Source organism: Epargyreus clarus, unplaced genomic scaffold, assembly GCF_041222505.1.
Source record: "Epargyreus clarus isolate Ecla_fem2 unplaced genomic scaffold, WU_Ecla_fem_2.2 ptg000031l, whole genome shotgun sequence".
Lineage (NCBI taxonomy): Eukaryota > Metazoa > Arthropoda > Insecta > Lepidoptera > Hesperiidae > Epargyreus > Epargyreus clarus.
The window spans coordinates 10,611,220-10,899,577 of record NW_027332236.1 but is presented as its reverse complement, the minus strand read 5'-3'; the positions used below and the strand labels follow the sequence as shown (position 1 = coordinate 10,899,577).

Genomic DNA, 288,358 nt, shown 5'->3' with positions numbered 1-288,358 from the left:
CATGGTCCCCCCCTCACTCTGCTGGAAGCTGTGGTGTAAGATGGATGTGCGTGCGGGCACTGCTGAGTGAGCCGATACTTTAACATAAGGTGAAACACAAACAGTACAATAACGATTAGCGAAAAATGCTGAAAGGAGTTACGAGGCCGATTTTAATAAAAACTGAAACTGCATCATTCGTTTTTTTTAATATTTTTTTCCGTAGCCGGGGATCGAACGAGTTAATTTTGAAAAAAAATACGCCCCTCTATATTATTCCACTATCTCATAGTGTTGCTTATAAGGATCAAATTCTGGAAAGTATTGATAAATGACAAAGTAAAGGAAAAGCCTCATTTTTAAGAAAATTCAATTTTTTTCATAATATTTTGGCAGTAAAGTTTCCGCCATTCATTAATTTAAACATTTCGCATATTAACAATTGTTTGGCCTTATGTTTTAAATCATTCGAAAGCCCACAAAATAAAAGCTAACAGAAGTCAATCTTCATACAAAGTGGGCTCGAGCAACGCACACATAGACCTCGCTTACCGACTCGTTATCTCGAGGGGACTCGGGCGCATACGTGTGCGACTGTCAGTCCGCTTCTAACACGCTTTTGTAACTGATGTAAAAGCAATGGAGCAAAAGAAAGTTACCCTAATTGTGTAATGGACGGTTGTTTAAATTCAACATTAAACTGTGGATTTTCGTTTTTTTTATAGCTATCAATTATCAAGCCACTAGGAGCTGATATTTTTGGTGATCATGGCAAGAACATGTCATCTAGTGGCTATCTAAGCTCGATTTATATAACAGTTTCCTATTTCGAATCATTTGAAACGAACTTAACTATTTTTTTGTAATATTGCGTTGTAATATTACGTACCTAATATTACGTAAGTTGAAAACATGATTTTTTGTTTGTGTAGATATTGGTTTGCCTTTAATGCCATTTGGTAGGTTTAGGTCTAAAACGGATAGGGCAAAAGGAATTGTGTAATTAGGGTAATCCGTTTACAAGTTATTAGGGATTTTCCATTGTGAACATTGTAAATTTTTATATGTAAGCTTATTTTCGTACAGACATTTATTTAAGCACAATAAGGCCGAAATTTGCCTAAACACTTGTTTCCTTGGAAACAAACTTATTATTATTTTATAATACGGCGACAGTTGCTTTACCTCACGACAGTTATTGTATTTTGTGTATGTTACCGTTAGATTGTAGAATACGTTAGCATACACATTAACTAGGCAGTCTTAAGATTAGCTAGAAAATATGCAGATTAACGGTCTTATTCATAAAAAATGCTTATTGAAGGTTTTAAGCACTCATTAGTTAAAGTGTTCAATAAGCTTATAAAACGTTCTATAAAATTGCTTATTCATAAACGTTCCATAAACCTTCTATAACTAATGTGTCGCTAAAGTCAACTACAAATGAAAATGTTGCCATTATAGTGAAGTTCGGCGAACAAATTGATGAATATCCATAGATAAACATCATTAAATGACATTATTTCGTACTAAAAAATATTCTGTCTTGACATTCTTGTCAGTGGGTTGTCGATAAAACCAAGTAACATGTCAGTGTCATTGTATTTGTAAATACCGCGAATTTAAAAATATTTTATTTGTTAAAATGGGATGTGACGCAAAAGTTGTTAAAAGATAAAGGAGTGAAAATTGGTTGAATATTAATGTTTTATGTAATATTGATATAATTATATAAAGTTAAATTCAATTAAGTTTCGTTTTGTAAACATTCGCAATATCTTATGGCAGTAAACCATGTATTTCAGAAGGTGTACCAGGACCTCTGCGATCTAATTTACGATCATTACGTACGAGATCAATTATAAAATTTACTGTCGATTTATTAAAGTGATAACGCTTCCTTTAGTCTAATGAAAACGGATCACTCTTTGGTGCAATGTTCTTCGAAGTGGACGGTTTTCTAGATTATTAATATAAGCCGTCCGTATATTTACTTTTCCGAGGCGTTCCAGCTTAGTCCTCAGGGGTAGCGGCGCATCTGTGGCCGACCTCAGGTAGGAATATCTAATCCTATCTGGGTTCATTACAGATGTCCATGGGCGGCAGTAGCCACTTACCATCAGGTGGACTGCATGCTCGTCTGCTACTCTTATATTATAAAAAAAAAAAAAAAAAAAAAAAAATAAGCTTTGTAAATTTTGCATTGTAATTTAAAATAGTGATATAATAATGTTATTTATCGGATATTAAAATAAATTATTTCAAGTTTGTATACAAAATGGACATTGACATAATTTATTAAAAACGTATTGTCAAATTAGGTTAGTAATCACGAATCAGCTGTTGAGAGTCGGCCATCTTTGCCTTATAGCACTGTTATAGTAGGGTTCTGGCCTCTATAAGTTATAGAAGGTTTATAGAACGGTTTAGTGCCTAAAATGCGTTTATGAATAACACTTTTTGACAATCGTACTATAGCAACGTTATAAGTGTGCTATAACTTTTTATGAATAAGACCGTAACTATATAGTTAAAATTCGAAACATCTTTTCAGACTTGTTCTTAGGGCTAAAACACACGCCTTTTTACGACACGACGACGTATCGTGACACATAGCGACATCGTGCCGCAAAGCGATATTGTTTCGTGAAAATATACAATGTTTGTCGTAAATTCATGACACGACGACGCATCATGGCATGCACGGGTCGACGTCAAGGGGTGAAAATTGATACAATCTCGTTTTGTACTTTAGGTAATGGACAAGCTAATCTGCGTTTTAACTGATTTAGGCACATTAGCCGTAACATCTAGTTTTTTTCTCATGACATTTGTCAGAAATTCGGAATGTTTTTGATATTATATAACTTTTTAGGGTTCCATACCCAAAGGGTAAAAACGGAACCCTATTTCTAAGCTGTTCGTTTGTCTGTCTGACATAGAGCTCTATTTCTGGAACCTTAATAGATAGAAATTTAAATTTTTACGGAATATGTATAATGGTGGCCGCTTTAACAATAAGTACTAAAAGTAAAAAGAAAAACTTTCAAATAAAGGAGAGTTGCCATACAAGGACCTTCTTTTTCTTTATGAGGAGGAAATCTTCAAAAGGTAGGTACTCGACGACGTGGGAGTGACGCCGGGTTATGTGGGACTTTAGCCGCACTAAAATCCTCCGGTGGCCGTCCTCAACGTTTGTTGGAGAACTCCGGGATCTCCGACTGAACGTAACAGAAGTCCTTTAAGCGCGATGCCCCGATCGAGCTCTGCCCTGGGAGAACAGTTTTCGCTCCTCCTAAACTATCCGGTGTTCACGACGGTATGCGACTACACATACCGCCGTCCTTCCCGGGGACACTTATTGGACGGTTCGAGCTCCCTCTTGCCACTCCCAACTCTTACGACAGGCACGGGATATCGTAACCCTTTTTTAGTCCAGGAACTACAGAGACAAACATATAAGGACCTGCTATTTTTTAGCGTTTTTCATTTGAAATGTTCACAATGTATTATATGGCTGCTATAACATCAATTAGTAAAAATAAAAATAAAATAAACAAATATTTTTGTGGTACGGAACCCTCAGTGTACGAGTTCGATTCGCGCTTCACCCATTATTTGAATTGAATTTAAATTGAAGTTGGAATTGAAAACGTCTTTTGTCTCGAGAATAAAAACAATTGACGTCGCCTATAATAGTAGGGGAGCCCAAGACGGGATTTCGAGAGTGACTCGAACGCGGCAGATTAAGATATGGGAGATACCTTACATCCTATAGAGTATCTTAAACTATCTATTTGGGGGGTTCAACCAGGGAAGTCCATCAGACTATTAATAAAAAATCGTATTATCTATAGTAGCTTAATTACATGCTGAAAACAATAAATTTATAATCTGATGGTTTGAGGGCGGCGTTAGGGAGTAATAAGGTTGCAAAAAATCTATACCTGGACATACTCGAGTGCGGTAATTTTTTTAATACAAAGGAAATAATGCTAGAAAATATGCACTATCTGATAGCGCCATTTATTAGCATGGATCCCTGGAAAGTAATGGTGTACAACAAACTAAAGGAAAAGGCAAATTTTATGGAAAATACATTATTCTTTATATATTCTCATTCTATTTTTTTTTTTCAAATCGTCAGTATAAAAAATCCCTCCACTAAATCGTCAGATGAAGGGTTATGATAAGTAAAACATCAGCTGGAATTTCCTGTATAATAATCTTACGCCCTCGAGTGTGTCAAGATAACGTTTTTTTTGCATTTTCGAAGAGTCACTGACAGTCTTTCGAATCGAATCGTCAGTCTTTCGAATGGGGGACTCATCTGGGGTAACTTCATATCCCCTTTGAAAATCTAATGTGCTGGTTACTTTTTTTCCATTTTTACCTCTCGTATGGCTGTCCCCCTATGCAAACCAGCAGATAAACATATTTCCGGCATCAGAGATATATACTATATCACTAACCTGCCGCGCCTTGAGTATGTCTGACTCTGCTTTTTACATATTTCGAATCATCTAGAAACTATTCCCACGGTGAATCGAAAAATATCACACAACCTTTTCTTCACTCTAACGTGTAATCTACACAATCGTATACGTCCTATTGACGCTCGAGTTTCTACCCATTTAACATCATGGGCTCCCCTACTACTCGTACATTTCGCGGACAGAAACACAGATTCATTAACTGCAAATGTAACTTTGTAATCCTATATAACTTATATAGGATACAAAGTTATTTAATGTAGTTGGTGTATCTAGATAACTGGACAGAAATTGCAAAATATTTTAGTTTTTCCATGAGTTATATACTAAACACTAATTGTATTCTCAATTTCAACCTTCTATGTCTGCTGGAAGTGCCTTAAACTTTTGATGATCGGTCAGTCAGTGAGTGAGTGAGTGACAAAATTACGAACTTTAACTACTTGTAATTCTTAAACTACTGGTTCAAATTGAATGAAATTTGAAATGTACCGTGTCGATACAATGCTTGCTTGGCTCCTGAAAATTCAGGCTTCTAGCTTCATATGGAACGAAGTTACAGGGGGTCAAAAACGGGCCGAATTGCTTCGGGAAAAGTATGGTACGGCCGTGCCGCTTCTTTTGGCTCGACTTGGCGGAGGCACTGCCGTGCCTCCAGATGATAAAATTATACTTCTATGGCTTCATTCCATTTCAAGGCAGTGAAATATCTTTCTATTTCACTTATCAAAGCTCGACATAAATAAGTTTTTGTGGAAATATAAAATACAGATCATAATATTTTATAAGAACTGATAATGGAAAAGGGAGATTATATGGAATGCCTATTTTTATTAAAATATGGATTTATGAATATAAATATTTTATTTTCAGTAACTTCTCTGTAGGAAATACTTCATACTTTTTCTAAGAATGAAAAAGCAAAGGAGTTGCTAAGCCACTGCGGCTCAAGGAAATCTGTAACCCACCTCCATATAGAACCTAAAGCCGGTCACTGATGTGTTGCCACTCTTGCGGCCTAACATGGTCGTCTCTTATGTAAGTTAGTAAATGGAATTAAGTTGCATAATTTAAAATATACGGTATGTCACTAATATAACTATGTATAATTGTAATTATCTTCTATTTCGTAATTTAACATGTTTCGCTAAAATACGGCGAAATGTCATGAAAAGGCGATGGCGTGTGAATCTACGATATGCCCTTTAGGCTTGTGATAAAAGTTAATATACATTATTTTCAAAATCCAGCGTGAGCGGCCAAAACATATCACAGTTATCACTGCTCATCTCTAAACAAATTTCCACAATTATTCAAATTAGTTGGCAATTGAAATGGATATAAGCACGCAAATTGAACGCGATCCGGGATCCGCGGCTCTGCGGCACATTAATAATGAAATTATTTCTTCAAACGCGAGATGTTATGAGATTACACGCGCTTTAGCGCTGCCTGTAAGTAAACATCTGTAGAACGATTTGAGAAGAAATTGTGGTTCAAATCCAACGGACAAATAACATTTTTCACTGGCAATCTGCGAAGATTTCGACCAAAGCTATTTGTAAGTAGCTTTCTCACCGTGGTTCTATTAATTTAGGCTGGTATAGTCCGCATAAAACTGCTTGTCCGCTCTGAATATAGAAATGACTTGCGTCGCCATAGCAAATTGCATGACTACATAAGCTCGCAACAACTTCAGAGCGGACTAGGAGCGGACGCGGACTTTACATTAAACTAAATGTAAATTGCTCTTTGTACTACAAATTTAGTGTACTACAATTTACTGAGCGGGTAAGATCGATCGAGTAATCTGGAGTCTAGTCTAGGCTAATTAAAATTTCCTTTATGTATACTGCATAAAACAGCATGAGCAACAGCATAAAAACAGCATAAAACAGATATATAAGTATTATTGGTAGATATTGTGAAGTAACATTGATATTGTGTTTAAAATTCGATACTAGATTGCATTTTACAACAAACCATTTCAATATTTTTATATTTAAACGATATAAGCAACACGTCTATAAATGTAGGGTAGACACGAGGACTTTAATAAATTTAAGTACACAAATAATGTTTGAGTTGTCTTTAATAAATGTTTTATTGCTTGTGCAAAGTGAGAAAATCATAAATTTTGAGGAACATAATTATCACACTTGGCGAAAATCGATACGAACAAGATGTTTGGCTAATTACGTAAGTATGGACGAAGTTACAAATGTACAGTCCGCCAACTCATGAATAATCCGCGTAATTCGTTCACGGCACTATAACCTTTTTGATATTGTAATAGGAGTTAGAATGGTATGTGGGATAGCCCAAAATGCATACAAGGTGTGACCCATTGTACGGTCCCAAGCAAATATTAGCGTTCAGCCACAATTCGAATTCATAATTCATCGCCAATGTATAGTTCGCGGGCAGGTGGGTGCTGTGTTGAATTATGCCTAACTTGAATATAATAAGGTATTTATTACTGGTACGTGGTAGGCGGATTTATTTTATGTATTGAATTGCCACCATTTAAAAAAAGGTTCCCTTGAATTTTTTTGTAGACTCCATGTGGCATGCGCTTTGGTATTGCCCCAGAATATATACCTAGCTAGTTAATACAAAGCTTTAACTTATTTTAAGCCACGAAATATGCAGAAAAAATAGGAGATTTAGGAAATAAATCCTCACTTGAACACGTCGTTCCCATTACTTAGTTCATCTTAAGTAGCTCTTTCTTTCATCTACATCTCGCTATAATTATAATTGTGTTGCAAGGTAAGTTTACAACTAGTTAATCCAAGCAAACACTGTCAGAACAACATTCGGCAGACGTGCCGAGAGACGAACATAATCGCTGTCTCGGAGTCCGGCGGAGGATTTGCTGAGACGGCGGACCGTGCGCGGATTACCAACTAAGTCTCAACTATAATAACTACTCTAACTAATCTATCATGGTTATTAGTATAATATCTACGTAACGATACAGTTAAGTCGAAGTGTCTTATTGTCATAATTTTATTTTTAGAGAAAATTACATAGCATTTATAGAGATTGAGTTTGATTTGATTTTTGATTACAGCAATTGAGTTGCAACGGGCAATATGACTCATAAATACAAAATTAGTATTTTAATAGAAGAAGAAGAAGATGAAATAACTTTATTACGTAATGCATTGTACACACACATGACAACGAAAAATTATGTTAATTAATTATAAAATTGTGGGATATAGGTAAATCGAAAACTTAAGATACATAATATAGCCACACAAACGAATAAATTGAAAAAACAAAAAAAATAGCATATTGTGTTTTATATCACGTTTTATTTAATTAATGCTATTATTATTTCTAACAAGTTATGCTAAAATTACAGAACGGAGTTGGTTAGGTTTACGTCTAGTTAATCCAGCGACAGTGTCATCGCAGCATGGGGCGGACGTGCTGAGAGACGACATAATCGCTGTCCCGGAGACCGGCGGCGGATTTGCGGAGACGACGGACCGAGCGCGGATTACCCGAATAAGACCCAACTATAATACTCCAACTACACTAGTCCGGCTATTAATATAATGGTTAAGCAAGCTTTATTTTTTAAGTAGCGTAAATTTATTTAACTGTAGCAATAAACGGTGAATAACTTTTACGGTATCAGTGATGAATGTACGCTCACAATAAGAAAAGCGTAGGCTAAAAAGTTTGGCAAATGGGTAGATTTTACATACTTTTGAGAATTTAATGGAATTAGGTGGTATATGTGTGCAGGTTTTCTGACGCTTTCTTCATTAAAGAAAGCTTCGTCATATAACAATAAGTTAATGTAATGTAATTAATAATACCTGCATTTTACTGTGACAAACAGACGAAACATTTCTTAACCTTTTAGAACAGAAGCCTAAACATAAGCCGATACACATCACGACCATGTTCTATACAAACCTATATAAATGAACTACGTAATTAAAATCTGTACCCTTTTATCAAAAATCTTTTATTTGTATCGAGCGCTGTCAACGTGATTGAAGCTGCGATTAATCTCGGTTTCAATTGATTTTCAAATTCGATAGAATATGGAAAAGTTGTTCATCATACCGCACGTATGTGACTGACATCTAAATCAAATCCAACTTCTATTTATATTGTTCAATATAGATCTTTTTCATCTATCACAAGTAGATAATACATATTGTATATAGATACATGAAATTAAGACATTTTATTCAAAGTAGATACAAAACCTTCACAAAGTAATTCTTATCTGTGCTTCTTTCTGATAGTCATAAATCCTTAAAGGTCTTTTTATTGGGAGACACTTTACTGGGAGACAGTACTGCCAAACCTATTCGCCTTGTAACCTAAGTTATGAGAACTTTATTTTACTGACCAAACGGTGTGGTCTGAAGTAGTTCCAGCACATTTCCCACATGTACCATTAGGTTAAGTTTAACATTGTAAAAAACATTTTTTTAAAAGATGTGTGTTATGGAGTTTCTTTCGTCGTTTCTTCTCCATAACGAAACACCTTGTGATGTGGTGGTAGTTGTATTGACATTCAAAAAGTGCTTTGTAAAGAACCTATTTTGAATTTAAAAAAATGATTTGTTTTGATTTATTGTGTTTTGTTTTCAAGGGTATCTCAAAAAATGTGCATAAAAGTCTACAAAATTAAGGTCTACCACCTTTATGGTTCGACTCTGGCGTTACCACCGCCACCCATACTTTTACCCACTAACAGCAGCGTTAAGCACTGCTGTGAATACACTGGCACTTACCATCATTTTATGTTATCCTTACTAATATTATAAATCCGAAAGTAACTCTGTCTGTCTGTCTGGTAGTCTTTTCTTCACGCCTAAACCACTGAACCGATTTTAATGAAATTTTGTACAAAGATAGTCTGAGACCCGAGAACGGACATAGAATAGTTTTTATCCCGGAAATCCCAAGGGAACTAGGGATGGCGACCTAAGATCGATTAATCGGAGAATCGATCTTTTGGATCAAAAAGTCGATTATTTTAATCGATATCCTTACTAATATTATAAATGCGAAATTAACTCTGTCTGTCTGTATGTCTCTTCTTCACGCCTAAACCACTGAATCGATTTTAATGAAATTTTGTACAAAGATAGTCTGAGACCCTAGAATGGACATAGGATAGTTTTTATCCCAGATAGCGATCTTAGATCTATTAATCAGAGAATCGATCTTTTTGACGAAAAAAGGTCGATTTTTTTAATCAGTCTCCAGTAATGGATCCTACCTACGTTTGTGGGTCTTTTGGCATACTTCAAATAACCATGAGTTTAAAAATATCAATTCTTGCAATCGGAGACGGTTGCAACATTATATTTGGTTATACAGATTTATTGGGACTATATTAGGGGTGGCGATTCTATCTGAAAAAGATCGATTTTTGAATCGATTCACAAAAAAATCGAGGCCCTAAGAATCGATTCTATCTTCGATCTTTTTTCGAGGATAGCGAAAAAAAAAGGTTATCAGGATCACACAAATTATGTATCCGTCAGCAAATCCTTACTTCCTTACTAATCCTTACTAATATTATAAATGTGGAAGTAACTCTGTCTGAATCGTCGTCGTGTCTGAATCGAAAATCGGAAACTATGCATTTGATCAAGTGATGATCTTATGCAAAGTTGTTGTCCAAGAGCCCACGAAGGTTTGGGAGTTGGTAAGACCGACAGATGGCACCACTGTCATTCCAATGAAGGTACGAATTTTCTATTTTATGTATGTCATATTATATCTTTAAAATGCGGGCGAAGCCGCGGGCACCACTAGTAAAGAATATTACAAGAGGAAATTCCTCAGAGTTTAATACTTCTGTCACCGATTTCAGATACAACTATAAACCTATTTAAAGTTACTTACAGTACCATTGGCCCATACAATTTCCAAGTTCTGACAGAACCCGCTAGGGGCGCTGATTGGAAATTATATGGGCAAATACGTAAACAAATACCAAAACAGTCATATTTGTCAAAACGTAAAAACTCATGGTAAGGGTACAGTTCATATTTAGTATTTACCACCGTGGTCATTTACAACCATGGCTCGTAACTTCGTTCATTCAGTTTAATTAAAACATAATCTTACTAAAGGATTATATTGTAGGAAGCATTATGATTTCCTAAAATGAGACAGAACCCGGAAGACTAAAGCTTTATGGTGCAAAATATACGTTACATGTAAGAAATTTAATGTTCTTGACGTCCCGGCGGGTTAATCTCTCGACGTGTCGAGATAATGCGCTCATTTGTCGCCGTGAAAAAACTACTGTCATAAAGTCGCACAGATGTTTTTTGGTAAGTTGTAGGGATGGCCATTCTTTCCGAAAAAAATCGATTCAAATTGAAGTGTAATAAATCGATTCACAAAAAAATCGGGGCAGAAAAAATATTTTCTCCAAAAATCGATCTTCGATCTTTTCAGCTGAAAATGGGCGAAGATTGCGAAAAAATGTCATCAGGACCAAACAAGCACTGAAATACTCGTACGTATTCCTCAGTAAAAATTTCGAAAAGATCGACTTTCGAATTTCTAGAGTGAAAGATCGACTGAAGCGATCCATTACTGGAGATCGATTAAAATAATCGATTTATGGGCTCAAAAGATCGATTCTTCGATTAACCGATCTCAGATCGCCATCCCTGGTAAGATGGTTATCGCGACCCTCTACCTGCCATAGGGACGCCAAAAGATGGGGTATGATAAAAAAATATTTTCACCAACGTTAGAATTGTTACAGCTTTTTCTAGATTTCTCAGTAGCTACAGATATCTAAGCCTACGATACTAACTTTGGTTCGGACTTTTTGAGGCGAATAAAATTTTTATATCTAGTTCTGCTACGGAACACAAATAACTAGATTTTTTTGTAAGTAGTGTTTATTATCTATCTTAAATATATATCTTAACTCAAAGGTGACTGACTGACATAGTGATCTCTCAACGCACAGCCCAAACCACTGGACGGATCGGGCTGAAATTTGGCATGCAGGTAGATGTTATGACGTAGGCATCCGCTAAGATAGAATTTTGATCAATTATACCTCCAAGGGGATAAAATAGGGGATGAAATTATTACTTCGTAACGCGAGTGAAGCCGCGGGCAAAAGCTCGTAAGGATATAAATATGGAAAGAAAATTAGTAATAATAAAGTGCGATTGATCCATGCCCAATAGTGGACATAAAGATGTATACAAATAAAAGTATTTAATTATTAATGTTAACGTAGATTTTTTGGAGTATCTTTGTATTTATCATAGCACACAAAACACACACATTCACAAATATGTATGTTTGCAAATAATAAAAAGCCTCATTTATTTAAGAAAAAATGAAACATGATATGAGCTTAATATCGAAAGAAATATAATTAGCAAGAATTAAATTCGATTACAGTTAGGGTTGTCACCCTTACTTTTTATATAACAAAATACACGAAAATACTTACTCATTCTCTCTCTCTCATTTTTAAAGAGCATCTCTGAGTTTAATAAAAAAAAATAATTACTTATATATAGCAATGCTGACATGCATTGTAGGTAAACTCGGGGTAGCGGTCGGCAACCTGTTAAATTATAAATTATTATATTATTGATAAACATTTTTCTTCAATTTCCAATTTACTAAAGTAAAAATAAATCATAGTTAATTACATACAATGACTTTGTTTTTCATAGACGATTGTATGTCGCGGGGCGCTGTGTGTTCGGCGGTGTGGTGGTATGCCACGCCGCCACCTAACCTGCGACCGTATAGGGGTGCGGGCGTGATGTTGTACGGACGGCCTTCTTCCGTCCGGCGCCGGAAGCCCGCTCGTGGTGATAGTCGTCGCGTCGGGGAGTTGCGCCTGTCCCGTGCCGTAGAGAGGTAGGTGCGGGGAAGGGGTGACGTGCAATAGAAACAATAATTGACGTGCAATAGAAACAAGAGTGTAGGCCAGCCAAAGCCTCTTCCCTATCCCGACCTAACCCCTACTTCCTCTTCTTGCGCAGGAACGCTTCCGTCTTCAGATTTTCCTTCTTCTTCTCCAGGACTTCCAGGAGTCTTCTTCTTCTTCAGGAGTCTTCTTCTTCTTCAGGAGTCTTCATCGTATTCTTCTCTGCTGAGACCATGCTAAGCAAAGCAAAGTGGGCGTCCTACTCTGTGGCCTGAGGGGGGCCTCCAGGAGTGGGGTATACGGGTCTCGAGGTCTCCCTCTTTACCCGGGCAATTCTCAAGGGGTCGACTGCCCCCGGTGCTATGTTCCGCCGTTAGGCGAACTTACGGAAATAATTGTGGGGGGGGGGGGTGGAGTGTCTTCGCGCTGCCCCGAGTGAGGGTTGACGGACTCCCCTGGATGGTCTGGGGATCCTAGCCCATGAGCTCCCTAGGGAGTGGGCGCCCGTCAGGAGGACGAGCGTGAAGCGGCGCGATGCCCCTCAGGTGGGAGTGTGGGCCGTTGTCGGCTTTCGCGAACATTCGCACCGACATCGTCCTCACGAACTCCTCTATGGTCGGAACCCTGAGGTCACGCGCCACCACATCGTTCCGCACGTAGCGACCGGCGCCCACGATAGCACGTAGGGCCTGGTTCTGCTGCGCTTGGATGCGTTTGCGGTTCGACTTGGCCACCAACGCGTACCATGCAGGCGCCGCGTAGGTTAACCGGGATCGGATGTACGTCTTGTACACCCTTAGTTTGGTGGATGTCGGCAGCTGAGATGACAACACCGGTCGGAGCATCGCCCGTGCAGCACGGGCCTGGTGAATGACGTGATTCACCTGAGGCACCATGTGCAGCGAGCGATCGATGTGACATCCCAGGTACCTAACCGTGGGCTGCCAAGCTACTTCCCGATCACGGAAACGTAGCGGCGACGGCATAGCACGGTGTCGGCTGAACAGTGTTGCGACCGTCTTACCGACGTTGACGGTCAGCTTCCACTTGTCCAGCCACTCGGGTAGCAAGTCGAGCAGCCGCTGCATCCTCGCGACCGCCAACTCGGGACTGCGCGAAGTGGTAAAGTAGGCGCTGTCGTCCGCAAACAGCGCAAGAACGGCATCGTGCTCCCACTCTTTGAGGTGACCCTCTAGAGTGGGGATGTCGTTGGTATAGAGGGAGTAGAGGAGCGGCGAGAGGCAGCTGCCCTGCGGGACTCCTGCACGAATGGGGCGGGGGTCGGAATCGTAGCCCTCTACCGACACGAAGAACTGCCGCCCATCAAGAAACGACGCTACTAGCCTACACAATAGCGCCGACACCGGCGACTCCAACAATTTGAAGACGAGGCCAGCATGCCATACACGGTCAAAGGCCTTCTCGATATCGAGAAAGACCCCAACAGTGCATCGCCCGCGATTGGTCTCGTCTGCCAAGTGGTGGAGTACCCGTGTCAGTTGCAGCGTAGTCGAGTGGCCCGCACGGAAACCGAACTGTTCGTCCCTTACAGCAAGTGACCGCGACAGTCGCTTCAATGCGAGCCTCTCGAAGAGCTTTGCTATGGTAGGTAGTAGCGTGATGGGTCGGTAGCTTTCCGGGAGACGTCTGTCTTTCCCCGGCTTCGGGAGGACTATGACCTTCCCCAACTTCCAGATGGTAGGGAAGTGGCCCGTGCGGAGGACACCGTTAAAGAGCCTGGTCATAGCGACCAAGGCTCCCCTGGGCAGCATCCTCAGCGCTAAGTTGGGGATCCCGTCGGGGCCTGGCGCCTTGCGCTTATGTAAGCGCGCGGCGACCTTCCGCGTCTCCGAGGGCGAGATGAACTCCAATCCCTGGGGTGGCGGTGTCGGGCGTCCGACGAAGTCCTCAACCCACGCCTCCACTACCTCGTGGTGTTCTTCGACAGCGCCTACGGGGTTTGAGAATTGCTCGAACAAGTGCCCCGCAAGTATCTCCGCCCGTTCTCTAGGCGCGAAGCGTCGCCTGCCCTCTCCGTCTAGGAGCGGGCAGACGGCCGCCCTAGTGCGAGTGAGCTGTCTGTTGAGGTGGTGCAGAGACCTCTCGTGTTCGCCCGCCTGGTCCACATACGCGTCCCAGGCGGCGCCACGGTAGGCACTCATCTCGCCAGACAGCTCCTCCGCCAGTGCGTTGAGCTCACGCTTGATCCGGGGACAGCGGGTGCGGGCCCAAAGCTTACGCAGCAAACGCTTTTTGTATAGCTTGGCCTTGAGACGAACTGGGAGGTCGGTTTTGTGGCTCTCCACCGGTTTGTGGTCGGTGGACGCCGCCAAAGCATCCTTAAGGGTGTTTGTTAACAGATGGGCGGCGGCTTCCACCCCTTCCGGGGTGGAAAGCGAGCCACTGAACTTAAGATTTTCCACACTGGACTGGTACTTCTCCCAGTTCGTCACGCGGCGGAACCGGGGGGGCGCTACGCATTCCGCCCCTAGACCAAGCGTGATTAGAATGGGGAGGTGCTGCCCGTCCAAGTCGTACAGCACCTCCACACTCACCGGGCATTGGAGATTCCTGTGGAGCACTATGTCCAGGACATCGGGACGATGGGACTCGGCCGAGGGGATGTGCGTGGGTGCCTCTGGCCCAAGCACCTCATAGCCCATCGCCTCGGAGTCATGGTGCAGTTTGCGTCCCGCTGGGTTGACCGTGCGCGAGCCCCAAGCCGGATGCTTGGCGTTAAGGTCGCCGGCCACCAGGGTCGCAATACCATCGTCCAAGATGTTAGCGATGTCCCGCGGGTCAAAGAGGGGACCAGGTGGGCGGTAGGCCGCAAACAACCGCAGGTCCCGACCCGCCATGCACACAGATACCCCTATGGAGCGAGTCTGGGTGAATGACGGGAGCGGTAACTCATCGTGTACCACGTCGCGGCGGACCGCAACCGCCGTGCCCCTAAAGGCATGACCGGACGGTGCGATCTCGTCGCGGCGGTACACGAAGTAGTTCGGCAGTCGGTAGCTCTGAGCGGGGCGGAGTTTGGTTTCGCCCAGGAGCACGACGTGAACGCCCTGCTCCTGGACGAGGTGTCTCAACCCCTGCTTGCTGGCGGGAGAAAGCCCTCCCGGGTTCCAATATAGTAGCTTAAGATGTACTACCATATTGGAACCCGAAAGTTTCGGCCAAAGTTCTTTTGATCGCCCCCACGAGGTCCGGGTACCGGGCGATGGCCTCGCTTATGGTGGCTATTGCCGCCACAAGGTCATCGGCCGACGTCTGTATACCCAGGGCCTGTAGGGGACGAGGTGCAGGGGTTGGAGTACGTGTCGTCCTGGGGCGCGGCACAGGGCGAGTGGGTTCCTCGCTCAGTGCTACCGTCTGCCTCCGCGGCGGCTTACTCCTACCATGCTGTTGGTCGCCCACCTCCGCGCCAGCCGAGGCTGGGAGGGCGGGCTGCGATGGAGGTTGAGGGGGAGCGGCGGGGGCCGCGGGCTCAGGTTGGGTGCGTGGCGTCTTCTTCTTCCTGCTCCTGCTTGGCCGGTGTTCTGGCGCCGCAACACTTGGTGCGGCAGGGGCAGGGGCAGGGGCGGCAGATGTTGTCGCCGCTGGTAGCGCTTTGCGCTCCCGGGCCCTTTTCTTCCTGTCGCGGCGCGCCTTACTGACGCACACGCGACCGGAGGGAGGGTTCGCCGGCGCCATGAGAGATGCACCCTCTGTTCCCGCGTACTCCTCCACTACCCTTCTGGGCGCGGGTCCCCTAGTGGCGGACGGCGCGCGAGGCCGGACAGCGGGTGCTGCACCGGAGGTGGTAGGTGGTGCTGTGGGTCTAGGCGGTGGGTACTGCATCCCCCTGACCCGGGCCATTTTCCTCAGGTACGAACAACGTCTGTCGTTCGCAGCGTGGGACCCGGAGCAGTTGGCGCAGACCGGCACCGCGTCCTTCGGTTTTGGACAATCCCGGACCAGATGATATCCCGCGCAGCGGATGCACCTGGCCGGCCGGTGACAGTGCACCGAGGAATGGCCTACCGCTTGGCAACGGTGGCACTGCGGGGGGCCGTAACGACCCCGCCATCCCTCGATGACTATCCCCGGCATGTTGAGCAGCTCGGTTACCCTATACAGGCGCGCGAGCTGCTCTTCGCCCATGCGATCCAGCTGCACGTAATATATACAGCCCGGTTTGTCCCGCCTTGGTGTTATGGGCCGCGTGAATCGCGCCGGGAAGTCCAGGCCGGTTAAGGCTTCTGTGACTCTCTCTGGGTCTGTTCCTCCCGGTAGGCCGCGGATCGCCACCTTGGTGGGACGCTCGTCCGTTTGGGAGTAACAGTACCAGGAGAGTCCCGGTTCCGTTTCCGACAAGTCGGTTAGGTACCTCTGGACGACCCGGTACTCTTCAGGCGTTTTTGGAAGGAATCGCACCCCCTGCCCTAGCGGCCTCGCGCTTGGAGCATGGCCGAGAATTGCCCTGAGGTTCGCAAAATGCTCCACCCAGTTAGGGAACCGTTCCGCCACTAGCGGAGGGTATGCCTTGACGGCTGGCGCAGTTGGACCCTTTGTGGGCTTGCCTTGCGGCGGTGGTGGGGACTTGGGTTTTGGTGAGGCCGGGGCCCTCAGAGCCGCAGCGTAGGACGTGCTGGGTTGGGGCGCAACGACGGCGCCGAGCCGGTCCCAATGAGACCATGCTAAGCCGGAAAACTGGTTTTCTGAGCTACCCCAGAGCAATACCGTAAAGAGAGCCGCGCTTTTTTAGGCCCATTTTCGTGTTATTTTCACTTTGGCTGACCTAGTTTTCACCCTTTCTTTATTAATATCCCAAAATTTACATACATGTATCATACATCGTTGGAATCCTCATAATTAGCCCTATCTAGCCACATAGGTTACATTATCATACCTAAATTAGTTACAAAGTTATTCGTGAAAATATTCCAAAAATGTACATCTTACGTCATTTTACATGTCAATATTCCTAATTATCTCGAAATTATCACAATTGATTCCTATTATTCTTACATCAATATGAAACTAGAAACATATTCTAGGAGATAACATAAACTTTAAAAACATAAAACATGTATAAATCTCAAAAACTTAACCTTAAATACCATTTTCATAAAAATACCTAAAAACTCTAATAAAATACAACGAATGCGACCGATAGCGCCATCTACCGTGTCTTATCCCTAAACTTAAAACTTACGTAATGTATAAACATATTTAGTCAGACATAAAAAACAAGCTTAATTACATATCTTAATTAAATAACATAGGCAGTCGCCGACATCCTCCCCCTCGTGCGTAGCACCAACTCCTGGCCCGGCGACTCCATGCTCGTGGCTCGACGTGACGACTGCCTCCCCGCAGTCTGGCTCGCTGGTCTATGCTCCACCGCCTGTGTCGTCGACCGCTTGCTCTTCATCACGTCGCGCTGGTACCAGCAGCACCAACTTGGAGCTGGGACGTTTCAACACGCCCCCCGTAGTGCGCACCTCCTGTACCCTGGTGCGACCGTCGGGCCCAGGGAAGGTTCGGACCACCTCACCCCTCGGCCAGGCTCCTCGTGGCAGCGTGGAGTCCACTATTAGGACCGTGTCTCCACACTGCAAGTCCCTTTTGGCAGCTCTCGCGTCGACTCTTCTCGGGATCAGAGTTGGAAGATACTCTTTCACCCATCTGCTCCAGAAGTGGTCGGCTAGTCGCTGCGCCGTCCTCCATGTGCGCCGGCCGGTGAGGTCTTCGTCGGTGAATGTTCCCAATCTTGTGCCGCAGGATCTCCCAATTAAGAAGTGATTGGGAGTGAGGGCACCTTCTTCGTTGTCTTCGTCGGCTTCGATAAGAGGTCTTGAGTTCACCAGGTGCTCCGCCTCCAGTAGCAGAGTGTGCAGGACTTCTTCCTTGGGATGCCTTTCCTTGAGGGTAACCGCCAAGGCCGTTTTGATGGAACGGACCAGGCGCTCCCATGCCCCGCCCATGTTCGGAGCCCCAGGTGGTATGAATTTCCACCTGATGCTCATCCGCTCGGCTGTGGTGATGAGGTCTTCTTTGTTGAGGCTGGCGAGGGCTTCTTGAAGTTCCTTGTTGGCCCCCACGAAGTTAGTGCCGTTGTCCACAAGTCCACGGCGGTGCATGTGAACGGCGGTTCCCCATGCCGTAACCGTTCCAGCGGGAGATTCCCCATCGGCTGGAGTCGTGGCGTGCCGCGGTACACCTTGCACCACTGACACCGATGAGCCGTCGCTCTCACCGCAGACCGTAGTCCCAGGATCCAATAGCGCTGCCTCAACTCGTTGATCACCGTCGCGTGGTTACCATGGTTGAATTCTACATGGTAGTACGCGATGAGCAGCCTGGTGATGTGATGCTTGCTGTCTAACACCACAGGTTTCTTATCTTGCCGAGTGTGTCTTGCCGCGTCGATTCTTCCTCGGAGTCGTAGTAGTCCATCTTCCATGACGACATCCAATTTCTTAAGCCTGCTATTCTTCTCGAATGGCTTCATCTTCTTGACGCAGCGTACTTCATCTTGGAAGCTCTCTTCTTGGCTTCTTCGTAATAGGATCTTTTCGGCTTCTCTTATTTGGCCGGGTTCGAGGGGAATGAATCTTCTTTCTTGGGTGTTCTTGTTCACGGGCTTCAGTGCTTCCTTGGCTTTCTTCTTATTTTTTTTCCAGGTAGGGTCTTGACGCTCAGACTTGCGGGACACGTTCACTGCGTGTTTCTTCTTCCGGCACAGGTCGACGAACTGTAGTACCCTTGCGGTCGCTCTCACTAGTTGAGTCCAACTTGAGAACTTGGCTGGGTTCGGAGTTGGATGCCGATCAACGGGCTTCGTTGCCCCCACTGTTGACCTCTCCTTCTCTTCTGCCGTGGACTCCGCCTTGAAGGTACGTGGTTTCGGCCAATCTTCCTCCTCTTGTGCCAGGAACGAAGGTCCATTGAACCATCTGTGTTTGCTCCCGAAGTACTTGGACACGTCCCTCGTTGTGTCGTTACTATCGAGATTCTTTACCCGACTTTCATACACCTGCTTCAGTGCCGGATCCCCATTCAGTTTTTTCTCGATGTTCCTTAACCGGTTTTCCGCTTGCTTGTAATTGTCCGGCTTTTTCCCTTCCTTATTTCTCCATAGCAAGCCGGTCTCGAAGCGCCCATTGTCCAATCTCTTTGTCGTTTCTTCTAAAATTGCCAGAGCCCTTTCTTCTATGTCTGTGGTCGGTCGACGTGGCTGGATCCCCAACGATTCCACGGCGAAATGTTCCTTGATGACCTTTTCTAAATCCTCTTCTTTAGAAGACACGTGCGCGCAGGTTACGAAGTTCACAGGTCTTGATGCTTCTCCATCGGACCCGTGTAGCACCCACCCTAGGTAGGTCAATGATGCTACGGGTTGACCTCTTTTCCCCTTGCGTGTGGCTCTGGACACGATGAGCTCCCAATTGTCTTGTCCGATTAACAACTTGGGTGACTCTTCTTCATAATACAATTGTTTCGACATTGACTTGAGATGAGCACATTCTTCAATCCTTCTTATTTCCAACCTCTGAGGCGTCAGGTTGATGTCATCTATCGTACGGGCCCCAGAGATGGTTCTCTTCTTGGTCTGGTGCATTCCTTTCAATCTGACGTTGACCTTCATTGAGTCTTCCTTGGAGATGGTCTTCCCACCTACGGTCTCCAAGGTGAGTGCTTCCACGGGTCCATTGAGGCCGATTTGTCTCGCAACCGCAGAGTCGAGAAGCGTGACAGTTGACCCCTCATCCAGTAACGCCAAGATCCGGGCAGCTCCCTTCGGTCCATATAGCTCAACAGGAACCATCTTCAAATATGCCTTCGCTGTCCTTGCAGTGTTCACCGGGAGCATGACGTTGTTCGCAATTTCTTTCTTCTCTTCGGGCTTCGGCTTATCCCAACGTTCTTCATGAAGCACGAAGTGATGCCACCGCTTACATGTCTTGCACGGTGGACGCCGACATGTTTCCTTCCGATGTCGTCCTTGGAGACACTTGAAACACATCTTCGACTTGGTAGCGACGTCCCACCGTTCCTTCATTGGCATCTGTAGAAATTTGCGACATTCGAAGAGGTGATGCTCGTACTGGCAATGTGGACAGGTCTTCTTTTCTTCTATTTGTTCGGACGTGGTGTTCGTGAATTGACGTCTGGGAGGCTGGCGCGGCTGCTGCGTAGTCTCCTGCGTCGCGTATGGTCCACACCGGTCCGCTTCCCTGTTGAGAAACTTCATTAAATGCACCAGGTCTGGATCTTGATCTTCTGCGTCGGCGGCGAAGTCGTACCACCGATACTGCAATACCGCCGGCATCTTGCTCACGATAATCCTTACCATTTCCGGTGAGTGTAGATACTGCGGTCTTCTTAGCCCCCGTATTGTTGCGACGGTGTTGTTCACTCGACTGGCGAACACGCAGATGTCGCGCGCATTTTCGTTGATCCTAGGAAGATTCTTTACCTTTTTCAGTTCCATCAGGATCAGGGCTTCGGGTCTTCCGAACCTTCGACGAAGAGCTTCTATTACTTCTTCAGGAGGGCACTCTGAATATAATAGGCTCTTGATAGCCTCCCTTGCCGTGCCCTTAATTGACCGCCGCAGCCGCGCCATATTCTGTGCATCCGTAAACAGCGGTGCGGTGTCCTCATATACCGTCCTGAAGGCGATCCATTCTTCGCTTCTCCCATCGAAGTCAGGTAATTCATGTACGTAGTTAGGTTGCGATGTATTCCTCGGCGCAACACTAATGGCCTTCATGATGGCCTCAGCCAATTCCTTGGTCCCGTTGCTTGAAGGTTCCGCTTGGTCTTCACGCTTGACGATAGTGACTGGAGGTTGACTGGCTCGCCCCTCCTCGGACGCCCCCAGTCGGTGCCCCTCCCCGGACACCTCCCCCTGATGCCCCTCCCCGGACATCCTCTCCACCGTCGACTGCACCCATGTGTGGATGTTCGCGTTATGCGACCAGTCTTCATCCTCGACCTCGGACTCTTCATTCTCCACCTGGACCAGCTCCCACTGCGCCTTGGCGAGTTCTGCAGCTGCCTTCGCTTCTTCCAGCTGTCGGCGCGCCAATTCCAGCTTGGCTTCCATCTCCCGACGTTTCGTCGACTTCACCGACCGCGTTTTCCGGGTTCCAGCTGTTGCAGCAGTTGGAGCAGCTGGAACACCTGGAGCAGCTGGAACAGTCGCCAAGGTGCCTGAAGTGACTCTAGACTCATATGTTGTAAGCGTACCCTCAGTTGCGGTGCCCGATGTCCCCGAAGAGTCAGTTGTCCCCTGCGCGCTGTCCGTGGCGCGGGGCGCAGTCGACTGGTTCGGCGGCGAGGTTCTCCTCTGGCTCCGTGTGACTGGCATGGCGGCGTCAGTAACCCGACGATGTGACGACTAGCACGATGATGATCCGGCTCGAAGGACCAGCTGTATGTCGCGGGGCGCTGTGTGTTCGGCGGTGTGGTGGTATGCCACGCCGCCACCTAACCTGCGACCGTATAGGGGTGCGGGCGTGATGTTGTACGGACGGCCTTCTTCCGTCCGGCGCCGGAAGCCCGCTCGTGGTGATAGTCGTCGCGTCGGGGAGTTGCGCTTGTCCCGTGCCGTAGAGAGGTAGGTGCGGGGAAGGGGTGACGTGCAATAGAAACAATAATTGACGTGCAATAGAAACAAGAGTGTAGGCCAGCCAAAGCCTCTTCCCTATCCCGACCTAACCCCTACTTCCTCTTCTTGCGCAGGAACGCTTCCGTCTTCAGATTTTCCTTCTTCTTCTCCAGGACTTCCAGGAGTCTTCTTCTTCTTCAGGAGTCTTCTTCTTCTTCAGGAGTCTTCTTCGTATTCTTCTCTGCTGAGACCATGCTAAGCAATGTGGACGTCCTACTCTGTGGCCTGAGGAGGGCCTCCAGGAGTGGGGTGTACGGGTCTCGAGGTCTCCCTCTTTACCCGGGCAATTCTCAAGGGGTCGACTGCCCCCGGTGCTATGTTCCGCCGTTAGGCGAACTTTCAGAAATAATTGATTGGGGGGGGGGGGGGGGGGGTGGAGTGTCTTCGCGCTGCCCCGAGTGGGGTTGACGGACTCCCCTAGGTGGTCTGGGGATCCTAGCCCGTGAGCTCCCTAGGGAGCGGGCGCCCGTCGGGAGGACGAGCGTGAAGCGGCGCGATGCCCCTCAGGTGGGAGTGTGGGCCGTTGTCGGCTTTCGCGAACATTCGCACCGACATCGTCCTCACGAACTCCTCGATGGTCGGAACCCTGAGGTCTCGCGCCACCACATCGTTCCGCACGTAGCGACCGGCTCCCACGATAGCACGTAGGGCCTGGTTTTGCTGCGCTTGGATGCGTTTGCGGTTCGACTTTGCCACCAACGCGTACCATGCAGGCGCCGCGTAGGTTAACCGGGATCGGATGTACGTCTTGTACACCCTTAGTTTGGTGGATGTCGGCAGCTGAGATGACAACACCGGTCGGAGCATCGCCCGTGCAGCACGGGCCTGGTGAATGACGTGGTTCACCTGAGGCACCATGTGCAACGAGCGATCGATGTGACATCCCAGGTACCTAACCGTGGGCTGCCAAGCTACTTCCCGATCACGGAAACGTAGCGGCGACGGCATAGCACGGTGTCGGCTGAACAGTGTCGCGACCGTCTTACCGACGTTGACGGTCAGCTTCCACTTGTCCAGCCACTCTGGTAGCAAGTCGAGCAGCCGCTGCATCCTCGCGACCGCCAACTCGGGACTGCGCGAAGTGGTGAAGTAGGCGCTGTCGTCCGCAAACAGCGCTAGAACGGCATCATGCTCCCACTCTTTGAGGTGACCCTCTAGAGTGGGGATGTCGTTGGTATAGAGGGAGTAGAGGAGCGGCGAGAGGCAGCTGCCCTGCGGGACTCCTGCACGAATGGGGCGGGGGTCGGAATCATGGCCCTCTACCGACACGAAGAACTGCCGCCCATCAAGAAACGACGCTACTAGCCTACACAATAGCGCCGACACCGGCGACTCCAACAATTTGAAGACGAGACCAGCATGCCATACACGGTCGAAGGCCTTCTCGATATCGAGGAAGACCCCGACAGTGCATCGCCCGCGATTGGTCTCGCCTGCCAAGTGGTGGAGTACCCGTGTCAGTTGCAGCGTAGTCGAGTGGCCCGCACGGAAACCGAACTGTTCGTCCCTTACAGCAAGTGACCGCGACAGTCGTTTCAATGCGAGCCTCTCGAAGAGCTTTGCTATGGTAGGTAGTAGCGTGATGGGTCGGTAGCTTTCCGGGAGACGTCTGTCTTTCCCCGGCTTCGGGAGGACTATGACCTTCCCCAACTTCCAGATGGTCGGGAAGTAGCCCGTGCGGAGGACACCGTTAAAGAGCCTGGTCATGGCGACCAAGGCTCCCCTGGGCAGCATTCTCAACGCTAAGTTGGGGATCCCGTCGGGGCCTGGCGCCTTGCGCTTATGTAAGCGCGCAGCGACCTTCCGCGTCTCCGAGGGCGAGATGAACTCCAATCCCTGGGGTGGCGGTGTCGGGCGTCCGACGAAGTCCTCAACCCACGCCTCCACTACCTCATGGTGTTCTTCGACAGCGCCTACGGGGTTTGAGAATTGCTCGAACAAGTGCTCCGCAAGTATCTCCGCCCGTTCTCTCGGCGCAAAGCGTCGCCTGCCCTCTCCGTCCAGAAGCGGGCAGACGGCCGCCCTAGTGCGAGTGAGCTGTCTGTTGAGGTGGTGCAGAGACCTCTCGTGTTCGCCCGCCTGGTCCACATAAGCGTCCCAGGCGGTGCCACGGTAGGCACTCATCTCGCCAGACAGCTCCTCCGACAGTGCGTTGAGCTCACGCTTGATCCGGGGACAGCGGGTGTGCGCCCAAAGCTTTCGCAGCAAACGCTTTTTGTAAAGTTTGGCCTTTAGACGAGCTGGGAGGTCGGGTTTGTGGCTCTCCACCGGTTTGTGATCGGTGGACGCCGCCAAAGCATCTTTAAGGGTGTTTGTTAACAGGTGGGCGGCGGCTTCCACCCCTTCCGGGGTGGAGAGCGAGCCACTGAACTTTAGGTTTGCCAATTCGGCCTGGTACTTCTCCCAGTTCGTCACGCGGCGGAACCGGGGCGGTGCTACACACTCCGCCCCCAGACGAAGCGTGATTAGAATGGGGAGGTGCTGTCCGTCCAAGTCGTACAGCACCTCCACACTCACCGGGCATTGGAGATTCCTGTGGAGCACTATGTCCAGGACATCGGGACGATGGGACTCGGCCGAGGGGATGTGCGTGGGTGCCTCTGGCCCAAGCACCTCATAGCCCATCGCCTCGGAGTCATGGTGCAGTTTGCGTCCCGCTGGGTTGACCGTGCGCGAGCCCCAAGCCGGATGCTTGGCGTTAAGGTCGCCGGCCACCAGGGTCGCAATACCATCGTCCAAGATGTTAGCGATGTCCCGCGGGTCAAAGAGGGGACCAGGTGGGCGGTAGGCCGCAAACAGCCGCAGGTCCCGGCCCGCCATGCACACAGATACCCCTATGGAGCGAGTCTGGGTGAATGACGGGAGCGGTAACTCGTCGTGTACCACGTCGCGTCGGACCGCAACCGCCGTGCCCCTAAAGGGATGACCGGACGGCGCGATCTCGTCACGGCGGTACACGAAGTAGTTCGGCAGTCGGTAGCTCTGAGCGGGGCGGAGTTTGGTTTCGCCCAGGAGCACGACGTGGACGCCCTGCTCCTGGACGAGGTGTCTCAACCCCTGCTTACTGGCGGGAGAAAGCCCTCCCGGGTTCCAATATAGTAGCTTAAGTTGTACTACCATATTGGAACCCGAAAGTTTCGGCCAATGTTCTTTTAATCGCCCCCACGAGGTCCGGGTACCGGGCGATGGCCTCGCTTATGGTGGCTATTGCCGCCACAAGGTCATCGGCCGACGTCTGTATACCCAGAGCCTGTAGGGGACGAGGTGCAGGGGTTGGAGTACGTGTCGTCCTGGGGCGCGGCACAGGGCGAGTGGGTTCCTCGCTCAGTGCTACCGCTTGCCTCCGCGGCGGCTTACTCCTACCATGCTGTTGGTCGCCCACCTCCGCGCCAGCCGAGGCTGGGAGGGCGGGCTGCGATGGAGGTTGAGGGGGAGCGGCGGGGGCCGCGGGCTCAGGTTGGGTGCGTGGCGTCTTCTTCTTCCTGCTCCTGCTTGGCCGGTGTTCTGGCGCCGCAACACTTGGTGCGGCAGGGGCAGGGGCGGCAGATGTTGTCGCCGCTGGTAGCGCTTTGCGCTCCCGGGCCCTTTTCTTCCTGTCGCGGCGCGCCTTACTGACGCACACGCGACCGGAGGGAGGGTTCGCCGGCGCCATGAGAGATGCACCCTCTGTTCCCGCGTAGTGGAGGAGCCACTACCCTTCTGGGCGCGGGTCCCCTAGTGGCGGACGGCGCGCGAGGCCGGACAGCGGGTGCTGCACCGGAGGTGGTAGGTGGTGCTGTGGGTCTAGGCGGTGGGTACTGCATCCCCCTGACCCGGGCCATTTTCCTCAGGTACGAACAACGTCTGTCGTTCGCAGCGTGGGACCCGGAGCAGTTGGCGCAGACCGGCACCGCGTCCTTCGGTTTTGGACAATCCCGGACCAGATGATATCCCGCGCAGCGGATGCACCTGGCCGGCCGGTGACAGTGCACCGAGGAATGGCCTACCGCTTGGCAACGGTGGCACTGCGGGGGGCCGTAACGACCCCGCCATCCCTCGATGACTATCCCCGGCATGTTGAGCAGCTCGGTTACCCTATACAGGCGCGCGAGCTGCTCTTCGCCCATGCGATCCAGCTGCACGTAATATATACAGCCCGGTTTGTCCCGCCTTGGTGTTATGGGCCGCGTGAATCGCGCCGGGAAGTCCAGGCCGGTTAAGGCTTCTGTGACTCTCTCTGGGTCTGTTCCTCCCGGTAGGCCGCGGATCGCCACCTTGGTGGGACGCTCGTCCGTTTGGGAGTAACAGTACCAGGAGAGTCCCGGTTCCGTTTCCGACAAGTCGGTTAGGTACCTCTGGACGACCCGGTACTCTTCAGGCGTTTTTGGAAGGAATCGCACCCCCTGCCCTAGCGGCTTCGCGCTTGGAGCATGGCCGAGAATTGCCCTGAGGTTCGCAAAATGCTCCACCCAGTTAGGGAACCGCTCCGCCACTAGCGGAGGGTATGCCTTGACGGCTGGCGCAGTTGGACCCTTTGTGGGCTTGCCTTGCGGCGGTGGTGGGGACTTGGGTTTTGGTGAGGCCGGGGCCCTCAGAGCCGCAGCGTAGGACGTGCTGGGTTGGGGCGCAACGACGGCGCCGAGCCGGTCCCAATGTCTCACTCTCGTTGGAGGCCATGGAAATGGCCGAAACGGATGGGGGCCGAGTGTGGATGTCGGCCGCGGGCGGGCCCACTGGCGAAGAAGCCGATGCCAGTGCGGCATATGATGTTGAGTCCAGCGTGTCCGCCGGACCGCCCGCTTCGGTTGGAGATGGTCGCGCCGGTATCGGCGAAGGCGCCGGAGTCGGCGAAGGTGACGAAGACAACGAATGTGCCTTAATCGGCGAAGGTGGAGAGGGGGACCGCGGGGGACTAGTGTGGGTGATGTGCCCTACCGGTGTTGGTGTTGGTGTGTGCGGTCTTACCCTGTCAGACACAGCAGCAGACACAGCAGCAGCAACAGCAGCGCCAACTTCCGCTTCCGCTTCCGCTTCGCTCTCTCTGGAGTCCTCATAGGCCTCGTCCCCGGATGTGCTGGGAGAGGCTGGCATCCTTGGAGGCTGGTGGACATCCTTGGTTATCACCACCCTGGCAGTCTTAGCTGCCGGGGGTGGGGATGAGGATTCCCTCCTGGTGGTCTTGAGGGGCCGCCGGGGGCCAAGCTCAGCCGCATCCGATGACGATGTTTGATCCGGTTGGTTTGGGGGGGGCACCGGCTGTTTGTGTCCTTTTCCGGGGAGCTCTAGCTGTTTGGCCAGTGGTCCCTGGACCGGTCGGTACTCCTGAGTGAAGATGTTCCGGAGTACCACCGTCCTGGCCGGTGCCGGGTTTCTTTTCGATCTTCCGCGGCGGTCTCTCTCAGCCGGTGCCTCTCGCTCTGCCCCCAATGTGGAGCTGGGCGCGGGTACCTGCGAAAAAGTGCCGCCGTCTCCTTCTGGCAGGCCCTCTCGCTCGCTCGCGGTTCTGCCGCGAGATGAGGGTAGTTTGAGATTTTGGAAATTTTCCTCCGATTTTGAGTACTCGCCGCCGTCCCTTTCTTCGCGGGCTTCCTCTTCTGCCGTGGGCTTCCTGGCGGTGCCCGACGGCGGTGGTTTCGGCTTGGAAGAGCGCATCCTTATTAGTCGCGTCCGTCCTCGACGCGGGGCCTTGCTTCCACTCGATAGCCGCAACACCGGGGCCCTTTGCTCAAAGGGGTGGTGTTGCGGCGGGGGTCCTCCTCCTCGGATTCCTCCCGGCTACGGTTCCGGTACACCCAAGTCGTCGCCGACGTATGGTTACACTGACTCATAGATGCCCAGAGACTTACAGGAGTCGGTGCCGAACGCATAGCAGTGCCGACCATGCTAACAAACAAACAAAGTGGGCGTCCTACTCTGTGGCCTGAGGGGGGCCTCCAGGAGTGGGGTATACGGGTCTCGAGGTCTCCCTCTTTACCCGGGCAATTCTCAAGGGGTCGACTGCCCCCGGTGCTATGTTTCGCCGTTAGGCGAACTATCGGAAATAATTGTGTGGGGGGGGGGGTGGAGTGTCTTCGCGCTGCCCCGAGTGAGGGTTGACGGACTCCCCTGGATGGTCTGGGGATCCTAGCCCATGAGCTCCCTAGGGAGCGGGCGCCCGTCAGGAGGACGAGCGTGAAGCGGCGCGATGCCCCTCAGGTGGGAGTGTGGGCCGTTGTCGGCTTTCGCGAACATTCGCACCGACATCGTCCTCACGAACTCCTCTACGGTCGGAACCCTGAGGTCACGCGCCACCACATCGTTCCGCACGTAGCGACCGGCGCCCACGATAGCACGTAGGGCCTGGTTCTGCTGCGCTTGGATGCGTTTGCGGTTCGACTTTGCCACCAACGCGTACCATGCAGGCGCCGCGTAGGTTAACCGGGATCGGATGTACGTCTTGTACACCCTTAGTTTGGTGGATGTCGGCAGCTGAGATGACAACACCGGTCGGAGCATCGCCCGTGCAGCACGGGCCTGGTGAATGACGTGGTTCACCTGAGGCACCATGTGCAGCGAGCGATCGATGTGACATCCCAGGTACCTAACCGTGGGCTGCCAAGCTACTTCCCGATCACGGAAACGTAGCGGCGACGGCATAGCACGGTGTCGGCTGAACAGTGTTGCGACCGTCTTACCGACGTTGACGGTCAGCTTCCACTTGTCCAGCCACTCGGGTAGCAAGTCGAGCAGCCGCTGCATCCTCGCGACCGCCAACTCGGGACTGCGCGAAGTGGTGAAGTAGGCGCTGTCGTCCGCAAACAGCGCAAGAACGGCATCGTGCTCCCACTCTTTGAGGTGACCCTCTAGAGTGGGGATGTCGTTGGTATAGAGGGAGTAGAGGAGCGGCGAGAGGCAGCTGCCCTGCGGGACTCCTGCACGAATGGGGCGGGGGTCAGAATCGTAGCCCTCTACCGACACGAAGAACTGCCGCCCATCAAGAAACGACGCTACTAGCCTACACAATAGCGCCGACACCGGCGACTCCAACAATTTGAAGACGAGACCATGCTAAGCCGGAAAACTGGTTTTCTGAGCTACCCCAGAGCAATACCGTAAAGAGAGCCGCGCTTTTTTTAGGCCCATTTTCGTGTTATTTTCACTTTGGCTGACCTAGTTTTCACCCTTTCTTTATTAATATCCCAAAATTTACATACATGTATCATACATCGTTGGAATCCTCATAATTAGCCCTATCTAGCCACATAGGTTACATTATCATACCTAAATTAGTTACAAAGTTATTCGTGAAAATATTCCAAAAATGTACATCTTACGTCATTTTACATGTCAATATTCCTAATTATCTCGAAATTATCACAATTGATTCCTATTATTCTTACATCAATATGAAACTAGAAACATATTCTAGGAGATAACATAAACTTTAAAAACATAAAACATGTATAAAACTCAAAAACTTAACCTTAAATACCATTTTCATAAAAATACCTAAAAACTCTAATAAAATACAACGAATGCGACCGATAGCGCCATCTACCGTGTCTTATCCCTAAACTTAAAACTTACGTAATGTATAAACATATTTAGTCAGACATAAAAAACAAGCTTAATTACATATCTTAATTAAATAACATTAGTCAGTCGCCGACAACGATAATACTTTTTTTTTTTGGTTCAGAAAAGGTGGCAACCTTACTGTAGTGCGAATGAGTGTTCGAGATTCGCAATTAATCACAAATACGCTAGGATTAACGTTAATACGGGCGGTATGGCGCATCCAAATGAAGAGTAGTTTATTTTGTATCAGAAATTGAATCGTATTCTGTACTGCGCCACTCATCATGTCGTAATCCCGGAAGGCTGCCTAAACACGGAAGGTTGGCGCGGATAATATTACTACTTAATATTTTAAAATCAGATAAAAATTAGGTTAAATTAAAATTATTTTGTTTAGAAATAACGAAATAATGTACTTCATTAAGCACACATTACGAGACGGTTAAATTAGTACATAATTATTTAGGTTTACAAAAATATAAATTACTCTTTCACAATATAAGAAGCAGAGTCAGCCTTTACAGGAACACCACAACTTGATTCGAGAACAAGAAAATCCCAATGATTTGCTACTTATCCAGTTCTATCGAGATGATGATGACACCAACGTGTCTAATTTTAAATTTTGAAACGATTCCCTCACTGAACAAAACAAAAGTCAAAGCAACGAAAGGTTACAATTTACTGAGTAATAAGTAAAAAGAAAAATAGAAAATTACCCTTGTAAAAGTATTACAGCAGCATTAAATAATACCAAGCGTTATTCCCGCTCCGTGAGCAACCAGCCTACTGCGGACGTGAGGGGCCGATCGCAGCGTTAAATCACTCGTTCGATAATTGACGAATTTGTCGCTGCGAACATGATCGATGCCCGCCGCTTTATATCGCGCGGTGACGGCACATCCGTCAGCCGCGACACGTCGCCTCAATACGTTTTTCTACACATTAACCACATATAGAATTGGATTCTTGACAAATCGACAAATATTATATTTTAATATGAGACTATTGACTTTAGGTAATTGAAGCTGCTTTCCGGCAGTACCTTATCTTTGTTTAATGGCTTATGTCTGTCTTTCTTTGCATACTTTGTACCGAATTTATTTTATGTTAATTGATTTCATGTATGGGGTAGAAGTCGCTATACTAGTCTGACACACGTAAAGTTATAACATTATCCATCAACTATTCATTTCGGAATTATTCACGGATTTGCATTTCTGTTCGGGATTTCAGTATGCGTGTATTCATCTGTATAGGTGAGTTTATGGCACTCAAGACACGGCGAATCTAAGTGTGGACTAAAAAAAACATCTTTTATTATTTTGGGCATTATTTTAACTTTAAGAGTACACATTAACCCTTTCACACGCCTTTTCAACCCCATAAGGTAAAATTCTTTACACTACATAATTGTATTTATATTTATCTTCAAAACATTCAAGATATGGGACGAACAACGTCAATGTGTCGGAACATAAGCTGTTAACAGATTAAAGTGACATTAATACAAGGTGCAGCTTTCGAAAATGAAAATCCAACCGGTGTCGGGAGCCATTTCCGACATTTATTGCGATTCCTCTCTGAAGGCTGATAACTGAATGGGAATGATACGAGTAAAAAGCAAGTGAAAAAAATAAAAATTCACGGAACTCTTATTGCTTTATCAATTAACCTTATTGACAAAACGATGGTAGCTATTTAATAGGTTGCTATTAAAATCGCTCAAATGCGTGTCGATTTACGCTATGGAGTTCCGTAGGCGGGCAGGACATTCATTGATGACAAAAATATTTTGTATTTCACAAATTGTAAATAATGGTATGTTTATGCTCGCTATATCGCGCATCTCAAAGCATCGTGAAACTGAAACTGTTCATACATATTTCCAAAACCATCAAACATAATATTGTTAAAATCAAATTGTTTCTTATCCTTCCAAATGTATACATTCAATTAAACTTGTCTTCCACATGCACACCTACAAAGTGCACATTATCTCCGAACAAATGTATAGGGACAGGCGGACCAAAGGACTACATGTTTAGACATTTTGCTACAAAACGCTACAACGAATGACCTACTATTTGTATCCCATATTGCTGGGCATGGTCACTTCCCATGCGATTAACAAGGGAGAAGAATTAAACTCTTCTGAGATCTGTAGTGTATTAGCATGCATTTTTATAGGTATTTTGGTACAAAAAAATCATAAGTAACCCAGTTTCAATCTATAATTCAAAAACAATATTTTCGTATCGTTACCGCAAAATGTACAAAGATAACAATCGTAAAGTGTGATCGTAAGCCGTTGAAAAATTAAAGTGATCCGGACATAAATGCAAATGGGGCAGGTTTCCGACGAAAATTAAAATCCATCCGATATTCGGAACGATTTTCGACATATTGCGATACGAGCCTGAAAGCTGATAGCTGAGTGGGAACGGTTAAAAGCAAATGGTGTTTGAAAAAATATGTTAAATTCGAAATTCGATTTTTGTATCGCATCACCAACAAAGTTTTGCTGGAGCCGCTCAAATTATAAATGCAAAGGCAATTTTTAAAACACCTCGAGTTTGAACTTTATTACCTGCTATAAAATGCAGTGTTTGCAATAAAAATGTTTCTTAATAAATAAACACCAAAAATATACCTTCTTCAGAATCAGAGTCTTAAACGATAACAAGCTAACAAGTAAGTATTGGTGTCATCAATGGAAGATATCAGAATTGCTTAAGAGCTAAATTAAATAGACACCTAAAACTATGATGCTGCTAAATTGAGAAGAAAATAAAAAAAAAGTTATCTGCAGTTTTTACAAAAATTGTGATTGCAAACATCGATTCAATATACCTCAAAACCTTTTCACTTTACCGAGGGAAATAAGCTACTTGCTTATTCACAAACACAATAACCATAATGACAATCGAAGGTACAAAAAATACGAAAAATCCGACGGTACAAAGCAATTTTGTTAAAAATCTGGCTTGCAACATCGCTGAAGGCAATTTTGCTAAAATCGGGCTTATGATTCTTTGACGCTGATATTGCATGTTTGTCTAGCTCGATGGAACGGCGTGAAATCGCCTTTATACGAAATAATTTATTTTTTCAGACACACCTAACGCCTGCATTTTGTCACGATTTAATTAGAGTGTTTGAACAGTCGAGCTATTTGAAGTGATGGCTCGATTCTCATTAAACGAAGTGGAATAATTTACTGAACTGTGGAGGGTAAAGTTTTATCGAGCGGAAGTACGATATGTACGAATGATTCCTTGGCACGCTGACGGTATATAGCCCAAATAGTTTGATGGATTTAAATATAGTATGAGCTGGTGGCATCCATGGGTTTTCTCTCAGAGAAGGGTAAGGGTAAGGAAAGTCGTAGTCCACTTCGTACACCTTTGAAAGCTTTTTTTATTATATAGAAGTAGCAGACGAACATGCAGTCCACCTGATGGTAAGTAGCTACAGTCGCCCATGGACATCTGTAATCCACCCCAGATAGGATTACATATTCCTACCTGAGGTCGGCCACAGATGCGCTGCTACCCCTGAGGACTAAGCTGGAACCCCTCGGAAAAATCTGTCTCCTTTACTACACCCTTCAAACCGGAACACAGCTGCGCCTAACACTGCTGTTATTAGGTAGAAATGGGTGTGGCGGTGGTGCCGCCGGAGTCGAACCGCAAAGGGTGTGTAGGTTTCCTCATGATATTTTTCTTCAATGTAAATAAATAATAATTGAAATTGAAATCTGAGATACATGCCTAAGGTTTGAACTCCACTTGAATGTTATCAGTGTTCGTTGTGTAAAATCGGCCTTGCTTACTGCTTTAATTATATACGTCATTGTAACCTTGTCTCTCAATAAAATCAGATGGATTGTTAAGCGGAGCTGCGGGGAAAAAGAATTGCACGTATATATTAATACCTAAATGGATTTACGTCCACAAATCTGGCTTATCTCCGCAAAGACAAGGTCTATGGCTCATTTCCATCCACAAGTCGGCTTTGTTTCATACCCATGGCTGGCAGGCCGCCAGAAAAACTGTGCAAACTGCTGTTCATTATATCACGTTACAGCGAAACTCCTGCTAAATAATCATATCCATAGTTTTCTCCTTTGTCCTGTTCTTATGGGGAGTTTCTTATGTAACTTAACGATTCAGAGGTTAGGTTAGTATTACTCTGTCCCTGTAGTTCCGGGACTAGAATAGGGCTACGGTATCCCCTGCCTGTCGTAAGAGGCGACTAAAAGGGGGCTTCCGGGGTTGCGGGCGGCAAGAGTGGGAGTTCGAACCGTCCAGTATGCTACCCCGGGAAGGACGGCGGTATGTGTGGTCGCATACCGTCGTAATCACCAGATGTTGCGGGAGGAGCGAACGCTCCCCTAGGGCAGAGCCCGATTCGGGCATCGCGCTTGGAGGACTCCGGTTGTGTTCCGTTGGAGATCCCGGAGATCTCCAACAAGCGCCGAGGACGGCCACCGGGGGGGTTTTAGTGCGGTAAAAATCCCACATAACCCGACGTCGCTCCCACGTCGTCGGGTACCTTTTGAAGGTTTCCCCCTCGAAAAGAAAAAAAAAAAGGTTAGTATTACTCGAATGCTTCTTGTGACCCGGCACTGAGCGTCCAGAGGATCGTTGCGGAGTTTTCGTCACTACGAGTCTGACATACTCCCTTCTGCTCCCCGGGTGGATGCTTAGCGCTGTCTCTACGTTAAAAAGTTAAGTTATAGTTAAGTTATAGTGATTGTGGAGCAGAAATTGTATACACAATTTCATTGATTTGACTTGCGTATGCAAGAAAAATATAAATCATCGTCGACCATAGGGACATATGGACATGACCTCGTAGACAGCTAAACTATTTTGGATATGCATGTATGGAATATATTGTGGGATATCAGCCTCGACTAGTACGACATAACCTCCTTTCTAGAAGCAGCAGTAAATAATTTTCAAGAGTTGATTTTTATGTTAATTTTAATTTAATGTTACTTGTATCAATTCCTCCTTTATTCGACATAAAAATCTAACAATTGGTTCGGTTAACCTTTGATCAGGTACTGGATTATGAAATAGGTGGTGTATTTGTGTTCCTTTGTTGGAGATCATTGTAGTGTCGTTGTCAAACAGCTCATCTATCTCACTTTGTCGCACTTCCGACGACAAATGACACCGAGCGAAGAGTCAGCCATCTTACATTATTGACTGACTGATATCATTCGTAAATATAAGGGATATACAATAGTATTTTCTTGAAACTCATTTTCTTATTATTTCTTACACTTAACCTTTAAGTTTACGGAGGGACATAGGTTCCCTCTGCGTATTCTACCGGCTTTATAATGGTGAGTGTTCCGAGGATGAAGTTCCATCCACACCAACTGGACTCGTGGCGGTCCTCCACGGTTCGGTTTGCACGGATGTTCTTGCCACGGACGTGCAAGATGTGGAATGAGCTTCCTCCCGAGGTATTCCCGGAGCGCTATGACATGGGGCTCTTCAAAAAAGATGCAAAAAGAGCTCTCCTTCAAAGCCGGCGATGTATTGGCGACTCCTCTGGTGTTGCAAATGTCCATAGGCGACGTTAACTACTTTCCATCAGGTGGCACGTCTGCTTTATCGTCAGGTTCAAATATAAAAAAAAATCCTTATAAGCGAAATTTTTCGATGGGTTCATAACGTATTTAAAATACATACCTAAATCTTTTCACTTATATAACATTATAAAGGTACAATATAATAATAAAGCCTTTTGTGATAAAAAAATTAAAAGTTATAAAATTAAAATGCTGACTTCAGGCTAGAAATCCCACTTGAGAAAATACTTGAAATTGTTTGTCAAAACGTTTGTATTTAAATTTACCTTAATTATTTTAATATGCGCTGTTAAGTTGACTAATTAAATAAATTATACATACTCGTATATAATATACGTGTTTAAGTGAACTTAGGTTGGCATTTCTTTTTGCTTATAAAAGGCAACCCTCAGAGAGTTCAGTGAAAATAATCCTAAAAGCAACTTTCATATACCTAAATGAAACCTATTTTCCAGCGGATGGCAACCATAATGACGTCCCCTATTCCCTTAAGTTAACATCGGGATGATATTAAAAATTGTCCAAGACAAACACAATTTAAGAGTGCAAACATCTTGGAATATCCTAAAATATAGCGGCTCGGCTTTTTGTCCGGAGCTAATTACTGGTGTTGCGTCCATAAGGCGCTTGGCAGATCACGAGCGGATGTAGAATTAATACTATTATTATTATACAAAAGAATTAAATGTCAACTGTGAGTACTGTGACTGAAGGAAGCTCATAAATAAGGAAGTTATGAAAATATGCATGCATATCACTTGATAATACGTGTCCATGGATTGCTATCATCAACTCTAAATAAATTGGGTTTCTAGCTGAGATTGATCACAGTTTCATTTTTTCCCTTGTGGAGTAAGTTGAAGCATCCCGTGTGATTGTCTCTTCCTAAGTTATCACACGGGTAGACGGATTACAAAGTAAAGATAACAATTACAGCAATAATAGTGAATGCCACGTTTGGTTAGTGTTATAGATTTTATCCTTTCTGCGTAAATACATTAAAAATCGCTTATTATGATGCTCGTTGGGCAAGGGGAGATCTCCCACCGAGCTAAGCGATCTCATTTCGGAGCTTGTATAAATACAAGATGTTGAGAAAACTTCGACAGCATGATTCATAATACTCTTGGCACCATCTCTTGACGAGTAGCGGCAAGTCGCCACACACTTAATAATATAATTTAAATGTATTTATTAATAATATTTAAGATAAAACATAGCACGTAATTACTCACTGGTAGTGAAACAAGAGCTCCTGGTTCAGTAAACACTTTGTTGTGTAAAAGCTGTAAACTGTGTCAATTTCGCGTCAGAAAATAAATGATTACCTGAGGACTTTTTCTCGTGTTCTTCTGTAAGGCGAAATGCTCAGTTATTTTATTTATAAAAGGCTAGTATATTGTAGTTCTTTGTCCCTGTAGTTCCGGGACTAAAATAGGGCTACGGTATCCGCTGCCTGTCGTAAGAGGCGATTAAAGGGGGCTACCCGGAGAAGGACGGCGGTATGTGTGGTCGCATCCGTCGTGAACACCAGATCTTGTGGCAGGAGCGAACGCTCCCCCAGGTCAGAGCCCGATCCTAGCATCGCGTTTGGAGGACTCCGGTTGTGTTCGGTCGGATATCCGGGAGTTACAAGCGCTGAGGACGGCCATCGGGGATGGGGGTTATGTGGATTTTAGTGCCGTAAAAATTCCACATAACCCGGCGTCGCTCCCACGTTGTCGGGTAGCTTGTGAAGGTTTCCCCTTCGAAAAAAAAAGTTCTTACAAAACTATGTGGACAGGAACGTTTTGCAATAATAAGCAAATAGATCTTTTTCACCAAATGCGCATTGGTAGATCTCTCATTCTTTTGAATTTTTTTTAAAGAAAACTTAGGTTTCTTGTAGCTACTACTGTCGATGTCTACTTTTACTTTTAAAATAAATGCTAATTATTTTAAATACGTAGTTATCTCCAAAAAGTCATAAGTCTGGGATTTGAAACTTGGACCTCGAGATTGAGAGGTCAAATTTCGAATCATTAGGAATTCACGTTACATTCTGCTCTTTGAAACGTTAGGGAGTTTACATACCAGCGACAGTAACAACGCGGTCTGTCATTCATGTATCAGCTTAATGTCGCTCGTATGTTATTCTCCTTAATTGGTCCTAATTTGTCGACGTCACATATACGATAAGTGCAGATTACAGATAGCAATAAAATCAGATTATGGTCTCAACAAATCCCACAATCCACGTACTTCATAATATACATTAAAGCCACATTCAACAATCCAAACGTTAAAGCAGCAATGCGAAATAACAAACAAAAATAAAATATTTACACAGATACTATGAAAAGCTTTATGCCGTATCCATATTCAATTCAGTTGTACAAACAGACGCACAAATGATCCCATATGCACAATACCGTCGGATAATAGATTTGAATTTATTCGATAAACAAAGAAACACTCAATTTTTTATCTGTTTGCGTTCGTATCGGGCTTTCAGCTCAACAGAGTTTTTTACATCGGAAACGTGTTCGTACATAACTAAGTTTCATTCCAAGATCTCTACCCTTTTACGAATTATTGTACAATATTTTCACATATCATTACATACATTACGATTTCCACCCTACAAGTCCATTGACTCCTGTAATAAAACCCAGCAATGTACAGCGGCCTTAGCGAAGTAATCAAAACGGGTGTCGCGTTGAGGTCGTCCATATAAACAGCTCATTACGCTCTGTTCCGACAATCAGACGAGCAAACATTCGCAGTGCGTGTTCAGGCGAGCCGGAGTAAGCCAATTATGTCAGCTTATGATGTAAGTACATTACACTGACAAGAGGGTTAATGTAATTCACGTGATTAATATTATTGGGCTACTGTGACCGGTACTGATCTTTTGTTAACGTACGCAGTAGTTACATCTGATTTACTAGCCTAACGGAGATGTTATGGAAATAAAGGTTTTGATCTTAATATTCCTATGGCGAAACCCTCTGAAGCTGAAAGAAATTAATATTTTCGGATTATCCGATAGATTTGAATAGTTCCACTCAAACTATTGTATATTTTAAATAACGGTTAAAATGATGAAAATATGAATATGTATTGATTTAAATTTATTTGTAACTAACTATAGAGTGCTGAGTTGGTCGGGCGAAAAATTCTTATAATGGTATTGGAACATCCAAAATTATTCCAAATATTTATATCGGATTTGATTACGCTTTCGGATATAATTTTATTTCGGACATACCTGAAGTAATATTACAGTAGTTAATTGTATCATTAGGCGTTACTTTGAGGAAATTCATGCTATTAAGTTAAGATTAAAACTATGTGATAATGCTCCGTTTTGGAGCGAAACACGTGTTGGTGGTGTGTATGGTGGTGTATATTTTTATTTTTTTGCATTTGCACGCATCCCTTGTGGGAGGGAGGATGGTATATACTGCATGGTTTAAAATATATACCATCATTTTAAACCATGTTTTTAATCTTAACTTAATAATATTACAATGCATATGTATTACATTAAATATATATTATGTAAGATGTGCGCACTAGGCAAGACGCGTTAATAACAAACTTACTTTAGCCATAAAGCATCTCCTATCATGTCGTTCATTTACTGTCACACCACCAGGCTACCGTTTAATTTGTCAGTATGTCATAAAAGTTCTGTTTTATCCTCACCGACATTGATATCGCGCTGTTGGAGTAAGTACAGATAATATCGGTGTCCGTGACGATATATACGAGTATGTATCGGTATCGGTCAATAAAAATATATCTGAAATAATTTATACAATTATTGCAAAATTCAGTGTTATAATACATGGCTCTATATTTTTGTTACAAATTTTATAAATAATTTTTTTTAAATTTATTTTCATATTAAAATCTTCGATTAAGATCCAACAAAGAGTTAATATTTTTATTTATTTAAATTGTTAAATATTTATAATTGATTATATATCCCTCATATTATTTGAATATTAGTTTTACATTTCATTTTTTACAATAAATAATTCCAGTGTATACGCAATGTTTACAATTTTAATACAAAGAAAACAAGGCCTCAAATATCTAGGAGACAAATAAATTACCACTCGTGTATCCTGTGCGACAATAGAGGGTACCACGAGGGCCCTGTTCAACGCACCCTCGAGATTACTGCCCCGAGGGAAAATGCAAATTATTAACGTTAATACACTTTGTGTTAAATTGATGACTATTTATTTATTCACTGCTGTAATAATTCGTGGTTGAAATATTTTTATGAGTAGCTAATATTTCCATAAATAAGTAAACGTGGAAGTAGCTTCTGTGGTTTGACTATGTATTTCTATGCCTAATAACAGCAGTATTAAGTGCTGCTGTGTTCTTGTTTGCAGGGTGTGGTAAGGAAAACATACTTTCCGAGGCATTCCAGCTTGTGCTAAGGACGGGTAGCGGCGCATCTGTGGCCGACATCAGGTAGGAATCTAATCTTATCTGGGGTTGATTATGGATGTCATCGGCGGCAGTAATCAATTACCATCAGGTAGACTCCAGACTCGTCTGCTACTTCTATCTTATAAAATAATAATAATCATATAACAACATCAGATTAATTTACAAAGACCCATCATCACCTTGCTACAATAGATTGTACTTTTTTTATAATATAGGAGTAGCAGGCGAGCATGCAGCCCACCTGATGGTAAGTGGCTACTGCCGGCCATGGACATATGTAATCAACCCCAGATAGGATTAGATATTCTTACCTGAGGTCGGCCACAGATGCGCCGCTACCCCCGAGGACTAAGCTGGAACGCCTCGGAAAAGCCTGTCTCCCTTACCACACCCTTCAAAACGGAACACATCAGCGGCTAACACTGCTGTTATTAGGTAGAAATAGGTGTGTCGGTGGTGCCGCCGGAGTCGAACCACAAAGGATTCTACCACCTTCAAATAGGTGTATAATACTTCAATAACAATTTATAATACTCGCATGTATTTTAATTTTACATTAGTTGATGAGAATGCTGATTTAAATAAAAATGACAAATATTCAGAAGACATATTATGATATGTACTTTGTTAGCTTATTAATATTAAAAATTCCAAAGAGAATACGAACGCTACTTGAAATATAAAATGAAACACAAAATTATTTTTTCATAAGTAGACATTATAACTGAAATGATTTCATAAAACGAGTAAATATTATAAATTACTTATTTATGTAAAAAATGTGTAATGGAAAAATATTTACATTAATGACATAAATAAGATAACAAAACAAAACAGATAGAATATGAAAACAAAATGTTTATTAATAAGCGAAAACAAGATGCTAACTTGCTTTCAATTCTAAGTTCGTTACATAAAAATAAGAAATGATTACGTTCAGTGTTGCATGCTTCAGAATGGCTTGTAAATTAATAAGGGCAGTTTCGCGGCCGCCTCACACTCATTACTTGGATGTTTATTTTTCCTTAGCGAGCAACAGGCTGCGAAAGGTTTTCTAATTTTTTATGTAATAGAAGTGATTATCTCTTGATTTAAAGATGAAGGAAAAATTATGAGGAACTCCATATATCTATCATCATCATCATCATTAACCCATTATTGTCCCACTGCTGTGGACCTCTCATATGAGAAGGCTTAGGCCATAGTCCACCGCGCTGGCCAAGTGCGTATTGGAAGACTTCACACACCTTTGAGATTTTGTTTTTTTATAGATCTCTCAGGTATGCACGTTTTCCTACACCGCTTAAGCAAGTGATAATTAATTTCTAATTTTCTAATACGCATATATCATATATCTATACCGGTCCGGAACTGGTCACCGCGTTGGACTATGGCGTATTTCTGAGAAGAGACCCGTGTCTAGAAGTGGGCCAGTAATAGGCTGATGATGTACCCTATGACGAGGAGCCCCTCTCACTCACGATATCTCGAGTACTATACATCGGAATAGGCCACAAATCCGCTTTTATGTGATCATGGGACTGGAAAAGGGTGTTTCGTGTATCTGCAATAAAGCAGCTGGGAGGATGTATCGTCTTCTCTGATCCGATGCGTTTTCTCTTTCACAACTACTTCGCAGAGGTCTCGCTCTCCGTGCCACCTCTCATTTGCAACCAATTCCCTCCCCTAAGAGCTACAGAGCTAAGCTCGCTTTGTTCCTCGATCCACATATTTTATAATATACTCGTAGCTGTAGCACACGAGCATGCAGTCACCTGATAGTAAATGGTGTCTGCCGCCCATGGACATCTGTAATCAACCCCAGATAGGACTAGATATTCTTACCTGAAGTAGGTCACAGATGCGCCACTACCCCTGAGGACTAAGCTCGAAAAAGTATGTCTCCCTTACCACACCTTTCAAACCACAACACAGCAGCGCTTAACACTGCCGTTGTTAGGCAGAAATAGGTGTGGCAGTGGTGCCGCAGGAGTCGAACCACAAAGGACTCTACCACCATCATATACTGGGCCGTCCCATCGAGGCAATCGTAATAGTGATGGCAACTGGCCGTCGGGTCCTGCCCCATCCGACATAGATATTCCCGAAACACTAAAGTTGATATAATCCACCGTATCAACTAATCACAGTGTCGCGGTCGTGGTTACTATATAAAATTAACTAATAATTTATTTAATAAGTAATTTAATATTGATGTTAAATTTGCAGTGACCACCAGTTATTAACTAATTAGCAAAGTGAATGCGCTGGTCACAACCAACATCGAATAGCTAAATGTCATGTTATTTGCAGTATAATGAGTACGGTTTGGATAACGTAAACAATTGTCGATATTCGGACGCGTTCAGAGGGTCAGGCCCTATAGGTGCATTTGAAAATTAATTAATATTATTGATTCATTTTAAGGTTCCGTGCCCAAAGGGTAAAAAGTAAAAACAGAGTGACAGTCTGTCGATATGTCATGGCTCTATCTCCTGAACCGTAATGGATAAGCATGTTTTTTTACAGAGTTCATAGAGAGTTAGAGTTTAGATAAAGTTTATAAATGGGGGTGGTCAAACAAGAAGTCACTATTGTTCAATATATTACTAATTCATGCAATTAGTTGTGGAATATATTCCATTTTTAAATTTTCATGGATGTAATTAACAAATACTAAAAATAAGAAATGAATAAAATAATGCTGGTACAGAACAATGTAATCAAGCACGAAGAAATCAAATGGAAATCTTTCGTAGGCTAAAAAATAACAGATTGATTAACAACCCGATTTAACAACCCGCGTAGCAGAGCGGTCACTATACGCGCAGAGGGTTCCGGGTTCGATCCCCGGCCAGACAGATATCTGAATGATGAATTTATATATCTGTCTCGGTGTTTGTGTGCGTCCATGGCATCCATCCACTATGCAGGGGATCCTAGTGTGGGGCTGTGAGTGTAGAAAGCGTTTTTATTTATTTAATTATAACGGGTGTAACAAAACAAAACGGACCCGCATCATCAGCGTCGCTACCATATTGATATCATAAATCCCGGCCGTCCTCCGATAGCGCCATCACGCTACTCCCAAATCCAATTACTAATCAGCTAATTTATTTGTCCACGCGATTGTCCGCTGACGCGATGATGTAGTTAGCTTTGTGCGGACATCGGGACTGTTTCTCGATTATATATTCAGTAGTTTGTACTGCTTCGTCGTGTATTGGATCTGTTTTGTGATTTTTGGTCTGGCTCTCAGTGTTTCTAGCTCTTAAGTGACCTTAATTTCTATGGTATTAGGAATGCTAGTATGAGGTTGTAAATATAGGAATTATGCTTCTCAGAATAATATGTGTGTTAATGGCAGTAATTTCCAAAACCTGTTAATGAAATACAGTAATTTATATCACAAGAACATTTTTTACAGTAATTTATATCACAAGGAAGAGAGAAAAGTTGAGACGTTTTTGCCTTTAAGGTAGTAATAACGGGTACCATATTCTTCTATTATGTTTTTGTAAGATACGGAGAGACAATAAAATAAATACTTGCATAATGAAAATGTTTTATTCATTAAAACACAATTATACGTTACTGGTATTTCCAAATGGCATAATTGTGCGCATTACAGGAATTAACTTTACAGGAAACGGGTAAAGAGAAAGAGAGAGAGAGAGATATATATATAGGAAGGAAATATTAAACTTTACAGGAGGATTTTTTAATAATACTAGGTGACCCGGCAAACGTTGTGTTGCCATATAAATAAAAAAAAATATATTAAAAGCTAGTGTTAAGGTTATGTATGTGAACAACCCTTATCACTTAGGGGTATGAAAAATAGATAGTAGCCGATTCTCAGACCAACTGAATATGCATATAAAATTTGGTGAAAATCGGAAAAGCCGTTTCGGAGGAGTACGGTAACTAACATTGTGACACGAGAATTTTATATATAAGACTATAATTATGTAGCAGTGTAACATAATATAATATTGAATAAGCAAAAATGATTGCCTGGGTACTGAACTTAGAGTGCGATGACGGAATCATACCACTAATCTATCACTGAATTTAGGTTAGTAGAAATACTATAATACATAAAAATAATAAATCAGTACGTCCGTCAGTTATATAATAAGACAAATATCTCGCCATTGACCCAATGCCCTTACATTCGGACTTGGAGAGAAATCAACTCTGAATGCGTCAGCGATAAATACTAGTTAGTGGAAATACCGTGGAGCTGCTTGCCAAATTTGACTGCTTTACTTTTGCTTTTATGATCATGCGCAAAACCGTTTTTAGGGTTTTGTACCCAAAGGGTAAATTAGGGTTCTTATTACTACACCTCTAATATTTGTATTTATATGTCTTGAAACGAAATAAATGGAGATTTGTTTTTTTACAGAATATGTATTACTTACTTACTTTAAACAATGTTCGCCATACAAAAAACCGGTATTTTTTCGGCGTTTTTCGTTGTATGTATTGTACAATTATAGGCAGATCTTTCGAATATTATTACGGATCTAACAGGTAATAAAATATTTCCTGTGGATTATTTCATGATGATTAGGAACCTTCTAGGTGTAAGTTTGAGTCACACTTTGCTAATGCGCTTAAGGACCGAGCGCATTGGGATAGATGGTGTAAGATGCTTCTTTCAATAAAGTCCATAAAAGTATATGTTTGTTACTAATATGCACTTGTTTATTATGGTCGACTTATATAAAACAAAATCTAAGCTCAGCAGTGAGATAGTAACGGATTGATTTATTAATTACTCTTATCAATATTTTACCTAATAATTTTCTAAGATACTTTAAAAGGTATAAACACAATTTCAATATTTTCATATTTTATATAGAGAATCAGTATCCGCGTGGGAGGTGGATCACTATTGCCAAACACATAGACGTAATAATCGGATAGACTCTTAACTGGATACACTACATTTTTAACCGACTTCAAAAAACGTTCTGTATTCGACCTCTATGTATTTATGTAAAATTGTATGTCCGCGATTTTCTCAGAAACTACTGATCCAATTTGGATGCTGTTTCGGTTACTATAATATTGAAGTAGGATTGTAGAACATGGAGTCCATTTGTCCAGCGTCAGATGTTTACAGATATGTATACAACTCCATATAGGACAGCGGTCCCACCTGAAGTCAATCATATATTCCCACCCCTGAGTTCTAAGGTAACCTCATATGTCCCTCATATATTCCCACATATATCCCCACCCTTCCACGGTTACAGACTTCTCACTAGAAATAGGTATTTTAAAATATTTTAGGAGTCAATTTGATTGTTTCGTTTATAAAATAACTGTCAGTGGGAATAGCGATGGGCGATTGTTCTAAAAAAAACAATCGAATAAATCGACAATCGACGGAATCAACAATCGATTGTCGATTTATTCGTAGTAACAAAAAAACAATCGAATAACAATCGACGTTCGAATAACAATCGACGTTCGAATAACAATCGACGTACGAATAACAATCGACGTACGAATAACAATCGACGTACGAATAACAATCGACGTTCGAATAAAAATCGACGTACGAATAACAATCGACGTACGAATAACAATCGACGTTCGAATAAAAATCGACCTTGAAATAACAATCGACGTACGAATAAAAATCGACCTTGGAATAACAATCGACGACCGAATAGAAATTATACCGCGCGGCCACATGCGTGTGCTCAGGACAATGTGCAGGTGCGTCGTGTTGCAAAGCTATCGTCACTTGCCACTGGTTGGAAAATGTATTGTATTACATTTTAGTCAATTGTACTATATGTTGTTGAGAAATAATTATACCATAAATCATTTTGTATCAAATACTATGGAGTATCATCGATAATCCAGATGTCGTAGTCATCCAAGTTCGTTTCATGACAACGTTTTCAAAAAGGTCATCTGAAAAATATAATATACGTCTCCATAGCGCATATTATAGAAAAAGATTATCAGAAAATATAAAATATGTCTTGTTAGCGTATATTATAGATAAAAGTTATCACAAAAAATTATGTACTCATAGTTACATTAAAATTAATCGGTTAAATACTATATCTTTGAAGAAAAATAATGTTAACAACGCGAGTAGGGTGTGAGAGTGTGTGGCCACGAGGCGCAGTGAGCAGTGCGAGAAGCAAGGTGTGGACGCACCATTAAATAACGGAATGCAACGAAGCAGCGGAAGGGTGCACGACGCACGTGCGCTTCCCCCACCAAATATATAAGACTGACTCAGATTTCTTAAACACAGAAATTAGGGGCTCCTCGCTGCTAGTAGCTTTGTGTATACTAAATAGTTGAACAACAACCAAATAGCTTCGATAGTTCCATTTTTACGTAACAATCGCGTATCGCTTGACTGCGCTGTTACTAGTTTTGCGTGTACTAAACAATCGACCAACAATCGAACAATCGACGAACAATCGAACAATCGACCAACAATCGAACTATCGAACAATCGAACAATCGACGAACAATCGAACTATCGAACAATCGACGAACAATCGAACAATCGAACAATTTCGATTGTTCGATAGTTATTCGAATACAATCGAAGAATTTCGATAGTTATTCGAATACAATCGAACACAATAACAATCGAATAATTCGATTGTTTTTAGTAACAATCGCGCATCGCTAAGTGGGAATACAAATAACGAAAGCACCTTAACAATTCACTAATGGAACTGTATTGGATTGATATCAAGATTTCATAGCTTTCATTTTTATGTTATGCCTGTAGCCAAGGGTCATGTATTTCAAGGTTTGTACATATAGAAAATTGAGTCATACGAATTGGGACGTCGTGGGTAGCAATGAATATGTTATCAACGATGTAGATTCCTATATTGGTATGACATTGAGTTGTTTTTTTTATAATATAGCAGACTACTCCTATATTATAAAAAAAGAAAAAACACAAAGGGTTTTATCATCTTCAAATTTAGTTAATTAAATTAGTTAATATCAATAAAAAAAGGATAATTTTAGTAATGTCCAATTCCCAGTTATTTTGAAATCAGCTTTCTATTATCATAAATAGTACTTAAGTGAAATATAAAATGTTTAAAAAATATGATTGTGTCGCGTAATTTTATGTAAATCGCGGATTCTTTCACTGAAGGTAGCGCATTCTTGGAACGGAGGCGCTAGATAACGAGCCTTTGACTTGCATTCTTGATTTAATGTCGTGAATAAATTTAAATGAAAGAATGTTAAATAAACCAGGATACTTATTTTTTCTTATTACAAAATTTCTGTTAAGGAACTTTCTGATATTTTTATCCAGTATAATCCTAAGACTCAGTAGTTTTATTTAACTTTACCTGATACTTTTACAATGAAGTCTGCTTCCGACGATCAACTGAATGATTAAAACATTTTCTATTCTCGTTTCTTAAGATAATATAAACATTATTGTTGGACTCATTGTAAAATTAAAGCTTTAGAGATAAATTTTTATGGGTCAAGTAGATTTTGTGTATTTCATTCACATGTACAAAATCTTCATAGTTTTACTAAATTATTCATCCACTGTCGTACAAAGTCCGTGTATAGATAAGTCGTTTAATATTAAAATGAACTTGGCGCTGCAAATTTTATCAAACAACTCGTTTAATATAATGGAAATTCAGCGGAGCGCTGAGCAGTTTCTTATATTCGAATACGGTCTTTATTGCTAAGTAGGAAGGACGACAGTGGCGTGTTATAAGTCATGTTCCGTCGAAGCAGGAAGCCTACAAAATTCCGTATGTAAACGCATCTGCATACACAAGGCTGGAACTTTATTAAACGAAATAATGTAGTGAATACGCGGACTCGTTCCGACATAATGAGCAATCTCGTAGCGCGCTACGCTGTAGCGCTACGCCGGCCGCTACGCCGGAGCGCCAGTCGCGACGGACGCCGCGCCGCGAGCGCCCGCTACGCGCAACATGTTCTTATTTCGTAGCAATTATTACAATTAAATTGAATCCGATGTTACGTGTTTCGCATTATAATTACTGCTACGAGATGCGAAATTAAATCCGTGTTGTATCTGTTCTGTGAACTCAATCAGTGAATGATTATAGTTTTCGATAGTGTTGTTCCATGTTCGTAATTTTTTAAAAGGGAAACCTTAGCATCGAGTTAATTAGAAGTGTTAAATTAAATGATCGAGATGAAAAGGATTTGCCACCTCATCTTCCGGCTGCTATTTCTCCTCGACGGTAAGTCTTTTAATTCAATCTTAAGATATAATGAGAGGAAATTTTTAATTTAAACTTTCCCGCAGTATTTTTTCAGTGTTCGCAAGATCCTGCTTATTTAATTAGAGAGTTCACCGAGAATGATGTCCCAATTAACTTCCTAAAAAGGTGTAAAGTTAGGACTAAATAATAGGGTAGAAGGCATTATGAAAGTTTTAACTGAATTATTCGTACTCCCGATTAATTTGCGAGTAACTTTGTATTACATGCGAAAGAGTGGCTTAAAATCACGTATTCCACATATTTGTGTGCGAATGTTTCATAATGATTACTTTTGGTAAATTAATTAAATTATTGCTTATTAAAATATAATATTTGTTAGTAATGGGTAGAGTTTCAGTTGAATTTAATATAGATGCTATTACTTACATATATTCTCGTAATATATCTTTGGGATATTTTATTCGAATTTTATGTTGACTTTATAAAACTAGTAAACAATTTTCTTCAATGTAGTTATGTTTCAATTATGATAATCGAATTTAGCCAACATAAAATATGTAATTGATGTGACAGATACGTTGACATTTTTATATCATTTTTAAAATACAATCGTATCTTCAGCGCTGTGTTCAATTATTTGGAATTGATATTGATATCAAGACCGAAATTGGGTATCGCGTAGCAAAACATGGGCTATTTATTTTGCTGATGGCACAAATGATCCGGGGATAATTTATTACGTTTTAATTTCCTCCCGAAGCCGCGGGCGATGCTGCGTTCCTATTTCAACGGCTCATCCACTTCCTATGTTTGACCGAGCCATAAAACAATATTAATATAAGGAAACCCTTTGTTCTAAAAAGTATGGAAAATTTTCTTTTTATACTTTTAGCTTTCTCTATTCCGAAAAGTTTCAATATCAATTTTGTTCGTCGGCTGGTGGTAAGGAAAAATAAAATTTGTTTTACATTTGATTACGTAATACTTTGTTATTAGTCAATTAGTTCACTGAAAATACTCTAAATTGGAAATCAAAAAGAAGAAGAAGAAGAATATTTTTTTTAATCTTAATATATTTTACCTTAGCCATTGCTTTTGGTTAGTACTGATTCAGTTATCTTTTATGACTAACTAAAACAGTGACATTTTTATAATAGAATTTCCATATTTTTTATGTACATAATGTATTTACAAGTCTCTACGGAATGAATACGGCTCGAAGGACCAAAATCATAGTTGAATTATTAATAAACATAAATTAAAAGTGAAAATGGTATTTCTTAACAATTAAATCAAAACTGGCTACAACTACATCCACATTAAATATATCTCTCGTTATAAATATACTGACGAGAATACCCAACCGGTCCGGGTGTAGTCCGGGCAAAAACCAATCTTCGCATTCAAGTCGCGATGTACAGAAGTTGTGTTAAAATGTTCATTTTGTTATGACAGCCCATTTATGTCAGTACAATGCGACCAGACGCGGCCGCCTGTCACCCCTTCGTGACAGCATGTTTCTGTTTCACTGCATACAGTATATACACAGTGTATGAACACGCCATAACATGTCATCACAGTACATAAACACGTCCAACCGTGTAAAAGTGATGAGCTGTGACACTTGAACTGTGATCAGTTTTCGGTGTAAATGGGTTACATTATAGGATATAAGAGTGTTATCTTATTGGATGATACAAAACAAATTAATAATAATAATAAATATATTTTTTTCGTTGCGACCGTTTTTAATATTAATTTATTCAATGATTTGCCTACGAAGAACAATTGGTGACAAAAATTGACAAAATTCGATGTTCGGTAAGCCCAAATTCCATAGATAGATTTTTAATTACGGGCTTTTTAATTAAGACTTTTGTAATCCCCTTGTCGTAGTACACGTAGCGCATACACATATTTTTGAGGGTTATCTAAACGAATCCGACAACGACATTTAGCTTGTAGCAATTTGTGTAATTGTAATTATGTTTGCGTATGGAGAACCCTCATGGCACAAACAATGTAGTATAAACTTTAAAGCCACATTTTTTAGAAATCGATACCTCAATTCGCAAATCAGCCAACTCCACTTTTTTTCAAAATGCTTTTTTTATTTATTTTGATAGTAAATGGCGTTGAACGAAATCAAGATAATTAAAAAAAACATTTTGACAAAAAGCGGAGTTGGCTGATTTGCGAATTAAGGTATCGAAATGTATAAATTTCCTACTAGAATACGAAAAGACAAGTACATAGAAGAAGATAGATAGGAGTATCCCGACTGGGAATAGAACTTGGGACTCTATAAGCCGGATCATTTCTTAACCAAGGAGCCACGAGGCTCAATAATAGCAAACTATTGTACTAAGCAAAATGCCTAAGCAATTTCTACACAAACAATACGACAATCAATCATCGTAATTACTTTAATCCAATAGGATTTAATAGTAACATGCGCTTGTAGTTGTCCAATTGTCTGCCATATTTGAGTGAAACGCTATTTCTGATTCAACAAAGGGTTGTTATTTGCGTTGAGACGACAATAGGCTCCTAAGGTACAAGTTGTAACCTCGAAGAGTTGTTGAGACCTGTTTGAGACCGGCTGAGTCTAGATGCTGGGAATCACGTCAGGGTTAGTGCTTCGGGTTGTTGTAATGTTAAAATAGTAATGTTGTATTTTATTAATAAGTATTTTTGGTTGTAACTTCGGTGTTTTGAAATGTGTTGTTTTTTAGCGTTGCTTGGTAAAAATTTTAATACTACTATAAATTCAGGGATGTACCATAGCACGTCGAGATAAGAAATACTGTATGAATTAGTTATAAATTAATTTATGATGCAAAATTGCTTCACATAGGTCACCAAAGAGAGATATAAGATAATTTTTGAACGCACAATGTGTCAAATTTGATTATTAAAAAAAAGCGATAGAGAACGTCCTGTGAAGTGAAATACATTCTTGCTATTTATATCCAACTAGCTTTTGCACGCGACTTCGCTTGCGATAAAAGGTATCCTATGTTTTTTTCTAGACCTCTGACAATATGTGTACAAAATTTCATGACATTCGGTTTGGTAGTTAAGGCGAGAAAGCGTAACAAACAAACAAATAAACTCACTTTTGCGTTTATAATATTTTTTTATAATACAGGAGTAGCAGACGAGCGGACAGTCCACCTGATGGTAAGTGGCTACTTCCACCCATGGACATCTGTAATCAACCCCAGATAGGATTAGATATACCTACCTGTGGTCGGCCACAGATGCGCCGTTACCCCTGAGGATTAAGCTGAAACGCCTCGGAAAAGTCTGTCTCCCGTACCACACCCTTCAAACCGGAACACAGCAGCGCCTAACACTGCTGTTATTAGGTATAAATAGGTGTGACGGTGATACCGCCGGAGTCGAAACACAAAGGGTTCTATCACCTTCAATTAGGATTACTGGCCCTCCTTCTATACTTACATGAGGCACAAAAACACACTAGGCCGCTCTAATGCAACGATAGAAATACATTCTCCGCTTAAACTACGTACAGACTGTGACATTGATTAATTTACATTTCTGGGATTGCATTCTTGCATTTATGCCACGTTTTAATCTCGTGTTAGCTATCAATTGTACAGAATGTGAATGCAGAATATTATTGTAGAAACTGTCCTTTTTACTTGACTGCGGTAAGTAATGTTCTTCGAGAGTTTATAATTATGTATGTTTTTTGATTTTTACTACGCCCGGAAGCACTAAGCACTTGATAGGTTTTAATATGTACTCGTACCGTCCAAACACATCTCATGGCTTCATTTAAATTGTAGGAGTGATATAGGCTTGATTTTAAGCTATTACATAGCTTTTTTCACGGGCTTTGAGCACGGCGACCAAATCAATAAATTACGTAACGAAAATAGACTTTTTCGTTTACCAGAATACATATGGCAGTAATACATATTTTTTTTTATAATGCGTGCAGAAATCTTAAAATTATGTTTACTATTTTTTTATATACTTAATCCTATTATATTATTTTCAAAAATATATTACCACCTTATATAAATAATGTTTTACCAAAATAAGCTATGTTGAAATTCTGGATTAATAAAAAAACGTAAAAGAGTGTTTGTAATTTTTATTTATACGTTCAATTACAACTGTCAGATTTTTTGTTTTTAAAATAATTTCTTAGTTTATTTCGTTCATTTATGTATCTTAAAACTAAATTGAAATTTGGAGCTGAATACAGTTCAGATTGCAGACGACGCATACACTGGGTCGGTAATGCGAGAACGAGTGTCGTGTTGGCACTGGGGGTGTTCCGTTGCCTCTCAGGGGCGCACGTGTTCCGAATATTTAGCTTAAAGCGCGAATACATGATCGAAACACGGGCTGTATGTTTAAGTTCGGATAGTTCAACGGAATTAAATTTTAATAATAGAGATTTAGGTATCGTGAGAGTTGAAACTTTCAATAGTTATTAATGTTGTTGTTGCGTTTCGGTAGAAAAGTGTGGATACTGTCTCATTGACATAATTATGAGGTGACCATCTTAGCATTCAGGAGTAGCAATGTATTGTTATGCAATGAGTTATGATTATATGTACAGACTCTGTTCTACATTATGGAGTTAATTACAGATATCCACGGGCGGTACTGACCTCTTATCATGTGTATCATTTGAACCCCTTATCTACTTCAGTTTTATAAAAAAAGAATATAGAAAAACGACTTTAATGACAAAAAAGACTTTGTTTCTAAAAAGTGTCAGCTAATCCCATCCACAAAACCTGTGAAGCTGCGGAGCAGACAACGCAACTTAATTACGCGGCAACTCCATGAAACGGACTGACGCGTCGCCTCCTTTTTTTGGAGCAAGTGCTCGGACTCGCAAAATAACAAAATGTAGGAAAGTGGGTTAAAATATTCGCACGTTCGGGGCACAGTTTATTTTGCTAAAGGTCCGGTGTACACTAACATTTTTATAATACAGAAGTAGCATGCAGTGCACCTGATAAGTGACCACTGCTTTCTATGGACATCTGGAATTAACCTAAGATAAGATTTAGAGCCCTGTCTGAGAATAGCCACAGATACCTTGCTGAAGTTTAAGCTAGAACTCTTCGGATAAGTATGTCTCCCTTACCACATTCTTCAAACTGGAACACACCCTCACGAAAATCTAAATGTTTGTAAGAATAATTTGACAGATGTGTCTGAAGTTTACCAATTCGCACTTGGCCAACGCAGTAGACTACAGTCTAAAATAACTCTTACTTTAAGAGGAGACCCGTCCTCAGCTGTGGGACAAATATGTTGACGACAAAGTAATATTTTACGAACTATTGGTTATAAATAAGCGATTACTACCAATCTTAGGCATCTGTGTTAAAATCAATATACAGTAGTTATTTAGAGATCTTAGAAGCGTTGCTATTCCTGGCGACTGAATTGGAACATCTCATGTAAATGTTATATCACACATCAAATCATATCACAGCCGTAAATAATATTGGTATTATTAAGAACATAGTCAGGTAATTATTTGAAACCCAACTTTTTATAAGCTGAGAAGCTTAACTTTCCAAAATAAATTAACAAAAACACAATTAAACGCAAATGAGCAACAAAACCGGCAGAGTAACGTTCTTTACAATAAAAATAACATAAAACAAAAGAAAAAAATAAAACATAAAACAACAACAAAAGGACAATAAAATGTATAATCAATTATTACAATAATATGTGTTGCAACGACCACTAAAAGGGACAAACTCAGCATGTGCCACGTGCAGGTAAACTGCGTCATGGCTCTGATTATCAGTTTCCCCCCTGCGTCTGGGCTGCTCGGACGGCTGATTCACACGGGGGCATGTGCCTTTTTATTTGGTAGTATTTTTTATCGTTATGATTCATAGAATTTGTGTTTATGCGAATTGACGAATACTGACAAACGCAAACAAGTTTAAGGCAAACATATACGTTACATTGATGACTCCACTAGTCACGATTGCGTTGCAAGCTCTCTACATAAATTGAAACAGTTCATGTGTTTCTGCAATCTCCGTTTTCATACTCACACTAGAAAAATCGAATATACAAGTCAGTAGATTGATTCAATTAGGTATTCTGTCTGTGGATCGAAACGCGCCACAAAACGAACTGGAATAAAACAAAAAGTAATGCGTTAAGCGTGAGTTGGGCTCGCGCGTTCAGGGTTTCGTACATCTAAAGTATTTATTTATTTGTTGAGAAATTTAAGGTCAATTTCTATCAACCAGCAATTATAGAAAAAACTCTACCAAAGCTGCGGTGCAGCAATTTATTAAACATATTTAATATTTTATTTAAATTATTGTAGTAATTATTCCCCTTTTCACGTCATTATTTTATGATGTCGGGTTTTTGTTACATTAATTTGTTTAATTATTTTCATAATTTATTACGATGATCAGAATAATAACACACATGGTCCGAACAAATTAACCTGAAAATTTACAAAAAATCGAACAAACGAACGTGTGTTTGGCGTGGACGTTTACAGAACTTGGGTTTTTACACAGAACCCTAAAAAGTCAGAATTGAAAGTACAACGTGCATGTCCGTGCGAACATGAAACAACTCACGAAAAACGAACACCGTTTTGGAAATTTGTTAATTGACAGGTAGAATTTTTATTACATTTGAAGTAGGAACGGCAACGCACTTCACCCGGTGCTGAGTGGCCACTGTAACCCTTGGACAGGTGGACAGGTGTCCTACTCAAAGTTGATACTCCCTTGAGTACTTAGTACAAGTAGTACATAGTAGTAATTTCTTAATCACAATAGTTACATATCTGTGACTCCCTGAGTACCGTACGTAAACGTAAAAAAACAGTACGTATTTCTAACCTAACCTAAACTAAGTCTAATCACTCATGCGTTTCCACTCCTGCGAACTAAGATTATCACCTCATATTCTTATGTAAGTCAGCCAACATCTTTACACTGAAACGCTAGAATTATCTCACGCTAGAAATAGAAGTGACGGTAGCAGTTCCCCAGTTAAATCTATCTACCATACTTCTACTTTACCATTCAAATCCACATTTCAGTACCTTACTTACTTACCTATTATTACCATAGATTAGTAAAGATTACTCTAGCAAGAAAATGTAACCAGTTTTGACAATTGAAATTGTCACTGCCATCTATTTTCGTGTTTGAAAAATATTTAAAAAAAAAGTAGTTTTTAGATCATTTACGAATGAAACTTAACTAACTAAGTGGCTGAAGCCCTCAAACGTTCTTGTAACTTGTTTTTAAAATCATACGCGTAACTTGAGCACACCTTCAAAGGAATGAATGTTAAGTATGTGCGACATATTTACGGCTTTGAAGGGGCGACGGCAAACAGCGTGTGGAGTTTTCAGAATCGCGTGTAAGGATTAATTAAGTTTTGCTCCAGTTTGATTTTGCGCTTTGATGCCTGCTACGTTTATTTTATTCAGTTCTCACTTTATGAATTATAAAGTTGGAATGCAAAGCTTTGAAGTTCTTCGCTGTATCGTGTTTATTAAGTAAAGTTCTTTGCATCTTCTTTGCTTCTTTTTGGTTTTAATTTTTGATGTAAAAATTAAACATCTCGATAAAGATAATTTTGAAAGTGTTAACACCTTATGTTTTCACTTCGAACTAGTTAACGAAAATGTAGTCCATCTGATAGTAAGTGACTACAGCCACCCAAGGTTATCTGTAACCAACGTGAGATAAGATTAAATTCCCAAAATACATTGCTACCTCTGAGGACTTGGAACTGAGGAGTTGGAGACATACACTTCATAGCCAAACACATCAGTCCTTAACACTGCTGTTAATAGACAGAAGTACTTGTGGCGTTGGTGCCTTCAGAGTTGAACCAACGAGGATTTTACCACCTTTAATGTATCAAAATTTATAAAAGTGGACAAACTTTAGCACAAACCTATATTAAAATCACTTCACGCCTCATTGATTGATCAAATCATTGAAATCACAATTATACGAGTACATATAGGTACATATGTAGTTATGAAAATTCATATTATATTTAAATACCACAAAAATGCAGCCCCGAAGCTTCCCTAATTTCCCAACTAAGGGAGTACGCGTCTGCTTTAATAAAACAACATTTTTGAAATAAAGTGAAAAGGGTCAGAATATTTCGACCGGGATTCTTGTTATTAGGGAAGCATTTAAAATTTTTCAACAGAAAAATTCCCAACTTTATTTTTGCGTTACAATTTTCCCGTTTGTTAATACGCTGTGTGAACTTGTAAAAATTATTTTGAGCTCAGATTTTCGACTATTTTCCAAATTTTCCGTTGTTAAGCGTGTTGGCCACTATGAAACAGATATGGCCTATTAAGACTATTTTCAGGCTGTACGAATAATACTAGACATAGATAGGTTACTTACTGACGAATATTAATAAATCCATCTATTTATTTGTACTAATCAGAGATTGAAATTTAAAAATGTTTAGTATGAATAAATTGTCAAATAACTATCTTTGGTGCAAAACATTAGATAGATTGTGTTTTAATAACGGGCGTAACACGGCCCGTGGCCAAGCGGTCGTTATAATGGTCTGACACTCAATGGATTCCGGGTTTGATCATTAGCCAGGAAGATTTTTAGTTAAAACAATTTATATAGAATATTTCACGCGTGCCTACGTAACCATCCCTCCATCTCACCACTCGCCGAAGGATGGGGTTCCTTCCACACCAACTGGACTCGCGGTGGTCCTCCACGGTTCGCACGGTGATTGCAACGAACGTGCAAGTTCCACATCTTCACATTGCACATTCGTGCAAGATGTGCATGAAATTACCACTATGAAATTCCTCCTGAGGTATTTCCGGAGCGCTATGACATGGGACCGTGACACAACGGTATGGTGACTGAATGGAATTGAGAGGGTCCCGGGTTCGATCCCCCGCCAGACAGATATCTAAATGATAAATTTGGATTTTTGTTTTTGGGTCTGGTTGTTTGTGTCGATGTCGATTGTCGATGTGTGTTTCCATGGCACCCATGACACGGAATGGTGGTGTGGGTCTTTGAGTGTAGGAAGCGACTTAAGGAAAACGATAATATAACTAAACGAGAAACTCATTTGCATTCTCATTTTATTCGCAATAAGTTGTAATAGTCTCAGTAATTTAATTACACTTGCGCTTTTGCCAACTGGAGCCTCAATAAAGAATGCTTAACACTATAACGTTCTTCTGAATTATTCATTAAATGTGATTTTTAACTTGGAAGAGTTTGCTATGTTGGTAAAATAAGACTTGATGATAATTTAGGAATTATCTATATTTGCAGACATAGAGCATGTCAGACGCGTGCCGTGGCAGACAAAAAATATTTATACAATTTGTTCTAATGTATTTTTACAAGCATGTAGTGCATCTGATGGTCGGTAAGTGGCTACTGCCGCCCATGAACACTTGTAATCAACCCCAAATAATATTAGATTCCCATTCGTAGATGCGTCGCTACTGAGGACTAAGCTGGAAAATATGTCTCTCTTATCAAGCCCTTGAAAATCGAACACAGTAACGGTTAACACTTATTATTAGGCAAACATAGATTCAGCGGTATCAACGGAGTCGAACCACAACCACTTTTAATCTTTATATCCGCGTAGTGCCTGACAAAATATTCTATTGTAAAATATGTTTCTTCCCGCTGCTGCCCATGTCTGACACGATCACTTTTCTATAGGTAGTAATGGGGCCTTAAAGATTGCTCATAAAGAGTTTTGGAACATATACTCCATGAATGTTTTAATATAAACGCAACAAACAAATTTTTCGCAATTGCACTAAACACTTTTTCAACCGTCTTTCTAAAGGAAAGAGATTATCTATGCATGCAAACTTGCTTTCAATCTTATAAACAGTGCATTATGCAATATTCATATGATATGGCCATATGTGGAGATGCACGGCTACAGTGGCGAGTGTAAGCCCATCTGACATAATATGACGTCGATCATCAATTCAGCTTATTTTAATTCTCGCTGATTGGACGGTATCCGAGGCGGGAGGCCTCGCCCATTCATACGCGGGTATTAATTTTGCGGATTGAGACTCATTACACACTCGCTTCAGATTTAACGTCGCCTTTCAAATTAAACATTGTAATTATTGTCGCGTTATGTTTATTGCATGTTAATTATAAGGTAAATGTACTGTAGAAGCATAATAAATAAAAGATTTAAGTTTCCGGGTTACACTTGGATATCATTTCTTAATCCTCTTTAAACAGGAGGAGCTGTGCTAATAATATTCTGTGTCTAACATATTTTGCTTAATTAAAATACTAATATCATTTTAATAAGAAAATCACATGATTTACGAACTATTACTAAGATTTTCCTATTTCTGCTATAAAATATTACTGCACGTTATATATTTTTTATATTAGGACTAGCAGACGAGCATGCAATCAAGCTGATGCTAAGTGGCTACTGTTGCCCATGGACATCTTTAATCAACCCCAGATAGGATTAGATATTCCTAATGAAGCCGGCCACAGATGTGCCGCTACCCCTGAGGACTAAGCTGGAACGCCTCGGAAAAGTATGTCTCCCTAACTACACCCTTCAAACCAGAATACAGCAGCGCTTAACGCTGCTGTTATGAGGCAGAAATAGGTGTGGTAGTGCCGCCGGTATCGAATCACAAAGAGTTTTTCAACCTTCACAATATATTGAGAGAAAATAATAAAGAAGGCATTTGTCTAAGTTACTTTGGCAAATTTGTTTTTTTGTCGTATCGAAGTATATTTGTACTACTTAATGCATATTAAATTACTTATCAACAATTTTTTGACTGACGTTAAACTTACATAATAAATTTCAAGTTATACATACGAGTATATTCTACTTACCTCACCTTGTACAATCAGTGCTAGTGAATGAATTTCAATCAAAGTTACTAATTTGATAGCCGAAGTTTCCCCGAGCCTGGCGTTTGAACCTGTTCCACTATCCTGCATACTACATCAGAATATGATCTACATATGTACCTAATACTCTGTGAAGTATTAAATTAGTGTGTCAGTGTAACTTTTACTTCTGTATCATTTTTATTTTTGGTTCTTCAAATGAAATCAATTCTCTTCATTTGCTTGAATATACGTTTTACATGGTTTTACAACATTTTTTTTTATCTTACTATAGGCTTGCGTTTAGGTATTAAGTGAGATGTAGCTTTGTATAAAACACGCTTGCTTGAAGTAGCCTATTCACCCTTGACTTGAACAATCCCTGGTCGAAAACAACTCAAGGAAGCAACGAAAGTGGGAATGTGTCCCATTCTTTGGCGGTTCGCAGCAAAATATAACGACCGCTATATTCCACCAAGTAAAGTATGCAAAAGTTAATAATACCAAACAAATAGTTTAAATATCTAATATTTACAGTCAAAATAAAATGAAATTTACATTATAAGTTCTTAATTACGCACTTAAAATGATGAAATAAAGTTCTACATTAATAATCCACACTAGAATTTCTTGTCTTGGGAGTCATGGTCTCAGAAAGACACACAAGAAGAACCATACAAACATTTAGACCAGAACAGACATACATACATACATGTTTGGCGGGAGATTAAATCAAAAAACCGTGGCGAACCGATATGAAAACCTTTGCACCATGAGGTCATTGACTTTTTATAATCCCATGTTTAAAATTGAAATGTTTTAAGGATCACGAAATACAATACACTTAATCTAAGCTCTCTCGTTGACTGTATTAAATACGGAAAATTAAATAATAATTGGACGTAGTTTTTACCTGTGACATAATTATGATTATAACTGCATTAATTATAATAGAATTACTTAATTTATAGGTACTTATGAAAACCCAATATACGGAGAGATTCAAAATTTAAATTAAATTCTATAATTATAACAAAAGCTGGAACGAAATAAAATGAAGTATAGTTTTTCAATTGATAAAGGCACAATAGAAGAGTCAGTCAATAGCTAAAATAGGACAAAACAAATTGAAACAAAGAGAAAATGATGCTCGATTAATTTGTCCGGTAGTTCATTAAAATGTACAGCAATTGTATTGGCTACGTTTACAGCAAAATGCAGATGTTTTTTATTCAAATTAGAAAATGTTACATCCCTTTCTGGTACGACTCCAGTAACTACACAGCCACTATTTCTAATATCAGCAATGTTAAGCGCTACTGAATTCCGTTTAAGGGTAAGAGACATATTTGTCCGAGGCGTTCCTATTTAGTCATCAAGGGTAGCAACGCATTTATGACTAACCTCAGATAGGATTCTTGGTGATGGTCCAAGGTTTAAACGAAAATAATCACAGTTGCATTGCAACATACAGTACAATTATTAGTAAAACATAATACATAGCAAGGTAATCTTAAATGAAAATTAATAAAAGAAAAAGTTATAAAAAGAAATTATCATTTTCACTTTGCAGTTAAGCTTCAAATAAAACTTAAGCTTGCACGAGGCTTAGGAACACTACACAAAATTAATAACTCTAACCAACTCATTTCTTGCAATAATAAACTTTATATAAAATGTTTTTAGATAAATTTTCTTTATTCTGTTATAAATGTAATTGAAAATAGTATTAAACATAGCTCACGAAAATTCCTTTTATGCAGCTTAACCCTAGTTCACCGAGTGTTCCACCAATAATTTTATCACAGATATTAAATTTTGCATTATTTGCGTAAGCCGGGCTTGTTAGCATTCATTACGTGTTTGTGGTATCCAGGGGTTACTACCATTTCTTAAAATATTATTTTAATCATACATGGAAATTTCGTACCACAAACTCATTAAAGTAAGATTGGTTTTATAATATTACAATGAGCAGTTTTGTATGATGTCGGTTGAAATTATTTATTATTTTTTTGCAGAAAATTTAACTTTTTAAGCTAAATATGACAATTTCAGTAGGTTTTATACCATGGATAAGCGAAAAATGAATAAGGGTTTAAGTTTGTTCAACTGAGTATGACGGAACACAATCAAGAACGGGGTACGAAAGAGATGACACTAGTTTCGATGTTTCATTTCTTCTTGGATATCTTGATTTCTTCTTGGATAAGGAATAGATAAAATATTCATTCTTTTACATCAATCGGTAGGAATAAAACAAAACTGTTTTAAGAAGGTCGTGGTACGAAAAAAAATATGTTGAAACAATATTGAAATAAAACTTTCCTGAATTATGATGGTTTTGAAAAGATGGTGGTAGGCCCCCAGGAGCCTCGCCCGCCCTCGCTCCGGGGGCTCTCTCCAACTGTATTTAGCCGAGTACTGAAAACACGATAACAGCGGGCCAATAAGTACCCTCGGATTATTACATTTTTCGGCAACGCAACCTTTTGTTTTTGTGCCGAAATATTTTTACCTCTATTATTGTTTGTCGAGCCCTTTTTGGCATCATAATTTGGATTCTAAAATAATGTACATTTTCAACATCTTTGAGAACAATAACAATTTTGTGCTAGGGTTTGGTTCGATTAATGAAGACAATTAAGAGAAAAGTGTAAAATAAATACTTTGAATACGAAATTAGTTTCGTAAAATGTATTATTAAAATTGAGTAAGTTAATTAGATGTTTTTTCGACATACAAGGAATAAAAAATATTTTTAATACCTTTATATCGAAAATAATATTGCAGTGACTTTTTCTCTGCAATATTGAGAGAACAATGTCATATTTTTGTATCAAAATAGAAAGTAGACTTGATAAAATTTTATGAACTTCTTTTTAAAATTGATTATCTATGGTCATAACTGTCGATAAATCATTAATTTTAAAAGGAAGTTTAATTAAAATCAAGAGGATTGAAAAGAAGAATACGTTTTGGGAAAAATTAAAACTACTTAGTATATTATAAAAGAACTAGGCCTAACAGTACAGACTGTCGCTTTTGTAAATTTACTCGCAGGACGTGATCTGGGTGTCACTGCTCTCCATTGGGTAATAAGAATCGTTAAATTAATGGCACTACTGATTGTACATTTTTCTTCATTACACGCCAAAAACTCGATGATATTTCTTAATCGGTAATGAGGACATTTAGTTCTGAAATAGTTTAATATATCTTTGTTAAAGGCAAATTAAGATATATATGTTAATTAAAATGCTTTATTGTTATATGCCGACTCGAGAACTAGAAATTTATTTCTGGACTAGAAAAAGGGTGAAGAAAAGTGGTAAAAACTTTCTTGATCCAACTGGGCAGTGTTAGCACTACTATGTCCGTAGCTAACTTCAGGTGGAACAACTGCTCTGTTTGGAGTATAAATGTTCATGGACAGCAGTGCAGACTAACTGCTTTTACATCTTTTTTCTCAACTTTCTTACTTAACGTTATTTGTGAAGTAAATCCTTGAAAGTTGAAATACGAGTACAGCCTTGTTCATTTCGTTGATGAAATTCCTATCTAATCCAAGATTTGAATGTACACTCAAATCACAAGTGTTTCACATGTTTTGATGTAAACCACTTTAGGGCAACCGATTCCCTTCAGAGTTGATTATTTCACCTTTAGATAATACCATTGAGTTTATTCGCTGAGCAAACGGAATAGTCGACAGGCTGTCACCGCTCGTCAAGACGTCAAGGGCTCTCGTGCAAAGAGTCCTTACCTCGAGGGCAGGCTACTGTTTGGCGAGCCCTTCAAGAATTCCTTCACCAAAACAGATTTCCACTGTTTGTATTAGACCCTTTTTATCCACGATCAGGCTAAGTGTTTGTATTTAATTATCTTGATGTATACGACGTGTTTGGATAAAGAGATTCAATACTGATGAATGTAACTGGATTGAAACGTAAACGTTGAATTTTAATGATGTGTTCCTTTGCCTCTAATCCTTTTTATGGCATACTCCTGAAGTACGGCTTTCTCCACTACTGGTAAAGGTATTGGACATATTCTAATTTTTCGTGAAAAATAAAAACAGGATGTTGTAATCAACCCATTCCGAATATTTCCAAAAGATCGTAAAGCCTAGATTGCTAAGTATTGACAATCGGTATAATAGTACAAATAGTATGCCCGCGAAATTTTTGTCACTAATGGCCACCCATCAAGGTTAGAGTACCCTTCTAAGTAAGGTTTGTTAATATAATCTTTTATGTTATAATTGATGCTATGATTAAGACCTGAAATTAATCTATAGTTAGGATTATGTTCTAGAAAGGAGATTAACAGATTAATACTCCGCCAATTAAAGTTATTTAATTTTCGATAATTACCTCTTTGGTTGTTTCAGCCAAAAGGACTAGCAAAACTAGATGTTACCCGTGAAAACGTCTCATTTATAATTTAAATCAAATGTTATAATTTAGTCCCTTGATCATATATAGATTTGGACCTACCAATAATAATATCGTGAAAAGAAGTCCAGTTGTGGTACAAATCTCAGAATGGATCTCAAACCTGAAGCGTAAATTGTGGGATCACATAAACCGAGTCACGTCCGATACGTAACTTTGCTCTGACGGTTCCAGAAAAGGGTTGCACACCGCAACATGCATTTCGAAATTGATAACTATCTTGTCAGCACGAAACGCGATTCTTAGACACGTCAAATCATGGCCTTTATCCTATTATTACATTTCTACGACGATTAGCGTGCTGCGTGCGTAACTCGCAGAGGGTTCAAGGTTCGATTCCCGACTAGGCTGATCTACATTATGAATGAAGGTTTCTGTTCTGATAAACTTAAATTCCATAACAATTTTATAACATTACGTTACGTTTGTCTCCATGACACACAATTTTATGATTATTTTCTTTTATAAGTGTACTAAATGAAACTGTAATGTTTCCCTGAAGCCATTTGCACGTAATCCATTGTTAGTGAAGTCAGTATTTTGATTCGGAGCCGCCGTCTCCCAAGTTGTGTGAGAAAACACTAGCGTCTGCGTTTGTTTGGTTTGGTACAATGGCGTGTTCATTTGAATTGGAATAAAACTAAAATGTTTGCTCTCAAGTTTGTTTCGGTAACATAATTGGTATACAATCGTTGGTGCGAAGGCTCTGAATGTGTTTTTGAATAAGGGCCAATTGAGGTCATTATTTGTCTAGATGTTGAGATGATGCTATGTAGAAGACATCCACATTCATAAGAAGATATGTGCTATAAAGGGAGCCTTTTTTACCATGCTTTAATAGCTTGGCCGGTATCTATGTATAAATATAACGGAATCTTAGAACTCGATATTTACCCACTTTGGACGGTCCGATTAATTGAAAATTTTGAACAATTATCAAGAACCGATGACAATACACAATTTTAATAAATTTATCCCATTCTCCTTATCAGGATCGTCAGGAATCAGATTAAAGATTTCCTTGTGCGATTTTAACGTGTTTTTTAGTTTTTAAACTATAATTATTTATCGTCGTGTGTTTTTACGCGGGCACGCGTATCCTATCTGTATGCTCGAACTTACATACTATTGTGTATAAATACATTATATACACACACGCAGATACATACATGCACACATACATACGTAAACGCACACGGTTTAGACTACATAGTCCAGCGACAAGAAGACTACAGCAAGTTAATTTATTTGTGCGGTAGGGACACGAGTGAGGACGTATATACCCACGACTGGAAAAGAGTAGTGTGTATTACCCTTTATGTAACTAAAATTACACACACATACACACTCAAACGCAAATAGAGTACACAAATAATACATAAAGTTCAGCTGTTAATGTCATTTATATCAAAGTAGCCTATTTGCTAAAACGTTGCTAGATTTGCTCAATTCGTGTGCCAATTGAACGACAATACACTCATGACCGGATTGACCTTGCGTGCGAATTTGTGGATCGTTACTCTAAATTATATAATGTATTAGACACTTTTATTAAATAAGTGTGTAAGTCTAAATTATTTTTCAAAATATTCCGCTTACTTTTGCGATCCTAAAACAACAACAGCTTCTTTTTAGAGTGATTTGAACAGTAACGAAAAAAGTTGTCTCTGTACCTATTTTCAGCTTGAAATAAATCTAGCATTTGGGTGGAACGGTTTGGATGCCGGCTAGCTCACATACAAGACGGTCATCGTGGTCATCTGAAGGAATGGCAACGCATCTATTGTCAACTTCAGACAGAAATCTTCTTATACACATAGTTACCACTTACTGAGGTCTGTATACCGTGGACTGTATATTCGTTTGATAATTCAATCTTTCAAAATATGACTTACGCGCATAATCACCGCATAGGTGACACTACCAAGCCTAATATCATAATATTAAATACTGCTGTATTGTGGTATAGAGGCTGTGTAAGGCGGACATACACACAAGTGTGCCTTTAAAAATCCCTAGACACTTTTCATGCGACTCAAATAATTCAAACGCTTATTCATTTACCTCCCTCAACTCTTTTAATGTATATACATATAATGAGTATATTAAATGAATATAATGTCTACTTCAAAATTCTGTAAACAACCGGTATCGAGCACAATGGGCGCCGCAGCCGGCGGATGTGTGTCGCGGAAGTGAGCTCCGGCTGTTTGTTTGCGGCGCTCGCCTCGGTGTTACATTTTAAAACGCTTTGAATCGTTAAAATAAACCAATATCAAGTTGCCCTGAGGCTGGGACCGATATGTAGGCCCGGGGCGTGCGGATGTTCTGCGGATGTGATACGGACTGTTGTCTGAGCTGTTGGACACCGGTCGCGATCCGTAGCTCCAATCCCTAACCCACTTAAGGGACGCGAGTTAGTGATTGGAGCATAAATATACATAGCTCTCAGAGTTATGTTAAGTTAAGCGAGTTAAATGTGATATTATTACTCGCTATCCTGAGCTCACTTCGAAGCTTGAGCTCGCTTCATAGTTTAATTAATCCTTTGCTCGCATGTATCTATACAAATAAGGGAGTGGTAATAGAGACATAGTTTTCTGATACGTTCCAGCTTAGTCCTCAGGTATAGCAGCGCATGTATGGTCGATCTCAGGTAGGAATCTAATCTTATCTAAGGTTAATTACAGATGTCTATGGGCGATATTAGCCATTTACCATCAAGTGGACTGCTCGACTGCTACTCCTATATTTTTAAAAAACATAGCTTAGCTAGGAGAGAACAGGAGTCTTAGCTGATATTGACAATCGTCCTGCTCCATTTCCGTTCATAACAGAAAACTATTATGGCAGTAATCTCCTAAATTGATACAAAATAAAAATAGTACTTTTTTATTCCAAAGACATGTATTCCAACTTTATATATGTAGGACGTAGGTACCTACAGCCTAGGCAGTATATAGTGCCCGAGCATTCGAGGACCCAATGTATTGTGTTTGCCCGGTTTTATACGAAGGAAATTTATTGGATTTTCAGACAAGTAGTTAAACAATGTATTTGCTAGGCTTATTTTGATAGTTTATTGAAATCTGCAACAAACGACTGACTGCTAAACCTTAATAAAATAAAAATCCTACCAGAGATCGCTGACAGATGTCGGATGACAAATTTATAATTCTTTTATATTTTTATGCTTAAACATAGCGAAAGGCAGACGGGCTGTCTAATGGGATGTCATTGTCGCCTATGGACATTTGCAATACCAGAGGACTTGCCAACGCGTCTCTGCCTTTAAAAGAGAGTTTTTTTCTGGAAGTATCCCATATTATGTCTTATGCCATATTCCCATATGTGCTAAAGGAATACCTCGAGAGAAGGTTCATTCCACATCTCTCACGTTTCCAACTATAACATACCAATGACAAATAATACCGTGCATGCTCTGTTGAAATCTATCTTGCTATTTGATATTCATCTATCTAATATATATCTGTAAATAAGTCAAATCATTATACATATATCCTCTTTACTAGATTTAAAAAAATCTCATAAAGAAAATATTCGTGTAGATTTTTTTTAATATAATTCAAATAAAATAGATGGTAAGTAGCGTATTTTTAAATATTCATTAATTTAATAGCAATTTAATTTTGCAAGTCAACAAATTAACTCACATTCAAAATCGACTCTACAGTGATACATTACCGACTTTAATATGAAGAAATAAAGTTTAAATTTGTATCAAAAACCGTAACTCATCGGAATTAGTGGAGCAATTATTTGTTAATTAATATTTCGATAAGAGCTTTTTAATTACTCGGGACTCTACGCAGTCTCCGGAGAACTCTACCGGAGTTTAATTCCCGTGAGTGGGGTGAGGAGGCTTCGCGGGTCATCTATCAGTGGGAGGGGATTATGGCGCTACATTTTTCTGCACAACGCCCCCATTTCTCATGTCCTCTTACCGCCGATCGACTTTACGATGTAGAGCGCTTTGATATCGCGTAAAAGGGGACTAATTGCTGTCGTCACGGATTGTGACGGATCTACCTTTTTGAATTTTTCGATCTGTGAAGGTGTAAAGTCACGGTGCTTATCTGAGCGAATTGATCAGCGTCAAACCATTACTGTTCCATCGCCAGTCAAATGTATTTTCTTACAATAAGAGGGGTTTTTTGCCGTAGTTAGTTATATAGTTATGCCTATGTTCTGGTCAAGTGTATATTGATAAACTTTATACATCCTTTACAACGTTTTAAAAGAAATTTCAGCCGTGTTTTCTCTTCACCTTTATGGCAAATGATAATTAAGTTCTAATATGCATATAACTGTGGAAACTATCTAGGACTCTCATCTCAGTATGGGCGATCACTGTAAATAAATAAGTTTGTTGAAGCAAGCTAGAGGATAATGTCCTCATCTGGTAATTTTTAATTATTTTTGGTACAAAAAAAACATAATAGATTTGTTTTATTTTTAAGTTTGAATTATAGAAGCTTGAAGTGATTGTGTTAGTGTTTTAATTAAAGAACGGCTATACATAGCCAGCTAGACATTACTTAAACAAATAAAATTATATTATAAAACAGAATTTACAAGTAAATTTATTTACAGAATTTTATGAACGTCAACAATCAATTCAATTTTGCAAAAATTACTCGTATAAGTGCTTTAAATATCAAAAAATCATAGAAGGGCACAAATCATGAAGATGTAATAGCAAAATCTTTCGCACATTCCGGTCCAATCTGCGAGTGGCTGTCATAACCCATCCATCACTCCGCCCCCGATTTGTTCAGATAAAGTACACTCACTCACTCAGGCCTAATTGTTACTAGTCAGCATTATAATTATTATTCCGTAATTCAGTTGTAGTGGTTCTTTATCAGGACCTAAATAGATAAAAATATGATGCATTATTTTTAAACAATTTAGATTAAGCATGACATAATATTCAGTCATATCTAATATATAAAATTCTCGTGTCACAGTTTTCGTTGCCATACTCCTCCGAAACGGCTTGACCGATTTTGATGAAATTTTTTGTGCTTATCCGGTATCTATGAGAATCGGCCAACATCTATTTTTCATCCCCCTAAGTGATAAGGGTTGTTCACCCTTAACTTTTTTTTATTTATATGGCAACACAACGTTTGCCGGGTCAGCTAGTTTAAGTATAACTTTTCAACTTACAAAATAAGAGTTAGGAAAAAACGACAGCTTTGTAAGTTATAGAACTCTTTGTAATTCCACTCCATAGGCAACACTGTCACACCTATATCTGCCGAATAACAACCGTGTTATGTGCTGGTGTATTTCGCTTTGAAGGGCAAGTAAAGGACATAATTAACCGAAGTGTTCGAGCTTAGTCCTTGAGAGTAATCTGTTGTCGACTTCAGGTAGGACTAATCTTATCTGGGGTTGATTACAGATGTCCATAGGCATCAATAACCACTTACTACCAGATGGCATTTATGCTAATTTGTTGCTTCCATTTTATAAAAAAGTGTTGTAGTGTTTTTTTATGATATAGGAGCAGCAGACGAGCATGCAGTCCACCAGATGGTAATTGGCTACTACCGCCCATGGACATCTATAATCAACTCCAGATAGGATTAGATATTCCTACCTGAGGTCGCCACACAGATGCACCGTTACCCCGGAGGACTAAGCTGGAACGCCTCGGAAAAGTATGTCTCCCTTACCACACCCTTCAAAACGGAACACAACAGCGCGTAACACTGCTGTTATTAGGCAGAAATAGGTGTGGCGGTGGTGCTGCCGGAGTCGAACCACAAAGGGTACTACCACCTTCATAGTGTAGTTGTAGTGTAGTTACAACTACTCTGTAGTGTGTACACTACAGTGTAGTGTAGTGTTGTTATTATTAATGTTTCACTTTATCGAGAATACTATAATTACTCACACGAGCGAAGCATGACGCGGAGTTGTACAACCCACTCTGTACTAATCTATCACGGCTGTCTACGCTGCCGATATATAAACGCAAGATCAACTTTATTATTATATCCCATTGATGTATAAATATCTTCCGAAATGACGCAGATTACTGGGGTGATGTAGTCCGAAGGAAAAAGAAAAATAGTAATGATTATTATGAATAATTATAGTTTAAAAACTAAAAACCACGCTAAAACCGCACAAAGAAAATCGTTAATCCTGATTCCTGACGATCCTGATGAGGAGAATGGGATAAAATTATTAAAATCATGTATTGTCATAGGTTCATGATAATTGTTCAAAATTTTAAACTAATTGGACCGTTCAAAATGGGTAAAATCGAGTCCAAGGTAAAAAAGCGTGGTAAAAATAAAGACAAACCCACTGAGTTTCTTACCGGATCTTTTCAGTTGTGGTCGTGTTTTGATCCGGTAGGAGTTTAAGAAAAAATATTGTAGCTGACAATTTGTAAGTGCCTTTGAGGCCTATATACAATAAATATATTTCATTTCATTTCCATTTCCTTATTGGAAAGTGGCCTCCACTTCCCATAGACATAGTATCAGTATCAAGCAATTCCAATTTGGATAGGAGTACAGCTAGTTATAGTCTGCAACAGGTGCGTGGCTACTCTTGACTAAAGTGGAATACCTTGTAGGCGTTTGCTTACCATACTCTTCAAACCAGAAATTAGTAGTGCTTAACACCGTTAAATGAAAACAATATAATGACACAGGTACTAATGAGTTATATCATGAATTAGTCATTTTAATTTTACAACCTTTACCAGATCTCTATACTGCATGTATTTACATTTTTGCTCAATCTATAGTAATATATACATAGTATCATTGTCTGTTGACGACTTCGATTAGTTAATCTCAATTTGCAATATAAGATCATCAAAGATTACAGATTATTGAAACAAAATGTTACAATAAAAAATATTCATATTAACATTATTTCTCTATCGACATTGTTTTATTTACTTTTACAAACAAGAAATAAGGAAATTAGAAGGTGTGGAAACTTCAAAGAAAAATAATGTAATGGGCAAAGCACGTAATTAAGTATAACTTAACCCATCAAAGCGGAACGATTCCGTAACCTCTTTATACGCGTTAGGAAATGGAAAATGTTCAACTTAAACCCATTGAGCTTCCGGTTGGCTCGACCTCAATAAGGGTCTGTACACACTGTTTTGTTCTTAACCGGTTTTAACAGTAACGATATATTATTATAGCTGCTATGTAAATAGCGGCTACTAATCCAAACAGAAACAAAATAAAACGTCAGTTGTACAACGAGTATGTAATTTGTATGTGCTACTTATATTTGTTAAAAAATATTGCCCTTGACACAAACAATATTTAAATAAAAATAAAAAAATACTCGGACTGTAATAAACATAAATGACTATTGTTTTTAATACGACGAAAATTGCATTACAGAGCTAAGAACTATCGCTGTAAAGGTTTTAAAATATAAAAATACCATTTAAGTCAATTCATCAACTTAAGTGCTATAATACAACAGGTAAATGCAGTAAACTATACAATACAGCAATAGTACTAAATAGCACATCAATAACAACTAGCATGCTATAACATGTGCAAACGCGCTATAAAAGGAATAACGCGTAATAGCGTTAATCTCCATTATTACAATCGAGCTTATCACTGTAGTGTGAGCGGACCCTCGCCCTGTCTACCCCCGTCAGTGTTATTGAAGGCTGCGTTCGGACATTGTCACACGTATGCCGCTCCAACCTTTTCAATTTTGTACCAAGTAACTAGTGGGGATTATTGGTTTATAACGTGCGAAAGTTTAGAGGGAAATTGTAGGAGGTTTTAAGGAAAAACACATTTAAAATCCTATTAGAATATTAAACGGTACCTTTTGTTAATTAGGAATGTTAATTAGTCTTCGTCTTTAACTATTATTGCTGCCCACTGCTGGGCACGGGTCATCTCTCAGACTGAAAAATATGTGGCCACAGTACACCGTGGAGAAGTGTGGATTGGTATACTTTACACAACTTTGAGACTTTTTACAAACTTAGTTTGATATTGTAAAGTTTCGATATGATTTTTTTTAATTCCGATTTAACACCCCCGTGTGTTTACAAAAGTTGTGTTTCTATGTTTACGAAACTATAGCACTTAAACCAGTGAAGCGATTTTAATGTTCTTAGTTTTAAAAAGCCTTTAATTGCCATGATTTTTACGATTCACAAAAATCTGTTCAAATAAAATCTTTTTCGTTATCATGTTTTTACCATTCTCTTACAAAAAAAGCTTGTAAAAGGCATAACCCGTTCTCAGTCAGTTCTCGAAGAACATTTACATTTAATTTAACCAACGGGGTGTGACGACGGTGGACAGCGGCTGACACGTTACAAGCAAACAACGTGACGACCTACGTGACATGTTATCAAATACTTGAAGTATTTTTTCTACGTCATTGATTAAGAGATAGACGTTGGGTTTACATTTATTTGTGTTTCTGCAACACTACAAATTATGGGTCTCAATATTGATACAATAGTTATGTTTTGCGTCGGGATGCGGCAGCCAGGATACAGAAATACCGAATTACTTATTACATATCTATTTAATTAAAACCGATTTTTTACATTTTTTAATTAAATTTAACCTAAATTATAAACTACTAACCTAAATTAATCTAAATTTTGTTTAAAGCGAATGCGTAACTATGTTCGTTAAGGCCAATATATAACACAATTATTATTGTCATTGCCTCAATAACAAACCAGAATAATATGTTACCAATCTTATTTTGAAAGAAAGAAAACATTTTTGCGTAGTAAAGTTATGCAAAAATAAACTGGAAATGGATAATCATATTGATAATATTAATTTACATAATTGTGTTTACAGCTTTAAAATGTGATTATAATAAATATACATATATCGATAAAATAGATGAAGCTAAAATTTGTAAAAAAATACAAAATTCAAACTTTGTAGGAAGGCAAAAATTGGCTGATATTGATTATTATTATTGTTAGTATCAAATAATCCGCAGTCCAATTTATTTGGGATTGATTACAATTATCAATTGGTGGTAGTGACCACTTTCCCTCAGACAACCTATGCTTCGTTTACTTTAATTTCATATTTTTACATATTTTTTTTTGTAAGTGTAAGTAACTGTAACCTATATATTTTTGTAAATTTAAATTTTTTGCGGTATTCGCTCGAAGGTCATAAGTTTCTTTTACATAAATATGTCTACATGTAAATGATCAAAAAAGGCACAGAATTGCATCGAAAACATGTTTATAGCATGTATCCTTACAAAATTAATTTTGAATTCGAATTTGAACTTAGATGTTATTAACCTAAATTCATTTTAGCAGCCAGTGAATACATTCAAATTAACAGCGGAACGTGACGACGGTAGACGGAATGACACGTGTTCAAACGACGACCGACGTGACGCGTCGTCACTTATATGTTCCAGTTCGCCGGTCTAGTTCCGAGTTTATAATCCAATTTAGGCGTTAGGTTTTTGGGATGCTGATACAAAACATATTATGAGGTTAATTAATGTGAATTTAGTACAATTTACGTCCTAAATACAAATTTTGTTTACAAACATTACAGCAGAGTATTTGATTTAATTCTACATGAACAGTCAGAATTCGAATTGTAAATTTAACACGGTATCAAAATTGACGTCCAAATTTTATTCTGATACTCGAAAATCTTTGCGGCGTGAGGCTTTTAAATTTTGTTTTATTTAACATATTTCTTTTGTAATAATTATAGTTTAAAAACTAATAACCACGCTAAAATTATTATTATCTCTCTGCTATTTTTTCATTAATCAATGTTATTAAAAATATTAACAATAATTATTTTGTGCTACAAAGACAGCCGTCCATGTTTGTCCCTTTATTTCGGTGTACCCTGAAAATCAGCGCCTTGGTTACACTGCCATGGCATAGGCTGAGGGTAGTCCGTTTTACGGTTTATTATGTCGCAGCGCGGTACCCTCCTTATTTTTTAATATTGTAAGAACTCGTTTTTTTTTATGTTTATGTTTTGTTTTGATTCTTGTTTTTTTAGTCATGTGTGTGCTGCTATGTATTCCGTGAATAAAAAATTTATTATTATTATTTATTATTATTATTAAAATCGCTAATAAAATCGTTAATCCTGATTCCTGACTATCATGAGGAGGTGAATGAGATAAAATTATTTAAATCGTGTATTGTCATCGGTTTTTGATAATTGGTCAAAATTTTAAACTAAACGGACCGTTAAAAGTGGCTTAAAATCGAGTTTAAAGATTCCGTTACATACATACAGGTCAAGCTAATAATAGCGTGGTAAAAAAGACGCTGTTAGTCTATATTCCAATATTTGGCAAGTATACATGCGATCTTCCCTACACATTTAATTTAATCATCTGAACGAGACAACGGTGAATAGAGTGACACGTGTTCTAACGCGGCCGACGTGACGTCAATTGCGTGTTCCGGTCGCCGCTACAATTTCGGAGTTTGATGAGTTTTATAATGGGGTTTTGATAGATAAGGTTTTGGGATTATGACACGGAAAGTAATACAACTTTCACATATGTGCATTTTAATTGACATTAAATTAAAGTTATGTAATTGGAAGGTCTTGGAGGCGGCTAAGTCAAAATCAAATTCAAATATTTGGTGTTTTCTCTTGCTAACTATTATTTAAATTCATATTGATAACCAAAGCACTTTCTCAGCTAAAAGATCGTAAGAAAAATTACCAGCCAGTTTTCCGTATGTTTTCACAAATACGTGTAAATTCTACTAACTTCATTTATTAAATAATGATTATTTACTAATGGACGGTGTTTAGGTTTATAAGAAAAACAATTTAACAGAAATATCAAACAATACTTATTCAGTCTAATGATGATCTCCTTTTGACGCTTTTTGTCTAAATATTCCTATTAAACATTTAGCTAAAACACGAAAGGTTTTTCCAAACAAGCAAAACCACAGTACTAAATAGCTATAAAACAGTAAAAGGTGCAATAACGAGAACTACGAAGACTTTAAAGATTTAAACAAAACAGCGAACAAAGACAACATGAATAGTCTTATTGGATTACTTGAAGCCATTAGCATTTAAGATGAGTACTTCTCAGCTTGTCTTATCTACTCGCGCGAATCTCTCAACAAATTTACAACACTAATAAGATAATTTGTGCCTCTATCTGCCTACGGACGTTTAAACCTCGCATATATTTTACTTTGCGAGTCTTTTCGAGAATTGCAAGGAACTTGATACTATCTCAGCGAAATGTTGGTTGAACCTTAGTGAGAACCCACCTAGTTTAGAAGCTTCATTCGCTTTGAAAATATGCATCCATAAGCCCCTAGTAGTCTACCTAAAGAATCCTTTTATAACATTTTTGTAGCATAGAAGTAGATAATGAAGATGCACTCAACCTGATGGAAAGTAGCTACTGCCTCTCATGGAGATCTTTAGTCAACCCTGGAAAATGTAAGGAGGATACTACGATCTGTCGGAGGATACTACGGATATGTCGATCAATTCCTCTCTATTCCTGAGAACTAAGTTTAAGCATTCCATGCCCCGGAAAATTCTCCCTTACCACACCCTTCAAACCAGTCCTGGTTTGAAGGGCTGGTTTGTATCCATAGCAGCACGTAAACTTTTGGAATCGAATCACAAAGGGTTCTTCGATCGATCGATTGATTCGATCTGGAATCGAATCACCACTTTCAAGAATTTAAAGTGGCCAACAAGTATGTAACACGTACACGTCTCATGTATGTAAATTCAGAATATAGCAAGTGTACACTGTTTTTGAAGATATAAATAGGTGTCGAATTACGAAAGGCTTAAAGGCTTACTTATAACCAATTATCTCTCAAGGGTAACTAAACATCAATGATTATGTTCTAGGATTTCTGTTCTATTTACAGATAGCTAATACCTTAATATAACTCCCCAACACACGCAAGTAAGTAAGCGTAACAAAATATTAAATTACCTTTCTAATACCGAGAATTTATCCAGGAATTATTCCAAATTTGTCCCTATAGCGATCAATTATGGCCCTTAATATTTAGGAGCAAGGTCTCCAGTCGGGTTTAGGGATGTATAAACTGTTATGTTATAACGATTATGTTATAAAGGCTATGTCGTTATCATGTTAATGGTGCCATTACAGGGGTTATAGCTATCGGGTCGGGAAGGGTTAATTCATTAAAACATTCGACTTGGAGTAATTCGGCGTTTAAGAGTTTCTTGGTCTCGGGAGATATCGAATTACCAAAACTCCTACTGTTACTGTTTTTTTCACTAGTTATGTTTTAGGCTTTGTTTGCTTGTATTGAGGAAATATACACGTGTGACTTCAAGCTTGCATGCAAGCGTGCATAACTCGCATCAATAAATATTTAAACATCAATTTACATAATTGGGCATTAAATGAGTTCAAAAACACGTGTAAGTTTTCGGATTTTGGCACTTATTCGAATCATTGTCTAGAAAGAAATTATAAATGATAGAATAAAATTTAAAAAAAATGTGTATTACTGCCATCTGTTTTCAAGTTGACGAATTAAGGTGTTAGGAATTTTCGTTACGAAATTTCTCGATTCGGTCGCCGCGCTCAAAGTCCGCGATAAAAGCTATGCGATAGCTTAAAAGAAATATATGATTGTTCTAAGATTTAGTCTGTTATATAGCTATAGTCTGGACAGCGTGGTGGATTATGCTTAAATGCTTTTGATTCTGAGATGAGTAGTGCCTACCAATGGAACGTCTGTTTGATATTGAGTAATTGGTCTAAGATCTTGACGTAAAACGACCTTCATCGAGCTGGTTAATGGATGACAACTATTTTAAGTCGAATTAAATATGTCGATAATTATATTGTGAATAGGTTGGCTAAAAAATTCAGACCAGAATATGAGTTTTCGGGATCTTCTACTAAACAACCTATTTGGATTTAAAGGTCAGCCACTTTCAGGCAATAAAACACTTTAGCTTATAATTAATTGTGTACAAAATCACGGGATTTAACGTGACTATTTTTAGGAAAAATTTTAACGGCAGCTCTTAAATTCATAGCCGGTAGCTCTATCCCATTAAGCCTCTGACGCCGTCACTGCATCTGAAGCCTTTGGTCGCCTTTTTTACATTTTTGAATTGAAGTTTGGGGCTTTCATTTTTATGTACTAAAAGTTATTGTTAATTGTAGTAAAATTAGAACTTAGATAACACTAACAATATATAGTCTCGAAGCGTGTTAAATATTGTGTGATGTGAGGGAAATGAATCTCTTATTCATTTTATTTTATTTAATTCTTAATTCATAGTAAGTTTAAATAAATTCTTATTACCATTAATAACCTATCACCATTTCTGGAAGCTTCACTAACTTAACCTTAACCTCTCAATCTGAGAGAATACCCATACCCAGCAAAAGAACAGCAATGTTTTGGTAACAAACTTAAACTTAAATATATAAAGTGATTATTCATCAAAATTTAATAATCAATTGGTCTCGTACTTCATAAATGTCAATTAATTAAAAAATCAAAAAACCCGACTGCCCTATAAAAGCTGAAGTAGAATTACCAAAAACGGTGAAATAGGCCTTTTATTATTTTTATGCAGAAAGCCAAATACAAAGTTTCATAGTAGGTATCTGCTTCAAAATCAAAAGATGTTCAAACAATATTATCCTATTTTATGTATCCTCGTAGTGCTCATTTACGATATATAAAGAACCTGTGAGTAAAATTCCAGCACACTAATGTTCAGCGGTTTCCCTTTGCGTTGATCTTTATCACAGCAACACTACTCATTTAGTCAGACAGTCATCTCGATGAGTTATATATATGTATATATTATAAAATGTATATGTAATCTGTTTTGAGTTCCTTTATTTATTTATATCCCACTCGATAGGTTTGGTTAACTTTTTTTAAAACGTGTTACTATTTCGCAAACACAATCCAACATTTACGCTCCATAAAATATATAACTTCAGTAATTCAAAGTTCCGGTCATTATTTTACCTCGTAATGGGTAGAATTTCATTATTTTTATCCAACAAGCCAAATTTAAAATTTCATAGTGTTTGCTTCAAAATTGACGATTGTTTAAGTGAACTTTTAACCCTTATTTTACCTTCTACGGGGTTAATTTTTCGGATGGGGATAAATAGGTGTGTCCTTGTTCCTATCCAGGAAGCCAAATACTAAATTTTGTAACAGTTGCTACAAAATTAAAGAATTTCAAAAAAACAGTTTTCCCCTATTTTACCCTTTTAGGGGTAGAATTTCCAAAAGGCCTTTCTTAGTACTTATTTACGCTATATAGCGAACCTTTGTGCAAAATTTCAGAACTCTAAGTTGAGTGGTTAAGGCTGTACTTTAATTTCTAAAAAATGAAAAAGTCATTTGGTTAGTCAGTCAGTCAGTCACCTTGCTGTTTTATATATATACAAATATGTTTTTATAATCTCCGTTTAATTTCCTTTCATTTGATACCCTATTCGATAGGTTCGGTTAACTTTTTTTTTTAAATGTGTTACTATTTCGCGCCAAAAATCCACCATTTTATTTATTTTTTTCTAACACCTATCTAAGGACACTCGGGTCATTGAAACGTATATAATGACACCTTAACTGTCGAAATTTATCCAGCCGTTTGTTAGATCCGATCAAATAAAGAAAGACAAACATACAAGATACGCGCGAAAAACATAACCCTTCCTTGGCAGTCGGGTAAAAAGATACCAAAATTAATTTTATATGTGACCTCAATAATGTATCTTATTAAAACCAGTTACTTTTCATGATTGGCAGTATATTAAAAAGTGGATGCAAATTGTGATATTAAAAATGATGGCTCTTTGCGCGGGATTACCGCCGCCGGAAGCAACGCCATATTAATTTCCAAATAAACTGGTAATAAGCGAAAATGTTGAATGGAATTCAATTTTGGGAAGGCTTACACCTTTTTCATTGGTTTTATTAATATAAGCTTACATTCTGTAGCTCAATAAGTAAATTTAACATGTGCTTTCGTCGTATATGTTATAAATATTTTATTTAAAATGTTCATTAAATATAGAAGTTTGAATTTTAACAAGGATTACTCCTAATCATTATTCATATTTACATAATATCATTATTACTAAGGGCAACATAATAATATAATGTTATTAGGTAGAAAGAGGTGTGGCAATGATACTTCCGGAGTCGAACACATTTAATTGTTTCGCTGATTACAGATGTTCATGCCCACTTACTACCAAGTGACATTATGACCACCACCTGAACTAATTGCTACTTTATTATAAATACTACACAGATCCGTATCCGTGACTTTTCTCGCGGTTCTTTTACATTATTAATTTTTAATTGATAAAATGAAAAGCTATACGTAGGTGACACGTTATAATTAAGAAACTATTAAATTATATTCATAGTATTATTTATTTCTTAAAATCAAATTTTTGGCACCTTTATATTGCAAGCATTTATCATTAAATAGTAGTAGTAGTAAATTACCTTGGTATGGTAGTCAGTAGTATGTAACTCAAAGATAATAACTAAATCAACTATCTTTATAAAAAGATTAATAATATAAAAAAAAGTTATACATCACTTTATAAATATGAGAAAACAAAACAGACAGACAAATAGAGAGTTTTAAGATCCCTATCCGCGGATACACATTTTAAATGATCCGACACATCACTACACAGAACACATGGCAGCTGTTGTCCTCTATAAAGACAGGCGTGTGGCAAGCGGTCATTTGTCTGCGTGTGTCGTGGGACCATCGCCTCTATTCCACTCACATTTTCTATTTCACGTCATTTTTAACCTCGACTCAGAAATAGGGCTTATGTCTTTGTGAAGTAATCTTGTTCTAAATTAATGAACGTCTAGTATGTTCCGTTTAATTAATGGAATTTTAGACTAATTGGTTAATTGTGAGGGTTTATTTGAATTAAGTCACTTCTGCATAGAAATTAATAATATTATGAGTACCTACTTATTTCTCAAAAAATTCTCCAAAGGTTTGTCATTTTCATTTTGTTTTGAAGGTAGCCTAAACCATCAGATGCACTGCATGCTCATTTACGACACTGTCATGCAAACGAAAAAAAATCTTTCATCATGTTAAAATTGTGATAATAAAAACCCCGATTTGTCGTGTACACTTTTGGACCCAAAAACAAAAACAATTAACAAATGACCACAAATGAACCGTCCTGCTAGCCGAGGAAACGTGGCGAACCTCATTTGACAAGGTATTTAAATGCCCCGAGCTGTTTGCGCATACATCTCCCGTCAACCGTAGTGTGGAGTACAGTGACCACACTTCTGTATTTTCAAGAATATTACCCAAAACAAGCAGGAGCTTGTTTCTTGGAATGAGAGTTAAGAAAACACAGTTTCGAATGTAAAACTTGTATATTAAAATGAAAAGAAAATTTTAATGTCCATTAACTTACCATGAAAATAACTTTTCAAATTCTTAGAATGACAAATATTATATTTTCAAATGACACTTATAAGTACCTAAGAAACAGGTGTCACCGGAGAAATAGTGCACATTACACCTTCCTGGTTCAGTATGAAACGATAATTTTAGATTATTTGTGTAAAATCGTTTAGGTCAATGAACATATAAATAACGTTCCGATTTGAAGGGTGTGGTAAGGGAGACAGACTTTTCCAAGGCGTTACAGCTTAGTCCTCAGGGGTAGAGGCGCATCTGTGGCCGACCTCAGGTAGGAATATCTAATCCTATTTGGGATTGATTACAGATGTCCATGGGCGGCAGTAGCCACTTACTATCAGGTGGACTGCTTGCTCGTCTGCTACTCCTATATTATAAAAAAAAATCTTTGTCATTCTAAGATTTCGTTTGATTTTAATACACTTTAACAAATTTATGTGGATTCTATTAAAACAAGTCATAAAAAATCAACGACTTGCACTCCGGAAATGCCGGTAGAAATGAAAACTTTTCAAACCTAACCTGAATAATAAAATATAATAAGTAAAAAATGAAACTGACACCCATTGATATATTTTTTTATACTGAGACCCGATAATAACTTGACTTTTGCAGTTTGCATTTCCGTCTTACGAATTTTCGATCAGGATACGTGATCCTGACGCGAGCTTAACATTTTTACCCATCACAAAAAGTGCACAACGCTGTTAAAGAAGTTTTCAATTTAAACTCAAAAATTAAAAAAGTCCTTTATATACTATTCCAAGTGTCCGTAAATGTAAAGCTGTGAGCTGGTAACCATGCTAGTGCTAGCATGGTTACCAGCTCACAGCGTTTAATTTCAGAAGATACATCGTGGAATATTTCACGGCGCGGCCCAAATCACGGGATCCATCACAAAATCCAATTCCCGCCCATCGACAGCGATGCGAGTTGCCGATATGTCGAGGTTCTAGCTGTCATCGCCCGCTCGTGTTATCGGCAACGTTTTATTGTTTCTTAATTTTGTAACCTTTTTTATTTTATATTGAATTAAAATTTCGAGTTCAAATTCAATTAAATTTGAATTAGCTTTAAATTATTTAGTCCACCTTATATAGGGGTAATGTCGCCCATGAATCCAAACAACAACCGCATGCAGGCGCGATCGCAGCATAAGATTTTGGGTTGGTCAGAGGGGAAATCTGGTTCAATCAAATCACTTATTTTTAACGCGTCTTAAATGTATTTATTGTAAAGTTCGGTATATACTTTATGCTACCCCCGCGGCATAGGGGAATTCATGCAGAGTCCCCGCAAAAAAATCCAACGAAGTACGAGTCGTACTCGACGGCTTTGGGGGGTCATGACCCCTTTCTTCGCTTAATCAACCCCAGAAGAGATTAGAGTTTTACCTGAAGTCGGCTACAGATGCGTTGCTCAGGCTTTCAGAGGTAGCATCACTTATCAACCTCAGGTAGGAATCTAAGGATTGATTACAGTTGTCAATATCCATTTACCAATAGATGTACTGCATGCTCGTTTACTACTCCAACGTTAAAAAAAATACCATAAACCAGGGGACATCTTCCAAAACACAATGTGAAATGTATTCCTATTGAAAAACGTAACCCTTTCATCATATACTAAAGCCGTGTTCACACAAACCATTCTATTTAAGATTCCCAATACATCGTTGCTTTGTGTTTCGTTATCAGGCGACGTCTTTTTGTCGTTAGCCTCATCCGGGCTTATCGGAAGCGTCCGAAAGGCTACGGAAGTGAATTCGAAAGATTTGGTTACACATACATTACCTACGTCCTCTGAACAAACTGGACAGGGTTGTCGCTGTTTATATTTATTTATTTTATTTATGCACACAATGCAATCGTCGGATTTAACAAATACCAAACTTTACAGGGCAGCCATTTCAAGTTATTCACAAACGTCATTTACCATAAGCGCATTTCAAGTCCGTCATTATACAGACTGATTAATTTGAAAATTAAATACTCGTACATAGTTTTTTTTGTAATGCAGTAATAATATTAAGACTATGTTAAGAATATGTTATCCAAATATGATAAAAAGTGAATTTCGCATTTTTGTCAAATCCCTCTTTGTTCTACGACTATGACGATATATTTTAACGTATTATTTCTTACTTATTATATTTTTTTACTACGAGTAATGTTTCTACCAGCTTTTCTTTAAAACGAGCTGTGCCAGTGGATACCACGTTGACCCCTTTTGAAAATTGAATTGAAGCTTAAATAATGAAGAAGATTCCTTGAAATTAATAAAATTGTTTTACATATATGTTAAAATCCATCGAGATGTTTGAAAAATCTCCGTTAACCTTAATTTTAAATGAAGTCATTGTTCTTGAATGTTTCATTTTAAAAGATAGCAATAAAGTATGTCTAACTTTCTAGTTCAAATATTTCAATATGAAATGCCTGCTGTAATTTGAATGACTATAACATATTTTTTGTTCGTACGTACTTATTAAATGTTTATTTACCCTCTAGGTATGAAGGGTTTTCGTTTTTATACAAATTATTTAGTGTCAACTAAGTACTACTAATATTTCTAGGTACTTTTAGTTTTGTGAGGATCCATCTGTGGTTCATCTCAAGCGGCACCATCGCCACACCTATATCTGCCTCATAGCCTCATAATATCAGTGTTTCAAATGGTGTGGTAAGGAAGTCATACTTTTCCGGAGCGATCCAGTGTAGTCCTCAGGCGTAGTGACCTGTGGCCGACCTCAGTTATCAATGTAATCATAGATAACAATAAAATCCAATTCAAATCTCATTTATTCAAAATTGATTTATACATAAAACTTTTTGAAAGTCAACAAATTACCATCACTTCGGAAGTTGTTTCGCTATGGAGAAGAAGCGGCGCAAGAAAGGCAATGATACTTAAAAGTCTTCCCACTTTCTTCTAGTGCCAACCCTGGGTGTAGTCGAAGGTTCAGCCGTTCGCTACTGATTCGGTCATCAATCTTTCGATGTACGCTCGTTATTCATCATATTTCATCACATTATTATAACGTATTTTAGGTGCTAAAGTAGCAATAATAAACCAGATATCTAGACTTCATTTGGGCAATAATTGCTTATGATGATCAATGATCGATTTGTATTCATCGTGATAATATTATAATAATTTAATTACATTAATAGTAATCCTGCAGTAGCAATAATTAAGTATAATTATTTTAAATTAAATTATGTGTAATAGGTTTGAAAATAGCTGACATAGGGTGGCTGTTAACCGGTAGATAGATTCATTCCATAATGGAGTAATCCAACAACGAAACATAAAAAAGAAAATCTCAAATTAACTCCAATCAATCTACTCAAGTACTTTGGTATAAGGTATAGGTATAAGTATAAGGTGAGACAAGGAAAAACCGTGTGAAAACTAAATTTTACACGTCGCCGGAACTGAAATTATGGGTCGTTATGCAGCACCGAAGCGGTGTGCGTACAGTAACAACCGTTACCGATACCTTACCGACATTGTTTCTTTTACAATTAGACAGCTGGTTCAAGACATCATGGAGCACCGCAACTTTATAAAGTTTACATACTTATTCGTCGTTCGTCATAATAATAAAATATAAAGGCTGTTGTTTAATCCGTTGCCAGTAAGAATACTTTTTTAAAATATTTTTTGCATTAAGTTCATATATTTCACGAGATATTCGTCTTACATGCTGCGGATGATTTTTTTCGTTTAAGTGGTTATAACAATCTGATTATTTTTTAAACTCCTTAAAATCTAGAAGTTCAGATGAGATATGAAAATTAGATTTTTGTGTGCATATAATCTAAGATACTGATTATTTCTTCCGTCTGTTTCATGATATATATCTAACTATTAAACTATAAGTCAAAGTTTAAATGAAGTTGCTTAAAAATTACATACAAGGTAGTTGACACACTGACTTACCACCTTCGGTACGTTTTCGGTAAATGAACTATCAATGCTAGTACCCTAACCTGTGTTCAGTGTTACGAGAGCTCGTTACACGACTCGAAACACTTTTTGCTGCCAGTTGCAATTGAAATTCCTAATCAAAACGTCAATAGTTTCAGTAGAACCCACCAGGCGTTAGGTGGATGAAAAATCAATAAAGTAGTAACTATTACTAACTTTTTAATGGGTTATTTTATAGCTCGTTTTTACGCGCTTTATATTAGCTTCACTTGTATGTTTGTCAGTGAGTAACTCCGTTTTTCAGTAGAAAGAGATCAACATACATCCTTATCTTACCCTGCATGTATGAAAGAATGAAACAGAATACCTTTAGTAATTAAATAAATTTAGTTAATTATTTAAAAGAATAATTTAGTCAATTTTATCATAAAAGCGTGTTTTTTAGTTTTTTGAACTATATTTATTTTTACTAAACAGAAATAGAAATAGTGATAGTAGTAGCCCTTTGAAATTTCAAACTCACTACGGGTAGGATTACAGTCCCATCTGAGGGCCTAGATGCCCATGGGTGACAGTGACCACTTACCAACAGGTAGATTGCTAGCTCATTTTCTTCTTCAATGAAATGAATTTTCTAGCACAAGTAGAATTTGCATACGGAGGGACGGACCACCAATTTTTTAAGTATTCGTTTTATAGCGGTCATTGCAACACACATTCTGTAAATGTCTTTCATTCATGCGATTCAAGAGATAGAGCCCTGTAACAATCGAACATAAAGACGGCTGAGATTTAGTAATAAGATTCCATTTTTACCTTTTGGGTACAGAACCCTAAAAATCAAACTTTTTTTAGTAGTTTTCTGACAAGATCTAGCTTAGCAACAATTGTGGTATTCGTCCCTCAACAATGAATATATCTCTTCATAAAAGTTATTACAATTCATTTCCAATAACATATCATGATTATAAAAGCGAATGGCGCAAATTAAACCAGTGATGACAAAGCTTAAAGCTTGTATTTATGGTAATCCATTCTCCATTTTCGCTTATTTTATAAATTTATTTCCGAAATAATATGGCGTTGTTTCCGTTCACATTAATCCTGAACGCTAAAGGTATCGTTATTAATACTCGAATTTATTTATTGACGTTTTTAATACACTGCCACTAATTATTACGTAAACTGATATTAAGTATTGTACGTATTCGTGGATGTTATTATCCACATTTAAAGGCCATAAACACATTATTTTATGTCCACCTGGTAAAGGGGCGACGTATTTTATTTTTTCACGTGATAGGCTCTTGGCCTAATCCTTTTCATTCTGAAACGAAACTCGAGCCCAGCAGTGGGACAGTAATGGTTGGACGACGTATTTTATTTAACTCTCGTTGTCAACCCATCGCTTTTCCACAGCTGGGCACGAGTCTCTTCACCCACTAATACACTTTTAGGTGGCATACCAACTTTGTTTTAAGGATAGTAATTCATATATTATTATGCTGAACCTTAATTCTGATTGGAATTGATCACAGATATCCACAGGTGGTAATAACTACATATTTACCATCAGATGAACTGCATGTCAATTTACGATTTCCATATAAAATAAATAAACGCTTCCTTCACTAACAGTTCCACCCTGTGTCTTGTCGTCACATTCCCTGTGTCGTGGGTGTCATGGACACACACAAAGACGAATACATAAACACCCAGACCCAGAACAGATATCTAAATTCATCATTCAGATATCTGTCTGGCCGGGGATCGAACCTGAAACCCTTTGTCCGTCGGACCGGTACGGTGACCGCTTCGCTACGCGGGTCGTCTCTATAATCAGAAATGTGAAAATATACAAGTAAACGTCGATAATCACTGCAAAAATACTCCATAGTTTTATTTCTACACATAGTATTGTGTCACAAGTAGGAATTGACATTTTGTGCTCATTCTTTTATTCATGTCCCGGGGCCGGTGCGCCAAATTGTGAAATTTCCGGTCATGAGCCCGCCCTGGATATCTGTGCAATATTTGAATTTTCGATGAAAATTCCAACGAGCCCTAACCCATATTTCAGGTTCAAAGATTGAATCAGATAGAACGTGGACTTCTGTTTGTGATTTAGGATATTTTTCCTGGTAATAGTGGTAGAAAAGGACGCCTCACACTAGGATTCTGTGTATCGTGGATGCCATGGACACATAAGAAGATTATTCAAACACCCGGAACAGATATCCAAATATATTATTCAGCTGCCAGTCTGTACCCTTACCAGGAGTTTTTACGTTTCGACAAATATGACTGTTTTGGTATTCGTTTACGTATTGGCCCATACGATTTCCTAGTTCTGACACAATCCGCTAGGGGCGCTGATTGGAATTTGTATGGGCAAATACGTAAACAAAGATTAAAACAGTCATATTTGTCGAAACGTAAAAACTCCTGTTAAGGGTACTGACCAGAGATCGAAACAGGAAACTTTTGCGCGTCAGACAGGTATGGTGACCACTCCGCCACGCGAGTCGTCAAAAGTTCTACGCGAATACCACCACCTTCATATAAAATCTGTTGTTATACGGGTACTCAACTAGAATTCGAAAATACATGCTTAACATCCTTTAAAAATATTTTGAAGACTTTTAACTTTGCCTATACTATACTATACTATACTATACTATACTATACTATACTATACTATACTATACTATACTATACTATACTATACTATACTATACTATACTATACTATATTATACTATAGTATTCTGAAGATATTTATGTAACCGTAACAAAATAAAACTAAAGCAACACATGACTTTTGGCACTTAAGCGCCGCGAAGTTCCGAAGCGACATAACAATAAGATCGAAGCGTCGCTCGTGCGAAGCAATCCAATTGAAACTCTCGATAAGCGTTTTGGATCACGTTATCGTTATGCCGGTTATGTCCATAACGGATATAATGAAAGAGAGATAAGCGTGGACTGCACAGCGGTCGAACTTTATCACGTTACATTTTAAATGTGTTTCGAATTTGTTTGTTGTTTGAAATAAATACCATAAAAGTTATTTATTTTTTTAAATGCTGTGCAACTTCTTTCGAGTGGACTCAAAATACAACGTTGTTTCTACAGCGCCATCTATCAAGCTCATGGGGCACACATACACGTTACACGATAGAAAAAATACTCTTGACTTTAAATTGAACTAACTTTTGAAAGAATAGTTAAATCTTGACTGTGGTAAAAACCTTTGTGATTCGACTCCGGCGGCATCAACTCCACACCTATTTCTGCCTCATAATAGCAGTGTTAAGCAGCGCTGCTGTATTCGGATTTGAAGGGACACATACTTTTCGAAGGCGTACCAGCTTGTCCTCAGGGGTAACGGTGTATCTGTGACAGACTTCAGGTAGGAATATTTAATCCTATCTGGGGTTGAGTGCAGATGTCTATGGGCGGCAGTAGCCACTCACCATCAGGTGGACTGTATGCTCGTCTGCTACTCCTATGTTATGTAAAAAAATAAATAAATATGAATGAAATAAAGTTGAATGAAATTGAGCCTGAATATACCGACTATGAATATATTATTAAATCTTTCAATTCAATTCAGTAGTTTTGGCGTGATTCGATTTCAAACAGACAAACTGATAGACAAAAAAAATACTAGAAATTGCTATTATTACTTCTTTTTTATTCTCCTAACTTTTTTGCAAATATATTTGATGAAGATGTGTTGTACTTGTCATGGGCTTAGCTGCATGTGCCGGCATTCATGTATACAATTAATACTCTGAAGGTTACTAAGGCACGCAATGTAATCCACCGATTCATTCACCGAGTTGAAAACGATACTATTTCTCCGAAGATAAGGGGATATAATAGTCCATATAATTATATCGATATCTGTAACAAACTCCATGTATAACAATGAGCTAAAGATGCGAGAAAATATTTGCGTATTTGTGAGTAATTGTATATGCGCGGTACTTTGTAAAACACTCCATGTACTCTAGAGAATCCCATTGTGAGTATGTGAGTACAGAAAGCGTTATTATTTTATCCAAGGCATCCTTCCAATTTCAATTTAAATAGAATTTTAGAACGTATAGAATACGTCTCATTCCACACAAGCTCCACATGAACTCAATTCTCCGTAGACCCCATCAACTTGTCAAAATGGATTTACTTATTGCGTTACTAACTAACGCTGAAGTTTGCACACTCCTAACTAAATTATTACCCAGTGGCTCCGTGTGGAATAAACCTTTGCTTTGGCCACGTACGTGTTTTGCATAAATACTTGGGGCGAGTGATTGTATGCTTGATGTTACGCAGAATTCATTACTTAATATATTAACAGATAGAGCGGTGATAGCTTTGTGTTATAAACGGCGAGTTTTCGCTGTATTCGATCAGATTTTTAGGCTAAGCTTAGATCTTGTACGATTTGTATTCACTTTGACGGTGCGGTGAACATAAATTACATAAACGTTGCTTAGATATTGTTATCCTTGTCAATTCTCCATATATTCTGAATGTTTGACATTCCGAGAAGAGATGTGTAACTCGACAAACACTACAATTTAATCACATAATGTATTTGCCTTCAAATGAAGACTGGATTTCTGTTGACGACATTTACTGATATCTAAAGTGCATCGACTTAATAAGCCGTAAAATTTTCGACAAGATTTCATTTCTATATTTTAACTAGAGCACACAAGCGCGCAAAATTATTTTTAAGCGGAGACCTTCCATCTCCAGATTCCGACTACCTTGTTTATCTTCTATCAGTTTTCTTAAAGATCGCTAGATCAGATCTACCCAAAGATCGCTAACGTGCTATCCGAGCACCTGGATGCCAAGTTCAACGATGCCTTGCACTGTGCCACCGACCGTCACAAATGGCGGGAGCTCGTACAAAAAAGACTGAGGCGGGTCATCACGATGCTCAGCTGTGAGCGAACGACCGAAGAAGGAAGAGGCCATTTTTTCAGTAAAAATATGAAAAAATATATTTTCAGTTGAGACTTCGCGGCGTCACGGGACGCAAAAATGGCTTTGCTAGCCCACGTGGTCGCTACCCACATTTTAAAGGAGAGAGATCTAAAAACATTGGTCTATATCCATTTAATTCAAGTATAATGTGCATATAGGTTGCAGCTCTTAACTCTGTAACTCGATACATAACCGAGTGGTATCCGAGTCAGCAGGAGTCCGTGCCAAGCACAGCGGGAAGCTATAACGACTCATCTCGCTCATTATACGAAGCAAATCGAGTTCTCTTCGGAATGAAGACACAATGTCGCTTCACACGACGCGTCTGGCAATGGACCAAATCCGCCCCAATGTCTTAGTGTGGTACAAGGGGCGAAAGATAGTGGGTTCTGAAAAATAAAGCAAACTTCCGTCTTTGAAAACTAACACTTCGCTCGTAAATTTTGATGAGCATAGACCTCCTGTCAATGATCATCAAAATGAAAAATTTAAAATCCATTTTGTTTAACTGTATACATCGGTAGTCGCTACAAAATTATCCTGAACATTACACTATTTTGTTAACTGTTACCATTTGAATTGTCTTGAATTTGTCGTATCTAAATGATATATGTTTGAAAATGAGCTATATTCTGATGTGAAGGGACTGATAAGATAGAAAGAAAATGAACTTTAGCCATGTAGCTTTCATATTTAAATGTAGTTGTACTATTTACTTCAAGTGTGACATGCCGTATCAAAAACGATTATTTGACCCAACTCAATAACCATCAAATGAGAAGGGACCCAGTACCAATACTTCGATTATTTTATTTAAAGTCCTTGATTTTTCACACAAGTGAAACTGGACGATTTTCAAGACACTTAAATAAAATGACAGAGAAACTTGTCACGTTGATTCTCATAACAGTAACAATAACAATAAACAAAATCAAATCGCCCCGTTTTTGGCACTTCAACCCGCTGCCGCTCCTAACTTGGGGAGTGTCATAAAAAGGGAATTTATTATTAAGTGTTGGTAGTAGCCCTCTCTTTATTTACGCCTACTGCTGGCAACACTCCTAACTGATACGGATCGACGTCTGTGTTGCCATGCCGTTAAGCTAAATGATGCCCGTCACTAGTTGCCAGCCTTCGACATATTGCTAAGACGGCGCTGTTTGGATCACTTCCATGTCGGAATGAGAATAAGCAAATTTGTTCTGAAATATTAATGTCCTTGTAGTTACGATGTATGATAAGTATTTGAATGACACACATTCATAATAGTAGTAAATTGATTGGATATATGGGGAACGGTTATCTACGATCTGTTATGAATTGGTAATACCAATAAGTTTTTCTAAAATATATGTTAAACGTTAATCGATTTTAGATGGTGTCATTGTGAAGCGGTATAAAGATTTTTTAAATCTCACTATCCTCTTAATAGTCCTATTTTTTTCATTTTTTTGATTGATTGATTTTTCTGATTTAATTCATATTTTTAGTTCATTTGTCACTTGATTGAAATAAAACAATGATGAAGAAGAAGCATTACGAGGAAATCTTTGTTAGGTTTAGGGAAATGCAAGAGATATACTCACGTTATATCTTACTTTTTTCAAAAGAAGATACCTCCTATGACAGGCCGATTTTAGACTTTTTGGCTATCTTTGCATAAGATATAACGATTTGAGATTGCACGATTCGTAACTCATCGTGCAATCTCAAATCGTTATATTTTGTACATTTCCAAACTGCGTTAAGTTAAACAGTATAAAGATATTTGAAATAGTTGAAACAGTGCAAAAGAAGGAAAATAGTACAGAAACATTAATAGAATACTTCGAGAACTCTTCAGGGCAGCAACGAGCTGCAAATGGAAAACAACAATTTGAACTCGCTGTGAAGATTCCGCCTCACTGACTTACCTCACCGCGAGCGAATACGCGAAAATATATGTAGGTTAATATTGTTAATAGTCTGTTATCATGACTTTACTAAAAGTTTCATCGTCATTATCAACCCATTACTGTCCCATTGCTGGGCACAGGTCTCCTCTCAGAATGAGAAGGATTAGGTCATAGTCCACCGCGTTGGCCAAGTGCGTATTGGTAGACTTGACATACCTTTGAGATTTTTTTTTATAAATCTCTCAGGTATGCAGGTTTCCTCACGATGATTTCCTTCATCATTTAAGCAAGTAATAATTAATTTCTAATACGCACGTATGTTTTGAAAAATCAAAGGTGTGTGCCGAACCTCGGACCTCTCGATCGAGAGGCCGAATTCTTAACCACTAGGCTATCACTAAAAGTTTGATTTAATACAATTAAAAAATAAGATGATTCAAATGACCTCTGACGTTTGTGATGCGTGTACTTATATTAATTGGCCAAGTGCGAAGTGAGTTCACACTCACACACGAAAGGTATTTCTTACGGCTCAACAGATAATTTAAATAAATATAGCTCAAAAAACTAAACAACTCGCTTTTAGTTTTTGAACTATATTTCTTTTATTAATTTTTAGTATTTGTTGTTATAGCGACCATCATTATGCATCGTCTGTAAAAAAATATACACATGGTCTATCTATTACGGTTTAAGAGATAAAGCCCTGTGACTCACGAACAGGTAGCAGAGGGTTTCGTTTTATCCTTTGAGTACGGAATCCCAAAAATCATTCTACAAGATGGCCTTATAGATATGTTTTAGTAAATTTGAGTTATAGGGAAATAACATTATTATTTTTCAAAACTAAAAATCAATCTAGTAACTTTGCCTGAACTTTCCCTAAGGCGCTTTCTCTCGCCTCGAAAATCGTTAATCCTGAGGATGTTGATAAGGACAATAATTTTGTAAATTATTAAAATCGTGTATTGTCATCGGTTTTTGATAATTTTTCAAAATATTGAATTGAACTGAACGTTCAAAGTGGATAGAAATCGGGTTCAAAGATTCCGATACTGTTATGTAGATACATGCATACATACAACCCAAGTTAATAAAAGCGTGTTAAAAACACGCCAAAAGGACCAATGTTTTGTTTGGGAACCCGTCTTTACTTTAGTCATAGTAATATACACTCTGCAAACATTTCAAGTATCTATCTATAACGGTTCAAGAGATAGAGCTCTGTGACATACATATAAAAAGACAGACGCACATACAGCGGAGCCATAGTAATAGTACCGTTTTACTTTTTGAAATGAGATTATTGAAAAGTTTAGACAATAGTGTCTACTAAACATCTCTAAAGATAAGTTATTAAAATGAATTATCTAGTCTTGATTTCAGTTGTCTCACAATGGAGGCAGTAACGTCCACAGATTTAAATGTACAGTGCCATAATAGTTTATCGTTACTCGCCGATATTGAAACAAGTTCAATTGAGGGGACGTCACAAAGCTATTGCAGTGCAGGCACAGCTGAACACTCGCATTAACTTAGGTGATATTTACTGCGCTCGAACAATAATACAAATTCACAAAATCCGCATTAGTGCTGTACTTATAAAAGATCCGCATTAGGTTCAATTCAGTTGTAGAGTATGATTTAATACATAGTTTTTGTTAATAGCATTAAATTTTATTGTGACTCGGGTATATATGAAATTTAAATAATAAATTAGTTTATTATTATGTCCACCTGATGGTAGGTGCCAACCGCCGACCATTTATTTTTGTAATTAACCTAAAAAATACCGATTTTTTACCGAACCGAACGATAAACCGTTATCATTCTCATCATTACCTGCATCATCAACCCATTACTGTCCCACTGCTGGGCACGGGTCTCCTCTCAGAATGAGAAGGATTAGGCTATACTCCACCGCGCTGGCCAAGTACGAATTGGTAGATTTCACATACCTTTGAGATTTTTTTGTTTTTATAAATCTCTCAGATGTGCAGGTTTCCTCGCGTTATTTTCTATCACCGTTTAAGCAAGTGATAATTAATTTCTAATACGCACATAACTTTGAAAAATCAGAGGTGAGTGCCTGGGATTTGAACCTCGGACCCTCGTTCGAGAGGCCGAGTTCCTTAACCATTAGGCTATCACTGCTTTATTTATCGTTCTACCTAAAGTTTTTCACAGATGCGTTGCTACTCTTGAAGACTTAGTTAGAAGGCCTTATGGTAATATCTCTCCTTTAACATACTTTAGAATAGAATATATAAGTGTTTGATCTTCCTATTATAAGGGTGAAATAAGTGTGGAGACGGCCTTTCCCGTTATACCACGGGGCATTCTACCTCACATAATTGTATTTCTTTCTGCATTTAAGTCTATTATAATAAATTTCCTGTTGTGCCAGTATTTCATCGCACAGCAAAGGCTTCAAGAGAATTCTATTTCCTTGTTTCTTCATTCCTTAGCGATCTTATTTCCTTGAAAAATTGCTTAATATTTCTACCGGGATATCTTGCATTGTATAAAGGGAAATAGTTTTGCAAAATCCTATTTTGCTCAAGGCATAGTTTTTGGGGTCTTATAGCGTCCAGGTACGGGTTAGAGGGTTGGAGTGCTACTAAAATTGTACATAAACTGTTTACGGAATCTCCTGTTCCGCAAATTTGGACCACAACAACGGAATGAATTCGCCGAGTTGGGTCACAACGGCCCATCTCGAGGATCGAATAGTTATCCCACAATTTAATACAGTCCCGGTCGTTCTGACCCCGCTCCGAATAATCAACAAACTATGCCAATTGTGACCGCGTCGCGCCTAATTGTAACCCGAAGGGGTATAACCCTGAAATTAGGATTTGTTTTGCCTTTTTGACTGCCGTTAATGTCTAAATTGTACCCATTAATTGAAAGTCTTTATCCGGGGTAAAACTTCTGACTTGCTTTGTAATTATTAAAACGGTCAAAATGGTTTTATGTTTTAACAGGTATGACAGTTCGTATTGTTCTACCGTCGCTCTATTTTGATCGTGCTTTATCGTCTGTCGCTCTACAATCCCACAGCTGCGTATGATCAAACGTGACTTGGTAGATTTTCAATCTTTTGAGAATTTTGTAAATTAATGTTTTATGAATCACACTGCTTACGATTTTTTTTCTAAAATGCATATGACATAACTAAGAAAAAACCCATAATAGATTGAAGCCAATTCCTTGCTGCAATTTATAAATAATTCGCCAAGTACGAGTCGAACTCGCACTTGGAGGCTTCTGTACCACCAAACGTTATAAACTTATTTTTATAAAATAACCGCATAAGTAAAATATTTTTTATTAATGTTATTTATATTTATTACAAAAGCAGTTATAGTAGTAAACGGAGAGTGAAAATTTCAACTGTCTCTTAATGTACGGTTTAACTGATAGATTGAAAAATGTCGAAAAATACCGGTTTGTTGTATGGAGATCCCCTTTATTGGTTCGGTACTTGGCGCGACCGGGACAGCAGGCGACCGTCAGTCGCCGTCGCGGGCTGTCATTCCCATGTAAGTTCCATAAGTGGACTACGTAATGAAACTATATAAAGTCTCATTACAACGGGTCCAGGCAAACAAAAAAACAAATTGAATATTTTCTTAAAAAGTGCAATTTCCACTTTTTGCATAACAAAAGTAAAGTGTTTGTTGCAAGCTACGTGCTTTACTTACACTTACAGATTCTTGTTCTAAAAGAATTTATCTTTTATCTCGAGAAGGCATATTGTTTTACGCTCAGTGACTTCTCAACGAATCGTGATGGAAGTAAGTGCAGTTTAACTGGAAACTGAAATATAAAACGATGCATTCCGAGGCAAGGATTCAACGGTGAACAAACGAAACGAAAATTGAATTTGTTTAACGCAAACGAAAAACGATTTTTGAACGTATTTTCACGAATAAGTAGCATTTTCTGTTCACATAACCCAAACTTAGGTTCCGTTCTGCATTAAAGCAGCATGGTGAAGTATGCTTCAGGTATTTCCTAGATGTTGAAGGTGGTAGAACCCTTTGCGGTTCGGCTCCGGCGGCACCACCGCCACATCTATTTCTGCCTAATAACAGCAGTGTTAGGCGCTGCTGTGTTCCGTTTTGAAGGGTGTGGTAAGGGAGATATGCTTTTCCGTGGCGTTCCAGCTTAGTCTTCGGGGGTAGCGGCGCACCTGTGGCCAACCTCAGGTAGGAATATCTCTATCTGGGGTTGATGACGGATGTCCATGGGCGGCAGTAGCCACTTACAATCAGGTGGACTGCATGCTCGTCCGCTCCTCCAATGTTATAACAAAAAATGTGGAGAAATAATGTGACCATCAGAAGTCCATAAATATTCAACGTGGTACTAAATTTTGAAGGTAGTAGAAACCTTTGTGATTCAACTCCGGAGGCATCGCCACCTATTTCTAATAACAGCAGCTTCACGCGTTGCTGTGGTTGACAAAGGTTGAAGGGTATGGTAATGTAGAATGCCCATACGCATGCTTAATTCTTATCCAAGGCGTTCTAATTTAGTCCTCAGAGGACCGTCCTCAGAGTCCGTGGCCGACCCCAGGTAAGATTCTGATCTTATCTGGCATTGATTACCGGTGTTTATGCGTAGTACAAACTTACCATCAGGTAAACACTATATCAAAAAAATATTTTTCATGATTTCCTTTTAAAACGGTAGTGCCTACTTCAATAATACTGTAGCCTCGATTGCATGTGTTTAGCCTTATTTATACGAAGCTTTCCATTTGATGAAGTCTCATTCGTGTGCGTAAGTAACTATTCTCACGTCACGTATTGTTCGTGAAGTTGTACAAACAGCGGGAAGTTATGCTCGAATAAACAGCTCAACCACCCGCAGCCCGCTTTGTGCAACTTAGAGGGATGGAGATACAAAAAGGATATGAGGTAGACAATAGAAAAGTTCTTTATATTGTCATTAATTTGCGAATTTAGTTGTTCATCGCAGTCCTCAGAAAGCAACGCTTTGAGCAGCTTGAAGTAGAACACCTTTGTGTTTTGGACGACCCGCGTGGCGGAGCGATCACCGTACCCGTCAGACGCGCAAAGGGTTCCGGGTTCGATCCTCGGCCATACAGATATCTGAATGATGAATTTAGATATCTGTTCTGGGTCTGGACATTTGTGTCGTCTTTGTGTGTTTCATGGCACCTACGATACAGGGAATCCTAGTGTGGGGCTGTGAGTGTAGAAAGTGTTCAAGGTTTATATGGTTATAACCTGATTGGTTACAGGTGTCCATGGATGGACACGAGGTCGACTTCACGCTCGTTTATTATTTGATTTAATCTTAAAAAATAAACAACAACAAAAGGATCAAGGGATTTTTTACTGTTACAGAAAATAATTCTTAATACTTCGAAAAACCAATTATCATGGTTTCGATACCAGATTAACTCTTCTTCAATTAAATTAATCCTTTATTTTCCTTTAGATGGGTATGGGTTGCCGTCCAGAATAAGTTTTATTTAAAAATTAGTCCAACGATTTTCTTAGAATCCATTCGAGTAACTTCACATATCTCTAAGAAATATTTATAGAACTGTCAGGCTGGCATCCTCGTGATATTTTGATATAATATTTTAAATTAGTAAAAAATTTGAACATTTAACATAAATAATTTAATTTTTATTGAAATAAAACCCATGTTTGTGTATGTATTAATGTCCTGATGTACATTACCACTTTATTTGTACAAAACATTTTGTACCCTCGTTACGAAGGTCGGTTAATCCGTTCTTCTGAAAATAATAGCAGCCAGCGTTTTGTATCGTTCAAATGTATTATATTGCATCATTAAAACTTTCGCGAGAGGATTTTGCGGCAATTATATATAATGGGGATTTCCAACGATAAAAATATCCGTTATATTTGTGCTTTGTTGTAATGGTTACAAGGAAATGAAAACAGAAGCGGAACATGTTGATTTTTTGTTTCATTCTTTGGAACCTGCAGGGTAACATTATGATTTCTATGTTTTTCATATTTTTACAGATGAATAATGTTATTTTATTTATCTAAGCATATTTATACCTGACTGGGTACAGCAATGTTTTTCTGACGTATGTATGTCTCATTTTATAGCGCACCCAAGTTCCAAAGGCTTGGATGGATTTGAAAAGATACGGTGTCGTTACATATGCCTGGTATTACCTTAAGACTAAATATAAAAGTTGACTGAACACCAATGGATTTTTGTTCAAAATGCTATTTAAAAAAAAATGCACAAAGTTAAACGTTATATTCGTTATGTACTACATTATAAGAATTTCCCTACCGTTTCCCGTTTCACTTCACTTCCCACTTTCCACTTCTTCCACACAAACTTCAACTTCTTAAAAAAAACATTTCCCAATGATTTAGAAATTAAAAAAATGCAAGTTAAGAGACATAGCAACGATTACACGAAAAGTATTATGGTATACTAAAGTAAATTAAAGTTAAGTACTGAAGTACTAAAGAAACAGATATTATGACAAAAGATATTGAAATATACGAAATTTCTATATTTTATCTTTTATCAACTTAGCACGTTATTACATAATAATACGTGTTAGATAAGGTATGACCACTTAACTAATTGAAGTACATAATCCGACCATCCATGTACATACAAGCAAAGCATACCGGAATGGAATATTAATGGCTTTTAAACGTACATTAACGTCGTGCCTGGGATTAGGGCCCACGTCTTTGTATCAAAACATATGTGTAAGTCCTTTAGTACTAGATTATGTTTGTTTGGCTGTTTATTTGATATTTAAAATAAAAGATAAACTATGTAAGTTGTAGTTTTACTCTAGTCCGTTATAAATATCTTTATATAATTCTGTATACCTCGTTTTCTATAATTTTATTTGCTTCTATTTGGCACATTGGATAGGTATGTATAAATGGTAACAAACCGTATTGTTCTTTTGTATTTAAACGGTCAACGATTGACATTTGACATTTTTCACATTGAAAATATTGCCAGATTTCTACGTTTGTAAATTTGGATTGAATAAGTACCTATTGAGTACTTATTAACAGGCGTAGACAGAATTTATATGTACATTAAAAATATTTGTTATTAGAAACGGGCTTAAGAAACCGCGAAAATATCTATTATCAGAAAACACTGCAATTCCCAAACCGGAAGCTAATACTGAGCACAACATATTGTTGTAACCGTACGAGTTATGAATATACTTGAGACTGTGTATGATACTTGATTGCTTTTGTATAAGCTTCCGCTGCTTCGCTAATGTACATTAAACTTTCTTAAAAAAGACAAACGTCGCTTTCCAAGTTTCATTATATTCAGTGGTAAGCATCGCATAATTATTACCGAATCGGTTCACCAAGTAATATTTTGAGAATAAAACGCTTTCTACACACATTCATTCACATTCCCACATTAGGACTCCCCGTGTCGTGCGTGTCATGGACACACACATTGACAAATACACAAACACCCAGACCCAGAAATAGAAATCTAAATTCATCATTTAGATATCTGGTGACCGTGAATCGAACCCGGGATCCTCTGCGCGTCAGACCGATATGGTGACCGTTCCGCCACGCGGGTCGTCTTATGAAATTATTATGAGTTTATTATGAAAGAAATTACTTTTCCGAAGCTAGACTTATTGTATCTATTATATGTATATGTATATATATTCTATCTATATATCTTATCTTTTATTTCTATGGCATTAAGAATTATAGCTTTAAGAAAAATACTGTCATACAATTGCAGGTCTTCCCACAAAATGCCTGCCATTTCACCATTCTTGTAAAGTGCATCATGGTGTAATTGATACACCTTTTAGATTTTTATGAAGCTTTTCGGCTTGAAGATTTTTTAAATAACATTTTCCTTCAGCGCAAACATGAGATAATGAATTTGTAATTTACGCAGGATTTCAGGAAATTATATTTCCTCCAAACTGTCACAACTATAATATGTGAGAAAAATAAAGTGTGAAAATAGATAAAAGGTCACCGTCGTTTGCAGTTCCATCTCACCACAAACGTCTTTCTCATCGAGTTTCGTGCGCCATCAGAATAAAACGGCGATTACAATTCTGCTGATCTTACAGTTTGGGAAGAATCCTTCAGAGGTTCAATTGTGTAACTTTCCTTCGCCCTAAGTTAGATTTTATTGTTCGTCATTTGAATCCACATTTACATGTTCGATGGGGGAGATTTGATGCTTCTGTGTTCTGGTTTGAAGGGTCTGGTACGGCAGATACACTTACTCGTACATAAGGCATTTTGATTTACTCCTCAGTGGCAGCAATGAGGGTTGTATTTTACATCTGGTAGAACGATATATATATTTGGGATTGGTTTTAAAGTCCTTGGATGGACTATAACTTTCTATTAGATGGACTTGTAGTTCAATTACTTGTTTTTTTACCTTCAAGTTTACCATTATTTTTCTTATTTGGACTAGCTATCAATATGATCTCAAATTTGCCTGAATTATGTTTTTAATTACCTACTGTTGTAGAGTCTGAAAAGTTATCTGTAAACCTGATTCTGGTATCTCTTTTTCTTTTTGGGGTATCAGGATAATCCACTTTTATAGATACTACCACTCAAGCTTAGCTTAGCTTAGCTTAGCTTAGCTTAGCTTGCGGTATAAATAGTTTCGCACCATGTGTTCAACCTTAAGAAAAGTTTTACAAAAGTAAACTTTCTCTCCATAAATAGATTTTTATTTTCGTCACTTGGACCGACCCATTTCCATGTTCCATGTGTGCCCGGAGTCGGGGAGGCGGAGCGCAACATTTGGTTCGGATTTCTTCGAAAGTGATTCGATATTTAACATCCGAGAAAATGTTCTGTACGCTGTTACTCGAACCTATCTTTTTCCTTGTAATATTCGCAGCTGCTTGAAAGTTTTGTTACAGTTTTAAGGGACTGAAACTGTGAAGGAGATACGTTCGATGTTATTTATTCAAAAATTCTATAAGCCATCTCCTCAAACATAATATGGCCAAAAGTTATATGAATTTTGCATTTCCACGTTGAAATTTGGGTTTACAATCAAATATGTAATTATCTTATCGTAATCATTTGTGTATCAAGAATTGATGAGTACCTCCTTGCTTTGATAACGACAACAAATAACAACAACGGCGAGAATTAAATATAATATTCCAGAATATAAAGTATCCTTACTCAAACTTGGTCAAAAATAACTATGATGTGAAAATCGTCTTGATTGAAAAATGATATCGGTGCTATGTAGCATAAGAATGGATTTATGATTACGATGGTTATAATAATTAAATTTTGATTGACACGACTCCACAGATATTCATTTCTTTGTGCACTGTTCCTTGTTAAGTAGGTATACTGGTATCGAGCCATACTCATTGTGGCAATACATCAAGTGAGTTGCTTGAGCAAAGTTGGATCAGGGAAATGATAATACTTCCGCAACAAGCAGAATTCATCAATGGCGTTAGTTCCAGACGAGAGGGCAGCAGCCGGCATCACGCAGTGACCTCAACCAGTCCACGATCGTAATTAATTCCTCTCGGAACAGTTTCGGACAACTTCCTTCGTTAATTCATCCGCTAATTGGTTCTGAAAAGATTTTATATTGTGCGTACTCATCGCTCTCAACTCTAAGAAAACCCTTTGTTGTTCTTATTAATTTGTTTTTGTATGTTTTACTATTTTTGAAATCCGAAATATTTCCTCAAAACATGATTGTTCTTTTATATTATTTCTTTATTGTTCTACTTTTCTAATCGTTGGTTTGTTTGTTCAATTTAATAAAATTCAACATTTAAGATATTGTTACAATTATCGACTTTAATTTCAATTAAACAGTACAAGACCTTTCTTAAAACGGATCTAAGAATAATCCTTTAGATTGTAGTCACCTATAGTCTTATATTCCAAATTAAGCACATTTGAAGTACAATTACGTAATTCCTCGAAAGCTTAGAGGATCTAATGCTCAAGCGATCACATTCAATATGAATGGAATATTAATGGCTTTCAAATGTTCATTAACGTTCTGGATTAGAGCGAATGCTTCGTGTCAGTCAAATCACTTCCATATTGGAAATTATAACAGGTTCGCTGAAATTTATAGTACTTGGGAAAGCTGGTTTTGCCAAATCATTGGTATTTGGCGGAATAATTACACTGTAAATTTGTGTAGATAAATCCGAATAGAATACCAGTAAACTAGCCAATCTGATGCATGTAATATCGATTGTGAATTTAGATTTTCGTAAATTAAATCATTTAAATCATTTCTAAGGATTTGCGCGAGGCATTTTGTTGGTTTTAATAATAATTATATGATACTAGCTGACCTGGCAAACGTTGTGTTGCCATATAAATAAAAAATGTTAAGGGTGAATAACCTTCATCACTTAGGGGTATGAAAAATATAGATAGTGGGCGATTCTCTGACCTACTGAATATGCATATAAAATTTGGTGAAAATCGGTAAAACCGTTTCGGAGGAGTACGGTAACATTGTGACACGAACATTTTATATATAAGATTAATTCTAAGTGTGAATTGAATTTTTTATTTATAATAAATGATAAGATTATGATTATAAGAACATTATTTTACACATTCAAATTATTTTGTTTTAAATCAATACGTAGGCTGCATACAAATAATGAAATTCAGTGTTGATGTGCTGAATCATATTAACATTCGAAACATTCGAGGCATGATGTGCCAAAATCCTCTGCAAACGTATTTCCATGAATTCCAAACTAATGATCAGCTTTTTAAGTTACCCAAAACCGAACTAAAATGGAGCGACTTCCCCGAAAATCCAGCAAAGACTCGTTAAATTTAATTGCTACAGAAGTCCGTTACAGAGTGTTTTAATAATGCAATAAATTCCATTTAAGCGATACAAAAGTACGTCCACCATTTCCAATTCCAAATTCCAGAATTTATATTTTTGTTGTTTGTTCCCGGTCTCCATTGAAATTTTATATTAAAAGTTTTCACTTAAACTGCACTTTTGCATTGTAATTTATTGTCTCTACGTAAAACTAATGTATTACAAAAGGTTTGACAATGTAGGAGTATTATTTTAAGATATAGGAGTAGCAGATGAGCATGCAGACCACCTGATGGTAAGTAGGTAACTATTGCTGCCCATGGATATTTGTAATCAGCCCTAGATGAGATTAGATTCCTAACTGAAGTCAGTCAGATGGGCTGCTACCGCTGAGGAATAAGTTGGAACACCTCGGAAAAGTATAATATCTCCCACATCCTTCATCCTTCAAATCAGAACACAACGGCACAGCAGGGGTGTGGCAGTGGTGTCGCCGGAGTCTTCAAAAACGCCACATGAAAAAGTGCCAATATTCTAATAACACTTATATAAAAGAGCAAAGTTTATTTCAAACTGCAAACTGCAGTTCAACTGCACTTACTGCACCTCAGTTCGAGTTAGAAAGTACAAAAACAACACGTTCATTTCGTGCACAAGTTTCCTCCAAATATTTAATTGCGCCGGAAACGTCAGCTTCGCTTGAAGTTGTAACGAAACCATTTGTCTGTGTTTCAAACTGAAGTGCTCTCCGATGATTAATATTTTGAAACTTTCCATTTGTTCACATGATTTGAAATATCAACTAACTAGTTAATATGATTGTATGTATAAATTAAAGTACTTCTCCGTGATATTTAAATAGCTGTTTTTTTGTTTTACATGTTTGAAAGTTTTTATTAAATTTTACTTCGAGTTACTTTCATGCTTATGTGTTTCGTTTGTGTATTTCTCGTCCTTTTTATGTGTGTCTCAATCTGTATAAAGGGTTAATTTTTGAGAAGACATGAAGAGCTGAAGCTTTTGTTTTTGAATTCCGGTATTTTTTTAACGGCTTCAATATAATAAACTTACAGTTTCAACAATACATATCAAGTAACAATTATAACAAATGCACTAAAATTTTCTACTAATGTTCAAACAAACAAAACAAATTATTTATGATACAGTGCATATATTATAACAATATTTTCGGTTCATTTATAGAATAAATTTTCAGAAATTATATTTCACCATTTAGGCGATATTAATTGTAAATAAACAGGATCCAATTAATAAGCCTTACCGTTTAAGCGGCCGAAAAGGCGCTTGAAAACAAATCTTAATTTGAGGGCCATCGTACCCCTCTTCGGGTTACAATTAGGCGATGCGGTCAAAATTGCCATAGTTTGTTGATTATTCGGTACGGGGTCAGAACGACCGGGACTGTATTAAATTGTGGGATAACTATTCGATCCTCGAGATGCGTGTGACCTGACTTCGCGAATTCATTCGATAATTGCGGAAATTTGTCCAACATGGTAAATACGTAATAAACAGGCCACTAACCCTTTACTGTTCCCACTGGGCATGGGTTTCTTCTAGAATTAACCCATAGGCTACGCTGGGCAAATGTAAATTCGTACACTTCACATACATATATTTGCGACTATTTACAAGCTTGAATTGAAGGTGGTAGAACCCTTTGTAGTTCGACTCCGGCGGCACCACCCCCACACATATTTCTGACTAATAACAACAGTGTTAGGCGCTGCTGTGTTTCGTTTTGAAGGGTGTGGTAAGGGAGAAATACTTTTCCGAGGCGTTCCAGCTTAGTCCTCAGGGGTAGCGGCGCATCTGTGGCCGACCTTAGGTAGGAATATCTAATCTTATCTGGGGTTGATAATAGATGTCCATGGGCGGCACTATATCATCATAATTACGAGTATATACTCGTATGACACATAACATCCCAAAACACTACACAACTTATTTAAAGACATACATACAACACTACAGAACGTACCCAAAACATACTTCCTAACTTACCCAAATAGTAATCAAGGGTATTAACAGCGGAAGTCTTCAGCGCTATGACATCAATAAAAAACTTCCCCAACAGCTCTTTAGGAGCGAAAGCTGCAAATGGAAAACAACCATTTGCTCAACTTCGCCTCGTCGGGAGCGTCGGGAGCACAGGGAATAACAGGAAGAGGATTTGCAGTTTAGTGTCATAGACATTTTAGTAATAATGCTAGTAATTATATTTCAAGTATCAATGAAAAGTGAAAATTAAAATGGTGCTTTACTCATACATAAAGTGCTAAAAGTCTTAGTGGATCGACTCTGGTGACACCACCGGCATATCATACCCTGATTTGAACGGTGTGGTGTTTATCGAATTAGTCCTCAGGGGTTGTACCGTATCTATGATCGATCTTAGATAGGAGTTAAATCCTATCGGGGTTTGCAGGAATCACTTACCATCAGTTGGACTGCATGCTTGACTGCTACCGCAATCGATTTCTCAATATTGTACACATAGTTTTTATAACAGACATTAAAATTCATAAAACATATTTACCAGACCCGGCATCGAACCCAGAACCTCTACATATCAGGCCGTTATAGTGACCCTTCCGTTACTTTAAAATTAAGTAATTAATTTAAAGTTAATTGCGAATAACAATTGAATAGTAATTAATTCTATTACGACTACGTATATTTATTTTACTCAAACTATTCGGTATCAAAAGATATTTGAATAAAATATTTTTATTTCATTACATTTATTATTTTACTATAGTTGTAGTAGAACCTTTCGTGATACGATACTACGTAGCGCTGTTTAATTGAGTTTTTACAAAATAGTTTTAATAATTATGTTCATTCTATTTCTGCTTAATGACAGCATTATTAAGCGCTGTTGTGTTCTGGTAAGATATGGGGTTTGGTATGGAAATAATGAAAGACATGCTTTTACAAGGCATTCCAGCTTTGTGCCCTACCCTTGGAAAGCGCATCTGTGGCCGACATCAAGTAGGAATCTCATCTTATCTGGGATTGATTACAGATATCCTTGAGCGGCAGTAGGCACTTGCTATCAGGTGGACTGGATGCTTATGCCTCGGACGAGTGCTATTAGCGTACCCGTGGTCCCGACAAAGGGCGTACAGAGAAACACCGTGGAGTTTCAGCCGGTAATAGTCCGTCATATCCTTTCCACTGCCCCGCAGCCGAGAGGAACCCATGTAGGTAGGTAGTAGGGAAAAAAAGGTGGACTAGATTTTATAACATAGGAGTAGCAGACAAGAATGAATTCTTGTGTCCTATAATATAGGAGTAGCAGGCAAGAATACATTCTTATATTATAAAAACGATCATACGCTTGAAAAACATCCTCCACAGTCGGTTAAAAAAACCGGTAGTAGCGACTACTACCAAGTGCTCGTTTAGTTTAATTTTATTAAAAGGATATGAATCAAGATACCTGGAAGGAGGAGTAACTGGCACAAGCGACTGGCCGGTTCCGAACCGTCTTGGTCAACAGATAAACGTAATATATGACTGCGACCAGCGGGCTGGCAGGTTATCTCCTTAGATGCCAGTTTAAAAGGAAATTGCACTAGTCCATTTTAAATTATAGCTTCACGTAAGGCAACTATATTTTTACGACGGGGTCTTTTGTTTGCAACTGTTGTTACAAAACCAATGCGGATAAGGTTAACGCGTCCAGTGTGATCTTTTCATGTATCTTTAGAACAAAAAATATGAAAGAGGGAATTCTTTAAAATCGGTAATTCATTTTCGTAGAATGCCGGGGTTATCCGCCCAGGCGGCAAGATTTTGATGGGCGGTAAAATTAGGTTTTTCGTATTATCTAATGTCAATTATAAATAGGACGTGGTTATTAATTCAATTTGTGCACATCGCGTTTTGAAACTGTTATATATAATGTCATTTTAAGATATACCAAAGATGTGCCAAATCATTGATTACCAAGTTCATGTATTTTTCAATTATTGGACAATTTTATAGTTATTTAATAATATAAATAAAGCAGGTGTATCTTACGTTATAAAATAACGCGGTCCATCACGTTACCTTATGTCACGACCTAAGATTAAACGAGCACTGATGACGGAACTTAAAAATGATGACGGAAAAAATTCGGAATCATAAAATATTTCACTGATATCATTAAGACGTTACAGATGTTTCATAGAAATTAAAACAGTAATATACGTAGGAAACATAAATACTTTTTTGAATATTTAATACCTCTGAAAGAGCTTTTTATATTTTTTGTGGAAACCATTAAAAGGCGGCGACGCGAGGCGGTAAGCTCCTGAATAATTAGCGTCATTAAATTTATGGAAATAAATTGTAATTTCTGCGAAAACGTACCTAATGTCAGATGTAAAGTGGTTCTGGTTTTGATAAACTTATTCAGAGCTGTATTTTGAGTCAATACCAGATTTCCATTTAGTTATGTTTTCTAATTTACAAAATATAAATGGAAATGATTTTTATCTTTGATGTAGCAAACAAGCTTAATGGTAATGGCACTATATATCAGTAATCTCTATATAAAATACTCTATATTATTATAAAACCGAACAGAACCTATTTGAATCCAATTCGTTACCACTCCTAAGGACTGAGATGATATTTAGATTTGCTCATACCGAAACGTAAGGAATGCTTTATGCTATAAATACGTATAGCTATAGTACCTCCCCTTTCCAACCATACTCGTAAGTACCTTGCCCTGTGTAGGATTCTTTAGTATATGACTCGATTCAATAAAGGCTTTAAACGCTTTTTCGACTCACAGCCCCATACTAGGATTCCCTGTGTCGTGGGTGCCATGGACACACACATAGACAAATACACAAACACCCAGATCCAGAAATAGAAACCTAAATTCATCCTTTAGATATCTGTCTGGCCGGGGATCGAACCCTGGACCCTTTGCGCGTCAGACCGGTATGGTGACCGCTTCACCACGCGGGTCGTCAATAAATATTGTATTCCAAAATATAGGTATGTATTAGTATTTTAATTTGTAACGGATACTCACAATAGGTGGTCTTTAATTTCTTTTTTCCGATATTTTAACCCCGTTACATGGATCGTGTTACGGTAAAACTACGGTGGCGGGGGAATTCGTTGACAAGCATTAGTGGTAGATTAATCTATCTACCCTAAGTCGACTTTCTTTATTAATCACAATGTTATGATGCAATACTGTATCTTCACGCAGTAAACTTTTCACTATTTGTGATTTACATAAACTAACAACTGGATTCCACTTTGCGCTCACTTAAAACCATCTTCTCTGTTGAAGTTCTTAGAGTCTTGAAGTTTTTTGATCTCTATCGCGTTTCTTACGAAACATGGAACGTGGATGCTTAGTGGAGATTACCTGATGTATTTGGTATTCGATCTAGAGTTTAAAACCATCCATCCATGACCTTTTTCATTTGGTCTGAAATATTGGCAAAAAAAAATTAATTTGCCTTTCGATTATTCTCTATATCGTTTGAGCGCGAAATGTATTAGTCGCCAGTTTTGAGTTGATCTTTATCGAATAAAGTTATATCTATTTCAACGTTACCAAAACATTTTCATCAATTGACAGATTTCGAAGTGAGATATAATCCGAATTGGAAGATTTAACGTTTCAGGATCAAAGATGATTACTGTTTTGTTTATGATTTTAGTTCCGTTTGGGCATATCTAGTTCTAATAAATGAATCGTTTGAAGTACTCTATTGTTTTTATTAAGATTTGAGATATAATATAGTATTTTTGATATTTTAAATTAATTAACAAATATAACTTTTTTTAACTCAATAATGTGTGAGACTACAACTATTTTCTAAATTATGCGTGAGAACCGTGTAAAAAATAATCCATTTAAATAAGTTAAATGTATTAATTATAATTTTTCATCCGTTAATCCGTTCCGTTTGAAATAAAACTTAATGGAACATGGAATCGGGATGAAATATCTCTTCACTATACGATTTAGGGATAACGTAAAGGGCGCTAGACTCGCACAATATCCATACAAAGCCTTGTCCTTAATTTACCAACAAAACATTCTTAAGCGCAAATCTCTCAATCTTTTTCCGGAAGAACGGATCCTTAGATCGAACTCGCTCAAACGAAACCTAGGCACAAAAGGTTAATACAACAAATAGGGTGTAAATACTAGAATTATCTTTGATCTCCAATAAACCTTTTGAGTGTTGGTTGTATTTGACGTGAAGAGCCATCGACTGCAGAGTACTTGTTACTGGAGCTTGAAAAGCGTTGAATATTATCTATAAAATGAGGGGAAACGCTAGTGCTTTTTAAAGCTAAGGGTAATATTATTCGAGCGTATGTATGCATGTATATTTTGTATATACGTTTCATTCTTTGGCACGCCCTGCTGCTCAAACGGCTTGACGGATTTTAACCTCACCGGGTGGATGAATTCGTTCTTGGCTATCTGTAATCAACCCCTGATAAAATTAGAGTCCTACCTGAGGTCGGCAACAGATGTGTTGGTACCTCTAATGACTAAGTTTGAGACGCGTCGGATAAGCACGTCTCTCATATCTCACCCTTCAAACCGGAACACAGCAGTGCTACACCGCTGTTATCAGGTGTAGGTACATAATAAAGAATTCACGAAATATGTTGCACTCCACTATTAAACGAAACAATTTAATTTTCAAAAGATAATATATTGCTATATATCATCATCGTCATCAATCCATTACTGTCCTACGGCACGGGTCTCTTCTCTGAATGAGAAACACTACACTGCAGTCCACCGCGCTAGCCAAGTGCATATTGATAGACTTTACATATCTTCGAAAACTTTTTTTTCATGTATGTAGGTTTCCTCACTATGTTTTCCTTCGCCGTTTAAGCAAGTGATAATTAATTTCTAATACGCACATAACTTTGAAAAATCAGAGGTGTGTGTCTGGGGTTTCATCCTCGAAGCCTTCGAATAAGAGGCCGAGATTATTAACAACTAGGCTGTCACTGATTGCTGCTTGCTATATACGATTGGCAAAATATTTGCTTACTTTATCGCAGCCATATATTTCCAGTTTCGATCCATAGCTCAAGCGCCATGTATCAGCGGAGACAAAGGTAAGGCTGATTGATTTACTGCGACTTCCCGGCGATTGTCGCAGGCGGGAATGTCGCTACTTAGTCGGATAAGCATTGTTTCAAACAATGGTCATAGGTGCATGAATTGTTGATTTTCGTGATTTATTGCAATGTTACGTTGATAGTGATGATGTAACACTTGAAGGTGGTCTAAAGGAAGATTGGTTGAAGGTTAACTGGATTTTGGCATTTGTAGTTTGACGCTAGACGCACTACCAACACAGTCAAATCTACTTTTACCTATCTATTTTAATATGTTTTAACCGACGTGTTAAGCCCTCTTTAGTTCTGGTTTGAAAGCATGCAGCAAGCATTGGCGTGGCTTATAAAACATTTTAACTTAGCCGTCAGGGATAGCAATACATCTGTGGTCGACCACAGGGAGGACTTCAATTCTATTTGTGGTTGAGTATTGAAGGAAAATTATATTCATTATTGCTGGCGATGATGATAAAGTTCCTCATAACATCAATATTAAGCGCATTTGTCTTCTAGTGTAAGGTAGCGTTCGCATTTAGTTCTCTGTAACGTATTGGTAACCGACTTCAGGTAGGACTCTAATCCCCTTTAAGTTTAATTATAAAAATCCACGGGCGGCAGCCATTAAATACCATCAGGTTGACTGCATGAGTTTTTTTTATATTATAGGAGTAGCAGACGAGCATGCATACCACCTGATGGTAAGTAGCTATTGCCGCCCATAGACCTCTGTAATCAACTCCAGATAGGATTACCTGAGGTCAACCACAGATGCGCCGCTACCTCTGAGGACTAAGCTGGAACGCCTTGGAAAAGTTGTACCAAGTTGTATTTGTGAAACATTGTACATACATATCATACATTATATTAGATTGACTGCATGACTAATAAACACATCGATTTTTTACAAAAATAAAATATTAAAAAAGAATATGAATATAAAATTCATTGCAAATTATATTACGAATGACACTAAAATAATAATTAAACTTACGCTACGATACGCGTTAAGTTTTATAATTCAATAAATTGTATTGCTTAAAGTTAATTGAATAAGTGGCGCAAATAGCGTTGTTCAAAAATTCACAGCTCAGCGATTTATCCAATTAATTGAACACCGATTATAGTCAGCAAATACGCCACAAAACTGAATCAGAGGTTTTATTTATATTGACAATTATTATAAGTACTGTCTGTCTGTATTATTTTGTAATTTTAACTTGCTTCGTAAATATAGAAATAGTAGATTAAAAACCCTCCGTTGTTCGTCTATGGAGGCATCACCTTCATTCTTATTTCTGCTGAAACAGCAGTGCTAATCGCTGCTGTGTTCGGAGTGGTAAGACATATCGAGACATACTTATCCGAGGTATAGTCCGGGTAAAACTGCTAGTCCGCTCTGAATATAGAAATGAATCGCGTCGCCATAGCAAATAGTTTGACTACACCTGCTCGCAACAACTTCAGAGCGGACTAGCAGTATGGCGCGGACTATACTCCACCTTAGTCAGGGCATCTGTTGCCAATCTCAGGTAGGAATATAATCTTATCTGTGGTTAATTACAGAAATCCTTAGACGGCAGTATCCACTTACCATCAGGTAGACCGCATGCTCGTTTGCAACTTCAATATTATAAAAAGTGGTCACCCATTCAGCTGCCAGCCGTGCTCAACGTAACTTAACTTTGTACTTTGCAGATTAGTTAGGATTTACAGAAGCCGCGGAACGCTGTGCGCTTCAAATAGTTCTCCCGTCTTCAAAACATTCTTACATGAAGCTTTCTAAAGTAACCTTAATTGTTTTCAGGTAGGAATTTCAACACTATGTGGACTGCTCATTTGCTACTTCTATGATGAAAAATATGAACATTGGCGACTTAACTATGATTTGTTGTATAATATATGTAGCAGACGAGCATGAAGTCCACCTGATGGTAAGTGACCAGTGCTAACCATGAACATCCGTAATCAACCCCAGATAGGATTAGATATTCCTACCTCAGGTCGGTTACAAATGCGCTACCCCTGAGGACTTAGCTGGAACGCCTCGGAAAAGTATTCCTCTCTTACCACACCCTTCAAACCAGAACACAGCAGCGCTTTACCCTGCTGTTATGAGGCAGAAATAGGTGGTGTCGCCGGAGTCGAACCACAAATGGTTCTACCACCTCCAATTACCGTTTTATTTCTTATCCGTCTGTGATTTTCGGGCGTATACCTATATGTCTAATTTTTTAGCATTTACTGTAGCCCGAATGGCTTGACCGACTTTTAAAGCTTTTGTTAAGCTGAGTCCTTAATGGAATGTTTCGGAAAAGTATGTCTGTACTCTGTATGTATCAATTTGAATATATGAGGATATTGAAGTCGTCTAAATTGGGGAAGTTATATTTCTTAGGATTACGATTATAAATCATTTATATACATACTTTACTTTTCTAGAAAATTGCCCACTTTTTATTATATTTTATATTAAATTAAATAAATTTATTTACAATTTAAAGTTTTTTGAGTTTATCCATATAGGTTTGGATTCATTGTTATTATTTAATCCAAAGTAGATAGTATAATTTCATCAGAATATTAAGTGTTTAGTATTGGATAATGGTTAGCCAGAAATTCACAATTGAGTAAATATTGTTCAGTTCTGATTATCGCCAATAAGCCACGATATCTGTGGTTATATTTATTCGAATTGTTTTATATTTGGTTATTTATCTTTTAATACTTTTAATTAAACATTAAAATATTGCGCTCCATTTAAATCTATATATAACCAATATGTTTACTATAATAAACGCTTTCTACGCTCACAGCCTCACACTAGGATTCCCTGTGTCGTAGGTGCCATGGACACACACATAGAATACACAAACACCCAGACCCAGAAACAGACATCTTGTCATCACCATTTAGATATCTGTCTGGCCGTGGAGCGAACCCGGGACTCTCAGCGCGTCTCTGGTAGGGTGATCGCTCTGCCACGGGATCTTCAACTAACGTACTTACTACGTAACTTTATTTATCTAGACATTTAAATACACGAATGTGTGATTTGAAGGGTAGCAACTTACCTGTTGCTAAACTCTGGTATGAGTCTAGTGTTGTTGGGGATTGATTGCAGATGTTCATGGGCGGCTGTAAGGTGGACTTCATTCTCGTTTGGTACTTTCATATTATTCTGGTCTTTGCAGAGGGTAATGTTTTTAAGCGTATGTACATATTATTATGCCTCATTGTTTCACATGCTTTGGCACTCTAAATGACTTGTCAGATTTTAATATGAGGTGTTGTAATCGTTTAAATTGTGGGAGTGACATGGTTATATTTTAAATAGCTAGGCTATATTTAAAATAATATTAATTATCTAGTTTATTAATTGAATACTTGTTCCAATATTCATTTATTATAGGTCATTAATTATTAATTAATGATAAATATAATATTTGAACGTGAATCCGGAATAATATAATACGTACTCTAACTCATATTCGTATTCAATTTATCCTAATTCAATAAATTGAATACATTTTATGGTTATAGGTAACTTTTGTCGTGCAGTTCAGTCAGTGTGTATTAATATATCATCGGTGAATCACAATCGCTCTTTGTGCAGTAATATACCGCTATTGCAGCGGTTTAGATGCTGGTATGGTTGCACTGTCAGCGGAAATATGCTTATGTCTAGACTAGGCTGAACTCATGTGATAATTTGTAGAATTCTTCTAAATCACTTTTCGAAGTGGTGGTAATTGTTGAGGTTCATAAAGAGTTCAAAATTCACAGATTTTATTACTTCACGTTCATCATCAACCCATTACAGTCCCACTGATGGGCACGGATCTCCTCTCAGAAAGAGATGGATTAGGCCATAGTAGTGAATTGGTAGACTTCACATACCTTTGACATTTTTTTTCTACAAATCTCTCAGGTATGCAGGTTTCCTCACGATGTTTTCCTTCGCCATTTAAGTAAGTGATAATTAATTTCTAATACGCACATAATTTTGAAAAATCAGAGGTGCGTGCCTGGGATTCGAATTTCGGATCCCTCGATCGAGTGGCCGTGTTTCTTAACCATTAGGCTATCACTGCTCAAAACTCATGAAAATAAGTTTATTTATTAAATCATGACAAATGAATAATAAAACAACAGAGAGAACATCATATTAAGTACTTACTTATTATAAATTATTTTTATTGTGGACAGAATAATTGCGAAATGAATCCGTGAGTTGCGAGGCATTGTGACTATTAAGATATTATTTTCTCGAGAAACTCATCATTCGACCGCGGTATTTCCCGTAGCTATAAAATACCAGCCATTAGATAATTGCAATAAAAAACCGGACGCATCAAAAGTTGAAGCAAAGAGGATACTAAGAAAATGATTTTCTTATAATACAATGGACCGCTCCGCTACCCCATTCCCTTATAATGAATAATTATCACAATCATTTGCATAAAGATGCCGGGAATTTTCCCAGAAGGGTGCGTGTTTTCATTACCCCTTATAACGTAACCCTGCATAATAATTACATAATGAGAGCAAATTGACTTCGTTCTTAAAAGGTAGGCTATTTGTTCGATAAATGAAGATGAGGGTACTTTATTTTTAACTAGCTTTTGCTCTTAGTTTCACTTTGAATCTTAATTTACATAATAGAATTCTATTGGCTAGATGAAAAAATCTGAAAAGTCAGGAAAAGTGTACGGAGTTTCTTACTTATTTTAAAATTATCATTAGTCAAAGGTAATTGTAGTTAATTCAGATTTTCAGAAATGTAGAAAATATTAATATCCATTTTGCAAAGCTTCCAGAATTCAAAACTACTTTGTTAATGTATTAAATGTAATAAAGGTCTTACTTACTTTCTTACTTACTTACTTTCTTAAAAAAAAATCTCATAGTCAAAGTTTCAATTATTTGAACATAGTACATTACACAAGAAATATACATTAATAAAAATATTCTTAAAGTCAATGTTTCAATTATTTGAACATACATAGTAGACAGACAATTAATGTAGGTGCAAAATATGAATTTAAAAATGATTTGATGTTAACGTAAGCCAAATTATGTTTTTCCAACAATTTTTCATCGGTAAACAGAGGCGATAATTAAACGAATACTATCAAAGGAATTTTGAACGAAATTGGAAAATAAATTGTAGCGCGTATCTATACGTATAAAAATGTTAATTTTGACGAACTTGTATCAATAAGAGAGAGCAAATAAGGGAACTTCATTTATATTTAAATTGAAATGACACCGTTGGTTTGTTTTCCTGTATCGATGCTTCGGTTCTGTGAGCGAAACTGTTGGGATAAGGCTCATTAGTTTACGTTAATTTGCATTAAAACAATATACTTTATTCTTTAAACCACTAAGAATAACAAATGAAGTACTTAGTAAGTTATATGTTGAGTAGATTTGATAATATAATAGTTATATTATAATTTGGATAAAACTTTGATACAAAATATATAAAATAATTAGCGACCATTATTCATAAATAATGAAAATTTTACAATATCAAATTTTCAATCGAAATTTGACAATATCAAATTGTAAAACTTCGATCTTTGCTGGACTAATATGGGATAGATTTTTATTTATAATAAGGGTAAAATGCGTAAAATACAACTTATTTATTTTTTCGCTTACATAGGATACATTTTGCGTAATTGTATGTGTCCATTGTACATGCAATAAAATATACAAAAATAACTTTACGAGCACATGTAACACGTTAAAGAAAAGCTGTTTTAAAATAACTCGAACCTCTGACGATTAATACGTACCCGCTACTCGCTCCGCTTGTGAGCCCGCTACAACTCGGTCCAACCAAACCCACTGATGCCTATAATACCTGTGACTGGAAAATCGGTCAGTGATTACTATTTTACGTGCGATTACACCCATTTCGTGTCGGCTTTACGTGTACGTATAAATCGCGGAATTTTGGAAACTAAGTAAATAGACTGGTTAAACGAATGAAATTATAGGCCCGTGGTTATTACGTTCGAAAACTGGTAGGAAATTTATTGCAAATCACTTCTGAATTTCGGTGAAGGGGTATGAAAGGCCATTTAACATGAGTTTATCTTAGTCATAAAGGCGGTCAGCTTCAAATATATTGTATTCTATATGGACTTTTTCAGGTGGTAGAACCCTTGGTGGTTCGACTCCGACGGCACCACCGCCACACCTATTTCTACCTAATAACAGCAGTGTTAGGCGCTGCTGTGTTCCGGTTTGAAGGGTGTGGTAAGGGAGACAGACTTTTCCGAGGCTTTCCAGCTTAGTTCTCAGGGGTAGCGGCCCATCTATGGCCGACCTTAGGTAGGAATATCTAATCCTATCTGGGGTTGATTACATATGTCCTTGGGTGGCAGTAGCCACTTACCATCAGGTGGACTGCATGCTCGTCTGCTACTTCTATATTATATAAAAAAGAGGTTATCTTAATCTTAAAGGCGGTCAGCTTCAAATAGATTCTATTCTATATGGACTTGGTTACAGAAGTGCTTGGGTGGTAGTGATCGCTTGGAATGCATGCTCTTTAGGTACATAAATTAAAAAAAATATATAGAAAGAGCTATGCTTGACGGAATACATTTTCATTGGTCACTCGTAAACAACTCCAAACAAGATTGTTGTCCTACCCAAATTTATTTTTTGCTGCCTATGTTTGCTACGCTGTAGACTAAGTGGAAACACTGGAAACTCAATGTATGGTAGAACAATTTATTCTACATCTACAACTAACCAACGAGATATCTCTCAAGTGAAGAATGTTTAAAGATTTTAAACGTAAAAACACACTAGTAACTTGATGTGATTTTACTCTATTTTCATACATTAGTGCAGCCGGTTCTCAAATGTTTGCGTTCACTAAATCCGGCTTTACGTTACGGATGTTGAAAAAGTATCGATATATTTTTAATTCGATATATCGATTTTTTTTACCGATATATTTTGATTCGATATATCGCAATATTTAAAGGTGGTAGAACCCTTTGTCGTTCGACTCCGGTGGTTCCACCGCCACACCTATTTCCATCTCATAACAGCAGTGTTAAGCGCTGCTGTGTTCTGGTCTGGTCCTACCTGGGGTTGATTGCAGATGGGTGGCAGTAGCCACTAACCATCAGGACTGGACTGCAGGCTCGTCTGCTACTCCTATATAATAATAAATCGAAAATTTATACAAAAATTGATTTATTTTTTGTATATGTAACTAAGGTCAATCCAAAGCCGAAGAAGAAGGAAGGAACGAACAAAAAATATATTGTCTATTTTTTGTTTGCGTTGCGTTTAGTGTGTGTTTGTGTGTTCAGAACTTTCTAATCTAAGCTCTAAGTTCAATCTCGTGAATTCTTAATTTATTCTAATTCTTAATTCAAATTTCACAGCCGCATACATTATAGCATCTTCCAGCAAAACTGCTGTACGACAATATTTTTATAATTGTGTCTAATAAAAAGGAATACTTTGTAAATTAAAATATGTTATGTGTATATTGTATAAAAAACATATTGATAATATTGAGTTAGGTTGAACTAAATACATCATTACTTTTAAACCGCTAAATATTTACAAAAAGTTACCGATTATCGTTTTTTTTTCGCGCGATATATCGACACTGATATCGGTATTTTAATTTATATAGATACATCGATCTATCGATATTTTTTTTCACTGTCGACAACCCTACTTCACGTAGTTTTACTTCACTTCTACTTCAGGTGACCTCGGCATAGAAGTAGAACTAAGCTAGGCTTTAGTTTTTAATAAACCGTTTTATGCCGTGTTGGTTGAATTGAAAAAGTTTTGTGCGTAATTAAAGTAGCGAAAAGGGGTACTTGGTCAGTGGTCGTTTAGGAATTACGTAAGTTTGCCGTTTTAGAAACGACGAAAGGGATCTTTTAATGTTACATGACCCTTTGGGGGAAATCAATCCCTTGGGGCAGGGGTTTATATGAAATCTTGAATTAAAATCCCCTTGGGAGCTTCTCGTATCTTAAGAGGAACGCAACAGCTTCCCTTGCATGATGCCATTTATCGTCAAGTATATCATATCTTTAAGACATATTAAGCTTTAATTAGGAATATCACTAATGTCTCTCATAAAAGCCTTAGAAGCAGGTAATCCTTGTGAATACTTGGCCGAGGAGAGAACCTGGAATTCCATTTGCACGACACTGACAGTATGACAAGAATACCACGCGGGTTTTCAAAAAAGAAAACGGAAGTAAGGTAAAAAAGGTCTACTCTTAAAAAGGTAAACATCGAATCATTAAAAAACAGGACTGTATAAAAGATTGCCAACGTCACACTCACAATTTAGACGAATCCAACGACACATCATTTGTTAAAATACGTCAAGTAGTTGACGCTACAGAGCGAGGCAAAGCATAACCCATACACAGGCACATAATTCCTTATATCAGCATTTCCCAGCCCTTTTCAGTCCACAGACCCTTAGGAAATCAAGCACAGTTTTCACGGACCCCTTAATAAAATAAACCACAAAAAACGGATTAGGTATTTATTTTAGTTATTACAGATACAAAAAAAAATACAGAAGGTAATTATAACTGTTTATTATGAAAAATAGGAAAACAATATTTTTCTAATTAAACTGGTTTGCTGATTTTTCGTTTTGCGGCCCTTTTGCATTTAATGAGCGACTTATGTATGGTCCAAAGATGACCCCATACATATACTCGCGGTCCCCCAGGGGTCCTCGGACCACAGATTGGAAACCGCAGCCGTATATAGTTACATAGATACTCTAAAAAGCATTACCTACTGTACTGTTTGTATGCTCCTGGTATTATCAAAGTATCGGCTCACTGCTGTATACACCGCACGCGCGCGTCCGTCCTGTCTGGCAGCTCCGAGCAGAATGAATAAATGTGTGAGGGAGAGGGGGTATGCCCCGCTCCCTCTCTATGGTACAGTGTGCGGCGTATAAGCATGAGACGACAGACCATTCACATACACTACATCTCTTCCTTATTTTAATGAAAATTATTAATTTTAAATTTAAATAATCTTTCATTGTGTAAACAATTCTACTGTAAGGTCAACGATCAATTACTTCATCGTGTCTTCCCAATTTCAAATATCATCTGTTCTTTCCAACCTACGATTATTAACTTCCAAGTCAACAAATTGATCTATTACTAAACTCACAGCATTAACTAATATTAATAACTTCATAAATCGTCGAAATCATCCAATGATCGATTTAACACCAAGAAACGATTTTAACAAACGCCTAATAAATATTTTTTAGCTTCGCTTCCTTCACTTCCTACTTTCCTAAATTTTATTTTAAATGTCGTCAATATCATCAAGCTTCCATTAATTATTTTTACAATACTTGTTTATACCGTTCACCTTTCTTCCTGTACTGGCTTCAGCTCGCCCTTTCTTTTAGCTTCCTTCACTTATTCCAAGATTACCACTTTATTACCTTCACCTTCATTCCTTTACTAGTTTTATTTTTATTTATATTAAGTGTATTCTTCTTTTGTTTCTACCTTGATTTCATTTACTTTCCTTTACTCGTCTTCCTCTCTTATCATTTCTTCCCACTTTTCTTCATCTACAGCCTTCCACTCTCCCTTCCCCTTTTTCAAGTGTATAATATTTCGTCTCAATCATTCTCCTATTTCGCTTTCTACTTCCACAACCCCACGTATTCACGATTTTGCCTCGGATTCAGTAGGTTCAAAATTTGTACTCAGTTTATTCTTCCTACTCATTCCTACGAATTCCTTATTGTAAACTTTTTGATCCTGTGATATTCTTTTAGTATCTGCATATTTTCTTCCTTTTTCTTTCTGTTTCCTATCTTTATCTCGAATATTCATGTCATCAATTCTGTCCTATACGTCCTCGATCATATGTAAATATTCCTCTTAAAAACAATTCTGCTGGTGTTTTACCTGTACCTGTATGAGGAGTGTTATTGTACATTGTTAAATAGTCAATCAGAGCTTCCTTCCAATGTATTTTCTTTTCAGCTTGACAGATTCGAAGTCTTTAAGTATACTTCGTTCACTCCATACCTTCGTTCTGTTGAGACCAGTATGGAATATAATGATGAAATCTTATGTTATTTTCGTGACAAAATGACTTAAAGACTTAGCTAAGCAAATGCTTCTCGTTATCTGTCATTAATGAAACAGGATAACCTAATCTACTAAAAATGTCTGTTAATACTTTTATCATCTCCTTAATGGATACTTCTCAACAAACTTTTAATTCCTGATATATCGAATAACAATCAATAACTACCCAAAAGATAGTCGTTAGTTGGTAAGGGATCCAACAGATCGATTGCAATGTCCACCCTCGGTAATTCTCGATGTGACGGTAATTCTCTTCTTTTTAAGGGTTGGGGTGGGTTAGATGCTGTTATAAGTATACATCCTTTACACGATTTTACAATGCTTTCTGCATCTCGATCATATTTGGGCCACCAAACCTTCGTCCTGAGTCGCGCCTTCATGGCCACGATACCGGAATGACCCTCATGTGCCGCTGATAATATTCCATTTAGCAATGCTTTGGGTAATTAACAATTTTAGTACCTCTTAAAAGGATTCCCTCATGAAAGCAAAGTTCATTTTCAATCAGCTTTTGATGAACTTGCGTTCGTTAATCCCTTCCTTGACTTTTTGTATATCCAGGTCTTTGTTTGAGTAACACTCTATATCCGTCAATGATACCGCTGTTGGCCTCGAATACTCAATTATGTTTTGATTTTGAACATAGTCCACTTTTGCAATACTAGCTCTGGAATAAGTATACATAATCTAGATAGAGGTTCTGCAATATTGTTCTTTCCAGGGCGGTAAATAACTTTACATTGGTAAAACTGTAATCGAAGCATCCATCTTTCCCCCCTCGCACACGGCTACGACTTGAGGCTAAATATTACCTCTAATGGCTTATGATCCGTTACTAAATCGAATTGTTTCCCAAGAACATTTACGAAAGTGCTCTACTGCCTCTACAAGAGCTAACGACTCTTTGTCAGTCTGGCAGTAGCGGCGTTCACAATTTGTGAGAGTTTTGTTACCAAGCTATCACTCGTGGTCCCGAATTATTTTCTTGCAGTAAAACAGCACCCAACGCTACAGGGCTTGCATCGGCAAATACTATCGTTCTGTCATTTACGCAATTAGATATTTCACCAAGATCAACTTTTAAAGAATTAAAAGCTGCTTGCTGACTCTTCCCGCACACTCTCATATATCTGCGTTTCTAAGTTAAGTGCGTCGCAGCTAAGTTAAAGATCTATTTCCCCACGTATTTAATCAATCTCATAAAGCTTTGCAACTCAGAATGTCGAATGGTGCTCAAATATTTCTCTGAAGGTCTTATATCTATATTAGAAGCTTGTGGCTTATGTAATCTGCCTCAATCGTATTAAAGATACATTTTCTTCCTATAGTGCGATATTATTTTCTTTCAACACTTCTAGAACCTTTTTACGTCGAGCATCATGTTCTGTTCGGTCCTTCCTGAATACCAGGATATCGTCGATAAGATTTATCACTCCATCACAAATATTAAACTTACTGAAAACTACTGCATTTCTAATCCTGGGTAACAATTACAGGTAGAAGGTGGTTTTCGCATATAGCTGAATTGGCCCGCCACATGTCTATGCCAAGCCGAATATCTCCATTCTCTTTTAAGATGGGGACTATTGTTGAGATCCAATCCGAAGGTCCGTCTACCTTCTCAATAACATATTTTTGTAGGACTTTGTTTACTTTAGCATTGACTTTCTCATCTTAAGGTATTGGTATACGTCTGTAAGCTATGCAAGAAGTTTAATTTTATCATCCATCGGAATCCGGAATCCAGTATTAAAATATTTTTCTACTTCGGGAAGACTTCAGTTTCCATTTAATATACTTGTACTGCATTTTTTTTTTAAAAGCTCCAAGACCTATAGCCGTTGCCTTTCCCAATAAGTTACGAGTTCAATTCTCAACCACATAGAAAACTGCATTTTATGTCCTCCCTGCGAGTTATATTGTAAATGTTAAAACACCTAACAATGTTAAGGGCGGATTATTTTCATAAGCGTAGAATGTTTTACTATAGTTCTGTATTTGTTCCGTAATCTTTATCTTCTTATTTATATCAATTAAATTATATTCGCAACCAGAGTCCGTCACCATATTAATCTCCTCCTCATCTATTTGACATCTTACAGTACATCTTACTTATACTTCTGCAATGTATCTTCTTGTAGTTTCTTCTTCATAGGGTTCGTCCTACATTTTCATCAGATGCCAAGTGATTCCAACTGCCGCGTCTAAAGCATCTTTTTTCCATCTCGAAATTCTAGTTTTTCATTCCTTTTTCTTCTATTTTGTTTATGTCTTGATTATGTTTTTTATTTTAAGTAAAATCTTCTTATTGTCTACTTACTACTTCCAATGCATTTAGCTGCTTGTTATGGTAATCGCATAATACATTTTTCAGATTTCTCATTTTCTTCTTATTTCATTTGCTAATTATATGCCTTTCCAATCTTTTACTTTGTTTTGGTACAAAGTATTCATCTTATTTCTTGATTCCCGTTTTAAATACATCTGCCTCCGCTTCTGAATGGTTTGTTGTGTCCAGGTCGAGAATGTTATAAAATACCTCTTGAAGTTCTGAACCACCCCAATGTAAAAGATTCGCTCGCTACGATGGTGTATAAACATTGGCGGCTTCTAAATAAATATCTAAGCTACTTTTCCACCGTTCTCATCTCACGCATAGTGATGCCACATCTCCTTCACATTCAAAGTTCTCAAGAGTGAGGTTTGCCATGTTTACCTAATACAAGGTGCGTCTACTCAAGTAATGGGCATCATCCGTTCTATGACTTGCTTTCAACATTAACCATCAGAAATATATTTATCACGAAATGGTCGTCAACCATTCCTTGAATTACTTCCATCATCAATCATCAGAAATATATTTATCACGAAAAGGTCGTTAACCATTCCTTGACTTACTTCCATCATCAATCATCAGAAATATATTTATCACGAAATGGTCGTCAACCATTCCTTGACTTACTTCCATCATCAATCATCAGAAATATATTTATCACGAAATGGTCGTCAACCATTCCTTGACTTACTTCCATCATCAATCAACAGAAATATATTTATCACGAAATAGTCGTCAACCATTCCATGACTTACTTACATCATCAATAATCAGAAATACACTTGATCACGAAAAGATCATCATCCGTTCCATAATATTCTTCCACCGTCCATTTTTATATTTATTAACTTTTGTATGCCTAATATATATTACATAGATTCATATATGTATATATCGGCTGATGGCCACACATCTTCTTTGCTTGCTTCAGATAATAAGATCGTACATAGGACGATGTAAGAGATCAGCGATTCAAATGACAATCATCACTAAATATTCAACATTACACTTTTATTATACAAGCACAAATTTGAATCACTCAATGACCTGCGCCGACATATACAATATATTACTACTTATTCGTATATCGGCTTAGTATAATACGTCACTCCAAAATACTCCTAACATTTACTTCGTGTTTGCATTCTATTTGCATACGTTACTATTATATAATAAATTAATTGGTATAAGCAAACATTTAAATTTTTTAATAATTGTAGTTAATATCGTATATTCCAACATGTTACTCAATTTCATTTACATCGCTATCACATGTTAATGTTAAGAATATTATGTCTCTTGTTATACATTCAATTAAATTATAGGCAATAAAACTTCGAAAATTGAACAACACTAATTTATGTATATAAGTGGTCAGCGGTACAACTAAAGTGTCAGTATAAGAATTATTAATATTTTAATCTCATAATTTCATAGTCGAAGTACAAAGGAAAGATAAACTTAAATGGATCTTTAACTATTTTCATAAGGTATACCTTTGCTTAAGTCGAAAACAAATGTTATATTCGTATTCGTTCTTAAACGAATCACAGATTTAAGTTTTAGAATAAGATGAAACGTCCATTATGTAATTCAATACATACATAATACGAAATACAAGGTGAGTACACACTGACATAAATAGTTAATCTTTTAAGGACTATGGCTATGAATATTATATTATCGATGAAAAGTATCTGACGTGATAACAATTACAACATTTCCTTACACTACCCACATTAGCATAACATGCATACTCGACACTGGCTTAAATTATGTAAAGTGTTGTTTATTTCATATGTTCTTTCCTACAAATTATGCATTATATTCACTTATTTATTTGTCTATTTATTCTTTCCTTTTCTTGTTTTTTTTTTTATGTATTGTTGATTATTATTATTTTTTTTTATAAATTGTAAACAGTACTCACAGACTCGTCGCCAAATGTACTGTTTGTATGCTCCTGGTATTATCAAAGTATCGGCTCACTGCTGTATACACCGCACGCGCGCGTCCGTCCTGTCTGGCAGCTCCGAGCAGAATGAATAAATGTGTGAGGGAGAGGGGGTATGCCCCGCTCCCTCTCTATGGTACAGTGTGCGGCGTATAAGCATGAGACGACAGACCATTCACATACACTACACCTACCCACCGTAGTCGGGAAAAATACCAACTTATTCTCATACGCTTAAACATCTTCACGTGAAGGTGGATAAAGCTGGTAAATATTCGGTTTCAAGCATCGTATATTGCCGTAAACGCGAACAGTAGATAATATGTATTTTTTGTTCGCACTAAGTCCACGAAAACCGGCGCATTGTTGTTTGAATACGGCACTTACCTACATTCTGACGGAAAAACCTAATATTCGCTCACTGAGGTGTTGCACCACGAATTACAAACGATAAAACGAACGATGTGATAAAGAATAGAGTACTAAAATACTATATAATTATACTGTGTACTGCTATATAAAAATGAAAGAATAAATATTATCTTATCCTTTGTGTTAATGCGGAAAAAATCTATGAGATAAATTCTTCAAGGTTGGGAGTTATCTTCAAGAAGAAAACACTCTGGTAAATGTTATCCTAAATTCCTTTTAATAACACGATTTTCAACTTCTCCCAAACATCTTTTGACCAATCCCATTAAAAGGGTTAGTTATTGAGAAAAATTTGGACAACGGCTTGTAATAAATCAAATCATGAGTTTATAATATTGCATCGATATAGTGGTATAAACTCGGTCTCTTAATCGGGCGGGCTGAGGTTCGAATCGCAACCACATTTGTTTTTGTTTTCAAAGTTACATGCTCATTAAAAATGAATATTACTTGCTATAACGTGACTGAAAACTTAAAACTAAAAATAGAGATCTTCTAAAAAGTTACAAAATACCTGTGAATTCTACCAATCAAGACTTGGCCAGCGCGGTAGCCGCTGACCCTTTAGCCAATACCCGTGCCCAGCAGTGGAACAGTAATGAGTTGCCGACAAGTTTTTGATTGAATTATTTCGTTTACTCGCTTCTCGCTCGCGGCGCTGATAGAACTAATCCCTTAAGCCCGTGGACGGTGTAAAATAAAACTGAACCAACAGTCTCGTTTTAAACAGCAACACAAATATTTGAGAAGCCGCGTTAATGTTTGCAACAAAAAGTATGGATTCAGCAAATACCAGAACTTTCTTTGTTTCCTTTATTTTTTTAAATATAACATCGCTCGGCAGAGGCAGTTCTGAGGACTCTGAACCCAATAATAATATTAACTTAGTATTAACATTGGAATAAATGTCTAGTTGTACCCAGTATATCGGTCCTGGCAACGCTTCGTAAACATAACTATGAATCAATAAATATTTTTTTCATTTTTTAATGCCGTTGTCACAAACATTTGTCTCAGTGCTGAATACACTCCTCTCAGAATGAGAGGAGTTTAGTCATAGTCCAGCATGAAGGTCAAATGCTAATTTATATATATTACTGCTTAAAAGTTAGCTCATGACACTTCCACAATTTAAAATAATGCAACGACACCTCATGCGGTAAAATCCGTCAAGTCGTAAGAGATGCAGGGCGTGCCTGAGAATGAGACAAAAATAAAATCATACATAGATATGGACTAAAAATTACTCTCCACAGTTAAAAGAAATCATGGTCTCATAAAAATAAATAGAAGAGCAAACTCTATAAATAAAGAAAAAGTAAACACAGACGCTGTGTAAGTACACATGGAGAACATGAAGTATACAAGGCATGAAGCATGTGAGGCTACAACAAAACTACCCACTTCGCTGCTAACGCAAATATTTGGAGCGCTAATGGAGAAACGGGCAAGCGGCTTCAAATGAAATAAAGATGCGTCGCTTGGTTAAAAGCATTGTCGCTTCTAATAACGAGGAACGCCTTTATACACTAGCATCTAAACACAGTAATAGAAAGCATACGAACTCTTCTTGTTGTTATTTTGTTGTTGTATTTCGGTTTTAAGCAAAACTTCCATCAATTTGTACTGTGAAGCATGGTGGGGTTGCTGGCCTCCCTCGGTTGTGGAAACCCATGATGAGCAGAGCAAAAAATAATATAACATATTTTATATCGCAAATTTATAAATATTGATATTAGGATACACTTTTGAAGCGCTCAATGTATTTCGTTGAATCATGAAGTAAACAGTGTGTCCAATAGCTTTTAATATACATGACAAATAGATAACTTTTTCTTTGGACGTCATTTAAAAAGCGCACATAGGAGAACAAACGCAAATTAATTTCATGTTTCAATACGTTTGATGTTTAAAGTATTATAATTAATGGTAATAATATTGTTCAGGCCATCAATATTGTGGCAGTGATAGCCTAGTGGTTAAGAAACTCGGACTCTCGATCGAGGGGTCCGAGGTTCGAAATCCCTGGCACGCACCTCTGATTTTTCAAAGTTATGTGCGTATTAGAAATTAATTATCACTTGCTAGACAATGAAGGAAAACATCACGAGGAAACCTGCATACTTGAGAGATTTAATAAAAAAATCTCAAAGGTTATAGGCATTTCTACCTAAACAGCCCCTATAAACCAGGACATTGTTACGCTAATATAATTGTAATACAACGATAAACAGATACTTAACCGACAAAAACGTGGGCTGCATCTTGTTTGCCAAAATTACATAGAAATTGTGAGAGGATTCGAACTCCATACTGCAAAACACCGAACAGCTGTAAAGCACCGAATTACATGCGACGGTTATCACTGTTTGTTATAGTTCCCGCGCAAACAGCAATAAAGGTGAAAACTGAAACAAAACTCAAGCCCAGTTTTCAGCTGAACATAAATATTACAGACGGACACAGGAAGGCAATGGTGAAAATAGAGAAAAATTATACAACGCTACGTTATGGAGGGTGCGCAGATAAACATTGAATTTATGGTTTGTAAATGTTTATTTTACTATAAATAGTGTGGAAGCCAGATGGTTGAAACTTGCTCGCTCAATCGGTGCGTTGGAGGTTCGAATACTAGGCACTCATAATAAAAGTTATATGTATTAGAAAATAGTGTCACTAATATGTCACTTGCTCTAACTGCACGGCGTGGAAACCTGAGTTCTTAAAATACAATTCTCAAAGGTGTGTTAAGTTTATCAATTCGAACTTTCGTGGTTGGTATGGGCTAATTCTTCTCATTCTGAGATTAAACCCTTGCCTAGTAGCGGAACAGTAATAGGGATGATGCCGATGATGGTATGGTTCGAACGGGGAGATATCACCGTCACACTCTTTCCACCCATGAAGCAGTTCTTCAGTTCAGACGTTTCGGTGGAAGGGTCTAAATGCTGGAAGAATCACATATTGTGATTACTATTTATAAGGCAGCTCGACCGTTTGCTATTTAAGATATAATTTTGGTGATGGTGGTGGCCCCCAGTCTCTACTTTAAACATTTAGTTACAAAAAGTCATTAATTTTCTGTTATAACTCAACAAAATAACGACAAAAATATCCCGCAAACATTAAAGAACAAACACAATCACACACAAAGCTGCGCTATAGAGTGCAGATAAAAATATAATTTAGAGCGCGCGGCGACATCGCGCAATATGGCGCTGAATAAATGAAGTGGCCTTAAAATGAAACAGGGATGAACGGTGTAACAATGGAACATGATGTAACAGGGCTTAAAGGGCTGGCGACGATTGTTATAACGAGATTTTTATAGAAGTTGCAAGCTTGCTATACGTAACTTGTCATCATCAACTCGTAACTGTCCCACTGCTAGGCACGGGTCTCCTCTCAGAATGAGAACGATTAGGCCATAGTCCACCGCGCTGGCCAAATGCGCATTGATAGACTTCACATACCTTATTGTATGCAGGTTTCCTCATGATGTTTTCCTTAATCCGTTTAAGCAAGTGATAATTAATTACTAATACGCGCATAACTTTGAAAAATCAGAGGTTCAGACACCTCGATCAAGCAGCAGAGGATCTTAACCACTAGGCTAACACTACTGCTGTAATTTGTCATTTGATCTTAAATCTCTACTGATTTATACAGACTGTAATTATGATACTAGCTGAATAAAGTTTTCGCTATGGCTCAGGTTGATAATTCGTGGGAATTTTAGGGTAAAATGAGAACTTACCATTAAGTGCTCATGTCAAAAATTCGAACTCTTAATCTACACGATCGCTACTGTGCGTCAAAATTCAAACCACTATTGCTTCTATCGCTGCTTATTTTTTGTAAGGATACAGCAAATAGTTTATATTGAGGCAATCAATCTTTGCATGTGTTGGGCGAAGGACCTCAAAGGTTAAATTGCCCAATACCGGGGTACAATAAATTCAATAGAATCCATCAATCAAGCCGCCCGTAAGCCTTCTCTTTATACTTTCGACTTTTAATTTATAAAAAACTTCTTAGCGAGATGCAATTATTGGCCATTTAACTTCACTTTATGTATGTCAGTTTAGTTTTGAAAATGTATCATTTACTTTATTTATTTATATAAACTTCCTTTTAGGTATCTGGGTTTTAAATTAATGTCTTGGAAATTATAATATTAAGGATTCCAAGAAGAATGTTATTATACACTTGTTGTGATTTGTGTTAATTATTGGCCAAGTGCAAGTCGAACTCGCACATGGAAGGGTTCGTACCTCCCAAGTTTTTTTTTACATTTGTTATATTATAATAGCAACTGTAGAAGTAAATTTCATGCAGTGAAATTCATATTTCATAAAGTGAAAAATAGCGCTTTTATTGTGTTTTTTGTATTTACTAGTCGAGAGGGACGAAAATAAGAAAAAATGGGTAGTTACTGGATCAATTTTGGTGCAACCACGTCATACCTATTTAATTTTTTTAAACGCTTTTATTTTTTTGATGTCTGTCTAAGTATTGCTGTTTTCCGATTTGAAAGGTGTAGTAAGGGAATCATACTTATAAAAAAGCAATGATTCTAATCTCATCTGGGGTTGCTTATAGATACTTAACAGCCAGTATGTAAGAGATATTTTTCTGGGAAATAAAGACCTTCAAACCTAAAACACGCGTATAGCGTGTCAAGCCTTCGTAAGCTTACATTAAGTTCAAATGAGTGGCATTCAGTTTCCGCTCGGAGGCGCCGCGAACTGCACATCAAAAGCTCTTTCAAATTAAAAGATGTGCTTACAAAGAGAGAGCTTACGGCATTCGGTTTGATGTGGTGTTTCTCAAGTGTTTATTGATGTATGTGTTGTGCAAACATTTCATCGTTTAAGACTTTAAGTGGTTATTTATACGTTTAAGTGTGCATAAAGGCGTTGCCTGCCAATGAAGCCGTTTGCTATTTTAATTTTATAAAAATACAGGCCAAATGCAAGTCGTAGGCGAAAATGGAATTTGTAATAGATTTACATGGGCGCCAGAAACCAGTGATTCGTGGGTCTTTCTCTAAAATATAGACAACTAGTTTTTGCCCGCGGCTTCGCTCGCGTTTAAAAGAAAATAATATAACATACTAACATACATAAAACTGAAAATTCGTACCTTAACTTTGCTTAAGATCATCACTTGATCAAATGCATAGTTTACGATTCAATCCTTACTAATATCGATTAAAATAATCGATATTTTGGGTCCAAAAGATCGATTCTCCGATTAATCGATCTTAGATCGCCATCCCTAGTTCCCGTGGGATTTCCGGGATAAAAACCATCCTATGTCCTTTCTCGGGTCTCAGACTATCTTTGTACAAAATATCTTTAAAATCTGTTCAGTGGTTTGGGCGTGAGGAAGAGACAACCAGACAGACAGACAGACAGACAGATAGACGGAGTTGCTTTCGGATTTATAATATTAGTAAGGATGATATGAACTCCATGCTTATTCGCTCCTTCATATATATTTTTTTTATAATATAGGAATAGCAGCATGCAATCCACCTGATGATAAGTGGGTAATGCGCCCAAGGACATATGTTAATAAACACCAGATAAGATAAGACTCCTACCTGAGGTCAGCCTAGTGGCTGTTCAGAGATAGTTCTCTGAGGACTAATTAAGAACGCCTTGGAGAAGTGTGCCTCCCTTATCACACGCTTCAAAGTAGAAAATAGCAGACAGAAGTATATGTGTCATGTTTCTTGAAAACCTACAACCAGGTAAACCTAAAACCAGACCTACATTCTTATTTGCTTCTTCATACAAAAGCCCCTTTGCAAAGCGTCATTGAAGTCTGTTTGCAAAACGACTTTCGAAAGCATTATATACCTGTACAATTATATAAAATATCATTGCATACATACCGTTCAAAATAATATCAAACACAAGAAGATAAGTAGAATTTCAATAGCACTATCATTGTAGTCTAGGAAACAGCTAGGAAGGTACGAGCAGTAAAATTGCATTCAGTATAACTCCACTAACAAGACAGCGCAACTGCCGGCGCTTATCGGCCTTGTTAGGAAGTTGTACATAACAAGTCTTGTTTATTTGTAAGCAGTGATAGCTTAGTGGTTGAAACTTAAACGTGACGTCCAAGGTTCAAACATGGACAGACATCGACCTCTATTTTTTTAAAGTTACGTGCGTATGAGAAATAAATGATCACTTAATTAACTTGAATTAAGTATAATTAATTTGAGCTGATTGCTTTAAATATAATTGATGAAAAAATATTAAAAAAATATTTTTATCTGCTTATTACACTTTTAGGATCCTTGAAAACTTATTTGTGTAATTAACAATTAGGTATAATTTACATACAAACAAACACACAATTCAATTAAATAATATTCAAATAAAGATGGCGTTCAACGTAATATTGTACATACTCAAAAACAAAAAACGAATTGAGTAAAAAGTTTCGGGGTTCAGGAACAATGTGTAACAAAAACAAAGAGAACAACTTCCACAAAAGGAGAAAGAAAACAATAGACCCTTTGTTTCGTAAACAATCCAATTAGTGTAGAGGGGGGCAGTAAACACCAACTTGATATTGAGAAGAACGGATCAAAGAAATAGTATGAGATATTTGAATTTTGTTTAGTAGACGATACTATGCGCTACGGTATGTTACGTTACGCTACGGTATGATACGTTACACTATGCTACGCTAGGCTACGAGACGATTCTTAAATATACCAATTAGTGTAGAGGGGGCAGTAAACACCAACTTGATATTGAGAAGAACGGATCAAAGAACAGTATGAGATATTTGAATTTTGTTTAGTAGACGATACTATGCGCTACGGTATGTTACGCTACGCTACGGTATGATACATTACACTATGCTACGCTAGGCTACGAGACGATTCTTAAATAATCCAATTAGTGTAGAGGGGGCAGTAAACACCAATTTGATATTGAGAACAGGGATGTTGCTGATGCAGGTTTTTACTATATCAGCGGATGCTGATGCTGATATTAAAAAATATTAAAACAAAACTTCCAAACTGACAATTTTCCAAGAAAAGCACTTAATTACTCCCAACTTTATTTTTATTTTTATTAAAGGTTGCCAACATTCATTACACCTTTACATATTAAATTAAACAATACACAAAAGTCCAGAAGTAAGTAAGTGAAGTCCAGAAATAAGTGCTAGAATAATTATAAGCAAAGACAGCATGAAGAAAAGGCATCAAATTACACAAAAATAAAGTTAAATTAAATAATATTAACATAAAATTTAATTAAATTTCAAAGAAAAGTTTTAACTTGTGAGCTAACAATTCAATTTTTTTCAATCAAATGCTTTTATTGCGATAAACATACGTCAAGATGTCAGTAGTCGTGTCGGTCACAATGTCTCGCAGTAGTTTTTGCGTGATACGCGTGCAAAGGGAAGTATTCACCTTAGACATTCTTGGAGTTTAGTAGCAGATGTTGGTTTTCGATCTCAGTACTTAATAACAGGTATATTCTTCTGGATGCTTTAACTTTGAACGATTTGTGAGTCCCTTACGAGAATATCTTTTTGACAAATACTATACTATGCGGTATCTTTGTTCACTAACTTTTCATTGTAGGAGGCATTATGAATTGAATTCTTAATTATTTTATTAATTGATTGAACTATGATCGAAAGTCACGTCTGACCAAATTACGTTGACGAAACAATCAAATGAGGGAACAAGTGACAACTTGTGTATGTTAATTGTCTGTGATTGGCTGAAAGTCCACGTGACTTATGCTCGGTTCCGCCTTCAACGAACACGTTACGACTTGAATATTACCATTAATTATCAGCATCTTTTGTTGCGGATGCGGATGCTGATTCTGATATTAAAAATTAAGCTGATAATCAGCTGATGCTGATGCTGATATTCTCAACAACCCTAATTGAGAAGTGCGGATCAAAGAAACAAAATGAGATATATGAATGCTGTGTAGCATACGATACTATACGCTACGGAATGATACCACTGTGATACGATGCGATACGATTTCTAAACAATCCAATTAGGGTAGGGCAGTAAATGCCAACTTAATATTGAAAATTAGGAAATCTTAAGTTTTGTTGGAAAATCATGGACGAACGAAGGATGGATGGATTTATGAACCGAGTACATTCTTTTTTTGGTTGAAAGTGTATTTTATTAGAGTATTTACGTTATTTGATATGGGTATGATCTGAGGACCATATTGCTAAAATGACAACATTTGCAGTACTATGTAAATTGATAAAACATGCGCGGACGTAGCATTTAGTACAATATAAATCGCTAATTCTCCCAAAACACGTCCACCAAATAAACCGTCAGAAAAATGCGACCCCCGAGATTGTGGGGCCTTTTTTAATTTCTCAAAGTGTCATTATGAACTCTAACGGCACTTTGTCTTCGGTGTTAGAACCCCTCGGGGGCCGATTAGTGAGCCCCGGTTTTAGACCACAATCTACATGATTATCACGTTCTTGTCAAATGAGTTTTGTCGTCCTAAAGGACGTTGATATGACGACCTCTGTGGGGACGAGTCTGTGGTGCTGGTCTAGGTTCGATTCTTGGTCAGACATTTTTTTGCATGGAAATTGAAAATGTATAAATAGTCTACCTGATCTTAATAGACCATAATGTTTAAGGAAAACTATTAGTGAATTCAATTTTTTCTATATGTAGTAATACCTGGAATCGAACACATGACATGCATTACGTATTCATCATAATTTATTTACGAAGTTGGAACTAGCATGTTTATGTCCCTACGGGAGACTTATTAGTTCTTGACTATGGGTTTACTCACTAGGCATTCCCCTGTTTTTTTCATCCACAGTTTTAGTTACAGTTTTTTTTATAGAGTAGCGGACGAGCATGCAGTCCTCCTGATGGTAAGTGGCTACTACCGCCCATGGACATCTGTAATTACCCCAGATAAGATTAGATATTCCTACCTGAGGTCGGCCACAGATGCGCCGCTACCTCTGAGGACTAAACTGGAATGCCTTGGATAAGTATATCTCTCTTACCACACCGTTCAAACCAGAACACAGCTGCGTTTAACACTACTATTATTAGGCAGAAATAGGTGTGACGGTGGTGCCGTCGGAGTCAAACCACAGAGGCTTCTACCACCTTCATGGACTGCATCCTCGCTTGCTACTGTAATATTATAAAAAATATTATAGTTCAAAAAACTAAAAAACACGCTTTTATGATAAAATCAACTAAAAAGTAGAAAATAATTTAAAATAACTGTGGAAAAGGCGTGGGGTGCTCCATTTATCAGGTTCTAAAAGCACCCTACACTTTTTCCACAATTATACTATTTACTGTTTCTTAATTGATTCTTAGATTGAAAATTATTTTCTACTTTTTAGTTGATTTTATAATAAAAGCGTGTTTTTTAGTTTTTTGAACTATAATTATTTATTAATTTTTAGTATTTGTTGTTATAGCGACCACCATTATGCATCGTTTGTAAAAAAATTAAGTGCCTATCTATTACGATTTAAAGCCATTTTTAAGCCCAGTCACGATTTAAGCCCAGTGACACACGAACTGTGAAAGCCACGATTTAAGCCCAGTGACACACGAACAGACCGCAGAGGGTTTCATTTTAACCTTGACTACGGAATCCTAAAAATCATTCTACAAGAGGGCATTATAGATATATTTCAGAACATTTGAGTTATAGGGAAATAACATTATTATTTTCTAAACTAAAAATCACGCTATAACAGTTATTGAAACTAAAAAGCAATAATTATTTGCAATCTCGTAACTTGCGATGAACTTTCTCTAAGGCGCTTGAACCATCTCACCTCGAAAATCGTTAATCCTGAGGATGTTGATAAGTACCCTTTGAGTACGGAATCCTAAAAATCATTCTACAAGAGGGCATTATAGATATGTTTCAGAACATTTGAGTTATAGGGAAATAACATTATTATTTTCTAAATTAAAAATCACGTTATAACAGTTACGCCTATTGAAACTAAAAAGCAATAATTATTTGCAATCTAAACTTGCGATGAACTTTGTTGAAGGTGCTTGAAAAATCTCACCTCGAAAATCGTTAATCCTGAGGATGTTGATAAGGACAACGGTACAAGATTCTTAAAATCGTGTATTGTCATCGGTTTTTGATAATTCTTCAAAATTTTGAATTAAACTGGACGTTCAAAGTGGTTAGAAATTGGGCTCAAAGATTCCGTTACTGTTACGTACATACATACATACATACAACCCAAGCTAATAAAATCCTGTTAAAAATAGACGACCATTTTAGTCCTCAGGATTAGGAAAGCATCTGTAATCCTCTTCAAGTAGAGCTGTTATTGGCAATATTACTAGAACTGTTAAACTTACCGATAATTAGTTGCAAATTTCGATTCCATAAAATTCCCCTTAATCAAATTACACTGAAAATTCCCAAGAACTTTATAGGTATCCAACAAACTTTCTTAGCTGATCTCATTAGATCGTGTAGGTTTCCAGATTAAAACGGAATTATTAAAACCTAATAACTTCGAACTTAATATTGGATATCAGCTAATAACTTTGCTAATTAACACGCTCCCTCATATTAATTTTAATATAAAAACAATCTTTGGAAATGGTTCTTCCTTTAGTACGATACGACAACGGTACGGCATCCATAATACACAACACGGCAAAAAGCTTACGGGTGATAACGATGCCGGCAAGATGACGACTAGTGGACGTCGTGGATGACGTGGATGTGGGCAACTGCATATTGGGATCTTGTCGGGCCTTTTTGCAAGAGTAGAATTTCGTAAAATTATGTATTCACTGATGATGATGTATTGTTGTTGTAATAGCTGTTGTTATAATTTCAAATGTTATCTGGCCTATGGCCTATGCTTTGGCCTAAATCCCTTAAATTGGTTGAAAGGGAACTCGTGCCCAGTAGTACCACATGGGCAGTTATAGATTGATGACGCTCATGGCGTCGCCGCGCCGTGCCGGTATCGTGTCGTCTAATGAAGAAACACCCAATCTCATTAAGGCGTAGGCATCAAACTTTGTCAAAGTTTCGTTCTGATAAATCTATATTTTCTACCTACGATTAATCTTTAAGTATCCTTAACTAAATTTAATTCTTACTTCCTAAAAAATACAGATCATTTTTCAAAAACCGACACACATACTTATGACATTTTCGATGAATTTGTAACATTTGTTCAAACTAAAGATGAGTTATAACTTAGTAAGACGCAATGAAAACCTGACCTTACTATAACTACATAAGGAGCAATTTGCAACAACGAGTTCTTCACCAAGATTGATAGTGAAAAATGAAACATGACCCATTTTATTAGAGTTCATATTAGGTTGTGTATTTATAAGATAAATTTCTTATAAAAGTCGGAGGAAGACTTAAATCACGGCGGGGAATTAATCGCCCCTATTGTTAGGGTGATCGGAGCCTTAAACGTACCTTAATGGTGATATATGGGACTTCCGGTTCATTAGGGGATGTTAGTTTACTTTGTATCATTTGATAAAACGACAAAATAACAAAGAAAGAAGTGTAGGTACCAGAATGGATTTTTTGATATTTACCTAGCACGGATCGAATGCAGAACCTTTTCAATTATAGTCAACAATACTTTGTACGCATCATGGAGGCAATTATAACTAAGAAATTGCTTTGTTAATACTAAGTATTTGAACAACATTTAACTGCCGATAAAACTATGTTATTTTCTTATAAACTTTCTAGAGATTCTTTAGATAAATATTTTTTATAGAATTACAAATTAATACAGATTTAAAAATGCCTTACAAAGAAAGAAATTGAGGCACGACGAATACAATATGTATTTGTTGAATCCCTATTAATTTATTCTTGAAATAATTTATAGACTCTTAAAATAACGCATTGTGTGATAATGTAAGACAATATTATTTGTATTGTCTGCTACTTTGCTCAAGTTATGGGAGCTGGGCGTCGAGGAAATAATTGCAGTCTATTTCGCGAACAAATTAAATTTTTATTTAAATTTAACACAAATTTTACACAAGTTTTAACAAAAATGAAATTAAAAAAATAAATTGATGGGATAGGTCGAGTCACTTTCCGCGATGGAGGTGAACTGATTCCATGGTGGACGGCCACCTGTACGTGGGACGGCCACCCGCGCGTGGGACGGCCACCTGCGCGCCTCGTCAGCGTTGGCCGTTCCGCGAAGGCCCGATGCAGCGCAAGCACGATGCAGCGTGAGAACGGTGTAGGGCTGGCGCGATGCAGCCTTAACGTGTAGGGCTGTCGCTTACACGTAACTTCTCCCGCCCCAGCTGAGCAACTATTTGCCTACGTTTAGTGCAAATATTGCGGCCTTCTTGTCCTCTCGTGTAGCTGTCGACGAGTGATGCTCACTTGAGGTTGCACACGGTTGAAGAGATATTTCAACATTCGATTTTGATATGTCTTCTGATTTTCTATTTCGCCGGTATCGCCTTATGTACGCAATAGCGAGAGCAATTGTACCCAGTAGGATTAACAGGTACAGAGGAAGAGTAGTATGGTAAGTACTCATCGAAGTGGCGTCGGTTACTTTTGGTGAAGTTTCCATTGATATTTGGTCTTCAATGACATGTAGTTTATTAAGATCTATTGCAGTTATGTTGAAATGAGCTTTTCGATTCCTTGAAGATGACAAGGCTAATAATTCAGAATTTGTGAATGTAAGTATTTCGAAATGCTGTCCACGGAGTTTATCGTTGACGTTGGTGATAGTGAATTCTGTTGTTCTGATGCTGCAGGTTCTCGGTATAGTAGCAAGGAAACTACCCTCGATGATTTGATGGCGTTCCTGTCCACATAGCGTTTGTACTTTCGTGGGGGTTTGAAAAGATAGTATATAGTGTTGATCGTCAAGCTCCAGTAGAGCCTCCTGAGACAGAAAAATAGGCGTGGGGTGACACGTTTCATCTATTTTCTGTAAATGAATTAGTGTGCTGATGCAGTCCTGAGATGTTCTGGTTTGATAGCTCATTTGTTGCTTGCATATGAATATGGTGTCGACCTTCGGGCATTCTGCCTCCATGTATGCATATTCCTTGGAGTTGGTTGCAACAAAAGGAGATGGGGGAATTATAACTTCATGGTGCTTATTAGGAACTGGACACAAACGGTAAAGGTCATAAGTTGATGGAGATACAATGGGAAATTTAAGAACAATAATGAGTTTATTGTCTACGAAATAACATCCTAACCTAATTAAATCATAGTAGAGTCGAGCATCAACTAAATTAATAATCTGATCTTGGTTATATATATCTTTCAATCTGCTTAACATATCAATTACATTACTAGTACTTAAAACAGAATGATGTACGGTACTTGTACGGCTAAACGCTAAAATATTTTCTATTCTATCTATCTCTAATCGCAAATCTTGAATATTTTCAGCTATAAGTGTTAATATTTGCGACAATTGGACATAACGGGTAAGCTGTATAGTATTATTACTTGTAGTATTAATATAGCGTGTCAAAGCTTTTTCTAACTTAACTTGATTGCTACTTAAATTACTTAATATTTCTGTTTGATGGAAAGACATCTGCTTATATAAACTTATGTGATTATTTAAACTATTAGCTAAATCTACATCATTCTTCTGTAAGATATGAAACATTTGTTCATACTGTAAAGCATCATTATAATCGAGGTTTCCCGTAATACTTTTAATTATGGATCCCAATGGATTGATTAAACCACGCTTGGTTCTTTTTGTTGGCAGAAAAGTATCTAATTGAGAATTTATTTCCTTAATTTTGTCAGACAAGTGTATGATTTGATATTTAAAAAGAGCGAAGCCTCTAGTAGTTAAGTTATTTGTGACATCAGTTAACTGAGTTTTAGTCAAATCTAATTGCTTCTGAATTTCATCAAAATTAATATCATGTAAAAAGGTGTGATAATGTGAGGTTATTTTTGCAGGTCCGAGTTTGAAAGGAAGAATGCCAGGACCATCATTTAAACTGTCAAGTCGAATGTCTTGTGCTTGGGCCAGGTGTATCAGGATCACCAGACATCTGTAGCAATCCAGACGTTTTGCGTTTACGTTTCAGTCTATTTTTAGCTACGGGTGTGCGCTTCTTTGAAGTGTATATATGTACAGGTAAGTTTGAAATAACTCTATCATGTATGTAACGCGGTGCAATTTTTTGTCTTGTAGCTACCGGGTTCCTAATGTAAACTTCTTGTCCTTCTTCATAATCTATCTGTGGTTCTCTACGTGCATTCTGTTGAGACATAAGTGTGTTACGTTCAGTCTGTGAAATGTCGTGAATAATTTTATATACTAAATCCATTTTATGACGATGGTCTTGAATGTATTGTTGCATTAGTCGTTCATTTAAGTTTAAGTCAGTAGGGTCACGCGGATCGAAATGTCCAGATATTAAGTCAAAGGGTCTGCATTTTGTTAAACTATGTACGGAACTATTGTAGGCAATTATAGCATAATTCATTAAAGTAGAAGTGGATTCATTTTTATACTGTAGTTTTAATAACCTTAAGTGTTCGAGTATGGTGCTATGAAGACGTTCAATCATTCCGTTTTCATTAGGAGAATAAGGTGCAGTAGTGTGATGGTGTACATTATGTAACAGAAGAAATTCTCTAAATACCTGATTAGTAAATTCTGTTCCTTGGTCAGTAGTTAAATTAATTGGAAATCCATGATGAGTGCACAAGGTAAGAAAAGCTTTTACTATATTTGGGGCTGTACAATCAGATATTTTGTATATTTGAGCGTATTTAGAAAATGCGTCTATTACAGTTAAGTACTTTTCTTGATTAATTGTTAATACATCTGCATGTACCATTTCAAAAGGTTTACTAGGAGGTGGCACAATTTTAAATTCTGGACGAATTGGATGACGGTCGTATTTAGCTCTACTACATGTAGTACATGAATTTATAAATTTACTTATAGATTCTTTTAACTTAGGCCAAAAGTATCTATGATAAAGGGATAAATAGGTTTCTGTGATACCACGATGGTTCGTTTTACCTTCGTGATACTTGCGTATAATATCTTGTTGCTCAAAATAGCTGCTGACATTTTCTAATTCATGCTTAACTAGGACTAATCTTATTGATGAATTTTTAAAGAATTCTTGCAAAATTGGTACAACTGTAAGCATTTTTTCAGGCGGATTTACAAGAAGAGCAGTTAGAATCTTTGGGTCGATGAAATTTTTTACTGTATTTATTAAATCTTGTTGAAAATTATTAGCTGAAATATCTGTAACTACTTTTTCATACGTGTTGAAAGGTGTTGTGACTTTTGGTTTACGGTTAGATGGATGCTCACAAATATTAAGAATTAACTGTTTATGATATTTATTCAAAGGGTCATTGACAATAGGTATTTCAAGTACAGGATCTTCATTACTGGTATGCATGGTTTCACTACGTGATCTGACAGTTTCAACGTCATTCGCAGGTATTAATTCGTCAGTAATAGAAAAACGAGAGTTTGCTGTTACTGTGGAACATGGACTACTTAAGGGTTCTATGTTTGGTGCTGTGTCAGTCGACGATTGGCTTATAAAGGGTCTATCATCTGGAGCGGTAACAGTTGATGATGAACAAGTTGAGATATTAACAGCTATTGAGTTTAAATCTTCATTATGAATTTCAACTCTAGAAAGAGCGTCTGCATTAATATTAAGTCTCCCTTTTTTGTAAATTACTGTAAAGTCATATTCGGCTAATTTTAATTTCCATCTTGTCAACCTACAATTCGATTCTTTTAAGTTCATGAGCCATTGCAAGGGCTTATGGTCTGTAAAGATTTTAAACTTTCGGCCAAACAGATATGCTCTAAAATATTTAGTCGCCCACACAATTGCTAGCAATTCTTTTTCAATTGTAGAATAATTTAATTCACTGTCATTAAGAGTCCTGGATGCGTACGCTACTGGTCGGTCACTACCTATAGGTCCTTGTGATAAAATAGCTCCAAGTGCAAAGTTTGATGCGTCTGTGGTCAAATTAAACTCCTTAGTGAAATCAGGGTATTGTAATATCGGATCGTTTGTCAGTAGTGTTTTACAGTGATTAAAACATTCAATGTATTCTTCAGACAAGGTTATTTTTGCACCTTTTTTTAAACAGCTAGTTAGTGGTTTGGTCAGTCTTGCAAAGTTAGGTATGAAACGTCTGTAATAACCTAGCAAGCCTAAAAATCCTTTAATTTGTTTTGTAGTTTTGGGAATTGGATACTTTGAAATAGCACTAATTTTGTCAGGGTTTGGCTTTACTCCGTCAGATGTTATAATATGTCCCAAATACGGTGTTTCATGTTTCAGAAACTCGGATTTGTCCATTTGAATCTTAAAATTGGATTGACGAAGTCGGTCAAAAACTTTACGTAAATTAACTATATGTTCTTGTAGTGAGGTGGAAAATACAAGTATATCGTCTAAGTAAACTACGCAAATTTCATTCTGTAAGCCTTGTAAAACGTTGTCTATGACTCTCTGAAAGGTTGATGGGGCATTTTTAAGACCCATGGGCATTCTTAAAAATTCAAAGTGTCCGGGAGCAAAGTCAACACTAAATGCAGTTTTATGTATGTCATCAGGGTGAGTCTCCACTTGATAAAAACCACTAGCTAGGTCCAAAGTCGAAAAGTATTGGCATTTACCTAATTTGTCAAGTATGTCGTTAATATTAGGGATGGGGTATTTGTCATCAATAGTCTTTTCATTCAGTCGTCTAAAATCAACCACAAGTCTCCACTTAGTCTTACCCGAAGCATCTGCCTTTTTGGGTACAATCCAGATGGGTGCACTCCACGCAGAACTAGATGGTCTGATAATTCCCTGATCAATCATACTTTTTATTTGAGCCCGTACTTCATTTCTATGCACATGAGGGTATTTATATGTCTTACAATGAACAGGAAATTCATCGGTAGTTTTTATACGGTGTTTGATATTATTGGTGAATGTAAGTGGCTCGTTTTCTACATAAAAAACATCGGCATATTTTTTGCATAAGGCAAATAAATTTGCACTTTCTTCCTTATTTAAATGATCAGTTCGTAATCTGGATAAAATTTTTTGAGTGCGATCTAAATTTTTATTTTTATTACAAAAATCATAGGCCGAAACTGATTGTTCACTGAATAAACTTGCAGAAATTGGTTGGATCAATGTGAAAATCACATCATTTTTAGAAGGGTTAGAAACTTCTACATAGGCTTGGCTATTTTCAGAAATAGTCAAACAATCACCAATACTACATTCACAAATGGTCTGTCTATCTATAATAATTTCACCGTTAGCTATAGTAGTTGGCACTTTAATAATTTTGCTAGATTGTGCTGGTATTATCACCTCTATTAAATTTACACTGCCAGATTCAAACATATGGATTTTATTTTTTGCAAACTGTGTGTTAAGTATGCGAGAGCCTAAATCAATTTTTGCTTGCCACTGCTCTAATAAATCACAACCTATTAAACCGTCGAAATAATTGTGAAACCTATAAATGTAAAGCTTTACGGGGTTATTGTCATTAATTTCAGAAAAACATGGTATTTCTATGGAATAGTCATTTCTAGTAGAAGCATGAATATTTGTCACAATAAAAGGGTCGTAATATAATGGTAAATCCGAATAGTATCTTTCTATAGCTTCTGGATTGATAAAGGATTGATTTGCTCCTGTATCTATTAATAATTTCAGAGGTGGGTTATGAATTTGAATGTATGGAAGCTGTCTTTTATTTTGTAAATTTAATTCTATCTTGGGACACTTGAAATTTGAGCTGACAAAAAATTTTCGTCCGTTTGTTCGTCAGTCTGTTCAATAAATTGTTGGTCATTTATGTAACCGTTTCCCACTAAGTGTTCAACTACGTTAGATGGGGTGTCATAGCTCATGTCATAGTTATCGACGAAGTTATGGTCAATGTCATCACAGTTATCATACTCATTAGTATTAATTTCTTGGTAATAATTTGGAGAACGGTACTGACCTTGTCGGCTCCAGTCAGGTTTCATTGAAGTCGGTGGCAATGTACGGGCTTTGGGGTGGCTAATGCCACTCATAGGCTGTCCGTGCATTTGATTACTGACCTGGCGTTGGTGCTGTGTGGGGTGAGTTTCCCTAAGTGGTATCCTAAAACCAGTGCTCATATTCGATCGTGGTAGAGCCCTAAACATTTGCTGGGTTTTTGATGGACCTTGATAAGGCTTATTTAAGTGTGGCAACATCTGAGAATTATTCATGCGTGACTGCTGGCTAATTTGCTTATTAAAGAAAGGATTAAAATTGTTAGTTCTGAATGATGGTGTCTGTTGTGTAAGTTTTCGTGAATAAGAATTTCTATTTTGCATGTAAATAATATTTAATTCCTCCTGAGCAAACTCCAAGGCCTTTTCAAGCGTTGGAGGCCTCATACAACGTATGCGTGAGCCTAATGGTTCACGTAAGCCTTTAAGGAAAGTCTGTAAAGCTAATTTTTTATATAAGGTCCGTTTAGCTTCAACGGTAGTGGAAATATCATCATGTAACTCAACATATGTCATTATTGTACCGAGTAAATTCTGAATTCGTTCATAAAAAATGTGGGGTGTGTCATTACCTTGAGATAACATAGATAAATCGCTATACAATGAAGATTCATCACGATGATCTGAAAAGGTATTAATAAGAGCTGCGCGGATTCCATTCCAATCCGATGGGATGCCATTCGTAGCTAAGGTTCTAGCCGCGGGTCCCTTAATTTTATTTAAAATTCCATTTATCACTGCATAATTATTTAACTCATTTCCAGATGCCGGATCGACATATGCTAATACAATTTGATCACATATGTTTAAAAATCTAATTAAAACATTTGAATTTCCATCAAACTCAGGGACTAATCTTAAAGCATTAAAAATTTTATCGGTTTTGTCTGACAAAGAAGCAGAAATTGCCGTTCCACTTACACTTGGCATTGAATTTTCTGTCATATTTAATGATTCTTCTATGACAAATAAATCTAAATTACGATTACGGTCTCGTATAGATCTACGAATTTCCTGACGAGAACTGGGTGAACTACCCTTATTTGCTCGTAATAAAAAAATCTTGAAAGATTTTATGTCACTGTTCACTCAAATTTTCAATAAAATTATATTTATAGGGATAGGAAGGACATATATTGTATAGGAGCTGCAACCAATAGGTACATACTTAATATCTACTTATTACTCACAGAAGTAGCTTCATCTCGTATTTGCACATCGATTTTTGGATGTAGCGAGCTGAGCAGGGTTCCCCGACGTCCGGATCTCGTTCAATGGTTCGGTTTCCCGTTTAATAGCGATAGTCCGAAACACGCACAAACCGGGAACTTTCGATTGCGCCAGTTATGGGTTCTGCGCCACTTATGGGTTCCTCGTTTAATTGCGATAGTCCGAAACACGCACAAACCGGGAACTTTCGACTGCGCCAGTTATGGGTTCTGCGCCACTTATGGGTTCCTCGTTTAATTGCGATAGTCCGAAACACGCACAAACCGGGAACTTTCGACTGCGCCAGTTATGGGAGCTGGGCGTCGAGGAAATAATTGCAGTCTATTTCGCGAACAAATTAAATTTTTATTTAAATTTAACACAAATTTTACACAAGTTTTAACAAAAATGAAATTAAAAAAATAAATTGATGGGATAGGTCGAGTCACTTTCCGCGATGGAGGTGAACTGATTCCATGGTGGACGGCCACCTGTACGTGGGACGGCCACCCGCGCGTGGGACGGCCACCTGCGCGCCTCGTCAGCGTTGGCCGTTCCGCGAAGGCCCGATGCAGCGCAAGCACGATGCAGCGTGAGAACGGTGTAGGGCTGGCGCGATGCAGCCTTAACGTGTAGGGCTGTCGCTTACACGTAACTCTCATATAAATAGTTTTAGCATTAAAAATAAATTATTTGTTTGATTTTACCCTACTGCAGAGGGCCCGTTTTTCGAGCATATGTATGTATGTACAAATGTACACAATTATTATGTACGTGATTATTATGTACATTTACTTGTATGTTTATTTCTATGTTATAACCGTCTTCCTAGTACGGTTTAACAGTTAGATAGAAAAATGCCGAAAAATACCGGTTCTTTGTATGGAGACCTCCTTTAATATTCAACTTTATTTTATGTTTAGTATTTGTTGTTATAGCGGCCACCGTTATGCATCCCCTGTAAAAAAATCATGGGCCTTTCTATTATGTTTCTGGAGATATAGCCCTGTGACAGACACGGACAGACGGACAGACGGACAGATGGACAGACGGACAGACGGACAGATGGACAGACGGACTGACGGACTGATGGACAGACAGATGGATAGATGGACAGATGGACGGATGGACAGACGGACAGACGGACAGACAACGAAGACTTAGTAATAAAAAATAAATAAATAAACGTGCTTACTACCCAACGTGGTATATGCCACCGGATGGGCATCACTAGTTCCATTTTAATTTATTTCACGGTTAATGGCGCTAAGAATAATAACAAACAATAAAAGAAGATTCCTTCGTGATGGAAATAAAGCGAGCCATTCATTACGCTGCATCGTTGATTTATTAAGTTTTCAACTGTGAATTAATGCGAGCTTCATGAATACATTATCAACTTCTGAGCGATTTATAACGAACTGGGGGAACTTTTGTATAATTGAAACTGTTAAAAATATGAATTCACGCCCAATTACTAAAGAAAGTCCAGATAATTTTGCGGCGAAGTTTCGCTATAATTATGATTTAGTTGGATAACGTAGGTATTTCTTTGAATTCATATATTTTTGGTATATTAAAAGTAGTATAGTTGATTTGTCTGTATTGTTTACTGACAGCAATACCCAACTTTAATTTCGTGTTTTGGAGATAAAACATAAAGCGCCATTTTGTCAAATTAGACATTTAATGTTACGTTACTGACACATAGTAATGATACGATCCGCTAGGGGCGCTGATTGTATGGGCAAATACGTAAACAAATACCAAAACAGTCATATTTGTCAAAACGTAAAAACTCATGGTAAGGGTACAGCAGTGGGATAGTATTTGTGACAATATACTCAAATAAAGAGTTCAAAATATAGTAAATAATAGTTACATACAAACCGTGCAACAGGAAATAATTAAAAAATAATTACGATATGCTGTAACAAACTTTGTTTTCAGAATAAAGGAGCAGAACAAAGTTTGCATTATTGAGAACATTGTCTGTACGCGGAAAATGTCCCACATGAACACTACCTCGTTCGATAAGTAAAATAGAAAGATACTTCACCGCCTTGAAATTGAATGAAGCCACAAAAGGATGATTTTATCATTTATTGTTTTGATTCTTGACAAATAAAAAAATATTTTTAAAGAAAGTTTACGTATAAATAACTAATACTACATAAATTACATAAATTACATAATAAATAAATAAGTATTGCGAACATTTTAGGGACATTTTAGAACGGAGACATGGTAAAATTTTATTTACGCAACAATTTCACGCATTTGAAGGTGGTCGACTCCGGCGGCACCACCGCCATACCTATTTCTACCTAAAACAGCACTGTTAGGCCCTGCTGTGTTCCGGTTTGAAGAGTGTGGTAAGGGAGACAGATTTTTCCGACGCGTTCCAGCGTAGTCCTCAGGGGTAGCGGCGCATCTGTGGCCGACCTCAGGTAGGAATATCTAATCCTATCTGGGGTTGATTACAGATGTCCATGGGCGGCAGTAGCCACTTACCATCAAGTGGATGGTATGCTCGTCTGCTACTCTTATTTTATAAAAAAAATCAATTCACGACACTGGTTACACTTTCTTGTTAGAGTGATCAATCTATTTATTTTACTCATCTCAGAACTCGAGAAGCACTCGATGCTAATGAATACAATAATATGTTCGAACTTGCTACTTCTTGTTGAGTACATTTAATTCAGTTAGTTATAACTTTACTTAGTAGTGTTTTGAACTATGTATCTTTTTGGAGTTCTTCATTTAATATAATTTTCTTCGTACGTAACTTATTATCGACTTATTTGAAGACTGTTGGCCATGTGGATTAAATTAGTTCACGAAATTTTGAGTGGTACTCTAGGTCAATATTCCGCTTTCCCTGTAGTCCCGGGACTAGAATAGGGCTACGGTATTCCCTGCTTGTCGTAAAAGGCGACTAAAAGGGGGCTTCCGGGATTGCGGGCGGCAAGAGTGGGAGCTCAAGCCGTCCAACAAGCAACCCCGGGAAGGACGGCGGTGTGTGTAGCCGCATGCCGTCGTAAACACCAGGTGTGCGGGAGGAGCGTAAATTGCTCCCCCAAGGGCAGAGCCCAATAGGGGCATCGCGCTCGGAGGACTCCGGTTGTGTTCCATCGGAGATCCCGGAGTTTATCTTATAAAATTATTTTAGTAAATAAGTAAGGTAAGTATAATACACAAATCACGCGAGCGCACGAGCGAGGCGTTTTGTTTCGTCCATCTAATTCTTAGGTTTCAATAAATGTTCATTAATATTAGGTACCTAAAAATTAATTTTTAATTTGTGGTGTACCTCCAAAAATTTTACTTTTCCTAGATGTACCTTGAACACAAAAAGTTTGCGAAACACTCCTCTAGGTAAGGTAAGAAAAAAATCTGCATATTAGGTGTACACAATACACATGTATAATACGTCACACTTTACTTTAAAAATGTGTTCAAAATTATATAGACATTTTATAATATATATTTCAATACAATTAATTTTATATTGAAAAATTATATGTAGTTTGCATCGCGTATTTCTAACTCCCTGTATTAAAGTTTTTTTTTAGTATTATTAAAAATGTATTTAAAATCACATAGACGTAAATATCATCATGTAGACGTATACGTCATGGTGATGTCTGTCTCAAATAAATAATAAGCAAAACGTTATATAAATTTTTACTTATAAAAATATTTTTTTTATAAATACTAGCTGACCCGGCAAACGTTGTATTGCCATATAAATTAAAAAAAATTAACGGTGAACAACCCTTATTACTTAGGGGTATGAAAAATAGATAGTAGCTGATTCTCAGACCTACTGAATATGCATATAAAATTTGATGAAAATCGGTAAAGCCGTTTCGGAGGAGTACGGTAACTAACATTGTGACACGAGAATTTTATATATAAGATATATCTGTGTTAAATATCTCATTTTATATTGTTTTCTTCCAGGTAAGTGTTAATATTACGATCCTGAAGCCACGAGTAAGTACAGACTTAATCCTTTAGTCTGAAGACTTATCGTACTCGACAGCGCCGTTATCATCTTTAATGTTTAAGTAAGTTTTATAATTCCTTGTCGTTGAAGATAAACTCAATTTCCTCAGTTAAAACTTTTTTAGAATAAACTAAAGGAATAAAGTTAAAATGAAGAAGGTAATAAATTTGTCTTCCAAGTCGATCTGCTGACTCGAATGTCAGGGGTAATGCGCATTGCGCTGTCACGGGGCTCAAAGAAGTAAGCACAACCTGGTCTTCCTGAGGAATAGTCTATACCACTTCAAGAAGCACATGCGGTAGCATGGCTGGTCCATATAGAAAACATGAGCGAGAAGGCATATACAGAACGTCTGTTTGATTTCGTTGAGCACAAGACGACTGGCCGCAAGAAGCTACATAAAGACAACTCGGGCGACATTTTTACATCTACCCACTTGCAAGTTGACAGGATTGAACAATATTTTTTAAAGGACTTAACCGAGCAAAACGTTATATAAACTAAATTATGTGTTACATCGGCGCGCGTAATTTTGCCCCACGCTGCAAATATATTTGGATCTATTTTCCCCAATGCCTGATGTAATTCATACAATTAAAGTAGACCTGTGCCCTGGTTTCAAGGGTATGGTAAAGGAGAAATAATTATCAAGGCATTCTAACTTAGTCCTCAGGGCATAAACGCATCTATGGCCGACCTCAGGTAGCACTTTAATTTTATCTGGGATTAATAATAGATGTATGGCTGGCAGTTACCACGCACCACAAAAGGAGTGCATGCTCGTTTTTTACCCCAATATTATAAAAAACAAGCAAAAGAAATAGTAAACGAGCTTGCAGCGAACCTGACGTTAAGTGGCCACTGTCACTCGGAGATATCTGTAACCGACCTCAAACAGGTCAAGATACTCACTTGAAACGGTAGGACGTAGCTGCCCTGAAAACTAAGTTGGAACAAATAATATTAGTATTTTTGTCTCACCATACATTCTAAACCAAAACGGAAATTTATTATGAATAAATTCTAATTTGTAATACTGTATTAATTAATGAGGTTACAAAGGACAAACAAATTTACTTAATTTGTCAATTTCTCGCTACTAGAATTTTCAATTTCGATAAGTACATTTTCTGAATTTTGTCACGATTGAACAACAATATTAAGATCTTTTACTTTGTCATAAACGGTAATACGAATATCAATCACCACCCTCGACCCACGGGGCAACGGGAATTCCGGGTTCGATCCCCGGCCAGACATCTGAATGATGAATTTAGATATCTGTTCTGGGTCTGGGTGTTTGTGTTCATCTTTGTACACACAAACCATGACATGACATGATACCATGGACACACGTCCATGGTATCCATGATACAGGGAATCCTAGTGCAAGGCTGCGAGTGTAGGAAGCGTTATCAGCTCTATTAACCCTGTCAGCTCGGAGATTTATCAGCTGACAATTAGATCAACACACAAACAACTGTACAAGTTAAATAAAAAAAGTTTTCTCCTTGGAACAATTTTATTTTTTAACTCTATTCCTCACAAATCTAGGTTTTTGTGAAAAATCCACATTTCCCGTTATTCACAGCAGTCTTGGCCGAACTAGTAACTGCGTTTGACACATTGCCAACGAGAAACATCGCTACACTGCAATATAAATCTCAAAACGCAAATCCAGAATTCACAATTGCAGTGTCAACTTGTTTGTTTGCACAATTCTTGGAAGACGCGAATATTTTTTATCGCTGAGATACTGCCAACCAAACGGCCGTTCTGACATTTTCGGAAATAGCGACAAATTATAATATTATTCTAACAAACACTTGAAAAATGGACTTGCACAACATTGTAGTGAAATGAAAGATAAAGCTGCATTTTACATTTTGCTGTAACGTTTAAGTTGTATATAAAGAAACAATTCTAAAGGTGGAAGACCCTTTTTAGTTTGACTCTGCAAGCATCATCACCAAAGTTATTTCTTCCAACAACAATGACGAACTTCTTTCTGTTGTGGTTCAAAGAACATGGTTCAGAGAGATACACATATGAAGCGGTTCAACTTAGTAATTAAGGATAAACACATCTTAGGTGGAGTCCAATCGTATCTGCAGTTGATAACAGATGTCCATAAATGCATAGTTACCAGCCACTTACCAACAGATGAAATCCATGCTCAGTGCTCATTGCTGCTTCTAGAATCTTAGCAAAGCACTGAGTGAGCTTCCTTGAATTCAAATAGATATTTGGAAGAATCTGGCACTCCAAACGTTAAAGTGACTAATCCATACGAGGATAAACCCGTTTTCCGTTCAAAACTTATCCTAATAAACCATTTTTCTAGTTCCGCGAACTTTCTTTTCACCTTACTTAGGGCCTTGACTGAAAATCTTCTCAACATTCGGGGTAATCCCCAGACAGTATAGCCTCACCAGAACGGTCCCTAATTCCTCAAAACGCTACCATCTTGATTCCCGCCTAATCCCGAGAGTTAACGCGTTAGTAAATATGTGTCGGCGGGGCCCAGCCCGCACGATAATTTCAATTTAACTCATGTGGGGACCTTAAAAGCTTCTAAATTGTTTGAGACACCCTCTAAGGGGTCGGGGGTTAGGGGCGAAGCGTGTTTAGAGCTTAATGCAATTAAACCACTCTTAGGGCTCACCTCTTGGCAAATTCGTTTAGCGGAAACGCGTTTGATACGATGGAAGTTGTGGAAGAAAAAGTTGAAAATATTCTTTTTTTGGCTTATACAAGAAGAGGATATGTCAGCTTATCCCACAATGTATCAGATACCAAATTCATAACAGTGGTATTGAAGTCGTATCTATTTTAATTATTATTAGGAGTTAAGCTTATGTTTTGGTGTGTGTGATAAAGTAGATTACTAATGTGACTTACTACTTTTGATCTTAACTTTGAAACTTCTAAACTATTTAGATTGGGTCACAAAGAAACACAAAAATATGTATACAGAAATTGTTTGCAGTTTTTCTGAACGATTTTTTCTATATTTATTTAAACCTTTATTGACGTTTATTTAACAGAAATTCAACACAACAGTCACTACGGGGCTGCGGAGTCCGAACTTTTTGCAACTAAAAGCAAATTTGCGCCAACAAATGGATTTTATAGGAGCTTTCAAAACCGTTCAGAATTACTACCAACAGTTTCTGTCGACTGGCTTTATGTTTGACAATCAGTATGCATTCGAATAGGTGTGGATTGAAAATAGAAGAAAATCTCCCTCGATAGTTTTTATAAATAAAACTGCAAATATTTATCTACACTGAATCGATTTAATACAGTTTTTGCTTGCGACTCCGCCCGCGTATATTATTCTAGTCGCTCACCATTTAGTCCTTGTTTGAAAATAATAAATAAAACGTTCTACACCATATTAAGATTTACTGTATTAAGAAAATTATAAATTGTACAAAGAGGAATACGAGTACATAAATATTAAAAAAAACTCAATTCATAGTTTAGATATCTGCCTGACTTAGGAAGGAATCCGACAACTTTTAATGTTTAAATTGGCGTATGTAAACAAATGGAATACAAAATAAAAATGGCATATGATTTTCTGTGGTTGAAAGAGAAGCTACCGGTGGCCCAGTGTTCTGAAAACTCTGACTCTAAAAGTCCAGGGTTTGATATCGATGATGAATTAGCGACTTGAGAAAGCTCAAGTCGCTTATTCAGGATGCTCCAAAAGTTTCCAAAAGTTCAAAACATATACCATATTTTTTTATAATATACTGCTACTTCAGCAGGCGAGCATGCAGTCCACCTGACGGTCAGTGGCGCTTCTGCCGCCTATGGACATTTGTAATCAACCCTAGATATTCCTACCTGAGATCGGCCACAGATGCGCAGCTACCACTGAGGACTAAGCTTGAACGCCTCGGAAAAGTATGTCGCCCTTACCGCACCCTTCAAACCAGAACGCAGCAGCGCTTAACACTGCTGTTATGAGGCAGAAATAGGTGTGGCAGTGCCGCCAGACTCAAACCACAAAGTTTTCTACCACATTCATTCTTTTCTATTCTGAGAATAGACGCGTCCCAGTATTAGGATACTAAGAACTTGACGATAACTTGAAGAAATGTTTTATTAAAACCTCAATTAATTAACAAACGCCGGTTTATTACTTGTCGACCTGCCGTTTGTTCATTAGCCGGCCTTTGCGAAACTTTCCTTTCCTAGTGCTGAATACTTGAATATTTCTTGCGTTCTTTAATTAAAACAACGAGGCCAAGGGAATCGTCTCATAAACGAGACGGTAAGCTTTAGTATTCACAAAGTAATTCTCCTAGAAGTTTTTAAGGTGTTAGAATCCTTCGTGGGCTAAATCCGAAGGCACCACCATGAGCCCCTGCTCATCATAAACAGCAACATTTATCAATTATATAATAAATCCACAGTTTTAAGTTGGTAAGAACCTTTTGTGGTTTGACTCCGGCGGCAATACCGCAACGCCTATTTCTGCCTAATAACAGCAATGGTAAGCGCTGCTGTGTTCACCCTCAGGGGCAACGGCGCCTCTGTGGCCAACATCAGGTAGGAATATCGAATTCTATCTGGGGTTGATTACAGATGTCCATGGGCGGCAGTAGACACATCAGGTGGATAGCGTGCTCGTCTGCTACTCCTATATTATATAAAAATAGGTAGCAGCGTGTCTGTGGAAGACCTCGGATAGGACTGTAATGGCATCTAGAGTTACTTACAGCTGTCCATGGGTGGTATGCTCATTTGTTAGTTGTATTTTTTTAAAGTTCAACTTTTGACATAAGGATCTAGTTCTCAGTTTTGTTCTTGTCACAATATGTCGGTCTAGGTTAATCTAGAACTTAAAAAACTATATCTGTACTAAGTTTAAAAAAATACAAAGTTTCCGAATAATTCGTTGAATAAAATTTTACGCACTACAGCGCTATCTAGAGGCAAATTATAACAAGAAAATAGCTTAAAAACCTTTTTACAGTGTATAATATAGATAAGAATTATTACTTTTTTGTTGTTTTGCTCAAATCCATTAAAGTACTGGACGAGTCAACGTTATTGATGACTGACAAAGTCCTTTGAGAGACTATTTTGAAACACATAGACTTACGTACAATTTTGTATATTAAGAGTGTGGTTTGAAAAATATACACGAGGTATCCAGTTCAAATAAAATTCATGCAACTATTGGCATCGATACAATGGGAAAACAATAGAAGTTTTACGTTAACATAAATATTGTTACGAGATCGAGTTTAATAGTTCAGAAACATGACAAAGTGTCATCAACTTTACATTGTTTGCAAAAATAGTATATTTCGGTTTTATGTTTAGTGTATCGTCAACCAATTACTGTCCTACAGCTGGGCACAGTACCCTTAGGATGAGTTTCTACGTTTTCAGTTCTGATACCGTAGGGTACGTAAACAAATACGAAAGCAGTCATATTTGTCAAAACGTAAAAACTCATGGTAAGGGTACTGTTACCCTTACCATGAGTTTTTACGTTTTGACAAATATGACTGCTTTCGTATTTGTTTACGTATTTGCCCATACAATCTCCAATCAACGCCCCTAGCGGATTGTGTCAGAACTAGGAAATTGTATGGGCCAATACGTAAACAAATACCAAAACAGTCATATTTGTCAAAGGGTAACAGGTCTCCTCTCAAACTAAGAGTTGTTTAGGTTTAGTTCACCGCGCTGGCCTAGTGTAAATGGCTGACTTCACACTCCGTTGGCAACTTTTTTAAAGAAACTGTCTAATGTTTTCTACTTGATGTTTTCCAGTTTTAGACTAAAATTTTAATAAGAAACAAAAGGAACGAAGAATTCAATGTAAGAGATTGTTTTCTTTTGTTTGTTATTAAAATTCAAAGGCTTCATAGGACCAATTAATTAAGGAACTATGTTTTGTAAAGAAAACCCCAAAACATTGTAAGATTTCCTTAAAGGAAAACCAACTTAATTATGACTTGTTACGAGATTTTGTAATATCGAAGTAATTATTGTAAGCCCATATCTCGTGGGTTTTTTTAGTCATACTGCTGGGCACAAGTCTTCTTTCGAATGTCATGGGTTTAGACCACAATTCACCACGATAGCTAAGTGCGAGTTAGTAAACTTGATAAATCTTTCAGGTTTTTTTTCAAAGAACTCCTATGCGTATGGGTTTTTTTGTAATGTTCCTTCAGCGTTAAAAATACTTTCTACGCACATAACCCCACACTAGGATTCCTTCAGTATAATACCGGTATCACAGCTTCGCTACGCGGGTCGTCAAGGGGTGAGTATTTAACACGTATATAATTTTGCATTTGCTCGCCTAGGATTCCAACCTCGGATCCCCTGTGTAAAAGACCTAATTTCAAACTAGGAAATTTATTATTGTTTAATTTGCTTAAGTTAATTATTCTTAGACAAAACATTTATTAACATAAAACTATTAATAGCTGTAATTACTAGGTCTCAATTTATCTTTGAATTGGATTTCAGTGGTTGTAAACATTTTCAGTAGGTGTAATCCTCACTATAACCAAAATTATTACATAATGATCAATGTAATCTTCTGTTTACATAAGGTGTTGCGTCGTCTCGTTTTATATTTACGTGGTCTGTATAATATTAGGTAGTAAAATGGAATCTTTATACGATTGTGGTGTCTGTTTGTCCATCAGTGGTGTATGGTGTTATGTAAGCCATACACAAACCTGATTTGCCTATACAGGTGAACCGCACGTCGGTAGCGTGTATGGGGACGTTCCGGTGTACTGTACGATGTTCAGTACCCTTAGTATGAGTTTTTACTTAGTATGAGTTAGTAATGTATGGGCAAATACGTAAAGAAATACAAAAACAGTCATTTTTGTAACAACGTAAAAACTCATACTAAGGGTACAGTTCTGTTTGCGATAGCAACGATTGAAGATGATGACGCGTACGGTGTCACACGTAAGAATTAATTTTTGATCTTGCGCCGGTTGCCTGCGCAGATTCAAAAAAAATTTGTAGTTCCGGGACCAGAATAGGGCTACGGTATCCCCTGCCTGTCGTAAGGGGCGACTAAAAGGGGGCTTCTAGGGTAAGAGAGGGAGCTCGAACCGCCCGGCCAGTGACCCTGGGAAGGACGGTGGTATGTGTGATCGCTGATCGTCGCACGCAACAGACGGTGTGGCGAGCGCCAAGCTCACCAGGGCGGAGCCCGACGGGGCAACGCGCTAAGAGGGCTCCGGTTGCGAACGCCGAGGACGGCCACCGGGAGGGTTTTAGTGCGGTAAGAATGCCACATAACCCTGCGTCGCTCTCGCGGCACCGGGTAGCTTTTGAATGTTTCCCCCTCGTAAAGAAAAAAAGGTGTTAGACACGTGAGTACGATAAAAACGGTTCGATGTCTCAACTGTCATTTAGTAAAAGCTGTTTGAAATTTGCAAACAGACACTTCAATTTTACTTATTTATATATATGTATATACTCTTTTAATAGTTTTCACAACATTGTTGTCTACGGCTGTAATTGGGGTTTCGTCTACAAACTTAAATAACGCAATTATTACTCAACAAATTTAAACCCTCTATTAGGCAAATATTAAATTTAAATAATGAACCTAATATAAAGTTAACGGAAAATTGAGTTTCGAAGTATTTAAAGCTTGCATAGTATGATACGACGCGCGTAACTGCGGTTTGTGGATCGATCGGCAAAGTTAAGGAATGTTAGATGCGCTTAGGAGTTGGATGGGTGACCGTCAGTGGCTAAATTGCTTGCGTACTTTCACGTTTTGGAGAGCATGCTAAGTTATCTTCGCGCCTGTTATTATTAGATAGCAGTTATTACACTTAGTTGGAAGATATAGGTGATTTGAACACTCACTAAAACCTTTGGTAAAAGGTCTCCCGCCTTACTAGGTGATCATGCCTCGGGAGCGGCCGTGCTCCAACAGTCTTAGCTCGGAGCATGTATATACACAAGATGTTAAGAAAACTTCAATAGCGTGATTCAGAAACGTGTGGCGCCATCTCTGAACGAGTTGCAGGAAGTCGCCACAAACCTTACTCCAGCAACACGAACAACAGCGTGGTACATAAAAGGGTGCGTAGAATAAAAAGTACATATCTTAGGTAAAATTTCAAATCCTAATTTTTATTTTCGCGTTCATTAACATCGCAAAGTTACAAACGAAAGGTCAATCGTGAAAATTATTCAACGGCTTTGTTTGCGATTTTCAGTGTTTTCAGCGTGTAATATCCATTATAATTGAATTTCAAGCCCGGGACAGATGTCCGACACTATTTACATATTCAGGTTCGCTTGTTGTTCGCGAATTATTACCATACACTCCGAATGAACAAAGGTTTAATCAAAAGTAGTGAATATACTTTCAAATATATCTATTATTATATACCATGTCGCACTATGATGTGGTAGCGATAAACGATCAATTATTGAAGTAGCGAGCGGGCAAGCAGTCCGCCTGATGATTAGTGACCACTGTCGCCCATGGATATCCATAATCAAAATATCTATGGATATATAGAATATAATTTGAAGGTGGTAGAACTCTTTGTGGTTCGACTCCGACGGCATCACCGCTACACCTATATCTGCCTAATAACAGCAGTGTTAGGCGGTGCTGTGTTCCGTAATGAAGGGTGTGGCAAGGGAGACATAATATTGCTTAGTCCTCAGGGATATCAGCGCATCTGTGGCCGACCTCAGATAGGACTATCTAATCCTACATTATCCACATTACAGTTGTCCATGGGCGGCAGTAGCCACTTACCATCAGGTGGACTGCATGCTCGTCTGCTACTCCTATATTTAAATAAAAACAACCACAGATTCGTTGCCATCCCTGGGAGTCCTTTAAAAAATTAAGTTTTCAAAGGTATTTGAAGTCTACCAATTTGCTATCATATCATCATCATTGGACTACGACCGAAATCCTTCACTCTTCAAGAGGAGATAGGACGTAGGAGAGGTGAGGAGAGAGACAGTAATATGTTGACGACGAATATTGAAATTGAAAATCTGCAATTGATCCCAAATAGGACCGGGTTAAGTCAAATCAAATCATTTTTTTTATTCAAAATAGGTTCTTTACAGATCACTTTTTGAATGTCAAACAACTACCACCACTTCACAAGGTGTTTCGTTATGGAGAAGAAGCGGCGAAAGAAACTCCATAACACACATCTTTTAAAAAAAATGTTTTTGACAATGTTAACTTAACGTAATGGTACATGTGGAGCTGGAGCTAATTCAGACCACACCGTTTTGTCAGTCAAATAATCACTTACTTTATAGTACGCTTTTTTACATAGCGCTAGTTTAACGACATGTTCAAACTTTTTTTCTGTGAGATTCAAAATGTGGTCGGGTATTTTATTGTAGTAGCGAATACAGTTGCCCACGAAAGATCTAGCCACCTTACATAATCTATGTTTAGGAATTGCTAATTGCTTTTGGTGAAAAGATTATTTAGTTTAAAATGAAGCAACATTTGGTGTAAGAGGATCTTTTCAAAAATTTTACTTAGAACAGGCAGTACTGAGATGGGTCTATAATTGTTGGGATCTTTAGTATCACCTGCCTTAAACAATGGAATTATTTTGCTATGTTTCATTAAACCAGGGAAACAGCCCTGATCAACACACATATTAAAAATAGTGACTAAGTAGTGACTAAGTAAGTTAATAAGGATTGTCAATGTCATTGGGATTGGTTTTTCTCATCTCATATTATTGCCATCAGGTGGACTGCATGCTCGTTTGCTACTCCTATATTATAAAAAAAAAACAAATGATTATGTTAAATGACTTTAAATGATCTCGCTTATAGCATGCTCGCTTATCGTCATCAATGTGACATTATATAATCAAAATGGTTATTTGCTCATATTGCTCGTAGAGTATCAGATTATTTTCTATTTCAATATTTTCAACATCATACAGCGACCCCTTGTGATAAAAGTTAAGCTTAATGTTCAACGTTTTAGATATGAATTACTAGTACTTGACGTATTTATTCTAGATATGTTTTTATTTAGTTTTTATTATATTTATATTTATTATATTACAGACCTAGTAAAAAGAAATGCAGAAAATGTCCAGTTGTAACAATAAACAACACGCACATTTACAAAAAACAGAGGGTTTTCGATGTTTTTTCTTGTAGTTTCTTTAAAACAATTTTCTAACAAATAAGACAAGTCAGTATTGTTACATAACATAATACAAGATCTTACAGAATGTGGAAACGCATTATAATATTACACTTTGTAAATAATATAAAACCAAAAATCCACTAAAAATATATATAATTAAGAAGAATCTAACGACACCTTACATTAACGCTCACATTTCCCTCCGCAATCGTATAAAAATAATATTTACTTTCCAATTATGAGCTTTAAACAGACCTTAAAAAAGGTAATGAGGTATAATTATGTAATACCATACTTATTACAAGAAATGTATAAAAACATGAATTATTTTTAGCCACGTTAATGGACGAAATTTAGTTCTAAAAAATGGACCACCATTACACCAGGAGCAGAATAAAGAAAGGTCTTTTGTATCCAATTACTTAAAAGGTTGGAGCTGGCTCAGAATTACCACATCATGGCAAAACATAAATAAACATATTTTAGAATATGTATCACGGAAGTAGCTAAAAAATGTGCAATCCATTTAAGGTTAAGGGCCTCCGCTGGCGTTAAACTGGTGCGTTCGAACTTTTGCGTGTTTAACCAAGTTTAAAAATAGGAGGAGGTTCTCAATTCGACTATATTTTTCTTATATTTGAATGATAGTATTTACAGCGTCATTGGTACGTCATGTTTTACTCAAGATTATTTAAGTGCCGCCGCTAGATACTGCGTGTCGCCGTCTCTGTAGTTCCGGGAGTAGAATAGGACTACGGTATCTTCTGCCTATTGTAAGAGGCGACTAAAAGCGGACTTTCAGGGTTGCGGCTGGCAAGAGTCGGAGCATTCCTTTGGAGATCCCGGAGTCCTCTACGCAGCGCCGAGGAAGGCCGTTGGTTGTTTTTAGTGCGGTAAAAATCCCACATAACCCTGTGTCGCTAAAACGGCATCGAGAACTTTTTGAAGGTTTCCCCTCGTTAAAAAAAACTGCCGTGTCGCACGAGGCGGACGCACGCCGCGTGTGCACACACGCGCTTATTTTAGCGGACGGATCCTTAGTTAGGATTGGAGTTGTATCTGAGGCCAGCGCCACAAATGTCGCTATGCCTGAGAACTAAGTTAGAACTTGGTATAAGCATTTCTCACGCAGTACACTTTACAAACAAAAACTGAATAAAGCAATGTGTAGGTAGTAAGACTAAGAACTTGCCTTCATGCCATGTTAGTGAATAAAACCAAATTATTAAGCATTTTTCTAAAATAAAAAATGAAAAAGTCAGTCTGAGTTCACACTTCATTTCGTTGTACTTATTTCCATTTTCAATTCTAATGTTTAATATTTAATGCTGTTATCAGCCTTAATGTATTTTTATTTAAAAAAATAGGTCATTTCGGTTAGTACTTCATGGTATAGTAAATTAATTATCTTTTATGATATTATGTTTTTATTAAAAGGAGCTTGTTAACACAATAGTTTTATTATATTCAACAAGTTATCAACTTATTTACAAAATTTACATAGATACAAAAATGAAAAACAAAAATATAAAAACAAAAACACTACCATAAAAAATTGTCACCATCACTGTCTTTGGGCAAGGTTCCCAAGACGCTGGCAGCATTTCCTCTCTGAATTGCTATACCAATTGTTTGAGCAAAATGCATTATTTCGCTTAATTAGCCTTCACGTAATAGTTTTTCAATATTATATTTTCAAGCTGACTGTTTTTTAAATAATTCTCCAGTTAACATTGATATAAGCACGATATTTAGTATATGTGTACAAACAAGTTTCATATACCTGATTTTGATCGTAACAGAAAAATAATTTAAATGCCTAGAAAAATGTCAGACCAGTCCAAACCATCAAAATATCTTTTTAACAAAAAATATTCAAATCAAATGAATATATTTATATTGGAATAGATTTTTCGAAGTATTTTTGAAGGTCTATAAAGAACTTAATATTTCTAGTAAAACTCTCTCTTTACAATGTTGTTATTAGAGAAAACTTGTATTACAAGGACTATATTTCTCGCTTATTACTTCATCTCCTAATTAAATATACAAGATGGAAGCAAAAATACGACAGATTTCTGTTTAAATAATGTAAAAGTTTTTATTACTTTATAATTATTGTAATCTGAGTTTATTTGAGCGAATATTCAAATTATTTTTAGGTTAGTATTTTAGGTATACTTATAATTTAGTTATTTCATTTGTCTTTTAAATGTTTGTTCTTATTAACCAACTTCGAAAACGAGGAAATCCTATGCTCGGCTGTATATATTTTTCTTGCTTAATATTTGTTTACTTTATGTGCAAAGGAAACTTATAAGTAACTGAAAATTCTGTAAGGTTAATGCTTAGGAGTAGAGGTGGGACTAATATATTAGTAATAGGTAAAGCTATTATAATACAAGCCATGTATATTCATATTAGAATAGGCGAATATGGAGTAATAGGTTACCAGGTATTAGTCAAATAATAACGACGCGTAACAGCGAGGCGAGCAGGCGAGCCTGTTATGACAATATGATTTGCCGGCCGCGGTCATCTCCTCACTTACTCGACGAGCGGCCACAATAGAAATATGGACCAGTATGGACACTCCCTACATGCGTTCGAAACGGCATACTCACACAAACATGCGCCTGATAACAACTAAGCCTGTTGAAGCATGAAGGAAAATTTAATCACCTTCACTGGTTTACTTCTGTAATAGGCATACCTACCTATTCTCGAGATCTTGTATTTCATATTAATTATTGTAGATAATATTACCTACGCAGGTATCAATATTACATTGAGTAGCTAATAGTGATCGGTTCACTAATATGTGACTAATATTCAATAATAGGATTACCTAAAAATAACCCTAATATCTAATTACCCTAATCTACTTAGGAGTATCGATAATATAAGCACTTCTCTACGAGAAGGGCCCAACAGTTATTCAGTAATTAATTAAAAACTAAAGAAACTAATTAAGGAGAAAAAATTATAATAACAAAAAGTCGACAGTATAAAAGTAAATACTAATAATTTAATATAATTTAGACGATCAACGACATCTCATTGCTTAAATCCGTCAAGCTATTTAGGCTGTAATGGGTACCAAAGAAAGAGACATAGATATGACAACATACATAAAATGAGACATACATACGCTCGAAAAACATTACCCTCCGTAATTGTGTAAATAACATTTTTTTCTACAAATTTCTACATTTTCTCTTTTTTGTTAATGTTTACCACGTAATTAAATATGGCTGCTTAGTTGCACATCACGGCCGCAACTAGCTACCTTAAATTATGTTTCCTTTGTTAGTCCTTAATGAAGACGGGGAAGCGATTTTCCCATTCCTCGGGCATCTTCACAACAAAAAAATTCCAAGATTACACTTTTTACATCCTTTTAGACCGCAAATAGGATTATAATAGGAATTTAATGGAAAATTCTTTGTTAATATAAACGAATTTCTATTAAAATCTGTTTGTATTCGTCTGTCAACTTTGATCGCATAATGGAAATATTTCTTACAATTCTAGGTACTAATCAAATGGAAATTGTTTACAGTTAACAGGGAGGAATTCTGGGAACATCTGTTTTTGTGTGGGAAAGCCGCTTATGTCTGGGAAAATACTAGAGGCTTTTGAAGCACATGAAAACTCAGTAATCTAGAGTGATGTGAAGTATATAATTAATAAATTATTTGATTTAGTGTTCAATTTAAAATTAATTTTAGACATTAAGTTGAATATGTCATGTATTTAATATGTACAGTGTACAATGTACATATGTAAGTTTAATTAAATAATTATAGTTTAAAAACTAAAAACCGCGCTAAAATCGCACAAGGAAAATCGTTAAATTAAATTTTAATCCTGATTCCTGTCGATCCTGATGAGGAAAATGGGATGAAATTATTTAAATCGTGTATTGTCATTGGTTCTTGATAATTGTTCAAAATTTTAAATTAATCGGACCGTTCAAAATGGGTAAAATCGAGTTCAAAGGTTCCGTTACATACATACATACATACATACATAGATACAACCCAAGCTCATAAAAGCGTGTTAAAAATACATTGATAAGATTTAAAATATTTTCGAACAGACTTTGTAAATAAATACATATTACATGTAGATATTAACAGATATACACGTACTAGTGAGAAAAAATAACTACTAACCCTCTTGAAACTAATAACTAGCAAGCAATAAATAACAATTATCTCGTCAAGTGCAGCGCAGTCTTCGGGCTTTTGCGTAGATTAAGTATCGGTACAGAACTTCACAGTCTATTCACTATTATTTTACCTAACTGAGCCAAACGAGTACAGCTAAGTCAGGTAACATATTATTATTTATTTATTTATTTATATATATATAATCCTGTAAGGAATGACGTGCGTTCTCCATGTTGCCGTCTAGGAGCGACTTTGTTGTCTATGGCGGGTTTTCTCCTCTCCCCCCCGAGGCAAAGGGAAAAATATGAGATGCCATAGATTCAAGATGGCGGCCGATTTAAAATTTTTAACTTTTTTATTTATTGACTTTATGCTGATGTTTGATTCTTTTTCGAATAATATTCGGGTGGGCGTTACGTTGAAATTGGAAAAAAATGAAAAACCAAGATGGCCGCCGAGATATTTGAGTTTGAAATTTTTCAATTTTCGAGGTGTTTTTGGGAGGTCGTATCTCTTGGGATTTTTAATATTTTGTTGCCATTTTTTAAAATTTTCTCGGATATATCCTCAATTTTGCCAAATCGGATTTATTTTTTTTTTCAACAAGATGGCGGGTCGTCTGTTAGGCGATTTGTAAAATGTACGAAAAATCGGATTTTTTTGAAGTGAAATATTCGGAGGTTGGCAACGTTTGAGCGATTTGCTTTGTTCGGGGCGGTCGTGGGGCTCGGTCCGAGGTGTTGCTAGGTTTGAGTTTTTTTCTCCCCACTCTTACAATTTTTCAAACTTTTCATTCAAAAATATGAAAAGTAGAAGGAGAAATATTTTTGATGAAAATTTTTCACTGGAATATTTTTTTTAGCTGTCGTAATGACATTTGACCATTTTCGTCGATGTCGACTGGCAACACTGGCCGCAGGATTTTTTTTTCAGTTTTACGAAAAATCGACTTCCTCGACCTGAAGGAGTGGTGGGGGGTGGGTTTGATGTATGAGTGGAATTTTTTATTTGCCTCCGAGTCTATGGGAAAAATCTGAAACTTTCAAAATTCAAGATGGCGGCTGAGCTGGATTGGGCAACTTTTTTTTTTATTTTGCACCTACCCAAGATCGGTATCGTTTCCGGCTAATTTGAGGTAGACTGTTTTGATGAAATTCGAAAAAATTGAAAAAACAAGATGGCCGCCGAGATATTTGAATTTGAAATTTTTCATTTTTCGAGGTATGTTTGCGGGGTGCCACTGATGTGTTTTTTTAAATATTTTTTTAATTTTTTTCGTTTTTTTTGTCGAAGATATGCTCAATTTTACCAAATCGGATTATTTTATTTTTTTAACCAGATGGCGGATCGTTGGTCAGGTAATTTGTAAAATGTATGAAAAAACGCATTTTTTGAATTGAAATATTTTGAGGTTGGCAACATTTCAGCGATTCGCCTTGTATGGGGCGGTTATGGAGCTTGACTTGAAGTGTTGCCAGATTTAGGATTTTTTTCTTCGTTCATACATTTTTTGGAACTTTCCATTCAAAAATGTAAAAAGTAGAAGGAGAAACATTTCTAATGAAAATATTTTACATGGGTATTTGTCAGGGGGGTCGTAATGACATTAGACCATTTTCATCCAAATTAACTGGCAACACTGGGAGCTAGATTTTTTTTTTCACTTTTTTGACATTTCGAGCAGCCCAGCCTAAACTATTGGTGGGGGGTAGTAATAATGTATGAGATATTTTTTTGGTATATTATGGTGGTTATAGGAAAAATGGGAAACATACAAAATTCAAGATGGCGGCCCTCCTGCGATTTTCAACTTTTTTTTTATTCTGCGCGCCTACCTGAGATTGGTGTCATTTTCGGCTAATTGTGGGACGACTGTTATGATAAAATTAGAAAAAATTGAAAAAACAAGATGGCCGCCGAGATATTTGAGTTTGAAATCTTTCATTTTTCGAGTTGTGTTTGCGGGGTCGTAGCGCGGTGGTTTTGTTGATATTTTTTCGATATTTTTATTTTATTCGCCGGTGTGTATCCTCAATTTTATCATATGGCAACATTATTTTTTTTAAACCAGATGGCGCACCTTGTGTCAGCCATTTTGTAAAATGTACGAAAAAATGCATTTTTCGAAGTGAAATATTTTGAGGTTGGCAACATTTGAGCGAGTCGCTTTGTATCGGGCGGTCATGGAGCTCGACTGGAAGTGTTGCCAGGTAAAGTTTTTTTTTTCATCGTTCATACATTTTTTGGAACTTTTCATTCAAAAATGTAAAAAGTAGAAGGAGAAATATTTTTAATGAATTTTTTTCACAGGACTATTTTTTTTGGGTGCCGTAATGACATTTGACCATTTTCATCTTAATCGACTGGCAACACTGGGATACAGAATTTTTTTTCACGATTTTCACTTTTTGAGTACTTGGGCGGAAACCGTAGACAGAGCATATAAGTAATGTATGGGAGATATTTTTTATTTCAAATGGACCCTATGTAAAAAATCGAACATCCAATGTTGCCATATACAAAAAAAATGTTTTCATACAAATGCATTTCCTACAGGATTATCGAAGATTTCACGCTGTTGCCACCATTTGACGTCATTTTTTTGTATGAGGCGCTTAATAGCACTTATAGACTGTACCAATGTGTAACAAAATATTTCAGTGTTGCCATACAAAAAATAATAATTTTCATACATGTGCATTTTTGTATGTCACATTTCAAGCTGTTGCAAATTTTTAACAACGTTATAATGTATGACGCGTTTGTATGCACTAATAGAATGCACATTTTGGTAAAAAAATATTTTAGTGTTGCCATACAAAAAATATTAATTTTCATACAGATGTATTTTTGTATGTAATATTTCAAGCTGTTGTCTTGTATTGGTAACATTAGAATGTATGAGGCGTTTGTAGGTACTAATATTGTGCACATTTTGATTAAAAAATATCTTAGTGTTGCCATACAAAAAATAATAATTTTCATACATTTGTATTTTTGTATGTGGTGTTTCGGGCTGTTGTCTTCCTTTAAAGAACACCACCATCATGCCCAGCATCACTAAATATCAGTTTTCTGTATGAGGCGTTTAATGGTACTTGTAGACTGTATAAATTGGTGGAAAAATATTTCAGTGTTGCCATATAAAAAATAATAATTTTCATACAAGTGCATTTTTGGGTGTCATATTTCAAGCTTTTGTTTCCTTTTGATGTCATTTCAATGTATGAGGCGTTTGTAGGTACTAATATTCTACATATTTTGATAAAAAAATATTTTAGTGTTGCCATACAAAAAATAATAATTTTCATACATTTGTATTTTTGTATGTGGTGTTTCGGGCTGTTGTCTCCCTTTAAAGGCCACCACCACCATGCCCAGCATCACTAAACGTCAGATTTCTGTATGAGGCGTTTAATGGTACTTATAGACTGTATAAATTGGTGAGAAAATATTTCAGTGTTGCCATATAAAAAATAATAATTTTCATACATGTTCATTTTTGTATGTCACATTTCAAGCTGTTGTTTCCTTCTGAGATCATTCCAATGTATGAAGCGATTGTAGATATTAACAGTTAAGACATTTGGGTAAAATAATATTTCAGTGTTCCCATACAAAAAATAATAATTTTCATACATATGCATTTATGTCTGTAATATTTCAAGCTTTTGTGTATCTTTGACAACCTTATAATGTATGACGCGATTGTAGGTACTAATAGTCTTCACATTTAGGTAACAAAATATTTAAGTGTTGCCATACAAAAAATAATAATCTTTATACATATGTATTTTTGTATGTAATATTTGAAGCTGTTGTCTTGTATTGATGCCACTAAAATGTATGAGGCATTGGTAGATACTAATAATCTGCACATTTTGGTAAAAAAATATTTTAGTGCTGCCATACAAAAATAATATTTTTCATACATTTGTATTTTTGTATGTGGTGTTGCGGGCTGTTGTCTCCTTTTAAAGACCACCACCACCATGCCCAGCATCACTAAACGTCAGTTTTCTGTATGAGGCGTTTAATGGTACTTATAGACTGTACAAATTTGTGAAAAAATATTTCAATGTTACCATATAAAAATAATATTTTTCATACATGTTCATTTTTGTATGTCACATTTCAAGCTGTTGTTTCCTTTTGATGTCATTCCAATGTATGAGACGTTTGTCGATACTAGCAGTTTTAACATTTGGGTACAAGAATATTTCAGTGTTCCCATACAAAAAATAATAATTTTCATACATATGCATTTTTGTATGTAATATTTGAAGCTTTACTATATTTTTGCCAACCTTATAATGTATGACGCGATTGTCGGTACTAATAGACTTTACCTTTAGGTAACAAAATATTTAAGTGTTGCCATACAAAAAATAATAATTTTCATATGTATGTATTTTTATATGCAATATTTCCCTTTAAGGACCGGCACCATTTAATGTATTTTTTTCTGTATGAGGCGTTTAATGGTACATATATACTGTACAAATTTGTGGAAAAATATTTCAGTGTTGCCATACAAAAAAAAAATAAAAAATACATGTGCATTTTTGTATGTAATATTTCAAGTTGCTGTCTCCTTCTGACGTCATTCCAATTAATGAGGTGTTTGTCGATTTTAACAGTTTGAATATTATGGTGAAAAATTATATCAGTGTCATACAAAAGTTCATATGCATGTAATATTTCAAACTTGTATTCTTTTGATATCATTACAAAGTATGAGGTGTTTGTAGGTATTTATAGTCTGAAAAAAAAACATTTTGTTAAAAAAAATATATCAAAATTGTCAAACAAAAAATATTTTTTCATACATATGCATTTTTATATGCAATGTTTCAGGCTTTTCTCTCACTTTAATGACCACCACCACGATGACCGGCACCATTTTACATTTTTTCTTAGTATTTATTGTAAGGTCACATTTATTATTATACCTTACTGCGTTAGTTCAACATTATAAAATTAAATTAAATTAAAATTAGTTTAAAACCTTTCACTCGAAAAATAATGCTGGCCACATATTTAATTGGCTGTAACGCTAAACTCGTGATTTAAAAAAAAAACAAAAGGGTATTATGGCGGGAAACGGCAGATGTCAAGAGATGTTTGTGGAGGTCTTGGAATTAAATAAAAATAACTAGCTTGATTCAAGACTTTCATTAGAGACACCCCCAACAATTTAGCCAGTGGGATCGCCTGCGTAAAACTGCGTAAGTTAATTTTTTTTTTTTTTTTTTATAATATAGGAGTAGCAGACGAGCATGCAGTCCACCTGATGGTAAGTGGCTACTGCCGCCCATGGACATCTGTAATCAACCCCAGGTAGGATTAGATATTCCTACCTGAGGTCGGCCACAGATGCGCCGCTACCCCTGAGGACTAAGCTGGAACGCCTCGGAAAAGTCTGTCTCCCTTACCACACCCTTCAAACCGGAACACAGCAGCGCTTAACACTGCTGTTATTAGGTAGAAATAGGTGTGGCGGTGGTGCCGCCAGAGTCGAACCACAAAGGGTTCTACCACCAAAAAATTTATTGGATAGATACAAATGTTGGTTGGTACAGATTGTCTTAAGTTTGCTATCTGAGTTTATTAAATAGGTATGTAGTAGCCTAGCAGGCCGTTTTCACAAATTTGATTGGGTCAAATATTTATGTTTTCATTTTACCTTTTTCTGATATAAATCATAAGAACACTGTATTAGAAGTTCTTACTTACACAGTCGAGATATAAAATAGCAGTACCGTTGTTATGAGCAAATGTTATATTTGTTTAGAAGAACTTTAATATTATAAGGCAACTTTTGCAGGCTTCAAATTATTAATATTTTGTCATACATTTAACACTTAACGTTTCGGAGTATGTGTTAAATATTTATACGTATATTACGAATAATTATAACAGTCCTATATTAGTACTAGGGCTTATTGTGCTGATAATATTCGAAAGTAATTATTGATTTTTAAAGTTATCGATGTTATATTGTTTAACATTATATTATCCGTATAATAATAATAAAGGGATTAGGTTATTGAAATTTTGTTGTATTTGCGTTATTCCTAAGTGTCCATTACGTTACTAAGAATTGGAAAAGTATGGTTACAACTTGTACTTACTTAGTTACATTTTTAAATAAAATTAACTGCAAGTTTTATTTTTGTTTTCATGTTTATATTGGATCAAACAATAGAGAATACCTGTGGTCTTTGGAATGTAATAATAATGGACTGGGCATTCAACACTAAAGTATTTAAATCATTTGTTACCATTTCGGAGGAGAAGAATTCATAGTCAGAGTTCATAGAAGAGTCATAAGATATGAAAGAAGAAAAGTAAGTTAAATTGTTTAAATTATTTGGAGAGAAGTAATGGTTATCGATTACAGGGTTTATAAGTATAAGTATATTTCGAAATTTATTTATGAGTCGTTTAAAAAGGTACATATATGATTCAATCTTAATTAGCTAACTTATTGGTATGTTAAGAAAGCAATAACTGGTTTGAAATTATTTATGACTTGAGTTTTTGAGTATTCTATTTATTTGAGTTAAATTGTTTGTGGCTTACGTTACCTATATGAATTTTACTCGTGATTATTCTTTTTGGAGTGTACCCCTACCATGCACATAGTGGGAAGGGACGTAAGATGTTAGATTCTCTTCTTACGCAATAATTTATAATTATTTATTAACAGACACAGAGAAACAGATTTTGTGGATGTTGTATGTACTCAAGTAAAGGATATAAAATTTAATAATCTTCTACATTTTTGTGAGTTATTAAAGAGGGTTAAAATATAAGATTTACTAAAGAAGGGCCATAATCTATGATGTATATTTGGACATTTTCATGATGCCGTAATGACATTTGACCATTTTCGTATTAATCAACTGACAACACTGGCATACAGATTTTTTTTCATGATTTTCACTTTTTGAATAGTTGAGGGAGAACCGTTGACAGAGGATAAACTTTTTACTTAAAATGATCATTACGTAAAAAATACAATATCCAATGTTGAGTGTTGCCATACGAAAAAAATATGCACTATGCATATGTAATCTCTTTTTTTGGGAAGCGTATATGCTGTAAACATCATATTTTTAAGTCATTGTTACTATAAAAAGCTATAATCCGATGAGTTTATTTTTTTACGCGAAAAAAATGCTGTAAGTTGTGGCATAAACAAAATTAATATTAAAATAAAAAGACGTATTTAGGGATCTGGTCTAAAATTAAAACACTTTAAAATCTTACTTTATTTTTTATTGCAGGTAATGAAAATGTAATTCTTTAACGTTTTAAATATAATTGAAATAACTTAAGAAAAAAATCGTACATTATAACGGGATCTTAAAAAACTGAGATCGTAATTTTAAATAATTTTCACTTAAACGTTATAATTAAACTTTTCTGATTTTTTAACGCCTCAACTCAACTCATAAAACCTTTCATCTCATCATTGTTTAATTTGTCTCTTACGTTATCACTCTTCTTATACATCAACATCTTCGTCGTCTGTTTCTTCTAAACAATATTTTTATTTTAGTGCAAGGCTTTATCAGTCCTCCTGATGGTATGTGGCTACTGTCTGGACTGCATGTTCGTCTGCTATATATTACATAAAAAGGTATCTGTTATACTTCCCTCAAGATAAACCTTTTTTGTTGAGAAGAGGGGAAACCTTCAAAAGGTACACCCTATGCCGTGGGAACGACACGGGGTTATGTGGGATTCTTACCGCACTAAAATCCCCCGGTAGTTGTCCTTGGCGCTACGTAGAGGACTTCGGGATTTCCAAAGGAACATAACCGCAGTCCTCTTAGTGCATTGCCCCGTCGGGCTCCGCCTCGGTGAGCATGACGCTCACCAGTTCGTTTGGTGTACGACGGTATGCGACCACACATACCTACTGCCCTTCTTCCTGGGGTCGTAACCCGGGCGGTTCGAGCTCTCACTGTTGCCACCCGCAACCCCGTAAGCCCCTTTTAGTCGCCTCTTAAGACAGGCAGAGGATACCGTAACCCTATTCTGGTCCGGGCGAATCCTCCTCCGAGCTGTGCGCTCCCTGGCTCGCTCGGCGTCTTCCTTCGTTTACATGACAATGTCGCAGGTAATCATGCTATATCTTGGAGCTATCCAACAATGGCGCTGGAAACAGGTCCGGTCCCACTTTTGACACGAGGATCCGCCGCTGAGACTCCCTCGCTGGGCAGTACTGCAGCGTGTGCTATGCGGAATCCTTGTAGTGTCCTCAATGATGGCACTGGGCCCTCATCTCCCTCTATCCTGTTTAGATACTCACCGAAACGGCCATGCCTGGTGAGTATCTGGGTCAACCGGTATGTTGCATGACCTTTCGCGAAGAGCCAAGCCGAAAGTTCAGTACGATAGCATTGACCAACCGTTGGCTTATGATATGTGGTCCCAATAACCGATCATGCTAGCAACCTCCAGATACACCTATACAGGGTGAATTTTTCAAATAGGCCTTCAGGGCCAAATCCGAAACTATAAGGAGTAGCGAAAAATGCTGAAAGGAGTTCCGAGGCCGATTTTGATAAAAACTAAAACTGCATCATTAGTTTTTTAGAATATTTTCTTCCTTAGCCGAGAATCGAATGAGTTAATTTTGAAAAATAATACATGCTCTATATTATTTCACTACCTGATGTCTCTTATAAGGATCAAATTCTGAAAATATATATTTTTTTCATATATTGGCATACTAATCCTTAAAGATTATACATAACATATGACTTATATTTAATTCTTAGGAGTATACATAAGTCATAACATTGAAGAATTTGTTGGTTAATCAACTAATTCTTCGATGTAACTGGCACAGTAACACTACTCATTTAGTCAGACTGTACTGTCATAATGTACGTGTAATCTCCTTTTGATTTCCTTTATTTTGATACACTATTCGATAGGTTTGGTTAACTTTTTTTAACACGTGTTACTATTTCGCGAAAAAGTATCACCATTTATGCTCTATAAAATATATAACTTCATTAATTCAAAGTTCCAGACATTATTTTACCTCTTTAGGGGTAGAATTTCATTATTTTTATCCAGCAAGCCAGATACAAAATTTCATAGTGTTCGCTTCAAAAATGACGGTTGTTCAAATGAACTTTCAACCCCTATTTTACCCTCTACGGGGTTTTTTTTAGGGAGGGGATAAATGGGTATGTCCTTGTTCCTATCCAGGCAGTCAAATACTAATTTTTTTAGTAGTTGCTTCAAAATTAAAGGATTTCAAAAAACTGACATCGTCTATTTTACCCTCTTAGGGGTAGAATTTTTAAAAGGCCTTTCTTAGTACTTATTTACGCTACGTAGAGAACCTATATAGGTGGCGATACCTAAGTAGGTGAAGTCCCTGGCGAAGAATACAGTTACCCGGGGTGAGGATATGTTGGCGGTATCACTTGATATGGCCAACATGTTCCCCCCGGAGAATATTGTTGGGGACTACTTATTTAGGCGTATAGTCGAATACCCTGGCCAAGACCGGTGGTGTCGGCGGGAAATGTCGTGCGGAGTTCCACTCTCGTGTGGAATATCGACTAAAACTGAGTGCTGCAAAGAGCTCCCCTTCCCTAATGATTGCCTGTAGCGGAAACCTTGGGGATGCTTTCCTGCGCGTCACCGCCAGTACGGTATTCATAGTGGGCCGCATACGGCGGTTGTGTTTAAAAATCTTGAAAAATCCGAGGCTGTGCTTCATGGCGATCATGGCGATGCTTCATGGCATGGCCCTCGAAAGGCGCCGCCCCAGGATGCTCATATCGTCGTCTCCGGAGTTCGTACCGCAGTGAGGCCATTGCGGACGTATCTGAGATTCATCCTGGATAGCCGGTGAAATGTCGGACCCCGCTTTGGATGGACCCCTCAGCGCCTAAGGTCGGCGGTGACCTTGGGTAGATTTTCATGTGAGGCAGCCTACGTGTTGGCGGGAAGTTTGCCCTGGGATTTGGGAGCGAAGACCTTTGCGTCGCTACGTTAGTAGCGCGAGGAAGCACACCGATACTGGCCGCCCGCCAGTGCGACAGGAACTGAAGAGACACAGAGCTGAGCTGCGCCAATGGGTTACCGAGACGTGCAACTCAAGGTTGGTGCATCCTAGCGCCGTCCTGAGGACTATTGAGGCAATTCGTCCGTTATTGAAGTAGTGCTTAGGTAAGCGCGAGGGCGTCCTGTCTTTCCGTCGGACACACGTACTTTAGGTATATGGTTGTTTCTGGAATTATCTGTGCCGGATCGGGCGGGTGTCGATGGCCAGGTGCCATCACTGTGACAATTGCCTCGAATAGACGGCCCGGCTAACGTTTTCTCGTGACCCGCCTCTGAACGTCCTGAGGAACGCCGCGGAGTTTTAGTTGGTAAGAATCTGACGTACCCCCTCTGTTCCTCCGATCTTCTGATCTGATATGCAATCCTCATGGATGCTCTTCTGGATTTCCTCGCGTTAAAAAAATGGGTAGAAACAATAATTTTAAGTATACCTAGCGCTTTTTCCCTTTAATCGCGTAATTTTTTACAATTTATTTATATTCTAAACAAAGACTGTAATTATAATATTCAATTTATACCTAAAATACTACTACTGTAACTGAGCAGGCACTAAAATTCTCGGACCGCGACAACGCTGTAACCCGTGCTGTGTTTAAATGTTCTGATAATGAAATTAGTGTAATAGGCGCAGTACAATAAAACGAAGGATTTTTACAGGGTTACTGCATTTTATGGTCGAAAAAAAACATTTCATTGAAATTTTCTACGCCGTAAATGAATTTAAAATGCTCTTAGAGCTACGAGTGTTAGATCATTCAACACAGAAAAAAAATCTGATTCCAAATATGTATATAATGTATTTCCAGATTTTTTGGAGTTACAGCAATAACGCATTCCTGGGTCGATATGAACTATTTTATGTAATTTTTCAAGTTGCTGTATATTTTTGAACGCCTTATAATGTATGACGCGTTTGTATGTACTAATAGACTACACAAAATAACAAGTTTTATAAATAGGTATTTTTGTATGTAATATTTCAAGCTATTGTCTCCTTATTATGTTTTTAAAATGTATGGCTTAAAGACAAAAAAATCAGGACCCAAATTCTTGGTATTTTGCAAATATTAACTCATATCCTTTACAAACGACCCCTAAAATTAACAAATTTTCAATAAATATAGAGAAACAAAAATTGTAAAAAATCTTGCACGCAAAACTAAACAAGACATTTCCCCGCGAGCTGCTTGCAGCTCGCGCACCCACGCGATACCTAGTATTTTATATAATACAGAAGTAGCAGACAAGCATGCTGCCCATCTGATGATAAGTTGGGATTGATTACAGATGTTACCAGTAGCCACTAACCATCAGGTGGACTGCATGCTCGTCTGCTACTCTTATATTATAAAAAAAAAGTATATTACTGCCGCCTATGGACATCTATAATCAACCCCAGATAGGATTAGATATTCGCACTCGAGGTCGGCCACATATGTGCCGCTACCCCTGAAGACTAAGCTGGAACGCCTCAGAAAAGTATGTCTCCCTTGCCACACCGTTCAAACCAGAACCCAGCAACGCTTAACACTGCTGTTATGAGGCAGAAATAGGTGTGGCGGTGGTGTCGCCGGAGTCGAAACACAAAGGGTTTTACCACCGTCGAAAACATAAGTGATACTAAGCTTATACACGGCCGTCGACGTTCGCCGACTGTCGATATTAATCGCTAACGAGAAATAATGCGTCATCAGTACTCTATTATGAGTTATTACGTTTTTACAAAAATTACTGTTTTTGTATTTGTTTACATATTTTCCTATACATTTCCAACCAGCGCCTCTAGCGGACTGTATCAGAACTGATTTATGGGAAATACGTAAACAAATACAAAAACAGTTATTTTTGTAAAAACGTAAAAATCGACGTTTTTCACACCTATTTCTACCTAATAACAGCAGTGTTAGGCACTGCTGTGTTCCGGTTTGAAGAGTGTGGTAAGGGAGACAGACTTTTCCGAGGCGTATCTGGGGTTGATTACAGATGTCCATGAGCGGCAGTAGCCACTTACCATCAGGTGGAATGCATGCACGTCTGCTACTCTTATATTATAAAAAAAAAATCTTGTTATGTTGTTGGTCGTTATCGACAGGCGAAAACGATCGGTGGCTGTCGATGACGACATTAAATTTATAAGATATTGTTTCACATAAGGGCAAATTCACACGCAGGTTGTGAAATCTTCGCGACCTACTATAGTTGCAGATAATGGTGATTAAATATTGTCGTATGTAGTTCCCCCTCTGTTATATAATACGTGGTCAGTACCTACTCAACGTAAATCCCAATTAGTGTGGACCGAGCATTACTCTCTCTTACTGCTATGGTTAATCTGACTTGCAATACTACGTACATTGTGCCCCGGTTTTACCCACTTTCGACCTTTCTTAGTTATTTTTTTTTTAATAATATTCTGTACAAGTTTCTCCCTTCGTACCTTCACCCCTTCATCCCTTACCACATCCTTCATCATCCTTACCACATCATCATCCTTATCCATCATCATTATCCTTACCACATATTTCATCCCTTACCACATCCTTCAAACCAGAACACAGCAGCGCTCAACACTGCTCTTATCTTATTCAAAGCCTTAAGGTTAAGTTTGTTAGCGGAGTTGGAACCGCAAAGAGTTTTACCATCTTAAAATCTAATATTTGTATTAACTCTATTGATATGCTACTTTTAGCTACTGATCAAACAAGCTCAAAGGTTGCGCCCCGCACTCGTAAAAGTTTTTTTTATTTAATAAAGGAGTAGGAAATGAGCATGCAGTGGACCTGATGGTAAGTGGCCACAGCCACCCATGGACATCTATAATCAACCCCAGATAGTAGACAACATATGCGCCGCTACCCCTGAGGACTAAGCTGAAACGTCACAGTATTTTTGAACAAAAGTGAGACATACTTCGCGTACTCTTCAAACCAGAACACAGCAGCGCCTAACACTGATGTTATTAGATAGAAATAAGTGTGGCGGTGGTGCCGTCGGAGTCGAACCGCGAAGGTTCTACCACCTTCAAATTATGTTAGCAGTTATATAAGAACGCAATATGCAGTAACTGAAAAAATGCAACACTGTCACCAAAACGCAAGATTTTAATACCGCTGCCAAACGCAGCAAATAGACCGGGAAAGTATCTAGAACTCTACGTAAGATTACTCATTAGATTTAACTATATTATTGGAAAGTTTCATTTAAATACGTTTTGCAGTTTTTGCTACAAGAAGTGACAAATCCGTACACCCATCTTCACAAACTTTCGCCTTTATAATATTAGTAGGATTACAAGAATTAGCGGATCAAATGTATAACAAACAAAAAATGATAACCATTTGCCATTCGATTTAGTTTTAACATTATTGACCTTTTCAAGTAACCAGTAATCCTATAATTGTTTCCCGGAAAGCATTAGGCACTCCTGCGGGATCAGCCCGTCTTTGTGTACAGATTGTAGCTTTCGGATTTATTATTCACATTAAACCGACTTCCCGAAAGCCCTTCACATATTTTAAGTAATTTATGTCGGATTTGCATACTTTTTAGGGCTTCACGCCCAAAGGATAAAAACGGATCCCTATTACTAAGCCTCCGCTGTCTGTCCGTCTGTCCGTATGCCCGTCTGCCACAGGGTTCTATCTCCGGAACCGTAATAGATAGACGCTTAAATTTTTTGCAGAGTATGTATGCATGCATAATGCGTGAGTATGTATGTATGTATGTATGTATGTATGTATGCATGCTACATCTATGGAACCGTAAAAAGTAGACAGTTCAAACCTTACAATGCATTACAATTTTAAGTTTACTTCAATGGCTGCTATAATATTAAATACCCAAAATTAAAAAAAATACAAAAACTTGGTGTGTGGATTAGGGCCTTTCCTGTTATGCGGGTTTATGTCTGCATGCAGTCCCTTCGCGCCCCATGTGCGTGGGATATGAACCTCGGACCCCTCGATCAAGAGGCCGAGTTTTTAACCACTAAGTTTCTCTCCACTCTCAATCGGATACAAGGTTTAAATCTCAGGCACGCATTTCTGGTTTTAAATTTTGGTGTGTGTTTGATTTTGCTTACATGGTGAAAAAAACATCTTGAAGAAACTTACAGGTTTGAGAATTGTTAAAAAAAACCTTCTTATAGACTCGTATTATGAACTTATTCGCTCTGAACTAGCGCGGTAATTTGCGATGATTTAGTTACGAAACAGTAGCAGTACTTCTTTCAACACTTTTTTTATATAACGTTGATACACTCCCTGTAGTATCACATGGTACCTACATACAACAATATAAACATCATAATATCCCCAGAGGAATCTTACTAACAATTAAAGTAGAAAAAGTAGTTTATTTCAAACATGTTGATAGCGTCCTATGGGAAACGCCTTTGTCTCGTACATTTAGACTAAATTTGTTTACTCAAAGTGATTTCTTTGATACTAAATTGAAACGTTTTGGGACTACAAATAAGCTGTAACAGTGGCGGCGCTTTTACACAACTTTTACTTTCGTTACACAATTACGAGCTTGCTTGATAGAAAGCGACGGGCGAGAGGCGGTTATGCGATGAGTGAAACGAAATTCTTCCTCAAATAACATCTTATATATAAAATTCTCGTTTCACAATTTTAGTTACCGTACTCCTCCGAAATGGCTTTACCGATTTTCAACAATTTTTACATGCATATTCAATAGGTCTGAGAATCGTCTACTATCTATTTCTCATACCCCTAAGTGATAAGGGTTGTTCACCCTTAACATTTTTTATTTATATGGCAACACAACGTTTGCCGGGTTAGCTAATTATTTTAAAATAAAAAAGTATTAAACGAACTATTTAATGGTAAGTGGCGCAGGCGACCTTTTGGCGAACACAAATGCTTTGCTACTCCTGAGGACTAAGTTGGGATGTCTTAGGTAAGTACTCGTATACCTTATTACAGATTATTTTGTCGTTAAAAGGATGACCACGCGATGAATTATATCGATTACACGAAAGTCAAATCTACCAATAGAGTTGCTACGTTTTCATTCATTTAAATTTCGATTAATTTTTTCAATGCTTACATCGCAAATATCTGATGAAAATGTACTAACAATTATGCTAAGTATTTCTTCGGACATATAAGCCCTTCTTAGATATAATGGTTCGTATTTTAACCAACATCCATATACGTTAAGAGCCAGATGGATGAAAAGTAATAGAAGTACTATATATTTTATTTTTACCTTTTTAAATCTAATAGCATCTGTTATTCGCAACTTATACAACAAGTGCCTAAGGTTTCGTAAGAGTACCTACCTACAAATGAAAGCCAAATTTATATATTTTGTAGAGTTTATTTCTGCGCTTGTTAAATGTTATCTGATATGTGATTGTGTCTGTGAAAACAAAGAAATACAACATAGAGCAATTTTAAATAATGCTATTTTATACTAGCAGTTTTCTATTGTATTCTCTTGCGTGTTTTATTTCGGGTAAAACTTACATATTCTAAGGTACCGAAAGATATTATGAAAACTTTAATGCTAATAATGTTTTTATTTTATATTTAATAATTCTTTATAACAAGACAAGTGCGTAAAACATGTTTTTATGTCTTCTTTTAATATCAAAATTTAAGATCTAAAATTTCCTTTTTTTTTGTTTTGTAGAGACCTCTAAAGATATGTGATTATGTAATGTGTAATTCCTTCAACTCTTACCCTGTAATCTGTGTCAAACCTTGATACAAATAATAATGGTACTTCTTATAATTCATAATTCTTTATTTGCATAGAATAAGGTTAACAAAGGTCTTATAGCTTTTCAATACAAATTTTCTTTTATTCTGCCGGGTCGGCATGTAAATTTTGTACAATTATTATTTAAAAACAATTTACCTACTAACATAACTTAAATTCTATTTATATCAATGTCAATAATTAAAATAATTGATTGCAATATAATTTAAATATTTATCGATCTTATTTTTCGTACGAATGCCGATTTGACATGTAACCCGATCAGTAATCTATTATTACACACAAACCTTACTATCACTGACTTGAAAACTTTGCCAGGAAAACATGCCAAATTACCTGAAAGATTCGAGATAAGATATGGAACATAAATCAGCATCGAGTCGCTATCAACAACAGTCGATCAGCCGAGTGTCGGGCATCAATCACCGTTACCGTGTTATCCAACTCGCACTAAGTTTCCTCAAAGATAGCAATAACACTTTTAGACATATTATGTTTCTTAAATGCAATAAAAACAAAAGGCTTTAAAGGACAGGCTTTAATTGTCATGATTTTCATTCAAAAAACTTTTTCCTCATTCATTCTGACACAATGTCAGATTGACTGACGTTTGACAATAACATACCAAATCACTTGGAATATTTCCCGTGAAAGAAGAATAACAATATTAGGCGTATTAAGTTATATGTTGATCTCAAAGGGATTAACTACAAATGGCTTAAGAGCGGACATTTTAAGCTTTATTCAAAATTCTTTCATTCTCCTTCACACTGACCCCATCTCCGATTGGCTGAAGTTGACAAAAACATGCCAAATTACCTGAAAGATTCGAGATAAGATATGGAACATAAATCAGCATCGAGCCGCTATCAACAACAGTCGATCAGCCGAGTGTCGGGCATCAATCACCGTTACCGTGTTATCCAACTCGCACTAAGTTTCCTCAAAGATTACAATAACACTGCTAGGCGTATTAAGTTTCTTATGTGTTTGTCATGTTCGGCATTTGTTTAACCTCCAGATTTCACTGTAGTTATTCCCAAGAAATTGAGATTTAAATTGGTTAGATATTGAGATTCAGGATGGTTCGACCAAGGCGGTACCACTCCCAAATCTGTTCCTAACGGTAATTCTTGCCTTTCTGCTCTTACATATGTAATTATAAGACGATCATCTTGGTACTCAGAAACACTTATCTATATACTTAGTTGGTAACAGATATTAATAGGTGACGATGACTACTTTCCATCAGGTGGATTACATGATCCTTAGCTAGTTCTACTTTATAAAACGATTTTTCCACGATTAGCAATGATCGTCGGTAACTCTTGTACTTAAATAACTTCGCGAAATACAATATTACACATTTCCAGAAATGAATATTTTACGACACAATCTCCTATAAAAAGGACTCAAGATATGAAAAGGCCCAAAGGAAAACTGTTTTCCATATGTTATTTATATCCTTTGCACCATCATTGGACGTGAGTCTTCTCAACAAGATTTGTTCTAACAAGCTAAGGCTCGGTACATAAGTATTGTTTCATTTGAGATAAATTCTTCCATATTTTGATGTTTATGAACAGACCATTAATCGCATAAGGGTTGACAACGATTGCGCCACTGACGATTTAAGAACACAAATTACCTAGCATAAAGTTAAAACCTCAAAGTTATTAAGCCCTTTTTGTACAAAAAATATTAAAACTGCGATCAAATTTAACAAACCCAAAGCTTTTATGACAAAATGACAAGTGAAAACTTAAAATGAAATGATAAAAAGTAAAGCACAGCCCTACAGCCGTAATTAACCCGTCCATCACTCGGAATCTAACGATCGTCCTGCAAATCTCCTCTAAGCCTTCACGAGGCATTTAATGCTTTTACCGATTGTCTCCGAGTAGAATAACTAGGGTGTTTGGTTGTTTTCTTGAACTACCAACGAAATTATGCCTGGAACAAAATAATAACCAATAACGATCTTATTAAGAATAATAAGATCGTTATTAGTTATTATGAACATTTGATAAAAAAATATTCAATTAATTGAATTTCTCATTTGATAATAAAAATCATAATAATCCAAAATAATAAAATATGTCGAATTAAGCACTAGAATCAAATCAAATCAAATAAAGTTCGTTTATTATGGAATGAGGGTAAGCTAGGTACATATATAGTCATAAAATAATATCACTCTACATTCCCGCCGCAAGCGGGCATATAATAATTATAAGAAATAATTATTAAATGATTATTAAAAATTAACAATGTGAAATATAAAAATTACATACATTTGAATATGACTTATTTGTCTATTTATGAACCTTGCTGTCTCTTAATTCATCTGTAAAGAAACATTTCTTGGTGCAAATAAATAATATATTCCGTTCCTTTTTTCACCTACGACCATCATTAATCTTTGTTAGAACAAACTACATTATTGTTCCGTGAATTAATCTTCGAACAAAGATATAAATAAGTAGCTGTCTCTTAATAAAAATGGGCATTAATCAGTAAAGTAGTGAGCGAAGCGAACAAGCGGCAAATGAAGACGGACACAATTGTTCCTGGGAGTGACGCGAACATTAGAATAGTGTTGTTGGAACAAATTACATTTGTGCGAAGGCGTACGAAGTGTTCGTAAAAGGAAGATGAATGTTTAGGAATAAATAAAATTCAATTGTATAATCACGTAGGCGTGTCCATAGACAGTGAAACATTTGCGAAAATGAATATAAAATAACGTATATAGTTTTGAATAAATAAAATTCAATTGTATAATCACGTAGGCGTGTCCATAGACAGTGAAACATTTGCGAAAATGAATATAAAATAACGTATATAGTTTTTGTATAAAAATAAAAGCTTGAAATAATTATTAATTTAATATGCATTGTAATATTGTAAACAAACGCTTTCTACACTCACATCCCTACACTAGGACTCCCTGTATCGTGGGTGCTATGGACACACACAAAGACAAATTCACAAATACCCAAGACAGAACAGATATCTAAATTCATCACTCAGATATCTGTCCGGCCGGGGATGGAACCCGGAACCCTTTGTGCGTCAGACCGGTATGCTGACCGCTCCGCCGCTCGGGCCGGCATATTAAATGCAAAGGTTCCTAGAAAATTAAGTGGAACAGATACATTATTGTTACGAAGCGTAGGTACAACAAAGAACTCATTAAAAGTAGGCAAGAACATTATTAATAAAAATCATTTCCGTTGTGAAATCCCAAATTAAATTCACCTCTTATTAAATTAAACAGCAGTAATAATTTAACGGACTTTTTTACCAAAAATAAATTGCGTGTATTTTTGGACGCACGTGAAATGTTATATATATTTGTCGTATTTATAAAAATGTAAGTATCAATATGTAAACGTCAAAATAATTTGTATATCGCTTGAAATGAGAACTATATGAAACTAGATAACAAAAAAAAATACATATTGATTGGTTTTCTCAAACGTCCTAAACAGACATAACTTCACAATTACATAGAACAGGGGTTTCTAAGGTGGTAGAGCCCTTTGTGGTTCGACTCCGGCGGCACCACCGCCACACCTATTTCTACCTACCTAATAACAGCAGTGTTAGACGCTGCTGTGTTCCGGTTTGAAGGGTGTGGTAAGGGAGACAGACTTTTCCGAGGCGTTCCAGCTTAGTCCTCAGGGGTAGCGGCGCATCTGTGTCAGGTTATCTGGGGTTGATCACAGATGTCCATGGGCGGCAGTAGCCACTTACCATCAGGTGAACTGCATGCTCGTCTGCTACTCCTATATTATAAAAAAATACGACATTAGGATGGACAAATATTATTATGTATAACGAAAACGTTTATTTCCAAACACTATTGTCCTGCCGATGCCTCCGTCTGCGAATGATTTGTTAGTAGAATTGTTCTATGAGGCCGTCAGGTGCGCTTTGTTAGCAGGATTGTGTCAATAACAAGCGTTTGTTAAGGCCACCGCGATAGAAATATCCGGTAGTGGAAGAAAAGCGAAAATAAAAAGAGATTTTGGAAGTATTCCTTGTAAGATTGGTTGATTCATTCTACTATTATCGTAAAGGTGATGGCATCCCGTCACTACCGCCCTCGGTCATCTGTAACCATCTCTATTTAGAACAAAGCTACTATCTGAAGTCGATCACATGTAGGTTGAAACTCTTGACAACTAAGATAGTGCCTTAGCTAGAGCGCCTTTTTAATAATTGTATCCGTTTTATTTTTAATCTTCGCAAATATTATCATATAACCAATTATAGACGTCAGCTGAAATGGCTTACCATTCCTCAAAGGCTTCTAGAATTCTCTTGGTTCTATATTCTATTTTACATGATCCAGCTTCTCCTTTGTATCTAAATAAAAACTTTCAGTTCCACACCTCGTCTCACGTGTTACTAGGCGGCGGTGCCACTGGAGTAGAACTATAGAGGGTTCTACTACCTTTCACTTCCCAAAAGTGGACCTAGCACCTCCCTCCGCTTGTATACTTTCGTCCAATTTTGACTATTTAATCAAATGTCATTTAATTGATGGGCTATTTTAGGCTAATCAGAGATGTTCCAACTCCAATACATTAACATACACCTAGGTATGTTGCCTAAAAGATAAATTAGTCTAATCGTTGCTATAACTGCCTGCAATCAAGTGGGTTTCTAGATGTACTGACTGGAGTGATTATGCTCTGACAAGCGATTAATGCGAATCCTGCCTTGTCGAGACTGACTGCACTGTACAGGCATGTAGTTTTTTAACATATAAGAGTAGCAGACGAGCAAGCAGTCCACCTGATGGTAAGTGGCTACTGCCGCCCATAGACATATGTAGATATTCCTACCTGAGATCAGCCACAGATGCGCCGCCCTGGGGCCTAAGCTGGAACGCCTCGGAAAATTACATGTATTAAGACACTTAACATTAAGACTAATACATGTATTAAGACAAAAACAGTAAAGTACCACGAATCAGATTGTAGAGCGGTAACGTACGGCGTTCCACAAGGCAGTATTCTGGGACCTTTGATGTTTTTGATCTACATCAATGACCTACCAAAAACGGTCAGCCATGAAATGACTCTATTTGCAGATGACAGTACTGTTTTATTTACCAACAATGATGAAAAGAATTTAGAAAATGATGTTAATAGGTCACTAACTCAAATAATACAATGGTTCGACCAAAATAATTTAACAATAAATTTGAATAAAACTAAAATTTTAGCATTTAAGAATAAAAACAAATTAAATATTAATTATAATGGAATTCCAATTGACGACACAGAGGAAATAAAATTTTTAGGTTTAAACATTGACAATAAAATGAATTGGAAATCTCACATTGACGCTGTATGCAAAAAATTAAGTAAATATTCATATATGCTACGTAAACTACGAAATTTAGTTAATGAGTCAACTGTATTAACGGCTTACCATGGTTTCGTTGATACTACTTTAAGATACGGAGTTATATTTTGGGGAAACTCTACCAATAAAGAGCTTGTGTTCAAAGCCCAAAAAAGATGTATCAGAGCAATATGTAATCTAAACCAAAGAGATTCTTGCAAACCTTATTTTAAAAAATTGCAGATACTTACTCTACCTTCACTTTACATATATGAATGTGCAGTTTTTGTGAAAACAAATATTAATATGTTTCAGTTCCGTTCAGGGCCACGGCATAAAGATAAACTAGCGTCACTTCCCAGTCATACACGCCTGTTTAGTCAAAGTTTTTACGGAAGAGCTCCAATTATATATAATAATATACCAGAGTCTATACGATGTTGCAAGAATATTAATATATTTAAAAGTAATTTAAAAACATATTTATTAAACAAATGTTATTACAGTTTAAATACGTTCTTAAGTGACAACAGTAGCCGTTCCGATTTGTAACGAAGTGCATGGTTTTACTTTTAATCATTATTTAATTTACCTTGACGATATTCCCATTGACATATATTACATGACATATTTTAATTGTTTGGAATTTATTATAATGAAAATACGAATTTTGAATTTTAAATTAGATTGTTCAACCTACATATATATATTTGTAAGCCACTCAGTGGTAGAATAAGCGATCGTCCAAAATTGTTTTGACACCCAACAGCCATTATATTATGTTAACCTTATTCACAAATAAACTGATTTGAATTTGAATTTGAATTTGAATTTGAATTATTTATTTCTCCCTTACCACACCCTTCCAACAAGAACACATCAGCGCTTAAAGCTGCTGTTAATGGGCAGAAATAAATATCGTGGTGGGGCATTCGTAGTCGAACTACAAAGGGTTTTTTCTACTTAAGAAGTGATACTACTTAAGGTCACAATTAGGGTGGCTCAAAATTGATTTAGTGTTATTATTTTGTTTAAAAAATAATAATCATGATTGTATTTATATTATTATTAGCGTTTTTTCTAGTAAGAGTTGTAGATTCTTCGTTACAAACTGATGTTGTTGTTTTAAATTACATTCTCACCCGATTTGACGTAATAAAGATCAGGTTACTAATCACATCACATCGTCAGGGGTTCTCAAACATATTAGATTGGTTCACGCTTCGCGAGCAGGGGTGTAATGTGAAAAATAAACGCTCCCATCTTGCGGCGTTACACAGACGGTTAGCTCGAAGAGTGCTCATTATCTTGAGATGCAGACGGGCGGTTTTGCGGCGGGAAAACGCTCCGATCGAAGAGTACTCTCAATTTAGATGTTGTGTGGTAAACATTGAATAAGATGTTTTTGGGATTATCAATCAAGAAAAGAACCCTGGTTGTGTGACTTTGCCTTTATAAGTGAACTTTAGATTTTAAATTCTCCTAAGACTTAAATTATTATGCTTTCAAGAAGGTATCTTAGCTGTCATTATAATATATCAAATGAGATTGATAGAGTGAAGATAAATAAAACGAATTAATCTACTTTCATATTTTTACAATAAAACATTCAACAAGGTAGTAATTAAATGGTAATCGAATATTTTTTTTATTACAACTAGGTTTAATTACGAATATGTTTATTACCACAAATTATACATGAAAATTCTTGTAATTCGCATGAGTATATCCAAATAGGTTTTTAAATATTTTCGTCGAATACCTTAATTATGAAATATTTTTGTTTGAAAAATAAACATGCCTTGTTTTCAGAGTTAATAGTAGTTATCAATATTCCCAAAATTTTAATTATACATAACAATTTTTAATGAACCCACAGACCAAAAATATGAAAATTATCAGATTTCAACTTTCATTTTAAAATAAATAACATAACTGGTAAACTATAAAAATATCTTTGAGCAATATAACATAGTGGATTGCTAAACTATAATAGCTGTAATATATATAAGCTGGCATGGAATTCAAGTAGTTAATACTTTGTTTGACGACCCGCGTGTTGGAGCGGTCACCATGCCGGTCAGACGCGCAGAGGGTCCCGGGTTCGATCTCCGGCCAGACAGATTTCTAAATGATGAATTTAGATTTCTGTTTCTGGGTCTGGGTGTTTGTGTATTTGTCTCTGTGTGTGTCCATAGCACCCACGATACAAGGAATCCTAGTGTGGGGCTGTGAGTGTAGAAAGCGTTTTTTTTTTGAGCAAGAGCAGTTTCCATCATCCATCCATTAGGATCCAAATCTAAATTCAAAATAATAATTTACACTCATAAAATTGTAACAAAATTTATAGCAGGAGTGTTCATATTACCATCGAGATTACTCTCATAAAACGTAAACATTGCACTTGACAAAGTTTATAATTAATTCTAAATGCTTGGAATTTCATAACAAAGTAATTGACGACGGGCCGCAACATTGTACGAAGTTTCCTAATAAAATTACCGAAGTTTATCCCCGTGACGGTTTTCAGCGTTCTTGTCATGTTATGATACGCATTTTTAGGGTTCCTCAGTCAAATGGATGAAACAGAGTCCGTATTATAATACTGTTCTTCTGTCCGTTTGTTTGTTCGTAAGTCACAGTTATTACTCAAACACGGGTTAATATCTAAATAAGTTTTTTTAAATATCTTTTCTTTCTATTATGTCATCTACGAATTTTTTTATGGATAGCACTCGGTACATGAAAATGGAAAATAAAAATGTTTCCCTTACCTCTTAGATTGATTCATATTAAGTGAAAATATTTAATTGCGAATCATTATTGAAAGCATAAGATGTAGGTTCCTGAAGGTTGTAGAACCCTTTGTGGTTCGACTTAGGCGGCAACATCGCCACACCTATTTCTGCCTCATAACAGCATTGCTAAACGCTGCTGTGTTATGGTTTGAAGGGTGTGGTAAGAGAGACATGCTTTTCCGAGGCGTTCCAGCTAAGTTCTAAGGGGTAGCGGCGCATCTATAGCCGACCTCAGATAGGAATATCTAATCCTATCTGGGGTTGATTACGGATATCCATGGGGGGCAGTGGCCACTTACCATCAGGTGAACTGCATGCTCATCTGCTACACCTATATTATAAAACAAACGCCGCGTTTAAACCGCTCGTTTGTTTGCCCCGCACCGCTCATTACACAGCGAACGAGTTGAGCGCATTTGGAACAGCCCGTTTGATCCGTTATATCACTGCGGATCATTGACGAGTTTCTCAAATGTACTGTTATGGGTTTATGGACTCAAAATGGAGACAGAAATACGCTTTTATGGAAGTAAATTTGCAGATAGGAGCAATCAGTGTTGTGGCTCTGTAGAGCTGGGACATTTTTGTTATGAAATTGTGATAAGAAAGAATGTTTTCACTGGTATTTATAAAGTTCGTTTAACCAAACTTAAATAGTAGTAGTAGTAGTGTGGTTGGCCTGATGTATACTACCCCCGAGTATTAATTTGAAAATCTATTATTTTTTTACGGAGTTTGTATTTCTTGTATATTTCCCTTTTGTTTCACAAATTGAAGTGCGTAGATGAATTTTGATCAAGTCAAACGTTTATAGAGGTTTAAAGTTTGCGGCATAATTTTCAAAAAAAAAGAACAACCGAAATTATGTATTATAAATGGAAAAAACCAGACTGCTTAAAATTGTAGCTTATGTTACTCCCACAATTTAGACGAATCCTCACACACCTCATGTGTTAACAGAAGTTGTATAGAATGGAGGGCATTCCAAAGAAGTAGACATACATACATACTTAAGTACATACATACATATTCTTCTTCTGAGTCGCTTCTTCATTGCTTAATGTTGTGCCTGCTGTGGTGGTCTACTGTGCAGGTGTGCTGCAAATTTCGCCAAAGTGCTCGGTCTTCTGCTTCTCTGCTTAGGCATTCTGTGACAGACATCTTAATTAAGTCCTTGATCTGGTCAGACCATCTTGTTGGCGATCTTCCTCGAAGTCTTTTACCTTCCACTTTCCCAACAATCATGATCTTCTCCAGGCAGTCGTCTCCCCGTCGTGACATACGTATACTGAAAAAAACTATTTCTGTCCGAAGTCGGTCGATGGACTACAAAATATAACACTAGTGCTATATCCGGATAAAACTATAAGTGCAGGTAAGACTCGCAATAATTTCGCGCGCGGCGCATAAGCTGGAACTTTCGCAATAAAAGTTCAGCTGCAACGTTAGCGTACGTTAAGTCCACGATAAGGGATGAAAACAACAGCTTCAAAATTGTATTGATCGAAAGTTGTTACGTTAGTATAGTAATAATAATAAAATATATAAATAGTAGTGATAGCCCAGTTTAAGAAACTCGACATGTTGATCGAGATGTCCGAGGTACAAATCCCAGGCATGCACCTCAGATTTTTCAATGCTATGTGCGTATTAGAAATTAATTGTCACTTGATTAAACGGTGAAGGAATAAATCTTGAGGAAACCTGCATATCTTAATCTTAAAAAAAGCGTTTTCAAAGACATGTGATGTCTTCCAATTCGGATCTGGTCAGCGCGGTGGACTATGGCCTAATCCTTCTCATTCTGAGAGGAGACCCGTTCCAAGCAATGGGTGAGTAATGGGTTGTTGATGATGAATATTGTTGTAATTGAGACTCGAAGAAGTATGTCTTCTTACCACATCGGTTAAAGTAGAATAACATCAGTTGATCAGTGTTAAACACTGCTCTTAATACTGACGCTGCTATTAGGCGGGAATAGGTGTGGCGGTGGTGCCGCCGAATTCGAACTACAAAGAGTTCTACCACACTGACTATCTGACTAATAACGTACTTTACGCGATTGTGGGATATTCTTCTATAACGTATTTAAGTATTTAAAACAGTTTTTAGATATACATCTCGAGGATTTTTTTGTAAAAAAATCTTTTTTAACACAGCTGGATCACACATATTTGTAAATTCATCTCTTAAAGGGCTAAATAGGGAATGAAAGCGTGTCATATAAATTTCCCATACGCATGCACTTTACAGCAAATTATCAGCGACACCATACAAAATTTATCGCAAGCGTAGTTACGGTGTGGCCGCACCGCCAACGCTGTGGTAACTAATTACAAAATGATGTATACTATGGATGCTAACACAAACATTTAATCTCCCAAATAAGACATAGCGTTGCCATATATTAAGCCTTTAGCGCGCCGCCTCTGTGGCGCTTGTCAACAACGCTTGCCAAATTGCCTCACAAATCCGCCAGGATACGTTTGCAGCTAACAACGGCATTATCATCCTTACGACCGAACCTGCAAGGTCCATGTAAACCGCATCCGTAGCTGTCATACCTACCAAAATAATCACCCTTACGTCACAAAACATAGGGCTTATAACTACTGAAATTTGTGGCGTTATATCGAATGCATTCCCAGGCTGCAAGGCAAATTCGTGGCATTCGAGGTGACTTGTGGACGCTCGTTACGTTAATACGTTCGCGCTGGCGTTTGTTTAACGTGAGGATGTTATTGTTCGTAGCTCGCCTACGAATGCGTAGCGCTTTGCTACGAATAATACGACGGTGATTGTTAAGTATTATAAAATATTATTAAGTATTCACTGTGGCTGATACTTTGCACGGAAATTTTCGAAGTAAAATTATATAAAAACAATATATAGAAATGTAACGTTCTGTAAAACAACGAGTTAACCTTTTGACTATTTTTAATGTTTAGTCCACAGAAAATACTGAAGCGAAAGTTGTAATGTAGATTATTACATCTCTCACTGTATGAAAATCTTCAACAATTATTAATTGGCTAATAAATAAGATAAAACTAAAAGAAGCATACAACGTATATGGGATAAGAAGATTGATTACTTCCTCCATGTCAGTTTCCATTCCCAAGTCAAATATTATCTGATTATGCTATTACTCGTACCATTCTGTACATTAATCAATGCGCAGCATCCAATTCAGGCGTTTGATAATAAATTATAGCCTCTTGAGCTGAACTAGCTATCAACGTTTACATTATTAATATTGTATGATACATTCGATTCAATTCTATCAGTAAAGTAATTTTAGGTATTAACATTATTATGAATGGAGATTTGTGTTTCTTTTCTAAGTTAAATTTATTGTTAAGAGTGGCAAGTAACTTATTATACTAAAGGCGATGACAATACTATAATTTGGCAAAATGATGCTTATTAAAGATGAAAGTATACGTGTGGCGGAGACGTACGGAGAAATAAATTGCAACCGTTGTGCAAACGGTGCTGGGTTCTGTTTGAAGTCGGAGACACTTAAGCTTTCAACGACAGCAACGCACCTGCGATTACAGGTAGTATTCAAATCCCATCTGTGTTTAATTACACATGTTCATGTGTGGCAGTGAACAGTAATCCACAGATGGACTTCACGGTAATTTGCAATTTACAACAAATCTCATACACAAAAAATATAAACGTTTTCTGCACCCACAGCACACACACTAGGACACACATCGTGGGCGTTATGGACACACACAAAGATGAATACATAAACACCCAGACCTAGACAAGATATCATATTCAGATATTCATCGTTCAGATATTTGTCTGGCCGAGGATCGAACCGTGAACCCTTTGCCAGACCAGTATGTTGACCGCTTCACCACGCGGATACCCACTTAAAACTTACTCAAAACTCCTCAATTTTATAAAGCGTAACCATTTTCCATTTCAAGGCAGCAAAATAGACACAGAAATTAAACTAAACTTAATAACAAGATTCGCAACGCGGCACTTAAATTAATAAACCCATATCATTCCGGTTCGATTAATGTTAGCAAACTAAGTAGTTCGCTTAGTTAGCTACAGGCGGCAGGGATGGCGATTATTTCCAAAAAAGATCGATTCTTGAATCGATTCGAATTGAAGTGAAATAAATTGATTCACGAAGAAATCGATGCCAATAGAATTGATTCCCCAAAAATGGATCTTCAATCTTTTGAGCTGAAGAGGGCGAAGGTCATCAGGACCAAACAACAGTACAACACATCCTTCGGTAAAACATGTCTATAACACATTCAACCAACTTCGATAAGATCGACTTTCGATTTTCTAGGATGAAAGATCGAGTCACTGGACTGAAGATCGATTAAATAAATGTTTTTTTTTGCCACAAAAGATCAATGATTAATCGATTTCAGATCGCCATCCCTAGGCGGTTGCTTAGCCGTGCCTCTATTACAGGAAGACTATGTAACTTGGCGGCACAGTTATTTAATATTTTCACTGAAAAGTTGAATATTTTCGTCTTCCTTGCATCACGCCTTCAAAACAAATCAATTTAGCTGCTTTTAAGATCAGCTACTTATACAAACAGATAATATTTTTTTTTGTATTTAAAAGTTTTTCGAATACATAACACCGGCATAAAATACCTTGCATGTAAATAATTATGAGCCGATTACCATTCTTGCACAGAGAGTTCCAGATACTATTTCCTGCCACATAGTATCCACATGGCTAAATTAGATTTCTGTCTAGGTGTTTTCAAATTCATTTTTGTGAGAATAAATGTAAGTATATTTTCCTACCCACAACATTAAAATCAGAACACAACATTTTACAAACAGGCACAAAGTATTAAAGTTCATAGTAACGCGCTTAATAATCCCATATCAGTCCAGTATCATTAATGTTACTAAGCAGTTCCCACTAAACCGCTTGGCTGGTTCCCAATTAGGGGACTACTTCGCAACTTTGTGTAGTAGCTACTTGCTGACTGACCAGGAAGTTGGATTAGGGAATCACTTGTGCATACAATTGTGTTTTGGCACCATTTACATCTGTATTGTAGCTATGTTTATGAAACTGAAGTAGTAAATAATAAATACTATTATTTACTACTTGTTAGTTGTTAGTTATTTATTAATTTGGTGAAATTATGAAAAAGAAGTAAGCAATTCTTTTCTCATTAAGGTCATTGTCGTTTATGGACATTTTAACTGAAATCGGTCTCGAATGCGTTATTTCTACCAATTATTAGGTTATAATTATTCCAGTTCCTACAACATTCAAATCAGATCTCAACAGTACTTAAGACTGCTGATGTAATGCAGAAACGAGTGTAGTGATAGAGCTTCTGCAGTAGAACTGCGAAGATATCGGAAACAGAGTTTCTAACTAAAATCTAAATATACATAACTCAAAGGTGATTGACTGACATAGTGATCTATCAACGCACAGTCCAAACCACTGGACGGATCGGGCTGAAATTTGGCATGCAGGTAGATGTTATGACGTAGGCATCCGCTAAGAAAGGATTTTGATCACTTCAAGGGGATAAAATAGGGTATGGACGTTTGTATAAATCTTCTTAGTTAATAATATTACTTCGTAACGCGATTGAAGCCGCGGGCAAAAGCTCATAATAAATAAATTGGTGTTCAGAGGAGCATACAGGTGTAGTCAAGGGTTTGATTTATCATATAAGAAATCAAAAGTTAGGTGAAAAGAGAAAAACACAATTATAATAAATATGGATGACCTACGTCATCCGCGTGGCAGACGTGTTATTGGTCACCGCTGGGTTTTGGGTTCGATTCTCAATTATAGTGTACTTACATGATTGACTGATGAATAAGTATGTGTTCTGGACCTTAGTATTTCTTAAGTATCTTTAGATGTGTATACCCAAAAGAGGTAGTAGAGTACGTAGAAAACTGTATATATTTATTATTGTGACTAACGTCCCAAGTTCCCCACAAAATGTTCCGCTTGGCCGTGTCCCAATTAGGATACGACTTTGCAACTTTGCGTATCTGTAGCGATTTGTGCTCGCAAAAAGTTACACGATACTTTGCTTGCTTGCGTTTAACTTGTACGGGATACTTCTACCGTGAACGCTGTGGATTTCGTACATATATATGTTATTCAGAATGTGTATTAATATTAATTAAGTCAAAAGTTGTGACTTGACTCTTCTAAGGATAAAGTTTTATGGTGAAAAAGCGTAAATATGGAAAATTTTTAGTTTTTTTTTTATGGAGTACTAATTATTATGCTAGAATACACAGTTTTATAAAATTGGATGAATTGGGGCAGTTGGTTAAGGATATTCAGTCTGTTTATTTTTAGTCAAATCTGTTTTTGTTTTTCATAAAGGTACTTTAGACCTACGAGGGTACTGATCATGTGCTTTACTGACCAGTTACTCTTTTTCTTATTTTTTAGATCAAGCAAAATATTGATTTGGTAACTGTTCAGTAAGTATTTATGAAGAAGATCAATAAAAAATCCCAAGTTTCTTAGAAATCTTGGTCGTACACCAAAGTATAAGTTTTGAATGTAGACTAAATATCTTATTCCAAAAAATTTGCGAAAGCCCTATAGTTCAACATCATAATTATTACGAAAATTATGATACTTAACATAAAAGGAGTCCACAAAATGGCTCGCTTGGCGTTACTCCAATTAGGGGACAACTCCCCAACTTTGCGTATCTGTACCGATTTCGCAATAAGTTTGCGGTGATACTTCGCTGCTTGCGTTTAACTTCTGACTTACTTCTAGCGTGAAGTGGGTTGCGGCTGGATTTGGGGGACATACAAAGTTACTCATACACGCACTGGTCCCTTAAGGGTACATAAAGATAAGGTATTACGTTTTGCTCACAATTTGTCAGTTGGTTGTCTTTAAGAATTTACATTTTGTTGTAACAGGTGTCTGTAATGGATATTTGATAGCTGTCGAATTTTCCATTATAAGTATAGTAGAAAACTGAAATTGAATTGTCTTTTAAAACTGTTACCGGTTCGAATTTAACTAAGACATTACCAAAAATAATATACATATGTCTAACACGCGGTTTAAAATAAAATATAAGTTCACGAGGTTTTTACCCGCGTTTCACTGGTCAGGTTTTAAACTATCCTTCGGGATCAGTAGTTTTTTGCGTTAAAAGGTAACCTATTTCCTTTTCTAAACCACTGACAACGTTACAAAATTACAAGACAATTAATGACGTAATTAAGGCGTGAAAGTGTAGCAACATTCGCAATTATAATAATATGTAGTTAGGATTTCACTGCTCCTATGAAGAAGAATCAAGTCTGTTGAAAGTGATTCTATACGTGAACTACAAAGATTTCTAAGAACTTTTCTATCGAAAAAAATCTATTTACTAGATTCATTGATTCAGTAATCACGACTGGTTGTAGACAAAGTAGTACCAAAGGAATTAACGTTTGTCAGCAAAAAACACTTAAGCTATTTGGAAAATCTCCACGCCTGTCAAAAGCAAAATTCAGCAAGCCGGAGTGAAATGTATGCTCTTCCTAGTAATAAATAACCGATGATAGATCGACTCGTCGACACTTGATTGACTAGTGTGGCTCCGGCTTGCCGAGGTGTGTATCAGCTTCACATCTCTTTGGGAATACTTCGGTAAACAAATTGCTCTTAGCATCACCACAAATGCGATATGCCTTTTTTTTAAATTGACGTAATCATGAGAATTGCCTTATTATGATGTCCTTATATGTATCTTTAGTATTTTACCTCTTTCCTTATATATCGTAGTTTTCTTTCACATTATAAAGGTTTTAATTCACCTAAGTTTTTAAATCCATCTGGCCTACTAATAGATTACCCTGTATAATTAATATGCAGATTTATTTTGCCAATATTGTGCAGAAAATATCGTATATAAGCTTTCTTAATTAAAGTTTATTTATTTGGAAATTTTAATTGGGATTACTAATATTTTTGTATACTCGTTTACTAACAAGAATGAAACAGGTAATAATAAATATCCATGAATGGAAATGCAAGTTTGAATTTTTACGTGTCATTCTCTCTTTATTTTCTACAATAAAATTTCCAACAAATGAAATCGTGTCCCGAAACCACATCTCAGTTTCAACTTATATAAAGTCAACACGACATCAGCAAAATGTTGAAATTGAATTGCAAATTTCCAGGTCAAACTAATAAAGGCGTGTTAAAATGAGCACTAAAATACCAGCTATAATTTGGACCAGAAAAATGGTCTGGCGAACTGAATTATCCGGAATTTCGCAGTACATATTATGCAGTTTGAAATACCCCGAACATTTCTGAAGTGAATTCGGGTGGAAGCAGCGCGTGTAATTATCAAAGGTCCTGCTCGTAATATAATAGATGTGGTCAAGATTTAAACTAGATTTGGCGAACCAAACGAAAATGTGCGCTCTCGTGTTGCGCTTTTGGAAAATTCAGTTTTGAAATTATTTCCGGGTTACAGCTTTAAGGTTATTACGATTAGCTAGTTTGAATTTTACTGCTTTGATTTTTTTAGTCTTTTATAATATCACTCAAGGTGGCAGACGATGTTGGTAGCACCCAGAGTGGTATAGAGGCACTACCACTACAGCTTCTCTCCCCAATAACAGCAGTGTTTGGTACTACAGTGTTCCGATTTAAAAAGTGATAAGGGAGACATATTTGTCCGAGGCGTTCAAACTTAGTCCTTTGGGGTAGTAACGCATCTATTGCCACCATTTTTTTCCGGTGTTGATGCTAGGCGTTGATGGGACAGTAGCTGGTTATCATCAGGTAGATGGCATGCTCATTTGTTACTTCTGTATAGTAGTAGTAGTAAGAAAGTAGTAGTAGTAAGAAAGATTTCCGTATAATGAAAAAGATTTGACAGCAAGTATTCAGTACTGTCAACGTTAAAAGTAAATTCAGAAGTCTCAGGTACAAGGATTACGGAATAAATCAGAAGAAACTTCATTCCACTTCTCGTTAGATGTAGAATTGTGTTCGTTTGCTAAATCGACCGTGCAAACTAAAATGCGAGGAAATGCCAATACTCGCATATATGTACGTACAATGTACATACTTAGATGTCTTGGAATTGTAACATGTCTACGGGTCAAAACTATTCATACAATTCATTGGCATCATTGTCACCCGCACACATTTTTGTCCTACTCCTAATGATGAGGAGGCCTGTCTAGATAGGTAAGATATAGACATTTCTAATAAATATTTGTAATTGCAACTATGGACATTTAGAATGATTTATGATTTATTTTTCCTTTACACGCTCTTCACGCCAAAATAGTTAATTAATGAGTGAGACATTGTTACTCTCGTAATCACAGATTACCCTCGTAAGTACACTATTTAAGTTGTCGCCTAAAATTGTCCACAAAGTAAATAGGACTATCAATGTCAGAACAAAATCAAAGATTATGATTTTCTCCCGGAACAAAATCGTCACCTGAAAAACGGAATTATGTCCATCCCTTTAGGTGCCATTATCCATAAATGAAAGACTACGATAATAGCTCCGGTCTACGCTCAAATCCCAATTTGAGGCCGTCGAGGATGTTGGCTTTTCTACTTTTCGAGACCTTTATGAACATAGGAAATTGCGAAATCGCTTTCTATTCATCCTTTCTGCTTTTGTTGCTAAAAATTCTTTCTTGCACTAATAGTCTTATTGTTGTTAATGAAATGTATATAACTAAAGCAGTGCTTAGTGGTTAGAAACTCGTATACAGGTGGTCCGAGAGTTTTTACATGTGTGTGATGTCTACCAAATCGCATTCGTCCAGTGCGGTGGCTAAGGCCTTTTCATTTTGAGGGGAAACCAGTGACCTGCCATATGACAGTAAAGGGTCAACAAAAACGACAAATAAAATATCTACACCTTAAGGTATTTTTCGTCTTCAATTTGGTCAAGCACTTTTATACTTTTATAAGTAATCTAGTAAAGTAGTAAAGGGTTATTAGTGAAGATTTTGTCTAGGTCTTTCTAGAACATTAATGTATAAAATAACGAAAATATTCCTACTTATTTGCAATACGAGTACAAAACTACAGACATACTCGTACTTGAATAAATTCTGCAACCATTTCGTAAATATGTTCTAGTTTTATAAGCAGCTCTCGCCACATAATCCGGCAGCGTCTGGTGGAGTTATTTTCTTCCCGGGATTATTGGCAATATCCTTATTTTATAGATGTTTGCTAGCATGTGTTACTCCATAGTATATGAGTATGTTTTCTCATCGGAGGTATAATATCTTTTATTAACAAAACTGTAGTCTAATGTTATTTGTATTGAAAGAATAAAACCATTTCTACAACTAATTTACAACATTTTATTATTCCCGCGCAAAATACAACTCAGACGTCAAGAGCGTTTTTTTACTTTTTTTATGCTGACGCATACAATCGTACCAGCCAGTGACTATATAAATAAGAACTTATTTTTATAAAAATAACTCATCATAAAAATAATCCAAAATAATTAATTAAAATAATACTAATAATAATATAATATGAATAGATTTATAACAGTATGGTATGTAGGAATTCAGTTAAAATGTTTTTTGAAAGTCTAATTTTGTTTTCTGAAGAGGGGCTACTGTCATATATTTTTGTCTTATGCCTTTAATATTTACTCTGCTAGATTTTTCTTTACAGAGAGTAAACGATTCTTACAGTTGAAACGTAAGTCTCAGGAAGAGACATTTTTCTTATCGACTTTAGTTAAGACCCAGTTATTTTTGGAATTGATTATAAGTGCTCATAGTCGGCAGAACATCAAGTATGTCATTTGCTACTTCCACCCTATAAAAACGCAACAATATATTCTGAAAACATCTATCTTACGACACTTTGTATGAAATGTCGTACATTGTAATGTAGTTGCGTATAGTCCATAACTCAGAGCAAGTATCGTGCCGGCAATGGAAGCGTTTTCCAGTACACGCGATACAGTGTCGCTGGATTTATGGCTGCATTCGGATTTTGAATGCTGATCTGGCACTTTTTATGTTAAAAGTCGCGAATGGCGTAGTTCTCATGTTTTGGTGCCATTTTAGCTTACGGACATCAGCTCAAAATAAATCTTAATATTATTTTGGTGCCAACGAATTTCAGCTGTTTTGTATCTACAGAATAAAATATTCACACCATACAATTGTATATATTTGTAATAGGAAACGTAATACGAAAGTCTCTATCTATCATCGATGGCAATTTGGTGGAGCATGCTTGAAGCCTTTATAAGATATTATAAGCAATTTCCAAAAATGTTTAGGTCATTGAATATACCCAAAATCATTATTTCGATTCCCAAGGTTATGTCGTAGAGAAAGTAAGTTACTCGATAAATACTAAAAAATAACCGTCTTATTTAAATGTCAATGACACTGCTACAAATTAGACGAATTCAATCTTATATGTTAAAATCCGTTAAGCCATTGGGGCGGCAGGACATGTCAAAGAATGAGACATACATACATACGGTCGAAGAACATTATCCTCAGTAGCCAGATAAGAATAAAATGAAAAACGCTGTTGCCATCGTCCGAAAAAAAATATAAGGAAGAAAATGGCACTTATTTCGAAAACGAAATACTACAATTTTATTCTTTGTATAGATTTGCAGTGCAGTCACACTTCACCTGCTTTCAATCGTATCAGAAATAAACCAATACTAACAGTCAATCGTGAACAGCATTCTTCAACGGGGTGAAAATAAAGTTGTCTGAAATTTTAAAATTACAGAGTGGCGCCGAGAACCGAGAGATCTCAGCGGAGTCTCGAGAGCGCCTGTGTCTGACACTGCACACGACACTGCTGACCGCTCTACGTACACTAATCTTAAGTTACAAAAAGAACGTACATTGGTCTATAGAAATTTTCTAGAGAAAGTATAAAGAAAGTAGTGTCGTAAAGACTAGCTATTATAAACAGAAAATCGTGACAGTTTAAAAATAGCATCAAGCTATGTTACTCCCACATATACCAACGACACATGTTAAAATACGAGTACATTCATTTGTTTAGGCTGGAAGGCACGCTAAAGAAAGATATATAAAAAATACGCTCGTATAACATTATAGTGTCTTATTTATTGCTCGTTCATAGTTCATCAAGTCATTTAATATTACAACTGACTTTTGACACTACTTTTATTTGGACGTACTCTGCTGTATAAAGAATTGGAAATTCTTAACGTATACAATTCCAATTTCAGCAGCAACTCACGGCGGTGACAACAAAATAACTGCTTCGCTCAAAATGAGTTTCCAATATAGGAATTCTTCGCGTCCTCAAAGCGTTGCAATGTGAGTCATGGATCAAACTTTACAATAAAGACGAATCTTTTCGAAATCTACTTTGAGATTTGCTTCTCAAATTTCGCTTAATAATGTATGTTATCATGTTATACGCAAATGTATTAGTTTAGGCGGGCCTTGTCATTTATTTATTTATTTATTTAATCGCCAACATACAGCATCCTTAGTAAGAGTTTTTACGTTTTGACTAAAATTACTGTTTTGGTATTTGTTTACGTATTTGCCCATACATTTTCAATCAGCGTCCCTAGCGGATTGTATCAGAACTGATTGAAAATGTATGGGAAATATGTAAACAAAAACAAAAACAGTCATTTTTGTAAAAACGTAAAACCTCATACGAAGGGTACTGTACACTAGTGCACTAAATATGAAACTAAGTCAAGTAGATATAAGTCTAAGTGCTAGGACAATTATAGGCGACGATAACATGTAAATAAATGTCTATATAAAAACTAAGCATTAAAAATAGAAATATTATTAAGTTCAATCACAAACAGAATAGCATGCCAACAATAATCTTAAATTAAAATTATCAAAAGATAAAGTTAGTTTTAATAATATGGACAATAAAAAATATATTAAATCTTAGTATATTAATCTTAATGCTTAAGCGAATAATGTCAAGAATGTCAATAATAATGATAGTAGTAGATAGTTCATAAAAGTACGCTATAAAAGGTGTGATTTTGCTGGGATTGTCGTATAACCGGGGAGTAGAAGAAATGGAGATCTGAAATCCTTTTCCAACTAAAAGTTACTGTTTAAAGTATTTTTGTTTCCAAAAAGAGGAGATAAATAAAAATAAATAGTGATAAAGAATAATAATCATTAACAAATATTTAACGTATCCATATAAATTCTTAATTAAATTTATACCGAATTTAAGAATGACAGTGAAAAACCATCCCTGGTTTAAATTACTACGTTAAAATTGATATTTTAGTTCAGTAAGTTAAATACAAATGCAAAAGGAATTTATTCGAAATTGGAAAAGAGTACCACAAGGTTTAGTTTAACTTTTCCTCTGGTCCAATAAATGCAGTTAATTCGATCTGAACAATTATTTGTCGATAAACATCGCCACAGAGGACCATTCAGCTAAAATTCTGTTTGAATTATTTTTAAGTCCGCAAAATTTATTCAAGCGCTCGCCTGAACTGCTTTAAGCGTCGTAACCACAGAATTTGTTTAGAATAAACTTCATTCAAATGCCCTTTGGTTTCTGTTCACGAACCAGCAATGTCCGTATTGGAATGAATTTTTCACTTCGGGGAGGCGCACGGGGTGTGCCAGGGAGGTATCCCCGGCCCCCTCACCTATCTATTGAAGAGGACGTCTAGGTGCGAGGATTTTGTTTTTCCACCTCTGAATTCGTGAAAATCGTGATAGTTTGCAACGAAACGAAACGGTTTGCGTTTCTCGGCTCCGCAAAAGGATTTTATTTTGCCTTTCTATCAACTTATTTGCTTGTTTTTGGCTGATAGCTTTTGAAGAGGCTCCGTTTATTGGAAATGAAAAGAATCATTGCCGCTTACAACTTTAAATGATGTAACGCAACTTTGTCGCTTTGATGCTTCTTCTTCTATGTTTAAGTCTGTAAAATATATAAATTGGAAAACAGCGCTATTTAAGCGGCAGTGATGGCCAGGCTTTTTAACTTTCGAGTTATTTACGCTGGAACACATCTGAGTAAGAATTCGAGTTGTGCCAGTCAGACCATGTTTTCTTGTGTTGCGTTAATTAAAAAAAAGTAACTGTAAATTAATTTTGAAGTTCAAACGATCAATTAAATCCTCCTAAAGCAGGGTCAATTTTGGCCTTACCCTTTTGGTTCTAAGAGGTGATCAAATCCAGTAGGATGACAAAAACTTGTAATGAAAAAGTTGTGTGCTTCAAGAAAAAAAATGATTATCTTATACCAAGAATTTTCGTCGCAAATTATACAAAAATCACAAAACTACTTTTTTCGTCTATGCACTATACATGTGTAGTAAAAGATAAAACCGAAGAGGAAATTGAACCTTGTATTGAAAAGATTGAGGACGAGAGTTAACTTAAAATCGTACCGCCTTTGAAAGCTCCTAAATGGCTTAAAAAGGTTATGCAGAATTCAAATCTACGCGACAAAAGCTTGTACTCGGAGTGTTTACAAACCGTTCATATCGTATACATTGTCGTTCCCGCTATCTACAAGTGCACGTGTCGCCTTCACCAAAATCGCTTGTAGTGTCGGACACTGCCGCAGTCACAGTCGATTCTCATATCTATTTAAGCATTGTAATAGTAGAGTTAAGCGTAAGATTTTGATCACTGTCATTAAGAGTAGCAATGCATTTGTAATTGTATTCAGGAAGGACTTTTCATATGTGGAGGTGGACAACATAATCATTTTATACTCCAGTGTCTAAAAATAACAAAATTTAAGAATAAAATTGCAATCTCATCTACTATGGACGAGCAAAGCGAAACATGATACAGCAAAATCTAAATTCATACATCATACTTAATCTAAAATGGTTACCAAATCTGTCGAAGCGACGCCTATCGCTACTTATTATCGCGAACAATTTATCAGCCAAAGTAACCCGTCAGCGGCAAATCGCTCACAATCACAAGACACAAAGGCAGCGAACCTTGAAGCCGCGTGTGGATTCACCCGCGCAGTTATTTCGTCGTCAAATTGCCTGCTTTTGTCGGCTTTACGACTCACTGCCTGCGTTGAGAAGCGATGACATATATTCAGTTTTCGTGACTTTCACCTGACTTTAGTGTTTAAGATTTTAAAAGACGTAGACGTTGGTACACTATTTTGGTATGATAGGAGTTTGTACTTTAAAGTAAAAGTTTACAACAAGTCGTGCCTAGGCTGCGATAAATGATTTTGAAAAAAATTAAACACACAGAATTGAGTTGGTTCTATCAGTTACTTTTTTGCAGTCTGTCGTTATTTTTTAATAATACTGAAGAAGTAAACGGTTATACCACTTTATGCTAAGTGGCCACTGCCGCTCATGGACATGTGAAATCCCATGTCATCATTAGACAGAACAAGGTGTGGCGGTGGTGCCTCTGGAGACGAACCACAGAAGCCACTTACCATCAGGTGGATTGCTCGTTTGCTATTTCTACATTATAATTCTTAATAGTTCTATATTAAGATTTGTATTTAGAGTTAGGAAAAAATTATGTTTCGAGGAGTACATTTTGTTAAAGAAATAGCCCCAAAAACCGCCACAAAATTCAAATGACCGCTGTCCCTGGCCTCTTCCTCAGTGTCAACAAATTTAAAATATTTTGCCCCGTAGTTGAGCTGTCCCTTTGTGTTGCTCTCTGTGGCTGCCGACTTCAAAGTGAATAGTCATTGAAACAAAAGCTAGTAGTTGCTCGACAAAATTTTCACTTCACGAGTAATTTTAGCGTACTGTAGTAAAAGTAGTTTTATCCAAAACAGGGTAATGATTTTCGAGAGTATATTTGTATGTATGTAATTATGTCTCATTAATTAGCACGCCATTCAGCCCAAAATGTTTGACTGATATTTTACATATTGATTTACTGATTTTACAGATTGTCTTTGGTTTCGTCTAAAAGTTGGGAGTGAGATATGCTATATTTTTAAACAGTCTTTTTTGTTTTTATAATGTTACTCTGGTTAGGTTAGGTTAGGTTAGTAGCTAAGTAAAGTAGTAGTAGTAGTACACAGTAACTCAAGCCTATTGAGTACTGAAAGAGCTACGAATAGCTACGAATTTTTCGCTAAGAATAATATAGATATCAGACAACTGAAAACCAAAATAGAGAACCGGGGTCCTGAATCCTGAATGTTCTCTGAACATACTATAATAACAACAAAGTACCTACGTATCATGTCAATTCTTCCATCATTCAAAAATATAAATTCTCCGCATTACCAAAGCAATGCAATATGAGTGACGCATCTGCTTTACTACGATATTATAGAATGGAATTCAGTTTTTACGAAATATGTAAATTTTGTGTCTCCATTCAAAATTATTTGTAAATTGCTCTGTGCCGTATCATGAAACATTTTATCTATAACAATAAATAATGTAATCCAACTAATCACTACAAGTATATATTACTGCTTTTCCTAGAAGTATTTATTTCAAGACTCGTATTAACGGCAAATTTGACTTGACCTACTCAACCCGAATTCGCGACATTTACGCAAAATTTATTCATCGGTCTCCTTTTACTACTTGGTACCTACAGAGTGTTTAGAATAAACTTTTGCGATAACTAATTCCTAAAGATAGTAGCACTCTTGCTCTGTAATACTTTAAAAGTGTAGACTGCCAAAGTGCTAAAGCATAGTTTCATTTCTTTTGGAAAATCTTCTAACAATATTTTTCTGAGATTGCGTAATATGGGAGAAGAAGCATGAAGCAGTTAGTGGAGGAAAAAATAGCTGTACCTTTAACAAAAACTAACCCGATAAGATTAGATTCCTACCTGAGGTTGGCAACATATGCCTTGCTACCCCTAAAACAAAGTTAGAACGCCTTGGCTAAGTATGTCACCCTGGCCACACCCTTAAAATATAGTTATTAAGCAGAAATAGGTGGTGTATAGATAATAGTTTGTCTGTACCATACTCTTTTACTTTGATCGTTTCAAATTTACGGTAAACGCTAACGGTACAGGTCCGCTAAAACATTTTGTCCATCTCTGAGTTTAAAATCTGTAGATCGTTTGACAAAACAAAAGCGTATTCGTTTGTCCACAAAAATATTTTTTTTGCCTTTATATCGATTTATTTGCTTGTTTTTGGCTGATAAGTCGAGAAAGAATTGTTCATTGGAAGTGAAAAGAATTGTGGGTTCACCCTGACAGCTACAAATTGGATAAATCAACACTGAAAGCCTGTAATAGTGATTGTTTTAGATTTTATTCTTTAGGGTCTTGCTGGGCCTAATACATTTCTTGCTTCGTAATTGAACTTGTCTATTTTTACTGAGTTTGGAGAAGGACGTGGTAGTATGTCTGGTTAGTGCTCATATTGGACATGGTTCGTCGTGATTCAGCGAAATAAATATCGAGTCTCAATTTCAGAATTAAGCACTAAAACAACATTTATATTAAATAGCTATTTTTGGCTTTCATGTGACATTTAAGTCGCATATACGTTTTTAGATTTAAAGTATAGTTATTAATTTACTTTTGTTTAAACACTTTAATTCTATAAAATAACGATTGAAATGTAAATAAAGTTATGTTATTACAAATATATTTTACGAAATTCCAAGACAAATACAAGTGAAATTAAATAAAACCCGTTAAAATAAGAATGATATGTTATGAATGGAAAAAAATATAATTGTACAGCAATAAATAACATAATTATTTAACCTATTACAAAAAATGTAATGTAACTAATGTAGTAATAGAAAGCTCTAAAACATTTTACCTCAACAAGCTTTTACACAAAGTTGCTGTCGAGTGGTAAAAGCCCGTCCGAAGCGTTTAAAGCTCATATACAACATATATCTGTCCCTTTCTTTCCTGTGTGTCCATTACCGGTATCGAAGGTATGGTGCAGTCATATTTGCGAAGAAAGAAAATATTTCATGTTAGTATCTCCAATGATTCTGTTGTTTGGAACACAATTTTTAAATGTTTGTGTTTCAAACGTCAATCAGTGTATGAGCTGTAACTCGCTTCAGTTATATATTTTTTTATAATATTGAGGTAACAAGCAAGCTTGCAGTCCAACTGATGCCAAGTGGCTACTGCCACCCATGGACATGGACTTATGTAATGAACCACAGATAAGATTAGAATACTATTTCGAGATTGATTAGCAAGGTGCATTGCTATTCCTAGGTGATAACTGCATGAACCAATGAAGATTATGATTATGATTAGATTACCATTCTGTCTATACAAATGTCTTTCGACTAAGCTTCACGTTGCCGTGAGTACAATAAACATACACAGAGTCAAGTATACAAATATACAGACACATCACATGTATAACATAACGCTATTGTTAGTAAAATCCTTATTATTACTATCCTCTCAGTGGTTTTGATTGACTAACGGCCTAAATTAATAAATCAATCTTTTCAATGTTTACCAAATATCGACATTTTACAATTTCTTCATACTACATATTCAAAATTCGATCTTTGGTATTGATTGATTATTAATAACGGGTACGACTATTTTTTCCATCATCGTAAACAAATAGTTGAAGTCACGAAGTGAATATACGTCATCGCCTCTCAACGCAGGCAGTGAGTCGTAAAGCCGACAAAAGCAGGCAATTTGACGACGAAATAACTGCGCGGGTGAATCCACACGCGGCTTCAAGGTTCGCTGCCTTTGTGTCTTGTGATTGTGAGCGATTTGCCGCTGACGGGTTACTTTGGCTGATAAATTGTTCGCGACAATAAATAGTGATAGGCGTCGCATCGATTTGGAAGGTATGATATATGATCGGGTACTGCTGAATCATGTTTGGTGTTTTATCGGTGTAATGGATGAGATGGCGTATTTGAAATGGATTTTTCAGGCTATTGCTCTTATAAATAAATATTCATATTGATTGGTGATTTTTTTCTAACAGCTTGGTTTGTAACGCTTATCAATGTAGTTTATACTTTATTCAGCCCGTCCGAAATGGTCATCCGTAAGTGCTTTACGAAACTTTGGAATTCATGCGTATAAGGTAGACGCGGTATGAACAATATTTTAAGATAGTATTACTACATACCACGTATGTTTATAATATTATACTAAAATATTGTTACATAGTAAACATACGCCATGTAGTCTGCACTGGAGTCAGATATTTAGACCAGCTCTTTTCAAAGTGGAAGTCGGAGATGTGCGAAGCTTCTTTCTTCCCGGCAGAAATGGGAACTTTTTCACGACGTCTGATTTCTGTGACAGAATATTGTCATAAGATTTTTTTTCGCCGTTTGGTTGACGCTACAATTGATTGAAAAAGTGGGCGATTTCCAAAATATTTTCAAAAACATCTGATTTAGACAATTTTTTGACATCCAAGTATCGTATACATGCGACAGCTCAAATTTTGAACATGTAGCCAATCGTTTACAAAATGTTTTTTCACACCGCTCTCTTATCTGGTGTCGTTAAAATGACAGAAGAGCCCGTCACGTTTTGTTACAACAGAATAAAATTGATTTTGATAGTTGACCTCACAATTTGGGAAGATTTTTCAACAAAACCGCTTTAAAGCTGCTGTCACACACCTCAGCAGTTTTGTTCAAGAAGCAGTGTTAGAGAATTTAATTTTTAGAGAAAGCAGAAATATTGGCACAAATATTTTTGTGGAAGAACCGTGAAATGATAAGCCGATTTCGGTATGTGAAATGTCCGAAGCAAAGCAGCTCGCTTGCCAAAGTTGCCAAGATATCAAACTAAGAACAAAACCGAATCGCCCCGAAATAGTTCTGCAGTTTTATTTTCAGCTGATGTCGGAAATTCTATGAAAACTGCGTTCAGACTTGTCATAAGACTTTAGTTTAAATTGGTTGGACCTTCTGACTCAGTAAAACGATTTAAGGAAGTAAATCATTACAAGAGTAAAACAGAACTAAGACGCAGCCATTGTAATTTGGAAAGTTAATTATCTGAATATTTATAACAGTTGAGCTAATTGAAGTACGCATCATTAAAATCTGTCGTAAAGGCATGTAACGTAAGGACTACAGTGTCCCTAGAATGCTGATGTGATACATTAGAATGATATAAGTTTTTTTTTTATATAATATTGGAGTAGCAGACGAGCATGCAGTCCACCTGATGGTAAGTGGCTACTGCCGCCCATGGACATCTGTAATCAACCCCAGATAGGATTAGATATTTCTACCTGAATTCGACCACAGATGCGCCGCTACCCCTGAGGACTAAGCTGGAACGCCTCGGAAAAGTATGTCTCCCTTACCACACCCTTCAAAACGGAACACAGCAGCGCCTAACACTGCTGTTATTGGAGTGTAGTAGAGTAATAAATTCGTGCGCATACTTTTCACTTGATACTCTCGCCTGGGACCGCAATATTTCAACATTTGTCTAACCTACCTCACTCACGTAGTAAAAATGCTCACACTGAGATGCTTTAAATATCTATTATGGTTTGCTAGACGAAACAGGTGCCTTTGATCATAAATGAATTGCAAACGACTAAGTTTCGATGAATGTGTAGTAGTGACATCATTGCTACAATATATTTTTAGCGCAGAAAAAAAGAGATAACGATAATGAAATGGAATGTCCAGCGCAGACATAATTATTTTATGATGAATTGCACACAAATTGTGTTGCGGACCAAAATTTCTTAATTATTTAATTGTTACAAGACTAATGTCTTTTAGTCAAAATGTACTGACTCTACGTACTAAATCCATCAAAGTAAGTTTCAGAGATCTTAAAGTTCCAAGACACCGTAAAATAAGTAACGAAGTGACAAACGATTGAGAAACTTATCAGAAACGGTATAAACTAGATAACTTTCATTGTTTCGACTCGTCCGGCGGCAAATTAATTCGTTTCCGGAAGCACGAAGCCATTAGGTCGAGCCTTGTCGGAAGACAATAGCGACTAATTTGAATATTTTGGCTGAGTACAGCCCTGTATTGTTTGACAAATTTAATATTAATAGTGAGGTTGCTACTAAATTTAGTTTGAGTATCAAAGATTCACGTCGTCGAAATACCTAAGAGGGTTACCTGAAATAATTTAATCGAAGACAATTGTCTTCATAAACTATGATTATTGTATGAGTTAAATAGGTAGAACTACTTATTACACACTAGTTGAAAAGTCCAGTAACTAGTGATAGTCAATTAGAGAGCGCCCAAATTCATAATGATTAAGTAAATGATGTGAAAAAAAGAAAAGACAATTTTAGGTTGCTTGTATCAATGAGAAGTAGCAAAGAGTTGAGTTAATACGCTTTAAGACCAAATAAATAACAAACATTTTACTAACTGGGTCAGTGTAAACCATTTCAAATGAGACCCTCGTCTTCTTTGACAGTTGTTTGAGATAGTATTAATATTAATAGTTTAATAATTTGATACGGTTTTGTCTATAAATTGTGTATCGTATTATTGAGAGAAATCATTTGGAAGAGAATGGCATAGTTTCTCAATATATTTGATAAGCAATCGCTAATAATTTCGAATTTTTAAACTGGTTTTACTAATAGAAGGGTGCCTTAAACCATGCTTATTCATATAAAACATGAAAGTTCTTAAAAGAAGCAATGAAATGTGATATACCTTAGAAGCTAAATAAATTACGGTAACAAATATTTATGACAGGCATTTTTTCTTATATATGGTTAATGCTAGCTCGATTTCTGTTACATACATCTAACAAATTCTAAAAAATAAATATTACTTGCATTTAAGGTTACCTAAAACTAAGGTACTCTAGAGTCAAACTAATAGAACTTGTCAGTTAAATACACTTCTGTCCTCGTATAGACGAAGGGGTAACTGATGCTCAAACTCCCAAGCAGTTTCTACCTAATTTCGCGATAACTGCTTCATCAACCACCGCATCCACTTTTAATTCTCAATTAGCACACCTTAATTGGGAAACTGCGTCAATAAACATGTTTACTAGCGAAAGCTGGCCAGAGCTCGCTAAGCTCGAGTCAATATCCCAACATGTTCTGCTAACTACCCTGTTAACGACGTCAGGCTCAATTGAGATCCTTTTATTGGGAGAAAATGTCCCCTGGAACGGCTTAATTCGACAGGGTTGCTCAATAAAACTCAATGTATGTCAGTTGAAACTCTTCGCAATTAAGTGGAATATTATTTTAGGGTCTTTGGTAATTGCAGGGACAAAGGTTAGGGTCTAATTAACGCTATTCGGATGGATTTGGGACTTGTCTCAACAGAAACTGGTAACGGAATTTTAGAATTGAAATATGTGACAAATACCGAAGTGGATTTTGTTACTAGAGAAATAAAAGTGTTAGTTCATTTCTACTTGTATGGACTTTTGTGGACGTTAATTTAAGCTTTGTTTAGTTTTGCATGAAACAACAGAATAATTGTAATAGAGTTACCATTGGTCATTTTTTTACAATGAATATTCTACGTGGCTCTCGCTTATACGTTCTTGGTGATGCAAGGTACTAACGGTCGGACTCTAATAAAACTGTATGAAGAATTCAATTGGTTTTGTTCGGCGTGTAATTAAAATCCATTGAGCATGAAACAATTCGTTGTAATTGTTTAATTTTTTCTCGCGCTGGACGCCATGATTCTTTTAGCGGTTATTGCGAGTGGTTTTTAGTTATTCATTTTACAGTTAATCCTAGTAAGTTAAAATGAATGATAAATCATAGCTTAGATCACAGGTTTTGAAGTTGTATGTACAAAATGACATAAATCTATTAATATGATGCTGAGAGTTAGTGGATACTGGGAAAGGATTTTAGAAACTTGTACTCTGAGGCCACTTAATGTATAAAACTTCATGATATGCCATGGAAGATAAAACACATCAACTTGCATGATAATAGCGACCTCTTAATTAATAAAATTAAAACTAGATCCCAAAGTAAAAAATCAAGTAGCCCGTATCGAGTAACTCACGTAGATTCCTGTTTTATATAGAAGAAGCAATAAGTGTAGATAAAACAGGCGTGTTAAATAAACAGCTTCAAGATAATCCAGTCACGTAGCATGAAAAACTAGTTTCAGCCGATTCCGTACTAGCGCGTCAGTCAGATGTCAGAAAAAATTACAAGAATTTTTCTGGGCTTATCTGTTTGATAGACCATCTCATAAATTTACGGCTAAGAAGATTTGAAGTAGGTGAAGTAATAATATTTGGTAGTAATAATATGGAAGTAAGAAAAGATGTTGGAGCTTATAGCATGCGCATCATGATGGCAATAAACTTTTAATATAATACACCCTATCTGAAATCAATCACAGATTAAGGTCTGAGTTGTAACGTCTATAAGAGTCACAGAGCACAATTACGGGTACACACACAACAAAACTAGTAAAGATAGAGGAAGGCAATACATATAGCGAAAATTTTGATGAGGTGTCGAATGCAACCATGGACCTATAGCAGGAAACGGTAATTCATACTAGAATGGACAACCATTGTTACCACGTACATGGAAGTTAATAAAGCAATTAGCACAAAGGTTGCCAATATCGTGCCTCGAGAACGGAATCGTATTACGACTGAACTCGATACGCATCTTTTGTCACGAACAACGGGAAGTTGCGAAGCTCTTCACAATTATGCCGAGTGATTGCGTCGGTGTAAGTGAAGAGATGGAGCAGTTTAGATGAAGTAAATGAAATTGAAATCGTATAGGCCTACCGGCCTTTCAAATCTTAAATTAAGGTATATTTTTTAACATCCTTTTTTAATGCTGCTAAAGGATTTGCATGTAGAATTTACGAGAACAGAGGAAAGATGCTTTTCTAAGCGCATGAGCGGAAATCACAAGGATTTTTTTAAAATATAGGAGTCGCAGATGAGTATGCAGTCCACGTGATGGTTAGTGGTTACTACCGCCCATGGACATCTATGTTAAATCCCAGATACGATTAGATATTCCTACCTGAGGTCGGCCACCGACGCGCCGCTACTACTGAGGACTAAGCTGGAACGCCTCGGAAAAGTATGTCTCCCTTACCACACCCTTCAAACCAGAACACATTAGTGCTTAACACTGCTGTTATTAGGTAGAAACACGTGTGGATGTGGTGCCGCCGGAGTGAAACCACAAAGGGTTCTACGACCTTCAAATTTATTTTTAAGTAATTTTCATGTATTCATATTCTCGCTAACCTATGACTTGTACCACACCAGGAGCTCCGGTATAATAACGTGTCGGCGTGTCGCTTCAAAGTCTCGCCCAAATTGAGTTCAATATGGAGATGATCCCCATTGTTGTTGTAATTCGTAACTTTGTCGCTGATCAAACGCCGTCCCTAACGAGCGCTTTAAAAACAACTGTGTGTTGATTTCTTTGTGTCATCATTCTCTTTTAAATAAGGTACTCGTAACTCCTTTTTGTTTCCAAGTGTCGAAGTATTAGCTTAGAGGCATTATTTCGGTCTTTCACGTTGGGTTTCCAGTTCAAATACCAGGTTGATTTTTCACCACAATTTTTCACTCATTCCTGGACTTTTTTTTCTAAGTTTTGAATCGATTGATCAGCACGATTTTATTGTTATGAACTCTAAGAGTTTTCTAAAAAAAGCCCTCACACACATTTGAAAGTCTGTAAAGGGAAAATCTGTAAGGTAAAACTTAGAAGTAATCATCATATTACATAAATGAGGTGTCATCATCGTCGTTTCCTAGTATAGATTTTGTGACGTCACATTAAACTGAACATGGCGTTCTCTAAAGGGCATAAAGTCATTAGCTTTGTTAAAATGATGTCGAGTTGGGTATTAATTAAAAGAACTTATAGCCACGTCTATCCTCTGAACATCACTGTTAGAATATTTTCTTATTTTATACATTTTAAAGCGCCTCTTTAACGTAGTCTGGTTTTAGTTTTAATACTTTTTTAATCTCTATAGTCTTAGTCCGTACGGCGCCTGTTGAAAGGAAAATAAAGGAATCGAGCGTCATCTTGTTAAGTGCTGCAGTACCATGGACAGATTAACCCTAGAGTCGTATGATAAGTCTTTTCTAGTATTATAATATGAAAGGAAGAAGGGAAATAAACCTATTTGATCCATTTTAGATGGATATGTACTAGGTCATTATTTAAAAATAAGTGCTCAACGCGCCTAAATAAGTTGTCATTTCATATCTATGTATACACAGTAGGTATACATATCGCTCATGGAAAGCGTTCGGCGACGATAACGCGAGTCCCATGATTTTTGTTCAACCAAAAAGTGCTCAAGGCGCCTAAGGAAATTTTCAATGAAGCGTCTTCAGCCCACGTTAGTCCATTGCTGGACATAGGCCTCTCCCAAAGTACGCCACTGAGCCCGGTCTTCGGCTCTCCTCATTTAACTAGTTCCTGCCACTCGGCGCAGATCGTCGCGCCACCTTGCAGGAGGCGTCCCACACTACGTTTGCCTAGACGCAGTTTCCACTCCAAGAGCCGTCTACTCCAGCGGTTGTCGGCTCTTCGACAGATGTGGCCAACCCATTGCCACTTCAACTTGCTAGCCTTTAGAGCTATGTCGGTGACTTTGGTTCTCATGCGAATTTCATCGTTGCGGATCTTGTCTCTCAAAGATACACCGAGCATAGCTCTCTCCATAGCGCGTTGAGCGACTTTCAACTTATGAACTAGCCCTACTATAAGTGTCCACGTCTCGCCTCCGTACGTCATCACCGGTAGGACGCACTGGTCAAAGACCTTGATGTTCAGGCTTTGCGGTATGGGCGACGAGAAGATGTGACGAAGTTCCCCGAATGCTGCCCAGCCCAACTGGATCCTCCTATCGGCTTCCCTCTCAAAGTTGTTTTTACCTAATTGCATGATCTGCCCGAGGTAAATATATTCCTGAAAGGTAAATGAAAACAGAAAATAAAGGAATAATATAGAAATTACGATTACGTTCGTAGCCGCAATAAATTCAGAATACTGTTGCAGTATGTATCCACGAAATAAGAGTAACTTGGAAGATCCCATTTTTTCTTTCATAATATAGAAGTACCAAATGAGCATGGAGTGCATCAGATGGTAATTGGCTACTGCTGCAATGGACATGTTTGATCAAGATAAGATAAGATTAAATCAGATTAGTCCTCAGGGGTAGCGCGCATCCGTGGCCGATCTCAGCTAAGAATATCCGATCCTATTTGGGGTTGATTACAGATGTCCATGGGCGGCCACTTACCATCAGGTGGACTGCATGCTCGTCTGCTACTCCTATATTATAAAAAAAAACATATGTACTAACTATTGTATACATATATTAAATAACAAGAATTCTAATTAATGAAACTGTACGTAGCGATATCTAAAAATATCACTTCCAGTAGATTAGCTTCCGTAACGAGCTACAAATGTTTTAAAACAAACAACGAATACGGTTCTTTTATTTATTTTAATTGAAGCATTTAACGAGATACGGCAACTTGTTTTGTTTCTGTATTTCTCGTGTATTTCTCAACAAATAAAATGTTTACCGTTAGTAACTGGTATTCTGTTAGGTTTTACTTCGATGTTTTGTGTTTGGTTATGTTCGTATATATGCGGGAGTTGGTATCTTTTAGCGGAGAATTTTCGTATACGTTGTAGAATTTGTTTTTACCCGACTACCAATTAAGGGTTATTTAATACAGAAGTATGTTGTCGTCTTAAAAGCAATGGTTGTAAAATTAATATTAAAATAGGTAGTTTGATAGTAAAATACACTTATGTTGTGGGTAGTATGCACCTAAAATCCCTATAAAATGGATGTGATAACGTCGGCTTTTTTTGTCGGTTCATAGTCGTATCGCAGACAGCTCGTAAGAAAGAGGAAACTATGTTAGATAAGTAATTCATGTGTAAAGGTAAATATGGTGTTTATTATTTTCTAATACTAATAGTATTGTGTAAAAGCAATCAAGTAGAAATGGGGTAAAACCTGTAAAACAAATGTATACGTAGGGTGTAACCGAAATTGTATTTTGTGTGATAAGCTTTGTGAAGTAACTACATATATTTCGTATAAATAAATGTGCTTTGTATTGATATTTGATTATATACTAAACTGTGCAAGTTAAAGTGGCAATATTTTATTAAATGAGTGTGCACTAACTGTGTTTCTTTTAAGTCGCAAACGACGATGCAGTCCATTTGTGTTTGGTGGTGCCCGTGGATATCTGCAATCAACCCGCGATAAAATTTTATGTAAGACCTATCTGAGGTTAGTCACAGATACCCCCCTACCCCTGAGAAATATGTTGAAAAGTGTCTTAAAAGTGTGACTTTCTTATCACACTTATGAATCTAGAATACGACAGTGCTTAATGCTGAGGTAACTACATGTTATGAAATATACAACATATATACAATGATAGGATACCTTTAAACAGATCATTCGGAAACCGGACAATGCGTTAATTTTGCTTTACAAGATTCCATTACAGACAGACACCGGAAAATCTATCTGGGGTTAATTATAGATGTTTAAGGGCGGCAGTAGCCACTTACCATCAGATGGACTGCATACTCAAACTGCAAAAAACTACAAAAGACTGCAAAAAAAAACATAAAGTAAAGAAAATATTGTAAAAAGAAAACAGTTTATTATTCATATCAGATACCATACATAACTTAATCCAAAGCACCCTTAAAACCAATCAATTAACTCAAAAAGCACTTATAAATTTAAGGCCGCAGTTCCGAATAGTTCAACAGTTATTTGAACTATGGGGGAAGGGGGTTGATCTTAATTATATTAGTAAGAAACTGAGAAAGTTTCGCGAGGCGCTGAAGTGGGACATATTTAGTGTTTACGACTACGATCGCTTTGCGACTATACGACACGATTGTGTAAAATAAACGGATTTTAACTTATTTATCTAGGGTAAGTTCAGTTTATGTTGAGTGTTCTCTAAATGTAAAGAAAAACCTTGACATGGGACATTACTTTATTGAGCTCATTAGAGACATTGCATCTAAAAGCTTACCTTACAACATTAAGTTATGCCATTAGTCAAAACTCGAAGATGAAGAATAAAATAAATTTCCAAATAAACATATCCCTAATAGTTTAATATGCCCACTAAAGCACGACAACACGCATGGCCACTATCATCCATCCAACCCACTACCGTTGACTTGACTTTATATATTAGTTACAAGCTGCGCTTATTTATCCTCAGTAATATTTAAAAATGCGAATGTGAGTTTCTTTGTTTGCTCCTCCTTCAACTATAATAACCGATTGTCATTTAAATTTTGTATACACGACCATGCGGTCCACCTTATGGTAAGTGGCTACTGCCGCCCATGGACATCTGTAATCAACCTCAGATAGGATTAGATATTACTACCTGAGGTCGGCCACAGGTGGGCCACTACCCCTGAGAACTAAGCTGGAACGCCTCGAAAAAAATATGTCTCCCTTACCACACCCTTCAAAACGGAACACAGCAGCGCCTAACACTGCTGTTATTAGGCAGAAATAGGTGTGGCGGTGGTGCCGCCGGAGTCGAACCACAAAGGGTTCTATCACCAGTAAACCAAGATGAAAACCCTTGTCTGAATGTTAATACATTATACATATTTTTATGTTCAGGTGAAATGCTTGCTCACTTACATCTTCTATCGTATAAAAATATTATGAGCATTTGTGGTCGTGTCGCATCGTATAAAAACAGATTCATTGATGTACTATTTTCGTTCCCATTTCGTTTAATGAAAGGGATGGAGTTGAGCGCTAAATAATCGTGATTGGTGGAATTCAGGATCCAACTTGGTTGTGTGGTTACATTGCAGTGCCGACTTATATGTGGATATGTAGTTATATGCATAAATTGTATTTGAATAGTATTGGTAGAGCTATTCGTGGTTCGATTATGGAGGTACAGTCAGGCAGTTAGGCAGAAATTGGTGTGGCGGTGGTGTTGCCGGAGTCGAACCACAGTAGAACCCTTGTTCTACCACCTTCAAGATCGTACAAGAAATCAAAAACCCATACGCGGCATCTCAACAAAATCACGCAAAGGTCATAAAAAATAAAACATACGCCTTTCCTACCCTCAAAAGAATATAACGATAATAACTTCTTACATAAATTGCCGCCCCCGACATGACACATACATAAATGTTTACCGGAACGCCTCGCTCCCCAGATTTAAGCATTTTGTGCGCACCTGTGCCTTATTATCGTTGTATGGCGCTTGTTAGAGCATTTGTGTCGTTGTCCCGGGGGACCCTATTTTATATTTTAACTAGCTATCACATGGTTATGGCTGTTTTTTGCGTTATCTAATAAATTGGTTGGGATAGTATCGAATGCCATATTTTTTAATATAGAATTGGGTGACGAGCGTGCAGTCCAGGTGAACTATGAGTGGCTACTGTCGCTTATGGACATCTGTAACTAACCCCAGATATGATTAGGTACCTTCCTGAGCTTGGCCAGAGATGCATCGCCACCTCTGAGAACTAAGCTCGAATGCCTTGAAATAGTCCTTCAAAATCCTTCAAATCAGAACACAGCGGCGCTTAAATACTGCTGTTATTACGTAGAAATAGATGTGGCGGTGGTGCTTCCGGAGTGGAACTACGAAGGTTTCTGTCACTTTTATGGTGAGCCAATAAGCTATCAGCCCTTTCGCATACTACCGAGTAGTGCCTATACGTTTCCATATAATTAGGTACTTAGTAGTCTATTAACTTATACAGTCCATGATACTCTACAAGCCCACTCCGCTTGCAAGACGCTACAAAATTGTTATCCCGGAAGAAAAATACGCGAGTTGGTTGGAGACAGGCCAATTTATTCCGTAACGAAGCGCGGCTTTCCGGACTGTCGGTTGAGATTGTGCTTTGAACGACAGCGAGTAGCGATATGCGATGTTGCATGATGAGGCAGTGATAGCCTAGTGGTTGAAACTCGGGCCATCGAGGGGTCCAAGGTTCGAATCCCAGGCACCTCTGATTTTTCATATAACATATGCGTATTACAAATTAACTATCACTTGCATGCATCGGATTGTTTCGATTTATCCTATGGTAAATATCGAATTCGATGTAATGTTGTATATCGAGCAATCGTACTCCAGCCTATCTTGTGCGCTTTGAAAGCAACAATTTTCCACGTCTTTAAATATCTGTTTGGCCGGGGATTGAACCCGGAACTCACTGAGTAGATCGGTATGGTGACTGCTCCTATACGGCGATAACCGAATGATCCTCGCTATAATTATTTTTTTATAAAAAATATACTACAATAAATAAATTTAGTTGCTACAGATTTATGGAAATCCTATTTTTATCATCTTATCGCCTATACTGAAGCCAGTACCTCGTCTCATAAATATACATAACGGAATATTGTTGGAGAGTTGTGTACAAAGAGACAGATGGTATGATGTGTGTCCGCTGTTAGTTCGGGCTAGTTTAGATGACCGGGAAGTGGTCCTTTATTATGCTGATAAAATAATGAGGATTTGGAGGCTTTGCTGACCCTTTGTAAGGTCTATTGCTGGGTGTGGATATCTTTTCATAATCACATTGAAGGTGGTAGAACTCGTTTTGGTTTGACTTCGGAAGGAACGCCACACTTATTTCTGCCTAATTACAGCAGTGTTAACCGCAGCTGTGTGCCGCTTTGAAGGGTATGGTCATAGATTAGTAAAGATTACTCACTTTTAACACGAAAATATAACCAGTTTTAACACTGTTTTGTCACTGTCATCTATTTTCGAAAAATATTCAAAAGAAATGTAGTTTTTAGAGCATTTACGAATGAAACGATATTTCTAGGCACTTTTTCTTCGATTTCATGTTGTTCTTGCACCACTTAACTGCACTTGACAGTCGGAGACGTAATGGGAAAACAGTCAGCCATTTAATGGCTTCCTTCAATTACAAGGCGGTGAGATATCTATACTTATCTATGGGTTTGATAAGCAAATACATAGTTCTTTGCTGCGCGAGGTAGATCTATAAGAGGAATCTAGTCTTATCTGAGGTTGATTACAGATATCCAGTCACTTACCATTACGGAGACTGCACCAGCAGTAGCCACTTACGATAATATAGACTGCATGCTCGTCTGCTACGTGAATATTATAAAAAAACTCCTCCCGATTTCAATCCATGACATTAGTTGCATATGCATTTTTAGACTCTCATCTAGCAGTGATAGTAATGAATCGATTAAAAGTTGTTTTGAGAAATAATATTAGGTACTACTTAAACCAAAATACATTGACACGAAGTATTGACGAGAAAACACTACTTCTTGAAATATTTTTACTACTTGTCAGTGGTACAAAAATACTGCAGCGACTTCCCTCTACTTGTCAAGAGATGGCGCTGCTGAATTACGCTATCGAAGTTTTTCAAACATATTGCATATATACAAGCTCCGAACTGAGTCTGTCGGAGCACGGCCGCTCCCCGGGCATGATCATCTAGCCCGGCGGGAGATCTCCCTTTTGCCAAAATATCTTGAGTTGACAAACCATAGAAACATCGCGTGAATCCGCTTATCGCCCGAACGCAAACAGGTGTCTAGTAACCTCTCATAAATATACATAGAGGAGCGAATATTGTTCGAGAGTTGTGAACAAACAGACAGATGGCGGTATCATCGGTACATTATACCGGATTTGCCAGGAAGGGCGGCAATACTGGTAACGGTAATAGTAACATTAACCTTATCCTTCCAGTGCCTTTACCTTTGTGTAGTTTTATTCATTGTGACTTCATCGTGGACGACGTATCTGCTATTTCTATGGCTTGATGAACTCGTAGTGAAAATATTATATACATTTTGAAAATAAATTTCATTGTAACATCTTGCTTCATTGTAGGGTTCTTTTTGTCATTAATATTTAAATACACTGTACCGTTCACTACGTAGTAGGAACTAAGATAACAGTTTTGGGGGAAAGGTAGCGTAATAAAACCAATCCCGATGATGTCGGTTTTACACTAATTTATTTAAGTAGAATATGTAACAATGATGACTGTGAAATTATGGGAGTGTGCATTAAATGTCTACATGTGTGCACTTACATACGAAAAATTGCCAATACGCATTATTAGCGTCACGTGTACGTGCGGTAGCTCGTACATACACAAAAAAATGCATGCGCAAAAAATACATGAACTCTAAATCACCTAAGAGTTCAACTTCAGAATCAGCACCAGGACTTCCTTTCCAGAATTAGTTCCTTTTTTCCCGGGATTTAATCTACCCGATGGTAAGTGGTCACAGCCAAGGACACCTGTGACCAACTCCATAAGGTTCTAACTGAAGCCGATCACAGACGTGATATCACTCCTCAGGTTAAATATATCCTCTCATAAGCCGATTACAATTCCAGATTTCTCCGCAGATCAGAAGTTTACTGGGAATCCAATATAAACACTGGTCTGAAGTTTCGGGAGCTTCCCGTCCGCTCTCAAATTTATAGCCTCGACGGGCTTTTTAATAAAACGTAACAAATGTACGGAATTTCCACTGTAATCGATTTTTTCAGGCTCTCCTTTTAATTTGTTGCTCGGATGTTATTTACTTATGGAGTTTTGGAGAAATTTGCTAAGTTCCCACGATAAATTTGGTATGTTCAAGAATGGGCTCAGTTTTAGCAATAAATAAAGAAATAAATTCCAAGGGGATAAATGTTCGCACGTCAGGAATTTTAAATTTGTCATCATACTTAGTCCAGTATATTCTGCCAGTTCGATCTGTTGTTGGCTCTCTCTTTCTCAATTTTGTCAGCTCAGTTTGCAATATCTTCAAGGCACTTGAGTTTTAGACTTTCTTCTGTTCTTTCCCTGTCCAATCTGTTCTAAATTGAAAACTTGCGGAATACTGAAATCCATACACAAGGGTATTAGCGCTCATCACAGTTTTATACTGAAAAGGTTTTCACCTCTGCACAACCTTGTATGTATTTTACAAGTAAATTAAATGTACCCAATAAATTCGAAAATACATCCTAATGGTGTACAAAACGTATAAATACCTCCAAAATTAATTACACTTTTCATGAGCGTCCTAAAACGATTCGCAAATTAATTACATTCACATAAAGGCCACTAGAATTGCAATTAACGAATCTCATCTATTTCATCTCTAAAGACCAAATTCTCATTTCCACAAGTGGGCAAACAATATGGCGGTAATCTAAATACAAGTAACAGGCGATTTAACACTTTAACTGGCAAGTTCCTACTGCGAGCGATAAGCTGAAAGCGGGAAGATTTCGTGCTAAATACAAAAATTTCCTTAGTTACCGAAATATTATTGACAACAGTATTTATTGATTGACTACTACTTGATAAAAAAACGGAGACAGTGAAATAATTACGACTGTTATTTCTGTTATAAGTACGTGTAGTTCTTGCGTTATGTTTTTAATTTATAGTTCTTGCGGCGTTATTTCTATATTGCCGGAGTTTATTTATCAATGGAAGTAAATTTGAAAAAATGAAGTAAATCTGAAGGATGCAAAGAAGAGTATGATTGAAGTGCAAAGTTATACAACGTAAAGCGGCGTACGTCGTAGGAGAACGATGTATTACAATGTGATAACCAATTACATTTGTATTTATTTTACAAGTAAATTCATTCCATTCCATCTTGGTTTTCATTCCATCTTAGTCCTCAGGGGGTAGCGGCGCGTATGTGGCGTCTATGGGTTTTGGCAGTAATACCTCCGGTAGGAATCTAATTTTACCTTGGGCTAGTTACAAATATTCCATCGGCGGCAGTATCCACTTACCACCAGATGGACATCATGCTCTGCTACTCTTTTATTAGAAAAAAAACACCTATTTCATAACCTAAGACTATATAATCATAATCTATAACTAAGACACAGATTCGCTTCATCTCATCGCTTTCACTTCTCGCTACTCGCGTTTGCTATAACAAATCCCTAATTAATACGGAAACAAACAGCTCCGGATTGAAACATCTCGGAAATTGAATCCTGTCTACTCCAAATTGGAGTCTGTCATCTAAATGTACAATGAGCAAGTCTCAGGCACGAATTGATTTTATAGAATGCTTTGACGGAATAAAAATGTAGTGGGTGGTTTTCTACTTATAAAAGATAGTCAAACATCATTTCTGCGAAGACATCTATTTTTATGCTGTACAGAAACCTATTTATACCTTATAACAGCAGTGCTGAGTGTAACTGTGTTAAGACACAGGACAAAATAGGTGTTGAAACGTTTGGCAAATTATTGAAATTGAAATATATTTATTTTTGAATAGGCCAACGGCGGCACTTACAAATTGTCAGGTACAATATTTTCTTAAACTACTACCGGATCGGAACGTGACCTCTACTGAGAAGATCCGGTAAGAAACTCAGTGAATTTGTCTTTTTTAATTTTAAAAATAATAATCCTCTGTTTCCCTTTTTTAAATGCCATTATTCTTATATCTAATTAATAAAGCATTAGCTCCAGTATATTTCTTTACATTTACCTAAAAAAAGAAATTTGTTCAGCAAGATACGCTACACTTTGACATTTTCTTAATTAACTAATAATTTTGTTATTGGTCAGTCCCAAGCTGTTTTATCATTAATATAATCAGAAATTTTATAATAAGCTTTACGATTATTATTAGTAATACTTATACATATAAAGACTTTCCAACTTAATTCATTTACTTAGCTTACGCTACGTTAGGGCAGCAAACAGGTCCAACAACAGGACTCCCACTCCCACTTGCTTTGATTACAGATGTCCACAGGAATGCAATGGAGATTAGTACTCCAAACTCGGTCAGGTTCGAATATCAGGCACGATTTGAGCTTTCAAAGTTATGTGTTTTTGGAAATAATTATTACTTACTATAAAGACAAAGGAGTACACTGCGAAGAAAGCTAACGTTTTACCCGCCTAATATTTTTAAAAAAGTTCTCAACGATGTGTGAAGTCTACCAATTTACACTTGGCCAGTATCATTGATTAAGACTGAGAGGAGACTTGTGCCCAGCACGGAAACAATGATGGGTTGACGACGAACTAGCGGCCATTTACATACATTTATAGTCCAAGATCCCAGGGCCACCAGACGTCACGTATTTTCTGACGAAGGAAATGTGGACGATTGAGTAGTGTTAGTATGTACTAAGAACGCATGCCTACCTGCTAGCTTGCTCAGACGGCCAATTTTCAGGTATCAGGTAATCAAGGTACATAAAAACTTTACTTACCTCACGTAAATTCTCCAAGCTGATTTTTACGTATATTTTAGGCAATATCCTTAAAAATAAGTCGCCAATACTCCCAGACACTTTCCGTCGGCCGTATTGCTTTGCAGACGCTTTAAAGCTCCCAAAATAATTACTTAACTTCACGTAAATTCTGATGCTCCATTTTTATATATGTCTACCAGACAACTATTTTAAAATCTTTTACAAGAAGACAGACCGATCCAAGGGGCCAATCATCCCCTAAGCTCAATTTTAATGCCTCTGTGGGTAGGAGTGGGAGGGTTTGCAGCTTACCACCTTGCAAAAGTGAGCTTTGGCAACAGTTCCGACGAGCTAACTATATTGCTAGTCTTTGGAACAATGCAACTATGAAGATGATAAATATTTTCAAACCCGAAAATAATGGCTGGACATTAAAAGATGGAACATATGATTTTCATTGGTTCGACGGAGATGAATTACCGGGTTTTGTCAGTGAGTCGCTAGAAGAACAATCAGGTAATTTATTTTCGTTTCTCATATTTTTTGTGTCAGTTTAGTTTTTTCAGATCTTCATTGTTTGATTTTTTTTTACAGTGGAAGGAAATGAGGACAATGTTGATAGCGACAATGACAATTTAGCTATTCAATATCAAGATTGGCTGGATGATGAATTGTCTAATTTCAATGACGATGATAATGAAGATTAGAGGCACTACTCAGAAATTTTGAGAGATTAATATTTTTTACTTTGTATTTTACTTATGATTAATTCCCAATAAATAAATAATAAAAAAAAATTGCTGTTATTCAATGAATTCGTTAACACTATCGAGTATTTGATATTGCTTAAAAAAAAAATTGAAGTTTTTTCGAATTTATCAAAACAGCTTGTAGGATAAAATTCTAGAATTATTGTAGTCAAATGAATATTTTTATTTTTTAGCTGATTTTTTTTAATATTAATAATTAAGTTATATGAGTAAATTGTAACGGAGTGAGAGAGAGAGAGAGGTCAATATATCCTAATACATGTCTCACTCAGTCTCATGCGCGTGGATAATGCCCTCGCGCTCCTACCCACAGAGGCATTAAAATTGAGCTTAGGGGATGATTGGCCCCTTGGATCGGTCTGTCTTCTTGTAAAAGATTTTAAAATAGTTGTCTGGTAGACATATATAAAAATGGAGCATCAGAATTTACGTGAAGTTAAGTAATTATTTTGGGAGCTTTAAAGCGTCTGCAAAGCAATACGGCCGACGGAAAGTGTCTGGGAGTATTGGCGACTTATTTTTAAGGATATTGCCTAAAATATACGTAAAAATCAGCTTGGAGAATTTACGTGAGGTAAGTAAAGTTTTTATGTACCTTGATTACCTGATACCTGAAAATTGGCCGTCTGAGCAAGCTAGCAGGTAGGCATGCGTTCTTAGTACATACTAACACTACTCAATCGTCCACATTTCCTTCGTCAGAAAATACGTGACGTCTGGTGGCCCTGGGATCTTGGTCTATTAGCAAACAATGAGTCTCTTTCTACGATAGAAAAACTTGGAGCTTCTTTCACCACACAGCTCCAACGTGTCCCCAGTTTACATTAGTTCTGTCTTATATGCGTGATCAGAATTGAATACGTTGCATATATTTTACATTTTGAGTTCAAATTCGAGCTTAAGGAAAGAAAAAAAGTGCAAAACATTTGGAAAAATAAAAATATCCTGAGGCGATGAAATTTAGCCCCAATCAATTTATACTTTAGGTCCAAATTGAACCGTTATGCAAATCACTTACAACCGTCGCCGATAATCCGTTTCGTCGAAGTTTATCGGTCGAAACGAATTTCCGCTGTCGAAAATTGACGTACCATTAAAATTTTATAAGAAATCTTTTCCTTCTACTAAATTTGAGGTTACGTCATGCGGATGATTGCTTAAGGATGGTTAGGGTCATTTCACACGATAAGGCGTGGTCAAATCATTTGACAAATAATTGATGATGTGATCATTTTTATTTGGTTTACTCTATTATCCCGGATAATTGGGGTAAGCAGCTTATGAAAAATTCCATAAATTGTTTGTTAAAAATCCTCTGCGGAGAAGTTTCCCCTAATAAGCAAGAAAAAGCTCCGATACACAAAATGATTATTCAAAAGTTCATTTTCAAGTAGGACAATTGATGACGTTAAAAACACAATTATAAAGATGAATATACTCGTAGCAGGTTGAAATCAGAGGCAAATATTAATTTTTGTAATAAATTAAATTCGGTCCTTAAATTAAATATTTACAAGAAGTTGTACGTGTTTTGTCTACACTAATATTATAAAGAGGAAAGCTTTGTTTGTTTGGTTGTAATTAATAGGCTCAAAAACTACTGGACCGATTTTAAAAATTCTTTCACCATTCGAAAGCTACATTATCTACGAATAACATAGGCTATATTAAATATAAAATATATTTGATAAATAACTTTTTGAGGCGGTACAAAGTTTGCCGGGTCTGTTAGTTATTAATAAAATAAAATTATGTGCGAAACTCCATCCCACGCTAAATTACACTGTGACCTTTTTTCCCAATTTAGCTAAATGAACCAAACTTAAATTAATGATAAATATTATTTTATATTTACATACATAAACTCAAAAACAGCAACCTTCATAGTAAACAGCTCTCAAATCTGTCTCTATCTAAGCCTACAAAAAAAGAAACGACTATTCTAATGAATGTTATCTTATCTTTTCTATCTTAGCTAATGAGTGCACGGCAATTACTCCTCACGCTGTATCAAAGGTGAATACTGACTTCTCTTCATTCGTGCAAAGCGACGTAAACATCGCATCTCGCTTTCAAAGTGAATTGCGAGAGAGGTTGCATTTACGTAAAGTATGAAGAAAATAAGCTAGTGTTTTCAGACTGTGCTAAAGAAGTGAAATGATATGTGTTACACGATTAAGTTTAGTGCAAATACAACAAACGTTGTAATTTGTAATATAACATAACAATATATTTGTTTTAGATTCAGTAGCAACCGACGGCACAGATGTCACTCCTTTTTTTATCGAGGGGGAAACCTTCAAAGGGTACCCGGTGCCGTGCAAGCGACACAGGGTTATGTGGGATTCTTACCGCACTAAAACCCCCCTGGTGTCCGTCCTCGGTGCTGCGTAGAGGGCTCGGGGATCTCCAAAGGAACGCAACCGGAGTGCCAGATGTTACTCCTGTTGACTTAGTTTGGTCGCCTCACGTTGGTCGCACTTATCACCCTCTGCAAGCCAGAATACATCGCTAAGGCAGAAATACATGTGGCGGTAATGCCTATGAAGTCAAACCACAAAGGGGTCTACCGTCAAAACATAATATGGAGAATGTTCTAAAACAATGGGACATAATGTATAAAATCCTAATAATAAGCTCTTAATTGTAGAGAGACATAACTCACCCCTGACTTTTACATCCATGCTAAAGGAAGCATGTTCAAAGTAATATATTCTTCTACATACAACATACGGCGGGCCTAATTGCCGCTCATTAGGCGGAAGATAAGGCGGTAATGGGAGCAATTTATATAGCATGCAAGTATGTAGGATTGTGTTATCTTATTTTGGAAAATTTGCTGGAATTTATAAATATTTGCGGAAGATTCTGACGCTAATAACGACTTTTGTCACCTGATACTTATATGAAGGTGAAAACGGGGTGTGTAACCTGTTTGCCAAATAAGATTCCGGGCTTAATCTACTCCCGATTAGATCTAGCTGATGCTTTTTGTTCAGAAAAAAGAGAAATATCATTGAACTTATCTTTCTTTAGAGAAAGTCAGCAGTTTAAATAAGTTTTTTTACAGGTAAACTTCGTCTAGGAGTCATTAGGATATTTAAAGAGTCCCTACCACATAAAGAAAGATTACTGCAGAACCTTCTCAAAAATAATGAAGTCTCTGTTCTCGAACGATCTGGTATATTCTATGAGCATAGATTCAATATAGAAGATACTAGATAAACTCCTTTTTGCTTTTTACCGGGAGTTTTTTCGCCTCATTCTTTCTATCGATTTCCATTTCAATTTCATCATTTATTCAAGGTTCACGTTCCACAAGTTCGTTAACCGGTAAAGCTATAAAACCCTATAAAGCCAACGGCAGCGGTACATCTAAAAGAAAAAGTATATACAAAGGGCTTAATAGCTGATCATTAAGTGGAAGATAAGGGAGTAATGGCGCAGTATACGTAGAGTATTGTGTTGAGTTATTATGTTTATCCATCAGCGCTTGAAAGTTCACATCTGGGATAGAAAACAGACACCCAGGACTCGTTATTTAAGTTGATGAGGTAGATACTTTTCCGGGGAGTTCGAGCTTAGTCCTCAGAGGTAGCGGCGCGTCTGTGGCCGACCTCAGGTAGGCTAATCTTATCAGGGGTGGATTACAGATGTCAAATGTCCATGTGCGGCAGTAGCCACTTGCCATCAGATGGACTGCATGATCGACTGCTACGTGTTTATTATTATTAATTAAAAATATATATTATTATTAATGAATCATTTTAATTCGACGAGTGTTTGATTTCGATATCTTCACATATCGAACCGGAATTTTGACTATTGCAGGGCAGCGTACCGCGGCTGTGTTCTGGTTTGAGGAAAAATTAAGGATGCATTATTTTTCTAGGCATTCCATTTCAGTCCTCGAGAGTGCCAACGCATCTGTGATCAATTTTAGTTACTTAAGTCCTGGACTTTGGGCTTGGACTTGGAAAGTAGCAGTGATGACCTAGTGGCTAAAAAAACTCGTCCTCTTGATCGAGTAGTTCGAGGTTCAAATCCCGGACACGCAACTGTGATTTTTCAAAATTGTATGCGTATTAGAAATTAACTATGGCCTACTCCTTCTCATTCTGAGAGGAGAACCGTGCCCAGCACTACTGAGCACGGGTCAGTAATGAGTTGATGATGAAGTCTTGGACTTTGTTTTATATTGAGTTGTACGGATGTAGGCAGTGACCACTTAACAGGAAGGCGTCAACTTCTTAGGTAGTTCATTAATTGCAAACGCGTCAAGGTTGTCAACGACAATATTAAATTTAAATTGGTTCGATAATTTGAAATTAAAGTCCCAGAAATGTATTTTAAAAGGAACAAAGACATTTCACATCAAAAGGCAAGTGACACTTATCGGGATTTGAGGTGAAATGCGATGGAAAGAATCAGAATGGATGATATTCAATAATTCGCCAAGTACGAGTCGAACTCGCACATGGAGGGTTCCGTACCACCAAATGTTCATTAGAGTTATACGAAATACGATGATATCGATGGAGTTATACGAAACACCGCCATCTAGTCAAGCCCAAAGAACTACCGATACTTACGCCATCTATCACCATTTTCCGAAAATTTATCTATAATTATAGATGGAGTTGAGGTGATGATGATACGTAAATATTATAAAATTAAAATAACTATATATTAATATATTTTTTAATGTTCTTATTTATGTATTATAATATTTATTATAATAACAAGTACAGTAGGAAACGGAAAAAAAATAAACTGTAGGAAGACAGTTTATTTTTTTTAATCCGTTTTAATAGTACGGTTTAATAGTTAGATCGAAAAATGCCGAAAAATACCGATTTTTTATATGCCATTTAATATTCAACTTTATTTTAATATTAGTCTTTGTATTTATAGCGACCACCATTATGCACCGTATGTAAAAAATCAAGTGTTTATCTATTACGGTTCCTGAGATAGAGCATTGTGACAGACAGACTGACAGCGAACTTTTAGTAATAGGGTTCTGTTTTTACCCTTTGGTCACGGAACGCTAATATACGAAAGTACTGAGAAGAGTGCGGAGAATTTTACTTCCCCCAGGAATATATCAGGTTACTGTTTACCAATGTAATGAAGTATATCGTAATATCAAAGATTACGGAGATTTCGTGAAGAAGTAATTTACGAGTAATTATATAGAAAAGGTATTAGGAGCTATTATTGGGAACAAATTGTTGTTGGTAAAATATTTTATTAAAAGTAAGAAGATGTTATGTCAATGTAAGAAATGTGTGAATTTTGCCTACTCAGACTTGGCTAGAGTTATTGGAAGTGTCATTTCTGAGACAGCTCAGAAGGATAATAATGGGGATAATGATGGGTTAGGTGAACTAGCTACTAGCTAACTAGCTAGAATATTGGTGGTATCAGTAGTATGAATGATATGGTACTCTTGCTTGGTTTGAACCCCAGATATGGCTTTGACAAGGAATGGAAACATTGTATTTAAATGTAAATTCCTGAGAGTTTTACAGAGGTATTCCTTAAAACACTTTAAAAAGGTGGTAGAAGTCATTGTGTTTTGACTCTGGTAGTGTCACCGATTCTATTTAATTTCTGATCTGTAACAGCAGTGGCAGGTGCTGCGCCAAAGAGTGTGATGGAATCAACAATCATTTGGCTGATTTATTTCCTAATCACCTTCAACCTTTTAACAATTTAAGAGTAAAACCGGTGTATTAAATGAGAAAGGCACATTTTAGCGATGCCATCAGCTTTTCCTTAATCTGATAGATTTAGAAGAATAATTACTTCGATTTAAAAGAATTTATTGCGAAATCAATTACGATTCTGTTTTATTGCGACCCCTGAGACTTCGCTTTGCGTTAATTACAATTAAGAATTCCAATTTGCTTGAAAAATACCTTTCAAATTAACAAAGCTGACTCTTATTGGAAGGGATTTTTTCGTAAATTAAAGCTTTCAGCGCGTATTAATGTTTCAGCTGAGAATTGACAAGGTGTCAAGTTTGTCCTATTCGGACTTTCCGTCCGGCGTCCAGAAATGTTTTTATATTGTATACTAAAACCTTAAATTTTTGTCCTAAAATTCCAATACTCGCTGAATGATCCCTATCCTGCATCGAGTAGTGTGTAGTAGTCGTGTCGATTAGTAGGATCGGAAAACCATAATGGGCATGGAGCCTATTCCATCCATCTACATCATGGTGTTCGTTCATCTATGGTATTCGTTCAAGTTCAAGCGTAGGTGCAGCTACAGAAGTAGCAGCTACGGAAGATCTACCCCTTGGTAATCCATGAATGTGAGGACTTGGAGCTCATCAGAGCAATTTTTAGGCCCATGACGTTTAGTGATCTCTCTGGTGTTGCACATCAATATATAGTATAATATAAATCAATATACAGTCAATAGTGACTATTTCTAACAACCCCTTTTGCCTAATGTTAGGTTTAGTTTTAAAAATAATCCACCAAAATGCATACAATAGGACAGCTAAAAAGCTCATTAATTATGTACAACAAACAAGTATTATTCATACCATGCGCTCCAAAACAGAGCGTATTTGCAAATCTTGAAAATTAGTTTCTCATAAACGACAGAATCAACCTAAACCCAACCCTATGCCTTTAGCATAAGGACCATAGGACGCGCCGTCATGAAACTAAACGGTACATTTGAGTGGATAGGCGATCAATCAATTCTCTACCTTGTTATCATAGTAATAAGGACTAAGTGGGACGCCATCGTGAAGTGACACTGGTGGTTAATCTCTAGGGAAATTACTGGCTATAACAAGCCCCAGAGTCGACACTGGACTTATTGCTATGCAGTATTCAACACCCAAATATTAATTGGAAGTAATACGGATTACTAGGGCTTAGAGACCTTTCGTTAGAAATATTGTAATTAATAGTCTACAATGTATGGATCATATTCTCCTGAAAATTGGTAATTAGGGTAGATCTATTTCTGTTTTATTGTTATATTAGCAGTGACAAGTTGCTGTTTTTTTTATCATATTGCAGTATACAACGATTATGTAGTTCACGTGATGGTAAGTGGATCATGCCGCTCATGGGTATCTAAAATCAACCACAGATAAGTTTCCTACTTGAGGCTGGCCAGAGATGCATTACAACTCCTGAGCACTAAGTTGGTACGCTTCGGTTAAGTATATCTTCCTTACCACAAGCGGAACACAGTAGCACTTAACACTTCTGATATGGGACAAAAATAGGTGTGGCGTGGTGACTCCGGACTCAAACCACAACTTCTACCATTTTTAATAGATTAAAAAATGTGGTAAAGCAACTAACTTAAGACGTTTCAACTTAGTTACTATGAAACCTTTAATCTAAATCATAATTAATATGTACATAAGTTAAAAATAAACATTTCATTTTGCATACATTCCGGCAGAAATTTCCAATACAGTAGATATAAAATATTTAATTTATTTTAAATTTAATGTTAATTAATTCAAAGTTTGTAAAATAGAATATTTATAGTTATATCAAATTAATTTTCAGAAGAATGGACAGAATAAATACTAGGTCTATTAAAATGTTGTTAATTGCATGAACCGTTTGTTATAATTACTTAAATACGATCGCATTTTATCATTTAATTAAATTCGATGTCGGAGTAAAATAAATAAGCGTTTTAACGTAAATATATTCCCTTAGAAAATGCAGAGTAAGGAAAAAAATATAATTGTTTAAAATTATATTTTGTGAAGCACTGTTTTAGAGGACCATTGGTTATTGGTCCATATATACCTTTATTATAATACCGAAGTAGCGAACGAGCATGCAGTCCACCTGATGGTAAGCGGCTTCTGCCCATGTACATCAATAATGAACCCCAGATAAGATACCTACCTACCCTGTGGTCGGCTTTTTTTTATAATGTAAGAGTAGCAGACGAGCATGCAGTCCACCTGATGGTAAGTGGCTACTGCCGCCCATGGACATCTGTAATCAACCCCAGATAAGATAAGATATTTCTACCTGAGGTCGGCCACAGATGCGCCGCTACCCCTGAGGACTAAGCTGGAATGCCTCGGAAAAGTCTGTCTCCCTTACCACACCCTTCAAACCGGAACACAGCAGCTCCTAACACTGCTGTTATTAGGTAGAAATAGGTGTGGCGGTGGTGCCGCCGGAGTCGAACCACAAAGGGTTCTACCATTACGGCTGCAGATGACCGGGAGAATGTTTCGGAAAGGTATGTCTTCTTTACCACACTCTTCAAACCAGATAATGGCAGGGTTTAACATTGTTGTTATTGGGCAGGAATATGTGTGACATTGGTGCTGGCGAAATCGAGCCACAGAGGGTTCTACTATCTTTGCTGGTTCAGAATTTGTTTTCCCTTTAAGTCCTCCGTAAAATCAGTCCAGCACATTGCTACTTCAGCTGCCTAATATTAGTCATCATGACAAATAAAGGATTTGTCATGACAAATAAAGGAATTTGAACTCAAATTTCCAGCACGTTTTGATTGTGAGTCTCGTTATTGTCACTCGCCCTCCCTCAGCGCCGATTCGTTACCATGTAGCAATGTGTCCACACCACGTTTCTGCCAACAAACTGCATGCATTCATTGCAACACAGTTTCAATCTCAGTAGAATATAGCCAAATACGGCAAAATATACACATTTTGAATGTTATTTATTGCTTGATAAAAAGTACTTAATTTTACGGAACGATTTATTGTTAAACGTCACGGACTTTAGAATCTTGATATAAGTACTTGTATTTCCTTTTTTTAGATTGATTATAGGTTGGCATTACGTATTGTGGTATATCAATAGATCAGTTAATTGAGTCGTGTAATATTTGTCATAATTATGTGATTAATTATTTCATTGTTTTATACGACTTCATATTAACAAACTTGGCAAAATAGTGATAACTTATTGACATTCAAAAACTTAATCGCTTGACATATCTTCATGTCGTGGTGTACTTTTAATTTAACTTTGTTCAATAACCTTAATTCTTTGTTTGTTTTGTACAAAATTTTAAAGCAGCTCAATTGTTTCACATTCATTGTTCTCCACTTATTGCGTCAATGCCAATATTTTCAATAGAAAATTGCTTGCGGGATTGTGGAATACTTTCTCAAAGGGTGATAAAACGCTTTGGAGATCCGGGGCCGGAGGCGCTGATCACTCAATTCCGTCCCTCAGCGACGATTCGTTAACATTCAGCATTTGTATCGACAATCGTTCCATCTGTCAACAAGTTGGAACGCTCCCTGGGACAGGTTAGTTAGCTTCTGATAAATCGAGGGCAACCCTTTGCTATGTTCTCAACTTTTGTTTATTTATTAGGGTACCCATCTCTACGCAGAACATTTAATTTTGTGCATAGAATTTTGTCTTTTTTATTATAATAAGTGATACAGAAGACAAAATTTAACACAGGTAATTATGATTAGAAATGAGTTTCTTCGCACAAATGAGGAAATCATTAAATAATAAATATATTCCATTACGTTGCTATAATCCTCAAAATACTTATATATTATTTCAACCAATGTAGACAGTACATTAAAACCTACCTTCACGTTTGTTCACGAAAACGAATTTTAGCTTTAATTTCTAACAAAAGATTAGAACCAAAAGCCACAGATAATAAATACCATGGCACAGAACGAACAAATTGTCAAACAAAACAATGGTCGTCCCTCGCGGCGGAATTAGTGACGCGCATGGAGGATCATTTGCATCTCAAGAGAGTTTAGTGCTTACTTCCCGAAAAGTTTGATGTTCGCTCTAAATTACTAACTATACTAATTTATTTCAGCTATGTTGTTCTGTGATTAAAATTAACATAACGATGTGCTGCGATACTAGCAAATAAATTATTGGGAATGTTGTGAAATTTATTTTATTAGCTTTATCTGGAGGCACGGCAGTGCTTCCGCCAAGTCGAGCCAAAAAAGAAGCAGCACGGCCGTGCCATACTTTTCGCGAAGCAATTTTTTATTTTATTGTAAGAATATGTGAATAATATATAAGAAGAAGGCGTGACTAATCTCACGTTATTAATAATCATTTGTTTAATACTTGACTACGAAAGATCCAAATATCACAATTTCCAATATGTGGAAATTGTCAAACCTCGATCTTTGGCAGGTACAACATTTAATTGTTTGATTTTTAATAAAGGGCGTTAATAGACAAGATATCAGACAAAACTAAAATAGCCATAATTTTATTACCTTTTACTGATTATAAAAAAAGAACTATTTATTTTAATTTTGATAGAAAAGTAATGAATACAAAATAGCAAACAAACAGTGTTGATGGCGGAATTAGTGACGAGCACGAATCATTTGCATCTCAAGAGAAGTTCAATGAGAATACTTTCCTGAAAGTTGAATGCTCGTTATAAATTATTAACGATATTAATTTGTTTGAGCAATTCATTGTGAAATAAAGAATTATCAATACATTTTACTACAACTGCGGCATATAAATCTTACTATATGAAATTAATTATATTTTCTACTACTGTAAAACGTGCTAGAAAATAAGACTATAAATGACGTAGTGAAATGAATATAACTCGACAAATTTAATACTACTTCTATGTAAAAAAAACAGATTATTTTCAATAGAATTTTATGAAACGTTTTAAAATTATTTTTATTTTAAACAAAAAGATGTTAAACGTATTACATTAGGAAACGTGACTAAATAGACAATATAAATAATATACTGAATTTACGTATTTTACCAATTTAATTCAAGTTTTATAAATAACAACCAGTATTTCAAATTTGGTAAAGTGTATTCCATCACAGAACAAACAAAATTGGCAAACAAAACAATGTCGATGGCTCGCGGCGGAATTAGTGACGAGCATAAAAGGGGTATTTGCATCTAAAAAGAAGTTGATCTCGTTGGGTTTTGTGGGTGCTTTGTGCGAACTTTGAAATAATGGCGCTTTCGCTTTTATGTAAGTTATAAAAAATAAAAGGAAAATGAAGCATTGCTTATATTGCTTACTTATTTTTATTGTATTATGCACAATTAGGCAAATGTAAGGTGTTTCTATAATATAGAAGTAGCAGACAAGCATGCCGTCCACCTGAGGATAAGTAGCTACTGCCGCTTATTAACATCTGTAATCAGATTAGTGTTAGATTATTACCAGAAGTCGGCCACAGATGCGCCACTACTAAAATATTATCCCTTGCCACATCCTTCAACACAGAACATAGCAGCAGTAAACACTGCTGTTACAAGGTAGCAATAAGTGTGGTAAAGGTGCCGCCGGGGTCTGTAACTATAAAGTTTCTACCACCTTAAAGAGGAGATTATGTTTTGACACACTGTTTACTTGCGCATATGTATAATGTATAAGTTAGATATAATGTATGTATTTACATTAACTGAAACTTTAAATATTCTTATGAGTCATTAACCGGGTTAGGTTAACTCCAAACCACAAATCAAAACTTATATCTTTCCGTACAGTTTGCGTAAGTTATGAAGGTATGAGGGTACATTAACTGGCAATTCTGAGATCAGCTGTGATATTTGAGAAATAAACGTATAGTTTCAGCTGTCTTACTAACATAAGTGTTCAGACTCATCTAGCAGACGAGGTAGTCGTTTCCAAAAATAATATAAACATGAGACATAACATAACCTAACAGAAATAATCACAGAAACAATAAAGATGATAACGATACAATAAAAACAGGATCTTCCAACAATGGTTCGCAAACAATGGAATTAGTAACTAAAGGGAGAATTTGCATTTGAAGTGAGATAGCTTCTAGTTCTGCAACCTCGGGGGAAATCATTTGGACTGACGTTTCATGTGTACAAACAAAAACCACATTACCATAAATGAGAAATGGCTACAGTGCTAATCAATGGTTGATTGTACCTTCATTATCAGTTTTTAGAGGAGAATTTTCTCATTAAAATTTCACATTAAAACATAATATAGTTAAACAGTTTTCCCTAGTCGGGAATCGAACAAGTTCATTTTGAAAAAAAAATACACCCTCTATATTATTCCACTACCCAATAGCGTTGCTTATAAGGATGAAATTCTGGGAAGTGGAACTCGGATTTGGAACTGAAGACCTATTTAAAAAAAATCACCCTGTATATACATAATAGTGGTATCAAAACACTAAAAAATTATGAAATTACAAAAGGCCCGAAGTGTATAAAAGAAACAAATCGAATTTGGTACAAAAATCCAAGAATAAACCTATTAACATCACTTTGTACTAGATCAAACAATCTATTTGGTAAAAATCCGACAAAAGGCAAAGTAAGCATAAGGAGATTACAATACACACAATTCATCAACTTTCCTGAACCGAAATATTTCCGACAAAAGTAACCTCAAATCATTCAGAATTATCTTTACAAGAGACCATCATCCCTATCGTAGGGGATGTGTTTGACCAATGCCGAGCGAGAAATATCATTTTTATTTCTTAGTGTGTAGTGTGGTGTAGTGACTGTAAAATTGTGTGATCAACTTCAAATGGAGTAGGAGAACAATTTATGATCTAACTTAAAAACGATGATGTACATAATTAATGTGAATGTTGTCAGTATTTTTTTACGTAAACAGCATTCTGAAAGAAGAATCATGTGTCTGGAAATACAGTAGAAACATTTTAAATTCTAACGGGAATATGTGGACGACGTCAATTAAGACTTTGTCCAACAGTAAACATTTAAAAGGAGGTAGATTATCATGATTATCACCTAGTAGATTATCATGATAATCGGCAATATATCAATTTCAACAAGGTGAAATATTTTAGGTACATATGCTAGAAAAGTCTTCGCTCATCGAAGACTACTCTGACTCAAGCGAAAAAAGAAAGCGAAAAAAATTTCAAGTACCCGAAGTATACGTTGCTGAAAAAACAAAAAGAAAATCCATCGGTCAATTTGAACCCCCGGGAGGTTGGAATCCGCGGAATAACTCCATTAAATGGAGAACGCACTCGGACCAACAACTAAACGACGAAAAAAATCTGGCGAACCTTCAACGAAATCGGAGGGGAAGGGAGCTCAAATATTTGGGGTCCCGTACATATTTTTTATACGATGGAAATAGCAAACAAGCATGCAGTTCACCATTTTTATAATATCGACGTAATAAACGATTATGTAGTCCACTTGACGATAAGTGGCTACTGACACCTATATGTGTAGTAGTAGTACCTTAGATAGGCCACAGATGACGTTAACCTTTGAGGATGAAGTCGGAACTTGTCGAACAAGTATGTCTCTCTTACCATATCCTTTAAAGCGGAGGAGAGCAGTGCTTTACTCTGCAGAAATAATGGTAATGCCAATGCCGCTTATGGATATTGGTAAGAAACTCCATATCAAATAGAAATTCTAGCTGAATCCCTACACAGATGCGTTACCTCTCTTGAAGAAGAAGATAGTCTCCACAGATGCTAGTTAAACAGGCATAAACATGCACCCCTTTACCAAAACGCAAGAACTGCTTTAAATTTCAAATCTTAATGAAGCAGTAATATCTTAATGAGTTTTATTCTGTTCTGCGGTATTCCTGCTTGAAATCCGCACGTAGCGGTTTTTAAACTACTTAAATGTTTAATAGCGAAGAAATACGTGAGGAACATTATGACTGTGACTCACAAGTACTCAATGTTCTCGAAATATTTGTAGTGCTAATATAATAATTTCATATTTTCAAGGCAATTTCATATTTCAAAGGTATTTTAGGTGTAATTCTCTGTCATCTTAGACTGTTTGTCAATTAGTCTGAGGACTCAACGGTACCGACAACTTGCTGTTTATATTATGATGCTCTTAGTTTGACATCCAAAAGGAGTATTGCACAGGTTGTCTCTTAGTGCTCCTGATTCAAGTTTGTGCAAGTGACATTATACATTCCGCTTAGGCTTAAGATTAGCTCAGGATTAGCGCCAAATTTGAGTAATGGTCCGATTTATCTTCTTTATTGATTGCAGATTTTTATCGATCGCCTACGAAACAAAATCATTCAACAAAATAAATACACATATTATATTTATTATTATTACACATACATTGTTACATTATTCTTATTAGTTTTAAAGGAGTGCATATTAACGAAATTGCTTGTTTTTATTTAATTATTTTCGAGCATATTGATATACCTATGTCTTATTATTAGACAAGCTTTGCAGCCCAAACGGCTCAACAGAAGAACGTATGAGGTGTCGTTGGATTCGTCTAAAGTGTGGAAATAACCATAGACTATAGTTTCAATCAGTCGAGTTTTTGACTCTATAATTGCTAGTTTAAGACTTTTTGTTTGTTTTTAATGTCACCAATTTTATTTGCAATTTCTTTGTTATGTAAAACAATTGCAAGAGGAAGGCTCATTTTTATTCTGTGGGTGTATCACAAAAAGGGGGTCCTTTTCCTGGAGCCTCTTTGTTTTATACGCAAAAAGGGTTAAGTAACTTTTATTTCCCCACGAGGTTTCTTTTTTTATACTGAACCCTAATAAGGCAGTAACCGACAAAAATAAGGCACTTGTAAATTCTGCTCACGGTGAAGCGATTTTAAGTGCCCTTCTGGCCCGTTATTATCCTATTTTTCTTGCTCGCGAGTGTACGGGGGCTCTTTATCGTAGCTAGTGTACGCCGCAGGGTTTGTTTTGTTGAAGTACAAGGGGAACGGTATGTCGGAGCGAACGTAAAACAATTAACGCAGGAAAGAAGCATTTTTAATCATCATCAAAAAACAAAAACAAAACTGCTGTTTTTGTTCTTTTTTGTGAATATTTTAACAAGAATATTATGAAGCACATTAATACTTCTATGTGCTCACAGAGTATAGTTTCTATTAATATTTTAAAATAGTTTTGTAGCATAAAAACAGAAAATTATATTACTTTTATAATAATTATCTATTTGGTGTATTTTATGGTACTAGAATTTAAATAAAGTTATAATAATAACTTATTTAAGTCTTTAGTTACTCTCTATGTGTCAGAATTATACTTTCCATTTCTAATAGTCCTGTATGTATATTTATGATATTGTATATTATGTATATTTTGTATTTATTGTATATTTTTGATCGTATTGCTAGAGGATGTACCATTTGTTAACTTACGGTTCTCTCTGTGCTACGTCGCAGCCATTTCTATCCGGTTATTGCGGCATTGTTGTGAGTTAGGCGGTTTTAAGCCCTGTCGTATTTTTGTTGGGAACACCACGTTTATTCCTTAAACTGTTTTTGCTAGAATTTATACGGCCTTCTTTTTTCGTTTTCTTTGATAAAATTGAAAAATAGTGCAGTTACGGAGTATATTGTCTGGCTGTTTGCCTGTCATATACATTGTTCTTTCTAATAATGATGATGACATCATGTTGAAAGTGATATACGTATGTAAGTTGAAAAAAATGATGGTAGCATTTTTATAATTACATTATTTTCGATTTGTTTATTATGTGTCATAAAACTGTATCATGCGTAATTATTAATAATAATTATTTTCATGCACATAGTAAATACAGAAAATAATTTTATGTTTCATAGAAGGAAAGCCTAATGAGGTTCAAGAAGAGTGTTTGAAATATTACGTTGAGCACTATATTACACCAAAACTAAAAGTTCCAACTTGACTTACTGTGCTACGTCGCCGAGCAATTCCTAGTCGGTTTAGCCGGTTATTGCAGTATTGTTGTGAATAACGTAGTTTTAATCCGTGTCGTTTTATTTGGCGCTACGTGTTTGTTGTAGCCTCAGAAAAAAAACGACTTAGACTATCGAACAAAATAGTGAAGCGTAGCAAATTCTGCATATGTGCATAGAATACACAAATACGCAAGGGGTCAGTATTCGAAAAGAAAAGTTAGCTCTTTTGAAATGATTTGTCACGCACTTAATGGTATAGGAAATCATCGTGACAAAACCTGACAAGTCTATGGAAACGCTTGACCAGTTTAATGGGTACTATTAGACCTTGCTTATTTTAGAACTTTTACCTAGCAGTGGGGCAGTAATGGAGATAATATAAAAATGGTACTCAACATAAAATCGTTCTGACACTGCCAAGATCTTTTATAATATTGAAATTGCAAACGAGCAAGCAGTCCTACTGATGGTAAGCTTCTACTGCCGTCCATGGAAATACGTAATCAACTCCAGATAAAATTAGATTCCGTCCTCAGGTTAGCCACAGTTGCGTTGCTACCTTTGAGGACTAAAGAAGAATCTTATACTAAATAATTGTATGATTTATATAACGTGGTCGTCCAATTCATCAAGTGGAACTTAGTATAAACTGTTCTTTTTATCACAAAAAAAATCAGTTCCGATATCTTTCCCTAGCCTATTATTGTCATTGTACGGCGCGGCTTCAACTTCCGACTTATTTATATTACAATTGCCTTCTATGGCCTTTTATGTTGAAGCCATGTTTCTGCTTATTCATAACCGAGAGAATAGAGATGTACCCTATTTCTCTTCGATTGAAAATCAGACATCTTTAATTGGAAATTCATCTTGGGGCTACGTAGTGGAGTAACCTCTAGGTCTCCACTTGTGGGAAGAGACCTGTCTTAAGCAGTGGGACGGAAATTTCAAAAATGAATTTATCAAATTTCAAAAATAACTGTTACTAAAATTAAATTTCTTGACTAATATTCTGTTATATATTAATGCGTGTCGGTGTGAAGGCTACAAGTCGTAGGTAATTGTTAATTATCATTAAATTAGTGTACAACTAACTCATGAATTTTATGTTCATTTCCTCCTGTTTTACCTTAGAATGCACTACACAATCTGACAATTTCAATTATCTTATTTTGATACAGATCTATTATGACCCGTGCCCATATTAGCGAACAGACACATCTATCTACGTTGTACGATCGCTTTTCTTAGAAATGATTCTATAACATTCAATAATTTAAAACTACGCAAGCTATTCTCGAATGAAAAAAGAATGAACAATATTTCTGCGCATAACAATGAAAGTATAGCATCGTCTCGAGCCACATCGTTATCTCGAGCAGGAAGAATTGCATCGACAATAAAGGAGATTTCTTCTAAACGATCTTTATGTTTATTGCCAACTCTTGCAAGCTTTGGGAGCCTCTTCGAATGTAAAGAGCCATAGGTGTATAAATTTCAACAAAATCCCCGTGAGAAGTTCAAGTCGTTAAATTGAAATGCGAAAATATTGACCGAATGAATGTGGCGAAGTGAGATCGCACTCACCACGCAAATTTCTAGATTCGATTTTGGATATTGTAGACGCTCAATGATGATTTCTATTTTCAATAACTTTTAAATTGTTATATCCTATTTCTATAGAAAGGATATTTATTTCGGGTCAACATTAACAAAAGTGCGTCTCATTGTTGTTATTAGTCTGGATGTATAAATCAATGGAAAGTCTGCAAGTATAAATCAATAACTACGTTAACGGACCTATATCGCTTTCCTTTTGTAATTCATACGTCCGGACCTGTAAAAAAGGTATCGCATTATTATTCCTTGTCCGGATCGAACTTGCTTCACTGTAACGAGTAAGGTCCACTAATTATAAATTTCACCAGAATTAAATGCCGCGTAAATGGACGTAAGAAGTTTTACTGAGATTTAAACTTAACTCTAACCGACATTACTTAGTTGTTACTCTCAGTCCGGATCGAATCCACTTCATTGACTCCAAGTAAAGACCGCAGTTATAAAAGTAACAATAATCTATATTTTCCAAAATAAAAAATTAAGCTCTATAACTGGACCTATACAGCTTTACAGTAGGACTACCATGAGTTTACAAAAGTATTACTCGCTAGCGACTGCGTAAAATAAATGTATGAAAAATTGTACAGCGCCTCTGGTGGTTACTCGTAGAACTAAAATCCGTAGTGACGTAACTCGATACGTAAAAAACCTATCGAAATCAAATCGCTAGCGAATGTCATTATGATCTATTGCCATACAAATTCGGTCCCATGAGTCATTAATTTGACAGACGTTGTCAAGAAATACCGTAACGATAGTAGTTATGTTATTCACTAGCAAAATGACAATAGTTTTCTATTTACCATTTCTATAGTGGCGTTTCTATGCCAACTCATGGTAATGCTACAGTTCTATTAAGTGTAATCGATACGGCCGGCCCTAAACAACAAACAAGCGTCACATTGTTGTTCCCGTCAGTCCGGTCAGACCGAACTCGCTTCACCGATAGTAAATTCTCTCGTTTCACATATTACTGCGAATCTGTGACCGCACCGTTGTATTTGTTACCGAATATCGTAGTCAAATGTTTTGTGGCTTGTTATTTTATGTAATACCTTTCTCTCGGGGATTCGAATGTGCATGGATTTTCAATTTTACGCCAAAAGATTAAATGTTTCAGTCTACTGTGTTATGTTATAATCATTAAAATATATCTTTAACTGGCGGTTTACTAACATCCTTTGATTTGATATTCTTATCACGGGGGTGCATAAAGAATAATTGGCTTGCCCTCTTGAGGCGATCGCCATTGGATTTCAAATAACATCACTAAGCCAATCGTGCATGATGGTATAACTAAATATATATGCAAAATTTCAGATCAATTGGCTCGGATTAAGTCGTTTAAAAATTACTTGAAATATTTGTCCGAAAGAAAATGAAATTAAAGCTTTTAAAAAACAGCTTACGTCAAGTTTTATAAAGATCTCTCAGAATGAAGGTCATTTCAAAATTCGTAGAATTAGAGCCCTAGTTTAACCTTATTGGTCTGGCAGTGTTAAGTGCCCCATTGTTATAGTTTGAAGGGTCTGTCAAAGCAGCGACACTTTCACGAGGCGTTTCATCTATTTCTGACACGTACCTATCTACGATCAATCTTAGATAAGATCCCTATTCTACTTGGAGTCAGTTAGTCATTGGCAGCAGTGCCTCATAATAGGTTGTATGTTCATTTCATTTTCCTAAATTTTAGCATAGTACAACTTATTACATTCCAATATATCGAATATCAATTTAATTAATTTATTTTTCTTTCTTACAGGTAAGATCCAGGGGACTGATCATGAGTGTGTAAGATTTTAAAATATAACGTACGTAACTAGTTTACAATTCATAAACAGCTGTTACAAGCATTTTGGATGGAAAAACCGGGTTGCATAATAAACTAAAACTCATTTTAACTGTTGAGTTCACATTATAGAGTTTGCAATGTAAAATGTAATGCCACCTAACTTATTAAATTTTCCGTTGGGCAACATTCCAAGATTTCTGCTTCGCATTGCAAATGTTAAAAATTCAATCGTTTATCAAGTTCTTTGCTTCTGAGTCCCAGTTGTTATTTGGCTAGTCACTGTATCCTACGCTAGTCTTAGCGACTATGTGACTGTGCTATGGTAAGTGACAATGGACGAAGTATATGAACGTTCATTGCTCTAGGCTCATAATGACTCGTTCTTAAAATGTCCTTTCTCATCTTAGCTGAATTCCAATCCAATTTGGCCACTGACCATTTACTATCTCCCAGTGACCACTCACAATAAGGAAAATACCATCTGTTTACTATTTTCATTTTAATTAAAAGATCGTAGTGATGCTGACACAGGTGATTTTATAAATAATACATTCACTTTTTCATCACTCGTCTAACATAACACCTGAAGCAAATGCCTCCAGGGTGTGTGAAGTCTACCAATCCGCACTTGTCCAGCGCGGTGTCCAGAGGCCCGTGCCCGGCTGTGGGACCGTAACAGTTAACCGGCGACATCCACATTTACACGTATTATATATCAAGTGTAATTATTACTTGATCTTTGGTGGTAATGACTATGGTGGTACCCAAGAGGACCATTATTGATTTTTTTATTGATATTACCTTTTCGTAAGTAACCTATTACTAAGTCTGTAAGTTCTGAAAAGCTTTCGTAATCCAACAAGTCTACAATTGCAATTTTCTTAGAACAAGGAACTTCGGCCAATCCGCTCCAAAAACATTAGTAGAAAAGGAATTATCATTCGTTTTATGTTTATGTATCAAGTTTGCAACTCAATAAGACGAAGTTATTCCATAACAGAATTCCTCGATAGATTTATACGAAAGCTTTATACTGCCAGGGCAATGACGCCTTTATGAAATTTCTCGGGAATTTTTTGCGGACTCCATTTCTTTGGTGAAATTCCCACGTATTTTTGTTTTTGTGTCGACTGAATCGTGAGGCGCATTTTACTGTTTTGTACACGAACTGAGTTCAGATAAAGTTTTGCTTTCTAATACTTTTTTCATGAGCTGAAAGCGATTTCAGTTATTTTACCTTTTATGCTCTTTTGTAACTGATTCGACTATCTTTAGGATATATTGACAAAGTATTAGGCAGGTTTCGTATCTTCGTGTACTTAGTCGTGTACGTATCACATAACTACGAATTTTACCACTAGCTTAACCTAACTTGCTCGAAAACGAAATAGAAAAAATGTTGATAAATATATAAAAAACACGCTACTGAAGTAATATAAAAAATATCAACAATATAATTTCATAATATCGTATAGTCTCATAGCGACGTTAAAATACGAGTACAATGATAAGCCATAACATGAACGGAAAATTAAAATTAAGTACTTTTTATTTTTATTTGGGAAACATACAATATTTAACTTTTTCGAAAATGTAGTATTTTTTAAAATATTCCTCAAAATCCGTACATTTTCCCTGGATTTTTTTATTAAATACGCACAAAGGTTTGAAAGATCCCTCTCAGGATTATTGTTTATCGACTGAATCGCGGGGCGCATTTTATACGTGCCCTGGCAGTGTGAAGGCTTTTCAAACAACTTTTTCTTTTCAGTAGAAATTAATTTGAGTTACGTCAACTCTTTGAGCTTTTTTAAACTGTGCGAGATGATAGCCCTTGAAATGTTTTGCATAGATGCAGCTATAAAGCCTGAAACTAAATTGCAGAGGTATAAAATATTAAAAATGCTTGACAGATTTATACAAACGTTCTTAAAGCCAAGGAACTGACGCCTTTATGAAATCCCTCGGGAATTTTTTACAGAGCGAACACATTTCTTTAACGAAATTCGTATTGTTGTTATGTCGACTGGATCGTGATACGCATTTTTATACAGAACCGACTTCAGAAACTTTTCCTTTATAACTACTTTTTGCCTATTTTAGTGGAAATCGATATGAGTGTTTGTCGTTCTTTGTTTTGGGTGTATTTTATTAAACGGGGTGTTTTGCGGCTTCGTCTACGTTTGAAAGAGAAAATAATGCTGTGTTCACTATTGGAATTGTTTTAACATTTCAACGCCAGATTCGGCACTGTGATTAAGAGAATTGTCATTGCCGTGCACATGTTTTCTCTTATTATTTTAAAGGCCTTCAACCACATGGCCCAAGCAATTTGTGCACTTTTTTTACAATGTATGTAAGTAATGTAAATTATTATCTAAAACGCCTATGACTGAAAAACCAAGAAAACGTACATTTGATTTAATCTCGAACTCAAATTGTGAAAGGCTGAATAAAATATTTTTTTTAATTTTCGACCATAATTAAGGTTATTAAATTACATCCCACAAGCAAAAACCGCAATTACATTCAAATGACACATGTGAATGTTAACTCTAGTTCAATATATCAGTATAAAAATATATAATAAATTACCAAAAAACTTAAAAAGTCTAACTTTAAATCAATTTAAAATGAAAGTGCGTGATTGGCTGCTTAAAAAGTGTTTTAAAGTATTAATGAATTTATTTGACATTATCAGCAATATGTTATATAATTATTAAGGACATGTTATTATTAGATGTATTATTATATTGTTTTTTATTTATATTATTATTAGATGTTTTGTTTTGTTATTTTATAGAAGGACATGTTATTATTTTATTGATTAAGTAGATACAATTTCTTTATATTCATTAACAATACATACTAACATTATAAATAATCAATATTACTTTGATATAACTTGCCATCACAATTTGCATGCCATGACATGGCTGATTGTGAGATTCCTAGCAACTATTGTGAACTTCTTATTGTACTATTACCGCAAATCAATATTTCATTTCAATGAAAAAATTCCAATAACACGAACCTCCATGCTTCACTCAGCCAATCCCCCAAAAGATATGGGGGAGGGTGGGGATCAGTACAATGTATTGGAATCCAAAAATAATTAATACCGTATCAAATATCGACAGAACCCAATGCTTTTTTTTATTAAAACAACAGGAGTTTTAATTCATTACAAAAAAACTGCAAGTAAATTAAAAATGACAATTTCTGATTTTATTTCCCAGTGCCCAGTAAAAAATGTTTTTATAAAAATTACTTAAAATATATTGTATGAACCATCCATTATAATTATAATATAACCAATTAAAATAATAATACCAACCGTCAACAACAGGTGGCAACAACCAAAATGGTATATCAAAGAACTATTTCCCCTATAACTAAATATCCCAGATGGCTATAACTATTAACATAGCAGGATTATTTCTACTAACACATAATTACTCAATAATCCCTTTCTAGGGTCTTAAAGCGGTTATTATTATCGCATAATAAAATAATAAGGAAACGTTCAGCGTTCCCGGTTCGCCGGCGGCCTGTAACTGCTCGTAATATTTTCATTAATAGCCACTTAATTGAGCCTTTGAATAAGGGGTTTAAGCGGTAAGCGGATGGAGAGTTTTTTTACATGATTTTGAATAATATATAAGTAGCAGACGAACATGCAGTCCATCTGATGGTAAGCTACTGTGGCCAATGGACATCTGTAATTATCTCCAAATGAAATTTGATTCCTACCTGAGATTGGCCACAGATGCGCCGCAACCCCTGAGGACTAAGCTGGAATTCCTCGGAAAAGTATGTAGCCCTTACCACATCCTTCAAAACACAACACAGCAGCGATTTACACTGCTTTTATTAGGCAAGAAAAGGTGTGGTGGTGGTGTTGCCGGAGTCGATCCACAGAGGGTTTCACAAGCTGCATTCGAATTTAATTACACGCGCAGGTAAGACAAAAATGGATAATATTTATACAAAAAGTTTACATTAACGACTTACCTTCAAATAATTTGAAGTCATGTTAATTTCTGATAGAAGGATAGGTAGCGGAGGCTTAGTAATAGGGTTCCGTTTTTATCTCTTGAGAACGGAACCCTTAAAACCACTGAAAAAATGACATTTTTTTTATAATATAGGAGTAGCAGACGAGCATACAGTCCACCTGATGGTAAGTGGCTACTACCGCTCATGGACATCTGTAATCAACCCCAGATAGGATTAGATATTCCTAACTTTGGTCAGCCACAGATAAGCCGCTACCCCTGAGGACTAAGCTGGAACGCCTCGCAAAAGTGTGTCTCCCTTATCACACCCTTCAAAACGAAACACAGCAGCGTCTAACACTGTTGTTAGGCTAGCCAGAAATAGGTGTGGCATATTATAAAGCAGAAAAAAAAACGCTGGTCGCTCATGCCTTGTACCAAGAACAGCGATTAGCAGAGTGTTTAAGCGCAACAGCGGGCATTAACATGGGCCCTAATTAAGTAACGTTCGCTAGTTTAACTAACTGCACCGAAGACTACGTTAGAACTGTTCTTGATAATGAGTCTTTTTTCCATTGTAAGAGATTTTTATTGGAAATTCTCTACGGATACGCGAGAAATGAAACATAAAATACTGTTAAATGTATTGCAATGGGTCATAATACTTTCTTTAAATCAGGGGATGTAGAAAACGTTCTGCTCCCATATAAAAATATATAAATTATTTAAAAAATAATAACCTTGAAGTCATACGTCCACAATATCATATTTCAGAATCCAACGATATACTACCTGAGGTTGATTACAGACATCTAGGAGCGACAGAAGTCACCTAACACTAATTAAATATAAATAGGTGTGGTGCCGATGTCACCATTGTCAAACCACAAGGGATACAACTACATACCTGAATTCCATAAAATTCTTTAAGGTGTTCCATTCGTCCATCAAAATGATGATTATAAATAATAACATTATAGTAATGAAGTCTTTGAAATTCAAAGTCAAGTTATTAATTCTAGACCTGCTATAAATTTAATACTTCCGTCAGATTAAAGTTCTTATTAAGGCTCCTAAAAGAAACTTGAGGGCAACAACATCATCAAAACTTGTAACATAAATAAATCATGGCGTCCTTCAAATACATAAAACATAAGTTAGGAAAAGGTATCTTTGAAAAATGGAAAGTATCAAATTATGTAATAAAGAGCGCCTTTGAGAGCGGCCCAAATTTCAAGCACCTCTGATTTTTCTAAATTATGTATTTAGAAATTAATTATTTATTATTACTTTAACGATGAATTAAATATCATGAGGAAATTTCCTTCCCTGAGAGTTGTGTTAAAAATTGTAAAGGTTTATGAAATTTATCAATCCGCATTTAGTCAGCTTGAAATATGGTCTGAATCATTTCCAGTCTGAGAAAACACCTAAATATTATGTCCACGTTGGAAAGTAAAAGATAAACGTTCATGAAGGTAGAACCCTTTGTGGTTCAACTTCGGCGGCACCAACGCCACACCTGTTTCTGCATCATAACAACAGTGTTAGACGCTGCTGTGTTCTGGTTTGAAGGGTGTGGTAAGAGAGACATACTTTTCCGAGGCGTTCCAGCTTAGTCCTGACGGGTAGCGGCGCATCTATGACCGACCTCTGGTAGGAATATTTCATCCTATCTGGGGTTCATTATAGATATTCATGGGCTGCAGTATCCACTTACCATCAGGTGGACTGCATGCTCGTCTGCTACTCCTATGTTATAAAGGATGATAAAATCACATCTGTAATATACACACAAGTAGGATTCCAATTTTATCCAAGATACAGACGTCAACGGCCGGCAGATGTCACACATCATCACGAAATGCGCGATCGTTTGCTACTTAATATAATATAAAAAAATAACAAAAAATACAACCGACTTCTTTGTCACTTCTAAATAAAAAATAATTGAAAATCGCTGGACACACTTAAAAAAATATACAAAATACGTGTCGAATAGATTACCTCTCTTCTTTGGGAAGTCTGTTAAAAATATAGTAATATATGGTATTTACGCTGTAGAAGTGTTTATTAACTCAATGGCAAGATCTTAATAAAATAATTCATTAATCTTCGTATTGTTTGCACTTAAACAATAAACGCGTTCCGATTGCCACAGTGGTACAATAGGGGCGATAGGGGAAGACGAGACATTGTCCCCGGGATTATAGGCCACTTGAGTGAAGCGGAGTTTAATTGTTTAATCGCTATGTGAAAACACGTGGGTTCACGATATCTTTTGAAGCGAGTATCATTATTGATTTATCACTCTGAGGTCAAATATAAACATGATTTATATCCTATCAAGTTTTGTGTCTTCGAACAAAAGACTTCAGAATTGACCGCTTCATAATATCTCTACAAAGAGACAGACAAATACTTAGGTTTTCTCTGTGCAGCTAGTATACAAAATATAGCTAAAATGTAAATTTATTAAACCGTTGAAATAATACACTACCCTCCTGACAATGAAAACAAGGCGACTAAAGAATCCAGTCTGAATCCTATAGGTGATCAGGATATTCTTGCGAAGTTTTACTACTTCTGCAGTCATCAAAACACAGCGCCAAATGAAGTAATTATGGCAAACCCATTTTATATGAAAGGTAGTAAACTTAAAACTTAAACTTAAAATAAAGTCAAACTTTTATCCCTAAATAAGACATGGACTATTTCAACCCCGTGAAATTTCAAAGTAATGCTCATACAAATATTTTATGAAAAAATCTATAAATAATATATTATCTTCTCGTATATGATACATACGTAATATGAATACCCATGTCACTCACATGTCCGTCTAACGTGACGGTACGCATCTGTTGCTTAGTTGTGGGAATTTCAATAGTGCGAGTTTGAATTTAGGTTGATGCTTATTAAATTACAGTATGAGGTAACGGCGAGTTGCGTACTTTAGTGGCAATGTTTCGTAATTTAATAGTTACATGCGGATATTTTCATACTATATATCAAATAGTAATTGGTATGGAAGTTCAATTTTCCACGGTTGTGGTTTTACTAATAAGGCATCATTGTCACACTTGTTCTTGCGTTATAAATAATTAAAACCTAAGGCTAACCTATCCTATGTGTTAGGCGCTGCTGTGTTCCGGTTTTAAAAATGTGGTGAGCTTCTTGTATCTATCCTTTTATGGTCAACCTCTGGGCGAATCCCACAAATGAGGGAAGCCAAAAGCATTACCCCACGCTGCTTCCGTGCAAATCTAATGATATTTACGTTACATTAAACCTTAAACCAGCCTTCTTACGCAAAATAAGAATAATTTCCGTAAACGTAATCACCCCAACCTCCCCTTTCAACCGGTGTTTGTTCAGGTCCGGCCGAAAACAAGTATAAACGCTTTATATATTTTTATTTTTGTTTTTTCGCGCGACTCCGGCAATATTTTGTCCGCCCATCAAGAATTAATTTCCAACATACACCAGGTGTATTACGTTTATTGAAACATTCCTGTTTTAAACAATTCCTCGTGGATATTTTCGCTGTTATTAATAGCACAATGTATTGTAACGATGTGTTATGAACGTAAATTGTGCTCGTGCAAACAGTATCATGAGAAATTCTCTTTGTACAATCATATTTAAAATTGTAAAATTGCTTATTTCATTTAAAGTAACCTGCGACAAATCGTTTTGTGCCAATGAATATTATACCGTGCCTACCAGATAAGCTGAACTTGTAGGAGGGAGAGTAATATACACTATGTAGTTTGTTGTATATGTCTACCATCATAAATGTTAGTAGTTCATAACGTTTATTTTAACTTTATAGGATTATTCACTTTTATCAAAATTTGTAACACTATAATGGTAAATATTACAGTTACCCATAGACATTTTAGTTCTAGTGTATCTTCTTTAACTTAAGGTCGGTTCGTAGAACTTCATTTAACATTAAAGAACTTTCATCACGAACTCTCGAGAGGCGTTCAAAATTGAAAACTAGTTGTTCGTGAACTGAGTCTTTTGCTCCGGCGCTTGATAATTTAATATCCTTTGGGACTGTTACTTCTCTTTGTTTGGACTCGATTGTAAATCCTGTACCAAGAAACTCAATGGAAACAAAAAATACTGATTGCTGATTTTTTGCGATCTGGTCTCTGAATGTGAACGTCTTAAAAATTCAATTGCGATGAGGTATGTTGATATGCACGTGTTTTGTTCAAATAAAAAGGGATAATAATAATGGCACTATTAGCTTACATTAAGAACTGATATAATAACTGTATTAAATCTAATGGGGTGAATAGCGGTTTCAAAACATCAGATAGTCGGAATAGTCGCTAAACTATTACTCTGCCAATTAGCATAAGGGTCATTAAGGAATGTGAAACCATACCCTGGCTTGATATTAAAGAGAGGGTTATAACTAAACTTGAATAATTAATAACCAAATCTATTAAAATGTAGCTAGCATTAAATCTGTAAAACACAATACAAAAAGGAATTTAACTACAACAGGAAAGTCTCTTATATGGAAAGATGAATAAATTTAAATACCAAAATATACTAATTTTACGATTCATAAAAGGATCTGAGCAGAAATCGGGCAAAGTAATGGACACGAAGCGAAGCATAAAAAGTGATTCATTGATAAATATCAAAAAGAAGAATATCATAAAAATAAAAGCGACATAAAATGAAATGAAATAAAGAAAACATCGAGATAATAAGCAAAAAAAAGTACGTAAGCGACATTTTTAGTTGAATAGGGAATGATTTAAGATATTTATACACTTAAAATAGTACAATACATACAAAAATACATACAAGTAGTCAGTAGAAAATGCTTAAAATTCTATGTATCTCAAAATGACTAAGAAGTTAGACTGAGGAATAAATTATAGTTTAAAAACTAAAAACCACGCTAAAATCACGTAAGGAAAATTATTAATCCTCACGATCCTGATGAGGATAACGGGACAAAATTATTAAAATCGTATATTGTCATCGGTTCTTGATAAGTGATCAAAATTTTAAATTAATCGAACCGTTCAAAGTTGGTAAAAATCGAGTGCGAAGATTCCGTTACAACCATACATACATACATACATACATACATACATACATACATACATACATACAGGTCAAGCTAATAAAAGTGTGGTAAAAAGATAACGGTTTCGTCAACTACGGTGATAAAAGACAACTGAGAGTGGTGACTATGTTGAGCACTTTTCAAAATTAGGCAAAGAGTAAGTACGTCGTAGGCGATTTTTAGTAAAAATGCCACCATGACTCGTCCGTTCGCATCGCGGTAAATAATATTTTAGTTTGAAGTCTTCAGTTAGCTAATAATATAGCTGTTACAATACCCTTTGTGCTAATGCAACAAATTTGCACTTGGACGACGCTGTCCACAAATATCTATACCCCTTTCACTATGCAAGGAGACCTTTGCCCAGCAGTAAGACAGCAATGGTAGTTTGTTGAGATTCCAAAAGAGTTCTATATGAATGAATTTTGGATAAATAAGAATTTGGATTTGAATGAGTTGACAACTAGTAAAAATAAACGTGACTAAAATAGATACTAGGAAAAAATCTACCTTGTCTAGAGTGCCTGCCGCTGATGACCAGTTACTTCAGTATGTCCGCCTCCCCAAAGTTACAAAACCTCTTTTCAAAACTCTAGAACAACATGAAACTTTATTCAACATTAAAGAACTTAGTTTGGCAATCACGAAGTCTCGAGAGGCGTTCAAAATTGAAACTAGTTGTTCGCGAACGAAGTCTTCTGCTCCAGCGCTTGATAATTTAATATCTCCGGGGACTGTTACAGTTCTGTTTGGAGCAATTTGTAGTGGCTATTTACTGTGAAATAATTTTAACAACCAGACGTGAGGAAATATTACGAGTATTTTTCGATTAAAACTTTATAATAGACTGATAATATTATAACAGTCTTGTAGTCCCGGGACCAGAATAGGGCTAAGGTATCCTCTGCCTGTCGTAAGAGGCGACTAAAAGGGGGCTTCCGGGGCAAGAGTGCAAAGAGGGGGCAAAGAGTGCGGTTCGAGCTCCCGACCCGTCCAGCCAGCGGCCCCGGAAAGGAAGGCGGTATGTGTGGTCGCATACCGTCGTACGCACCAGACGGTGTGACGAGAGTCAAGCTAACCTGGGTGGAGCCCGACGGGGAAACGCGCTAAAAGGACTCCGGTTGCGTTCCTTTGGAAATCCCGGAGCCCTCTACGAAGCGCCTAGAACGGCCACGGGCGGGTTTTAGTGCGGTAAGAATCCCACATAACCCTGCGTCGCTCCCACGCTACCGGGTACCTTTTCAAGGTTTCCCCTTCGTAAACAAAAAAAAAGTTTTATAAAAGCTCGTTTCCTGGTAGTATTTTTTTTTTAAATTGTCTGACTTTCATACATATTTTTTTTAGTTAGGACTTCTTTTGGCGCGTTAAAAATATCAAGGAGTATTTTCGCAATTGAAGTTAGCTGCGAAAGCGTTTTTTAATGTCGTTAATGACTGTGCCATATTTACATACTCGCGAAAATAACGCCATCTAGTGACAACTTAAAAGATTTATTTTTTATTTTCATACGATAAATATATGTAAACTATTTTAAACTTGTTTTTTTTAATCATTTTCTACGCGCTATATATTCGTGTGTGTTTTTGCATTTTATTATGAATAAAATGAATCTCAGACTTTTCTTTATTCATAATCTTCACTAAACAGGTAATACACAATGTTATAATCAGAATTACAATGACTACGACTTAGTTGGATGTAGGGATAGATATAGACTTATTAATCTACTTACCACACGATACCTTACTAAGTACAGCTTCAGCTGTAGGATAAGTCTCAGAAGCCTTTGTCAGCAACACTAAGACTTCTTAACTCTAATTAACTTTCATACAGTCCCCGTCTTATGTTACGTAATAACTACTTAGGTTAACTACAAAGTGAACAAAGCCGGGTCAAATAAAATTAACTCATTAGAATGAAACCAGTTATGGAAGATTATTAAAGGTGGTAGAATCCTCTATGGTGCGACACTATTTCTGCCTATTAACAGTAGTGTTAAGCGCTGCTTTATTCTGGTTTTAGGAGTGTGGTAAGGGAGATATACTGTTTCGAGGCATTCCGGCGTAGTCTAGTCTGTTATTTGCCTAATAACAGCGTTAACTTTGCTTGAGCCTAACTTTGAACTGGTTTGAAATTAATTCTTAGGACTATAAATAAGGACGGTAAGTGAAATCTATATTCACCGCCAGATAAAATTAAATTCCCACCTGAGGTCGATCACAAAAGACTAAGTGGTAACACTTTGGAAAAATATGTCTTTCTTACCACTACCTTCAAACCAGAATACATTAGCGCTTAAGAAAGCTGTCAATAGACGTGTGTCGGATGTGGCGGTGGCGCCGCCGGAGTAGAACTACAATGGACTCTATCACGCTCTTGTACCTTTCAAGTGTTCTATAATTACTATAGTACTTAAGTATTGGACATCTAAATCCATTTCCTGTCCTTGACATTCCGTGAAGTAGCGACCGTCCTCTGCCCGCCCATTTCCGTTCTAGCTAATGTTGCTAGTTGCTTGACACTTGACTGATTGCCCAGATTTTGGGATTCCATTTACTGAATATATCGTCCTAAAATATGGCTAACGTATAAAATTTTGAAATGTTATTTATTTATTTTATTTATCCATGGGTGTATTATTCGATTATTTATTTAACTGCAGTATGGTGAACCTCAAATATTTACGTAGTCCAAACTAATTACGTAAATATAAATACGCGGCCCTAATTTGACGACTCTGTGGACAAATTGGGATACACGGAGATAGCACTATCTTATACTTCATAAATCGGAGATCTTATACTACACAAATGCAAGTTACTATGTGAAGCTGCTAAAATTATTCGTAAATTCCTATCATCACTATTCAATGTGGCAACCCTAGTTCCAAGGGATGGCGCTGGAGTTATTTCACAAAAGCCATCGAAACTTTCCTAAGAAGCGTATATTTTATGTAGTGTTTCGTTAGTTTTTCGCTTCTTTGTCGTCTTTAAGTTCCTTCTTAGGGTAGAGTAGCGAAGTTTACACAGGATTGTTACATTTGCCAAAGAAATTGATTACTCGAACTGAAGTCAGTTCAAGTAGGAAAATTCGCTTTACTTGTGCCATATAAAAAAAACTTCTTTTATACTTCGCTCGTGATTTTGTACCGGCATTTTTATGCAGATTTTTGGTATATTTAACATTGAAAGGGGCATAACATGGTATTTTTTTTAATATATCCGTCAAAAGTTATGATCGTATACCAAAATTAACCCGAACTGAATGAATTGATTGGTGATTTATGTTCTTCTTTAAAATACAATATATAATATGATGACCTTATAAAACGGCAACCATGTTCATATTACACATTAAAATCAAATATAGTTAAAATTTACTACAAGAATAATACTGCACGTATAAACGTATTCAAGTTATTTCCACTAACATTTATATTCCTTTGTTCTGTATATACAAAAGACCGATACGAGAGACCAGAACACAAAATAGTTTTTATTTGTCTCAAGGGCCTAACATTTTTTATCTACCATTTAACATCTAATCCGAAGTTTACAACGTTTACCTACACTTTTGAGAATCCTATATTTTATGCAACATATCTTGCGTTTAGTACACATAGATACAATTTTCCAGCTATATTCGAACCTTTGCGGAGAGAAAGGTCTCATAGCACTTACACAAGACGTAACTGACAGGGCAACGATAAGATGACAATTCTATTTTCAAGTTTATAAAATTGAACAAATGTGACGGCAAAGAGGTGGTTGACGACGTGGTACCTATTTGTGCCTTGTGTCAAGGACCACTACGTTTTGACTGAAAAAGTGTGATAACAAATATACACATATTTTATGTACTCGAATATATTTTTTATACAATGAACTGTGTTCAAAGAGCAACGTATCTTTGGCTGACCTTAGGAATTGAATTTTGTCTGGGATTTTTTATATTACTCGTAAGTCCAATGTCCATAAGCAGCAGTCTCAACTTCCATAATGTCTTGGAAGTTCTTTTTCAACAATAAGATACTTTTTCTTCCAATGTAATTTTAATTAGGTCTCAGGTGTGAAAACATCTTTAAATGTTGAATTAGATATCCCAGCAATATCAGATGTGTGGTTTAAGACTTAGTTTCCTCAGAGGGCCGTATGCAGTCTAGTTTAGACCGTGGCGTAGTGCTGCCGCTTTATTATTTATCAAGTTGGTTTCGCTTCTCTTGTGGCTATTTCCACCGTATGTTTATAGTTGGGTAACAAGTATGTCTCTGTGGATGTTCCTTTGTCTCAGTTTACGTGTCTCTAAAGATTACGCTTGAGATCCTAACAATTTCAGCTTTAAGGTTATCTTCGTGTAGCAATTTCTACTAGTACCTCTAGTACTACTTGATGCTTATTTTCATATAAGCATCAGGTAGTATTTTGATCTAATTTTAGTATGGCAGGTTTTGTATGATGGTGTCATTTGATTTGGTCGAATAGGAAATTATAACCGCAGTTGCTAATTACTGCTCCACCGCTGGAACTTCTTTCATAGTGAGAGGGGTGTAAGCCATAGAATACCACACTGGCAGTAAACTTTACCCACCTTTGACTTTTTGTTTATTTAAAACCTCTGTAGCTTTTCCTCACAATTTCCTTCATCGTTTAAGCAAGTGATAAGTTAATATGAATGAGAACAAATCAATGTTTCATTACGTTGAACACGTGACATTTCTTTCATACGTCTTCAACTACTTTTGCATTGTGCCCGCATAATTATGTATCCAGGCCACCTTCAGTATTCCTTACAACAGCTCGGACTACAAAACAACAAACTTTCTACGATGTGAAAGAACAAGTAAATACCAAAATCAATCAGTTCATCCCAAAGAAGCAGTAGCGGTATACGAGTTCCATAACAAAGTTGACCCAAGTTTTTATAGCAACGGAACGACTCGCTGCTACGCTCTTATAATTCAGAGCCGCGAACTTTGCACCCGCTGTTTAAGAACTTTGTCTTGCACGCGTTTTATCGTTATCGTCATTTTAATTGTCGATGCTTAATACTTTTACTGCTTTTGATTGGTTACATTAAGGCTCTTTTTGGATTCTCTCAAAAACGCTACTGCCAATACATATAAGTACATTGAAATATTAGTCTGATGAGAAATTTTAACTTTTAACTGAGATATCCCAACTTACATAAAGTTTTTTTTTATAATATCAGAGTAGCAGACGAACATGCAGTCCACCTGATGGTAAGTGGCTACTGCCGCCCATGGACATCTGTAATCAACCTCAGATAGGATTAGATATTCCTACCAGAGGTCAGCCACAGATGCGCCGCTAACCCTGAGGACTAAGCTGGAACGCCTCGGAAAAGTTTGTCTCCATTACCACACCAATGCTGTTATTAGATAGAAATAGGTGTGGCAGTGGTGCCGCCGGAGTCGAACCACAAAGGGTTCTACCACCTTCAAATAGGTGTGGCGGTGGTGCCGCAAATACCGCCACACCTATTTGCGGCAGTTGATCACTTCACTGTTACTGAAATGAGCCTGGCCATCCAATCCATTATTTTATCGGAGTTTGGTGAAGTAAGGTATGACTGGCAAACTAGTATCAGAATCTGAAAACCTGCCAGTAGGTTTAGTCAAGGTAAAATAATTAACAAGCATCTAATACTAAGAACTAGACCTAGACTAGCAGCTTATCCCTCTGAAGCATCGAAACGCACATGTTTAGCTAGTAGCCGTCACCCATCAAACTACCGATCGCCTTCGACGTTGTTTAACTATGTAGATTAGTTACGATCTACCCAAGGCGGGGCTATAGATACTTTCATCAAATCTGGGAGACATTTATTGAAAGGTGATAGTACGTGTTTGGTTTGATAGGGGAGATTGACTGCCATACCTATTTCTGCCTTGAAGCAGTTCTTACATTTCGGTGGATTGTGTTGATGGCAGCTGACTTAAATATGAATCTCAGTTCTTAGGTGATACAACATTCCTCGTTATAGATTGGCCTCAGGCAGAACCCCTGTTTTACGTTGAGTTGACTAAAGATCAGTGACCATTTACCACCATTTTAAGCATACGAAAAAGCTAAAAATCATCTCAATAAACATTAACTGCTATATTTGCCATAACTTCAACAGTATTCACATTCCAGTGCACAGAACATTAGTACGCAACGATCGCACAGTAATGATTGCCAAGTCTTGTCACAAACACGTTTGCCACTCGTATCAATTAGTTTTGATTACATCTGGAACGGTTCCAAGTTTAAAGATTTTACCCTCTACAACCCTCGACCATTATTTAATAAACACTCCACTCCCTCTTAAAATCTCACCCTCCTATTCACACCTCTTTGCATCCACGCTGAAACAGAATCTTACGTCTCACACACTAACGTTCATTTTTGAAAATATATTCGGATCAAAATAGTAATTTTGTTAAAGTCATAAGTGAATGTTAAGTACGTTTGAAATTAAGGCTTCTGGCGGCTATAATAAGATCAAATTCCTTTTCATGCGGTTGCAAGTGAGTTAAGAGGGAATATAGGTCAGTGATTCCGCCGGTGCAAGATTTTGTAAATGTAAAAATATTACCGCAGTTTGTTCCCAAAATAAACGTGTAACTTTGGTTGTAACTTTGTTGAACGTTACGAAGTCTAGTCTATATGCAATGTATTGGTGATATCGATTCGCACATGACATACTACGGTTAGGCTACGTACGAACCCACTGTCTCTGGGTACGATACGGATCTCCTATCGGAATAAGGACCCATAATCCACTACAGCAGTCAAGTGTGATTTAATAGATTTCACACACCTCTGCACTCTCGGCACGCAGGTCACCTCAATATGGTTTCATTCAGTGTAAACGCAAGAAATAATTAATTTCCAATATATACACACTACATCGAACAATCTTTGGAACCTGTGATTCTAATATTAGAATCTAATTGAAGAAGAACGAATACATACATCGACGCTAAAAGTTAAATTATATCTTAAATTATATACTCCGAAAGAATTCTTTACAAACGAATACTTGTATAACCCTGTAACTATACAAAGCACATTTTGCTATATATTAAACCATAATATAGTAATACAGAATAAATAAATGAAAAACCAGGAATATTCGGGAGAATTTACATCAAAAAAGAGTGATCATGCCTTCTCAATACCGATATTGTTAAAGCCTACATCACGAAAGCAATGTATTTGCCAAATTTCATTTCTATCCAAAGGATCGCCTGTAAATCAATCAGAAGCGTTCTATATTGAAATATCCACTAACAAAAGAGTACAATGAAGATTACAAATGCGTGTATAGGAATGTAATACTTGATTTATTCGCAGAAATACATGAAATATTAATCACGTACAAAGAAAGCCTTTGTTCACTTTATATTGCCCAACGGTGTTTATTTATATATGTGGAAGAAAAATGTTCTATAATTGTGTTACTAGTTTTGCTTACGTGTTAATTTTAATTTTATAGTGGTGATGTTTATTGAATACACCAATTAAGGAAATAATTTTAAAAGTATAAAGTTTTAAAATTTTGTTCTACAATATAAAATCATTACTAATATTGGAGTCTTTGAAATTTTAATAAAATTTTGACATAGATACGTTTTGTACACCATCATAATTATGATAGCGTCTTGATTTGATTCGGTGAAAGCCTGTTAAATCAAAGCATAATAATATTATAGCACCTTCACGTAACACGTCCTTAAGAACGATTGACATGAAGTTATATTTTAAAATCACTTATTAACATTAAACATAAAATATAAAATGATGCTTATTAAAGAATTAAAGCAATAATTCACTTCATTGAAATTCTTAGTAATCTGTATAATTCTGTAACCGAAGATCTTACGAAAACCGTTGTAACTATTTAATCAATATAAAAGCTGGAATGCCTTTCTTTAACGAGCGGGAATGGAATTTAATCTCTCCTTTGAGTTCCGAAGACCGAAAAAAGACAATAAACATAGCCTGGAGTGCGGATATCGGAAACTGATCAGGAACAAGGGAAATTTGCTTTGTAAACATAATAATGGATCCATACCATTTATAATTTCGAATATTTCACTTTCGTAACTAAACGACAGAATTTGATTTAATTGAAATTATCATGGACACAGGAAACCCACAGGATATAAAGTAGTAGTAAAAGAATGTTATTAAATATTGCATTGAAGTATTGTTTTTGCGACCACAAATGTTTTAATGTTAATAAAACAGCAGCATCTGTATTGCATTTTAATAAAATCTACCTTTTGTTTGGAATAAGATATGGTATGAGAAGTTAAATACAAATTTCTTGTTTTTTGAAAGCCACGTACACGAAGTATAATGGGACGGCGACATAAAATTCATGAATGTAATACCCGTAGGTACGTTTGTAAATTTTATGTCTTGTTTAATTTTTAAACATCAAGAAAAAGCAAAATATGTTAAAATAAGTGTGGTTTCGACTACTAACAGACTAATTATTAAATAAGTTTAGTATAATAAATAATAAATCAAATAAAATAATCAATAATTAATACATTAAATATTCTAATTACAAAAAATTGTTCAAAATGCTGTTCTCTCACAAGCTGAAGTCGAATTTAATAAACTCTACAAGGAAAGTAGAAGCTTAAAAGACAATAAACATTCAATGAGTGCTCGAGAGGACTAGACTTATCAGAAAATCTATTTGAGGAAACCCGTTTTTATACTCAGTAGTTACAACGCTTTTATTAACTTCTAATGTTAGTGACCCAATGGTTGTATTAGACTTGCCTGGTTCAAGTATTTATAACTAATCCGCATATCCCATATCCCGGTATTTATACCCAATTTATAGTTAGCGAAAATAATCCAAATTATGTAAAGTCTACTATGTATGTGTAAATGCTCACTTGGCCAGCGCGATGGACTATGGTCTAATTCTTCTCATTGTGAGAGGCGACCCGTGTCCAGCAGAAACTTCGATCTTTGATCAGTTTCCAGCATTCTCATTTGGTATCACTTACCATCAGGAGGATTGCGTGCCCGTTTTTATATTTTAATTACATAAATTCTTAAACACTACTTAAAAATTTGCGAATACTTCCACAATTTAGAAGAATCCAGCGACACCTAACATGTTGCAATCCTTCACACTGTTTTGGTTGCAAGGCGTGCTACGGAATGACCATAGATTGGTAAAGATTACTCACTCCTAACAAGAAAATGTAATCAGTTTTGACAATTGAAATTGTCACTGTCATCTATTTTCGTGTTTGAAAAATATTAAAAAAATGTAGTAGTAATTTACGAATGAAACAATATTTCTCCGCACTTTTTCTTTGATTTTGTGTTTGTTCCGCGTAAATTACACCATGATAGCAATTATGACTGACACATTTGTCAGCCGTTTAAGCCATTTAATGGCTTCCTTCTATTACAAGGCGGTGATATATCTATAATTATCTATGAGAATGACATATACCCTCTAAAAACATTATGGAGCAATGGGATAAAAAGTTTATTATGTGCTATTGTTATTACTAGTACTTGTATTCACAAGTAAATCACTCCCTTTATCTTCAGTAACTCGCTACTTATTCGAGTTACAATGAAAAATGTTCTTTTACCAGATTTTGAGTCTTAGGTAAGTTACTTCCCTAACTTTCATAAAGAAAGATTTGCTTTTCTTTGATCAAACTTTCTCCGCTCGTAATATAAGCGCGATAAACATTTATCTGAAGGGCAAACTGTTTATTTAATGTCTATGATTTATTATCATTCGAGGCCTTTGAAATATAGCCCTCAGTACGAAAGACTGAAGGACACTGAAAGTTTTGATTTATACTGACGGGTTCTATGAGCCGGGTACTTAGAAAACAAGGTATCTATCTTAATAAACATAATGTCTTATTTTGTGCACATGAGTAATAGGACAATTTAGTTGGCAAAACGCAAACGTTCTGTATCTGAATCTAATGGTCGAGAACAACAGCATAGTAGAAATTTTCGTAGGATTAATGAACAGCCAGCGATTCGAGAAAGTCAAAATAGTTTAAAAAAGTAGTGTAACTAGAGTAGCAATCAAACTGAAGTATGAAAGAAGGGAAAACTATGTATGTATAGGAATACAGAAACCTGAGTTTGAAACTTGGCTTACGCGATATATGTATATGCAAGATAGGCATACATGTTTGTAACATACTATTTTATAAGATTCAAATAGCAAACGAGCATGCAGATTATATATAGCATCTAATGGTAAGCTACTACTGCCACTCATGGGTATCTATAACCATCTCCATAGAATAAAGAAGGTCATGCATTTCAACACCAAGGCACTAAGATCACCTCATATGTAAGTCAGCCAGAACCACACGCGTCAATCAAAACGCAAGACCTGCTTCACGCCGAAGAACTTATAGAAAAAGGTTTTGACGCCAAATCACACAAAATCAATTACACAATTGATTTAAGATAACCAATAAACAATTCCAATTTGAACAAGGGCTCCCAGTTAAACAAACTTATATAACATTAGTCACACGTCCCAGCCGTTAAGCGAGGGATTAATCTAGTTCAAACGCGACTAATTGCGACAACTAATAACTTGTTCAAACATCATTATCTTGAGACATAACCGCAGCTCGTGGTGTGTAACCGTAATATATCGCTTGTTTCCTTAACTGGTGACGAACAAATATTAGTTGGAGATGATTAATATTGCGATTCAGATGTTTCACTCCAGGAGATCATGTAAATACCGCATATCAGGTCAGGAGCACATTTCGTGGTTTGTCATCGGAGGCGCCATAGTGGTTCCACTTCGATGGCAACACCGTCACTCCTTCTGATTTATTCCAGTAGTATTAAGAGCTGATGTGTTTTAGGTCACACCTTTCAAGGGACAGGAATATTAAATATTCCTAAATACAGTAAATGATGGTATGTAACCTGCCACCCATGGACTTCTGTAACCAACCTCAGATAAGATTAAGCTACTGACACGGTACTTTCCCTGACTAAGTTGGAATGCCTCAGCTAAGTAAGTCTCCCTTACCCACGATCCAGAACATAGCAGCACTGAACATTTCTGTTTGTAGACAGAAATAGGTGTGACGGTGGAGCCGCTGGAGGATTCTAGCACCTTCAAATGTATGATGGAATGTATGAAACGAAGTCCTATTTAAGACCATACGAAATCAAATCAACCCTAAAATACTAACGGACCGTTCCAGATCTATCTGCATTAAGTACCGAATCGAAGGCTTTCGCTATCACACTTAATTAACGGGACCAAACGTTCAAACTTCGTCCCCTCTAATCTAACGTCATAATTCCAACTCGACCCCGGATCACTGATCTTTATTACCAAGGGGTTGGGTTTAAATTTGCATGAGCGGTAATTCATTGGGCAGCAGCGGGGTTATTATGACGTATGGGCGAATCTCATTGCTCGGGTCAGATTAGGCAAAGTAGCGGGTTACAGTCAATGAGTTTGACGCCAATTTTAACTTAATACCTCAATGATGTGATTTACTTCAATATTAAAATGATAAGCTTATTTTAAGAGTGCACTTATATTGAAATGTTTGATGATATACCAAGCCTGACGGTATTTTCAGGCAGGATGTTAGGTTCTGCCACTAAAATTATTATATTTCTTGGCTGCAAATACATACATATTTGAAATTGATCATGACGATAAGTAATCCATAGTTATGAAAGATGTCGATACCAGAAGTATCAATTAATGTAAGGGACAAAACACGGTTTTTCAGGAGAGGCAAAAAACGTTTTTATTTTTGTTTATGTGTCCATAACTTTTTACTGTCTACTTCAATTTTAATTGTGTCTAGATCAAAGTTTCTTAGAAAATCATCTTCTTTCATGCTATAAACGAAAGATTTAGGAATACCCAGCGGTTTAAAATATAGCATGTCCCTTACATTAAAAAAATATGTTTAGTTGTACCTTACGTTACTAATATTTTATGTGTAAACCGACTAGCATAGTGTAAGCAACAAGAGCAATAGAAAATTATACGTAATTCTGTTGTAAAGGACTTTTACAGTGTAGCAATTTGATGTAACCATAGATTATCTACTATAATTAAGGTATTTTAACACAATGGAAATAGGTTATTTGCATGGTTAATGTTAGTTTCAGCTTAGTTATCACAGATTTAAATGAAATTTAGGGATACAAAAAAAAAACGATTTATTGTTAATACAATTTTTTATTTCCGACTTTTATGTCTGCGTTATAATTATATTTGACACACTAATCAGTCTATAAAACTTTTCTAAAAGTAACAGTTCTAATAAGTATAAGTATAAGTTCTTACACACCTAGTAATCAATGTAAAAATAAAGTAGGCTATACACGCTACGGTAGACCTGAGAGGTTAACTCGTCAGGTCTACCCCAACGTGTATGGCTATCTTTTGACACCATTATCTCTTTTAATTAACAGTCTGTACTTTTAATAATTACGTTTAATTAGCTTTATAATTATAATCAACAAATGGATAAAAATAATAGTTTTCTCAGAATTCTTATTTATTTAGTAATTTAATGAACGTATTGGAAACGAAAGACAGATGAAAAATATGAATTGTCTGAAAAATGAATGAATAAAATACATAATATAAATGATATAAATATTAATATAAGAAATATATACCTAGTATTACAAGAATAAATAATTAGGTATGAGCAGACAGATTATGATGATAACTATTGGTAAATTAAACTATTTTAATGGTGAAATTAAAATAGCTTAATTCCCTAATAGAAAAAGTTATTCCGACCATTTCGGTTGGAATAACTTTTTCTATTTGGTATTTTATCTAGTTATCATCATCAGCTGTCATCACATCTTCATCGTCGTCGGTTTCATTGAGGGTATCTTTAACTGGCAATTTATTCGGAAGGTTCAAATATTCACAATGAAATCTTCTTGGTATTATACCGGTGTCGCACAATTTTTTGAGGTCATTGTATTTTGGAATGGAAATTGGGAGCCTCTCATTATAAAGAGATGGCAAATTGTCTGTGTTTCTTTGACTTATGTCATTACTAGTACTTTCAGCTGCAGATTCTAACAGCACTTCTTTTCCCAATCCCTTTACCCTTTCCTCTTGCGTTAAAATTCTTTGGAGGTAATTCTTTGGAGACTTCTATGTCATAAGTATCACCAGTCTCTAACATTGTATATTTAACTTCAATTTTCGCATTCTTTTTAAATGTGCACACTCTTATGTTTTTTATACGCAGGTCTTTATTTTTAAGAGTAGCTTGAGTGAATACAGATTCCGCCAGATTCTGGAAGTTGATGAAATCTGTATGCTCTAAGACACTCACTTTATATGGTTGAGGCCGTTTCCTAGCACTCTCTATAAAACTTGGCCATTGCGAAGGTGCCCAAACAATTAGTTTTCTTACTTCCCTCTCAATAACAGCATGCATGCTGTCAACTGGCATGTATGTATGCCCCGCTAGAAGGTAATTAATTTGTATAACTTTTAGATTTTTAGATTGTTTTGTTAGATAAATTGTTATCGTTTGATTGTTTGTTAAAATAAAGATAGTTTTGTTAGATAATAATGTAAGAGAATAATTCTTAAAAAACTCTAATCATTCATTAATGTAAGGGACATGTTACTTAAATCGACAGATTTGCGGTTTAAGGTAAGGGTGTAAATTACTTAATACTATGACTTACTATATTTTTAGAGAAAACAAAAATGTAATCGTCTGTTACATCATTTTTTTGTCATAAATCGTTTTACGCAGGCCAAATTTTTTTACTGTAAGGGATTTTCTTTTGACGATAGAATTTTTTCAATAATACCATACAATAGAGCTCAAAATTCTGAATCCAATGATATATATAACTCATTTTCGCCAAAATGTCCCTTACGTTAATTGATACTTCTGGTATCGATGTATGAAGTTTACCCATCTGTATTAGGTCAGTATGATGGACTAACCTAAGTTTCATTTTCACAGTAGATTATGCATGACTGTAGTTAAAAAATGGATTGATGGTGATTTTCCTAATATACATTAGGTCCGCGACGAAATAAAATTCAATTTTAATACGTGTATCTTTCTCACCTAAATGTAATAAACTGTTAAATTGATGACATAAAGTAAATTCATCTTCACTTCATCAAATTTTTCGGGGTATCATTTATAACTTCTCAAGAGCCAGTTATTGTAAAGCCGGAGACTTAGAGGCTTTATGGGGTTCGAAGGAAAATGACGGGGTCCCAATTGAATTAAGGATTGTTGGCAATTTTGGTTTTATCGTTATTGGTCCTTTTATAGTCTTCGTTCGATATAATTTACCTAATGATTATACTGGAGTTAAGGAAGGTTCTTTCAAAGTAAGGCACAACAGTGATTATAGACTTTAACGAACTTCAGAATATTATTTAACTACTGGGTTAATCGTTGTTAATATAATATTGATTTCAATTGACACCTAAAATAACGATCCTTTTTTGGTAACGGATAGTGTTCTAAAGATAACAGATTTTCTGGAAAAAAGATGGGATTATGCGAGATTTATATTCATTAAAACCTTCTGAGTTGCCTCACTACGCACAAAGAGAAGCCTAGGTGTCTCAAAATGCACCGTTGCTCCCTTTGCCTGATTTGTTTGGGCCCTTTTCGGAGCTATCTCTTAAAGGAGAAAGAGGTCCCTTGCATTAAAAATACGACAGTTTGTGACCACAACCAAATTGTCGCTTACTCCCATTTTCTATTTAACATCTTTTGTATGATGAACGACGGAAACCTTTGCTTAATTGTTCATTTAAGTAAAGAAAGGAAAACAAAACTTGTAATAAAACAAATTCTTACAATACCATCTCATACGTACGTTAGGTAAGCATCCTGTCCATTCAATTTATCGATCTCAATAAGTCGAACCTTATCTAAATAGTTACGGAAATCGAATTCTTCTCGAGCAAGCATGTAGGTAATTTGGTTACCTCATTCCGTCCATTACGGAAGAAAGGGGACGAAACGATCTGTGCACTTGTCGTTTCCTCAGCAAATATCGACCAAACAGCCATCCCACTTAGGGAATCCCAATCTTGATTTGCTGATGTTTCACTTGTGGCGGAGAAGCGTATCACATTTGACGACGACGTCAACCCATTGTTGTCCCACTGCTGGGCACGAGTCTTATCTCAGAATGAAGTTTTAGACCTTAGTCTACCGCGCTAACCAAGTACGAATTGGTGGACGTCGCACGCTCTTGATAACAGGAATTTGTCACAATCTGTCTGGGATTCAAACCACAGATAGGTTGAGAAACTCAGTTACTAACCACTAGACTGTTACTACTATTCCCATTCCCATGAGTCGAGTCAAATGATGCGAATGTCCCTTTTTCGAGTAAATTCCATACGGTGGACGATCGCGGAATAATTAATTTTTGTGTACCTCCATGCTGTGGCTATCGAACGAAAAGGTTTTCTAAGAAGACTTGTTCTAAGAACAAAAATACTTGTTTTTAGGAACTTCAAATTTATTTTATGTGTAAAATTCTCAGATTTAACTGTAACCTATCTTTACTAGTAGTCGATCCGAATAGTTCCTAAAGTCGACACAATCCAAGCAATTTTCGACCTTCGAGATGGTACGTCAGATAGAATGTAATAGATTTTCGGGTGCACATCTGGGAAAATGGAGCAGAATTAGCCCCAAATCGTGATGTGGGGCTTTATCCGAAAAATGTTGAGGTCATCAAAACATAAAGGTGGATACACAGTGATACTCTCCTTGAAGTGGAAAAGGATTTTCGGTTGCTATGAGACGTTGTAGTTCTTTGAAAACCGAACCATGGAGGTATATGCGATACATGATGGTATGGTCGAATACATCTACGAGTATATGTACGAGTTGACAATGATTTTGCAGGTGATTTTAGATTTTTTAAACGCTCAATAAATATCTCAAAAGAAGTTAGGTGAATAGGAAGGTAAGCGAGCATGTATTTCATCTGATAGTGAGTAGCAACTGCTGCATAAGTTAACATTCCTGCCTGCGGTTGCCCACAGATGCTTTGCTACCCTGAGGACTAAGTTTGAATGCCTTGAATATGTATGTTTGCCTTATCAAAGAATTAAAAGCGGAACACAGCAGCGCTTTACGCTACTGTTATAAGAAATAGGTGTGACAGTAGTGCTTCCCAAGTCGAACCCCAAAGGGTTCTAACACGTTCTTTTCATACGTATTTAGCTCCTAGCAAAACCGATCTTATATCAAACCGATTGCAATTAAAACGTCAAGGGAATATGACACTTATGTTCAGGATATTACGCCCAAAACGGCATATAAGATAGCATCTGTTTGTGAATGTAGGCGTGCATAATTCCAACAACAACACAAGATGAGCTTGTGGTCACTTTGAAGCAATATTACTAACGATATTAGCACGGCATTTTGACACCTATGTTGTAGATTATTATGTTCATAATAGCGTGAACGTTCCGTACTTACTTGATACGGCCTTTGTAGTTGTGTATTTGTTGTAGTGGGCGTGAATAATTTATACGAACGAGATGAGCTTGTGGTCACTTAGGCACGATATTAGGGATCACGTCGTGTATAGTTGTATAATTTGGAGTGTAATGTGTAGGACTTGCAGGTGTTTTTAAGATCGGATAAGCATATGGAAATGTCGTGAAGAAGCTGGTAGAACTCTCTGTTGGTTGATTCGGGCGGTACCACCGCCGTCAATGGTAAACGCTGCTGCGTTCTGGTTTGAAGGGTGTGATAAGGGAGACATACTTTTCCAAGGCGTTCCAGCTTGGTATTCTGGGCTTGCGGCGCATTTGAGGCTGACCTCATGTAAGGATCTAAAAATGTTTTGTTATTGTATGTACAGAATAATGTTATGTCTGTTATGTCGGCCTTGTATAAAAATATTTTATAGACGCGAGTCGTCGTTCTCAAAGGTGTGAAGTCTGCCAATTTGCACATGGTCAGCATTATGGCCTAAACCTTCTCACTCCGAGAGGATGCCTTTGCCCAGCTGTGGTACAGTAATAGTTGAAGAGAACTCTTCTTTTTTGCAGAATTTCCATTACTTTTTAATCTGAAGTGTTTATAATGTTCAATCAGAATGGACAGCAATTTCACTAAGCTGTCCGAATGAATCCATCCAATCGGATTGATCCCATTCCGCTGACCTACCATGATATTGCAATCAAAAACATGGTATTTTTATTTTTTAATAACGAACTTTTATCAATATTATATTCAACTCACAGTAGTGACTGTGTTTTGATTTAAAAGGATATAACAAAATCCACTTTTACGAGTCGTTTCAATTCAGAAGAAATGATGATGTGAGTCATCAATTTCAGGTACAACTATGGATTTTGGTTTGTTATACAACAGGATGGCAGTGATTGTGACCACTTCCGTATGTTAGTGGTCGCAAAAGTAAAAAATAATATCGCTTATTTTTTAACTTTTGATGATTGGTTTGAATTTTGTCACCACCTTTTACTTCTGTATAGAACGCTTTTCTATCCTATGTGTCTCAGAGTTTTACACGGGAGGACCGGAACCTTTTTTACTAACCTAGAAATAAATAAAAGATATGTTGCATGACAAAGTTAGTTCATTTATGTTTTATTTAAAAGCGCGTATTCTTTTTTTTTCTTTTTGTTGACGAGGGGGAAACCTTCAAAAGGTAACTGACGCCATGGGAGTGGCGCCGTCCTCAGCGTTTGGTGGAGAACTCCGGGATCTCCAACGGAACACAACCGAAGTCCTCCTAACGCGATGCCCTTCTATCGGGCTCTGCCCTGGGGGGAGCAATTTACGCTCCTCTCACATCCCCTAGTGATTACAGCGATATGCGACCACACAAACCGCTGTCCTTCCCGGGGTCGCTTGCTGGATGGTTCGAGCTCCCACTCTTGCCGCCCGTAACCCCGAAAGCCCCTTTTAGTCACCTCTTACGACAGGCAGGGGATACCGTAGCCCTATTCTGGTCCCGGTACTACAGGGACACACAGGGTAACAGGGTACTACAGGGTATGTTGCATGACAAAGTTAGTTCATTTATGTTTTATTTAAAAGCGCGTATCCTAACTGACTAGTTGCAAAACCTAAACTATTGAAGATGGAAACGTGAATTTTGGACAATAGATACCTTTTTGTCTATAGGCACACGTTATGGAAGCATTTTATGTATTCCATGGATTAGGTATATAAGTTAGTTTAAAATCTGCCAATTTTGAAATAAGTTTTTTGAAACCTATTTCATCGCTTTTAGAAAATCAACCCTAAAGGACTAAAATGAGGGTTTAAAGTTTGTATTAAAATTTATTATGATTTACGCGCACAAATTCGCTGGCAAAAGCAATTTTTGATAAGTCTAAAGAAACCACCCTATTAGTACAAAGCATATGGGTCACAACCACAAACATATGCGGTAGCTATGTGGAGGTAATGGCGACCGCAACATGGGGTCTTTATTGGCAATTACCGTGCTTGTGTTTGTCCGGCGTTTGTTAACCGTCTGGAGAACGGTCTTTGTCTAGATTTCACTGTAAACTGAGTAGAAAAGTATGTTATGTTATAAAATTGAATTAGATAATGCATTCTCGCTTAATGTGGACTAGTGTGGAGGTCATTGCCGTTTACGAACATCGATCCTAAAATATTATGTTTTACTATTGAACGCAGAAAAGTAGGTTCTGGGGCTAAATTGGAACATCACCATAAGTATGTATTTAGTAGAGGCTTGGAGAAGAAAGATCTCCCGTTGGGCTAGGTGATCATGCTCGGGGAGCGGCCGTGCTCCAACAGTCTCAGTTCGGAGCTTGTATATAAACAGGATGTTATGAAAACTTCGATAGCGTGATTCAGAAACGTGATAACATCTTTTGACGAGTAGCGGGAAGTCGCCAGTTGTAGAATTCTTTATGGTAGAATTACTTCTTTCAGCCTAATAACAGCAGGATTTAACACTATTGAGTTTCGTTTTGAAGGGATAGAGGAGACATGATTATTCGAGTTGTTGTAGGTAAGAAACTAATTTCATCTGTGGTTGATTATAGATATCTTTGGACGACATTAGCTTACCACGGACTTCATGCTTTACTTCCACAAAAAATAAACATATAGAACATAAAGCCAAGACTCGAAACAGCAAACATAACTCGAGGTGCCAAACAAGCGACGCACACAAACATCGTAATTGGCAATAACGATCGCGAACGCCATTAGCTTTCCACCCGATTGCTCTAAGGACCATGTGTATGTACATATATGTATTTATGTATGTATGTCGGCACTTCACAGATTTTAATATATGAAGTGTTGGGCTATTATTCAGCTACATTTTTAAGAGAGATTTTTTTATTACTTTTTTGGATTCCGTACCGAAAGGATAAAAACGGGACTCTATTAGTAACCTATCCAGCCTGCACTAAATAAATGGGCATCCCCATATAAGAAACTGCTACATTACAGCGTTTTTCGCTTTATCTATTGAAACGTAAGAGGTAGACAGTTCAAATTTTCACAATTCATTTACTCTTATGGCTGCTGTGATAACAAAAACTAAAATATATAATTCTACTAGTGGTGTCCGCGGCTTCGCCCGCATTTTAAAGAAATAATATGGTATACATAAAACTGTAAATTTGTACCTGCATTGGAATGACAGTGGTGCCATCTGTCGAAAATTGGTCTTACCAACTCCCAATCATCATCACTTGATCAAATGCATAGTTTCCGATTCTATAATTACTTACGAATTAAAAATTAATTAAAAAAACCTTTTCCCACGGACTAAATTGTGAATCTAAACCATTCTCAAGTCCCCTTGAACACACACAACAAATTTCATCAAAATCAGTCCAGTCGTTTAGGAGGATTTCAGTGACATACACACACATAAGAAATATACAGGGTGAATCTCCATAAAGTGCACATATTGAAACAGGTAAAATTAAACCGCATTTTGTCGACAAAAAAAATATAAAAAAAATAAAAAAAAATTTTTTTTGGGTTTTACGACCTTTTGAATTTTTTTTTGGGAATTGTGCACCTGAAGTAAGTAAATCGCTATAACTTTAAAACTAAGAGGGTTATCAGGTTCAAACAAAAATAACAATGATTGCCAATGATAGGCCGTACTGATCCATGAAAAAAAAAAACAAAAAAAAAACTAACTTCCCAGGAAAAAAATGTCAGATTAGTGCAAAAAAGCACTTTTTTAGGTAAAATTTTCAGTAATCATCAATTTCCTCAAAATAATCTAGGCATTTTATTTTTTTATTATTGTTTAATGCAATTCTACGTCGTATTAGCTTTCAAACACTAAAAAAACCACGCCTCTAACTCATGTATAAAGTTTGCTAGGAACGTTTCAAAAACGATACTCATGACGCGACGCACGTGCGCCCTTATAAAACTGGTATAGTCCGACCCATAATTAGATGTCCAAAATATAAACAAAGAAAACTATCAAAAATATGTTTCAATGGTAAATTCATGGTAGTTTCTTATTTTTGACGATATTAAAGTGATAAAACAGTAATAAAATAAATCTTTAATAATTAAAAAAAAACACTAATTTGTATTAAAAATGTTATTTATTACCAACACCCTTAAAAACTGCCTTTGTTTAAGCGCTCGTAGGAAACATTATACTTAAGTTAGAGGCATGCTTTTTTTAGTGTTTGAAAGCTAATACGACGTAGAATTACATTAAATAATAAAAATAAAATAAAAAGCCTAGATTATTTTGAGGAAATTCACGATTACTGAAATTTAACCTAAAAAAATTGCTTTTTTCACACTAATCTGACTATTTTTTTCTGGGAAGATAAACTTTTTTGTTTCTTTTTTTTTCATGGATCAGTACGGCCTATAATTGGCATTCATTGTAATTTGTTTGAACATGATAACTCTTTTAGTTCAAAAGTTATAGCGATTTATTTACTTTAGGTGCACAATTCCAAAAAAAAAACTTCAAATGGTCGTAAAACCAAAAAAAAAATTTTTTATTATTTTTTTTATTTTTTTTGTCGACAAAATGCGGTTTAATTTTACCTGTTTCAATATGTGCACTTTATGGAGATTCACCCTGTATATATAAAGATGAAAATTTTGGTAGTACGGAAACCTCCGTGCGAGTTCGACTCGCACTCGGCCAATTACTTTTTTCGACAAGATCAGTCGCAAAGGCCAAACTCCGAGGTCTCGAGGTCTCGAGCAGGTGTCAGTGTCGCGACAGACATATTGTTTCCGGAAATAAGTCCCCCTGGACGAACAAACGCCACGGTTCCTGGGACGAACTTTGAGAAATAACTTAGTAAATGTTTTGGGATCGCGCACCGCTTTGTTTTGTTTTGTCCCGGTGGGACAGGTAAATCTTGTTTGTTTGACTAGTCCGAGGATGTATTTGTTTTGTTTATCTGTCCCACAACCACGCCTTGCATTAAGAAATTCGAAGAATGTATAGTAACCCATATCGTTAGGACAACTCAGTCGTTAAGTCGTTTCCCTACTCTCTTGTTCAAATAATAAACATCAGTTGTGAAGTCGCCCTACTGTCATGTTCAATGATAATTTGTTATCATAGAATATTTGATTACACTACCACACTGCAGTCAATAACAATTGTAGCATTCAGTTCTCTGATCAAATTAACATTAAACTATTTAGTTATATTTAGGTAAAGGAAAATTAACAAATACAAAATAGTACGCACGATGTTATAACAGCAGGATAACTTGCACAGCTGTGGTAAAATAACTGAAATCGTACGGCTGATAGATTTCCGTAACCGATTCCATATAGAAGAAATGCCAGTTGAAATTGAAGACCCGCGGTGGAGCAGTCATCGTTCCGGTGTAACGTGCAAAGGGTTCTGGGTGCAAATCCTGGCCAGACAGACATCTGAATGTTGAATTTTGATATCCGGGGCTGCGCGTTTGTGTGTGGGCATGGCATCCAAGACACAGGAAATTCTAGTGTAAGACTATGAGTGTCGAAAACATCTTTACTTAGTTCGGAAAATCTCGTATAATATTTGCGTTATTACACCATGAAAACCAGTACATATTATTGTAAAGTGACGACTTTACAATACTATGTACTGGAATAGACGTATTTACGTGGTGTTGTGTCATCGTTGCAGACTTACAAAAAGTGTCACAGACGGTTAACAAAAGGATTAAATTATTGAAATTGCTTATAATAGTAATAAATATTTTTGTGCCATCCCTAAATTAATGTACATACATATATAACGATAAATGGAGATTATGCTAATATGATAATGTTAATAGCTAATATGCATGTAAATAAGCTAATTCAATTTGTTCTATCTTGAGGTATATATTAAAACGCATAGCGTATTAGAACATAGAGAAAGTGTGCTAATGCAACCAAAATCTAAAGAATCCAAAATAAGTAGGCAAAATCTATTATGTTAAAATACATACATACACGTAGATTACCAAATAGAGAAATAGAGTTAATTAAATTACGCATGCAATTCTCCCTTATTTTTAAGTAAATTTGTTCTAATGAATACAGATAAATAACTTTTACAGTACACTGGTGATAGCGCAGTGGATAGAAACTTGGCTTCTCATTCAGCGATCTGAGGTTTGAGTTCTAGAAACCTCCAATTTTAAATTTCTATGCGTATTACAAATGAATTATCGACTTGTTCTAACGGTGAAAGAAAATATCGGGAAACTACACCTGAGAATTCTTAAACTAACTTTCTCAAAGGTATGTGGAGTCTGCTAATAAGCAAGACGGTTATCACGGTCAACAATGGCTAAACCCCTCTCACACTGAGAGGATGCCCCTGTGGTAGCCCAGCAATGGGACAGTAATATAATAACGACGATCATCTACTTAATAATTCAGCTCTTTACCTTCTAGTGATGTATCTCTGAACACTGTACATAAATGTAATCATTTGAATATGAATTGAACATCAATTCCAAAATCAATTCCCAGCTGCTGACAAACACGACAAGCAAAAAGGTGTTATCAAATCACACAATTTTTTACTTCATCCGAATTTGAATCTGGGAACATTGTTTTGTTAGTCGATAGGGTCAATACGCTTGGAAATACAGGACGAAAAATATTTGTTATGGAATACCTAATGTTTTAGGACAGGTTGTTTGATAACTGAGGGTAGCAGAATACTTTGTGGTTTGATTCCAGCGGCACCAACGCCACACCAAGTGCTGCTTAGTAACAGTAGGTACTGTTAACCGCTGCTGTGTGCTGCTGTGTGCTACTGTGTTCTGATTTCCAGGGTGAGCTGAGGGAGGTATACTCTTCCGAAGCATTCTAACTTAGTTTATTATAAGGGTATGAAATGTAAAACAAAAAACCAAACCAAAAAAATTACGTTACTAAATAGTTTATTTTTTAAATCTTTTTAAGAACTTTATTTTAATTAGTCTCCTCTATTTCAGGTGGAGTTTGGTCCCTCCGGAACCTCTCGATCTCGGTTCCCCGCGCGGTCCTCTCGGGCGAGGGCCAGTCCGCTGTGCTCCGATGTTCCTACGACCTGGAAGGCGCCATGCTGTACTCAATCAGATGGTACAGAGCAGAGACGGAGTTCTACAGATTCGTGCCTAGGGAAATGCCGCCTACGATGGTGTTTTCGTTGCCAGGAACTTCTGTTGATGTGAGTGTAGTTTAAATTAATCTGATTCTAGAAATTGTTATTAAAAATAAAATCTGACTGTTTAAAAATGTATGCTTTGGTTAGTACAACAATTTAGACTGATCGAACGATACCGCATATTATTATGTAATGCCACTTGACTTTGGCGTCCGTGATCGGTCGTTAGCTGTCGCTCATGTATTAGGACCCTTTTAGACAGGCAGATTAGACATTCTTAGTCAATTACTGCAAATAGAGTTGCAATACCTGAAGTGAATCACAAATATGACAAGTCTTATTGTCTTAATGTTTCCTCTTCATCATAACTTTCAAATTAGTACAATACGTTATACTATTTTTGCTTAATTTTCATCAAGAAAGATAACTGTTATGAGAATAGGACACGAACACGAAAAGGACGTTCAGGTTGGTGGATTTCCTTCGAAAATATAATGGGGAAGTTTTAGCTACGTGTGTTTCCGCAAAATATTTTTCCTCACCAATAAAACCATCGATTAGTAATTAAAACCGATAAGAATGTTAATCGAAATACGCTTTTGAAAATAGTGGCGCATGTTGCCGTGGTTGAAATTCATAGAAAAATGTATCATGCGACAGCAGAAGGAAGTGTTTTATAAATATTTTTCTTGCTCCGACAGTAGTAAATTCACGGGCCGTTAGTTAAAAATAAAGAGAACCGTATTTAGTTCAAGACAGAAGACAATGTAAAGCTTCGTGTCAAGGCTTGCAAACATACTTACATTTAGACCTTCCGACACTGCTTACTTTACTATCTGTTATAACGCATTGCACACGTAAAAGCTAAAAGTTTACTTCCCTACAAATCTTATTCCGTCAGTAATGAACAAGAGGCAGCATAAAATAAATGTGTATGAATAACAATTTCTATTCTCCACCTCCTATTACTAACTTTTTTTCTACAAGAGAAAAAAATAGTTTAAAATACAAAAAAATCAGACTAATCTCTCAGCGATAACAATTCATATAGATGAATACAGAATTTATATTCAACAGAAATCTAAACCATCTTCCTATTTTTTAAGGTTTCCATTACTACTACTTTTATTCCTATCATTTGTCCTATGAATATAGTCACCTTAATTCTAACAGCTGTTTTTTTCCTATCGACAGTTAGCGCAGTCGGATCACCAACAAGTTCGGATCGTAAACCTGAACCGGAGGCTAAGCGGGGATTACCAGTGCGAGGTCACAGCGGACGCGCCTCTCTTCCACACTGATATTCGAACAGCCCCACTTACTGTTGTTGGTGAGTAGAATCATTTTTACTGTCCTATATTTCTGGAAAAGACTCTCCGGCTAGATGGACCGATAACTTGAAGAAAACAGCGGGACACCGTTAGTATCAGAAGACAAGGGATCGGATGAGGTGCCATCAATTCGTCAAAAACAAACAGTAGAGGAGAGAGTTGAATACATAATCGTTAGTGCCTGAACATTCGTGCTTTATGTGCGTTTTTTTGCTTCGGAGGGCATTTTATAATATAAATTAGCGAACGAGCGTGCATGTGTACATGGACATCTGTTATAAACTCGAAATAAGATTAAAATCCTACCGAAGATAGGCAGTCACAGATACCTTGCTACCTCTGAGAACTAAGTTGGAACTCTTGAAATATATCTCTCTTACCACCTTGAAACCAGAACACAGTTGCACTTAACAGTGTTTCAACAGAAATTGTGGGAAAAAATGAGTGTAGCGGGGCTATCTTTGGAGTCGAACCACAAACAGTTCTACCATCTTTAAAATCTTAATTCGTCGGTCAGCATTCCCGGTTATCCTTGGATATCATGGGTGAAACTTTTATCGATAAATCATATCTTGGATTCAAACATGTGGGTACCAAGTGTAAGATTTTTTAACTGAGAGTCCATCACATGCATGTTTTCTTCTACCTTTTAATAATATTTATTTTCTTCTTCTATTTTGGAATGATTCTGTACTACGACTCTTTCAATCCAAGAAATCAGCAGATTCAAGTAAAAGAAAAGGAGATTTCTGCTTAGCGAACTTTAAATAAACTTCTTATGCTTCAAGATATTAACTCAGGTAAAGGAGTACTTTTAAATAAATATTTCTTTTTCCGAAAACTAATTTAAAGTTATTCTTGCAGCAGGCTGGAGCTCTTTTCCGTTGTAAAGATTTATTTAAATTCGTCACAGTATACTAAGTCGTCGGCATTCCGTCTTCAAGTCTTAGTTGGGATTCGGTCTTCAAATCTTAGCTAGATACAATCATTTTCACAAATTTAGAATCATAGTAAGAAACTTCTTATGATTTAGTTTTTTAGAGATTTATAATTAACTACCTGACCCGGAAAACTTTGACCTGCCTCAGAGTTTATTTATGAAATATATTTCATATTTACTCCCTTTTAAACCTTCTCTGGACTTCCACAAATTATTCTAAACTAAAATTAGTCAAGTCTGTCCAGTGGTTATGTGAGTTTTAGCGAGACTAACGAACAGCAATTGATTTTTTATATATAAAGTTAGATGGACAATTATTAATTTAAAATAAGTTGATGAGCAGTAAAGAAGATTCTAAAACTTAGTTTGAGAAAAATATATTTAATTTCATTGATAAATCTACGTTTTAGTCTCGTGCAAATCAGCGAAATGGCAGTGATTTTAGAGTCACAGGGAGACATACAACTTATCTTGAAGTTAACAATCAGTTAATATCTTTTAGACGTAAATTTCGCAGAGCTGTGAAATTAGACGCAAATGGGAGATACTTGGACACGGTTCAACGGATCGTAGCGGCACTTAGTTTATGTGCCAAAACTTAGTTTATTGTGCCATCAATACTGCTTTGGCAATTTCGGAGAATATATCAGTTATATTTTTATTGTCGCTGGGAATAGGCTTTTTGGCAACTTACGTACTTTTAGTACGACCTCTACGAGCATGTTCTGTGTACATGGTGAAGTTTTCGTCTGGCATCACCCAACTGTGGCAGAGGATTTGTCCCAGCTCAGGGTCATACAAACGACAGGTCTAGTTTTTTTTCATGAAATTGAGAAGCAAATAAGTTTATAGCCCACCTGATATTATGTTATTAATTAATTTAAAATTAGATAAATTAGCTTAAAATAGTCCTTGTATTACATTTCATAAGTTTCAGAAGAGCGGAGGCTCCTAATACAGGCACTGCGTGCTTAAAATGAGGCTCTAGCCATTTACTAATCTAACACACCTTATGAAGTAAAATAAATAAATGTTTAAAAAATGTTTAAAATGTTTGATGGTTAATGGTCACTGCCACTCTCTATGAACATCTGATACGTACAGATAGAATAGGAGTTCTACCCGAAGTCGATCACAGATGCACTATCATTTCGGGGAATTGTGGTTCAAATAAGATGTTATTAATTATTGAAGTATAACTTACATGGCAGTATTTGATACAATACTTGCCATATTTCTACTTCGGGGCACGAACTTTGTACAGCTCCTCCAAACTCTACTTTCTTACCAACTGTATCGTTACCCACAAACTTCTCTGTAACCGATACTTTAAAAGCCATATAAAAATATCCGTTTCAAAAACCAAAAATGGAATTACAAATATAAATTCTCCAACCGCTATCATTATTGCACTGTGCGCCGCAAGGGGCACCCATTCCACCACAGTTGTAATAATTTAACTCGTTTACGCCGCAGCGCTGATTTTATTAAATGTATGCTTAAATCAACATGTTTATTATCATTTAACCTGCATTACTCTTTAATTTGGATATAATCTATATTTGATTGAGTAGGTTTTATGTAATAATATCGTTGTTAAAGGTATACAATAATGGAGTTGTTTTGTTGTGATCATCTGTCGACTTTTTATTATTCCTCTGCTGGACAATTTAATATCAACAATTTTATGTACAAGTAGTAAATGAGCCGTTGAAAGGAGATTTATTAAATACGTCCAAGTTGTTGTTACAATACTTGAAGATTGGTCAGCTTAACGCAGTTCACTATTATCTTCACTTCACTCTACAGTTCCGTGACCATCTAAATAAATAAACCCTCAAATAATCTATCTTTCACTCTGATCAATATTGAGCCTTTTTGTTACGATGTAATCAATAAAATCAAAAAGTCAGTCAGTATGTATGTATATCTTCTAGTATTTCAGCCAGTTGCGAAATATTAAAGATCTGAAGCTCACTTAGCTGTTCCGATTCAGTTTGCATGTAAGAGTTCCTTTGCGGTGTTGGATATTTGTCTATAGACAATGTAACTTCTATCCAATGATGACAACCAGAACCAATAGCACAAAGTGTCCTCTGAAGTGCGGGTGAAATAAAAACACTAGCGGTCACCCACCCAACTATCTACCACGTGCGTGACTTCGTTTTAAAAAGCAAAACTCCTTCCGAAGTTATAACTTATATCCAACGAGAGAGAATTTTAAGTATATAATCCTGAAGTACTTAAACATGAAAATATTTTCGTCTCACAGATCCACCCTTCCGAGCGCCTCGTCTTTCAGTGTCAAGAGCGAGTTACGCTAGAGGGGATGTTATCCAAGCAAATTGTTCCGTCGATGAAGCCTACCCTGCACCTAACATCACTTGGATATTAGATGATCACAAGGTAAGACAGTTTGTTATTCTTTGTATTTGTACAAGAAGTAAATGAACATGACGTTGAAGTCCACCTGATGGTAAATTGCCACTTGCCGCCTATCAGCAATGTTCGGTTTTTATGGTGAGTTAACTTATCCGAGGGATTCCAGTTATTTCTCGGTTAGATCTTAGGGAAGCAATGCTGTAGAGATGTTGCAGGCAAGTTCTTAGTAAGAGACGTGTTGATTTGATGAAGTCTTGTACTGAAGTACTGTTTTAATACTAAGCTTAACCTAACGTATATAACTATGCGTCTTACACATACTACAACGCATATGTGATCGACTTTAGATGACAAACGTATCTGTGGTGGATCACAGATGTCCATTAGCGACAGTCGCCACTTACTACCAGATGAATTACATACTTGTTTACTATTTCAATATTATAAAATAAAAATAAAAAAAACTCCAAGCTCTAAAATCTTGCGACAAAGGTATTAAAACATACAACCCACTTAAACGTCTATTCCCGGTATTGTTATATAAACAATCATACCTAGTTTGCCTTTTGCAAAAACATTTGTGTAAGATTATCACATTGTAGAAACATTATCGTAAACCGAATTAAAAGCAAATGTTCTGTGATTGTTGAAAACAAAACATTATTATTTTAGGACCTTAGGTCATAATGGTTTGGGCTCATTCTTTTAAATAAATCGTACAGAAAGTCTGATAAATGTAACCACAATTATAATACTCAAGAAGAAAGCTTCTTGAGTATTATAATTATATCTTAAGATCTTGGTCATCGTCATAATCTAATGAAGAGACAGACTTTTACACATCTTTAAGAACTAATAGAATGGAGTGTCTAACACACTTTAATTAATAAAAACTTCAAACGATTCCAGACCGCCAGGAAGCCAGATCAAAATAAATACTATTAAAACCAGTAAAGTAGCATATTATTGCTACGTTAAATCAAATGTATTTGACTATCATACCGGCAAATTAATAAATTCCTGTGCAGATAATGCAGAATTGAACTTCAACCAAAATTGTTATCTAAATGATGAATTTAGATTTTAGTTATAGGCATTTACATCGGCCTACTGTCTACTGTGCGACGTCATGGAACGGAACCACACAGCATAAACTGAACAATATAAGTAAATATGTCATAAACACTACCCTACACGACATGAAACTCAGAGAGCTACTAATTCACTAACAAGCTCTCCCAGGAGAGGTTGATAAATACATTTCTGGAAATCACGACAAAGTCCGACCAAAGACAAGTTGTAGGAAGAAGGTTGCAACGGAAATCCCTCAGGACAGGACAGCTTGTAGGAATTTAATGAAGTAGAAATTGGATTGTAACCTGGTTGTTGGAAGTTTGAAGTTTAGAAGCTACTGATAACATAAATTTCACACATGCCCGAAAATGTGATCTTAGGCTTATGATTCTTGAAATAAAACCAATATGTTTAAAATTGACCCATTAGGTTCTCAAATATGTATTTTCTAGTTTATTTTAAAATGTATGAAGGTTACCATACTGCAATTAATGTAATGAGAAAAGCTTGTAATTATAGCTTAACCAGCATGAACAAATGTAATACGAAAATATTTATATTCAAATTTAATTTCTGTTTTTATCAATAAATTCCCAATCAAGTTAAAGATATACCGATATAACAGGCACCGATCTTGATTACTAACTGCCTTTCGTATCTAAGATTTGCGTTGCTTCAGACCAGAGAGATGTGATTGGAATTGGAATTGGAGAGTGTGATTGGAAATAACCTAAGCTTTGGAAATAAAATATTAAATCGTACCTATAAATACAGACAGATTGTTGGCAATACGTTATAGTTAGTCGTAGAATTACAGTAAATTGCAAACCAGTACAAATGCAAGAACAACGGAGCTAAGGCCGTCCCTTGGGGAAATCCTGCAGATGAAACCGCAGAAATTTAATCGGAGAAAGAACATTAACTGGCTAGATGAAAGATAAAAGACTTATAAATGTTAGCAACTAGTAATACGTTTATTTAATTTATTTATTGACTCAACAACAAAATATATAATTTTTCAGTACAACGATTAGATTTACGATTAGATTTTGGTTAACACTTTTCGATATTGTTACAGAGATAAGACTTAGAGTTTCGTGTATCAATGAAAACTTTACTGTAAATACAAAATAACATGAACTTGATTTAATTTTTAAGCTCGATTTTAAATTTTGTGAAAGTAATTCAAAAATTTATAGGTAAATATTACACATTAATTATAGATAATGAATTATAAAATTTATAATTATACACGTAGTAGGTACAACTGATGTAGTACCGTTTGTCCAACAGAGAGGGTACAAAAAAATGAAAAATGTTTTTACTTGTATAGCCAAGTATGAGGATAAGGAATAAAATCTTTAAAAGAAAAATAGGACTGATAAAGGATAAACAGTATAAATTTAGTAACAGTGTTCCCTAAATTCCTAAAATAAAATATTAAACAGCTTATTGGAATGAACTTTCCGAGTCGAAGCCATTTGCGTTCCGCTCACGTTTATGAAAACTAGAACTTCAAAGGCTTTTATTTGAAGTTTAAATCTAGTTTTAACAAACGTTAACAAGTTCGCGGCTTTTAGTTCACTAACGGATTCAGCTAATGTAATGATACTTAGTATTTTGAAGCTCGGAGTTTTTACTGACTAGTTGAAATCCTTTTACGTAGGAACGACGTCAGTGGTCACTAGAATAGTTGTTCGTTCAATTTCGTTGAAACTTTGTGAAGAGCCTCCAACTTGTTTTGCGATAATCAAATAATGAGAAGGTGGTAAAATGATTTGAAAATTCATAAGTTATCCCATAAAATATCTTTCTATTCTATAGTACTAGAATATGGCTAAAAAAGGCTAATGTTAACTTAAAAATTCTTATCTTGTGTAATGAATAAAAAAAATATTATGAAGAAACTTTCACAGAGTTTCAAAGATTTTTGAAGTTTATTAATCCCCACCCCAGAGAAATTTCGAGTAACAGTGAAGCAGCAATGAATTGATAATGATCTGTAAATAGCAATCATGTTTTCAACTTCATTTTTGTAAAAGAAAACCGTGGACTATTTTTTGTAGGACTTCATAATGACATTTATGTCATTATGAAGTTTGCAATGTTTTATGTCATTATGAAGTTTGCATTCTTGCAATGTTTACATTCAAAATATTTTTCTTTGGAACAGTATTTACTGTCTACCTGCCCGTGGGGAACAAGATGGTTAAGTTACCGTTTCTTGGAAAGTTGGGGCACGTGAAAACATCGTAGCAAGTACAAATCACACAAACAGTGTATTTAAAATTCATGAACAATCAGAAAACTTGGTGCCTCGAACGAATCCAAGCCTTAACGAAACGAAGGCATTTCCATAACGGATAGACCGTCTCATTTGTCGGATTCAGACCTCGAATTTAGGGATGCTAGTTGTTCTTTCGTATAAATCGAGTTCGAATGCAAAAGATTTGTTTGTTTTCGCAATTCGTGTGCGGCTTTTTTATGTTTCGCATAAAATTTACTTACAATAATTTATTCAGTAACATTTCGACCCTTTGAAAAAACCTTAACGACATACTCGTAAGTAATATCTAATTACTAAATGAATATACTTTGATTTTAACTCCATTAAAGAATTCTAGTATTTCTTCGTGTTTCGTGTTGATGGTAATAAATGTCGAGCTAACATGAAACGTTTGAAATTTGTTGTCGATATTCGTATCTAAGTTGTATGTACATAGACTTCGTTGTAGTATTAAAATAAACCCGGATTTAGTGAATACTTAATAGAATACCGCAACTAAGTCAAACAACAAAAATTTGACTCGATTTCCAATTCGAATCAAGTGCAACCTCTTCAGACATCGATTTTCTATTGGCCATCTCTTCATGTCGAACAATGGGAGTTATTCATAGATTTTTATTAATCTTGAACGTACTCGTATTTGCATTTTCGCTTTATCGAAGGATTTGTGTTCAGTTATGGAGAGGTTTCGGTTTGCAATCACTGGAACAGCAGCGAATTTGTCGACAGATATCCAATGCAAATTAAGAACCCCAATTTGTTCCGTGCCAAAGGATTAAATGAAAAATCTTTTGGTTATCCCTTTTGTGCTTAATATAGGGATATCCGTATGTAGCCTTATGTAACATAAAGCCAGCCTTACGTTGATGATGCTATCGGAGTCTATATGTATGGTATTTTAATCAATATTTATGTATAATAATAAGAACTTTTCGTCAATTATGTTTATAACGTTCAAATCAACGTTTTCTTGTAGTAGTTTATTCCATTCGCATATTCAAAAACTTTTTAGTGCTGCAGTGCTTGCAATTTCTTAATTACACAGTTTATCATTATCTTGGCATTTAATAAGTTATTCAGTACAATACCTGAGTTTTACATTATAATTGAAGAAAAAATAACCACTGCTTGTAAATTAAATATACTTACGTTCCGCTAAAATAAGTTATCATTTTCTAAAATTACACACAGTACACGGCGGTTGTTTGGGGAAATTTGCTGTTAAATATTTATACAGATATACTAACAAAAGGATTCCTTATAAATTAATAATGAATCATTATACTCACGAGTAAAACAATAATCGCTTTATAAATAATAATTATTATAACAAAACGACTCTTCAACAGATCGCAGAAAGCGTGTCCTGGCGGTCTTCAGACATGGACTTCAAGGAGCGCGAGGCCTTCAGCCGCCTGGAGCTGACCGTCCACGAAGCGGAGCACTACAAAGTTGGGTTAACGTACACCAGCTCCAACCTGAACCGCGCTTACCAGGACCATTATATCTATGATAGAGAAGAGAATGAGGATAAGGAAGTTGTGAGGTAAAATATTTTTTTGTTTTTGTGCTCGTGTTTTTCGATGTGTGTGTAATTCTCTAGCCCGTTCTGCTGGCCAAATTCATGTATTCTAACATATTATGAGGCGTGATTAGATTTGTGTAAATAGTTTTAAGCGTTCAGACTTTTGTTGTAAAAGTCAGTCTTGTAATATTTATAACCAGTTATAAAAAAAACTCATGTAAAATATGTAATGCTTGCCAATTAGTAACTGGTGGTCTGCCTGTACAAAATGAAAATTCCATGATCAAGAAATATATTTGTATGTAGAGTCAAAGAATTAATTAAGTTAATGTTTTACTTTTTTTTATAAAATATGGTTAACATTAATTCTCATTTTAATTTTGAATATTTGTTTCTTTACTCTAACCAAAAGGCAACAGAATAATTTCAGAAGTCTCTAGATTCTCTAAGATCAAAACAGTCTCTAAATTCTTAAAGTTAACGCAGATACTTCTTTTAAATTTGTAGTACAAGTAAACAAACGAAAACGGGTTAATGTAACCTCATAATAATAATAATAATAACAACCTCATAACATAATAATAACGTCAGCTCATCGTTAAGTTGATTTCTCCTTCTGTTCTATAAAAGTCGTAATAATAAATACGTACCAGTCCTTTCTTACAAAAGATTGACCAAAGTAATTCCCATAGAGTATAATGTCTTCCGAACGATTTGTTTCATTTTATCCATCCACGACGAACTACCAAATGTTACAAAATATTTTTATATGGTTAAGCTGTTTCTTTAACTTTATCTATTTCTGTATTATTTATAACAGGAAGTAAACGAATTTTGGATTTTGCACTCCAAAATCAAGCGGCGTTTTATGTCTTGTTTTGTCAAAATTAAGGAAACGTAATAAATAAATTGGACATTTTATTATCGCGATGCCATAAATTATAAGATTTTTTTTTTAAATTTGAATCATTTATTAAATACTTTAGTCAACTGTTTTATCAACTAACGATTAAGCATCCAAAAATAGTTATAAACCAATCTCAAATAGAAAATACATTTAGTATTATTCTCATATATGGCGGTTAAAACTATCTACAGCATTAGAATCTAACTTTGATCTTTCAATCTGCTTAGGTACACCATGGTTCCACCCCCCACTGGCCAGTTCACGCTGGGATGTGTTGCAACCATCTTTGATATCTATGCCAGGAAGAGCGACCTTATCAACATTAAGGAAGATACTCCACATCCCGCGTCCGTTACTGGAGAGGATTCTTCAGGTGGGATCTTGGTTTAAAACATTCAGATTAGTAAAATTGATCTAAAATATGGTAGATAGGTAGTAGTAACAATATTATTCGATCAACCAGGTACCGCCTCCACATTCACTTTTATTGTGAAGCAGTTATGCGTTTCGGTGGAAGGGTTTCAATGCCGGCTGATTTAAACGTGAGGCGATCATCCTTAGGAATGGCCAAGGATCTATAATTGGCCTCAGGTAGTAGGTCTTGTTGTATATGGAATTGAGTCACAGATATCCATTAACGGCAGTGATCACTTACAATCAGGTGAACTATCAGCTAGTTTACAACTTCTTTTAGAGTCACGAGATGCTTTAATGTAACGTGAGAGCTATTTATGCAGTTACTGTTTACAAGTTGGACTCTAATTCCTATTTAGAGTTGATTTTAGATGCCTATTGGGCATCTTCGCCTATGCATAATTAAATAATCAGTGGAACCATCAATGCTTTCAAAGTAACTTATAAGTATGAATTTGCCATTCAGGTGGTCCAAGTTCAATTACCAGCACATCTGTAATCATGTGAAAATTGAATCTTACCAGATTTTCAGAATTTTCAAAAGCATTTGAAGTGTCTCATCTTCTGCAATGTGGTGGTGTAATGTGCGACCCAACTCTTCTCAAATTAAGATCCCCAAAATCATTATTGATACAGTAAAATACCGCACGAAATCTGATAACAATATTTTCCTCAGGAGCAGTTTCGACTCACAGTGCGGTGCTGACGTCACTGTGCGCGAGCGCTGCCCTCCTCCACGCGTTATGATCTACGCGCCTCATAACCAGTATTTAAGGAAACTGAATGTTGTGATAGACTAAGAGCCGGGGAGGCTAGCTGTGTTTGCGTCTATCTGTTTTAGGCTTTAGAGCGTTTGTCCACCGCCGCCCTCACCGGACTATCACCGAGAAAGAGATGACGGCGCCGAAGTAGCAGTACACATATTTACTATAGCCGCGTGTCCACGGCACTTCCGTCAGGTTATATTAAATTCGGCCCGAAATAATCTCATTTTCGGTGACAAGGCGATAGACAAACGCTCTTACCCGACTGCGGCATAGCCAAAGGAGGGATATGATCTTAGAAAGCCATGTTGTAATTTGTGGAATTTGACAATGGTATCGTTTGAAGCTGTGTCGCGGATTATAGAGTTGTAATAAGTATATCGTTAAATAAAATCTCACATGATTGCTTATTGTAGATCTATTTTATTAAGTTGTATTTGAAAAGTCATAGTAAGTTTCCAAAATATGGATTTTGATTTCGGTGGAGAGTACAATTGTGCCAAAATATAATTAGTAAAAGTTTTGATTAAGATTATTGAGTTGGTTTTTCAATTTAGAAGATAATAATATGTAGGTATTTAAAAAAACGGTTTGGTTATTAGAAATCAAAAGCTTGCTCTTATATGCCTGTTGGTAATAATTAATCTTAATCAATTTTTGCCTATTAAAACACGATTTTTTTTTCTAAGTAATCAAATTTCAAACATTGGTAGGCATAAATTGGGTAATAAAAATTACAACGGACAACATTCATGAAATTTATTGTACAGTCACATCACAATAAAAAGTAGTAGTAAGTTTGTTTTGACGAAATTATATTACTTATGGTACAATTAATAAGAGCTTAGTTTGTAATAAAAGTGAATTTCGAAAACATTTAGAACAATAAAATAGTACCTTTAACAATGTGCCAATTTTTTTAAACTAATCGCAACTTTTGGAGAATTATTAAGTATAAGGTTAAAATGGCAACGCAAACACAGCTATTGTCTTCATTGTACGGCTTTGCTAAACAATAGTTGAGGTACGTGTACGGACGGCAACCAAGGTTACTGTTGGCGAAATTTATTGAAATTTCTTTTGTATGACTTATTTTCTCTGCAAAAAGAGATAATTTAGTATATTTTGGAAGTGATCTGTAAACAAAGACCGCTAGTAATGGTAATTAGGTCTCGCTTGACGATCTCAAAAGGAAAGTCGAATTTAATAATAAATAACAATATTGTTGTAGGAATAAGGTTAAATGTATTTTGTAAGATAACTGTCAATTTCAGTAACCAATTGAATAACTTTGTTGCCGTGTGTACTAGATAATAAGATATTTATATAATTATTATACTTATTTAAATGTTACAGAATACTATATGTGAATATGTAAATAAATTCATTAGTTACTCAAAATTTTGTTTTATTTGTAATGAAATACCTTATTGTTAGAGAAACACACCCAAAAAAATAAAGGAAACACGTTATGTAATTTTGACTGAATCTAATTATCGATTTACATTTGCAAAATTTTATTTCTGTTCCGGTCCACAGGGGCGGTGTATGACCGAAAACGTAAAGACCTTTTTGAGCAAAAGTAAAAATTCATACTAATGTTACTAATTTTTATAAATATGCGAGCGGACTTTTCCATACAACTCAAATGGTGCATTTATTGAATTCCTTAATCGTAGATTTGACTGCTGGTAAGGTACTTGTAAGCATTAAAGACACATGGTGCAACTCAGCTAAGAATGGAACATGGAACTAGTGTCAGAATCCCTAAACGGATAATTATGTGACCCTCAGTATGGACTACCCATATTTTACATCGAAATAATTACTAAAAGTTGCTACCTAGTTGCTACAACTAGTAGCACCTAGGTAGGTTAAAAATACTGACATTAGGATGGCCAGTCACCTATCCAGTGAGAAGAAACTGCGCAAACGAATCGACGAATATGGGTAGTATTGGGTAGGTAGTGACCGGCCATTCTGACGGTCACATAATTGCGCTGAGTCCAAGAAACATAAAACATACAAAAAATAAACTTTAACTTCAACTACAGCACAATAGTTAACAAACACGGAGTAAAAAGCTAGTTATTTCATAAAGGTGGCCTGAAATAATTTAATTCCTTAAGTAGCAGATTCAGTTCAGCGGAAAAATATTTTCTGTGCGAAGTAGGTCAGCGAGTAAACATGGTTTGCCAAGGACAAAAAATATGTTTTATCTCCTTTTAGATAATAAGAGAATTAAGAAATGTCCTTTAATGTTCATGTAAATTAAATTTAACTTTACTTAGTTTACTTTTGAAGATTGTAGAAACCTTTGTAGTTCGACTCTGGCGGCACCACCGTCACACCTATTTCTGCCTCATAACAGCAGTGTTAAGCGCTGCTGTGTTCTAGTTTGAAGGGTGTGATAAGGGAAACATAGGGGTGGCGGTCCATCTGTGGCCGACCTCAGGTAGGACTATCTAATCCTATCTAGAATTCATTACAGATGTCCATGGGCGGCAGTAGCCACTTACCTTCAGGTGGAATACATGCTCTTTTGCTACTCTCATATAAAAAGTTCCGGATCCCAGGAACGACCTCCGGCGAAGTAGATCTAAGTTATAAATTTACCTTTTTAATCTATGAACTATTTTGTCAATAGCATACATAAAATAAGGGCTATAAGAGTAGAAAACGTCAAAATGTAGATGTGGGGTATTTATTATATGTAGAATATAATGAAATGGATTGATGTCAGGGATTTTGCGAAAACCGATTATTATTTCAAAGGTACATACCTCGTGCTAGACCCTGCTCACTGCCGACAACAACATAGTTCTGTATCAAAAGTATGTCAGAATATTTGATTGAAATCCACATAACATCTTAACCTTTGTGGTTCAACTATAAATAAAACCAACACTTACTGCCAGACTCCAGTTAATAACAGTGTTAGCCGCTTTTCACTTTAATTTGAAAATTGTATCCTATGAAATCCTATGTACTTCTATTTATCTTATATATAAGATTTTCGTCACAACGTTAGGTAGCGGACTCCTCCGAAACGGCTTTACCGATTTTTACCAAATTTTAAATGCATATGCAGTAGGTCTGAGAATCGGCTACTATCTATTTTTCATACCCCTTAGGGATAAGGGTTGTTCACCCTTAACATTTTTTTATTTATATGGCAACACAACGTTTACTGGGTCAGCTAGTAAACAGTAAAAATATGTTTTTTTTGACATTACAAGCACACATTTACATTTTATTTATTTGTATAAGTAGGAAAAAATCACAGATTAAGAAGAGAATAGCATGCAAGAAGTAACTCGTTTCTATCTAAATTTAATGTAGCGCAAATGTACAAATCTTATACGGTTCTAGTTTTCTGAGATAACAGATCACGAGGCGACTCAGCTCATATAAATGTTAAGTAGTTCCGCCTTGATGCGCTGAGAGAGATACAGATCCGTTGGCCAATTGTATCTGCAACTCCTTCCTATGTTGTAACAGTGTGACAAAACATTTATTTCATGAGAATAGTAAGATTCAAATTTAACGCGACACAAGTTATTTGAATAATTTATTGTTTAGTTTACCCAAATTTGATTTATGTAAAATTTTTTCCTATATTTAAACACACACGCTTTCTACACTCACAGCCCCACACTAGGATTTCCTATGCCGAGGATGCCACAGACAAATACAGAAACACCCAGACCCAGCAACAGAATTGTAAATTCATCATTTAGATATCTGTCTGGCCGTGGATCGAACCCGGGACCCTCTGCGCGTCAGACCCGTATGGGGACCGCTTCACCACGTGG

General features: G+C 36.9%; 3 protein-coding genes and 1 long non-coding RNA gene across 5 annotated transcripts; 1 reads left to right on the top strand and 3 right to left on the bottom strand.

Moving 5' to 3' along the window:
- Window positions 1-18,388: 18,388 nt before the first annotated feature.
- Window positions 18,389-20,805, bottom strand: LOC140754906 (uncharacterized). The gene has a single exon (XM_073090071.1). The coding sequence runs from the start codon at window positions 20,720-20,722 to the stop codon at window positions 18,389-18,391; it is 2,334 nt and encodes a 777-aa protein (XP_072946172.1). The 5' UTR covers window positions 20,723-20,805.
- Window positions 20,806-47,560: 26,755 nt separating this feature from the next.
- On the top strand, window positions 47,561-284,743 carry LOC140754772 (uncharacterized). Of its 2 annotated transcripts, none has more exons than XM_073089864.1 (7): window positions 47,561-47,890; window positions 272,768-272,982; window positions 274,114-274,249; window positions 277,463-277,596; window positions 282,283-282,479; window positions 283,593-283,738; window positions 284,462-284,743. In XM_073089864.1, the coding sequence occupies exons 1-7, from the start codon at window positions 47,833-47,835 to the stop codon at window positions 284,524-284,526; spliced, it is 951 nt and encodes a 316-aa protein (XP_072945965.1). In that variant the 5' UTR covers window positions 47,561-47,832; the 3' UTR covers window positions 284,527-284,743. The 2 variants fall into 2 exon arrangements, with proteins under 2 accessions (XP_072945965.1, XP_072945964.1); XM_073089863.1 differs by having other exon boundaries at window positions 47,562-47,890; window positions 284,456-284,743.
- Window positions 135,460-143,386, bottom strand: LOC140754680 (uncharacterized). The gene is made up of 2 exons (XR_012103687.1): window positions 142,716-143,386; window positions 135,460-137,527 (listed from the first exon to the last, which is right to left on the bottom strand). It is a non-coding gene; the product is annotated as an uncharacterized LOC140754680 (long non-coding RNA).
- LOC140754827 (uncharacterized) lies at window positions 261,495-262,913 on the bottom strand (the record flags this gene model as incomplete). Its single annotated transcript, XM_083059027.1, is given in 2 exon segments — window positions 261,495-262,377; window positions 262,379-262,913. Coding segments are annotated over 2 exon segments (786 nt in total), but the record flags the coding sequence as incomplete, so codon positions are not given.
- Window positions 284,744-288,358: the final 3,615 nt, after the last annotated feature.

Coding starts and splice junctions, on each gene's coding strand:
- LOC140754906 (XM_073090071.1), bottom strand. CDS start 20,722: ATGGTAAGGATTATCGTGAGCAAGATGCCGGCGGTATTGCAGTATCGG.
- LOC140754772 (XM_073089863.1), top strand. CDS start 47,833: ATGATCGAGATGAAAAGGATTTGCCACCTCATCTTCCGGCTGCTATTT. Junction 282,480..283,592: donor GAGGATAAGGAAGTTGTGAG/GTAAAATATTTT, acceptor CAATCTGCTTAG/GTACACCATGGTTCCACCCC. Junction 283,739..284,455: donor TACTGGAGAGGATTCTTCAG/GTGGGATCTTGG, acceptor TATTTTCCTCAG/GAGCAGTTTCGACTCACAGT.